This window comes from Grampus griseus (genome assembly GCF_964374135.1).
Source record: "Grampus griseus genome assembly, chromosome: 10".
Classification (NCBI taxonomy): Eukaryota; Metazoa; Chordata; class Mammalia; order Artiodactyla; family Delphinidae; genus Grampus; species Grampus griseus.
In genome coordinates, this window is record NC_139004.1 from 52,811,766 (window position 1) to 53,047,571 (window position 235,806).

General features: G+C 41.9%; 3 protein-coding genes and 1 pseudogene across 6 annotated transcripts; 1 reads left to right on the top strand and 3 right to left on the bottom strand.

The window, feature by feature from the left end:
• Positions 1 to 7,060: 7,060 nt before the first annotated feature.
• Positions 7,061 to 44,432, bottom strand: SUSD5 (sushi domain containing 5; the record flags this gene model as incomplete). The annotated part of the gene is made up of 5 exons (XM_082664678.1): positions 7,061 to 8,355; positions 19,901 to 20,089; positions 30,111 to 30,229; positions 35,553 to 35,730; positions 44,342 to 44,432. 5 exons carry the CDS (start codon positions 44,430 to 44,432, stop codon positions 7,061 to 7,063), a joined length of 1,872 nt encoding a protein of 623 aa, XP_082520804.1.
• A 44,634-nt stretch (positions 44,433 to 89,066) lies between these two features.
• Positions 89,067 to 150,234, top strand: FBXL2 (F-box and leucine rich repeat protein 2; the record flags this gene model as incomplete). Of its 2 annotated transcripts, XM_082664723.1 has the most annotated exons (11): positions 89,067 to 89,104; positions 137,287 to 137,355; positions 137,456 to 137,551; positions 137,774 to 137,900; positions 138,034 to 138,108; positions 139,412 to 139,542; positions 142,785 to 142,845; positions 143,548 to 143,592; positions 144,070 to 144,126; positions 149,269 to 149,481; positions 150,127 to 150,234. In XM_082664723.1, 11 exons carry the CDS (start codon positions 89,067 to 89,069, stop codon positions 150,232 to 150,234), a joined length of 1,020 nt encoding a protein of 339 aa, XP_082520849.1. The 2 variants fall into 2 exon arrangements, with proteins under 2 accessions (XP_082520849.1, XP_082520850.1); XM_082664724.1 differs by lacking the exon at positions 89,067 to 89,104 and having other exon boundaries at positions 137,331 to 137,355; positions 137,437 to 137,551.
• Positions 100,264 to 100,645, bottom strand: LOC309828333 (large ribosomal subunit protein eL31-like; annotated as a pseudogene). The gene has a single exon. The product of its transcript is annotated as a large ribosomal subunit protein eL31-like (transcript).
• An 870-nt stretch (positions 150,235 to 151,104) lies between the features above and the next one.
• UBP1 (upstream binding protein 1) lies at positions 151,105 to 229,686 on the bottom strand. 2 transcript variants are annotated; one of them, XM_082663387.1, is made up of 16 exons: positions 229,460 to 229,686; positions 213,130 to 213,281; positions 178,802 to 178,878; positions 174,530 to 174,635; positions 173,244 to 173,350; positions 170,742 to 170,894; positions 170,529 to 170,639; positions 169,979 to 170,086; positions 164,718 to 164,821; positions 162,371 to 162,425; positions 162,030 to 162,123; positions 158,967 to 159,057; positions 158,101 to 158,210; positions 156,914 to 157,056; positions 156,157 to 156,208; positions 151,105 to 154,142 (listed from the first exon to the last, which is right to left on the bottom strand). In XM_082663387.1, the coding sequence occupies exons 1-16, from the start codon at positions 229,570 to 229,572 to the stop codon at positions 154,105 to 154,107; spliced, it is 1,614 nt and encodes a 537-aa protein (XP_082519513.1). In that variant the 5' UTR covers positions 229,573 to 229,686; the 3' UTR covers positions 151,105 to 154,104. The 2 variants fall into 2 exon arrangements, with proteins under 2 accessions (XP_082519513.1, XP_082519514.1); XM_082663388.1 differs by lacking the exon at positions 169,979 to 170,086.
• Positions 229,687 to 235,806: the final 6,120 nt, after the last annotated feature.

The following is a 235,806-nucleotide window of genomic DNA, read 5'->3' on the forward strand; positions in this document are numbered from 1 at the left end:
AGTGCTCGACAGTGGGGATGCGCTTGTGTGGTCCGGGGACAGTAAGGAGGCCCAGGGGAGGCGTGGGCCAGGGGCAGAATGGAAGGAGGTGAGGATAAGTGTGTGGGTGGGAGGGTGGATGGCTCAGCCTTGCCGGCCAGTGTAAGGCCACTGGCTTCTGCCCTGAGTGGGGTGGGAGCTGTGGAGCAGAGTGGAGCCTGGGCTGACTTGCGTTTTACAGGGAGCACGCCAGCTGCCATCCTGTGAGAAACCTGGAAGCGAGCAAGGGTAGAAGCAGGAATACCAATTAGGGGATGGCTGCAAAAATCCAGGCAAGGGGGATGCGGGCTTGTCCCCGGGCGGTAGCAGGAGAGACATGGTGAGGAGTGGTCAGATTGTGGATTTTTTTGAAAGTGGGGCCAATAGGATTTGCTAACAGATTGGCCGTAGAGCGTAAGAGGAAAAAAGAGAGAGGCTCGAGGTGACCTCGAGGTTTTGGGCCGGAAGCACGGAAAGGATGGAGTTGCCATTTCCTGAGATGGGGAAGATGGCTGGGTGGGTAAGTAAGGCATTCGGTGCCAAGCAGCTGTCTGAGGCTGGGATGCCAGGTTCAGGCTGCAAATAGAATTGGAGCGTTTTCTCAGGTGAGGTCATTAGCAGAGCCTAAGTCAGGGATCCAGTGGGGAGTGGGTCCCAGGGCGGGACTGCAAGGCAGGCGGGGCCCGTGCGTGGGTGCCCTGCCCCAGGACCCCATCAGTGGAGGCTCTGGACCCGCACACACCTGAGCCTCCTTGAAGCTCCAGGCTGCGGCTCTTCCCGGCTGTACGAGGACATGCAAGGAGGCCTGACCCTGTCCACCTCTCTGTGCCCACAGAGCTTCCCTCTGGTCCTCCTCCTTGGAGCCCAGGAGAGCTTTCTGTGGGTGAGGATGTTCCCCACGGGGTTGCCTGGTGGTGGGCAGAGGTTCTCCTTCACTGCCTGAGGTTGGCCTCTTTTCACTGGGGACTGAGAGCGCCTCCACCCCCATCCTAGCAGTGTCCCCTGGGAAATAAACCCTGGGGACAGTAGGATCAACACTGTCAGCACTTTGCTTTGCTTGAAGGCTGTGGAACCAAATTACTAAGTTTTTACTTCGAAAGAAGCCAAACCAATTAAATGAAAAAAAAAAAAAAAGTGGGGCGATTCTTCCAAACCCACCATGAAAAATCCCCAGCTCGCAGGCTGCATTCAGCGACCTCAGCCCAGTACCTCCCTGAGCGGGTTTTCTTGGAAGAACCTAGAAGAATCCTGGATTGAGACGTTGTGGGTCTTTTGAAAAACAAAACAAAACACATTTGTAAGCTTTGTGGGAGCTTCCAGACCGAGACTAGGATGCCTTGCTTGTCCTCTGACCCACCTGCACGCAGCCCCACGGGTACTGTTAGGTTTCCACCCAGGGAGGCTGCCCACCATGGGGCAGGGGGTTCTCTCCAGCCCCAGTGCCTCTCGGGCAGCCCAGGCAGGGGCCTACACTGGGGAGGGTCTAAAGGCACCCCCTGCGCCTCTGTTAACGTTCACACTTTACCTTAGCAGGGAAGGGCTGGGGGCAGGTTTGTGTGTACATAAAGGTTTAAAAGCCACTAATGGACCAAAATGTTGCACATACCACGCTATTCAATGTACTAATATTTTTCTGAGTTTGAGGCTTTCTAATTACTGCCACTAACCTGTTTTACTCACCTCTGGGATCCAGAACCACTGTGTCCGTTGCCCACAAATGCCGCCTTCGGAAACGTTGCTTTTAGGAGTTCTTACTAAGGGAATGTTAAGAGCACAAAAATTTTATTGAACCAAACTCAGTGGCAAACAGAAAATGATTTGTTAGATTGTCAGTGGGCAAGAGTTTATTATGACTGCTGGTGGAATCAACAGTGGCCCGTTTCTGCCAACATCGATGGAAATAACGTTTTTAAGTTTTAAATGTGAGATGTAAACCTAAACTACTTCAGTTTTTTTAAAAAAAATTCAATACTTAAACTGTGGGGAGAAGGTGGATCGGAGCCAGAGAAAACATTCTCATTTAATAGTGTTTGCACATGGAACGGCAGCACAGTTTGTAGCGAGGCTCTGAGAAAAACCCACAACTAATCCTTCATCGCAGCTGTCCGAACTCTTGACCATCTGCCATCTCCCAAACAGCAACTTCTTTTTTCTGGTGACTCCAGGCTTGAATGACCTAGTGTGGAGAGTTTAAACTATATACAAGGAGCGGGGCGGGAAGGGAAGGGACCTTAAGTCAGCCCCAGCCAAAGGTTTTGTGCATAGGACTTCCTGTGCCTGCAGCCCGTCCCCGGGGCATCTCCCTGAGAGGGAATTCACCAGGATGGCCCAGCCTCGCCTTCACTGACCCACTCCTACCCCAGAAACAAGTCAGGAGCAGCCGTGGAATGTGCGGTAGCAGGATGTTCTCTCTCGGAGGTGGGCACAGTGAGCATATCCTAGGCCTAAACTGCGCCCCACCTCAAATCTGGCCTTGGTGGCTTGTTGAATGAGTGAGTCGACTGGCCATCCTCTTGGAGCTGATAGCGTAAGATTAATGGTGCCTCCTTTTGCAAGAAAAAGAGTGGGAAGAAATGAAGCAATTTCTTAACTGTACCCACAGAAACAAGATGGGCCCACTTTAGGGTCGTGGTCAGCAGGCCACACTACAAAGGTTGTTGCCGATATCTTTTCCACCTCCTCTCCTTGGGTCAGGGCAGTGGGTACAATTTCACTCTGTGGGAAATTAGAATCACATTAAATGTTTTACTTTGCTGCTGCTTTTTTTTTTTTTGACCGCACAGCATGTGGGATCTTAGTTCCCTGACCAGGGATCCAACCCGTGCCCCCTGCAGTGGAAGCGTGGGGTCTTAACCACTGGACCAGCAGGGAAGTCCCTTACTTTGCTTGTTCTTTTTTTTTGCAGTACGCGGGCTTCTCACTGTTGTGGCCTCTCCCGTGCTCCGGACTCGCAGGCTTAGCAGCCATGGCTCACGGGCCCAGCCGCTCCGCGGCATGTGGGATCTTCCCGGATCGGGGCATGAACCCGTGTCCCCTGCATCGGCAGGCGGACTCTCAACCACTGCGCCACCAGGGAAGCCCCTTTGCTTGTTCTTTACTGCTTTCTTTCTCAGTCTGGTGGTGGGGCTGTCTTAACCGGACCCAGACATTCTAGGACGCGTGTTGTCATGAGCTGTTTTCTCAGGTCTGTGAGGTTTCTGATGTGCATCTAGTGAAGCAGAGCCCTCACCCCAAGGACTGTTGGCTGTCACGCAGAGGGGGAGTCCTCGCCAGCCATGGGTGGGCCCAGAGCCTTCAGGAGATGCAGGCTCATTCCTCTCCCCAGGAAGACTCTCTTTCAGAGAACTGGGATCTCACTAGGAAAACACTGGGAATCCAGGGCTTGCTTTGGATCTGATGAGCTGGTCCCTGGCTGCCAAGGTCTGAGAAGTGATAAAGTATTTACTGTTTAATGAGGACCAAAAGCCTCCAGGCATGACAGCCAATAGCTACTGTGCTCCAGGCCTATCGCCCAAGGACCAGCAAGGAGAAAGAAAAGTGTAGAAGGAGGCAGGTGGAAAGAGTGAGGAACCAGCCAGGGCAAAACTAGACCTATGGGCCAGAGAGTTCACACACATCGGCTATTGGAAGAGGTGGTGGAGGACACGGATTCTGTTGATGTCAGCCCGGGAATTCTGGAGGATACAGTGGAAAAGTTTGGACGGAGCAGGAGTGGCGGTGTAGGCAGTAAGAGTTTGCCCATCAATGGACGTCTTAAGTCCTGATCCCTTGAAGCAAAGCCTTGTGCGAGTGATGGGGTGCTCTCAGGAGAAGGGAAGCAGGAAGGAGCTGGAAAGGGTGTGGTCTCGTTGGAGACCAGCCTCAGCATGATCCCATGGGAGCTCTCCCACCTTGAGGCAAGGAGGCCGGCCTTCTGTGTGCTCGTGTCCATAACTCACTGGCTACGTGCAGGCTGCCGCATGGGTGGAGGGGTGTGAGGGGCTAATTCCTGGGTGAGGGAACTCCCATTAGTCTGAGGACAGTTCTCTGGGTGAGAAGGGTACACGTATGCATTTATGAGCATTTTAGCAGCCAACAGGGCAGGAGGAGGAGGGTTCATCTGCCCAGTGAAGGGGATCTGGGTGGGCACCAACAGTGTCCACTACATTGGGTGGCTTGGGAGGGGTCATACCCGGTGTTCGCAGAGGTGAAGAGGGACGTGAGGCAGATGGGAGTGGTGCTGAGGGTCTCTGAGCTGGGTTACTCCACTCACACCTCCAGATCTGTTGCCCACCTTGCCCTGTGCCCCTGGGCAGACATTGCCTGGGCTCCCTCACCCTCGACTGCCGCTGACCGCAGCTGGGACTTGGCAAGGGACTGCAGGCTGAGAGAAGAGGTCCAGGTCTTTAAAAAGCCTGCCTCTCCGGGCCACGGCTGGACAGGGGCTGTATTCTTCTTGAGGCCAGAGCCCTTGTCCCTCGGGGGCTTTTCTGTTGCTGAAGCTCTCATCTGGGCCTCTAACAGCCCTCCACCACACCTTGATGGTTCTCTTAACCCTCCCCAGGCTTTCCTGACCACCTACCCCTAACTCTCTCTATTGATTCCTTTGACTGTCCCATCAGTTAGGAGAAGGGAGGCCATTGGTTCTGGTCTCTTAGGCCAGTGCTTCTCAAACTTGACCGCACACACCCATCACCTGAGCATCTTGTTAAACACAGAGTCTGAGTCAGCAGGTCTGGGGAGGGGCTTGAGATGCTGCATTTCTAACAAGCTCCTAAGTGGTGTCTGTGCTGCTGGCCTGGGAACCACACTTTGAGTAGCAAGGCCCTGGGCTTTTTGTTGTAGTGAGAGGCATGGTCTCTGGTTGGGGTGAGGAAGATGGAAGGAGGAGGGAGGGGGCAGGAGCTCTGCAGACTCCCCAGAATCCTGCTGTGGGAGGTCACATGGCTGAGAGTTAGGCTTAGAAAGGGTGGTCTTAGATCCAACAAGTATTAAGACATTACTTTCAAGACTACTAGGGAATCCTTTATAAAAAACCACTGTGATGTAACGCAGATATAAAATACACTAAGTAACTGTTTGGGGAAATAATTATTTATTTAAAAAATGTCGGAAGCTTTGTGTTAATGGATCCCCACCCCCAAATTTTTGTGAGCAGTAAACATTTACCAGTCTCAAAACACACATGATGACATACAATTTAGGTTTACAGTGTTTTTTATTTTTGTTTTTGTGTGTGTGTGTTTTTTGCGGTACACGGGCCTCTCACTGTTGTGGCCTCTCCCATTGCGGAGCACAGGCTCCGGACGCGCAGGCTCAGCGGCCATGGCTCACGGGCCCAGCCGCTCCGCAGCATGTGGGATCTTCCTGGACCGGGGCACGAACCCGTGTCCCCTGCATCGGCAGGCGGACTCTCAACCACTGCACCACCAGGGAAGCCTGGTTTACAGTGTTTTTAAGCATTCCGTTTCTACGTGCATTATTAGATCCTATAACATTAATTTAGATGACACCAAATCAATAAAAACTTAAAAACTGATGTGTTGGGTTTATTTTTCAGTTCTATCAAATAATACATTTGCATGTATTATTTATTTGTGATAAATTTATTAATACATTTGTATTAATATTACCTATTTTTGAGTTGGAAGTGATGTTTTGGCAGCCTCAAATGCTATCCAGGGGCACAGCGATGCCTGACCTCCGTGCAAGACAGACCTCAGGTGTTCCTCATCGGTGCCTCCAGAGCCTCAGCTGGCCTCAAAGCTCAAAATTTATGTGCTTGTAAGCCTGTGGTTCAGTCTTGAGCGTGCATCAGAATCACCTGGAGGGCTGGTTAAAGCACATATAGCTGGGCCCCACCCCCAGGGTCTCCACTTCATCTGGGGTGGAACCAGAGAATTTGCACCTCTAGCAAGTTCCCAGGTGATGTCGATGCCACTGGTCTGAGGCGCATGCTCTGTCATCATAAGCGAGATGTGCTGAGTCATCATAAGATGATCGAGATGCCGTGAACTGGGTGCACAGCAGCCATGCGGAGTCCATCCTGCACTCAGGCTGTTTCTAGAGGGCTCAAAATCGCCACAACAGGGTAAGGTACAGATTGTCACAGGTCATTTCATATTCCTTTTCAATTCCTCTGCTTCTCTATCAGGTAGGTACCCATGCTTGATATCCTAGCCCTTGGCCCTCTTGAAACATTTTTTTCCTCCTAGCTCATTCTCTCTTCCTGGAGTTCAGAGGAATGGTTAATCCTGAGAAAGGAAACCGAGGACTGAGTTTTGTTAGTCCTGGCAAAAACTCTAAGACATTCCTAGGCACAGACTGGTCAAGGACAACCAGGCCACTGCTTCTGAGAGGAAATGGTGCTTACCGGTACAAAACAAATCTTGTTTTTTAAAAAAACGATGGGCTGTCCCACAGGATGGAGGGAACAGGGTGGATGTGTGTCCCACCACTCCTCCCCTCCCCACCCAACGAAACATCTGTCATAAATTCTTTCCAATTTCAACAAACAATTTTTAAAAAATCTCAACGCTTCTAGACTATGTCCTGGTTCTTGGCTCATATGCCCTCAGCAACGTCACAGCATTAAAAGGAAATAACCCATTATTCTTCCATATCCCACTCCCAGCAATTAAATATCTATATCCGAAATAACACCGCTCTCAAATGCTTTGTACATCACATCTATTTCGAAAATTTCATGTTGCAATCTCAGTCATTTTCTTTCTTAAAAAAAAAAGAAAAGACAACTGTATGATGAAGAGGTGAGTTTTGACCTCTCACTGGAATTAGGAAGCACAGGTCTGGGATTAGTGCAACAGGTTCCAGGGCAGATGGTCAAGGGGATGCTGAGGTGTGTGAAGATGCCACCAAAGCCTCCCTGCCCTGCCAGGTGCCTCCAGAGATGCTTCTCAGCCTAGAAAACAAAGACCTGAGAAAAAGAAGATGAGCCCTACTCCACTTGTTTCGTGCGCTAGTGAATTGTCAGGGTTTCTCAATGTGATATGTCACAGTTTATCTTCCTCCCAAGGGGCTTCGGGCGAGCCCCCCAAGGTGGCTAGACCTTCTCCATCTCAATCTGCTGGTGGTAGTGACCAACCTGCCGCTGGCCAACATTCAGCTTGTACACGGAGCTCTTGTGCCGGCACCTGCGGTAACCCCACACGGCCCCCATGCCTGCCAGGAACAGCAGCAGGCACAGGACCGTGACAATGGTGGCAATGATGGGGCCTCTGCTGAGGCTGCGACACTTATCCCCTACGCAGGACTCCAAGGTTGGAAGAAGCTCCTCGCTTGCACCTGGGCCGGGGACTTCCTGTCCCAGGAAGTCCTCAGACAGCAGGTATGGAAAGGTATCCTGGACCTCAGGGGCAGTGATTTCCACTGGAGTCCGGGTGGCCGCCGTGACAGTTGAGGGAATGAGGTTCGACGTCTTGTGGATGGCGGTTGTCACCGTCTCCAGGATAGAGCTGGTGAGCTCATAGGGTAGGGTGGACATGGGAGGCTTCTCTGTGGCATATCTCCAAGGAACAGTTGACTGGTCCCTGGTCAAGTCACCATCCCCCTTGCTGGGACTCTCAGTTTCAGACACACTCATGGGTCTGAGAGCCAAAGCTTCTACATCTAGAGTTTGAGTTGGAAGAACTGAACGGTTGGTTGTGTCCTCATTGAGTGTGAGGGTGGTACTCCTGGGCTTCTTAACTTCCACAAGAGCAGGCTGATTGGGTGTAACTAGGACGGTTTCTTCCAGCCCTACTGATCGATTGCCCTCGTCCTTCTCTTCCTCCTCTTCTGCCTCTGTCTTCCTCCAAGCCCCATCGGTCACAGGGTAGCCATCTAACCAGGACTCATCGCTGCTGCTCACCATTGGGTCACCTGCCTTGCTGTCATTCCTGCCCACAAATGGCCCCAAGGGACCATCAGTGCTGCTGTAGATGACCCTAGTTTCTGGCTCACCTGGGACCGATGTGGTGCCACTGTGGTTGTCTCCAGCAGGAAACTGCTTTTTGGTGTCCTCGTCCATCTCCTTTTCCAACTCAGGCTTGTGGAAGGTCTCATCAGGAAACCAGAACATGTACTTCTGGTTTTGTCGGGATCCTGGCAGGTCTGTGGGGACACCGCTCCCAGTGCTGGGCAAACCTGTGGTTGGCGCAAAAGCTGTATCCTGGGCTGTGTCTTCTTTCCCCACAGAAATAGAGACCAGATGGTCCTGCTCTGGAGCCTCCTCAGAGGCTTCTCCCTGACCCCTGTCCTCTTCTGCCTCTGTCCGGGAATCCTCCATGAGCTCTCTGAATGACACAGATCTGTCATCAGGAAAATTATCTTCATAGTCAATATGTACCTCACCCTCATCTGGAAGGAAAGAGGGAAAAGCCTCATTAAGTCCGAGGTCACAGAGCCAGCGTGGAACACAGAAAGGGAAACCAAAAGCATGAGGACTAGAACAAATGAAATAAAACTGTTATTCTCAGATGCTATGACTGTATCACAGATAAACCCAAAGAACCTATATACAAAGTGTTAAACAAATTAACAGGCAAGTTTATCAAGGAAACTGGGTCTACAGTCAACATAAAACATCAACTTTATCTCTATATACCAGTAATAAACAGAAAACAAAAAATTTAAAAGATACCATTTGCCATAGCATAAAAAAACCCCAGACTCCTAGGAATAAATCTAACAAAAGATGGGTAAGATTTCTACATAGAATGGTACAAAGTATTTCTGAGCAAAATTAAAGAAGACTTAAGTAGTGAAGGCTATCCTATGTTAGTACAATGGAAGTGTAATTGTTAAGCTGTCAATACTGCCCAAATTGATCTATGTAGATTTAATACAATCCTAATAAATATCTCAGACATTGACAAGCTGATGCTAAAATTTATGGAAATGAAGAGGGCCAAGAATAGACAAGGAAAAAGAAAAGCTGGAGCATGCAAACTACAAGATTTCAAGATTAACTATAAAACTGGAGTACTTTTTAAGACTGTGTGTGGTATTGGCGCAAAGACAGACAATGGAATTACATTAACTTTAAGAACTTCTGTTCATCAAAAGCCACCATGAAGAGAGTTAAAATGCAAGCCACAGAGTTGAAGATAATTGCAACACATATAGCCTTCAAAGGGTTCCAGAATTTATAAAGAACTCCTACAAATCAATAATAAATAGGCAGGAACTTCCCTGGTGGCATAGTGGTTAAGAATCTACTTGCCAATTCAGGGGACACGGGTTCGATCCCTGGTCTGGAAAGATCCCACATGCCGTGGAGCAACTAAACCCGTGAGCCACAAATACTGAGTCCGCATGCCACAACTACTGAAGTCTGTGTACCTAGAGACCATGCTCCACAACAAGAGAAGCCACCTCAAGGAGAAGCCACCTCAATGAGAAGACCGCGCACTGCAACGAGGAGTAGCCCCTGCTCTCCACAACTAGAGAAAGCCCGCGCGCAGCAACGGAGACCCAACGCAGCCAAAAATAAATCAATAAGTTTAAAATAAATAAATAAATAAATAGGCAGACAAACCATAGAAAAGTTGGCAAGATACTTGAATCAGAACATCACAAAAAGGATATCTAAATAGTCATTTAACACATGTAAAGAGGCTCAACCTCATTAGTAACAGAGAAATGCTAATTACAGCCATAATGAAATGCCATTTACATAGCACCAGAATGGCTAAAATTAAACAGACCGAAAATTCCTAGTGTAAACAAGGATGCAAAGCACAGCAATTCCACTCCTAAGTATGTACCCAACAGTAACGTGTGGACACGGTCACCAAAAGACATGCACGAGCATGTTTATAATAACCAGAAACTAGATACACTTCAAATGGCCATTAATTGCAGAAATGACACATACACTGTTGTACATTCATACAATGAAAATCTGGACATCAATAAAAATGAACCAACCCCTGCTTCCCATGACATGGAATCTCACAGCCATAAAATTGTGCAAAAGAAGCCGAGCACAAAAGAGCACATTCTTTTGGGGGTACTGGCAGCATTCTACTTCTTGACCTGCGTGGTGGCCAAATTTCTTTATTTTTTGATAATTTATTAATCTGTTCCCTTATGATTTATATGTATGTTTTTTCAAACTTTCTAAAAATTGAATGAAAGATCTTTAAATTCTATAGTGGTTTACAATTTTCAACAGTTTCACACACGATTCCATATAATCTCATAATAACCCTTTTATTTTTATCTTCTACCCCTATGTTGCCCCTCCCCCTTCCCTCTCCCCACTGGTAACCACTAGTTTATTCTTGATACCTGTGAGTCGGCTTCTTTTTTGTTTTATTCACTAGTTTGTTTTATTTTTTAGATTCCACATATAAGTGATATCCTTGAATGTATGTTTTAATTAAATAAAAAAGTATCTTTTGAAACTCTGATTTGCTCTTTGTAAGACTTCTGAGTTGTGAGATGTGCTGTGAAGTATCCTGAATCCAGCTGAGTGAGAAGGAAGACGGGCCCCACAGGCAGGAGCCCCGAATGTAAGGACAACTTGGTGAGGTAGGAACCATGCTGGTTAGGAAGGTCTCAAGTAGCTGTGTCCTCAGAAGAGAGCAGCCCGCTGAGCTTGCCCCTCTCAATGGTCTTTGAAAGTTACATCCTACTACAAGACACAATTATTTTATTTTAAATTTATTTTTAATTTTTTTGGCTACAATGGGTCTTCGTTGCTGCGCGTGGGCTTTCTCAAGTTGCGGTGAGCAGGGGCTACTCTTCGTTGCGGTGTGTGAGCTTCTCATTGCGGTGGCTTCTCGTTGCAGAGCACGGGCTCTAGAGAGCACGGGCTTCAGTAGTTGCGGCAAAGCTCAGGCTCAGTAGTTGTGGCGCACAGGCTTTGTTGCTCTGCGGCATTTGGGATCTTCCCGGACCAGGTCTCAAACCTGTGTCCCCTGCATTGGCAGGCAGATTCTTAACCACTGTGCCACCAGGGAAGTCCAAGACACAATTTTTTTTTTTTTTTTTTTTTTGTGGTACGCGGGCCTCTCACTGTTGTGGCCTCTCCCGTTGTGGAGCACAGGCTCTGGACGCGCAGGCTCAGCGGCCATGGCTCACAGGCCCAGCCGCTCCGCGGCATGTGGGATCTTCCCGGACCGGGGCACGAACCCGTGTCCCCTGCATCGGCAGGCGGACTCTCAACCACTGCGCCACCAGGGAAGCCCCAAGACACAATTATTAAATAGAAAGGTTTCTTAGGCTCTTGTGATATAATAACATACATATTTGGTCTTTGGTTCCTGGCACAGAGCTCCTAAAACCCTTGGAATTTCCTGCGTGATGGGGGTGACAGGAATATTTTTTGTTATGCATAACAAGTTTCTTTGACCATACCTGAGTTATGTTAATGAGGTGACTCTGTGGGCCCCTAGAGAGCTTCAGGTTGGGGGCTGGTTGTCAGAGGAACCAACCACGTGATTAGAGGGTTGGACCTTTCAGCCCCACCCCCACCTAGGGAGAGGGGCTGGAGATTGAGCTGATCGCCAAGGCCAATGATGTAACCAACCATACCTACATAATGAAACCTCTATAAAAACCCTTAAACTACAGGGCTTCAAGAACTTCCAGGTTGGTGAATGTGTCCAACGTGCTGGGGAGGAATACACCCCAGGTTCAAGGGACAGAAGCTCCCGTCCTTGGGATCTTTCCAGACCTTGTCCTATGTACCTCTTCATCTGGTTATTCAACCTGTATCCTTGTAATATCCTTTATAATAAACTGGTAACTATAAGTAAAGTCCTTTCCTGAGTTCTGTGAGCTGTTCTAGTAAATTGTCAAACCTGAGGAGGGGGTCGTAAAAACCCCCAATTTATAGCCAGTTGGTCACAAGTCCAGGTGATCTGGATTTGTGATTGGCATGTAAAGCAGAGGCAGTCTTGTGGGACTGAGCCCGTAATCCATGGGTTCTGCACTAACTCCAGGTAGGTAATGTTAGAATGGAATTGAACTGTAGGACGCCCAGCTGGTGTCCAGAGATTTGCAAAATTGGTTGTTGGTGTGAGGGATCCCCCTCCACTGCCCCCCACCTCACCACATTTGGAGTCAGACGTATTCTGCAGGTGGAAACAAAGCTCAGGAGTTTCCCCCTACTTCACTCTGCACCTTAAAAAGGGCAAAATGCAAAGATCTCCAGCACCAAGGTCTGGATGGAATGCTGAGGTGTGGTGTGTTCCTGGGCTCTGAAACTGGATTAGTGGGCATTTGGTTTATTTCTAATAAGTCTCCTTATCTTGCTTATTTAATGACTTGTAGAGTTATAAACACATTTAAAAATCCTTTCTGATCTGCTCCTAAAAGTTAAGCCCATTCATTTTACTTTTCATTACTATATTTGTGATCTTTGATGTTACTACTATGACTCGATGAAGGCTACTTTGTAGATACTAAAACCCCCAGCAGGTGGAAGAAGTTAACTATATGGTGACCAGGCTGTAGCCATGACATAAGCTGCCACAATTCTGAGAACTGGCCTCAAAGAAATGGGAACAAACCGACCCTGGAACTGAAGATTAACTGAACCTAAAACAATCAAGATGATGGTGATCAGACCACCGCCTGACCAATTTCAAGATGACGGTCAGAGCTGACTGTGCTGTTCCTGCATGTAGTCCCCACCCTCTGCCTATAAAAGCTCTTGCCCACTGATTGTCAGTGGGGGGAGTCGGTCTTTGGACAGGAGACTGGCCTCCCCTCTCGGTTGCTGGCCTTTGAAATAAAGCAAACTTTCCTTTCCGTCAACCTTGCCTCTTTATTGGCTTTTGAGCGGCGAGCAGCTGGACCCACTTTAGGTTAAGTATTTGGCGCCCAACCTGAGGCTGGGCTCTCGCGATATCTGGCTCCCGGGGTTTTCCCGACCAGAGCCGCCGCCATGAAGACTCGCCGGGATGGCTGCGAGGAGCTAGTTGCTCGTGACTCGCTGGCCCTGAGAGGGGGTTTGGGGGGACGTTCATAGCAGCTGTCGAAACTATTTTGTTTCGGGGATTCTCCCTGTGTCTTCCCAGCTTGGCACTGGCTGCCAGCGTACGCTTTCCCTTGGTGGAATGGAAAGATGCCTCTGGAAGAGCTGACGAGCTCCGAGACCGAGGTAAGTTCACTGGTGTGCACCCGGCAAGCTTCTCTTTTGAGCACCAAGTGCTATTTGGGCATTTTGCCAATTGGTTCTGACGTGTGTCTGAGGTTGAGGACCGTCTGTGTTGGGAAGTGTTTGTTTGGAACTCCATATTGGTCATCCTCTCAGGGTATTTGTGATAGTTCTGTCTTCTGGTGTGTGGACAAGTCCTCTCTGCCTTTGTGTCCCCAGCACTCAGCGTGGTGCTTGGCACATAGTAGACACTCTGGAAATATTTGTTGAATGAATAACCGCGTGAATGAAGAGGTAAACAAGTGAGTGATGGAAGCCCGTGTTGATCAAGCTTGTTTCAGTCTGGAAGTCCGTCAGCCAGGGCATTATTTGGTGCATGACAGTAGCAAAGAATGGTAAACAACCTCTTAGTCCTAGTACTGAGCATAATCAATGTGGGCTAAATTCCTTCTCCCATGTAACCCAGCCCATGAGCTTCAGAAGTCAAAAGGCACCTGGAATATGGGCAGGACGTGAGCCATTTTCTCCTCCCCCCTACCTTCTTGTGCAGGAGATACTGGCCTAGCGTATAATGTTAGAGCTGGGGATTTGGGATAGGTCAGCCCACTCTTGCCTGGTGGGCCTGCCTTGACCAGGACCCTTATGGCCAGTCTGAGCTGTGTGTGTGTGTGTGCGTGTGCGTGTGCGTGTGCGTGTGCGTGTCTGCCTGCCTGCCTGTCCGTCTGGAGGTTCTGCCTTCAGAGCTCCCTGAGCCTAGAGCATCCCTGGATGGCAGCCCAGGGCCCAGAGCCAAGCTCTTCCTGTCTGCCCAGGTTCTCAGGTCAAGGTCTGGCTCAGAAACAGGCTCTCACTGTGTCACAGTTTCGCCAAAACCTCAAATGAAGACACAGACACCAACTGTTTACAAAGAGTCTACTCATGACAAAATATCCCAAGCCTGTTTTTCCCTTCTTGAGTCACAGTAAAGTTTGTTGCTCACTGAATGTCAACCCCAAATTACACTCTGCCTCAAGGTGGGGAACATCAGCCCTTTGCCTGCTGAGGTGTAATTTCTCTCCCCTCCCTCTGCCCCCCTGAGTCTGCGCTCTCCTTAACCAACCCTCCAGCCCTCCCCTCTCCCACGCTCTCCTGAAAGCTGGGCTGGCACAACACTGGGCCTCCTGATTTAGACCAACAGATCCAGGAAATGTAAACTCCATGGGCTCTCTTGGCAAAAACCAAGTCATTCCCTGTGTGTTTAGATTTAATTGTTACTTTAGGAAAACCAAAGACTACACATCAATAGAAATCAGGAGTAAAAAGAAAAGAGTCGCCCAGGTCGTGCCTTTATCAGGGGCAGAAGTATACAGGCCGGGGCCCAGAACCCTGGGCTCTCCCAGGGCTGCCATTTTTCATGTTGTTGCATTTATGGAAGCCCACGCATGCCTTCTTTTTCCCTCTGGTCTTGGCTACACAGCCTTTAAAAATAGTAATTTTGAAAAAGACAACCAGACAAGCCAGAAATAACCACTGGTTCAATGAACCTCTGAACAAATATGGCAATATTGACAAAGAGATTCTAAATTCAGTCCAGTCTCTGGCTTTTACTCTATGAAGGAAGTCTAGAAGATGGAGAAAAACAGAAATGGAAGTTAATTTAAGAAAACAAAAGATGGGCTTTAGAAATGAGGGAAAATAGCAAAGGAACTTAGTGAGGGAACAGCTAGTTTACAAAGCAAGCCCTGATGCTTTTTAGAGGCCCCTGGAGAAGCACACAGCCATCATAAAGATGTTGGAATGAGACGTGCCTGGTTTTAATCTTGGCTCTGCTTTTTTTTTTTTTTTTAATAATTCTTTTTTTATTTTTGGCTGCCTTGAGTCTTTGTTGCTGTGCGCGGGCTTTCTCTAGTTGAAGTGAGCGGGGGGTACTCTTTGCTGTGGTGCGCAGACTTCTCATTGCGGTGGCTTCTCTTGTTGTGGAGCACAGGCTCTAGGTGCGCGGGCTTTAGTAGATGTGGCATGCGGGCTCAGTAGTTGTGGCTTGCGGGCTCTAGAGCGCAGGCTCAGTAGTTGTGGCGCACAGGCTTAGTTGCTCTGCGGCATGTGGGATCTTCCTGGACCAGGGCTCGAACCCGTGTCCCCTGCATTGGCAGGCAGATTCTTAACCGCTGCGCCACCAGGGAAGTCCCTTGGCTCTGCTTCTTTCTGGCTGCCTGACGCAGGAAGTTACTGAACCTCTCTGTCCCTCAGTTTTCCCATCTATCAATTGGAGCTGGCCATTTCTACTTTCAGACTTATGAAGATGAAATGAAATAAAGTGTATAAAACTCCTCTTACAGAAAGGAACATGAGGAGACTTGGGGAAGATGAAAATGTTCTGTATTTTGGTTCTGGTGGTGGTTTCATGGGTGTACAGATCTGTGACAACTCAGAGACTTTTATATTTTAAATGGTTACTGTTTATTGTATGCAAATTAAACCTCAGGAAAGTTGTTTAAAAAAACAAAACAAGAACAAAAAACAACTCCCAAAACAGAGATGACATGGAACAGGTTTGGCATGGTTTACGACAGCTCTTTTCTCAGTGCCCAAATGGGGAATGGGTCTTGTTTCCATAGCTGCAACAGACCAGGGAAGGGAAAAGGAGTAGCTGTCCATGTGTTGTTGGACTCAGAGGTGGCAGGGCTGGTAGAGTGAGTTCAAGCTTGGTGTCACTCACTTTCCTGATACTACAGAAAGCACAAACAGAACCATGGAGCTTGGAGTGGAAAATCTTAAAGGCTTTTCAGAGCCTGTCTTAGCAGATACCCTTTGTCAGGGCAAGTTGTCTTTTTTTTGGCCACGCCATGTGGCATGTGGGATGTTAGTTCCCTGACCAGGGATTGAACCTGTGCCCCCTGCAGTCGAAGCTCAGAATCTTAACCACTGGACTGCCAGGGAAGTCCCCAGGGCAAGTTTTAAAGGAGGATCAAGGGGCAAATCAGAGAGCAAGGGTCTATGAGTCTCTCCCTTCCTGGGGTAATTGCAGACCAGGGTAGAGGCCATAGGACCACTGGGTGCTGAGTCAGGAGAGGGCAGAGCTGTTGAAGGCAGTGAGCCCCCAGGACAGCAAGTAGGGGAATGGTCAGTGTGCCCAGGGAAGCACGTGTGGCACCATGATCACGTGGCCAGGGGTGGCCACTCGGAGTGCTGGGAGGTCAGAGACTATCTAGGGTACAAGTGGCCAGAGATGGATATGGCCTTGAAGATATGGGACTTGGTATAATAAGAAGCCCAAAGAAAACCAAATATAGCATGGAAATCTGTGCACGTGTGTAAGGAGCAAAGCACCAGGACTTTTCTATAATTAGGGCAACAACTAACCATAATTGGATACCAAGAACATTAGAGAGGTATGACAAACATTTCGTGCTACCCAACTGGGAATGGAAACCAACTGTGGATTCAGGTAGGAGAATGGAAAATAAAATGGCCAGACCCAGACCTGGACTCTAGGAACCAAAGCTAGAGAAATACCAACACGCAGAGGGGAGAAAATGGCAGTTTAAGAAGTCCCCACCCATTCAGGTTGATGGTCAAGGCTAAAGTCCCTGTGCTAAGTGAGAGATTTCACCAGCACCACTTGAGGCTGGACCATAAGGTCAAGGTGAACATACAACCTGGGTGGGCAGTGTGTGCCTGAGGCACCCTCCTGCACTGGCCACTCACTGACCACCCAGGTGGGCGTGCCCCTGTGCATTCATGCCCGCTTACCATTCAAAGTTTAAATTTCATCATGCTCATTCAGGCAGTCCCCACTTTACTAATTTTTCTTTAAACCACTGCTGTCCTGAACTGATGCTTTAATAAGCAACTAAGTTCTCCACTGTAGTGGATGCTGTTGGTGCTCATGTCCCCTTTCCCAGACCAGTGCACCCATCCGCCAGCAGCTGTGAGCGACGGCAGCTGAGGGTTCACAGCTGCCACTCCTCTGGAGGACTGCCCTTGGAGGAATGGGAGCCTCAGTTAGGGCAGTTGCAACCCGCCTTGCCCTCTGTGCACAGCAGCCTGCAGCCAACGACAGACTAATATGGAGGAACTCAGGCCGGTCCCCTTGCTTCCAAGTGGGACCAACCCTGTGGTGCAATTCATGCTCCCCAGCTCCCCAAGGGATCAGGCAAAGCAATGATCCAGCTGAGGCCACATCCTTAACTCCTCCCTCTCACCTTCCCTGCCTCCCTTATTCCCTTTCTCCCCCAACAAGCCATGCACATCTGAACAGGCTCCGCTTTTAGAGAATCTAACCCAAGTCATCTAGCCAGTCTTCAAGATGCCCAAACAGTGACAAATTCGAGTGAAACAGTCTTCCTAGTAGCCCTGAGCTCCTAAGCTCCAGCTCATTCCTGTGCTCGCTGCAGTTCCGCCCAGGTGCATCCCACTCCCCAGCTACACACTGAAAACATGAGGCTACCAGAACCTTCGTAGGCTGTGAAACCAGTGCACACTTTTTAGCTTCCATTGACTGGACCTGTGCAGCCTTTGAGCACTTTTCCCACCTGGGAACACACACTTCCTTTAAAATTTCACCTGGGACACCTCGTTTTCCAGCTTTCCCTTTTACCTCATCATCTACTGCTTCTCTGTCTCTCCTAAGGTATTCAGTTTACTAGTTTCCTTTAGGGTTGGGACAGTTTTGCTCAACGTTGATTACACAGTACCTGGGACCCTGCCAGATGAAGGGAGGGGGACAGAGTGAATGAATGAATGGCCAATAGGCCGTAGAAGGAATGTTGTTGTCCAAACCAAGATGGGTCCAACTCCAAAACCCTTGTTCGGCCCACCCTCTCAAGATGACTTTTCTCCAACTGAAGCAGTTCCTTAATCAAAACAAGTTGGTGTTCACTGGAAAAATACATGTAAGGTGGAATCAAACACCTGGTGACAATATTCTTGTAACACACACACACACATTTATAATAACACAGATACTTTAAACGTTAAATCTATAGAGTAATGAAAACTATAACGGTCTGTATATTCAGCTAAGTGTAGAAACCAGAATTCCTGCCCAGCAGCTGAAAGCTCCAATGACTCTGCTTTGCGGTGAGAAAGTAAACACCATTTCAGACACACAAAACCTTCATTTAGTTCTCATTCTACTGGGGCCAGTAAACAACCCCTTTGAGTGGTGGACGTGCCTCGTGGGATGGTGAAGCCTCGGTGCCTCGCCAGAAACACAGCCAGCCCACTGACACCTCAGGGTGAGCCTGGGTCTGCTTTGAGGCGACACATGCAACAAGCAGGAAGTCAGGTCTTATGCCTCTTTTCTCAGACAGGTGAATCCATCGGAACTGGCAGCAGCTCCTGCCTGCCACAAAGCGGCAGCAACAGAGGAAAGTTCTAGAAAATGGCTCAAATTGTGTTTCAGGGACTTGTCCCACTCTGTAACTTTGTTATTAGTATGTGACAAGCAAGTAGGAAGTTTTTAGAAGCTTTTGTAACAATTTGACAGGGGAATTTTATGTCTATTTAAGGAAAATTTTTATTTATATCTAGAATATCTTTCCTTTAGTTTTATGCTAACTCATTTTTATTGCATTTTTACTAACGTGTCAGGCTATCAATAACAAGAAAACACATTTTTAATTGTGCACAGAGAGTTTGAGACAACAAAATCTCACTATTCATCAAAAAACACTCCAAGAGGAAAAAATAAGCCACAGAATGAGAGAGAAAATTTCAACACATTAAGAAAGTTTTCGTAAAAAAGAAATCCAACATTAACGTAAATAAATCAATTAGAGAAATGGGCAAAAATCTTGGACAGACACTTACTGAGTAAATGCTAATAGCATCTGATTAGATAAGTGCTTGGGTAGAGACATGGGTTTTACAGGTCACCATGGAGTAGTCACCAGATTGGTGAAAAGATAAAAAGTCTCACAATCCTGAAGGTTGGTGAGGATGCTGGAACAGAGCTCTTATACACAGCTGGTGGGAGAGTAAACTGGTCAAAACACTTTAGAAAACTCTCCACGTAAGCTGGACACACACCTACCCCATGGGCAGCAACTCCACTGCCAGGAACCAAAAGAAATGTGTTCACATGTGAAACGAATGATGTGGAGGAGAACGATCACTGCAGCGTAAATTTTCGACAGTCACAACACGAGAACAAGCCAAATGACCACCAGCAGAAATAATGGGTGGTGTATTCACACTATAGATAGTAAACTGCAATGAACCCAAAAAACCACAGCTCAGGCAACAACATGGATGAAGCTCACAGACAAGACAGCACCCTAGTCTCATCATGGTTCTCCCATAGGATCTGCCGGACATTCTGGGGACCAACCGTCCTATAAATTCAGTAACGTTGTGGTGCTGGAGTCATCCCCCTCTATAGCGGCAACCTCCACTTGGGACCCAGAGGTCATGGGGGATCAGGAAGGTGGGCTCTGAAGGAGTCTTGGGGAGAAAGGAACCCTGTGAGGTCAGGGAACAATTCAGGGTCTGGCATGAGGTCCATGGTGTAGGAGTCATAGGAGAGAGTGATTTCTGCCATTGGGAGAATTCCCAAGGGGGCTGGGCAGGGGTGGGATGCAGAAGCCTCGCCCCCAGGCATACGATGATGATGGAATGGGGACATCTGGGGGAATCAAATCAAGTTTCGGGAGCTAAATGCCCAACAGGAGTCTTTTTAACCTCAGCTATAATTTTATTTAGACTCACGGGGCAGCCCAAGGAGTAGAGCAAGACAGCAGGGCAGCAGCAGAAAATTCCCATCAGGAGGAGCGGTCCATACAGCTGTCCTGGAGTTATTTTCCTGCTTACCTTTCCCACAGGCCTGGACCAGGCCATACCACTCCCCGCAGCTGTTGCACAGCAAGGTGAAGGCTGTTTCGCGCCGGCCCGTCACGTGGCCGGGGGCACAAAGGTACAGCAGCTCATCCCCCATCTCCAAGCCCGTGTGGCCCTGCAGGATGGTGTGTGGGAAGGAAGGTGGGTCTCCACACGGCTTCTCTGAGGACAAGGAATCACAATAAGTTTTCCCAAACTCTACAGAACTTTTTCAGCCTAGGAGGAAAAAACAAACTTAAAAAACAACCCCTTGAGACTTCCCTGGTGGTCCAGTGGTTAAGATACACCTTCCAATGCAGGGGACGTGGGTTCGATCCCTGGTCGGGGAACTAACATCACACATGTTTTGGGGCAACTAAGCCCATGCGCTCTAGAGCCCACGCACTGCAAAGATCCTGCATGCTGCAACTAAGACCGGCTGTAGCCAAGTAAATAAATACTGAAAAAAAAGAAGCCAGTAGAGGAAGTATAATGGAATAATATAAAATATTGGGTTAATCCAAAAGGAACGGAACAATAGAAGAGGAAAAACAAAAAGCAACCCCCTCTCCCCCATGGGTGTTGCCTGCACCTTAAACTGAGATCTCCTTCACCCTGGCATCCCCAGAACCTGGCAGAATGCCTGGCGCAGATGAAGCACTCAAAAAATACTTGTTGAATGAATAAAAGTGCTACAAAGTGCTACAACTTTGTGTTTTTATTTATTTATTTTTTAAAGATTTATTTATTTATTTAGCTGCATTGGCCTTCGTTGCAGCGCTCGGGTTTCTCTCTAGTTGTGGCATGTGGGCTCCAGAGCGTGTGGGCTCAGTAGTTGCGGCACACAGGCTCTCTAGCTGTGGCCCACAGGCTTAGTTGCCCTGCGGCATGTGGGATCTTAGTTCCCCGACCAGGGATCGAACCCACGTCCCCTGCATTGGAAGATGGATTCTTAACCACTGGACCACCAGGGAAGTCCCACAACTTTGTATTTAAATGGCCAGGCAATATTATCCTCTAATGTCTCCTTGAAAGGCGGACCCAGAGACACTGCCCAGCAGCAAGTGGTACTCTTTGTGAAATGCTGAAAAATTACAGACTGTAGAGTAGAGGATGCCTCTCCCCTCCCCCAACCTCGACCCTGATGGTAACACTGTTACCGGTTTGGTATTTACAAATAAATACTGATGGAGATGCACATAGGTATACTACATATGTAGCTGTGTGTGTGTGTGTGTGTGTGTTATTTTTTATTGGAGTAGAGTTGCTTTACAATGATGTGTTAGTTTCTTGCTGTACAGAAAGGTGAATCGGTCATACATATACATATATCCACTCTTTTTTAGATTTCTTTCCCATTTAGGTCACCACAGAGCATTCAGTAGAGTTCCCTGTGCTTACAGTAGGTTCTCATTAGTTATCTATTTTATACATAGTAGTGTATATATGTCAATCCCAATCTCCCAACTTATCCCACCCTCTTCTTCCCCACTTGGTAACCGTAAGTTTGTTCTCTACATCTGTGACTCTGTTTTTGCTTTGCAAATAAGTTCATCTCTACCATTTCTCTAGATTCCACATATAAGCGATAATATATGATATTGTGTGTGTGTGTTAACGTAAAGAGGATTATATCATATTTATTACCGAGTGCCTGCTTTTTAAAAAACTCATAAACTAAGTTTTGGAGCAGGTTCAGGTTCACAGAAGAATTGAGTGGAAGGTACAGAGATTTCCTATGTTCCCGTGTCTACCCAGGCACAGCCTTCTCACTATCCTGTACCACAGTGGTACATTTGTTACAATCCATGAGCCTACATTGACATGTCATTATCTCTCAAAGGCCACAGTTTACATTTGGGTTCACTCTTCATGTTCTACAGTCTATGGGTTTTGATTGTATAAACCCAATCTATGGGTTTTGAATATATAATTACATACATCCACCATTGTAGTATCATACAAAATAGTTTCACTGCCCTAAAAATCCTTTGTGCTACACTTATTCATTCCTTCTAACTCCTGGCAACCATTAATCCTTTTACTGTCCCATAGTTTTGCTTTTTATAGAATGTCATATAGCTGGAATCATACAGTACATAGCCTTCTCAGACTGGCTTCTTTCACTTAGTAATAAGCATTTGTTTCCTCCATGTGTTTTCAAGGCTTGATAGCTTATTTCTTTTTAGCACTGAATAATATTCTATTGTCTGGAAGTGCTACAGTTTATTTATCCATTCACCTACTGAAAGACATCATGGTTGCTTCCAAGTTTTGGCAATTAGGAAAATAAGCTGCTAATAAACATTCATGTACAGGTTTTTGTGTGAACTTAAGTTTTCAGCTAATTTGGGTAAATATCAAGAACTGTGATTGCTGGATCGCATGGTAAAAGTATGTTTAGTTTGGTAAGAAACTGCCAGACTGTGTTCCAAAGTGGCTGTACCATTTTGCACTCCCACCAGCAATGAATGAGAGTTCCTGCTGTTCCACATCCTTGTCAGCATTTGGTGTCATCAGTGTTCTGGATTTTGGCCATTCTACTAGATGTGTAGTGGTAAATCATTGTTTTTTGGTTTTTTGTTTTAAATTAATTAATTAATTTGGCTGTGCTGTGTCTTCGTTGCTGCACGTGGGTTTTCTCTAGTTGCGGCGAGCAGAAGTTACTCTTCGTTGCGGTGCACGGGCTTTTCACTACGGTGGTTTCTCTTGTTGTGGAGCACGGGCTCTAGGTGTGCGGGCTTCAGTAGTTGTGGCTTGCGGGCTCTAGAGCATAGGATCAGTAGCTGTGGCGCACGGGCTTAGTTGTTCTGCAGCATGTGGGATCTTCCTGGACCAGGGCTCGAACCCGTGTCCCTGGCATTGGCAGGCAGATTCTTAACCACTGCACCACCAGGGAAGTCCCTCATTGTTGTTTTAATTTGCGTTTCCCTGATGACATATGATGTGGAGCATTTTTTCGTATGCTTACTTGCCATCTGTGTATCTTCTTTGGTGAGGTGTCTGTTCAGGTCTTTTGCCTATTTTTAAATTGAGCTGTTCATTTTCTTAATGTTGAATTTCAAGAGTTCTTTGTATATTTTGAATAATAGTCCTTTAGTAGATATGTCTTTTGCAGATATTTTCACCAGTCCGGGGCTTGCCTTTTCATTCTCTTGACACTGTCTTTTGCAGAGCAGATGTTTTCAATCTTAAGTAAGTCCAGCTTAACAATTACTTCTTTCATGTATTGTGCCTTTGGTGTTGTATCAAGAAAGTCATCACCATAAACAAGGTCATCTAGGTTTTCACCTCTATTATCTTCTAGGATTTTTGTAGTTTTGCATTTTACATTTAGGTCTGTGATCCGTTTTGAGTTAAATTTTGTGAGGGGTGTAAGGGCTGTGTCTAGATTCTTTTCTTTTGCATGTGGATGTTCAGTTGTCCCAGCACCTATATTAAAAAAACTATTTTTGCTCCATTGTATTGCTTTTGCTCCCTTGTCAAAGATCAGTTAACTATATTTATGTGGGTCTATTTCTGGGCTCTTTACTCGATTCCATTGATATTTGTCTGTTCTTTCACCAATACCACACTGTATTGATTTCTGCATCTTTATGTCTTTTAAAATTTAATTTTAAAAAGATTTTATTTTATATTGGAGCATAGTTAATTAACAATGTTGTGTTAGTTTCAGGTGTACAGCAAAGTGACTCAGTTATACATGTATATGTATCTATTCCTTTTCAGATTTTTTTCCCATTTAGGTTATTACAGATTATCGAGCAGAGTTCCTCCCTGTGCTACACAGTAGGTCCTTGTTGGTTATCTAATTTAAATACGTGTACGTGTCGATCCCAAACTCCCAATCTATCCCTCCCTCTAGGTAAGTCTTGAAGTTGAGTCATGTCAGTCCTCCAACTTTGTTCTTCTTGAATTATGAGTTAGCTATTCTGGGTCTTTGTCTCTCCATATAAACTATAGAATTAGTTCATATCCACAAAATAACTTGCTGGAATTATGACTGAGATTGCATTGAATCTATAGATCAAGTTGGGAATAACTGCAGTGGGATTATCTGGGCTGCCCAGCAGCCACTCGAGCCCCCAGGGATGTTCCAAACCCAACTCATTCTCTGAAGCACTAGGACAAGGGCTCACCCAGAGCTAGTCTCCCCAGAACCACTGGTATCTCAGATTTGTAGCCCATGCTCCAGCTATTTTCTCTGCAGTGTCCTCTTCTCCTTTCCCTAACCATTATCCCCACAGAACAAAATCCTTCAAATTCCACCTCAGCTGCCACTGCCTCAGGAAGTCTCCCTAATTACCTTCCTCCTCTGTGCCATGGAAACTCACTCATCTCTTACTTGTCCTTATACACCGTCAACTCTTTGAGGGTGGAGAGGAGTCCTCTCTCTCTCTCTCTCTCTCTCTCTCTCTCTCTCTATCTCTATCTATCTATCTATCTATCTATCTATCTATCTATCTATCTATCTATCTATCTATCTGAAGCACCCACAAGTCTGAGCCCTGCTTTGCATTACCCTGGACAAATAAATGAAAAATTGGCCAGTGCCAGGTCAATGTTAATGAGTGCAGACTCTTCCACACTCCCTCGGGAGACCCTGAACTGGATAAGTTCTATCAGCTGCTCAAAGCATTGCAGTTCATTGGTTCCAGTCTCCCATCGTTGCTGGAATTTCCCCAAAGCTGATCTTGAGGCACAGCGCCTCCTCAAGCAGATCTGGGAGGTGGCTACTCTCAAAAATTCCTGCTCACCTGAGAGGTGAGCATTCAGTTCTCTTTTAAGTTTTGGCCACACTGCAGCTTGGGGGATCTTAGTTCCCTGACCAGGGATCGAACCCATGCCCCCTGCAGTGGAAGTGTGTAGTCTTAACCACTGGACCACCAGGGAAGACCCTCAGCTCTCTTCTTGAAGACATAAAGGAAGGGAATCATTCCATTTCTATTTTTAAGGGAGATACAGGTAGGAGTAATGTATGCAGGGGAGGTGAAATACAGTGCTAAGAAGGTGAGGTGGGCTGGCGGGGAGAGCAGCCAGGCCAGCCTTGGCTTAGAGGGGGAGAAACAGAAGCACACCCTTAGTGAGCCTTGGGTGCTACAGGGAGAAGGTGAGAGGAGACCTGAAGCCTCCAGACCCCACGCTGTTGACTCCACAGACAAGATGCCAAGAGAAGCAGAGCCAGAGAACCCAAGTGGAGGCAGCTCATTTCATCAGCATCCAGTTGGTTAAAAAGAATTTCACTTATTAAAGTGAGGTCACCACAGGGCTGGAAATTCACTGTCAGTGAAACAAAAATACTGAAAGGAAACAGAGAAACGTCTACATTCACGATGAACTTTATTTCAAAAGAGAAACACAGGAGGCAGCTTCCTGAACATTCCACAGACTGTTTTCCTTCTGGGCTCTTTATGAGGCACATGTCTGCCATTTTTGGAGTTAGCACCCTTCATGCTTCCTGTCTTGCCAAAGAGAAGCAGCAGCCCAGGGCTAGGTGCAATGAAGCATCATCAGGAAAAAGGCAACCTTTAGAGGTGATACTGCACCTGGGTGTCTGCTGAACCAGACCTCACGTGCACTCCCCAGGAGCCTCTTCTTGGCTTCTTAACCTTCCTTTGGCACACAGATTTCCCTTGGTGAAGTATAGTTGCTTTACAGTGTTATGTTAGTTTCTGGTGTACAGCAAAGTGATTCATGTATACACACACACACACACACACACACACACACACACACACACACACACACATATACAGTAGGACCTTGTTGTTTATCTACTTTATATGTAGTAGGTTTTTAAAAAATATTTATTTATTTATTTGGTTGTGTTGGGCCTTAGTTGCGGCATGCAGGATCTTTCATTGTGGCGCGTAGGCTTCTCTCTAGTCGTGGCGTGCGGGCTCCAGAGCACGTGGGCTCAGTAGGTGCAGCGTGCGGGCTTAGTTGCCCCACGGCATGTGGGGGTCTTAGTTCCCTGACCAGGGATCGAACCCAAGTCCCCTGTATTGGAAGGTGGATTCTTAACCATTGGACCACCAGGGAAATCCCTATATGTAGTAGTTTTTATCTGCTATTTTATATATGGTAGTTTGTATATGCTAATAATCTCTAATTTATTCCTCGCCCACCCCCCTTCCCGTTTGGTAACCATAAGTTTGTTTCCTAAGTCTGTGAGTCTGTTTTTATTTTTGTAAATTAGTTCATTTATATCATATCTTAGATTCCACATATGAGTGATATCATATGGTATTTGTCTTTCTCTGTCTGACTTACTTCACTTACTGTGATAATCCCTTGTTGACTGTCTACAAGGCTCCCCTGAGGAAAAGTGAAGAGCCATTTGGGAGCCATTTACATGCTCTTTCTAAAGAAGGAAAGGCAGAGGAACAGGGACAGGGCTCTCTCTCTGAGGGATCATGGGGAATCCATCCTGCTTTTCTGGAAAGTCCGAGAGAGAGCAGCCCTCTGACCCTAATCCCACCTCAGCATGCATTCCTGAGCCCCTTCATCACCCATCTGAAGCCTCCTCACAAGGGAGGGCCTCCTCCTCAGGCCCTGTTGGACCAAGACTCCAGTTTTCCCCACGCAAGCCTCTCCGTGTTGACCTGGAGGGGAGGGGAGGGGGGCAAGCTAGGCTCAGGCAAATTGCCCTGGATGCGGGGCTCTTGAGCGCTTTGACTCAAAGACACCCACACAGGGCTCACTTGCTAAAATGGCATCAGTCCTTACATAGGCATCGTGGATTTGCTTCATGTTTTTGTTTTTATTTTTGCTGTTTTGTTTTGTGCTTTCCTGTTGTTGTTATTGTTGTTTTGGGAGGAGTATGTAGATCATTTGGGGGGAAATTTTCATTTTCATATAATTTCAAAGTTACAGGAAAATTTAAAAAACAAGAAACTCCCATAAACCCTTTATCCAGATTTACTAATGTGTTTTCATTTTGCCCCATTTGCTTTATCATTTTCTCTCTCTAGATAGATATAGATATGTATATATATATATAGAGAGAGAGAGAGAGAGAAAATATGTATCATACATAAACACATACATGTATATGTTTACATATATGAATATGTACATATGTGTATCTATATCTGTAATTCTTTTTTTTTTTTTTTAATTTTGTCTGCTCTGGGTCTTTGCTTCATTGCAACACACAGGCTCTTCATTGCGGCACACGGGCTTCTCTAGCTGTGGCGTGTGGGCTTAGTTGTCCCACGGCATGTGGGATCTTAGTTCCCCAACCAGGGATCAAACCCATGTCCCCTGCATTAGAAGGTGGATTCTTAACCACTGGACCACCAGGGAAGTCCCTGTAATTCCTTTCTGAACCAGTTGAGAATGAGTTGTAGATATGATGTCACTTTGTCCCTAAGAACCTTGGTATATATTTCCAAGAACAAGGATATTGTCTTACATAACTGCAGTAGTTACCAAAATCAGGGAATTTAAGCATTGATACAATACTGTTATCTAATTTAAATCCATATCCAGATTTCATCAATTATAGCTGTTTTCTCCTGGTCCAAAATACAATCTAGGATCACAAATTACATTTAGTTGTCAAGTCTTTTTAGTCTATTTTAATCCAAAACAGTTGCCTTGCCTTTCTTTGTCTTTTTTTTTTTTTTGCTGCACCACGAGGCTTACAGGATCTTAGTTCCTCAACCAGGGATCGAACCTGCGCCCCCTGCAGTGGAATTGCGGAGTCCTAACCATTGGACAGCCAGGGAATTCCCTCTTTCTCTTTCTTATCCTTGACATTTTTCTTTTCTTTTTTTAATTTAATTTATTTTTGACTGCATTGGGTCTTCGTTGCTGCATGCAGGCTTTCTCTAGTTGCGGTGAGTGGGGGCTCTTCTTCCTTATGGTATGCAGGCTTCTCATTGTAGTGGCTTCTCTTGTTGCGGAGCATGGACTCTAGGCGCACGGGCTTCAGTAGTTGTGGCTTGCGGGCTCTAGAGCGCAGGCTCAGTAGTTGTGGCGTGCGGGCTTAGTTGCTCCACGGCATGTGGGATCTTCCCGGACCAGGGCTCAAAACTTTGTCCCCTGCACTGGCAAGTGGATTCTTAACCACTGCACCACCAGGGAAGCCCTCCTTGACATTTTTAAGAGTATAGGCCAGTCATTTTGTACGATGTTTCTCAACTTGAGTTTGGCTAAAGCTTCCTCATGATTAGATTCAGGTTGCACATCTTTGGCAGGAATACTACTGAACTGAAGTTGTGCTCCTCTGAGTGCAGTATATCAGGAGGCACCTCTTATTGGTTTGGCAATAACTCAGTTTTGGAGTCACTGTCATGGTTTTAAACTTGGTGCCCTATAGGATGTGAACAGATGTTTCCAACCTCTGGCTTCATGCACTACAGTTGTGGGCAAAGGGGCACACACTTGCATACAAAACAACCTGTTTGAAGCTTGTGAGGTGGAAAGCCCAGGATCTCCTGTTGTATGATGAGGAACACATGGCTTAGTGCCTGCCCCCCACCCATCACCCCAGTCAACATCCAGCCAACACCCGGAAGCAAGGCCCCTACCCAGCAGCTGACTGCGGACTCGTGAATGAGCCCAGCTGAGGCCAGAAGAATAACACAAATTTTTGCCCTCTCCCCAAAATAGTGAACTAAACAAACAGTTGTTTTAAGCCACTACATTTGGGGGTGGTATGTTACACAGCAAAAGCTAGCTGCTACCTCTTGTTCATGGGAGGAAAGAGATCAGACTCAGAAGCTCCACGTATCCATTTGAGATCACTAAAGAAAGAAGGTCATGCTGGTTTTCCTCTGGCTCTGTCCTGTCTCCCTCAGGGATCTGAACCTTTGCCTACGTTTGAGATTCAAAGGATTGTTTTCATTTACTTATGTGGTTTTTTTTAAAAAACAAACCATGGATGTTGTTCTCCCCCGGGGCTTTCCATGACCACATCTTTCAGTTGCTTGACTGCAATCAGCAAATGTACAACCCTTCCTGGAGGGAGATGCCATGGCAGCAGAGAAGCCTACCGCCAATAAACATCTAACAAGCACCAGCCAGGGCTGTGGGGTTCACTGTGGCTCTTTGATTTGTCAACTCCTCTGACCCCTTCCCTGGAGATTGGGATTTGGTGCCTCTGGGATGTAGCCTGAGGGTTTGCATTTCTAATAAGTTCATCTGGTATTTCTTATCATCAGAGAGCTTTGGGAAACTCTGCATTAGAGAACTAATTCTCAAACTGGGCTACATGTTATAGTCACTGAGCAGCTTAAAAAAAACCCAATGTCCAGAACATTTATATCCAAATCTTTAGGGCTGGCACCCAGGTATCAGTAGTTCTTAAAACTTCCCAGATGAGACCGGTGTGCAGCCTGGCAGTACCTGTGCTGATTTCTATGACTGATGAGTAAGCAGCTTGCTTTCTCCCCATTTTCACGGACATTCCTTTTCAGCAGCATATATTTCTGATAATGAAGGTGTACTTTTTCCAGTGCACATGAAACGCTGCCCTGGAGACTCCTTTATGGTTTTCTCCTCACTACTCAGCTGATTTCCCAGAAGGAAGTTGTATTTTTCTTTCTAGGAGCAGTTTCCTAAATCCTACAAATTTCCTTTCGGGAAAAAAGGATTTTTTTTTCTTTTTAGAAAAATTTCCACCATGAAGACAGACCAAAGGGTAAGTGGTATCAGCAGCTGCAGCACATGCTGTCAGGGGTCTGTCCATATTTCCTAGATCCCTTTACCATTCCCATGCACAGGGGCTCTGGGTGAGCATCTGTGCATCTTTGTTGGAGGGTGACTCAGCTATCATAACTCTTTGTCTGAGCACACTGAAAACCAGAAGAGTCTGGGAATTTATATCTCCCTGAAGCAAGCCCTTACACAATGACTGACAAGTGCAGTGGTATCAATACCCCTGTTCTCTCACCCCTGATCAGGAAACCATGGTGACCTGTGGTCACTGTCTCCAGAGATTCCCTGCAGGATTGAGCCAAAGTTACCCCCCCACCTCACAGCCACTGTGGACTTTGCTTAGTGCTGCACCATTGCCTTCCCCCTTCCTTTCCCTGTCCACTTCCCCACTGCCATGTTGGCTTTTCTTTGGAAGTCTTCCTGATTCCTGATGTTCAGTGTATCCTCATCTTAAGGTCAGTTTCTAGAGAACACAACCTAAGAGGTCAACCCCCACGAGCACACCCTCTGAAACCTTTACAAAGGCTCTGGCACTGACCTTCATCCTTAATACACAGGGCATTGTATGTGCCACCAGGAACTGGGTTGCTTTCAATTCGCACATCGATAGCTCTCATGATTTGCTGTTCACCACTCCCCTTGCTACACATGGTTGTCCTAAAACAGACAAAGAAGACACTGGGTTAGGAGAACTAACCAAAACTGGGAAAGAATTCTTTTCTGCTGTCAGCTCTGAATCAGCAGAGATTTTCCTGATTGAGTTTTGGCTGAAGGTATCAATATGATGAAGTATCAATACTCTCCCCAGAAGTCTAAAAGCAGGAAGTTATAGGTGGTGCTTGAGCTGAGGTTACATATATCAATTCAAGATTCAGGGGCAATACATTGTTGATCTCTTTTAGTATACACTTGGTTTTTATTTCATAAAATTCTCTTTATTAGTTGTCTTCTTTTGAGGGGGTTTGTTTTGCTGTTATTTTCGGATTTCTTAAGATGGATCATCGGTTCATGAACCTTCAGCCTCTTTGCTTTTCTAACACAAGCATTTAACGCTTTACATTTTCCTCCAGGTATAGCACTAGTGGCATCCCATGAGTTTGAGTATGTTATATTTTAATATCATTCATTTCTACATGTATGTAAATTTCCATTATAATTTATTTTTGCCCCATGATTTATTTAAGGATATCTTTTGTAAACAGCAAATAGTAGAACTTTAAAAAATCCACCTGATGGTCCTTGTTTTCTAATTAGAGCATCACATCTGCTTAATTTAATAACAGATCTCTTTGAATTTAAATCTGCCATATTTCTATTAGTTCTGCCCATTCTTCTTCCTTTCTTCCTCTCTTTTCTTTCCCGTATTTTGATTGTTTGAATTCCTTTTTGGCAATCTCTTTTTCTTCTGTATTGGTTTGGAAGTTATATGTTCTTTTACTATTCTTTTAGTGGTTACCACAGAGGTTATAACACTCTTCCTTGACTTATTAAAATTTAATGTTACTTTTTTTGTGTGTGTGGTACGCGGGCCTCTCACTGTTGTGGCCTCTCCCGTTGCGGAGCACAGGCTCCGGACGCGCAGGCTCAGCGGCCATGGCTCACGGGCCCAGCTGCTCCGCGGCATGTGGGATCTTCCCAGACCGGGGCACGAACCTGTGTCCCCTGCATCGGCAGGCGGACTCTCAACCACTGCGCCACCAGGGAAGCCCTAATGTTACTTTTACTCTCTTTCCCAACAACACAATTTAAAATACTATGTATTAACATACTTAAAACACTTCCTGACTGATATACCATTTTTTAGTGTTTAGTATTACTGTTACTGCTATATATAATTATAGATCTTCCTCAACTTACAGCGGTGTTATATCTCCAAAAACTCATTGTAAGTTGAAAATATGGTAAGTCAAAAATGCATATAACACACAAAACCTACTGAACATCAGAGCTTAGCCTAGCCTACCTTAAATGTGCTCAAAACACTTACTTTAGCCTACAGCTGGGTAAAATCATCTAACACAAAGTCTATTTTACAATTAAGCATTGAATATCTCATGTAATTTATTGAATGCTGTACTGAAAGTGAAAAAGCAGAATGGTTGTCTTGGTACAGAATGGTTATAAGTGTATCAGTTGTTTACTCTCATGATCACAAGGCTGACTGGGGGCTGCAGCTTACTTCACTGCCCAGCATCATGAGAGAGTATCAGACAGTATATCACTAACCTGGGAAGAGATCAAAATTCACAATTTGAAGAACAGTTTCTGTCGAATGCATAATGTTTTTGCACCATCATAAAGTTAAAAAGAATTGTAAGTTGAACCACCGTAAGTCAGGGACCATCTGTACATAATTCCAATTCACCCCCATATTTACTTTTTCCACTCATCCCTTTTGGCATCTCCAGCCATCCACCTGCAATTATTTTCCTCCTGCCTGAAGAACACCCTTCAGTGTTGGGTTTTTTTTAGTGCAGATCATGTATGATGAATTCTCTCACCTTTTGTCTGTCTGAAAATTCTTTATTTTACCTTTATTCTTGGAAGATATTTTCTCTGGATATAGAATTCTAGGTTGGCAGTAATTACCTTTCAGCACTTTGAGGGCCTCATTCAGTCGTCTTGGGGCTTTCATTGTCAGTTTATTGTTGCTCCTTTGAAGGTACTCTTTCTTATTATTACTTTTAATAGTTTTTCTTCATATTTGATTTTTACCAGTTTTACCATGTCGTTCCAAGTTGTGAAATTATTTTATGTATCCTACTCGGGCTTTGTAGGGCTTCTTGAATCTGTGAGTGGATGTTTTTCCACAGTTGTAGCTAAGTCTCATATTGCTTTTGCTTCGTCTTCTTTCTTGTCTCCTTTTGGAATTCCAGTTACATGCATCTTCTTTGCCTTGTACTCTTTCTTCTATATTTTCATCCTTTTTTCTTCTGTTCTTTATTCTGGACATCTTCCTCTGAAATACCTTCCATTTCATTAATTTTGTCTTTGACTCTTAAAATCAGCTGTTGGGGGGCTTCCCTGGTGGCACAGTGGTTGAGAGTCTGCCTGCCGATGCAGGGGACGCAGGTTCGTGCCCCGGTCCGGGAAGATCCCACATGCCGCGGAGCGGCTGGGCCCTTGAGCCGTGGCCGCTGAGCCTGCGCGTTCGGAAGAGGCCACAACAGTGAGAGGCCCGCATACCGCAAAAAAAAAAAAAAATCAGCTGTTAGATCCATCCATTAAGTTCTTAATTTCAGCTACTGTATTTTTCATTTCTAGAGTTTTCATTTGGTTATTTTTATACTTTTCAGTCTTCTGCCAAAATTCTCCTTTTTGTCTTTTGTATCTTTGAACATTTTAAAGAGTTCTTTTAAAGTTTGCATCTACCAGTGTTAACATCTAGAGTTTCTATTGGCTATTTTTATCTTGTTGCCTTGTCTCCTCACGTGACTGGTTATTTTGTTTTGCTTGACAAATCCTATATTTGCTAAAATAGTTTGTGGAAATAAATTGTCTAGGATAATATTATTTTCCTCCAGAGAAGATTTTTAAAATCAGTTCTGCTACCTATCTGGAACACTGGAACTCTAGTATCATCTCAATCCAAACTCATGGCTTCAGAGGATTCGACGCTATGCTGCAGCTCCTTTGAGGGCCTGTGTACTTGTTCCAGTTTACTATGACTCCTAGGGTACAGCCCTTCAATGTTCCAACCCTAAGCAAAAGGATTCCCTTGGTCCCCACATACATAAAACCTGAATTCAAATCTCTGTTCTCCTAGTCCTATGAGGCTATATAAGTCGCTTCTCAGCTTTTCAGACACGCTTTATGAAATCTGTAAAAGCTCCCAGAAGACAAATAGCCCCAAATTCTAGATTCACCATTCTAGATCTCCATCTTCTAGATATATGTATATACTGAATATAAATTCATGGAGATACAGATCAGATCTATGTAGCTACTATGCCATCAATTGCAAGATGCGCCATGCATTTAATAGTTAGTTTTTGGTGGGGAGGGGAGATGGCTGTGCAGGAAAGATGCACAGTGAAATGTCCATACTAATGGTCAGATACTTCTTGGTTCCAGAAACATTAACATGGAAAACTATTTTAATATGTCATGTAGTAAATATATCAAGTAAGTGTGTTTACTTTAAAGAAATAGCATCTAAGGGAATTAGAGACTCCACGCTCTTACTACTGAGGGCTGGGGTTCCACCCCTGGTCAGGGAACTGAGATCCCATAAGCTGTGCGGTGTGGCCAACAACAACAACAAAAAATAGCATCTAAGCAAGTTAGAGATCCACTAACATGTCTTAACACCTTACAGGAAACCCAGAGAGGACAAACCTTTCCAATGACTCAGTTTCAATTTGTAATGCCTGAGAGACCTAAGCCTGGCTCCAAGCTGGCTCTTTAGAATCTTCAGAATACCCTGGTTATCTGATATAATGATAGTGACAGAGTTATGAAAAATATCCACACTTGACTACGTTATGGAAACATGCATACGTGGGACATACTTTGTCTATTTAGGAACTTGGATGTGAAATATAAAGCAGAGAGGCTACAATTCCAGATTCACTGAAAAGCTTTGGAAGTAACCTCATTTGTTCTCTTTATTCAATTGCTGCTTTACATGTGGCACCTTTGGAGATGTGAATCAACATGGTTGCATGTGTTTCCTATGGCCATCTCCCAGCCAGACACCTTCAGGGTCATTATCAAGCAAAGTAGTTTTCAGGGCCCATTTGTTCTTTCACATTCCTGTGGCATGAAGGAAAACGTGGAATGGCTCCTGCCTTCTCTGTTTATGACTGATCGAGTAGTTAACAGCACTAATGGGATGTTTTCTCCTAGCTGGCCACAGAATTACTTCTCCACAAGGATTCCATGGGTCAGGAATTCAGATAGGGCACAACGGGAAAGGCTTGTCTCTGCTCTGTAATGTCTAAGGCTGAGCTGGAAAGACTCACAGGCTGCCTAAGTCAATAGCTGGGGGCTAGAATCACCTGGAGGCATCTGCACTCACATTTCTGCTAGTTAATGCTGGCTATTGGCTGGGACATCAGTTGGGGCTATTGGTGAGAGTACATACATAAGGCATTTCCATGTGGCCTGGGCTTCCTAGGACTTCATAGATAGCATCTCAAAAGTAAGTGTCCCCGGAAATCTGACCATGGGTTTTTCCGACCTACCCTCAGAAGTCACACAGTATCACTCCTGCTGTATTCTACTGGTCGAGGCAGGACTATGCTGTCCCTGATTCACAGGGAGAGGACATAAACCCCACTTCTCAATGGGAGCAATGTGAAAGAATTTGTGGCCATATTTTGTTTTATTTTTTAAAATTTATCATTTTTTAAAATGGATCTGTTGACTCTCAACTTTTATTTCTTTGGCTGCGCCACAGGGCATGTAGGATCTTAGTTTCCTGACCAGGGATCGAACCCGTGCCCCCTGCAGTGGAAGCGCGGAGTCTTAACCACTGGACCGCCAGGGAAGTCCCTCGTGGTTATATTTTAAAACCTCAATACCGTCTTCCTCTTCCTATGGATGCAGATGAATATCCACAGAGAAAAAGAGATAAAGAATATATATCAAGTAGTTAAGAGTCATTACCTCTGAGGTGGGGAAGAAGAGAGAAACTCACTTTGCACTTTATATATATCTGTATTATTTGAAATTTTTACAAGCATTTTTTCTTTTGTAACTTAAAAGGAAATTCAGAATAACAAAGAGGAAAAAACTGTGACAGAACCCCAGAAAAATGTTTTTATTAACATTTTTGTTTTTATATTTTGTTTTTATTAACATTTTTGTTTTTATATTTTGTTTAACATTTTGTTTTTATATTTAACTCAAAATAAGAATATACTGGAAGCCACAGCCCATTGCACTCTGTCTATCCTGGCACCTATTGAGCCCCGTATCAGCCCTGATGGCAAGGTGGGGTGAGTTGGCAGGAGAGCCCCCAGCTGGCCTGACTTACCCCAGGCTGCCGTCCGCCAGCCAGCCTGTGGTGCACACGGAGAAGGCACAGTCCCGCACCATCTTCCGCAGCTCGTCCGCAGACACCAGGTGAGCGCCTCTGCTCTTGCAGGAAAGCCGAGCGGCCTCTAGTTCCAGGCCCTGAGAGCCATTCTGAGACTCCAGCACAAAGAGCTTCCCTGTGTGAGGACAAGCATGGACACAGGCTGACTCTAGGATCCACGGGAATTTAGTCTCAGCAAACTCACCCTCTGGCAGATGCCCATCAGAACTGTAGTTTCCCACTTGCCTAAAGATCCAAGTGCAGCAACCACCTCGCTGCATTCGTCCCCGGACTGTAATGACAGTTACACTGGTGTTTGAATCTATTTTTACCTGTTAACTTAAAAAAAAATTTAACTGCCTGTTCTGGCATGTTTATCTGGATAAGCCCTTCAAATCTTCCTTTTAAAAAGATGTTTAGCAGCATTATTTACAATTGCCAAGACATGGAAACATCCTCAGTGTCCATCAACAGATGAATGGATAAAGAAGATACGGTATACATATATAGTCTCAAGATAAGAGTGAACAAGGATAGAAAATATCCCCTTCCCTCATTCTCAAGAACTGTTGGATGAGCTGTCTTGGTGTTAGGAGGCCAAGTGCTAATCCTGATTTGGAATTGTAGTTCTAACAAAAATTTATGTCTAAGACACTTCAAGCCATGGATTTAGCTTAAAGTGGCCTGAGACTGACATTTATCCAGACACCTGATAGGAAAAATTGTAACTAACTCCTCTCTGGAGGAAAAAAACCCCTCCATTTTATGCTTCAGGAAATCCCATACAAATACTTATTCAAAGGCTATGACCACCGAAGTAAAAAACAGTGAAGTGTACAAGGAAACAAGGCACCATGAGTGAGAAGCAACAGATACCACATGTAGCAGAAACTGACCTAAAAATAAGTCCAATACTGGTATTAACAGGCACAGATTATAGAACAGTCATGATTACTATATTTAAAGAAATGAAAGACAAGTTTGAAAATATCTGCGAAGAATAGGAAATGATAAAAAGTGCTTAGCTGATCTGAAAAAGCACAAAATAGGACTTCTAGAAATTAAAAATACAATGATAAATTTAAAATGCAATAAATGTTTTTGGCTGAATATCAGACACATTTAAACAAAGAACTTAACCTTGAAAAAGAAAGCAGAAGGGGACTTCCCTGGTGGTACAGTGGTTAAGGCTCCATGCTCTCTATGCAGGGGGCCCAGGTTCGATCACTGGTCAGGGAACTAGATCCCACATGCATATGCCGCAGCTAAGAGTTCACATGCCACGACTAAGGAGCCCGTGTGCTGCAACTAAGGAGCTGGCAAGCCGCAACTTGTGAGCTGCAACTAAGGAGCCCACCTGCTGCAACTAAGGAGCCCACTTGCCTCAACTAAGACCCAGTGCAACCAAATAAGTAAATATTAAAAAAAAAAAGAAATCAGAAGACATCATCCAAAATGTAGTAAAGAAACAAGAAAAGATGGAAAATATTAAGATAATAAAGAGACATGAAGGAAAGAATAAGGATTTTTTAAAAATTAATTAATTTTTGGCCACGTTGGGTCTTTGTTGCTGCGTGTGGGCTTTCTCTAGTTGTGGCAAGCAGGGGCTACTCTTTGTTGCAGTGCATGGGCTTCTCATTGCAGTAGCTTCCCGTGTTGTGGAGACGGGCTCTAGGCGCACGGGTTTCAGTAGTTGTGGCACGTGGGCTCAGCAGTTGAGGCTTGTGGGCTGTAGAGCACAGGCTCAGTAGTGTGACGCATGGGCTTAGTTGCTCTGCAGCATGTGGGATCTTCCCAGACCAGGGCTCAAACCCATGTCCCCTGCATTGGCAGGTGGATTCTTAACCACTGCACCACAGGGAGTCCCAAGAATAAGGATTAACATATACTTTAATCAGAATTCCCAGAGAGGAGAGAAAAAAATGAGGTGGAAGTGATATCTGAAGACAAAATGCCTGTGAATTTTATAGAACTGATAAATATTCCAATATATAGATTGAATAAGTTCAACAACAAATCCCAATATGAAAAATATCTATAAATACATATATACCAGTGATGCTGCAAAATGGAAAAGACAAAGAAAATATTGTCAAAGCAGATAGAGAGAAGGGAGAGAATACTTTCAAAGTAGCAGCAGTTTGACTGCTGTCTTCTAAAACAATAGCAATGGAAGCAAGAATACAATTACTAGCAAAAAATAGCTGCAAATTTAGAATTCTGTACTCGCTGAAAATATATTTCAAAGAACAAAGATGAAACAAATGTATTTTTTCAGATAAGCCAAAATCAAGGTGGTTTGCCACCACCAGATCCTCCTTGTAGGAAATAGTAAAAGAAGTATTTCAGGCAGAAAGAAAATTATTTGAGAGGCAAGATGGAATGGAAAGGGGGAAAAAATCAATACACAGTTAAATAAAAGTGAACATTGATTGTATAAAATGGCACCCAACAGCAGCAGAATACACATTCTTCTCAAGTGCGTGTGGAACACTTCTCAGGGTAGACCATATGCTAGGCAATAAAATAAGCCATAATAAATTTAAAAGGATTATAATTGTACAAAGTATTTTCTCTAATTACTATGGGGTAGAATTAGAAATTAATAACATAAATTGGGAAATTCATAAATAAATAGAAATGAAACCAAGCACTTCTAAATAACTGATGAGACAAGGAGAAATCACAAAATTAGAAAATATTTTGAGATGAATGAAGGCAAAACATGCTAAACCTTATGGGATGCAGTTAATACACTGCATAGAGGGGAATTTATAACTATAAATGCCCACATTAAAATAAGAAAAATTATCTCAAATAAAAATCCTATCACACCAGTCAGAATGGCCATCATCAAAAAATCTACAAACAATAAATGCTGGAGAGGGTGTGGAGAAAAGGGAACCCTCATACACTGTTGGTGGGAATGTAAATTGATACAGCCACTATGGAGAACAGTATGGAGGTTCCTTAAAAAACTAAAAATAGAACTACCATATGACCCAGCAATCCCACTACTGGGTATATACTCTGAGAAAACCATAATTCAAAAAGAGTCATGTACCACAATGTTCACTGCAGCTCTATTTACAATAGCCAGGACATGGAGGCAACCTAAGTGTCTATCAACAATGAATCGATAAAGAAGATGTGGCACATATATACAATGGAATATTACTCAGCCATAAAAAGAAACGAAATTGAGTTATTTGTAGTGAGGTGGGTGGACCTAGAGTCTGTCATACAGAGTGAAGTAAGTCAGAAAGAGAAAAACAAATACCGTATGCTAACACATATATATGGAATCTAAAAAAAGAAAAAAGGTCATGAAGAACCTAGGGGTAAGACGGGAATAAAGATGCAGACCTACTAGAGAACGGACTTGAGGACACGGGGAGGGGGAAGGGTAAGCTGGGACAAAGTGAGAGAGTGGTAGTGTATATATGGACATATATACGCTACCAAATGTAAAATAGATAGCTAGTGGGAAGCAGTCGCATAGCACAGGGAGATCAGCTCGGTGCTTTGTGACCAGCTAGAAGGGTGGGATAGGGAGGTTGGGAGGGAGGGAGATGCAAGAGGGAAGAGATATGGGGATATATGTATATGTATAACTGATTCACTTTGTTATAAAGGAGAAACTAACACACCATTGTAAAGCAATTATACTCCAATAAAAATGTAAAAAAAAAAAATCCTAACCTGTTGGAAAACACGGAAAAGAAGAGCAAACTAAACCCAAAGCAAGCAGAAGAAGGAAATAATAAGAATTAAAGCAAAAATTAATGAAATAGAGAAGGAAAAACAATAAAGAAAATCAGTAAAACCAAAAGTTGGTTTTTGGGAAGGTCAACAGAATTGACAAACGTTTAGCTAAAATGACCAAGAAAACAAAAGAAGACTTGAATTACTAAAACAGGAATAAGAGGGCAGTTATTACTCCAACCTGGAAATACAAAGATTATAAAGGACTGCTATAAGCAACTGTATGCCAGACTTCCCTGGCAGTCCAGTGGTTGGGACTCCGTGCTTCCGGTGCAGGGGACGCAGGTTCCATCCCTGGTTGGGGAGCTAGGATCCCACATGCCGCATGGCATGGCCAAAAATCCTCCCCAAAACCCCCAAATAACTGTATGCCAAAAATTAGGTAACTCGTATGAAATGGAAAAATTCCTAAAAAGACACAAACTACTGAAATTGACTCAAGAAGAAATAGAAAATCTGAATAGACCTTTAACAAGTAAAGAGATTGAATTAGTAACTTAAAATTACCCACAAAGAAATGCACATGTTCAGATGGCTTCACTGATGAATTCTACCAAATAGCTAAAAAGAACTTGATAACAATTCTCTATAAACTCATCTAAAAAATAGAACAGGAGGGAACAACACCTCCCAGCTTTTTCTATGAGGCCACCATTGCCCTAATGCCAAAACCAGACAAAAGACACCACAAGAAAAGAAAACTACAGGCCATTATCTCTTATAAATATAGACACAAAAGCCCTCAACAAAAATACTAGCAAACTAAATCCAGCAGCATAAAAAAAAAATTATATACCATGACCAAGTGGGATCTATCCCAGGAATACAAGGTTGGTTTATATCCCAAAATCAATTAATATAATACAACTTATCAATAGAATAAAGGACAAAAACTACATGATCATCTCAATAGATGCAGAAAGGCACTTGACAAAATTCAGTACCCTCTCATGATTAAAAAAACATTCAACAAACTAAGAAGGGAGGGGAATATCTTCAACCTGATAAAGAGCATCTACAAAAATCCCACAGCTAACATCACACTTGGTGGTGAAAGACTGAATACCTTCCCCTACGATCAAGGATGTCTGCTCTTGCCACTTCTGTTCAACATTGTACTGGCAGTTCTCTCCAAGGCAAGTAGGCAAGAAGATGAAATAAAAGCCATCCAGATTGGAAAGAAGTAAAACTATATTTGCAAATGACGTGATCTTGCATATAGAAAATCCTAAGAAATCCACTAGAAAAACTGCTAGAACAGTTCAGCAAGGTTGCAGTAAAACATTTTAACTTAAGTGACAAAAATCTGTACAGAAATTAAGTAGGTCATCTCTTCTCATTGTAAAACTTTTCCCTAGGATTCCATTTACACACATGGTTTCAAAGGCCATCTTGACATGGATGACTCACATTTTTCTCTTCAGTCCAGACCCTTTCCATTCACCCCATCCTCCTCTCCACCCCCACCCTCTCTCACCTGCACAAGTGAAATAGCACCCTACGTGGTCTCTCCATATCCAATCCTGCCCTGGTGCCATCCATTCTTCCTACTCTCAGCGTGAGCTTCTCAAAATGCAAACCTGATCAGTCTCTCTTTTTTTGATTAAAACAAAACTTGGCCCCATATCAGTTTCCCCAGCATCATCTCAAACTACTTCTACCTTGGACTCTGGGCTCCAGTCACTCTGTTTCTTAACACATGTCCCACTTTCTCTGCCACTCATAGTTTCTCTGTACATGTTATTCTCTATCCAGATCCTCTGTCTTCCCCCCTTTGCCTAGTTTATTCTTATCTTTCAGATCCTCCTATGCCAAGTCAAAAATCTCCTAATGTATGCCCTCATAATACCTCCATCCTTTAATCTTATCACTTATCAAAATCGCAAGTTCACATTTTCATTCATATAATTATTTGCTTAATGACTCTCTCCCCCATTGGATTTTAAGCTCCCTGATAGCAAGGACCTGTTTCTCCTCACCGCTCTATCCTCAACAGCAAGGACAGTACCTAGTATATGGTAGACACTCAAATTATCTGTTGAATTAATGAATCTTTTCCTGCAGTCTTTACTCAAACAGTTAATTTGCATTCAGTTAATGTGAAGATTTTTCTGTTTCAAAAGCGTTTTAAAATTACAATAGCAGGTCTCTTTTATGTACAAGATACACATCTGATTAGTCCAATGTAAAACTAAATGTTTTTCATTTGAGTTTGACTTATTTTTGAATAAGTCTATGGAATTTTTAATAACTCCAAATTCTCTCTCTTCAAATGTCTTAACATATTAGTTTAGCTGCACATTTCTTCTTCCTCCTTCCATCACTGTAGCACATAAATACGTAAATGTGAAAAGTGGTAGTTAAGCATATATTTAGTAAAGAAAAGAATCCTTTCATAAATAGGTTCTAATTTTTCAATGGCTCTATTATAAAAGTTGGAGCTCAGCAAATGGAGTTTCTTGAAAGCAAATTTACCTATAGTTCTCCATTGCGGAAGAAGGGAGAAGGAGAGGAGAAGGGAGAAACGGAGGCACTTCTGGCAAGTGTTAACAAGAAAATATGCCTGGTGCTGTCGTTCCTTTCTCCTTATCCAATGATATTTCTGTCTTAAATTTTCTATGACCCACATCAAGCCAGATAGGCACAAAATATTGATCCATACCCATCTGACATTCCACTTCAGCAGTTATAGTGGGGTGAAACTCTAAAGCCTCATGGGTTGCAGAGATATTGCTTTAAAAGGAATTAAAATTGGTACAATAGTATACATTGTTCAAAGGTTAATACTAGCTCCAATTTATTCTACTTGCATTCTTTAAAATCAGCTTAATTTTCATGACTCAATGTCAGGCCAAAAAGTACTACAGTAAAGAATTAACAGGGACTTCCCTGGTGGTGCAGTGGTTAAGAATCTGCCTGCCAATGTAGGGGACACGGGTTCGAGCCCTGGTCCGGGAAGATCCCGCATGCTGCGGAGCAGCTAAGCCCGTGAGCCACAACTACTGAGCCCGCACTCTAGAGCCTGCGAGCCACAACTACTGAGCCTGAGTGCCACTACTACTGAAGCCCATGCGCCTAGAGCCCAGTGCTCCGCGACAAAGAGAAGCCACCGCAATGAGAAGCCTGTGCACCTCAACGACGAAGTAGCCCCCGCTAGCCTCAACTGGAGGAAGCCCTCGCACATCAACGAAGACCCAGTGCAGCCAAAAAATAAATAAATAAGTGAATTAAAACAAAAAGAATTAACAGTGGATTGGCTGCTACTAGGTATGGGATTTCTTTTTGGGTGATGAAAATTTTCAGAAATGAGAGAGTGGTGATGGTTGATGACTGTACTAAAAACACTTGGATCGTGCATTTTAAAATGGTAAATTTTACATGAATTTTATCTCAATTAAAAATTAACAGTGATCACTAGGAGCCTTTAAAGTTAACAGTGTTTTCCCCTCTAACACTCTCTCTGACCATATGGAGAAATAAGACACTCATCCTTAATTAGGAGCAAAGAGTTCTACAAGCTGGCACTTAGAACAAAGAGAACCCAAAATTCTAAGCTACTATCTGGAGGTTTTTCCCTTGCTTTCTCCTTTCCCTAACCATCATGGTTCTTTTTGTCAAATCTTCTCTCTGCACCCAATATTGTTTGCTAAATAGCGATGGCATTTTAAAATATACAAAGCATCCTAAATCAGCTGAGGGTTTTTCTCCTTCATCAATCTAATTTGTCCCAAGCTTGGATTTACTAGTAACCCCTCATGGATGTGAGAACATGCTAGCTTCTTTTCTTTTACATCCTTCTGCACCAAGTCAACGGGGTTTTGTTCCAAAATCAAAACACAGCTGAATTAGCTTTTTGAAACTGAACTGATCTAAGGCTGTGATCCTGCTAAGTTTAGGGAAGTATTGAAAGCTGAATTCAGGTTGAAAAAACAAACGAAAGATGGGTCAGTTCTCAGAACCCACAAAAATCTGGTCCTTACCTATTTCCTCTAGCTTTTTAAAAATGTTTTTTATTTTTATTATATTTTAAATGTATTTATTTCATTTATTTATATTTGGCTGTGTTGGGTCTTCGTTGCTGTGCGTGGGCTTTCTCTGGTTGCTGCGAGTGGGGACTACTGGGCTACTCTTCGTTGTGGTGCGCGGGCTTCTCATTGCGGTGGATTCTCTTTGTCACAGAGCACTGGGCTCTAGGCATGTGGGCTTCAGTAGTTGTGGCACGTGGGCTCAGTAGTTGTGGCCTGCGGGCTCTAAAACGCAGGCTCAGTAGCTGTGGCACACAGGCTTTGTTGCTCCGCAACATGTGGGATCTCCCTGGACCGGGGCTTGAACCCCTGTCCCCTGCATTGGCAGGCGGATTCTTAACCACTGCGCCACCAGAGAAGCCCTGTCTAGCTTCTTGTCAAAGGAGAGCCTCACCTTGAACTTTCCGCTCCAGCCACTCTGTCATTTATCCCATTTCCCCTGTGACTCACAGGACCTTTGCACGTGCTATTTCCTCTCCCCAAGACCCTCTCCTCTCTCTTTTGCCTAGCTGATTTCCACTCATCTTTCAGATCTTCCCGGACCAAGCCAAAACGCCAAGGGAATCTTGTAATCACTGGCCTTGCCATTCGGAGCACATTTAATAGACGTGGGAAATTATGTCTCGGCAGAGGAGGTTCCAGGGCACCCTAGACGTGATTTCATTTTAAAGACCTTTCAAGGAGATCTTGGAAAGCTAGAGGTGGGCCTGCAGGACCAAAGCACAGGCTTTCTCTTGTGCATTAAGGAGTGGTTCAGGGGCCCTGTGGGGGCGTTTGGGCGCGCGGGGACTCGGTGAGCTGCAAGAGGGAGGCGGGATCGCAGGACAGCTGCGCTCCTTGTTTCCTCCAAGGCTGGTAGTGTTCCGGGCTCGTCCGAGGGGGCAGCCCCGGCGAGCTTCACTTTCCCCACGCGCCACCCCGGGCCCGCCGCCTCGCGGGCACTCCCCAGACACTCACCCTCCGCCCGCACGGAGAGCCCTGGCAGGCCGAGCAGGAGCAGCGCCGCCGCCCAGAGCCGGGTGCGGGAGCCGGGTCCCTTGGCAGACATGGTCCGGACGTCCATGGGCCGCTGGCTGGAGCGCGGGCTCTGGCTGTGCCGCAATCGGGGGTGCCCGCACCACTGCGCCGCGCACGCCACTCAGCTCCGCGTGCTGTGCTCTGTTCGCGCGTCGCAGGCTTCGCGCCCGGAGCGCAGACAGGGAGGAGCGCGGGGAGCCAGGGAGGCTGGGGATGCCAGATCCGCAACGCTGGGGCCCCGAGCTCCCAGGGGGTCCAGTACTCGGCGCCGGGGAGGCGGCTGTAGCCGGGCTCCGCCTTCGTGCTGGGCACCTGGGGGCCTCGGTGCCAAAAGAGGCTGAGCCGAACGAACGGCGAGCTCCCTGGGTGCCTCCGGGGCAGAGCGGAAGGGCGCGTGGAGGCGGGGAGAGCGGAGAGCCCGCTGCAGGGAACCCCCGCCTGCCTGGGGACCCTCTGCGAAAGGGTGACGCAGTCTGAGAGGCCAACCCACCCCACACCCTCTCGCCCCGGGAGGACCGTGAAAAACTGATGCCTAACTCTGTACTCTGCCTCTTGACTTTGCAGCTGGCGTCCTCCTGTAGAGGAAGAACATTTTTACGAAAAAGAAAGCTCTAACTTGCCAGCCTCACTCTGAGGAGTGAAACGCACGGAATAGCGAGACTCCCCTTCCCTAAAAGGCCTGACAATCATTCACATGTGAGTGTAAATTAATTTACTTAACTATTCATCTTGCAACAGCTAGCTGGTAACCTGAGGAGTGAGAATTCACATGTCTGGGCTGGAGGGGACCTTTGAAAGCCTGGTTATTGCTGAGAATGGAGGGGAGGGGGCAGAAGGCACCTGCAGGAACTATGCATTGATTCCTTCAGGAGCTGTGCCTACTATCGCTTTCAGAATAGTCAATTGGATATTACTACCGAATTCTAATGAAATTTTAAAGTTTGTCTTTATTCAGACCCGTCCTGCCCTGTCCTGATTTGGGGAGATGGCACGCTCTAAAGGTTTATTTGGTACAATTGCTTTAGAGAACTGTTTGTCTGTTTCATATAAAGTTAAAATACACCTCCTTGAAGACACAGAATTCCGCTCCTGGGTGTATATCCAAAAGAAATGAAAACATATGTGCACAAAAAGATTTATACCCAAATTTCATAGCAGCTTTATTCACAATAATTAAAAACTGGAAGCAACCCAAATGTCATCAACCAACGAACAGAAAAACAAACGCTGTCATGTTTATGCAATAGAATACTCTTCATCAATAAGAGGAAGGAAATACTGATGCACTCAATAACGTGGATGAATCTCAAAAATATGATGAGTGAAAGAAGCTTTAGTAAAAGAGTTCATACTGTATGATTTCCTTTCTCTCTCTCTCTCTCTCTCTTTTTTTGCCACACCTCGTGGCATGCAGAACTTCCCTGACCAGGGATGGAACCCGCTCCCCCTGCAGTGGAAGTGCCAGGGAAGTCCCTGTATGATTCCATTTTTATATGAAGTTCACAAAGGGGCAGAACTAATCTGTGGTGGAAACAATACTGTGGTTGCCTTTGAGGAGGTGGGAACACACTTCTGATATAATGAGAACATTCTGTATCTTGATGAGGATGGCCATCACCCGAGTGTATACACTTCTCAGACCTCACTAAACTGTACACTTAAAATCTGTGCATTTTGTTGAATGCTATTTATACCTTAATAACAAATATTTCAAGAGTAATGAGTTCAGTTCTTGCCCTGAAGAGTAAATAAGTTTAACAGAAAAGAGTTTAATGAAAGGACCACAGACAGAAACACGGGCAGGGTTGAGAGAACCAATAAGGGATGGTAAAGCCCTTGGGGCTGTCAACAGCAGGAAGGGTTACCACTGTGAGGCCTGAAGGTATGAGGGGAGTTGGAGGTGTTATCAAAATCCAGCCGGAGCATGGTCATGAAAGGGGCTGCCTGAAAGGAGAGGTTAACCACAGGTAGAGGAACACAGTTGCTGCCAGTGGTATGGTAGGGAGGGAGTGAGGAAGAAATACCCCAGTCTCTCTCTCCTTCTGCCCTTTAGATTCCTCCTGATGCCTCCTGGTGGCTGAACCATTTGACAGCTGGACGGCAAAGGAGCACAGGTGCCACAGTCCTCAGAGGTCATTCTCCCAGGGCGCAGAGTCAGGCAGGGGAGGGTAGAGAGTGGATCTGGAGAGGCAGTTGGAAAACAACCAGCACAGTCCATTTATTTTCTTCTTTCATTTGGATGAACATAATGTGGAACAAAAGAGGGGAAGCACAAAGTTCTGTCAGTTTCTGTATGATCTGGGAATATGTCAATTCAAAGTCTCACTTGGAGCTAAAACAGTAATATTAACCACTATCACTGGTTATTTTCACTTAAGTGCTGTTTCACATAAAGAGAAACGGCGAAAAGTAAACCCTTATCATAAAATATAGAAACCACAATCCTTGCTCCCGTAACTGGCCAAGAGGTATTTTTTGATAATCATTGCAATATTTCCCTTCCACCCTCAGAGCACCTTGGCCGACATGACTTTTTTTAACGGGTGCGAGGGATCCAAACGTTCATTCCTTCTGAGGACCTATCTTTATTAGTTTGCCATGGTTTCTCATTGACTGTTGCTATTGGACAGATTCCTGGGATCTAGACATAGTCATCCATACGTGCATTTTGTAGAAGCAACCCACTTTCCCCTTGGTAATCAGGATCAGTCACCAGCCAGTAGAGTGACCTTCTCTTCTGTTGGAGAGCAATATTAGCTTCCAATTTACTGGCAAATGCCTGTGTGTTTACTGGTGGAAGTGTGTCTCCCTTGCCCACCCAAACCTTCCAATTCACCAATCTAAAGGTTGTAGGGATGGCATGCAAAACTTTGGTAGGTGGGTTATTATATGTAATAGGAGGAAGGTCATTCCCACTTCCACTCGTTGGTTCTTAGACGGTGTATTCTGTCTATAAGAGAAATGACACCATATATTGGCTGCTGGCTTAAGGCATATACTGTATCCTGGACGAGTGCCCTAACCTCTCAGGGTATTGGCTCAGCTAGTACCCTGTGACCTCACCTTTCTATCAAGCCATCTGCTTCTGGGTGATGGGGCATAGAGTAAAACTCATGGGCATGATGCCATTGCCATACTGCCTTTGCTGCAAAATCAGTTTCTTGGTTATAGATGATGTAATGTGCGATTCCATGGCAATAGATGAGGCATTCTATGAGTCCACGATATCATGCTGGTAGAAGCAAGGCAGGCAAAGAAGGCAAAATCATATCTAAAGTAAGGATCTATTCCAATGAGGACAAATAATTGTGACCCCTGTGAAAAAAAAGGGATCCCATATAAACAACTTCCCCCCACATAACAGGAAGGGCCAGCTAGGGAATGATGTCTTGTGGGGACTCATGGTGGCCTCTGCTGTTGGCACATTGGATGCTCAGCAGTGGTGGTAACCAGATCAACTCTGAGGAAGAAGAGAAGTTTGTGTTATTGCATTCCTGCATGGCCTCCATCTCTGCCACCATGACCCCTACGTACATGGTTCCATTACACAAGTGCAGATGTGGCTGGAGACAGAGGTACCTGACAGCCAGAGAATGGGTCCAGTCCTCCAAGGTGCCACCTGATTATTAGGGGTAACTTCTTCATTGAATTCCTCTTGTGGGGGGGTGGCGTAGGCTACATACACATTGCCAGGCTGCTCATTCCAAGATGTCCAGACTGACTTTTTTTTTGGCTGCGGGGTGGCATGTGGGATCTTAGTTCCCCGACCAGGGATTGAACCTGCGCCCCCTGCAGTGGAAGCGTGGAGTCTTAACCACTGGACCTCCAGGGAAGTCCCCCCATACTGACATCTTATTCTCAGTTTTTCAGTGTTGAAATAGCTGTCTCTGACCAGCTATTTTAGGCATTATCCATAAATTAGTACAGATCCATGAATAAGGCCATTTCTCCTTTCATGTAAACCAAAGTTCCACACATTGGGAAGATTTTCTTTTGCTCCTGGTTTTTTCATTGTGGTAAAATATACATAACATAAAACCTACCACTTTAACCATGTGTAAGTGTATGGTTCTGTGGCATTAAGTACATTCACATTGTTGTGCAACCTTCACTCCTGTCCGTCTCCAGAACTTTTTCATCATCCCCAACGGAAACTTTGCCCCCATTAAACACTAACTCCCATTCCTCCGTTCCCTCCCTCCAGCTCCTGGTAACTTCTGTTCAACCTTCTGTCTCTATGAATTTGACTATTCTAGATACCTCATATAAGTGGAATCATACAGTGTTCCTCCTTTTATGTCACGACAGTTTTTTAGTTCTATACCAGAGTGGAGATGGCTAGTGCCACGCCATGGACACTCAAGTACAGAGCAGGCCCAAGTTTTTCCCTCCTGTGTTAAGTAAAACTCCCCATGAGTCCATAGATGTGGGTTGAGGTACAGGTAGCAAAGCAGTAGAAGCAAGTGCCTTGGAATCTGAGCCACCTGCTCATGTAATTTACTTGTTCCTTTCAGGTCTGCTCTTGTATACTCCATTTCCATTTGACAGTGGAATTCCGCTCTGTAGTTCAAAATGCCCCATTCAGGTAAGGTCTCATACTCACATGGTCAAGCAGTCAGTCTCTGCCAGGGCCCAATTGCGAGGTAGGAACTGCTTATCAAATGGAGAATAGATGATTATACTCTAAAACTCTAGGGGTCTATGTCACCATTCTACTATGTGGTTTGCCCATGCTTCATAAGGCATCCCTACCTACATTTAAAGTATTGTGTCTTTTATGGCATGAGGCCAAAGTGGCAACACAGTTTGCTCTGCAGCCTGGATACTGCAGAGTTCCCTATTGCTATGGACTGCTTTCAAAACTGTAAGCCTTATGAGTTTCCACATAGTAAATGGTCCCTAAACCATTGTATCTTCTTTTTGCAAAATTTATTTTACTGAAGTATAGTTGATTTACAATGTTGTGTTAGTTTCTGGTGTATAGCAAAGGGATTCAGTTATACGTATATATATATATATATATATATATATATATATATTCTTTTTAATATTCTTTTCCATTATGGTTTATCACAGGATATTGAATATAGTTCCTGGTGCTATGCAGTAGGACCTTGTTGTTTATCCATTCTATATATAATAGTTCCCATCAGCTAATCCCAGCCTCCCACTCCATCCCTCCCCCAACCCCCCACCCCAGCAGCCACAAGTCTTTTCTCTATGTCTGTGAATCTGTTTCATAGATAAGTTCGTTAGTGTCATATTTTAGATTCCACCTGTAAGTGATATCATATGATATTTGTCTTTCTCTTTCTGACTTATTCACTTAGTATGATAATCTCTAGGCCATCCATGTTGCTGCAAATGGCATTATTTCATTCTTTTTTATGGCTGAGTAGTATTCCATTGTGTATATATACCACATGTTCCTTTTTTTTTTGGGCCACGCTGCACAGCATGTGAAACTTTCCCCATCAGGGGTCAAGCTCTTGCCCCCTGTAGTGAAAGCACAGAGTCTTAACCGCTGGGCCACCAGGGAAGTCCGTACCATATCTTCTTTATCCATTCATCTGTCAATGGACATTTAGGTTGTTTCCATGTCTTAACTATTGTGTATAGTGCTGCTATGAACATAGGGATGCATGTATCTTTTTTGAATTATAGTTTTCTCTGAGTGTATGCCCAGGAGTGGGATTGCTGGATCATATGGCAACTCTATTTTTAGTTTTATGTGGAACCTCCATACTGTTCTCCATAGTGGCTGTACCAACTTACGTTCCCACCAGCAGTGTAGGAGGGTTCCTTTTTCTCCACACCCTCTCTAGCATTTGTCATTTGTAGACTTTTTTAATGATGGCCATTCTGACTGATGCGAGGTGGTACCTCATTTCTCTAATGATTAGTGATGTTGAGCATCTTTTCATATGCCTGTTGGCCATCTGTATATCTTCTTTGGAGAAATATCTATTTAAATCTTCTGCCCATTTTTCGATTGGGTTTTTTGTTGATGAGCTGTTTGTTTATTTTGGAAATTAAGTCCTTGTTGCATCATTTGCAAATATTTTCTCCCAGGTGGTAGGTTGTCTTTTTGTTTTGTTTATGGTTTCCTTTGCTGTACAACTGTTGTATCTTCTTATCCATGGTGGTAGTACGTGGCTATCAGTTTCTCTCTAGATAAAGTCCTGACATAAAACAGTGAAAATGTGCTACTATTCTTGCTGGCTGAAGGAATTAAAAATGAACCATTTACTGGGTTAATAACATAACAGGTGCCAAAGCCTGTATTTATGTATTCTAGTAATGACAATATACCTGGAAGAGCAGTTGCAACTGGCATCACCACCTGATTAATTTGAAGATAAGCTACTAATATTTTCCAATAATTCCATAATATTTTCCAGCTTTTGCTCTGGCAAACAGGAAAGAAACATTGAATGACCAAAAATCCTGTTTTATACTTCCTGTTTACACCTGTTGTCCCAGGGTCCCATCCATTTTCATACCTGACCCAGATTTTTCATTTTCTAAAGAAGTGGTTTTAACACTAGAATTAACATAAGCCAGAATGGTGGTCCTCAATTTTGCACTCCTAGCTTCTGCATGTTTTCATTTAGTAGTGGGTGAGATGCATGTGCAATTCTCGCTTGAAAACATGATTAAACATGAACGATAAGCAGTGACCCATCTCATTTTCCCTGATCGTTTTCTGATGCCACGTAACCAACTTCTCCCTTTGAAGGACAGTATGCAGAATGATCAGTGACATAAATCAAGTGTGCTCAGACACAAGGAGCTAGGGACAGCTCACTCCTTATGGTCTCTGGTCTTGGTGGGAAAAGTATTCAAAGCCTTGCCAACCACTCAATTTACTAGGCAGTTTTTCAGTGGCCTGTAAGATCCATGAGGCCAACAGTCAGCAGGTCAGGGAGAAAAGTGAGCACTTAGTAGGTAGTTTGAGTGCTTTTGCTACATTATATGTCTGGGTATGAGAAAGAAACTATAAGTAACCTCTCGAACACCTTGTGACTATACAGTGTAGGTCACTGTGTTGTGATTATATTTATGGGTTCTTTCCTTTTCCTGGAGAATAAGTTTCCAGAGGGCAGGGGCAGTGTCTCACCATCTCTTTATCCCAGCGTCTACCACAGCCCCTATCCCAGTGCCTGGCACATAATAAGTCCTCAATGAATGTCTGATAAATGAATGAGTGCATACTTTCCATGGTATTGTGGGCACTCTGTTTCCCTCAGCCCACGTACTTGAATGCTTACTCATCTTTCTTGACTCAATACTAGCATCATCTCCCTCTGAGAAGTCTTTTTTGTGACTAGTCCAGTCTCTCCACTGACGATTCTCTCCTTTGTGCTCCCCATGTACCCTGAAGAGTTGCCTCAGTAATCATGGCTCTTTAATGGAACAGTTGTTCTACAGATCTGTCTCTCCCACTTGTCTGAATGTCCTTGAGGACAAAGACCTTGTATTTTCTGTGTTTTTATCTCTGGTGCCTTGAGAAGTGCCTGGTTCATGGTAGGTTCCCAACCTCTGTTTGATGAGTTCAGCATACACCAGACCTGTGGGGTTAGCTCATCCAAGGACCCCAAGTAGAGAGCATGTCAAGGGCCATGGAGATGGTCTCAGTAAAATAAGGAACTTGCCAAGGGATTGCATGGTTCTCTTCTTAACATCTTTTCAGGGCAACCATGTCCATTTATGTTCTATCTTTGGTAGCTGGTACAGTGCCTAGCATATAGGGGGCATTTAATTAAGCTTCGATGAGCAGAAGGATGAATAAGTGAGCCTCAAAAGCAATATATGCCAGCCAATGTAGGTTTAACACTGATGGATCCAAAGCACTCTCACAAATCATCTGCCTCCAGTCCGAAGCCACATAACTGAAAAATCACTGCATAGTGTAGCATTTACACGCAGGCTGCCTTCAGGGCTACGGAGGTTGTGGGCTGGGTCCTGAGTAAACACAGCCTACACTGAAAAGCCACTGTGGGCTCTGGGAGTTCTTTCAAGTTCCTCTGGGTTCTGAACTTGATTTGCAGCTGGAGCCAAGTCTCTACCAAGTACCCCCCTCTTTTCGGCAATTGAATTATTAACTAAAAGAAAACCATCCAGTGTAGCAGTTAGCAGTGGGCTGCCAGTGGTAGAGAAATTTTATTTTGTTTACTCAGAGTGTTTGCACCTAATCTATTGAAGAGTAGGAATGAGCCCTCAGAAAGCAATTCAGAAGACCTGGTTCTGAAGGAAGACAGGCTTTGGACTTGGTTGGGAGGCAGTTCAGGGCAGCCAAGGAGTGGCGCTGCAGTGCTACCCCTCAGGACAAGACTGATTTCCAGGTGGGTGTTATCCACAGCTTCCTTCTGTGCTGGCTTTTCAGGGACCCTGGGAGGGCCCCAGGGCTCCAGTCTCTCAGATATCTCCTGCAATCCCTGATTTGAATTCTGCATCATTCACTGAAGTCTTTGGTCCTTGTTGAGATGCAAATGCACAGAGAGGGACAACTCTGGAAAGGAGTCTGAGTTTAAGTCTGACTTTTGCAACTAATAACCCTATGAATACATCACTTTACATCTCTGGGCCTCGGTTTCTTTACCTATAAAATACAGATGAAAGTGCTACCTAACATACTGGGTTTTTGAGATTGGAATTACTTTGTTTTCTTTTTGTTTTTGTTTTTTTGTTGGCCACACCTTGCAGCTTTTGGGATAAGTGTACTGCAGTCTTCTATCATGTCTAACCTTAAGATCCTCACTTCTTTAAACCTCACAGAGTAACCACTGAACTCTGTCCTTTGCTTTGGGAAAGCAGGGCAAACTGACCATCTCTGCTGAATTCCCTGTGGAACTCTCAGCCCTTAAACATGATGACTGCTATTCCAGGGACTGTTCATCCTAGATCTTGCTCAGGTAGCCCATGTATTAATAGTAGGCAGTCCTGTTGTGCCCATTGGTATACTTGTACTTGTCAGGCAATGTACCCAAGACTTCATTTCCAGAAGAATGGTCATCATGTACATGAGACATGGTGAGAAGGCACAAAAACCCAACGCAATGATGTGACATGTTAAATATCCCTCATCTTAGCCCATATGTTGATTTTGCTTTTTACTGAAGTATAACAAAGACACAGACGTTTAAAAATTTACTTTGAGGAGTAGTGTGATAGAAGGGCCCGAGATGCTTGGCTTCTTCTCTTAGTCTGTCATCAGCCTATTGGACTAATCATTCCTTTGCCCTCCATTTCTCATTCAGTAAAGCCCAGCAATGAAGAGATGGCTTCTAAGGAGACTTCCATTATTCTCTTTGGCTCCAGTGGCCCCTTTCCTCGTGCATGGCTGTTTTCTGTGTTTAGAATGCCTTCTGTTGACCAAGCTGGAGTCTCTACCTCACACTCCAAATTTGCCAGAGCATGGGACCAAATGTGGGCCCTGCTGGAAAGAGGGTTGGATGGGGTTGTCTTGGTCCTGCCACACGAGGCTCTCTGGAAAGGGCAAGAGACACCAGCAGGAAGAGGAAAGAGGTTTATGTAAGCTGCCCAAGGGCTGTGAAAAGAGCTACATAGGGTCCCCAAATAGAAATGCATCCACAAGGGACACGGGAGCTCAAACAGGTGGAGGGGAGAAGACTTAATGCCAAGCAAATTTGTGCATTTTGATTGCTAAGTGTCTAGTGCCAATTTCTGAAACAAAACTGTGTTTGCAAATTTAAGTGGTAGTGGGACCATTACCTTGAAGTGGGAAGAAAATCCATGGACCCACTAGGAGTTTGGGGAAAGGGATGATTATCCCCATGAAATAATGTTCAAAGGAACAGTGGAAGGTAAAAACAAACTTGTGCTTTGATCGCAATCCATGTATCACCTTTGTTCAACATGCCGACTCATATGCTTTAAATATATATTTTTTATTCATCTGGAGCCTCAGTTTACTGTCTGAAGATATATATCAAGCTGTGTGCAAATATTTTCCCTTTTTAATATTATGTACTGGAAGCTAAAACCACTCACTGCAGAGTTAGCAAATCAACAGCAATTAGGTTAAGTCATCTACAAATAACAGTAGGAATGTACACAGGACAACTTTCCAGGCACTTAACTAGAATTGACTTGGACCCAGATAGGTAGTGGGGAAAAGGGGAGAGTTATATTTAGTCTTTCTCCTCCATTCCCTACAGTGGGTATCCGGGTGGTGAACAGAAAAACAAGTGGGTTCTGCCACTTGGTAGTACTGTGAACGTGGGCAAATTGCTTAGCTCTCATTCATTCAACAGACAAGTGATGGGGAAACAAGAAGTTGAGAAGCAGTCTCAAGGAAAATTCAAGTTGGAGGAGGTTGACAGCTGAAATCTAGGGATGATGCTGGGTTGTGATCAAGAGAGGGCAGCCAGAGCACATGGGAGATACTATATAGCCATATAGCCACTAAGGGACCCACCAGACATTGAATTAATGCCAGAAGGGCATCCCTGCTCTGGGAAGACTTGCAGTATCTGCATCTTGTGTTGCTAGGCATGCCATCTGCTGTCTTAGTGCCTGTTTACTTTTTATGTCATCCATAAAAAAGGTGGTCAAGCTTGCTTTAATTTATTTTTAAAAAGTAGGAATAGGCTTGGGAGAATAATTAGAATCCCACTGTTTTTTGTCAGCATATTTTCCTGTCTACTGACTTTTAAGAGGGCCCTGCCAAATAGTCTGTGTAAGAGTAAATGAACAAATAAAAGGATTGCTCTGTAGCTATTTGGACTTGGTTTTTAAGGAACTTTATCTTCCTTCAGATGAAAAAATAAATTCTTAACTTCAGCTTCTCCAGATTCAACAAAAATGCACAATGTGTGCCTGCAGAAGCAAAAAGGGGAAAAAGATGGAAAGAATGACTCAGTATTCAGGGGAAAAGGTTCTGTTATGTGAATAGAGGGCATTGTATGGATTGATTAGGTGGTGATATTGACCAAATTATTAGGGAAAAAAATGGAGTAGTAGTAGGATCTTTTGAAATACTGCAGAGGAAAAGCTACGTATCAACACAGTATGTTAAAACTAATCCCTAAATGCCAAAGAAGTTGTCTAGCAAAATGATACGCGCTTATCCAGAGGTCTTCTGTTCTTACTCCAAGATGTCCTTTTCATCAATATAACTCTGATAATTCTTGAAATTTAAGATTACACGAGTCAAAACAAGTTCATTCACTTATGAAAAATCAAAACATTATATAAAAGCCAAAGTATCCTTTGACTGCCAACTCTGTGAAAGACAAACCCTCACCCTAACCAGAGATATCCACTGTTATGAGTTCAGTGGATACTATTCAGAAAAGAATGAGGCAGATCTATATGTTCTATTAATATAGAAGTCTCAACGTACTGTTGAGAAAACAAAGTTACTGAGTGTACGTTGTACTGTTCTTGTAAAAAATAAAATACACTCGAGACAATACTATATTGTATCTATATATCTACAACATATCTATGTAGTTCTCTCTATTTATGTCTATACTATCTATATCTATATCTAAATCTAAATCTAAATCTCTACATCTAGTGAGTAGAAAAGGTTTAAAGGAATTTTCTCTTCTAGTCATGGTGAAATAGATTAGTTTCTTCTTGAGGATAAGGGACATTTAAAAACCTGTGCAAAATTTGATAACATGTACTTAAAGGCATTAAGCACCCAATAAGATAGTGAATAATTGTTAGACTCTGATCTGTGGAAGGGCAGGTGCTCAGAGATATCATAGAGATTAAGACCTTTTTCCCCCTGGGGAATTATTTACTCATTTTAGAGGGGACTGCTGAGAGGATGAGAAACTGAATTGTTGTTTTCATAGCCTTGTCAGGCTAAGGAAACTGGAAAATGACACACTGCAACCATGAAGGGGTGTTTCTTTGCTTTGTGTTGGGACCTCAATGCTTCACATTAGTGATAAGGTTATACAAAAAAAAAGGCTGGTTCTTGCAGAAATTGCCACTCAGCTTTGAATAATCTCAGTCATGAATTTGGTTTAAAGTGAACTCTTGTTACTTGGGCATGCATGTGCCTACCAGAAATAAATATATGTTCTCTGGAGGAAGAATACTTCATTCTGGGGAACAAATTAGTCTACAAACAATTTTGCAAGTAGATAGCTGATCTACAATTAAAACAGGCACATGAGAGACAAAAAGGAAAAAAAAAAACAAAACCAGCAGAAACAACAGATGATGAGAAGAGACCCCCCAGAGAAACCAGATATTGGAGCTATCAGATTCAGACTTTAAAAAACCTATTCATTGTATTCAGGGAGATAAAAGACAAGTCTGAGAAATATGGCAGAGTACTAGAAACTATAAAAATGTAAAGTCTCCAACTAAAAATTATAATTGAAAAAAAAATAATGAATATTTTCAACAGAAGAGTAAACATTGCTGAACAAAGATTTAGTGAACTGGAAGATATGTTGGAAGAAAATATCTAGAATGAAGCATAAAGAGACAAAAGGAAGAAAATATAAGATAAAAAAGAAAATAATAGATACAGAGAATTCTGTGTGAAGATCAATCATATGATACCTTAAGTGAGAGAAGGAAAAGAGAGGAAGAATGGGGCAGAAAAATATTTTAAGAGATTATGGGGAACTTGCCTGGTGATGCAGTGGTTAAGACTCCGAGCTCCCAATACAGGGGGCCCAGGTTCGATCCCTGGCCAGGGAACTAGATCCCACATGCATGCCACAACTAAGAGTGTGCGTGCCACAACTAAGGAGCACTCATGCTGCAACTAAGAAGCCTGTGAGCTGCAACTAAGGAGCTTGCCTGCTGCAACTAAGACCCGGCACAACCAAATAAAAAAAAAAAAAAAGAGAGATTATGGCTGAGAGTTTTTCTCAGTTGATAAGATATCAAGGGGAGTTCCCTGGCAGTCCAGTGGTTAAGACTCTGCACTTCCACTGCAGAGGACATGGGTTCAAACCCTGGTCAGGGAACTAAGGTCCCACATGCTGTGTGGCATGGCCAAGAAATAAAAAAAAAAAAAAGATATCAAGCCACAGATCCTAGAGGACAAACAAAGCCATGCAGGATAAACACAAAGAAAGCTATAACCTAACCCTAACTCCTAATGTGATGGTGTTAGTGGGATTAGTGCCCTTATAAAAGGGACCTCAGAGAGCTTTCTCACCCTCTACCCACCATGTGAGGATACAGTGAGAAGACAAAAGTCTGCAGCCTGGAAGACAGCCCTCACTAGAACATGACTGTGCTGGCACCCTGATCTCAGATTTCTAGCCTCCACAACTAGAATAAGTAGAAATAAATTGTGAGAAATAAATTTTTGTTGTTTATAAGCCAGTCAGTCTATAGTACTTCGTTGTAGCGCACCCAAACTGATGAAGAAGACAGAGGGGAGGAGGAACTATCAGCTAAAATTAGACTTTGAGGACTACTTTCTTTTCTGTCTTCTTCTTCTTCTTATTTTGCCTGCACTGAGTGTTGCCAGGGAAGTCCAAAGACTTTGAGGACTTCTGATGCTGACCAAGATGGAGTATGCCTCCTACAGTCTACCTGTGTTTTATTGCAGTAAAATACTGTGGACAGGGACTTCCCCAGTGGTCCAGTGGTAAAGAATCTGGCTTCCAATGCAGGGGATGCGGGTTCGATCCCTGGTCAGGGAACCCACATGCTGCGGGGCAACTAAGCCCATGCACCTCAACACCAGAGCCCGGGTGTGGCAAAAACTACAGAGCCCATGTGCTCTGGAACCCACACGCCGCAACTACAGAGCCCACACGCTCTGGAGCCCATGCGCCACAACGAGAGAGAGAAAACCCCCATGCCATAGCTAGAGAGAAGCCCTCGCACTGTAGCAAAGATCCTGTGTGCTGCAACTAAGACCCAACGCAGCCAAATAAATAAATAAATAAGAACTAAAAAAAAATACTGTGGACAGAATAGAAAAAGCAAGTATCAGAGAACTCTGGGAAAGCACTGGACAAAATTCAATACACATTTAGTAAAACAAGACAAAACAAAAACCCCCAAAACCTCCCAGCAAATTAGGAATAGAAGGAAAGTTCATTAACTAAATAAAGCTATAAAATCTCTACAGCTAACATCATGCTTAATGGTGAGATATTGAATACTTTTGCCTATAACTCAGAAATCCCAGTCCTGATTATCTGTCCAAGTGAGTTGAAAACTAATGTTCACACAAAAATCTGTATGTGAATGCTTTTAGCAGCTTTATTCGGAATTGTCAAAGACTGGAAACAACCCAGATGTCCTCCAACAGGTGAATGGATAAACAAAACTGGGGTATGTCCACACAATGGAATACTACTCAGCAGTAAAAGGAATGGATTATTGATTCACATAATGACATGGATGAATCTTAAATGCACTCTGTTAAGTGAAAAATCCAAAAGGCTATATACTGTATGATTCCATTTATATGACATTCTTAAAACGGCAAGACTATAGGGATGGAAAATAGATCAGTAGTTGCTAGGGGGTGGATGTGGGAGAAGAGGTTGACTATAAAGGGGTATAACGAGGGAATTTGGGGGATGATGGAACTGTTTTATATGGTTCTGTGGTAGATATGCAATTTTATGTATTTGCCAAAAGCCATAGAACTAGAAATCAAAGAGGAGAAAATTTTACTGTGGGCAATTATTTTAAGTCAACCACCAACATGGAATTCAGAGTATGACAAATGAATCTAATTCTGTATAACATAATTATTATATTCGACATAACCACACTGAATTGGGTGGGTAAAAAAAGTTGCTTACCTGCGTAACTTTGGAAAACAGTGTTTTGAATGAATACTGAAATACTCAAAGACAAAAAGAACTGTAGGAAAAACTATACTCTAGTTGGTAAATTTGTTTCTTACAGGGATGTGTATTCATAATCCTGAAACTATTTTACATGTATACTAGAGTTAAAAAAATAAGTACATGTCTTGTAGATAATGATAACCAAGTTTCTCACTGCTGGAGAAAGTATTTACTGTATGCCAAGGAAGAATGTCTGTGGTGCTAGACTGAAATCCAAAGCATCAGTATAAACTCACGGTTTCTTTTTATACATATACAGAGAGGTAACACAGAGTACATGGGTTAGCACACACACAGACATACCTCATTTTCACTTCGCTTTATTGTGAAGGTGTTCACAAATACTGCATTTTTTACCAATTGAAGTTCTGTGGCGACCCTGCATTGAGCTAGTTACTCACTTCATGTTTCTGTGTTACATTTTGGTAATTCTCGAAATATCTCAAACCCTCCAACAAAAAGATTATGACTCACTGAAGGCTCAACTTATGGTTAGCATTTGTTAATGACAAAGTACTTTTAAACTAAGGCATGTACATTGTTTCTTTAGACATACTGCTGTTGCACACTTAGACTACAGTATAGCATAAAAATAACTTTTATATGCATTGGGAAACCAAAAAATTCATGTGACTCTATTTCAATATTCACTTCATTTGTTACACTTGATTAACCAATGTATTATTATTAACTAAAGTCCATAGCTTACATTAGGGTTCACTCTTTGTGTTGTATAGTTCTATGGGTTTGACAAATGTATGTCATGTATCCACCATTACAGTATCATACAGAATAGTTACTGTTTTAATAATTCCCTGTGCTCCCCCCTGTCTCTCCCTTCACCTCTTGAGTCCCTGGCAACCACTGATCTTTTTACTGTCTCTACGTTTTGCAAAATGTTGTATACCTGGAGTAATATAGCATGTAACTTTTTCAGATTGGCTTCTTTTACTTAGAATAGACATTTAAGGCTTCTCCATGTCTTTTCATGATTTTTAACTCATTTATTTTTATGCTAACAATATTCCATTGAATGGATGTACCACAGCTTATCTGTTGACCTACTGAAGTACATCTTGTTTGCTTCCAAATTTTGGCAATTATGAATAAAGCTGCTATAAACTTTGTATGCAGGTTTTTCTGTGGACATAAGTTCTTGACTCATTTGAGTAAATACCAAGGAGCACAAAATGCTGGGTCATATGGTAAGAGTGTGTTTAGTTTTATAAAAAACTACTAACCTGTCTTCCAAAGTGGCTTTACTATTTTTGCATTCCCACCAGCAAAAAAATAACAGTTCCTCTTGCTTTACAAATTCACCAGTGTTTGGTACTGTCAGTGTTTCGGATTTTAGCCATTCTAATAGGTATGTAATGTTATTTCATTGTTATTTTTAAAAATTAATTAATTAATTATATTTATTTTTGGCTGTGTTAGGTCTTCATTGCTGCATATGGGCTTTCTCTAGTTGTGACGAGTGGGGGCTGCTCTTCCTTGCGATGCACGGGCTTCTCATTGCGATGGCTTCTCTTGTTGCAGAGCTCTAGGCGCGCAGGCTTCAGTGGTTGCGGCACACGGGCTCAGTATTTGTGGCTCGTGGGCTCTAGAGTGCAGGCTCAGTAGTTGTGGCACACAGGCTTAGCTGCTCCGTGGCATGTGGGATCTTCCCAGACCAGGGATCAAAGCCGTGTCCCCTGCATTGGCAGGTGGACTCTTCACCACTGTGCCACCAGGGAAGTCCCTATTTCATTGTTATTTTAATTTGCAATTCCTGTATGATATATGATGTTGAGCAGCTCTTCTTTCATTTTTTAAAAAATAACTTGAGCATTTTATTATCTAATTCTGGAGATGTTTGCCATACTTTAACTTGGTCTATAGAAGCAAATGAGGCACAGAAAACTTGAGTAGCTTATTTTTAAAATTTCATCATGATAGAAGGGTAGTAGCCCCTATATCCAAGTATGTATTCATAATTCCATTTCTAGATTTCTGAAATACCAAAAGCTCTGAAAACCAAATGTTGTTTTTCTTTACTTTTGTTTTTTAAATGTTTAGCGTGAAAACTAAGTTGGCAGCAAAACTTGACCCAAACAGACAGGGTAATTTTACTCCTCATTTATCACACTTACTGTGACCATTCATATATTTCACTGCAGAAATATTAATTTGTTTAATTACAGGGGGCTGCCGCAGACCCCACTCAGAATGTATATATACATACAGTATACTTTCAACAAACAAAAAAATAAACATAGACACACTTTCTGAATTCCAAAAAGTATTAGTTTATAGTTAACAAACTTCACATATGAAAATTCATATCTAAAAAAATATAAATTAAGAGGTGATTTAAGGAACCTCCATACAGTTCTCCATAGTGTCTGTACCAGTTTACATTCCCACCAAAAGTGTAGGGGGGTGTCCTTTTCTCCACACCCTCTCAAGCATTTATTGTTTGTATGTAGATTTTTTGATGATGGCCATTCTGACCAGTGTGAGGTGATACCTCATCGTAGTTTTGATTTGCATTTCTCTAATAGTTAGTGATGTTGAGCTTCTTTTCATGGGCTTTTTAACCATCTGTATGTCTTTGGAGAAATGTGTATTTAGATTCTCACCCATTTTTTGATTGGGTTGTTTGTTTTGATATTGAGCTGAATGAGTTGATGTATATTTTGGAGATTAATCCCTTGTCGGTTGCTCTGTTTGCAAATATTTTCTCCCATTCTAAGAGTTGTCTTTTCGTTTTGTTTATGGTCTCCTTTGCTATGCAAAAGCTTTTAAGTTTAATTAGGTCCCATTGTTTATTTTTGTTTTAATTTTCATTACTCTAGGAAGTGGATCAAAAAAGATCTTGCTGAGATTTACATCAGAGAGTGTTCAGCCTATGTTTTCCTCTAAGAGTTTTATAGTATCTGACCTTACATTTAGGTCTTTAATCCATTTTGAGTTTATTTTTATGTATGGTATTAGGGAGCATTCTAATTTCATTCTTTTACATGTAGCTGTCCAGTTTTCCCAGAACCACTTATTGAAGAGACTGTCTTTTCTCCATTGTATATTCTTGCCTCCTTTGTTATAGATTAGGTGACCATAGGTGCGTGGGTTTATCTCTGGGCTTTCTATCTTGTTCCATTGATCTATATTTCTGTTTTTGTGCCAGTACCATACTGTCTTGATTACTGTAGCTTTGTAGTGTAGTCTTAAGTCCAGGAGCCTGATTTCTCCAGCTCCGTTTTTCTTTCTCAAGATTGCTTTGGCTATGCAGGGTCTTTTGTGTTTCCATACAAATTGTGAAGTTTTTTGTTCTAATTCTGTGAAAAATGCCATTGGTAATTTGATAGGGATTGCATTGAATCTGTATATTGCTTTGGGTAGTATAGTCATTTTCACAATATCGATTCTTCCAATCTAAGAACATCTTATATCTCTCTATCTGTTTGTGTTATCTTTTATTTCTTTCATTGGAATCTTATAGTTTTCTGAGTACAGGTCTTTTGCCTCCTTAGGTAGGTATATTCCTAGGTATTTTATTCTTTTTGATGAGATGGTAAATGGGATTGTTTCCTTGATTTCTCTTTCTGATTTTTCATTGTTAGTGTATAGGAATGCAAGAGATTTCTGTGTATTAATTTTGTATCTTGCAACTTTACCAAATTCATTGATGAGCTCTAGTAGTCGTCTTGTAGGGTTAGCATATGATCCAGCAATCCCACTCCTGGGCATATATCTAGAGAAAGCCATAATTCGAAAAGATATAATTATTTTATATAATACAAAAAGGCATATACACACCCCAATGTTCATTGCAGCACTGTTTACAATAGCCAGGACGTGGAAGCAACCTAAATGTCCATCAACAGAGGAATGGATAAAGGAGATGTGGTACAGATATACAAGGGACTATTACTCAGCTATAGAAAAGAATGAAATAATGCCATTTGCAGCAACCTGGATGGACCTAGAGATTGTCATACTGAGAGAAGTAAGTCAGACAGAGAAAGACAAATATCATATGATATCACTTATATGTGGAATTAAAAAAAAAGGTACAGATGACCTTATCTACAAAACAGAAATAAAGATGTAGAAAATAAACTTATGGTTACCAGGGGGTAAAGGGAGGAGGAGGGATAAATTGGAAGATTGAGATTGACATATACACACTACTGTATATAAAATAGATAACTAATAAGGACCTACTGTATAGCACAGGGACTCTACTAAATACTCTGTAATGGGCTATATAGGAAAAGAATCTTAAAAAAGGGTGGATATATGTATATGTATAACAGATTCACTTTGCTGTACACCTGAAACTAACACAACATTGTAAATCAACTATACTCCAATAAAAATTAAAAAAAAAGAGGTGATTACTTACTGTTCAACATGTAAGCATTTATCTAATCCCTCTGTTTTCAGGAATCCCTACCTGTTTTATCTTACCTCCTACTCCTCCCCATCCTGTTTTACCTTCTCCAGGTAATAAATCTCCAGGCTTCTCTAAGGGGTGGGCAGCTACCTGACTGTGTGGAGTTTGTTCTTTTCTTTTTTATTGAAGTATAACTTACTTACCATATTATGTTCTCAGGTGTACAACATAGTGATTCGATATTTTTTGTATATTACAAAGCAATCACCATGATAAGTCTAGTTACTCTTACCATACAAAGTTATTACAATGTTACTATATTCCCCAAGCTGTACATTATATTCCTGTGATTTATTTATTTTACAACTTGAAGTTTGTACCTCTTTTTTTTTTTTTTTTGAAGTTTGTACCTCTTAATGTCCCTCACCTATTTCACTCATCCCCCCACACCACTCCCCTCTGGCAGTCACTAGTTTGTTCTCTGTATCTATGACTCTGCTTCTGTTTGGTTATGGTAATCTGTTTTATTAGATTCCTCATATAAGTGATATCATACAGTATTTGTCTTTTTCTGTCTGACTTATTGTTTCACTTAGCATAATACTCTGCAGGTCTATCCATGTTGTCCCAAATGGCAAGATTTCATTCTTTTTTTTTTAATAGCTGAGTAATATTCTATTCTCTCTATATACTACATGTTCTTTATCCGTTCATCTGTTGATGGACACTTAGATTGCTTCCATATCTTGGCTATTGTAAATAATGTTTCAGTGAACATAAGAGTGCATATATCTTTTCAAATTAGTGTTTTTGTTTCCTTCAGAAGAATACCCAGAAGTAGGATTGCTGGATCATATAGTAGTTCTATTTTTAATTTTTTGAGGAACCTCCATACTGTTTTCCACAGTGTCTGTACCAATTTACATTCCCATTAACAGTGCACAAGGGTTCCCTTTTCTCCACATCCTTGCCAGCACTTGTTATTTGTTGTCTTTTTGATAATAGCCATTCTGACAGGTGTGAGGTGATATCTCATTGTGGTTTTGCTTTATATTTTCCTGATGAGTAGTGATGTTGAGCATCTTTTCCTGTGCATGTTGGCTGTCTGTATATGTTATTTGGAAAAATGTCTATTCAGGTGCTCTGCCCGTTTTTTTTGTTTTGTTTTGTTTTGTCTTAATTCGGTTGTTTGTTTTGTTGATGTTGAGTCGTATAAGTTCTTTGCATATTTTGGATATTAACCCCTTATCAGATATATGTTTTGGAAACTCTTCTGCCATTCAATAGGTGGTCTTTTCATTTTGTTGATAGTCTCCTTTGCTGTGTGCTTTTCAGTTTAATGTAGTTCCATTTGTTTATTTTTGCCTTTGTTTCCTTTGCCTAGGGAGACATATCCAAAAAACCATTACTAAGACCAATGACTAAGAGCTTACAGCCCATGTTTTCCTCTAGGAGTTTTATGGTTTCAGGTCTTATATTTAAGTTCTTTTTAAATTTTTTTTAAAATTAATTATCTTTGCCACACTGCGTGGCTTGTGTGATTTTAGTTTCCCAACCAGGGACTGAACCCGGGCCCTTGGCAATGAGAGCATGGAGTCCTAACCACTGGACTGCTAGGGAATTCCCTTAAGTCTTTAATCCATTTTGAGTTTTTTTTTTTTTGTATGATGTGAGAGAGTAGTCCAGTTTGATTCTTTTGTATGTATCTGTCCAGTTTCCCCACCACCATTTATTGAAGAAGTTCTCATTTTCTCATTGTATATTCTTGACTCCTTTGTTGTAGGGCAAGTTATTAATTTCCCGTATAAGTGTGGGTTCATTTCTGGGCTCTCTGTTGTGTTCCATTGATCTATGTGTCTGTATTTGTTCTGGTACCATACTGTTTTGATCACTGTAGCTTTGTAGTGTAGTTTGAAATCAGGGAGCGTGATTCCTACAGCTTTGTTCTTCTTTCTCAAGATTGTTTTGGCTATTTGGAGTCCAGGGGGCCCCGGCTCTGTTGCCAGCCTGCTGGTGGGTGGGTTAGCCCCTGGAGATAATAGGGTCCCCAACCTTACTTGTTACATAAGTAAGCAAGTTTTGTGACCCATTCTGTGTCACTGAAATGTGCTGCCAGTGGTGACTGTTTTTCTAAAAGAAATCTCTGGAGCGGCTCTCATAACTCAAAAACTCTGGCCAGTGGTCTACATTTAGAAAGCCATCTCACTTCTGTGTTTAAGAGAAGATGTGTGTGCTCTGCGTCCATCTCCTCACAGAGCTGTACAAACAGATGTGAGTTAAGGGCATGTACTTTAATGTACACGCAGTCAAACCTCTCTGCTAATGATAATCTGTATTTGCAGCCGCTCCCCAGCGCTAGCATCACTGCCTCAGCTCCACCTCAGATCATCAGGCATTAGATTCTCATAAGGAGCGTGCAACCTAGATCCCTTGAATGCACATTTCACAGTAGGGTTTGCATCCCTCACATGCGCAGTTAACCGCAGGGTTCGTGCTCCTATGAGAATCTAATGCTGCCGATGATCTGACAGGAGGTGGAGCTCAGGTGGTAATGCAAGCAATGGGGAGCAGCTGTAAATACAAATGAAGGTTTGCTTGCTCACCCGCCGCTCACCTCCTGCTGCATGGCCCCATTCCTAACAGGCCATGGACTGTTACGGTTCTGTGGCCCAGGGGTTAGGGACCCCTGGGCTGGAGGGAGGACTCCAGAATGGTGCTTGCATCAGTGTCGTTGTGGTAGGACAAGCTCCCCCAAATGGCTACTAGCAGCATCTGTGTCCCCAGGAGGTGTCTCAATTGCTTTCTGCCTCTTTGGGAGGTTCTCCAAAGTCAGCAAATGGATCTGAACCAGGCTCCTTTGAAATTCCTGCCTCTCAGCTGAGTCTTGGAGTATGTGAGATTTTGTGTGTGCCCTTTAAGAGCAGAGTCTTTGTTTCCTACAGCCCTCTGGCTCTCCTACGCAAGCTCCACTGGCCTTCAAAGCCAGATGTTCTGGGAACTCGTTTTCCTGGTGCAGGACCCCAGGCTGGTGAGCTCAATCTGAGGCTCGGATCCCTAACTCCTTGGGGAGAACCTCTGTAATTATGATTATCCTCTCATTTGTGGGTTACCTACCTGAGGGTATGGGTCTTGGCTATATTGCATCTTTGCCCCTCCTATCCATCTCATTATGGTTCTTTTTTCATACCTTTAGTTGTGAAAAATCTTTTCTGCTGGTCTTTAGTTCTCATAGATAGTTGCTCTGTAAATAGTTGTGATTTTGGTTTGCCCATGGGAGGAGGTGAGCTCAGGGTCTTCCTACTTTGCCATCTTGGCCACCCTTGATTATCTTTTCATATGCTATTTGCCATCTGTATATCTTCTTTGGTGACGTGCCTGTTCAGATCTTTTGATCATTTTTAAGTTGGGTTGTTTGTTTTCTTATTGTTGAGTTTTAAAAGTGCTTTGTATATTCTGGATACAAGTTCTTTATCAGATATGTGTTTTGCAGATACATTCTCCCAATCTGTGGCTTATTTTTTAATTGTCTTAATTAAACTGCCTTCATTTTTACTACTTTTTTCTTCAACATATGACACGGCTGTGGAGAAATTGGTATCCTTACACACTGTTGGTGGGAATATAAAATGGTGCAGCCACTTTGGAAAGCACTCTGGCAGTACCTCAAATGCTGAAACAGAGTTACCTTATGACCCAGAAATTTTACTTTTAGATATATACCCTAGATATACACCCAAGAGAAACAGGAACACGTGTCTGTATGAAAATGTATTCAGGACTTCCCTGGAGGTCCAGTGGTTAAGACTCTGTGCTCCCAATGAAGGGGGCATGGGTTTGATCCCTGGTCAGGGAAGATCCTGTATGCCACATGGCACGGTCAAAAAAAAAGTGTTCATAAATATTCATAGCAGCATTATTCATGACAGCCAAAAAGATGGAAATGACCATCAGTGAACAAATGGATAAGCAAAACTGTGGTATATCCTTTCAAGGAATATTATTTGACCATAAAAAGTAATGAAGTACTGGTACGTGCTACAACTTGGATGAATCTTAAAAATGTGCTAAGTAAAAGAAGCCAGTTTCAAAATCCTAATTATTGTATGAATACATTCATATAAACTTTTAGAAAGGGAAATCTATATATTATACAATGGAGTGTTATTCAGTGTTTAAAAAGAAGAAAGTCCTGCTGTTTGTGACATAGATGAACCTTGAGGATACTATGCTAATTGAAAGAAACTGGACACAAAGACAAATACTGCATGATCTCACTTATATGTACATTCTAAAATAGTCAAATGCACAGAGGCAGAGAGTGGAATGGTGGTTACCAGGGGTTGGGGGTAGAGGGAAATGAGGAGATGCTGGTCAAGGGGTACAAAATTTCAGTTATGCAAGATGAATAGGTTTTGGATATCTAATGTATAACAATGTGAATATAGTTAACAATACTGTTTTGTGTACTTGACATTTGCTAAGAAGGTAGATCTTAAGAGTTATCACTGAAAGAAAGAAAGAGAAAGAAAAATAGTGGTAACTATGTGAGGTAATGGGTATGTTAACTGAATTGTGGTCATTATTTCACAATGTATACATATATCAAATCATCACGTTGTACACCTTAAATATGTACAATTTTAAATTGTCAATTATACCTCAGTAAAGCTGGGGAAAAAAGAATAAATGGATTCAAGGTGAAAAGTTCCAAAGAGGGAAATATCATATTGATACAAAGACAAATTATCAAGATTAATTATAGTTGAGAGTATGTATGAGCAACAACATAGCTTTAAAAAAAACACAGCTTGGGCTTCCATGGTGGTGCAGTGGTTAATGAAACTTAATGAAACTTAAAAGCTTTTGCGCAGCAAAGGAAACCATAAAGAAGACCAAAAGACAACCCTCAGAATGGGAGAAAATATTTGCAAATGAAGCAACTGACAAAGGATTAATCTCCAAAATTTATAAGCAGCTCATGCAGCTTAATAACAAAAAAACAAACAACCCAATCCAAAAATGGGCAGAAGACCTAAATAGACATTTCTCCAAAGAAGATATACAGAGTGCCAACAAACACATGAAAGAATGCTCAACATCACTAATCATTAGAGAAATGCAAATCAAAACTACAATGAGATACCATCTCACACCAGTCAGAATGGCCATCATCAAAAAATCTAGAAACAATAAATGCTGGAGAGGGTGTGGAGAAAAGGGAACCCTCTTACACTGTTGGTGGGAATGTAAATTGATACAGCCACTGTGGAGAACAGTATGGAGGTTCCTTAAAAAGCTACAAATAGAACTACCATATGACCCAGCAATCCCACTACTGGGCATATACCCTGAGAAAACCAAAATTCAAAAAGAGTCATGTACCAAAATGTTCATTGCAGCTCTATTTACAATAGCCCAGAGATGGAAACAACCTAAGTGTCCATCAACAGATGAATGGATAAAGAAGATGTGGCACATATATACAATGGAATATTACTCAGCCATAAAAAGAGACGAAATTGAGCTATTTGTAATGAGGTGGATAGACCTAGAGTCTGTCATACAGAGTGAAGTAAGTCAGAAAGAGAGAGACAAATACCGTATGCTAACACATATATATGGAATTTAAGAAAAAAAAAACATGTCATGAAAAACCTAGGGGTGAAACAGGAATAAAGACACAGACTTACTAGAGAATGGACTTGAGGCTATGGGGAGGGGGAAGGGTAAACGGTGACAAAGCGATAAAGAGGCATGGACATATATACACTACCAAACGTAAGGTAGATAGCTAGTGGGAAGCAGCCGCATAGCACAGGGAGATCAGCTCGGTGCTTTGTGACCGCCTGGAGGGGTGGGATAGGGAGGGTGGGAGGGAGGGAGACGCAAGCGGAAGAGATATGGGAATATATGTATATATATAACTGATTCATTTTGTTGTGAAGCTGAAACTAACATACCATTGTAAAGCAATTATACTCCAATAAAGATGTTAAAAAAAAAAGAATCCGCCTGCCAATGCAGGGGACATGGGTTCGAGCCCTGGTCTGGGAAGATCCCACATGCTGCGGAGCAACTAAGCCTGTGTGCCACAACTACTGAGCCTGCACTCTAGAGCCCACAAGCCACAACTACTGAGCCCGCGTGCCACAAAAACTGAAGTCCGTGTGCCTAGAGCTGGTGCTCTGCAACAAGAGAAGCCACCACAATGAGAAGCCCGCACACTGCAATGAAGAGTAGCCCCCACTCGCCACAACTAGAGAAAGACTGCATGCAGCAACAAAGGCCCAACTCAGCCTAAAATAAATAAATAAATTAAAAAATGTATAAAAACAAAACAAAAAACCACACAGCTTTATTGAAATATAAGTCACATACTATGCATTTCACACAAACTGTACAACGCAGTGGTTTTTAGTATATTCATAGATGTGTGCAACCATCACCACAGTCAACTTTAAATTTATTAATTTATTTAATTTTTGGCTGCAGTGGGTCTTCGCTGCTGCACGTGGGCTTTCTCTAGTTGCAGTGAGCAGGGGCTACTCTTTGTTGTGGGGCGCAGGCTTCTCATTGTGGTGGCTTGTCTTGTTGCAGAGCACAGGCTCTAGGCGCGTGGGCTTCAGTAGTTGTGGCACACGGGCTTCAGTAGTTGTGATTCGCGGGCTCTAGAGCGCAGGCTCACTAGTTGTGGCGCACGGGCTTAGTTGCTCCGCGGCATGTGGGATCTTCCCGGACCAGGGCTCGAACCCGTGTCACCTGCATTGGCAGGCGGATTCTTAACCACTGCGCCACCAGGGAAGCCCCCCCAGTCAACTTTAGAACACTTTCATCACCTCAAAAAGAAACCTCGTACCCTTTAGTTATTATCTCTTCCTCCACCACTCCTAACCCAGCTGTGAACAACCAGTAATCTACTTTCTATCACTACAAATTCTCTTCCTCTTCACAGGGCTTTCTGGTGTTGATTGTTGAGGGCTACAGTTGTCCATTTGTTTAGGGAGAGTAAGAAACTTGGATCAAAAATCTTATTGGGGCTATATTTAAGTGTGGGATGTCTATTAGACATTCAAGGGGAGATGACAGATCCGCTGTTGAGTATGTCTCTTCATAGATTTAATGGGCTGGATTTGAGGATATCTAAAGTTCCTGTCAACCATGTTAAAAACATCCAACAAGTTGTTGAATGATTAAATAATTTAGAGTATATACATACAATGCTATGACATGAATTGGCATGCAAGGATACTTTTTTTTTTTTTTTTTGCGGTACGCGGGCCTCTCACTGTTGTGGCCTCTCCCGTTGCGGAGCACAGGCTCCGGACGTGCAGGCTCAGCGGCCATGGCTCATGGGCCCAGCCGCTCCGCGGCATGTGGGATCTTCCCGGACCGGGGCATGAACCCGTGTCCCCTGCATCGGCAGGCGGACTCTCAACCACTGCGCCACCAGGGAAGCCCAAGGATAATTTTTAAATTGAAAAAAGTAGATAATAAAAGTGCGTATTGTTTGCTTCCATTTCCAAGAATACAACGTATTATAATAATATACATTTTGTTGCGGGCTTGGAAGCAGATAGACTTAAAATATAAGCAGTGGTTATATCAAGTGCTGAGATTTGGTGTGGTTTTATTCTTTTTAATTCGTTATTGTTTAAAATGTCTCCAGGACTTCCCCGGTGGCACACAGGTTAAGAATCTGCCTGCTAGTGCAGGGGACACAGGTTCGAGCCCTGGTCCGGGAAGATCCCACATGCCGCAGAGCAACTAAGCCCGTGCGCCACAGCTACTGAGCCTGTGCTCTAGAGCCCGTGAGCCACAACTACTGAACCCGTGAGCCACAACTACTGAGCCCACGTGCCACAACTACTGAAGCTTGTGCGCCTAGAGCCCGTGCTCTGTAACGAGAGAAGCCACCGCAGTGAGAAGCCTGTGCACCACAACAAAGAGTAGCCCCGGCTCACCGCAACTAGAGAAAGCCCCAGTGCAGCACGAAGACCCAACGCAGCCAAAAATAAATAAATAAATAAATTTAAATAGATAAATAAAATGTCTCAAATAATCATGTGTTACCTGTGTAATCAAGGTAACTTAAATAAAGTTTCTTAAATAAGGTAAGTCCATAAAGGCCTTTCCCATCAGGTCCGGGTCATCTGTCAGGTGAAGGATGTCAAGGTGATCAGGGTGATGAGGGACAGATGCAAAGGCGGAAAGCCAAAGAGGCCCCGCCCAAGAGCCGAATCGTGGGGGGCGGGGGGCGGTCCAAAGGGCACCGCCCCTGCGCGTCATGTGCTGTCCGGCAGCCAATGGCCGCCTCTGAGCCCACCTAGGGGACGGGGCGGGGCGCCCAGTTGGCGTCACCAGGACAACGGGCGTTGCCGGCGCCGTGTGACTCTGGGCTGTGGGCGCGCCTTTGGCTCTTCGGCCATGGTGAGTTTGGGGCCCTCGCAGCCCGGCCGCCTGGCCCTTCCCCGCCCGGGCTGCGTCGCAGGGCGGCCGCCTTCTGGGCTGGGGCGGGCGGCGCCGGGGTCGCAGAGAGGCCGGGCTGCGGCCTGCGGGGCTCCCGGGCAGGGCAGGACTGGGCGGACCCGCGGGAGGGGGACCCCTTGGAGAGCCGGAGCGCCCGCCCGCTGCCCAGGGCCGCGTTCTCACCTTTGAGTGCCTGGCTGGGACCCCCAACCGGCCGGTCGCCGGACAGCGTGACGCTGTTTGGCCCCGGCGAGCCTAGGAAGCCACTCAGAGAGGGTGTGGTTAGAAAAAAATAAAAAAGGATATGTATGAGTATCATATGCCATATATATTCATACCAACGCTATATTGTAGTCTACGTGCTTCCTGTCTTGTTTCTATGCAGTTATGTTAGTAATATACAAATAGGTATTTCTTTGAAATTCATTCTGACAGGGGTTTTAGCATGTGGAAATTTAAATGTGTAATTTGGGAGATTCCTCCCTCCTTTTTAAAAATGGGGACATTAAGCTGGAGTTTTTTCGTGCATGCAGCACCCTTACTCAGGGATTCAATTCATAATTAGTGCGTGGTAAACGTCTTAAATCATTACCTTTATTCAATAAACTTGAGAGTGAATGGACATTCCCACCTGGTCCCCATTAAGCACGTTTTTTAAAAACCTAACCTGAAGACTCAGCTCAGATATTGGCTTGAATAGGCAGGATTCAGGGAATTGCCAACCAGATGTGTGAATTCTCCAGAAGCCTCCAAAGGGTGTGAAAGAAGAGAGGGGCTGGATTCTCTGCTTGGGGACACACCTTTGGTATAGAATATTTGAGAGGGAGTGGGGGTGGGGAATAAGAAAATGCCTAGTTCGAGAAACAGTTTCTGTAACTGTTCGTAATTCCGTGTAGATTTGCTCCTTATCTGCAGGGGTTAGTGGAAGAGCTAATAAGCTGAGGATGCAGGGTGCTCCCCAAGTGGCAGTCAGCCTTCTGGAGAGAGAAACTGCCCATTGGAATCCTGGCTAGCTCTGTGTTTTCTTAATAATTAAGGTAGTAAGGGAATGTGGATGATCTGTGTCTCATTGACTCTGGAAAAACAACCGCCAGGTGTGTGGCCTGTTGATAGCAGGAAAAAAAATCACCCACAAATTAACAGCAGTGCCTTCTTTATTTTGTGTATGTTTCTTTCAAATTCTGAATTGCTTTAAGTGAAAATTAATGGAGCCAGCAAGAGTTTCAGGAAATGAATTTTACAAAAATCTGTTTTAAATGTTGCAGTGCCTTGCTTTTACATGTTATCTGTGTGAAAAGCCCTTATGATTATAGGAAGGAGAAAAAGAATATTCAGGAGTTACATATTCACAGCTTTCTCTCTGAAGTCTCATATTCCTCCTGTTGTCCATTTTCCTTTTCTTCTCCTTTGTCTACCCCTTGCATCCTGACCCACAGTCCACCTTGATTCACTATTGTAAATTTTAGAGTTTTATTTACTCTAAAATAAAAGCATTTTATTGTACTTATGTACTAGTGGTTGCTTTGCTAAACTTAGAAATGCTTTGCTTTTTGTATATCTTTAAGCATTAAGAATTTAATTCATGGAAGGGATTTAATTGGGTGTAAGATGATGTCTGGGCTCCAGGGGAAAAGGGGAATGGCTGGTATAGCAGTGGGGATGAGGAGGCTGCTTCTGTAGTCCCCCAAACTGTATTTGAGATCATAACATAACCCTTCATTAAATGCTTGAATCTAAACATACAGCTTTAGCATTTGATATTTATGACTTTGCACATGAATTTTGGAACTCTGCTTAGCTATTTCTCAATGAAAGTTTCTTCAATTAAGCCACTTGTTTCTATTGCCTTTAAATAATAATGAGAGCTGACATTTATTGTGTGCATTTTATGTGAGACATTTTTATAAGCACCTTACGTGTCTTAATTAACCATCACAACCACCTTATGAGGAGAATACCTTTCCCCATTTGAGAGGTGAGGAAATTGAGGCACAGAGAGGTAAAGTAACTTGCCCCAGTCACCCAGCCAGATTTCAAAACCAGGCGTCTTGTCTCAGAACCTGCTTATGGGACTTCCCTGGTGGCGCAGTGGTTAAGAATCTACCTGCTAGTGAAGGGGACACGGGTTCGAACCCTGGTCCGGGAAGATCCCACAAGCAACTAAGCCCGTGTGCCACAGCTACTGAGCCTGCATTACCACAACTACTGAAGCCCGTGTTCCTAGAGCCCGTGCTCCACAACGAAGAGTAGCCACCGCTCGACACAACTAGAGAAAGACTGTGTGCAGCAACAAAGACTCAATGCAGCCATAAATAAGTAAATTAATTAATTAAAAAAAAAAGAACCTGCTTATGGTTTTGGATTATAATGTATAGTGTATCGTTATATGTTCCTCAATGTATATGCTATTTATATGTTATGAAATTAGTTTTCTCTCTTACTTGGATTTTAATGTTTTGAGCACTTATGTATACAAACACTTACTTGTATTTTGTTGTTCTTGGCACTGGACTGGACGCTGTAGAACAGAGTAGGCACTCCTAACCTTCTCTCCTCTCCTCTTTCACACAGATGAGATGAAGAGGCATCAGTGAAGACAGATTATTGGATTAGGGTTCATACTCATGGCTGTAATAGCATTTAAAGTTTCTCCTGTCATTTCAGTTTGTGCTCAGGAATTGGCACCTGCTTTTGTGAATCACAAAGACCAGCTTTTTTTTTTTTTTAAATTTTATTGACATGTAGTTGATTTGCAATGTGGTGCCAATCTCTGCTGTACAGCAGAGTGACTCAGTTATACACATACAAACATTCTTTTTTTTAAATATTCTTTTCTATTATGATTTATCCCAGGAGATTGGATATAGTTCCCTGTGCTATACAGTAGGACCTTGTTGTTTATCCATTCTATATATAATAGTTTGCATCTGCTAACCCCAAACTCCCACTCCATCCCTCCCCTAACCCCCTCCCCGCTGGCAGCCACAAGTCTGTTCTCTATGTCTGTGAGTCTGTTTCTGTTTTATAGATAGGTTCACTTGTGTCATGTTGTAGATTCCACATATAAATGATATCATATGGTATTTGTCTTTCTCTTTCTGACTTCATTTAGCATGATAATCTTTGGTTGTATCCATGTTGCTGCAAATGGCATTATTTCATTCTTTTTTTTTTTTTTTTTTTTTGCGGTACGCGGGCCTCTCACTGTCGCGGCCTCTCCCGTTGCGGAGCACAGGCTCCGGATGCGCAGGCTCAGCGGCCATGGCTCATGGGCCCAGCCGCTCTGCGACATGTGGGATCTTCCCAGACCGGGGCATGAACCCGTGTCCCCTGCATTGGCAGGTGGACTCTCAACCACTGCACCACCAGGGAAGCCCTATTTCATTGTTGTTTATGCTGAGTAAGTAGTATTCCATTGTGTATATGTACCACATCTTCTTTATCCATTCATCCGTCAGTGGACATTTAGGTTGTTTCCATGTCTTGGCTATTGTGAGTAGTGCTGCTATGAACATAGGGGTGCATGTATCTTTTTGAATTATAGTTTTCTCTGGGTATATGCCCAGGAGTGGGATTGCTGGATCATATGGTAATTCGATTTTTAGTTTTCTGAGGAACCTCCATACTATTTTCCACAATGGCTGCACCAACTTACATTCCCACCGACAGTGTAGGAGGGTTCCCTTTTCTCCACACCCTCTCTAGCACGTGTTATTTGTAGACTTTTTAATGATGGCCATTCTGAGCGGTGTCAGGTGGTACCTCACTGTAGTTTTGATTTGCATTTCTCTAATGATTAGTGATGTTGAGCATCTTTCCATGTGCCTACTGGCCATCTGTATGTCTTCTTTGGAGGAATGTCTATTAAGGCAGTGGTCCCCAACCTTTTTGGCACCAGGGACCGGTTTCATGGAAGACAGTTTTTCCACTGGGGTGGGGGGTGCAGTGGGATATGATGGTTCAGGCGGTAATGCGAGTGATGGTTAGCGGCATATGAAGCTTCGCTCACTTGCCCGCTGCTCACCACCTGCTGTGTGGCCCCGTTCCTAACAGGCCACGGACCTGTAGTTGTCCGCGGCCCGGGGGTTGGGGACCCCTGTATTAAGGTTTTCTGCCCATTTGTCTTTTTTTAAAAAAGATTTTTTTGATGTGGACCATTTTTTAAAGTCTTTATTGAATTTGCTACAATATTGCTTCTGTTTTATGTTTTGTTTTTTTGCCCACGAGGCATGTGGGAATTGTAGCCCCCTGACCAGGGATCAAACCCGTACTCCCTGCATTAGAAGGTGAAGTCTCAACCACTGGACTGCCAGGGAAGTCCCCTTCTGCCCATTTTTCGATTGCGTTGTTTGTTTTTTTGTTGTTGAGTTGTATGAGCCGTTTGTATATTTTGGAGATTAAGCCCTTGTTGGTCTCATCATTTGCGAATATTTTCTCCCATTCCGTAGGTTGTCTTTTCTTTTCTTTCTTTCTTTTTTTTTTCTTATGGTTTCCTTTGCTGTGTAAAAGCTTGTAAGTTTATTAGGTCCCATTTGTTTATTTTTGTTTTTATTTCTATTGCCTCTGGAGACTGACCTAAGAAAGCATTGGTATGATTTATAAGACCAGCTTTTAATGTAAAGCCATTTAGAATTGGGTGATGAAACTATTTTTAAAAGTAAAATTTTATTTTCTGAGATTTTTCCTAATAAAAAATTTCACATTTATTTTAGTTGTATATGCTAAAACTTTATAAAAAGACATCAAATAACTATTTAAACTTTAATTCGTATGGATTAAAATATATGTTGGGATACCTCTTGTCATCAGGTTTTTGTTATTGCTTACCACTTTAGCTTGTAAGGCAGATTTATTTTTTGGAAATAATAAAATAACGTATCATACAGTTTTCCCATTTTAATTCATTTTATTTGGATTTTCTCCCTATTTTGGCCTTTCCTTTCTGTATTTGCCTGTGGTTAGGACTTCTCAGAGGAGTTGAGAAGCACAATAAAATATATTTTATTTTACAGGCAGTTTTGGTCTCTTTGCCATCACATGGTATAGTTAAGAGGGATTATATAATGAGATCTGTGTTAATAGATATTACAAGACGTTTCTCTATGTATTAATTTTTCTACTCTTGTCAAAATTTGGTCTCGCTTTTGGCTGCACTGGGGTGGGGACACATAATTTTTAGTAATTATAACAATAACTCGTTTTCATGGAACCGTTCCACTGTGCCCAGTTTTAGGCTGATCACTTCACGTTTATCTCATTTAACCCTTCTAACATCGCTATGAGATTAACATCATTGTACCCACTTAACAGGCCTAGTTGATTAGGCAGTTTGCCCAAGGTCACATAGTTGGTGAGTGGCAGAGCCAGGATTTGAACTCAACTAGTCTGTCTCCAAAGTCTGATGTCTTAACCATTGCACCATGGCTTCTTCCCAAACTAAAGATTGTACCCAGTGCCTGGCATGAACATACTACCCCAAGAATAAGAGTCTTGGTGTCTTGTCAGCTGAGCCAGCAAGCTCTTTTTCTTTTATGACAGACTCTCTATTATGATGTTGTGTAATGACATCCTGAAGAATTTACTTGGGGTTTTTTTTTTTTTTTTAATAACAGTACAGCCCACCAAAGCTCAGATATGGGCAGCCATAGGTTGGGCTACACTTTTACTTCTGCCTTCCCTGCCTCATTTTGTGTCTCACCTCTACCCTGTGTAGTGTCTACCTCAGCCACTGCCACTTCCAGCACTGGGGTGGTTGGAGCAGAGGGGTCTGGGGAAGCAGAACAGGGCAGTCATTGGGAAAGCTTTTGTGGGGTCACACTCATGGTTCAAACCCAGCTTTTCCAGTTCTCAGTGCTGCCCGTGTAATTGTGTCTTTCTATTAAATTTTCTGTCTCATGGTTTTCTAGCCAGCAAATGTTTGTCCCACTATATGCCAGTCACTGTTTTAGGTAGTGGGTATCCAGTAGTGAATGAAACAGGGAAGCCTCTGCCCTCATGGAGTTTATGTTCTAGCAGTGGGAAGACAGATAATAAACATACAGATAAGGTGGTGAAGAGTGCTTTGGAGAAAAAGAAAGCTGAGTAAGAGAAAGGAAGTTTTGCAGGATGGGTGAGTGGATGAGAAGTGGGAGGACTTGCTTTTTATGTAGGTGGAAGGGAAGGCCTCTCTGATAAGGTGACATCTGAGCAGAGGATATGTCATGGGAATGCCTAGAGAAAGACCATTTCAGGAAAGGACACAAGTGTAAGGGTCCTGGGGCACTGCCTGGTGTGTTGGAGAAACAGCAAGGAAAACAGTGAGGCTGGAGTGGAGTAAGACGTGGCAAGAGGGAAGACCAAGGTAGTCAGTGAAACCAGATCACCTAGGACTTATAAGCCATTTAAAGGAGTTTGCCTTTTCCTTTGAGGGAAGGGGAAATGATTGGTAAAGTTTAAGAAGAATGACAGAATATGACTTATATTTTATAAAAGGACCATTCTGTCTGCTATGTGGAAAATACATGTGGGGTAGGAGGAAGGGGAGAAAGGACAAGAACAGAGGAGACCAGAGAGGACATTATTATGGTGCAGTCATCCATAGGATTGGCTGTGGAATAGAAAAGAAAAGGAAGTCAAGGATGGTTCAGTGATTTGAGCCTGAGCAATAGGAACAGGTTGTCATTTGCTGAGATGAAGACTATGGGAGGAGTAAATTTAGAGTAGGAATGAAGAAAGGAGTTGGTTTTGGACTTGATAAATTTGTGACCCTTATTAGACATCTAAAATTGAAAGGCACCTAAAGCCACACAATTACGTTTTCAGAAACAGTGGGATATTTTAAAAACACAAACTTAATTGAATCTTGAAATAATTAGATTTGGAAGAGACTTTTGAGTTTCTCTAGTACAGTCCTTTCATTTTACAAATTAGAAATACTGAGAGGTTAAATGCCTTCCCCAGAGTCAAATAGCCCTTACTACCTGTTGTGCAGTACAAAGAACCCTAGACTTGGAGTCAGGAGATACAAGTTTATACTGTAGTTTTTCTGGGGTTTTTTTTTTTTTTTTGGTTGTTGCTTGTTTGTTTTTAATGCTAAACCTTGGGCAAGTCATTTATCTGCTCCAAGTCTGTTTTTCTTCTATCAGAATGGATAATAAAGACTTCCACTTTCTGTTAGGACTTGGAAAGTTGCAAAAATTAGACATTGCTGTTTCTACCCTAACAGTGGGAAAAGATAGAGAAGCTAGTAGATCACAGTTCTTTAAAAACCCTCTAGAGAGCTGAGGACACAAAGAAATCTAAATGAATTAAAATCCAGGATGTAATGTGCCCTTCCCAGAAAAAAGGAGACACATAGGTAACTTTCATCCGTGGTGGGGACAGCAGGAGGAAGAAGACTCTGCTATAGACAGCTTGGAGAAATCAGCCAAACTTTTACTGCATGGGGGCTGGAGTGACATTTGGAACCCTGAGGAACCCCAGCTGCAGAGCTAGGCTGCACCTACCTCTCTTTCCCATGGGCCTTCACTGAGTACATGGATGTAGACCTGTGCTGGAGGCTGGGGCCAAGGGAAGAGAGCTGAGAACATCCTTGTGGTGGGCGGAGCCTTCTGAAGGCTTGGGGCAGGGCAGGAGAGTAGCAGAAACCTCTCTGAGGCGCTAGGGGCTTTCGCCAAATGTAAGGCAGGGCCACAATGGATGGGGCCCAGGGGAGAGCTAAGAAATGTCCCTCTATGGCTATCCAGGTTTTCAATCAGGACAAGGCAAAAGGCTTTCAGACGGTGGAGTTAGAGTAACAGGGCAGAGAGAGAGCTCCTTAAGGAATGGACAGTAGAGCGTGCCTCTGCAGAGCAAAGTACTCCCCAGCTGGTAGCCAGAATGTAAAACAGAGAGTGCTCACTAGCAGCCTGGTTGTACAGCTCAAAGAGATCTAGTGCTCAGATCCCAACTTCTCTTGAAGGTGAGCTTCTGATGTCACCCTAAAAAAATTTTAAACCATTCTTGAACTGAATCTGACTAATGCTACAACAAATCTGAAACCCAGGTCAACTAGAGATTAAAAGGATTCAATACCCACCCCCGCGCCCCCACCCCCCAGCAACCTAATTGAAGGAGGAACTGCCCTTTATGGAGGTAAATTGCTTTAAAAAAATTCAGGTGTAATTGACATATAACATACTAGTTTAAGCTGTACAACAGAATGATTTGATATTTGTATATATTGTACAGTGATCACCACAATAAGTCTAGTTAACATCTGTCACCATACATAGTTAGAGAATTTTTTTTCTTGTGAGGAGAATTTTTAAGATTTACTCTTCTAGCACTTTCAAATATGCCATACAGTATTAATCACTATAGTTACCATGCTGTATATTACATCCCTATGACTTATTCATGTTATAACTGGAAGTTTGTACCTTTTGACCCCCTTCATCCATTTTGCCCACCCTCCCATTCCCCACCTCTGGAACCATAAATCTGTATATATATGAGCTCATTTTTTTTTATGATTACACATATAAGATCATTTGTCTTTCAAAGTGTTTGTCTTTCATTGTGTGACTTATTTCACTTAGCATAATGCCCTCAAAGTCCATCCATGTTGTTGCAAGTGTGAAAATTTTCCTTCTTTTTTATGGTTGAATAATATTCCATTGTATATATCTACCATATTTTCTTTATCCATTCATTTATCGATAGACATTTCAGTTGTTTCCATATCTTGGCTATTGTACATAATGCTTCAGTGAACATAGGAGTGCCTATATCTTTTGAAACAATGTTTTTGTTTTCTTCAGAAAAATACCCTGAAGTGGAATTCCTGGATCGTATGGTAGTTCTATTTTTTAATTTGTTGAGGAACCTCCATACTGTTTTCCACAGTGGCTGCATCAATTTACATTCCTACCAACAGTGCATAAGGGTTCCCTTTTTTCCACATTCTCACTAATACTTGTTATTTGTTGTCTTTTTGGTAATAGCCATTCTGACAGGTGTGAGGTGGTATCTCATTGTGGTTTTGATTTGTATTTCCCTGATGATTAGTGATGTTGAGCACCTATTCATGTACTTGTTGGCCATCTGTATGTCTTTGGAAAGATATCTACTTAGATCCTTTCTCAATCTTTTAATTGGATTTCTTGTTGGATATTAACTTCTTATCAAATATATGATTTGTAAAATCAGTAGGTTATATTTTCATTTTGTTGATGGTTTGCTTTGCTGAGCAGAAGCTTTTTAGTTTGATGTAGTCCAACTTGTTTATTTTTGCTTTTGTTGCCTTTTCTTTTGGTGTCAAGTCCAAAAAATCATCTCCATAACTTATGTCAAGGAGCTTACAGCCTGTTATTTTCTAGGAGTGTTATGTTTTCAGATCTTACATTGAAAGCCTGTCAACCATTCTAAGTTAATTTTTGTGTATGGTATAAGACAGGGATCCAGTTTCATTCTCTTGCATGTGGCTGTCCAGTTTTCCCAGCACCATTTATTGAAGAGACTGTCTTTTCTCCATTGTATATTCTTTCTTCCTTTGTCATAAGTTAATTAACTATAAGTGTGTGGGTTTACTTCTGGGCTGTCTATTCTGTTCCATTGATCTGTGTATCTGTTTTTCTACTAGTACCATACTTTTTGATTACTCTAGCTTTGTAGTATACTCTGAAGTCAGAGAGCATGATTCCTCCAGCTCTGTTCTTCTTTCCCAAGATGGTTTTATTTATTCGAGGTCTTTTGTGTTTCCATACAAATTTTGAGATTATTTGTTCTAGTTCTATGAAAAGTGCCCTGGGTATATTTTGATAGGGATTGCATTGAATCTATAGATTGCCTTGGGTAGTATGGTCACTTTAACAATATTAATTTTTCCAATACAAGAATACAAGGTATATCTTTTCATCTGTTTGTGTCATCTTCAGTTTCTTCACCTTATAGTTTTATAGTCTTAATGTCTTACAGTTTTCTGAATACAGGTCTTTTACCTCCTTAGGTAGGTTTATTTGTAATTATTTTATTCTTTTTAATGAGATGGTAAATGAGATTGTTTCCTTATCTTTTTATTTTTCTTATAAGATTTAATTTTATTTATTTTTGGCTGTGTTGGGTCTTCATTGCTGCACGTGCACTTTCTCTAGTTGTGGCGAGTGGGGGCTACTCCTTGTTGCAGTGCGTGGGTTTCTTGTTGCAGTGGCTTCTCTTGTTGCGGAGCACAGGCTCTAGGTATGCGGATTTCAGTAGTTACAGCATGCAGGCTCAGTAGTTGTGGTGCATGGGCTTAGTTGCTCTGTGGCATGTGGGATCTTCCTGGACCAGGGATTGAACCCATGTCCCGTGCACTGACGGGTGGATTCCTATCCACTGCGCCACCAGGGAAGTCCCTGTTTCCGTATCTTACAGTTTGTTGTCAATGCATAGAAATGCAACAGATTTCTGTATATCAGTTTTGTATCCTGCAACTTTACCAGATTCATTAATAAGCTGTAGTAGTTTCTGGTGGCATCTTTAGGATTTTCTACACTTAGTATCATGCAAACAGTGACAGTTTTACTTCTTCCTTTCCAAATTTGGATTTATTTCTTTTTCTTGTCTGATTGCTGTGGCTAGGACTTCCAGTACTCTGTTGAATAAAAGTGGTGAGAGTGGGCATGTAATTAACCCACCTAAATGCTTTCAGCTTCTCACCATTGAGTATGATGTTAGCTGTGGGTTTGTCATATATGGCCTTTAGTATGTTGATGTATGTTTCCTCTAGGCCCACTTTCTAGAGAGTTTTTATCATAAATCAGTGTCGAATATTGTCAAAAGCTTTTTCTGCATCTGTTGAAATAATCATATGGTTTTTATTCTTCAGTCTGTTAACGTGGTGTATCACATTGATTTTGAAGATATTGAAAAATTCTTGCATCCCTGGGATAAATCCCACTTGATTATGGCATATGATTCTTTTAATGTATTGTGGGGATCAGTTTGCTAATATTGTGTTGAGGATTTTTGCATCTCGTTCATCAGTGATATTGGCCTGTGATTTTCTTTTTTTGTGATATCCTTGGTTTTGGTATCAGGGTGATGCTGGCCTCACAGAATGAATTTGGAAGTGTTCCTTCCTCTGCAGTTTCTTTTTTTGGGGAGGGAGAATAGTTTGAGAAGGATAGGTGTTAACTCTTATGTAAATGTTTAGTAGAATTCACCTGTGAAGCCATCTGGTCCTGGTCTTGTCTTTGTTGGGAGTTTTTAAATTACTGATTCAATTCCATTACTGGTAATTGGTCTGTTCATATTTTCTATTTCTTCCTGGTTCAATCTTGGGAGATTGTACATTTCTAAGAATTTGTCCATTTCTTCTAAGCTGTCCATTTTATTGGCATATAGTTGTTTGATCACTGTTGTCTATGATCCTTTGTATTTCTGTGGTGTCACTTGTAACTTCTTTTTCATCTCTGATTTCATTGGGTTTTCTTGATAAATTTGGCTAAAGGTTTATCGATTTTGTTTATCTTTGCAAAGAACCAACTTTTAGTTTCATTGATCTTTTCTATTTTTTTAGTCTCTATTTCATTTATTTCTGCTCTGATCTTTATGATTTCTTTCCTTCTACTAACTTTGGGTTTTGTTTGTTCTTTCTCTAGTTCCTTTAGATGTAAGTTTAGGTTGTTTGAGATTTTTCTTGTTTCCTGAGGTAAACTTGTATCGCTGTAAACTCCTCTTAGAACTGTTTTTGCTGCATCCCATTGGTTTTGGATCATCGTGTTTTCATTTTCATTTGTCTCTAGGTATTTTTGATTTCCTCTTTGATTTCTCTAATGATCCATTGGTGGTTTAGTAGCATATTGTTTAGCCTCCATGTGTTTGTGTTTTTTGCATTTTTTTCCTTGTAGTTGATTTCTAGTCTCATAGCGTTGTGGTTGGAAAAGATACTTGATATTATTTCAGTTTTCTTAAATTTACTGAGGCTTGTTTTGAAGCCTAACATGTGATCTATCCTGGAGAATGTTCCATGTGCACTTGAAAAGAATGTGTATTCTGCTGCTTCTGGATGGAATGCTTTTTATGTATCAGTTAAGTCCATCTCGTCTAATGTGTCACTTCAGGCCAGTGTTTCCTTATTGATTTTCTATCTAGATGATCTGTTCATTGATGTAAGTGAGGTGTTAAATTCCTCTACTATTATGTTACTGTTGATTTCTCCTTTTATGTCCGTTAATATTTGCCTTATATATTGAGGTGCTCCTGTGTTGGGTGCATATATATTTACAATTGTTCTGTCTTCTTCTTGGATTGATCCCTTGATCTTTGTAACAGTCTTTATTTTAAAGTATGTTTTATCTGATAAAAGTATTGCTATTCTGGCTTTTTTTTGATTTCCATTTGCATGGAATACCTTTTCCATCCCCTCACTTTCAGTCTTTTGTGTCTTTAGATCTGAAGTGAGTCTCTTGTAGGCAGCGTATATATGGGTCTTGTTTTTGTATCCATTGAGCCACGCTGTGTCTTTTGATTGGAACATATAGTCTGTTTACAGTTAAGGTAATTATTGATATGTATGTTCTTGTTGCCGTTTTGTTGGTTGTTTGGGGTTTGTTTTGTCTTTTTCTTCTTCTTTTGTTCTTCTCTTGTGATTTGACTATTTTTAGTGTTATATTTGAATTCCTTTTTTTGTGTGTATATCTATTTTTGATTTTTGTTTTGTGGTTACCATGAGATTTTTATATAGCAATCTATATATATGTGATTAAGTCGCTGATCTCTTACTTTCAAATACGTTTTAATAACCCTGTCTTTGTACTCTTCTCCCCTCACGATTACTGTTTTTATATTATATCTTTTGTCTAATTGTTTCATGTATCCCTTAACTGCTTAAGTGATTTTGATAGTTATTTTACTACCTTCGTCTTTTAACCTTCCTACTCACTTTATGCGTGGATGATTCCCTACCTTTACTGTGTGTTGGCCTTTACTGATGAGCTTTTTCATTTCATAATTTTCATGTTTCTCATTGTGGCCTTTTCTTTTTTCACCAGGAGAAGTTCCTTTAATATTTATTGTAAAGCTGATTTGATGATGCTGAACTCTTTTAGCTTTTGCTTGTTTGTAAAGTTTTTGATCTTTCTATCAAATCTGAACGAGAGGCTTGCTGGGTAGAGTATTTCTTGGTTGTAGGTTGCAAGTTCTTCCCTTTCATCATTTAAAATATATCATGCCACTCCCTTCTGGCCTGCAGGGTTTCTGCTGAAAAATCAGCTGATAGGCTTATGGGAGTTCCCTTGGATGTTATTTGTTGCTTTTCCCTTGCTGCTTTTAAGATTCTCTCTTTAATTTTTTTGTCATTTTAATTACAGTGTGTCTTGGTGTGTTACTCTTTGGGTTAATCTTGTATGGACCTCTCTGCCCTTCCTGGACTTGGATGACCGTTTCCTTTTCCAGGTTAGGGAAGTTTTCACCTGTTAATTCTTCAAATATGTTCTCAGCTCCTATTTATCTCTCTTCTCCTTCTGGGACCCCTATAATGTGAATATTTGTGCACTTGATATTGTCCCAAAGGGCTCTTAAACTGTCCTCATTTCTGTTTGTTCTTTTTCCTTTTTTCTGTTTAGTGGCAGTGATTTCTACTACTCCATCTCTCAGCTTGCTGATCCATTTTTCTGTATCATTTAGTCTACTGTAGATTCCTTCTAGTATATTTTTTATTTCAGTTATTGTGTTCTTCATCTTTCTCTTGTTTTTTATGTTTTCTCTTTGTTAAAAACTTTTAACTTCTTACTCTGTGCATCCATTCTTGTCCTGAGTTCTTTGATCATCTTTATGATCATTACCCTGGACTCTTTCTTGGGTAGATTGCGTGTCTCCACTTCACTAAGTTCTTATTCTAGGGTTTTATCTTGTTCCTTCATTTAGAACATGTTCTTCTGTCACCTCATTTTGCCTAAGTTGCTGGGGTTTTTTTTTTTTTTTTTTGCGGTACACAGACCTCTCACTGTTGTGGCCTCTCCCGTTGAGGAGCACAGGCTCTGGACACGCAGGCTCAGCGGCCATGGTTCACGGGCCCAGCTGCTTTGTGGCATGTGGGATCTTCCCGGACCGGGGCACGAACCCATGTCCCCTGCATCGGCAGGCGGACTCTCAACCACTGTGCCATCAGGGAAGCCCCGCTGTTTGTATTTTTATGTATCTGGTGGGTTAATTATGTTTCCTGACCTTGGAGAAGTATTCTTCTGTAGGAGATGTGCTATGCACCCTAGCAGTGCAGTCCCCTATCATGGCCAAACTGTATGTTCTAGCAGTGCCCCCTATGAGGGCTGCATGTTTCCTTCTGTTGTGGCAGGCTGACTATGTGGACAGTCTGGTAGCCTTGGTTGGCCCCTACTCCGGTTGGTTGCCAGGCCATGCTTTGGCCGTGTTTTGGGAGGCTGTTGGCTACTGGTTGGTGGAGCCTAGTCACGAGGCAGCTGACTGCTGTACCCCAGGGGGCCCTGGGGCTAGTCCTGGCTCACTGGTGGGTGGAATCAGGGTCCAGAAAACTTTGGGGCTGTTGCCCACCTACTGATGGGTGAAGCCAGGTCTTGGGATTAATGCCGGACTACTAGCAGTCACAGTTGGGTCCTGGAGTCTGGCTGTAGTGCCCAGGGATCACAGAGCTGGTGTCAGATAACTGGTGTGTGGGGGTGGGGGGTGGGGGCGTTTCCTGACACAGTTGAGTATGGGGTCCAGGGTGTTGGGAAGCTTGTTTTGGCCTGCTAGTGGGAAGGATTGGGGCCCAGCTGGTCCCAGGGTAGGGTCTGGCCTGCTGTGGGCAGGCTGGGTCTGCAGGCTGTGGGATTGTGCCTTTCTTACGTATGGTGCCTGCCCCCTGGTGGGTGAGACTCATCCAATGGCTAGAGCAGCCTTCTGGGAGGGCAGGGCTGGTGCCTGCACATTGGTGGGTGGAGCTGGGTCCTAGCCCTCTGGTGGGCAGGGCCATGTTCAGAGGCAGGTGTGGGCTCAGGAAGTTTTAGGCAGCCTGTCTGCTGATAGGTGGGGTTGTGTCCCCATCCAATTAGTTGCTTTGCCTGAGGCATCCCAGCACTGGTGCCTACAGGCCGTTGGATGGGCCAGGTCTTGGTGCTAATGAGCTAGAGGGAGGGTTCCACAGTGGTGCCTGGCAGCACCATTGTCCACGCAGTAGAAGGAGCTCCCAAGATTGGCTGCTGCCAGTGTCTGTGTCCCTAGGGTGAGCCACAGCTCCCCCCCACCTTCCTCCAAGGATACTCTCCTAGACCAGTAGGTAGGTCTGGCCCAGGCTCCTATCAAATTACTGCTTTTGCCCTGGGTTCTAGAACATGTCAGATTTTGTGTGCGCCTTTTAAGAGCCAGGTCTCTGTTTCCCCCAGTCCTTTGAGCCTCCCAAAGTTAAGCCCTACTGACCTTCAAAGCCAAATGCTCTGGGGGCTTGTCTTCTTGGTGCTTGACTCCTGGGCTGCAGAGCCCGATGTGGGGCTTAGAACTCTCACTCCTGTGGGAGAACCTCTGCAATATAATGATTCTCCAGTTTGTGGGTTGCCCACCCCGTGGTATGGGACATGATTATATTGAGAGTCTGCCTCTCCTACCCATCTTGTTGTGGTTCCTCCTTTAATTGTAGAAGATCTTTTTCTGGTAGATTCTGGTCTTTTTCATTGATGGTTGTTCTGCAAATAGTTGTGATTTTGGTATGCTCGTGAGAGGAGGTGAGCTCAGTGTCTTTCTACTCTGCTATCTTGGCCAGTCTCTCCCTTTCTCTGTCAATTTTTTCTTTTCAGAGAAACATCTCTTAGTTTCATTGATCCTTGTAAATTAATTATTTTTTTATGCACAGTATTTGGTGTGAAATAACAAATTATGAGACATGGAGAGAAACAAAGAAATGTGACCCATGGTCAGGAGAAGAGCTAAGAGAAACAGTCAGTGATGGTCCAGATGTTGAACAGTTGGAATGGATGAACAGTTAGAAAATTTTAGCAGGAAGATGGAAGACTATAAAAAGACTGAACTGGGAATGCTAGAAGTGAAAGTATGACTCAGACATTAAATATTCATTTGATGGGCCTAATAGCAGACTGGACATAGCTGGCAAACCCCAAGCAGAATAAGTACAAAGCTGAGGAACATTTCTAACTTAACGCTATTAAATCTTCCAATTCATGAACATGGGATGTGTTTCAATTTATTCAAGCCTTCTTTAATTTCTCACAACAGTGTTTAGTGTAAGTTTTCAATATATAATGTCAGGCACTTCTTTAGTTAAATGTATTCCTAAGTTGTTTTTTGTTTCAGTTTTTTTTGGCTGTGTTGGGTCTTTGTTGCTGCACGCAGGCTTTCACTAGTTGTGGTGTGCAATCTTCTCATTGCAGTGGCTTCTCTTGTTGTGAGGCACAGGCTCTAGGTGCGCGAGCTTTGGTAGTTGTGGCACACGGGCTCAGTAGTTTCTGCATGCGGGCCCTAGAGCACACAGGCTTCAGTAGTTGTAATGCATGGGCTCAGTAGTTGCGGTGTGCGGGCTCTAGGGTGCGCGGGCTTCAGTAATTGTGGCGCGTGGGGCCAGTAGTTGCGGCTCTTGGGCTCTAGAGCACAGGTTCAGTAGATGTGGCTAACGGGCTTAGTTGCTCCACAGCATGTGGGATCTCTCAAGACCAGGGATCGAACTCATTGTCCCCTGTATTGGCAGGTGGATTCTTAAGCACTGCGCCACCAGGGAAGCCCCTTTTTTTTTTTGATTGAGGAACATTTTAATAATATCCCCTTTTTTTTTTCTGTAGGTTTTCTCAAATAATGATGAAGGCCTTATTAACAAAAAGTTACCCAAAGAACTTCTTTTGAGGTAAGTGTAGATAAACTTTAAAGATTTCAGATATGATTCAGTCATCAAGTTCCAAGACAATCTTCTTTCTCACTATGAGTCCATAGCTTAGAAAAACAGACAGAATTAGCCTAACTGACTTTTTGTTTTTGTTTTATAGAATGCTGTTCAGCTTGTTGTTAAATTTTACTTGGTCTAATCCAGAATGTACTAAGTATGTACGTAGCATTGGTCTGGATTCTTTTTGTAATGTGGTAAATATTGTAATAATCCTCAGTAGGTGCCACTGTTTGGGTATTAGTAGGTTATCTCAATGTAGTCAGTAACACGAGGAGAGATTATTAAGGTTGTGAGCTCCTGAAGTCATAGACATTTAGATGTTTTTCTGATCAATAATTACACTATATGTTCTTACTGAGCACTTAAAATGCTATCAGCCCAAATATTGATGTTTTTATTCACTTTATGAGAATTATGTGCTAATTGACACTACCATAGAACAGGCTTTTTGTGCTTTATTTTTTAGCATTACTGAATATACAGTTAATGGTATTTTGCTTGTCGTTTTGGGAAGTAAAGCTATCAGCCAACATTTGTTGAACCTGAGGCACTGCAGTTTCCTTTAGTACTCTGCAAGCATCAAGCAAATCTTATTTAATTTTGGATGTTATATTTTAATTGTTAACAAACAATTAATACACGTACACATGGTAATCTTTGAGTGGCATTTCCCAAACTCTTCATATCACTGATATTTCACAAAACAAAACAAAAAAGCAGGTTTTGTGATCAAGTAAGTATGGGAAAAACTGGGTTAACAAAACCAGTTTCTTTACCACGTAACCTCTCAGAGCCCTAATAGGCTAATATGCATGGTGATGCTCCCAGATGAATAGTTGTGGCATTTCAGATTTACTGACCATGGAACGCTTTTAATATTCCTTGGAAAATGCTGATATATAGTAAGAGATTGAGCAGCTTACTCTGTTCCCTGGCTGTGCTAAATCTCATTTTAACATTTAGGGAATGAGTATGGATGTGTGTTTTGTTTACATGTTGGAGTCCATCATAGAGTTACTCTATAAATGCCATGGATTGCTCACCTTTTTCCACCTTGTATGTTAGACTTTTGTTCTTGAGTCAGGAATGGGGTGAAGGCTTAGGGTCTTTGTGGTGGTGATCACATTTTAGGGGCTTCAGGGTGGCATTTCATTAGTCATCAGGTGTTGTTTGACACTGTTGCCGTGAGCTCATTCTACTCAGTTAATAAAGAAGAAAATTAATTCATGGCAGGATCACATGAAAAATACAGCAGTTATGTTTTATTTCAACAAAATAAATATTTGTTTAGTTAAGAGAGAATATTCTTTGGCATTTTAGACCACTTTAAAGTTAAGAAAGTGGTAACAAGGAAGGAATGATATGTTTATCACATAAACCCAGAGGGTCTTAATCAAGCACCGTAAGTTGTTAGAACCAGCGTGGTTAGGGTGGGCTGGCTGTTACTATGCAGCGGTCGGCGATGCCATCCACACCAGACCACAGAGTGAGTGATGTTTCCCAGAATTGTGCAATGTTTCATTCTTAGTCTGAACATTTTTCTAGCACAGACATCAAACTGTAATGTGAATATGTCATTTTTACCCTGGGGGCTCATAACCAGCTTCACACCGACCCACGTTAGTCATTTAACACTGGAGTGTGATTAAACTCCACCCTTCTCCTGAGTACTGCTGCTGTTTTGACTGAAGGGTGCTAACTTAATACTCTTTCCCTTTTGGTAGGGTTAGCTTTTATACTGTACTCAGCCATGGTACTGTTTCTACCTACTGACCAAGAAGGGCCGGTGGGGGGCGGGGCGGGTGTTGGAATTACATCACTTTCCGTGCTAGTGTGATTTCTGAACTGCCGTTTTAGAAGTATTAGATCTTTTAAACATCCATGATGGACCCAGCTTTCAAAAATCCTGGAGTTATAGTTTTTGAATTATGCTAAGGCTCATACATAGATCATTTTTAAAAAAGAATTGTCATTTGGGAGCAAATGTTCATAGATTTGCATTCCCACTTCTGTTCTAATTTTGGAGTCTGTAAAGGGAATTTAAATTTTAAAGTACTGCCACAACAGGTCTTCTCTGACTCTTCATTCTCAAAACTAACTCTAGCCAGATATTAATTTTTGTTGGTCTTTATATCATTTCTGCCATTTTACTCTCAGACTTTCTATTCTCAATAGTAGCAGCTCTCCCCTTTCCCGGCTACCCTTTTTAAGCAAAATTTTGAAGAAGGGTTTGAGCCAGGTTACCAAAGCAGACATCTTCATCGTTCATTAATTCCACAACAAAGTGAGTGAGTGCTACAAATTCCCCACCTCATGGAGCTTAAGTGTTGATTGGTTTTGCTAAGATAAATGATGTCTTCATACTTTCGGTCTATCTTAGGCTTACATTTTTACTTCATATAGTAGACTTCTTTGTGACAGAGCAGACTGTTGTTCCTGTTCTCGTTGAATTCCTATTTACTTTCAGTCTTACTTCATCAATAGGTGTGAATTCCTTGAGTGTACGATAATCTTATTTGCTTGCAGCCAAGGTCACTTTCTCTTCTGCCATTTTTTACTGCATCTGTTACCACCCTCTTAAATTCTCTGCTAGCTTCCATTACTGGTCATATCAAGTGAAGCTTCAGCTTACCCTCTGGAACCGTTAACAAACCTGGAACTGCGTGATTTTTTTATTTTTATTTTTTAATGTTTGTTTGTTTATTTATTTATTTATTTTGGCTGATCCTGGTTGTAGTTGTGGCACTCGGGATCTTTGTTGCGGCATGCGGGATCTTTTAGTTGCAGCATGCTGACTTCTTAGTTGTGGTATGCATGTGGGATCTAGTTCCCCAAACAGGGATCGAACCCAGGCCCCCTGCATTGGGAGCGTGGAGTCTTATCCACTGGACCACCAGGGAAGTACCTGGAACTATGCACTTTTCATCTCTCTATATCACTTTGAATCCACTCAGAAAAAATCTGAGTTTTTTTATCTGATCATCTTATTGCTAGTTTTAAGACTACCCGATATTATTAATTCACAGGTCCCTTCTGCTACCCATTTTTAGTTTGTTACTTAACAAGCTTTTACATTTGCTTTTTCTATCCAGCTTTTACTTATAAATTAAAGATATTCGAGTTCTCCCTCTCTACCTTTCACTCTCCCACAGTTCAACAAATAGCTTGTAATTTTACTGTTCCTAGGGAGTCAGTTATATAATGCTTATAACAATGGGAATATATAGTTTGTTGTAATGTCTATATCTGTTAGTGAGTTGGGTTCTCCTTGCATGTATTTATCCTCGTTGTTATTGTCTGTATTTTGGAGCTAAACTTGCTTGAGATTTCAGCTCTCCCCATTTACTAGTTGTGTGACCTTAAAGTGACTTCACTCTCTGGGCCATAATTTCCCATATCTGTAATAGTAATAGTTCTTACCTTAGGGGGTTGTTGGCTGGCTCTGAGTACCTGGCGTTTAATAAATGTTAAATAAATGTTAAATAAATGTTATCTCTTATTATTATTTTTAAAAAATATTTATTATTTATTTGACTGCGTCAGGTCTTAGTTGCAGCATGCGGAATCTTTCGTTGCGGCACGCGGGCTTCTCTCTAGTGGCGGCACGTGGGCTCTCTAGTTGTGGCACAGGCTCTAGAGTGCACAGGCTCAGTAGTTGCACTGTGTGGGCTCATTAGTTGCAGCACATGGGCTTAGTTGCCCTGCAGCATGGAGGAGCTTAGTTCCCCAACCAGGGATCGAACATGCGTCCCCTGCATTGGAAGGTGGATTCTTAACCACTGGACCACCAGGGAAGTCCCTCTTATTATTATTAATTAATATCAATTTTGGATCTCTGAATACTTAATAAATACTGTTGACAGTGCAGTTGGTTTTAATACAAACAACTGAAAAAAGCAAGCTGTCCTGATACGGATCTTAACATATGCTACTGATAACAGTCTCAGTAAAATACCTGATTATTAAGTAAGTTAATGTAGCCCGGTGCTTCATTTCATCAACCTACACTAATTCAGTCTCAGTGGAAATTGCATACTACCATCTGACATTAAACTGACTACTACTGGAGCTTGAGCAGAATAGTGGTGGTATTATGACAACTGTTAATTATTTTGTATTATAAAAAAGGCAGTCTCTTGGAAGGAAACATTCCTCTTTTGAGAAAAGTCTTATATGAGCAAATATTGGCTCACAACTCAGATTATAAATTTTAATATTAATTTGTTTGACCTTAAGTTTTTACTTCTGTTATGGTTGCTCTCAGGCGCTAGTGATGAAATGAAAATGCATGTAAACTTCATAGGAATAGGGAGTGCTACATGCAGTAAATATTTTAAAACGTTCTGAGAAGACATGGCTTTTGTTAGTAATAAATAATAAACCTCTTATTAGACATATTTTTAAAAACTAAATCACCGTTATCTGTATAATTGTATTTCCTTTTAAAATGCATGTGGGGACTTCCCCAGCGGTCCAGTGGTTAAGACTCCGAGCTTCCAATGCAAGGGGTGCGGTTTCGATCCCTGGTTGGGGAACTAAGATCCCACATGCCGTGTGGCATGTCCAAAAAATAAAAAATAAAACAAAAATGTGGATCCATGACAAAATTAAATCCTGATCATGTTTGTTAGCTTGATGAAGGAAGGTTTGATGGCCTCAAACAGGAGAGGTGAGGCTAATCATTTCGGGCAAATGGAATCAACTACAAAATTACCTATAATTTGGCGGTTTTACTAGTTTGCTAGGGAAAATTATAAAATGAAGAAAAATTACAAGCTATTTGTTGAACTGTGTGAGAGTGAAGGATAGAGAGGGAGAACTCGAATATCTTTTATAAGTGAAAGCAGGATAGAAAAGGCAAATGTAAAACTTGTTAAGTACAAACTAGAAATGGGTAACAGAAGGGATCTGTGAATTAATAATATTGAGTAGTCTTAAAACTAGCAATAAGATGATCAGATGAAAAAAAAACTCATAGATTTTTTCTGAGTGGGTGTTCTTGCCTGCTGGTTGGTTGCAGCACTCCATGGACTTTTTCAAGGACTGGTACCTACACCTCCTGCTGCCTGTGATGCCTTATATATATTCCAAGGCAGCCTAACAGGTAAGATGATCTTTTGGGGGTACATATTACAAATTCATGTTTAAACATCTATGCAGACTTTTCTTTTTTGTTAAAGAGGTTTTTTTGGTTCGTTCATTTTTATTGTTGTTATTTATTTATTTATTTTTACCGTGCATGAGGACCAAATTAATGTGTGTTGAAATCAGATGCAGAAGCTTAAAGGCCCTTCCTCTGTATACTATTATATACTGTTTTAGGGTTGACATCTAAGTCCGAATCATGGCAGAGGCAAATCTTCCTTAGTCTCGGTTGGGGTTATGCTTATACATTAGACCTCTGATGATGCCTTTAGATTTTTAAATGTACATTGAGGTGGCATGAAACACCAGTAGAGCTCCACAGATAGGAAGGATGGATCTAGTACATTCTACTCCAGAGCTTTATCCCTGGAAAGTTATGTTAGAGACCTGTTAGTTTAAAAGCTGTGAATTCAGTAGTTAAAACAGAAAAGATTGGGAAGTTTGATTCTTTGAATAGTAAAATATGGCAAAATATACCATACCAAAGATAAATAGCATAGTAGTAGGTGAAATAATTCGAATACACATTATAAGCAAAGGCTATCTTCTTCAACATACACGCGCGCACACACACACACACACATACATCAGTTCTTAAAAATTATTAAGAATGAGGTGGATTAGCTCTTAGAAAAAGTTTGAAGACGGTCTGAACAAAGGAAGAAATACAAATGGCCAATAAATGTATGAAATTCCACTCGCTCCGAGTGGAATTGCTGGGGGTCATAGACTGTACAGGTTTTTAACTTCATATAGTAATGTTGTTTTTCCAAAGTGGTCTTATCAATTTGCCTTCATACAAACAATGGCTAAGAGACTCGGTTGAGTTGTTCCTTTCAAAAATTTAGTGTTTTTACATGTCTTAAGTATAGAATAGCATCTCATTGTGCTCTTTTTTTTTGCGGTACGCGGGCCTCTCACTGTTGTGGCCATTCCCGTTGCGGAGCACAGGCTCCGGACGCACAGGCTCAGCGGCCATGGCTCACGGGCCCAGCCGCTTCGCGGCATGTGGGATCTTCCCGGACCGGAGCACGAACCCATGTCCCCTGCATTGGCAGGCGGACTCTCAACCACTGCGCCACCAGGGAAGACCCCCTTTCTTGTTTTTAATACTACTGTATCATCTACATCTTTTCATCCAGTTTTTTCAAATAGTGTCTTCATTTAATAATCTTTTTAAGAGGATAATTTGGTGTTTTAATGATTAAAACAAGTATTTTATTCACTGCGATTATTATTGCAACTTTCTATCAATTTCTTTTTTATCTTACTAATTTTGCTTCTCTCCTCCTTAAAACCTTTCCTGTTGCCTTTAGTGTAAATTCCATGTAAATTGTTATGACTTAAATTATTCTCCCAGAACTGTCCACTTATTATCTCTTACTCTATCTCATCTCTCGCTCTTTTCCAACTTCCTTGTAAACTCTGGCAACTCTGAGTTATTTCCAGTCCCTGAAAATGTCATTCCCTAATTTGTTCTCTCCCATGTTCATTCTCCTTCTTGAAAGTGCCAATTTTTTAAAAAATTTATTTTTTATTGAAGTGTAGTTGAATTACAATGTGTTAATTACTGCTGTACAGCAAAGTGATTCAGTTATACATATGTGTACATTCTTTTTCATATTCTTTTCCATTATGGTTTATCACAGGGTATTGAATATAGTTCCCAGTGCTATACAGTAGGACCCTGTTGTTTATCTATCCTATATATAATAATTTGCATCTGCTAATCCCAAACTCCCACTCCATCCCTCCCCTCCCCTCCCCTCCCCTTGGCAACCACAAGTCTGTTCTCTCTGTCCCTGATTCTGTTTCTGTGTCATAGATAGGTTCATTTGTGTCATATTTTAGACTCCACATATGTGACATCATATGGCATTTGTCTTTCTCCTTCTGACTTACTTCCCTTAGTATGATAATCTCTAGTTGCATCCATGTCGTTGCAAATGGCATTATTTCATTCTTTTTTATGGCTGAGTAATATTCCATTGTATATATGTACCACATCTTCTTTATCCATTCATTTGTTGATGAGCATTTAGGTTGTTTCCATGTCTTGGCAATTGTGAATAGTGCTGCTATGAACATAGGGGTGCATGTATCTTTTTGAATTGTAGTTTTGTCTGAATATATGCCCAGGAGTGGGATTGCTGGATCATATGGTAATTCTGTATTTAGTTTTCTGAGGAACCTCCATACTGTTCTCCATAGTAGCTGCACCAACTTGCATTCCCACCAACAGTGTAGGAGGGTTCCCTTTTCTCCACACCCTCTCCAGCATTTGTTATTTATAGAGAAAGTGCTAATCTTTTGCTCACCCCTTCTTTCACCTAGTTCAACCTAAGACTTTCCCTATGTTTAGGGCCATGTTCTCTCCCTCTTGAGTGTGTATATAGGTTCTCTAAACATGTTATAATTTCTTGTGTTTGTCCTGGATTTTATGTTGCATAACACAGTAAATCTAATCTTTTTTTAAAAAAATTGAGATTATATGTATATATATATATAATTGACGTAGGTGTATGATATAATGATTTGATATTTGTACATACTGCACAGTGATCACCACAATAAGTCTAGTTAACATCTGTCACTGTACATAGTTACAGAGGTTTTTTTCTTGTGAGGAGAACTTTTAAGATTTACTCCCTTAGCTTTGAAGTATGCAGTACAGTGTTATTACCTATAATCACCATGCTGCATGTTACATCCCCATGACTTATTCATGTTATAACTGGAGGTTTGTACCTTCTGACCCCCTTCACCCATTTTGCCCACCCTCCCACCACCTCTGGCACAGATCTGTTCTCTGTATCTATTAGCTCAGTTTTGTTTTGTTTTTTTATCTAGATTCCACATATAAGTGAGATCATATGGTATTTGTCTCTCTCTCTGTGACTTATTTCACTTAGCATAATACCCTTGAGGTCCATCTGTGTTGTCACAAATGGCAAGAGTTCATTCTTTTTTATGGCTGAATAATTTTCATATATGTGTCTGTATCTCACATTTTTTAATTCATTCATCCATTGATAGACACTTAGGTTGCTTCCATATCTTGGCTGTTGTAAATAATGCTACAGTGAACATGATAGTGTGTATCTTTTGGGTTATGTTTTCATTTTCTTCAGATAAATACCCACAAGTGGAATTGCTGGATCATATGGTAGTTCTGTTTTTAAATTTTTGAGGAACTGCCGTACTGTTCTCCATAGTGGCTGCACCAATTTATATTCCCACTGATAGTACCCAAGCGTTCCTTTTTCTCCACATCCTCGCCAATACTTATTTCTTGTCTTTTTGATAGTAGCAATTCCAGTAGGTGAGAGGTGATATCTCACTGTGGTTTTGATTTTCATTTCCCTGATGATTAGTGTTGTTGAGCATATTTCATGTACCTCTTGGCCATTTGTGTGCCTTCTTTGGAAAAATGTCTATTTAGATCCTCTGCCCATTTTTTATTTGAATTTTTTTTTGCTATTGGGTGGTATGAGTTCTTTATAGATTTTGGGTATTAACTCATCAGATATATGGTTTGCAAATATTTTCTCCCAGTCAGTAGGTTGCCTTTTCATTTTGTTGATGGTTTCCTTTGCTGTGCAGAAGCTTTTTAGTTTGATGTAGTCCCACTTGTTTATTTTTGCTTTTGTTGCCTTTGCTTTTAGTGTCAAATCCAAAATATCATCTTCAAAACTTAGGTCAAGAAGCTTACCCTCTATGTTTTCTTCTAGGACTTTTATGGTTTCAGGTCTTACATTCAAGTCTTTTCATCCATTTTAAGTTAATTTTTGTGGTTGTGAGACAGGAGTCCAGTTTCATTCTTTCACATATGGCTGTCCAGTTTTCCCAGCACCATTTATTAAAGAGACTGTTCTTTCCCCATTGTATGTCTTGGCTCCTTTGTCATAAATTAATTGACCATATATGTGTGGGTTTGTTCCTGGGCTCTTTATTATGTTTCATGGATCTATGTATCTGTTTTTATGCCCAGAACATTGTGTACATTAGTATATATTTGTGTATGGTAGTATGTGTATTGGGCATGTTTATTTGTATATGGGAATGTATCTGAATGTGTACTTATGTGTGTGTATGCATATGTATGCCTGTGTGTGTGAGAACATTCAAGGCAGAGGAAACAGCTTGCAAAAAATCATGCTGTATTTGGGAAATCTTGCACAGTTTAGTTTCCTTCTACTCTTGGCCCATATATATATTTATTTGTGCTTAGTTGGAAGTGCTTGGAACGTAGCATTTTCCTCTGAGCTTTTTCCTACCTAACATTTAATGATTACTCTTCCCTATTACCACATACTTTTCATAATTACCACTTCAATGGCTGCTTAATAGTCCATGGAGTTTATGTCATGATTTACTTAACCTTTCGGTTGCTTTTTAAAAATTTTAGATAATGCTGAAATAAAATTTTAGAAAATGCTGAAATTAAAATTTTTTGTTTTGTTGAATTATTTCTTTATGATAACTTCCTGAAGAGGAATTACTGGATCAAAGGAGGAGAACATTTTTACAGCTCTTGATAAAGCCAGTGTTTCCAAAGGTGGTAACAGTTTTTAAAAAATATGTATTTGTATTTGACATATAACATTGTATGAATCTAAGGTGTACAACATGTTGATTTGGTACATTTATATATTGTAATATGATTGCCATTGTAGTGTTAGCTACCTATGAACACCACATAATTATCATTTATTTTTTGTGATGGGAATAATTAAGATCTAGTCTCCTAGCATGTTTGGTCTTAATACTACAGTATTGTTGTCTGTAATCACTATACTGTTTATTAGATCTCTAGGACTTACGTATCTAGTAGTTGCAAGTTCGTATCCTTAAACAACATCTGTACTATTCCCCCTCCCCCCAGACCCTGGTAACCACCATTTTACTCTATTTTTATGAGTTTGACTTTTAGGTCCACATATAAGTGATATCGTACAGTATTTGTCTTTCTCTGACTTATCTTACTTGGCATAATGTCCTCAGAATCCATCCATGTTGTCACAGAGGGCAGAATTTTCTTCTTTCTCGTGGCTGAGTAATATTTTATTGTAAGTATTACTACATCTTTATCTGTTAATTGGTTGACAGGCACTTACGTTGTTTCCATATCTTGGCTCTTGTAAATGATGCTGCAGTAAACATGGGAGGCCATATATCTCTTCAATATCCTTTTTTTATTTCATATGCCCAGAAGTGGAATTGCTGAATCATATGGTAATTCTATTTAAAATTTTTTCAGGAACATTCATATTGTTTTCTGTAGTAGGTGAACTAATTTACATTCCCACCAACAGTGTACAAGCGTTCCCTTTTCTCTACATCCTCTTGTCTTCTTGATGACATTGGTTTTATTATTTTCTATTATTTTCTTTTTTTCTTTTTTAACGATTTCCACTCCTAGCTTTTTATTTTTTGTTTATTTGGGGTTTTTTTGTGGTACGCGGGCCTCTCACTGTTGTGGCCTCTCCCGCTGCAGAGCACAGGCTCCGGACGCGCAGGCCCGGCGGCCATGGCCCATGGGCCCAGCCGCTCCGCGGCACGCGGGATCCTCCCGGACCGGGGCACGAACCCGTGCCCCCCCGCATCAGCAGGCGGACTCCCAACCACTGCGCCACCAGGGAAGCCCCACTCCTAGCTTTTTAAATCCCATTCTTTGTCTTTCTTTGGGTTAACTGTGTTTTCTTTAGCTTGCCTAAGTTGGACATTTAGCTAGTTATTTTTCAGCTCCCTCATCTAATAATAGATAAGTTCTTTGAGTGATAGTCTCAAAGCTCTACTTCTGTTGAATTTCACAAGTTTTGAAGTTTAGTGTTTCTTTTTACTGTTCAGTTTCAAGTATTTATCAATTTCCATTATTGCTTCTTTGAAACATTTTTTTCTTAAAAATGTTTTTATTATGAAGTATAATATATAGTTGGAGAACCACACAAAACATAAATATTAGACAAATACCCTAGCCATCACTTAGGTCAGTAAATAAAACTTTGCCAGTCACCAAAGAAGCACCTCCATTTCTCATCCAAATGATAACTGCTTCCCTCTCCAGAAATAACACTTTCTTGACTTTTATAGCTTTCACTGTATTTTCATTTCTTTATAGATCTATCATCCATATGTGCATCCTTAGTCATTACAGTTTAGTCTCACCCATTTTTTTTTTTGGCGGTTCTATAACTTTATTTGACAATCAACAGTTCTCATCCATATCAACTGTCTGTAGATTTTTGAAAATGGTGACAAGTACATAGGTAACCGACATGTAGAGCTTGTTTGGTGAATCTTCATCTTCATTACATTTTTCTGGACAACTGCACACAGATACGGTATGGGACAGTCCTTATTCCTTTGGCCCAGACAGCTTTGTTGAGCCTGGTGTCAGTGTGTACATCTGGAGTTCCCATCTCCTTCATGATGAATTTTTGGATTTCTTTGAGTGCCTGAGGGGCACGCTTCTTGAAACTCACTCCATGGATGTGCTTATGAATGTTGATAGTGTATTCTGTGGTCACCACCTCGTTGATGGCAGACTGGCCCTCCTTCTTCTTGCCACCCTTCTTTGCGGGAGTCATCCTGCTGGGCTCCAGTTGGAAAAAACAGCTAGTCTTGCTCATTTAATAAATCTTTAAGTCTCTAAATTAAACAGGTCTCCTGTCCATCTCTTTCTGTTCTACATGTTTTATCTGTTGAAGAACTTGGGTTATTTGATATGTATTGTGGAAGTTCCCACAGTCTGGGTTTTGCTAATTGCAGCCTCATGGTGCAATTTCAGCATGTTTCCTTTATCTGTATTTCTTGGAAATTGACAGCTGGATCCAGAGGTTTGATCAGACTCAGGTTCTATCCCTTTAGTAAGACTATGTGGTGGTGTGTTCTTTTATTAGGAGTTACACAATGTTTGGTTTCCTTTTTTTGTGCTGGCATCTATGTATGCTTATTGCCTAGATCATTAACTTATTGGGGCTGCAAAATGATGATATTCTTTTTCTTCATTTATTAGTTGGACTGCTTTAAAAAATTTTTTTTATTGGAGTATAGTTGATTTACAGTGTTGTTAGTTTCAGGTGTATAGCATAGTGAATCAGTTATATATCCACTCTTTTTTTTTAGATTCTTTCCCATATAGGCCATTACAGAGTATTGAGTTCCCTGTGGTATACAGCAGGTTCTTATTAGTTATCTATTTTATATATAGTAGTGTGTATATTGTCAATCCCAATCTCCCAAATTATCCCTACGCCTCTTATCCCCTGGTAACCATGTTTGTTTTCTACATCCATGACTGTACTTCTGTTTTGTAAATAAGTTCATTTGTACCCCTTTTCTTTAGATTCCATGTATAAATGATATCATATGATATGGAATGCTTTTATAAAGAATTACTTCACTTCTGTTTGATTACACAGTGATACAGTTTATGTAGAAGAAAGGCAGGATAAATGCTTGACGTTCTTTTCCTTTATTTACCAGTTTCGAAATAATGAGATATGTGAAGGTATGACGTGAGAAACAAAACGTTTTCATAGTTTCAACTAATCTCCCACAAGATATATATTAATTGCAGAGGGAAAAAATGTAATTTTATAATGGGGCACACCGGCAGAAATCATCTTAACCAAGTGATCAAAGTTGGCATCATCACTAATAGGACAAATGTACACCATATGCCCCTGATGTAATGCACAAGAAGAGCACAATGTCATTTCTGTGGCATTCCTGACAAAAATTATAACTTGAGTCTAATCGTGAGGAAATATTAGACACATGGCAGAACATTCTACAGAGTAACTGGCTATATGCTTCAAAAGTAGCAAAGTCATGAAAGATAAAGACTGAAAAAATGTTTTAGATTAGAAGAGACTAAAGAGACGTGGCAAATAAATGCAATATGTGATCCTGGGCCGGAAAAAAAAGTTTTTCTTTTGTTTTAAGGACCATTAATGGGACAATTGACAGATTTTGAATAAGATCTATAGATTATAGTATTGTGTCGGTGTTAGTTTTCCTTGTTTTGTTAATTGTACTGTGTTTCTGAAAAGAACGTCCTTGTTTTTAGGAAGTATGTGAGTATTTTAAGGGTAAATGAACATCGTGTCTACAACATACTCTCCAACATTTCAGACACAATTACATATATGTAATTACTACATCAGACCCAGATGATTTAATTGGTGAATGCTACCAAACATAAGAAAGAAATGATACTAATTCTCTACGTTGTCATCCAGAAAATAGAAGCAGAATAATTCCTAACTTATTCTGTGAAGCTAACATTACCCTAATACCAAAACCAGAAAAAGACATTATAGAAAGGAAAAGTACAGAACAATATCTCTCGTGAACACAGATGCAGAAGTCTTCAAAAAAAAGTTAGCAAATCAGATTGAACAATGTATAAAAAGAATTATATACTATAACCAAGTGGGATTTATTTCATGCATGCAAGGATGCCTCAACATTCAAAAATCAACATAATCAATCACATCAATGATCTGATAAAGAACAAAATCATATGGTCATATTAGTAGATGCAGAAAAAGTATTTGGCAAATTTTAACACTCATTCATGATTAAAAGTCTCATCAAACCCAAAATAGAGGGGAACTTCCTCAACTTGATCAAGAATATCTACAAAAAAACCCCTATGGCTAACAGTGTACTTAACAGTGAGAAACTGGTTGCTTTATCCCCAAGCTCAGGAACCAGAAAATGATGTCCCCTCTTACTACTCCTGTTCATCACAGTACTGCTGAAGTCCTACCTAATACAATTAGGTAAGAAAAGAAAAGAAAAAGTATACATTGGGAAGGTATACATTGGTTTTGTTTGTAGATTACATGATTGTGTATGTAGAAAATCCAAAAGAATTGACAAAATATTCCTGTAATTAATAAGCAGTTATATAATGTTGCACGATACAAGGTTAATATGCAGAAGGTAATTGCTTTCCTATTGCCATTTCTGGTATTGTTCACCAGCAGTGAACAACTGGAAGTTAAAATAAAAAACAATACCACTTACATTAGCCTCAAAAAATGAATACTTAGGTATAAATCTAGCAAAAGATTTATATGATGAAAACTCCAGCTCCAGTGAAAGAAATCAAAGAAGGTCTAAATAAATAAAGAGATGTTACACATTCATGGATAAGAAGACTCAATATTGTTAAAATGTTAATTCTTCCCAAGTTGATCTATGGAGTCAACACAATGCTGATAAAAAATACCACCGAGTTATTTTGTGGATATTGACAAATCTATTTTAAAGTTTGTGTAGAAAGACAAAAGACTCTGAAAGGCCAATGCATTACTGAAGAAGAACAGAGTTGGAGGACTGACACTACTGACCTATGAAGACTTAGTTTAGAGTTTTAGAGATCAAGACAGGGACTTCCTTGGTGGCAGTGGTTAAGAATCCGCCTGCCACTGCAGGGTATATGGGTTCGATCCCTGGTCCGGGAAGATCCCACATGCTGTGGAGCAATTAAGCCCTTGCACTGCAACTACTGAGCCTGTGTTCTGGAGCCCACAAGCCACAACTATTGAGCCTACGTATCACAACTACTGAAGCCCACGCGCCTAGAGCCTGTGCTCTGCAATAAGAGAAACCACCGCAATGAGCCCCTGCTCGCTGCAACTAGAGAAAGCCTGCATGCAGCAATGAATACCCAGTGCAGCCAAATAAATAAATCGTAAAAAAAAAAGAAAAGCAAGACAGTGTGGTGTTGGCAAAAGAATAGACAACTCAATGGAACATAGAGAATAGAATAGAGAGCTCAGAAATAGAGCCACACAAAGTCAGCTGATCTTTGACAAAGGAGAAAAAGCAATTTAATGGAGAAAATATATATTTTCAACACATGGCATTGGAACAATTGGACATTTATATGCAAAAACAGAATGTAAACATAGACGTTACACCTTTCGCAAAAATTGACTCAAAATAGATCGTAGGCCTAAATGTAAAACCCCAAACTATCAAACTTTCATAAGAAAGCATAGGAGAAAATGTAGGTGACCTTGGGTTTAACAGTGAGTTTTTAGATACAACCTCAAAAGCATGATCCATGAAAGACAAAATTGGTAAGTTGGACTTTATTAAAATTAAAAACTTCTTCTCTGAGAAGAGAATGAAAAGCCAAGCCACAGATTGGGAGAAAATATTTGCAAAGACATGTATGATAAAGGACGGATGTCCACAATATACAAAGAACACTTAAAATCCAACAAGAAAACAGACCAATTTAAAAAATGGGCAAAAGATCTGAATAGACACCTCACCAAAGAACATATACAGATGGCAATGAGCATATGAAAAGATGCTTGCTATCATGTCATTAGGGAATTGAAAACTAAAATAACAATGAGATATCACTCTATGTGTATTAGAATGGCTAAAATTTAAAAATTGAACAATATCAAATGTTGGCAAGATTCAGAGCACAGGAACTCTCATTGCTGGTGATTCAAAACGGTGTAGACACTTTGGAAGACAATTTTGCAGCTTCTAAACTTACATGATCTAGCACTCAACACTCCTAGGTATTTATCCAACTGAGTAGAAAACATATTCACCTGCATACAAATGTTTATAGCAAGATTATTCATAATCACTCAAAACTGGAAGCAACCAAGGTGTCCTTATATAAATGAATGGATAAACAGTGATACATCCATATAGTGGAATATCATTCAGCAATAGAAAGTAATGAGCTATCATGCCACTAAAAGACATGGAGGAACCTTAAAGACATGTGCATAGTGAAGGAAGCTAATATGAACAGCTACATACTTATGATTCCAATTATATGACATTCTGGAAAAGGAAAAACTATGGAGACATTAAAAAGATCAGTCGGGACTTCCGTGGTTGGCGCAGTGGTTAAGAATCGCCTGCCAATGCAGGGGACACGGGTTTGATCCCTGGTTCAGGAGGATCCCACATGCCGCAGAGCAACTAAGCCCGTGAGCCCCAACTACTGAGCCTGTGCTCTAGAGCCCACAAGCCACAACTACTGAAGCCCGCGTGCCTAGAGCCCGTGCTCTACAACAAGAGAAGCCACCGCAGTGAGAAGTCTGCATACTGCAACAGAGTAGCCCCTGCTCACCGCAACTAGAGAAAGCCCGTGTGCAGCAACAAAGACCCAACACAGCCAAAAATAAATAAATAAATTTATAAAAAAAACAAAACAAAAAAACAGTCGTTGCCAGAGGTTCATGAGGAGGATAAAAGGGATTAACAGGTGAAGCACAGGTGATTTTTAGGGTGGTAAACTATTCTATATGATACTATAATGGTGGATATATTGTCAGATCCATAGAATAGTACAATACAAAGAGTGAACCTTATCATAAACTGTGGATTTTAGTTAATAACAGTGTGTCAGTCTTAATTTATTAATTGTAACAAATGTGCCACACTAATGCAGGATGTTAATAATAGGGGAAACTGTGTGTGTGTGTTATGTGTTTCTCAAAATGGCAGTAATATATGGGAACTCTATGTACTATCTGCTCTTATATTTAATATGTTTTTAAAAGGGGAAATAAGCAAATGTTAAAGAGATGTTGTTAAAACCATGCATGTGCAAAGCTGAGGTATTTTATAGTGTGTAACAAAGTAACTTTAGAAAATTTAAAAGGCAGGAGGAAAGCCCTATAGTAAACATTGTAATCAATGATTAGAGTGACAGCTTTTTCTGAGATGGGAAAGAGAAAAAGATGTCTTTCATTACAATTATTGGTACTAGAGAAGATCACAGCCACTTCAGTAAGGCAAGAAAAAGAATAAAAAGTATAATTATTGGAAAGGAAGGAAGAAAATTGTCATTATTCTCAAATGTATTGATTTTGTTTGTAGAAAATCACTGGAATATATAAATGAATTTGGAAATGTTGCTGTATGCAAGCCATAGTATATGAAAGTTAAGTATATATACTAGCAACAATTAGTAAATGACATTTTAAAAATTCCATTTTAATAGTAACATCATCAAATAACCAGCGGGGAAAAATCTAAAAATGAACAAAACATCTATGTGGAAAACTACAAAAATTACTGTGAGAAATTAAAGAAGTCCTAAATAAATAATGGAGTATATCATGTTTCTGGGTTGGAAGACTTAATATTGTCAAGATCCCAATTCTCCCCAAAGTTTCTATAAATTCAACATAATTCCAATAAAATTTTATAAAGTTTTCTTGTGTAAATTGATATGCTGATCCTAAAACATAAGTGGAAATTAAAAAAAAAAAAGAGTAGCCAAGAATAACCAAGGTAATTTTGATGAATAAAAACAAAGTTGGGGACTTCCCTGGTGGTCCAACGCAGGAGGCCCAGGTTTGATCCCTGGCCAAGGAACTAGATCCCATACGCATGCTGCAACTAAGAAGTCCACATGCCACAACTAAGAAGTCTGCATGCCGCAACTAAACACGCTGCAGTCAAGATCCCACGAGTGGCAACTAAGACCCAGGGCAGCCTAAATAAGTAAGTAAGTAAATAAATAAATAAATATTTTTAACAAAAGAAAAACAAAGTTGAGCTTAACGTTACCAGACATCAAGAGCTTGAAGCTTCATGATAAAAACAGGGTCTCATTGGCACAGAGGCAGACAGACCAGTGAAGCAGAATACAAAGTCCAGCAGTACGGGCTTCCCTGGTGGCGGAGTGGTTGAGAGTCCGCCTGCCGATGCAGGGGACATGGGTTCGTGCCCTGGTCCAGGAAGATCCCACATGCCGCGGAGTGGCTGGGCCCGTGAGCCATGGCCACTGAGCCTGCGCGTCCGGAGCCTGTGCTCCGCAATGGGAGAGGCCACAGCAGTGAGAGGCCCGCGTAACACCAAAAAAAAAAAAAAAAAAAAAATCCATTCCTATATACTCCTGTGTGTATTTATTTATAACCAAGTTGCGATTTTAGTGCTTTTCTAATGAAGGGTGAAGTTAACACATTTGAGGTAGGAAGCAATTTCCAGGAAAAAAATAAAAAGTTTTGGAAGGGCCAGAACCTGATTTCTGACTACTCTTATTCCTTTAGCTATCTCTGTTTCTATTACCAATGTTCCAGGCTCTGTCATTCAGGGTGTTTATTTTATTCATTGGAACATGATTTGGGAATTTGGCTTAATTTGGCAGTTTGGAGTCTTATCACGCCTATTTTAAAATGTATTTATTTATTTATTTATTTGGTTGTGCTGTGTCTTAGTTGTGGCAGGTGGGCTCCTTAGTTGTGGTATGTGAACTCTTAGTTGCGGCATGCATGTGGGATCTAGTTCCCTGACCAGGGATCAGACCTGGGCCCCCTGCATTGGGAGCGCAGAGTCTTAACCACTGGACCACCAGGGAAGTCCCTTATCATGCCTGTTTAACTTGTGCACATTCAAGTATCTGTGTATGTGTGTTGGGGGGATAATGTAAATAATGAAGGCAATCTACTTTTTCATTCAGTAATCATAATGTTGGGTAGTAAGCATGAGATGAGAAATGCAAACTTGTGTTCCAGCTATTGATTCTCACTTGTGTCCGAATGTGTGAGCATCTTGTTTGAGTTAGTGTGATTTTAGTGTTTAAAGAGACATGTTTTGGGAATTCCCTGGAGGTCCAGTGGTTAAGACTCCATGCTTTCACTGCTGAGGGCTTGGGTTCGATCCCTGATCAGGGAACTAAGATCCCACAAGCCACACAGCTTGGCCATAAAGAAAGAAAGAAAGAAAGAAAGAGAAAGAAAGAGAGGAAGAAGGAAAGAAACATATTTTCCATACAGCATGCTCACTCAACACAGACTGCTTCATCTGCTGTGCAGTTGAAGAAATAGATTCTAGTCTAATCCTGAGGGAACAACAGCTGTGTTAAACTTTCTAGGGCACTTTGTGTAGGGTCATGGGCTTGGGCTCTCAAGCCAGACTACCTGGGTTCAAATTCTGGCTCCGCTCTTCCTATCTGTGTGGCCTTGGCAGGTCCCAGTGTTCCTATCTGTAAAATGGAGATCGTAATAGCACCTCATGGCATTGTTGTGACAATTAAAGAGTGACAGCTAGCACATGTAAGTGCATAATCAGTGTTAACTATGATTATCAGTATTGTTATTATTACTGAGAGTTGATAGAGTATGTTGGTCTCCAAGATGGTACATTCTTGAGGGATTTTCAAGGGAAACTTAGTTAACTCCTTTCTACCTTCAGCTTGTACTTTAGAACCCAATGCCAGTGTGTGATATGATTCTGCTGTACCATACTCATTTCTCTATCTGGTCCTTGTCTTTTCGTGAGCTGACGATCAGTTGTGGCTCATTGTGGAATGGTTGTATGGCACAGAACACAGACATTTGTGGTGGTGGGGCAAGATGTATTACCACAGAAGCAATGTAGATGTGCAGACACCCTGAAATATGTTTAATATATGTAAGTACACATTTCCAGCCATCGGCATTTTCCTATGTACAAAGTTCCATTGAGTCTTTTAAGATCAGTGCAGCCGTTATGCTTCTGTCCTTTGCTTTTCTCTAGAAAATGATTGGAGCCTATATTGTAGAACAGTATCTACGCTGTCACTGGCCCCGTGGTGCTGCCTGTGGGTGCTTTATTGTAGGGTGCAGTGCTCTGGTGTTTTATGGATCTACTATCTTCTCCAAGCCCATGGATTTTCCATGCACTGCTGATTGTTACCTTTGGAGAATTTTGGAGAACTTTTTAGGTGGCTGTTTGCCATTTCACCTTCCACACACACAGGCACAGACCCTCATATTTACCTTCCGGTACTCTGGGGATTGAGACCCTATTGTTTGTCCCTGACCTCGTCCCCATCTACTCTTTGTCTCTCAGGAAAGCTGCTCTTTGTTTTCAGCTGTGACTGCGGAGCGCTGAGGCACACACAGCTATTTGCCACTGTGCTATCATCAGCAGCTCATCTCCACTGCCAGAATGTCAGAACCTCCCTCTGACCCTGCCATGCTGACAGCTACTGCTTCCACTGGGGGACTGCTGGTGTCAACTAAGCTTTTGTTTGCTTCTCTCTGCTTTTCTTTTTCCCCATCTTTCCCATCTTCTGTAACTTCTTGGCTTTTGCTCAGGAAATGAGCTCCATCTTTCTACCCTGTGAGCAGATAGATAAAAAGTGAGTGGGTTTTATTGTTGAGCTTTTCTTGGCCGTGTTATTTGAGGCTCAGGCACCTGAGCCTGTTTCATGCGTCTACCACCAAAAGTGGGGTTTGCATAGGAATTAGAATGATTTAGCCCTCACTAGGCTCAATGCCTGGGAGATGAGAGATTGGTCTTTTTTTGTCTTTTTTTTAAAGTTGTCTCCTACAGCTCACTGATTGATGTTATGTTCATCTATTCATTTATTTATTTGGTTGCACGGGGTCTTAGTTGCGGCCAGCAGGCTCCTTAGTTGTGGCAGTTGGGCTCCTTAGTTGCGGCTCACCAGCTCCTTAGTTGTAGCATGTGAACTCTTAGTTGTGGCATGCATGTGGGATCTAGTTCCCTGACCAGGGATTGAACCCAGGCCCCCTGCATTGGGAGCTCAGAGTCTTAAGCACTGTGCCAGCAGGGAAGTCCCGAGAGATTGGTCTTTGAATAGAACAGGTTATGATCTACTGTTCCATGTCCATGACTTAGAACAAGGGAAATAAAAGTTTAATGAATTCTGGGTTAAGGGGACTTGTGTAGTGTGTCTAAAACAGCTTTGGAATGTGCAAACATTTAATATGTCATAGTAGTGATGAACAATTATAGTGCACTTGTGTATTACGAATTGAGGAATCTTGAAAAAGTTATGAATATCCAAATGGCTCATTAGATTTTATCTTTCAAGTTATAAATATTCTAAAATGTTAACACCATCTTATTTTTGTGCTTTTTTTCCCCTTTCTTCCTAGAATATTTTCCTTCTTGGATATAGTAACTTTGTGCCGATGTGCACAGATTTCCAAGGTAGAGTATTAACCAAATTTGTAATCAAGAAATACAAGTTTTATTAGAATGAGGATAAGTTCAAGTTAAAAATTAAAATGTCATCTTTTATATGTAACATAACACAATGTTACCATAATTCCACATTTGATTATCAGCTTAATGTCTATCATGAATAAACATTTGGAAATAATAAAGGTTGAATCAAGACTTTCCTTAACAGTCGCAATAAATATATCTTTTTCACCCTAATCTCTCCCAACCTCCCAGGCTTGGAATATCTTAGCCCTGGATGGAAGCAACTGGCAAAGAATAGACCTTTTTAACTTTCAGACAGATGTAGAGGTAAGTTAACCTTGTTTTAGACAAAAGACTTTTTTAAAAGATAAGTAAACTGCTCACTCTTTCCTGCCTTTTTATTTTGCTGCATTTAGATTTAATATGAAGGTGCCAAGGTGGAATAGAGAGGAAAAAAACCTGGAAGATATTTGCATACTTCAAGACCAAAATTCTGTTTGCATTTTACTTTTATCAGTAACAGACGTTTACTTTTCCCCCTTGATCATGTTTATAATCTAAGTTTTACCACTCAGCTTTTCAAAGCCTCACACCTGTATCATTAACACCTGGTTCAATGCTTATCTTAGGAGACTCTTGACAAATATTTATTGATCTGAAAACTCCATTGAGAATTCTAATTCAGCATCAGGAATGGAGAAATGGCAGAAGCAGGGACTCGGGAATGAGGCTGGAATTATGAGATATAACTACAGCTCAGCCACTTAAGACATTTACTCTCTTAGTGCCTCAGTTATATTATTTATAAAATGAAGAAGTGAAATAATCCTTAGAGCCTTTATAATTCCAGGATTCTGGTGTATTTATCTGGAAATATGTAAATATCCTCATTTAAGAGTGGTAAACCAGGTCAAATGAGAAAAGTTTATTTTAAAACAACTTTAATATTAAATACCAATTTATAACCAAAAAGAAACAGGGAAGTAATAAAGAGCATTGTACATAGTAATTGTTGGGAGTGCTGTTTTAAGGGTCTGGGGATGTTGAAGTTCATTATCTACCCAATGTTAGTAAAACCTTATTGATTTCTAGTTTAGCCAACTCAGTTACAATTGTATTTTTTTTTTTTTTTTTTTTTGCGGTACGCGGGTCTCTCACTGCTGTGGCCTCTCCCATTGCGGAGCACAGGCTCCGGACGCGCAGGCTCAGCGGCCATGGCTCACGGGCCCAGCCGCTCTGCGGCATGTGGGATCTTCCCGGACTGGGGCACGAACCCGTGTCCCCTGCATCGGCAGGCAGACTCTCAACCACTGCGCCACCAGGGAAGCCCTGGAATTGTATTTTAATTCAGTTACTCACATAGCATGTTTATCACTTGTTTTTATTGAAGTAAATTCTTTGTATCTTTTTTAATGGATAAGGAAATGAATGTGTTTAACAGTGAGATGGGCCCAAACAATTTCCTGTGACTCACTTAAGCTGGTGTTACCTACAAGAACTGATGGCCAGTGGTGGAGGCCCATCACCTCCTTCTCTAGGTTACTTGCTGCTTGCCAGGCTCTGGTCCCATCTCAAACCAGTGGAGCAGAATCCCCTACAGGAGGTGGGGCTGAGCACAGTATTTCCCACTGCTCAGGTTGCTGTGCTCTGAGCTTGGAAGCTGTCAGGGGCCTCAGGGCTTCTCATGCTCCCTGGAAAGATAAGCTGTAGCTCCTGGCTTGGACTCTGGTCCCTGAATCAGGAATTCTTTAATGCTCTTTCCAGATTTCACGATTGCAACAGTGCCCTACCCAAACATGCTGACATGTAATTCCCCTTCAAACTGATAATCTGTAGTTCGTGGTTCATTGTGTTACTTAGTGATGTTGAGGAGAACATTAAACTCCAAAAATTGTGGTCATTTCTTCTGGCCAAAGAGTCATTGTTTTAAAAAAAATTTGTAAAAAAATTTTTTTCTGTGGTTTTTTAATTGTCTCCTCAGTTTTCTTTGATGATTTTTCCAAACTACAACTTTCTGGAATGCACATAAAAAACTTTTAAATTCAGATATTAAAAAATACTATTTCAGGACTTTCCTGGTGGTCCAGTGGTTAAGACTCCATGCGGGTTTGATCCCTGGTCAGGGAGCTAAGATCCTGCAAGCCGTGCAGTGCAGTGCGGTCAAAAAAAAAAAATTCTATTTTAAGTAAATGTCATTACCTTGTGCATTATTTGATTTCACAATTTTAGCTGACTGCTGACTACAGCTATATAAACACATTGCAGAAGTACTTGAGTACTTCTACCAACGACAGACCAGTTTATGGTTTACCAGTTACGTAGAGAACTACATGTGAAAAATATAGTCTAATACTATTTAGTTACCCCTTTGGGCTACCACTTTGAGTCCAGGTTGATTCTGAACCAAGTGTGGGGCCTCCCATAGACACTAACAGGACCCTCTGGATGCTTATACTGGGAAGCATCCCATGGATAAACTCATGGTCTCAAATTCATTTCTTCGGGACGAAAGTGGTGATTTATGGATCTGTTGAGAGAATAGAAAAGGTGCCAAGGATCAGGACTAAGAGTATTTACTGTGTGCCGGGCACTCTTCTGAGCACTTTTTGTATATTAATTAATTTAATCTTCTCAAAAACACCATGTTGAAGAAACTGAGGCACAAAAAGTTTGAGTAACTTACCTGAGGTCCCTCACCTAGTAAGAAGAGAGAGTAGGTACCTTGAACAGTGGGTTTCATGACTTGAATTTCAAAGAAAAGGCAGAATAGCACATGCAGGTGACTAATGTGCATTGGGCCTCTCCTTGAGCATCACTCTCTCCTAAGTAAACATCAGGTTTCCCTGATGTTTAGGCATTTTCCATGCCTTTAAAAGTTGAACATTTTGTTGTTAGTCTTCATGGTCATTAAAGATTCTGTGAGGCCAAAAATGAGAAATAACCAAGTAGTATGTTATCTAAAACTCATAAGTCCAAGGGTCTCTCCATTAGGCCTTATTTTTCTGTAAAGCCCTTCTTTCTAAAATGCATACCTACAACATACTATCTAATAGATGTTACACAGTGTCATTTGCATTTGAAAAGGATTTACTCATTTTTTTCTCTTAGTTGGAAACAGTGGAACAGAAAATTCTGAATGTAATTTTTTTATTCCAGTACAAAAACTTTTACTCCAAAAAAGGAAGAATAGGAAGTTTGTATAAACGTGACTAACATGGAATGGAGAAGATAGATGGTGTGCTCTATTTGTAGACATTGGTGTGGAGTTGTTTTTGCTGTTTTATTTAGTACTTAAATATTTATCTTGGATTTCCAAGTCATAATGTTTTTCCTCCCACTGACAGAAATTTATTTTACAGGTGTCTGGAGTGTTGGTTCAAAAACTAATATTTATTTTTTATTTTGGTACGCGGGCCTCTCACTGTTGTGGGCTCTCCCGTTGTGGAGCACAGGCTCCGGACACGCAGGCTCAGCAGCCATGGCTCACGGGCCCAGCCGCTCCGCGGCATGTGGGATCTTCCCGGACCGGGGCACGAACCCGTGTCCCCTGCATCGGCAGGCGGACTCTCAACCACTGCGCCACCAGGGAAGCCCCAAAAACTAATTATTAACTTAGATAAGACTCAAGAAAGCATAGATAAAGTCACCAGCAATATCAGAGTTTGGATTTTCAACTGAATTAAGTTATTAGCCAGATATAATATGTGTGAGCCCTGCTTCTGTGATACTGTGGTTTGATGTGTCCTAGTGAATTCTTAGTGCTTAGAGTTCAGTGTCAAGATTGCTGTTTTATAAAGTGAGGATAATAAGTATTAAAAATGAAACAAAATGGCCTTTTCAATGTTTTCTCCCTTGTGGAGGTGGTAATTGTGCAGAACATACAGCTTTTAGAGTCAGTGAAACCTGTTATAAACCCCAATTCTACTACTCACTAAAGTGTAACCTTGGCAATTTAACCATTTAATTTCTTTATTTGAAAAATGAAGATAATGGATCCAATCTGTATTAGTCAGGATTCTCCAGAAAAACAGAACCAATAAGATACGTGTGTACTATTTACAATAGCCAGGACATGGAAGCAACCTAAGTGTCCATCGACAGATGAATGGATAAAGATGTGGCACATACATACAATGGAATATTACTCAGCCATAAAAAGAAACGAAACTGAGTTATTTGTAGTGATGTGGATGGACCTAAAGACTGTCATACAAAGTGAAGTAAGTCAGAAAGAGAAAAACAAATACCGTATTCACACACATATGTATGGAATCTAAAAAAAAAAAAGGTTCTGAAGAACCTAGGGGCAGGACAAGAATAAAGACACAGATGTAGAGAATGGACTTGAGGACACAGGGAGGGGGAAGGGTAACCTGGGACAAAGTGAGAGAGTGGCATTGACATATATACACTACCAAATGTAAAATAGATAGCTAGTGGGAAGCAGCCGAACAGCACAGGGAGATCAGCTCAGTGCTTTGTGTCCACCTAGAGGGGTGGGATAGGGAGGGTAGGAGGGAGACGCAAGAGGGAGGGGATATGGGGATATATATATATATATACGTATAGCTGATTCACTTTGTTATGCAGCAGAAACTAATACAACATTGTAAAGCAATTATACTCCAATAAAGATGTTAAAAAAAGTGTATATTAATATAGACATAGAGATTTATTATAAGGAATTGGGTCATGTGATTATGGAGGCTGAGAAGTCCCAAGATCTGCAGTCAGCAAGCTGGAGGCCCCGGAGAGCTGATATGTAGCTCCAGTCTGAGTCAGAAGGCCTGTGAACCAGCAGAGCCAGTGGTGTAAATTTCAGTCTGAAAGTTGGCAGGTTCAAGATCCAAGAGGAGTTGATGTTTCAGTCCAAGTCCACGGCCAGAAAAGACCAATGTCAGCAGTCAGGCAGGAGTTCTCTCTTAATCAGCCTTTTTTGTTCTATTCATGTCTTCAGTTGATTGGATGAGGCCCACCCACACTAGGGAGGGCAATCTGCTTTACTCAGTTTACTGATTCAAGTGCTAATCTCATCCAGAAACCCTTACAGACACAGCCACAATAATGTTTGGCCAAATGTCTGGGCACCCTGTGTCGCAGTCAAGCTGACACATAAAATTAATCATAAGTTCACCCTTTGTCAACTTGGCACCCATAGGCATGTCCTTTAACCATACTTAATTTCCAAATAAAGATGATAACAAAGATCATAATTCCACCTAATATGATACAGCTATCCAGCGTACAACCCGAAAGACACTCAGGCTTTCCTCAGAAGAGGAGGTAAAGTCCTAGAGTCAATTTCACTCTTCTTGATATTCTATGCCTTAAATACTTTGATGTAGAATTGACAGTACTTAAATACTTACGATATAAAGTCAGTACATGTTGTGTCACATGATAAGGGGATAAGAGAGGGAAAAAATACATATTTGTACCACACACACATGCATTCATAATAAAATAGGGAGAAAATACTTATGACAATTATAGTCCTAATTTCTGTAACTGGTCATGTGGTCAGAGTTGGTATTTATAACTACCTTCTGCTTCCCATTCTGTATTCTCTTTGTCTTCAGCAAGCACCTCAGCTGGTCGTGGTTCCTTACCTGGTAGAGTGACCCAAACCGTCATTCCTGAAGCCATGAGTAGTCTCCTTGGATTGGCTTTTAGTTTTCCATTGACTTTAATCAGAGGGCATATTAATACTAAGAGATATCCTAAGGGATTTCCTGTATTCCATACATAGACTCTTCCTTACTTCAGTGTGGAGCAGTAGTCCATGTGGTTGTTGTGAATATTAAATGAGCCATAGCAGGTACAAGAAAGTGTTAAAATCATGCCTGAAAAAGTAGAAGTGCTTAATCAGTGTTCATTTTCTTTTTTCCTCCCCTAATGTATCTGCCAGTACCAGCCAAAGTTCCCATTTTTAAAGCAAATGTGTTTAAATAGGGGATTGCTAAGAAGAATGAGGAGTAGGTTTTATGATACATCTTCAAATTTTTAGAGTGGTAATGTTTAGCTTAAATAGAATTTCTTTTTTTGAGCAACATTGTTTTATATCTCTGTGTTCCCAGCACAGCAGTGTTCCCAAAAAGCTTGACCTCAGAAAGCCTTGTAATTGATGGAGTAGCCATGAGCCCTGGCTAGGGAAGGCCTAACTCCAGAGTCAAGGCTTTCAAAAAATAGTGTGTGATTTAAAAAAAATACTTAATGTTTTCATTGAAAACATTTTTTCGGTGCTTGTAGCCCCTTTATACACTAGGAGCAGAAGTGGGATGTTGGAGGAATGTTCCAAAATACCTTCTATTACACCTGGAAATACATATTCAGTTCCTAAATTTCAGGTTATTTTGCTGTTAGATAAGCAGCATGAAACAAGATTTTTTCCAACTTTCTCCACTGAAGGGTCGAGTGGTGGAAAACATCTCAAAGCGATGCGGTGGATTCCTGAGGAAGCTCAGCTTGCGAGGTTGCATTGGCGTTGGAGATTCCTCCTTGAAGTAAGTCAGTCCACCGTGACTCACTCTGTCGTGGCAGCTTGTAGCTGACATTTTCATCAGCAAAAATAAACCAAGCATATTATTTGCTTTTCTTCTGTTAAAATCTTTCTATGGTAATTTGCATAGAGTAGTGAGAATATCATGATTTTGGAGCCAACAGGCCTGACCTAGAAAGCGAGCTCCAGTGTTGTCAGGGATGTGACCTTGGGACAAACACTTTGTTGTCAGTTCTGTCTTTTGCAAAGAGAAGGCAGTTATAGCTCTTTCATGAGAATGTCCTGGGTATCACATGAAATAACACATATGTAGTACCTGGCACATAATCATATTATGATATTAGTTCACCTCTCTTCCTTTCTTCACTTTCCCATCTTCCTAGGTTCCTTCTCATAATTGTGGCTACCTTCTTGTATAAATTATACTAATTAACAAAATAATTCTTTCAAAAAATTCCTTAGCATAGCCTGGGATTTTGCTTAACCATCATGGGTTGTGATTATCACATTCATTTAATAATAGTTTGTAATAGTTGGATATACCCTATGCAACCAAATGCTTGCCCACCTCTTACTGGATAGCCATTATTGGAAATGTTATCACTCCACTGTTAAGGACATGTGCTTTGAGCTTTTCTGGAGACAGGACATAATTAATACCTTTATGTCTTTATCCTTGTGGGCTCTTGTATTGGTTGAGGTTGGCTAAATTAGGACACGCACTGCCCCTAGAATCTTGGAGCGGACTACCTCTTGGAGACTTAAGCATATGACAGTATAATCAGTTCCACACCTCCAGTAAGAATGTGCAGTGTACAGTAATTTCAGACAGTAGAATTTGTAATTGAAACATCTGCACCATTGCTAAGAAAATCAATTCATAATATCAATATCTTTTAAGGATCAAAACATTCCCTCTGTTATGCAACACAGGGTTTGCTTTTTTTAATCAATTCAGGTCATCAGAATTTTCTGATACTTCAAAAGCTTTGTAAACCAGTGGAATAGATTGATTCTGCTTTAACAGGAAGCTTAAATGTACCGAATAGGTCCTAAGACGACTTGTAATAGAGAACATAAATCTAATAGTGGTTCCATTAAAGAAACTAAAATAAGTGTGAAGATATGGATTGTCAGTGAGGAATATCAAAGAAACACATTCTCATCTTGGCACTTGGAATAGAGCCAAGATGAGGAAAAAACTATCCTATAAAGTGAAACTATATCAAAACTATGCTGTAAAGCTAAGACTGTTATTGGTTTACCATAAATTTTAGAGCAGAAATCTATGTTAATATCTATATAAATTTTTAATACGTGAGGCCAGATTACTGTGAGAAATAATGATAAGCATAATCACAGAATCATGATTCAGAGAGCCCCGGCAAGCAGGGGCTACTCTTCGTTGCAGTGCACGGGCTTCTCATTGTAGTGGCTTCTCGTTGTGGAGCACGGGCTCTAGGAGCGCGCGCTTCAGTAGTTGTGGCTCGCAGGCTCAGTAGTTGTGGTGCATAGGCTTAGTTGCTCTGCGGCATGTGGGATCCGTGTCCCCTGCATTGGCAAGCAGATTCTTAACCACTGCGCCACCAGGGAAGCCCTCAGTGCCTTTTAAAAAAAATTTTTATTGGCGTATATTTAGTTTAAATATAGTGTTAGTTTCAGGTGTACAGCAGAGTGATTGAGTTATACATATATTCATTCTTTTTCAGATTCTTTACCCATACAGGTTATTACAGAATAATGAGTAGAGTTCCCTGTGCTATATAGTAGGTCCTTGTTGGTTATCTATTTTATATACAGTAGTGTGTGTACGTTAATCCCAAGCTTCTAATTTATCCCTCCTCTCCACATTTCCCCTTTGGTAACCATAACTTTGTTTTTGAAATCTGTGAGTCTGTTTCTGTTTTGTAAATAAGTTCATGTACCATTTTTTTTTGTTAGATTCCACATATGAGTGATACCATGTGATACTTGTCTTTGTCTGTCTTACTTCACTTAGTATGATAATCTCTAGCTCCATCCATGTTGCTGCAAATGGCTTATTTCATTCATTTTTATGGCTGAGTAATATTTCATTGTATATATGTACTACATCTTCTTTATCCATTCCTCTGTCGATGGACATTTAGGTTGCTTCCGTGTCTTGGCTATTGTAAATAGTGCTGCCATGAACATTGGGGTCCATGTATCTTTTCTAATTATGGTTTTCTCCAGATATATGCCCAGGAGTGGGATTACTGGGTCATATGGTAGCTCTATATTTAGTTTTTTAAGGAACCTCTATACTGTTCTTCATAGTGGTTGTACCAATTTACATTCCCACCAACAGTGTAGGAGGGTTCCCTTTTCTCCATACCCTCTCCAGCATTCCTTATTTGTAGACTTTTTTATTATGGCCATTCTGACCACTGTGAGGTGATACCTCGTTGAGGTTTTGATTTGCATTTCTCTGATAATTAGTGATGTGAGCATCTTTCCATGTGGTTTTTGGCCATGTATATGTTTTCTTTGGAGAAATGTCTATTTAAGTCTTATGCGAATTTTTTGATTGTAATGTTTGTTTGTTTTTTGTTTTGTTTTGGGTTTTTTTTGTGGTACGCAGGCCTCTCACTGTTGTGGCCTCTCCCGTTGTGGAGCAACAGGCTTCGGACGCGCAGGCTCAGCGGCCATGGCTCATGGGCACAGCCGCTCCGTGGCATGTGGGATCTTCCCGGATCAGGGCACAAACCCATGTCCCCTGCATCAGCAGGCGGACTCTCAACCACTGCGCCACCAGGGAAGCCCTGTTTTTTTTTTTAATATTGAATTGTATGAGCTGTTTGTATATTTTGGAAATTAATCCCTTGTTGGTCACATCGTTTGCGAATTTTCACCCATTCCATAGGTGGTTTTTTCGTTTTGTTCATGGTTTCCTTTGCTATGCAAAAGCTTATAAGTTTGATTAGGCCCCATTTGTTTATTTTTGCTTTTACTTCTTTTTTTTTTTTTTTGCGGTACGCAAGCCTCTCACTGTTGTGGCCTCTCCCGTTGCGGAGCACAGGCTCTAGACGCGTAGGGTCAGCAGCCATGGCTCACAGGCCTAACCGCTCTGCGGCATGTGGGATCTTCCTGGACTGGGGCACGAACCTGTGTCCCCTGCATCAGCAGGCGGACTCTCAACCACTGCGCCACCAGGGAAGCCCTGCTTTTACTTCTTTTGCTTTGGGAAAATTATCTGAGAAAGTATTGCTACAGTTTATGTCAGAGAATGTTTTGCCTATGCTCTTTTCTAGGAATTTTATGGTGTCATGTCTTATATTTAAGTCTTTAAGCCATTTTGAGTTTATGCATGGTGTGAGGGAGTGTTCTAACTTCACTGATTTACATGCAGCTGTCCAGCTTCCCAACACCACTTGCTGAAGAGAGTGTCTTTTCCCCGTTGTATATTCTTGCTTCCTTGGTCGTAGATTAATTGACTGTGGGTATATGGGTTTACTTCTGGGCTCTCTATTCTGTTCCAGTGATCTCTATGTCTGTTTTTGTGCCAGTACCACACTGTTTTGATTGCTGTATCTCTGTACTATAGCCTGAAGTCTGGAAGGGTTATGCTTCTGCTTCCAGCATTGTTCTTTTTCCTCAGGATTGCTTTGGCAATTCTGGGTCTGTTGTGGTTCCATATAATTTTTAGGATTATTCTAGTTCTGTGAAAAATGTCATGGGTATTTTGATAGGGATTGCATTAAATCTGTAGATTGCTTTGGGTAGTATGGCCATTTTAACAGTATTAATTCTTCCAATCCAAGAGCATGGGATATCTTTCCATTTCTTTGAATTATCTTCAGTTTCCTTTATTAATGTTTTATAGTTTTCAGCATATAGGTTTTTCACCTTCTTGGCCAAGTTTATTCCTAGGTTGTTTTTTTTTGATGCAATTTTAAATGGAATTTTTTTAGTTTACTTTCTCTTTTTGGTATTTCATTGTTAGTGTAAAGAAATGCAGCAGATTTCTGTATATTTATCTTGTATCCTGCTACCTTGCTGAATTCATTTATTAGTTCTAATAGTTTTTATGTGGCGACTTTAAGCTTCTCTACATAGAGCATCATGTCATCTGCAAATAGTGACGGTTTTACCTCTTCCACTCCAATTTGGATACCTTTTGTTTCTTGTCTCATTGCTGTGGCTAGGACTTCCAATACTATGTTGAGTAGAAGTGAGAGTGGGCATCCTTGTCTTGTTCCTGAATTTAGCAAGAAGTCTTTCAGCTTTTCACCATTGAGTATTATGTTGGCTGTGGGTTTGTCATAAATGGTCTTTATTTTGTTGAGATATGTTCCCCGTATACCCACTTTGGTAAGAGTGTTTTATCATGAACGATGCTGAATTTTGCCAAATGCTTTTTCTGCATCTTTTGAGATGATCATGTGGCTTTTGTCTTTTGTTGATGTGGTGTATCACGTTAATTGATTTGCATATTTTGAACCATCCTTGTAACTCTGGAATGAATCCAACTTGATCATGGTATATAATCCTTTTTATGTGTTGTTGGATTTGGTTCGCTAATATCTTGTTGAGGATTTTTGCATCTATATTCATCAAAGATACTGGCCTGTAATTTTCTTGCATAGTGTCTTTGTCTGGTTTTAGTATCAGGGTGATGGTGACTGCATAGAATGACTTTGGGAGTGTTCTCGTCTGTCTTTTGGAAGAGTTTGAGAAGGATCAGCATAAGTTCTTCTTTGTATGATTGGTAGAGTTCCCCAGTGAAGCCATCCAGTCATGGCCTTTAGTTTACAGGGAGGGTTTTTTGTTGTTGTTGTTTTAAATTACAGATTCTATTTCATTTCTGTTGGTCTGTTCAAATTATCTGTCTCTTGACTCAGTTTTGACAGGCTGCATATTTTAAGAAACTTGTCCATTTCTTCTAGGTTGTTGAATTTGTTGGCATCTAACTGTTCATAGTATTCTCTTATGATTTTTTCTGTTTATGTGGTATCAGTTCTTATTTCTCCTCTTTCATTTCTTATTTTGTTTATTTGGGTCCACTCTTTTTCTTCTTGGTGACTGGCTAGAGTTTTATTGATTTTTAAAAAATCTTCTCAAAAAACCAGCTCTTGGTTTTATTGATCTTTTCTATTTCTTTAGAAAAAAATTTTTTTCCCTTGTGATGAGAACTCTTTTTAAAAAAATTTATATTTATTTTGGCTGTGCTGGGTCTTAGTTGTGGCATGCGGGGCCTTAGTTGTGGCATGCGCACTCCTAGCTGCGGCATGCGGACTCTTAGTTGCGGCATGCATGTGGGATCTAGTTCCCCATCCAGGGATCAAACCCAGGCCCCCTGCATTGGGAGTGTGGAGTCTTAACCACTGGACCACCAGGGAAGTCCCTGATCTTTTCTATTTCTTAAAAAATCTGTATTGTATTTATTTCCTCTCTGATCTTTGTTATTTCCTTCCTTCTCCTGACTTTGGGTTTTTGTCTGTTCTTTTTAAAATTCTTTTAGGTGGTAGTCTAGTTTGCTTATATGAGATTTTTTTGTTTCTTGAGGAAGGCCTATATCACTATGAACTTCCCTCTTAGAACTGCTTTTGCTGTGTCACATAGATTTTGTAGGTCGTGCTTTCATTTTCTTTTGTCTCAAGGTATTTTCTGATTTCTTTATCTTATTGTTGACCCACTTTTTTTAGTAGCATGTCATTTAATCTCCATATATTTGTTCATTTATTTTTTCTTTCAGTGGTTGAATTCTAGTTTCTGGTTGTGGTCAGAAAAGATGCTTGAAATAATTTCTGTCTTCTTAAATTTGTTGAGGCTTTTATTGGTGACCTAGTATGTAATCTATCCTAGAGAATATTCCATGCACACTTGAAAAGAATGTGTATTCCTTTGGGTGCGTGTGTGTGTAGTATCCTGTAGATAGCAATTAAGTTCTACTGTTCTGTTGTGTTATTTAGGACCTCTGTTTCCTTACTGATTTTCTGTCTGGATGGTCTGTCCATTGATGTCAGGGGTGTTAAAGTCTCCTACTATTATTGTATTATTGTCCATTTCTCCCCTTATGTCAGTTAGTATTTTATGTATCTAGGTGCTCCTGTGTTGGGTACATTTATGTTAAAGAGTGTAATATCTTCTTGTATTGAACCCTTTATCATTATATAATGTCCTTCTTTGTCTTTCTTTATGGCCTTTGTTTTAAAGTCTATTTTGTTTGAAATGAGTATGCTACCCCCACTTTCTTGTCATTTCCATTTGTATGAAATATCTTTTTCCATCCCCTCACTTTCACTCTGTGTGTGTCTTTTGCCCTGAAGTGAGTCTCTTGTAGGCAGCGTCTTGTAGGTTCTTACATTTTATCCAGTCTGCCACTGTATGTCTTTTGATTGGAGCATTTAGCCCATTGACATTTAAAGTAATTATTAATAGGTATGTATTTATTGCCATTTTAATTCCTGTTTTCCAGTTTTTGTAGTTCTTCTTTGTTCATTTCTTTTGTGGTTTTATGTTCTTCTTTTGTAGCATGCTTGAGTTCCTTTCTTTTTGTTTTTTGTCGAATCTCCTGTATATTTTTGATTTGTGTTTACCCTGGAGTTCAAGTATGCTGACCCATAACTATATCTACTTGCTTTAAACTAATAGTCATACAAGTTCAAACACATTCTAAAAGATTTACTTTTTAATTTTAATTTAATTTTTTTGGCTGCGCTGTGCAGCATGCAGGATCTTAGTTCCTGGACTAGGGATCAAACCTGTGCGCCCTGGCTTGGAAGTGTGGAGTCCGAACAACTGGACCGCCAGGGAATTCCCAAGATTTACATTTTTATACTCCCCTCCCCCACATTTTGTGATTTCGATGTCCTATTTTACATCTTAATGCTTATTCTTTTACTATTTATTGTATTTATAATTGCGTCTACAAAATTTTTTGATTGTTTTTTAATCTATGTACTAATCTATTTAAGTGATCTTCAATCTTTTTGTATATTTGCCTTTCCTATTGTGATTTTCTCTTTTGTTTAGCTTTCTTGCTTCTCTATTTAGAGAAGATCCTTTATAATATTTCTTTTAGAGTAGGCTTAGTATTGTGAATTCTTTCAGTTTTTGCTTGTCTGGGAAATTCTTTATCTCTCCTTCTATTCTAAATGATAAGCTTGGTCAGTAGAGTATCCTAGGTTGCAGGTTTTTCCCTTTCAGGATTTTGCATATATCATGCCATTCTCTTCTGGCCTGCAATGTTTCTGCTAGAAATCAACTGATAGCCTTATGGGGGTTCCTTTGTAAATGACTCTTTTGTTTTTCTCTTGCTATCTTTAGAATCCTCTGTTTAACTTTTGCCATTTTAATTGTATGTATTGGTGTGGGTCTGTTTGGGTCCATCTTGTTTGGGACCCTCTGTGCTTTCTGGATATCTGTTTCCTTCTTTAGGTTTGGGAAGTTTTCAGCCATAGTTTCTTTCTTTTTTTTAATTGAAGTATAGTTGATTTACAATGTGCCAATCTCTGCTGTACAGCAAGGTAACTCAGTTATACATACATATATATGTATGTGTATATATATATATTTTAATATTCTTTTCTTTTTTTAAAATATTCTTTTCTGTTATGGTTTATCCCAGGAGATTGGATATAGTTCCCTGTGCTATACAGTAGGACCTTGTTGTTTATCCATTCTAAGTGTAATAGTTTGCATCTACCAACCCCACATTTCCAGTCCATCCCTCTCCCTCTCCCCATCCCCCTTGGCAACCACAAGTCTGATCTCTATGTCTGTGAGTCTGTTTCTGTTTTATAGATAGGTTCATTTGTGCCACATTTTAGATTCCACATATAAGTGATATCATATGGTATTTGTTTTTCTGACTTACTTCACTTAGTATGATAATCTCTATTACATCTATGTTGCTGCAGATGGCATTATTTCATTCTTTTTTATGGCTGAGTAGTAGTCCATTGTCTATATGTACCATGTCTTCTTTAGCCATTCATCTGTTGATGGACATTTAGGTTGTTTCCATGTCTTGGCTATTGTGAATAATGCTGCTATGAATATAGGGGTGCATGTGCCTTTTTGAATTACAGTTTCCTGTGGGTATGCCCAGGAGTAGGATTGCTGGATCATATAGTAATTTGATTTTTAGTTTTCTGAGGAACCTCTATACTGTTTTCCATAGTGGCTGCCCCAACTTACATTCCCACCGACAGTGTAAGAGGGTTCCCTTTCTCCACACCCTCTCCACCATTTGTTATTTGTAGACTTTTTAATGATGGCCATTCTGACTGGTGTGAGGTGGTACCTCATTGTAGTTTTGATTTTCATTTCTCTAATAATTTGTGATGTTGAGCATCTTTTCATGTGCCTGCTAGCCATCTGTATGTCTTCTTTGGAGAAATGTCTGTTAAGGTCTACTGCCTATTTTTTGATTAGGTTGTTTGTTTTTTTTTGTTGTTAAGTGTATGAACTGTTGTATATTTTGGAGATTAAGCCCTTGATGATTGCATCATTTGCAAATATTTTCTCCCATTCTGTAGGTTGTCTTTTTTTTTTTTTTTGCTGTGCTAAAGCTTGTAAGTTTGATTCAGTCCCATTTGTTTATTTTTGTTTTTATTTCTATCGCCTTGCAAGACTGACCTAAGAAAACATTTATGTCAGAGAATGTTTTGCTTATGCTCTTGGTGAGCCTGGCCAGAAGTTTTATGGTGTCATGTCTTATGTTTAAATCTTTAAGGCATTTTGAGTTTATTTTTGTGCATAACGTGAGGGTGTGTTCTAACTTCATTGATTTACGTTCACCTGTCTAACTTTCCCAGCACCACTTGCTGAAGAGACTTGCTTTTTCACATTTTATATTCTTGCCTCCTTTGTCAAAGATTAATTGGCCATAGGTGTGTGGATTTATTTCTGGTCTCTCTGTTCTGTTCCATTGATCCATATGTCTGTTTTTATACCAGTACCATGCTGTTTTGATTACCGTAGCTTTGTAGTATAGTCTGAAGTCTGGAAGAGGTATGCCTCCTGCTTTTTTTTTTCTTTCCCCCTCAGGATCGCTTTGGCAATTCTGGGTCTTTTATGGTTCCATATAAATTTTTGGATTATTTGTCTAGTTCTGTGAAAAATGTCATTGGTAATTTGATAGGGATTGCATTAAATCTGTAAATTGCTTTGGGTAGTATGGCCATTTTAATAATATTTATTCTTCCAGTCCAAGAACATAGGATATCTTCCATTTCTTTGAATCCTCTTTAATTTCCTTTATTATGTTTTATAGTTCTCAGTGTATAAGTTTTATATAGTTCTCAGTGTATAAGTCTTTCACCTCCTTGGTCAAATTTATTCCTAGGTATTTTTTTTTTTTGGTGTGATTTTAAAAGGTTTTTTTTTTTTTTTTTACATTCCCTTTCTGATATTTCATTGTTAGTGTAAAGAAATGCAACCGATTTCTGAGTGCTAATGTTGTATCCTGCTACTTTGCTGAATTCATTTATTAGATCTAGTAGTTTTTGTGTGGAGTCTTTAGGGTTTTCTATATATAGTATCATGTCATCTGTATATAGTGACAATTTTATCTCTTCCCTTCGAATTTGGATACTTTTTGTTTCATCTTCTTGTCTGATTGCTGTGGCTAGGACTTCCATTACTATGCTGAATAGAAGTGGTGAGAGTGGGCATCCTGGTTCCAGATTTTAGCAGGAAGACTATCAGCTTTTCACTGTTGAGTATTATATTGGCTGTGGGTTTGTCGTAAATAGCTTTTATTATGTTGAGATATGTTCCTGGTATACCCACTTTGGTAAGAGTTTCGTTTTTTAAAAAATTTATTTATTTATTTATTTATTTTTGGCTGTGTTGGGTCTTTGTTGCTGTGCGCGGGCTTTCTCTAGTTGTGGCAAGCGGGGAGTATTCTTTGTTGCAGTGCGTGGGCTTCTCATTGTGGTGACTTCTCTCGTTGTGGAGCACGGGCTCAAGGCACGCAGGCTTCAGTAGTTGTGGCACGCGGGCTCAATGGTTGTGGCTCACAGGGTCTAGAGCACAGGCTCAGTAGTTGTGGCGCATGGGCTTAGTTGCTCTGCGGCATGTGGGATCTTGGCGGACCAGGAATCGAACCCGTGTCCCCTTCACTGGCAGGTGGATTCTCAACGACTGCACCACCAGGGAAGCCCCTGGTAAGAGTTTTTATCATGAATGGATGTTGAATTTTGTCAAATGCTTTTTCCTCATCTATTGAGATGATCATGTGGTTTTTGATTTTTTTTGTTGTTGTTAATGTGTATTACATTGATTGATTTGCATATGTTGAACCATCCTTGTGAACTTGGGATGAATCCCACTTGGTTGTGGTGTATGATTTTTTGTGTGTGTTGTTGAATTTGGTTTGCTAATATTTTGTTGAGGATTTTTTTCTTTTTTTGGTGATACTTTGTCTGGTTTTGGTATCAGGGTGATGGTGGCTTCATCACAAGTCTTTGGGAGTGTTCCCTCCTCTTAAGTCTTTTTGAAGAGTTTGAGAAGAATCGGTATAAATTCTTCTTTGTATGTTTGGTAGAATTTGCCTGTGAAGCCATCTGGTCCTGGACTTTCCTTTGTAGTGAGGTGTTTTTTTTTTTATTACAGATTCTATTTCAGTCCTAGTGATTGGTCTGTTCAAATTATCTGTTTCTTCTTGATTAAATTTTTATGGGCTGTATGTTTCTAGAAAGTTGTCCATTTCTTCTAGGTTGTCAAATTTGTTGGCATATAATTGTTCATAGTATTCTCTTATGAGTTTTTTGTACTTCTGAAGTATCAGTCGAGCTTTCTTCTTTTTCATTTGTTATTTTGTTTATTTGGGTTCTCTCTCTTTTCTTCTTGGTGAGCCTGGCCAGAGGTTTGTTAATTTTGTTTACCCATTCAAAGAACCAGCTCTTGGTTTTATTGATTTTTTAATCTATATTTTATTTATTTCCTCCCTGATCTTTATTATTTCCTTCTTTCTGCTGACTTTATGTTTTGTTTGTTCTTCTTTTTCTAATTCTTTTAGGTGGTAGGTTAGGTTGTTTATTTTAGATTTTTCTTGTTTTTTGAGGAAGGCCTGTATCTCTATGAATTTCCCTCTAATAACTGCTTTTCCTGCATCCCACAGATTTTGTGTGGTTGTGTTTTTATTGTCATTTGTCTCAAGGTATTTTAATTTCCTTTTTGATTTCCTCGTTGATCCATTGGTTTTTTAGTAGCATGTTGTTTAGTCTCCATGTAATCATTTTTTTCTCATTTCTTTTCCTGTGGTTGATTTCTTTTCTTTCTTTTTTTTTGTTGTTTTGAGGTTAATTTGTGCCTTTATTTGCCAGTATAATTTAACTACAGTGGCCTGCAAACTGTTCTGATCTAAAAAATACATTTTACATCACAGTCCAACAAACACACATACATATATAATATGTATACTTAAAAGTGAAAGAAATGTTTTGCCAAAAAGGTCTACCCTGAGTGTTAATTTTTTTTTTGAGACTTTTTTTAACGCAGTTTTGGTTTACAACAAAATTGACAGGAAGGTACAGAAATTCCCCATATACCCAGTCCCCTCACATGCGTAGCCATTATCAACAGAGGGGTACTTTTTTAAAAAAAACAAAAAAAAACAGGGATGAACTGCATTGACACATCATACCCACCAAAGTCCACAGTTCACCTTAGGGTTCACTTTAATGAAGTGAATAATGTTGCACATTCTATTTTGGACAAAAAGTATAATGACATATATCCATCATTATGTCATTCAAAGTATTTTCACTGCTCATAAAAACTTATACGCTTTGTGTATTCATCTCCCAAACTCCTGGCGACTGTTGATCTTTTTATTGTCTCCATAGTTTTGCCTTTTCCGGAATGGCATATAGTTCAAATCTATTGTGCTTTTTTCTTTCTCCTTGAAAAGAGAGGTTCAAAGCCTTTATGTTTATAAGACCACTCGTGACCTGCCCATACATGAACCACGGCTCTAGGTGGCAAACTCCCCCACTAAATACTGTAGCTTTTCTTCCAGTTTTGAGCCCTGTCCCACTGGTCCTGCCCAGCAGCCACATGGAGGTGCAGGGGAACACATGTTTGGTATTTGTTCATAGGAAGGCCACAAGTTTTGTGCCCCTTGTCACAATGAAACCTGTGGTCGAGTTCTAGTTTCATGCCATTGTGGTCAGAGAAGAGTCTTGAAATAATTTTTTTCTTTTTTTTTTAAGGGTGAGAGGCTTGTCTTTTTTTAAAAAAAAAAATATATACATTTATTTATTTATTTGGTTGTGTCGGGTCTTGGTTGTGGCAGGCGGACTCCTTAGTTGTGGCTCACCAGCTCCTTAGCTGAGGCACATGGGCTCCTTAGTTGTAGCATACAAACTCTTAGTTGCGCCACGCATGTGGGATCTAGTTCCTGGACCAGGGATCGAACCCAGGCCCCCTGCATTGGGAGCGTGGAGTCTTAACCACTGCGCCACCAGAGAAGTCCCTTGAAATAATTTCTATACTCTTAAATCTGTTGAGGTTAGTTTTGTGCCTTAGTATGTGGTCAGTCCATATGCACTTGAAAAGAATGTGTTCTGTTTTTTGTTTGTTTGTTTTTGGATGTAATGTCCTGAAAATATCAATTAAGTCTATCTGTTCTGTTGTATCATTTAGGACTTCTGTTGCCTTATTGATTTTCTGTCTAGAAGATCTGTCCATTGATGTGAGTGGGGTGTTAAAGTCTCCTACTGTTATTGAATTCCTGTCAGTTTCTCCTTTTATGTCTGTTAGTATTTGTTTTATGTATTTGTATGCTCCTATATTAGGTGCATATATGTTGACAAGTGTAAAATCCTCTTCTTGTGTTGGTCCTTTTATCAGCATGGAGTGTCCTTCCTTATCTTTCTTTATAGCCTTTGCTTTAAAGTCTATTTTGTCTGATATGAATATTGTAACTCCCTCTTGCTTGTTATTTCCGTTTGCATGAAATATCTTTTTCCATCCCCTCACTTTTTTTTTGTGGTACGCGGGCCTCTCACTGTTGTGGCCTCTCCCGTTGCGGAGCACAGGCTCCGGACATGCAGGCCCAGCGGCCATGGCTCACGGGCCTAGCCACTCCGCGGCATGTAGGATCTTCCCGGACCAGGGCACGAACCCGTGTCCCCTGCATCGGCAGGCGAACTCTCAACCACTGCACCACCAGGGAAGCCTATGCTGTCTGCTGTTTTGATTGGGTAATTTCCATTATTCTATCTTCCAGATCACTTATTCTTTCCTCTGCATTATTTATTCTGCCATTCAGTGCCTTTAGCTCAGTTTTCATCTTGGCAAATGAGTTTTCTCATTTTTCTTGGCTCCTCCTCATAGTTTCTAGTTCCTTTTTACAGTAATGTGCATTTCTGTCAGTAGCCTTTCTTGATTCCTTCAGTATTTTCATTTGTTCCTTTTTGAACTCAGTGTCTGTTAGACTGAAGAGGTCTGTTTCATTGTTTGTTCCTTCAGGGGAATTCTCTGGGTCTTTTAACTGGGAATCGTTCCTCTCCTTCATTTTGCTTATATTTCTCTTACTTTGTGAGTTTAGGAGAAACAATTATCTACTGTAGTCACGGCGGGCTGTTTATATGCAGGAGCCTCCCTGCATAGCTTGTGTAGGTTCAATATTTTTTTGCTGTGAGGGCTGTTTTTGGTTTGGATGCTTGCTGTCTCTTTCCTCCACGTGTGCTGGTTGTTATCCCCTTGATAGGGGGTGTGCAGGTGCATGTTCCATTCATGCTTCCAGGAAGGCAGGGACAGTGCTTGGCTCTTGGTCGCGGGACCCTTGGTGGCAGCGGTGGCGGGCTGCATTCGCTCCTAGGGAGGGGAGGGCAGTGGTTGGCACTGGGTTGCGGTACCCTCAGCGGTGGTCGTGGTTGTTCCCAGGGAGTTGGGGGCAGGAGTTGGTGCCTGGTCACGGGACCCTCTGTGGCAGTGGCGGTCTGCGCCTGCCTCTGGGGTCTGAGATGGCAGTGCGGTGGCTCACACCAGCCCCTGGAGCTCGTGTAGGTGGTGCCCTGCTGCCTGAGGGAGCTCATGGAGAAAGAACCTCCTATGGTGGCCTGCCCTTTGAGTGCTCCCCAACAGTTGTGCCCTGCCTCTCTGGTGGGCCCAGGCCTCGTCCCATACTCCGTTGGTTGTGTCTCACCACACCCTAGCCCCCTCAGGGTGTCTCCATGCAGCCAGCCCCAGTCCTCTCCTCCAGATTTGACCTCCGAAGCCTGAGCCTCTGCACCCAGCCTCTCCGGCCCCAGCAGATGAGCGTCTCAGGCCAGGGAGTGCTGGGCAGCACTGACCTTCTGCGCAGGTCTCTCTCCACTTTGCCCTCTGCAAACCAATTGCTGCGTTCTTCTCCAAGGTTCTGAAGCTCCCCCTCTGTCCCAGCTGATCTCAGTGAAGGGACTTCCCAGTGTGTGGAAACCTTTCCTCTTTCACAGCTCCCTCCCAGGGGTGCAGGTCGCGTCTCGATTTTTTCTCTCTTTTTTTTTTTCTTTTGCCTTACCCAGGTACATGGGGAGTTTCTTGCCTTTTTGGAAGTCTGAGGTCTTCTGCCAGCGTTCAGTAGATGTTCTGTGAGAACTGTTCCACATGTAGATGTATTTGTGGGAGAAGGTGAGCTCCATGTCCTACTCCTCCAACATCTTGATCCAATCTCCCATAATTTCTTTAAATACATTTTCTATCCCCCTCTCTTCCTTTTCTCCTTCCAGAACCCCTATTATGTGTAGGTTGGCATGCTTTATATTATCCCATAGATCTTGTATGTTGCTTTCAGTTTTTTTCATTTGTCTTTCTGTCTGCTCTTCTATTGGGTGATTTCCGTTATTCTGTTTTCCAGATCACTTATTTATTCTTCTGTGTCTTTTAGTCTGCTCTCCATTGTTTCTAGATTGGTTTTTCTCAACAATTGAATTGTCTACTTTTGAGTGGTTCATCTTTATAGTTTCTAGTTCCTTGTTACAGTGACCTTGCTATATATTTCTATTGCTAATCCTTCTTGATTCCTTTATCTTTTTTGTTATCTCCTTTTTGAATTTGGGGTCTAATAGACATTATTTGTTCTTTCAGGAGATTTCTGTCACTGTTTAATTGGTAGTAGTTCCTCTGCTTTTTCATTTTACTTAACTTTCTTTGTCTCTGTGAATTTAGGAGAAACATCTACTGTGGTTTTGAAGGGCTGTTTTTATGTGGGAGCATCAGTGTGTAGACAGTTTGTGTCCAGTGTCTTTGGTGTGAGGGCTGGTTTTGGTATGGATGCCAGCCACATCTTTCCTCAGAGTGTGCTGGGTGGTATACCCTTGATAGGGTACAAACACAGATAGGGGCTGTGTTTGGTGGTGTAGTGTATTGAACTTGTGCTGGATGTGAGGCGGGGCTTTCTGTTTGCTGCATCGTTGTCACTACCCTGTCGAGGGCAGGGTCTGCTCCCTGGATGTTGGAGTAGGAGCTCTGAGGGTCAGGTTTGATCAGGCTCCATTGTCCTTGAGGGCATGTCCTGCGCCAAAGGAGCTTATTGCTGAAGCAGGTGAGCCTGTGTGGTCACAGCAAACCTGTGTACAACCTGTGTACCACCTGTGTAGGCATCGGCAGTCCCACTCTGAAGCAGCCCAAGGTTGCATCCCTTTCTCTGTTGTGTTTATCCCAGATCTAGCGCAAGGCCATGGTGTGGAGTAGGCTGGGGCTCGGGGCCAGGGCATTGTGGCTGCAGGAATTGAGGTGGCTGTGCTGCCACCTGAGATCTGGGCTGCCTCTGTGGTAGTCTTCTCACAGCACCTGTCTGCCCCAGGTCTAGGGCTAAGCTAGAGGTGGAGCCCTTGGGTGGAGTCAGAGTGCTCTTGCTGGAAAATGAAATGCTGCATGCATACTGCTGCCCAGGGCCTGTCTGCCTGGGATGCAGCACTTAGCTGTTGCACATTCTTGGAGTGCTCCCCAGTGTGCACACATACAGTGTCTGCCACAGCTAGACTCGCTGCCCTATGTGAATGTTGACAGTGGTATCTGCCGCTCTGCCTGGATCACACCCTAGGTGTGTGTCTGCATAGCTAGACTGAATCTTTGCCCAGATCTCACACCAGGCTGTGGCGTGGAGTGAGCAGGGCCGAGGTGTTCTCCCCTTCAGGTTGGGAAGTGCAGCAAGGCAGCAGCCGCCAGTGCAAGGCTCTCTCCGCCCTGATTGTTAGCAAGCCAGAACGTGCACACTCCTCACAAGTAGAGACTAGGCTACTCCAGCCCTTCTGTGCCTCAGTGGATTCCCAGCAGGCAAGGGGGCTTGTCTTCTTTTGCAAGACCCCAGGCCTGGGATGCCCAGATTGTGAGTCGACTTGCTCCCTCCCCAGGGCAAGGGTCCACCGGTGTGGACTTTCTCTTCCTTTCAGATCCTTCCCAGGGGTACAGATCCCGACCTGATGCCCTCCCCCCACCCTGTGCCCCCTGCCATTTTTTTGGTCCTACCCAGTTACATGGAGATTTTTCTTGCAGCTTTGGTTGTTTAGGAGTTGTGCCAGTTTCTAGTTCGTTTTCTGTGAGAATTTTTCCTCATGTAGACGTATTTTTGATGTGTTCATGGGGGAGATGAGCTCCACATCCTCCTACTCTGCTATCTTGATCCCCTTCTTCCTACATTGGTTGATGTTTGAATGTTAAACCAACCTTCCACCCTTCAGATAAGTCCCTCTTGAGTTGTCATGTACTGTATTTTTAACATGTTGTTGGATCCTGTTTGCTAAAGTTTTGTTAAAATTTTTTACCTCTGTGTTTGTGAGGGATATTGTTCTGTGGTTTACTTGTGATATTTTTGTCTGGTTTAGGTATCAAGGTACTACTGGCCTTTATAGAATGAGTTGAAATGTGTTTTCTCCTCTTCACTTTTTTTGGAAAAGTTTATGTAGAATTTGTATTGTTTTTCTTAAATGTTTGGTAGAATTCACCATTGAGGCCAGCTGGGCCTGCATGTTTCTTTTGTGAAAGGGTTTTAACTGCAAATTCTATTTTTCTAATATATATAGAACTGTCCAGGTTTTCTATTCCTTCTTGAGTAAGCTTTGGTGTAGTTTTTACCTTTCAAAGATTTTGTCCATTTCACCTAAGTTCTAGAACTTTTGGCATAAAGTTGTGAGTAATACCCTCTTACTATCATTTTAATATCTGTAACATCTGTAGTGAAAGTTCCTCTCTTTATTCTTGATTTGGGTAATTTTGTTTGTTTGGTTTTTTTACTGTATGAAAATAGTTGCCACGTCTAATAAAAATCACAATGATTGTATAGTGCCTATTGCAATATATATATTCTTTGAATTTTTTACTGACATCGATACCAATTTTTAAAGAGTAAAGATGAGTAAATTTCTCTGATATTGGTAATTTTTGTCTTTTTTTCCTGGTCAGTCTACCTAGGGGTTTATTAATTTTATTGATATTCTCAAAGAACCAGCTTTGGATGTCGTTGATTTTTTTCATTGTTTTTATGTTTTCTACTTCATTGATTTCTTCTCTGGTCTCTATTATTTACTTTATTTTGGGTTTCATGTGGTCTTCTTTTTTCTAGTTTCTTAATGTGGAAGCTCCTTCTTGTAACATATATATATATATATTTAAATTAATTATTTTTGGCTGCATTGGGTCTTCATTGCTGCGCACAGGCTTTTCTCTAGTTGCAGCGAGTGGGGGCTACTCTTCATTGCAGTGCGTGGGCTTCTCACTGCGGTGGCTTCTCTGGTGGAGCACGGGCTCTAGGTGCACACACTTCAGTAGTTGTGGCTTGCAGGCTCCAGAGCACAGGCTCAGTAGTTTTGCGTGGGCTTAGTTGCTCCACAGCATGTGGGATCTTCCTGGACCAGGGCTCAAACCCATGTCCCCTGCATTGGCAGGCAGACTCTCAACCACTGCGCCACCAGGGAAGCCCATAGGTTGAGTATTTTTTATGATTACATTTTATATCTTTTTTTTTTTTGCCTAGTAGCTATAACTCATTATTTTGTAATCTTAGTGGTTATTTTTGAGTTTATAGTGTAGATTTTAAAGTGATTTTAGTCAATCCTAAAATTATATTACATCATACTTCCATTTTCCTTTGCTCAGCCTTCATGCTGTTATTGCCATACACTTTAAAATTCCAAATATGGTATGAAATCCACACTAGATTGTTAGTATTTTTGTTTTAACAGTCAATTATTTTTATTTTTTTATTTTTTTTGCGGTACGCGGGCCTCTCACTGTTGTGGCCTCTCCCGTTGCGGAGCACAGGCTCCGGACGCGCAGGCTCAGCGGCCATGGCTCACGGGCCCAGCCGCTCTGCGGCATGTGGGATCTTCCCGGACTGGGGCATGAACCCGCGTCCCCTGCATCGGCAGGCGGACTCTCAACCACTGCGCCACCAGGGAAGCCCAACAGTCAATTATTTTTAAAGAGATTTAAATAATTAAAAAATTGGCTCTCTATACTCAAGTGGTTACTATTTCCAGTATCCTTCATTTCTTTGTGTATACACAAATTTTCATCCTATGTCATTTTTTTTTTCTGCTTGGAGAATGTTCTTTAAGATTTCTTGCACTGCATATCTGATGAATTTTTTCAGCACTTATGCCTGAAAAAATCTTTATTTTCCCTTCAGTTTTGAAAAATATTTTTGCTGAATATAGAATTCTGTGTTGACAGTTTTTTGTTTTCAGTATTTTAAAGATGCTACTCCTCTGTTTTCTTTTTTGTTATCAGTGAGAAATCTTCTGTCACCCTTATTTTATTCCTCTGTATTAGGCATATCTTTTTTCTCTGGGTGCTTTTAATGTTTTTTCTGTCACTGGTTTTGACCAATTTGGTTAAGCTATGCCTTGGTGGATTTTCCTTCATGTTTCTTGTGCTTGGAATTTTTTGAGTTTCTTGGACTTGTAGGTTTATAATTGTCATAAAACTTTTGACCTTTATTTCTTCAGATTTTTTCCCCCCGCCCCACTCTCCCATTCTTTAGGGACTCCACTTGCACGTTCATTAGGTTGTTTGAAGCTGTCCCACAGTTCTTTCATGCTCTGTTCTTTTTTTCTTGTTTTCTTTCCATATTTCATTTTGGATACTTTCTCCTGCTGTGTCTTTAAGTTCACTAATCTTTTCTTCCTCAATGTCTCATCTGCTGTTAATCCCACCCAGTAAATTTTCATCTCAGCCATTGTGGTTTTCATATTTAAAAGTTTAATTTGTATCTTTGTATATCTTTCATGTCTCTATATAACGTGTTTAATAAACATAACATGTTTAATAAACATGAGATGTTTAATGTAACATCTTCACTCCAGCTTCATAGAACTGTATTCTACAGAACATAGTTATGATAACTTTTAATGCCTTTGTCTGCTATTTCTAGTTTCTGGGTCAGCTTTGATAGATTGAATTTCCTCCTCATTATGGATATATTTTTCCCTCTTCTTTGAATGGGTGGTAATTTTTTGTTCAGTGCCAGACATTGTGAATGTTACTTTGGGTGCAGAATATTTTTGTATTCCTATAAATATACTTGAGTTTTGTTCTGAGATGCAGTTGAGTTACTTGGACATAGTTCCTTTGAGATTTTTTTTTTTTTTTTAATTTGTTGGGTTGGACCAAAGCAGTGGTTAGTCTAGGGATAATTGTACTCCACTCCTGAAGCAAGACGCTTCTCAGTACTCTACCCAGTGCCCCACAAATTATGACATTTTTCACTGTTGTCTGGTGGGAATGGGTACTTACTATTCATGGCCCTGGGTGAGCTCTGGCTGCTGTCCCCTCTAATGCTGCTTGTTGAGTCTTTCCCTGGCTTTGGGTAACTTCCTCACATGCACACTCTGACTAGTACTCTACTGAATTCCTGAGGGGAACGCTCTGCAGATCTCTGACATTTTCTCCATTCTTGTACTCTTCTCTGATACCTCTGATTGCCTTGCTCAGACTTTTGGCTGTATATCCTCAGCTCAGGGAGTCCACCAGGCTCCAGCTGAGTTCCCTTTCCCTGTAGCGTAGCAGAGCGGAAGTAACAGGTAAGAGTGACATCTGGTTTGAGGCCAGGTTTTGGAGACGTAGGGGTATGCATGGAAGCATCAGGATTCAATCCTATAAGATACTGCAGAAGCCATATTTCAGGAAAATGCAGATGACCTGAGCCAGTCCTTGCTGAATATGTTAAGGAATAAGTGGTGAGTAAGGGATGTTTAATTTTCTGCTTCTGGCCTTGCTGCCAGCCCACAAATCATTGAGGACATCACCCTTCATGGCTCAGTGTCCTCAATTACTGACCCTATCGGTGGCCGGAGATGGCTTCTCCAGAAGGGCCCTGGGGTAACCAAGTGACAGCATGGCACAAGACTCAAGCCCCCTTGCTGCCAGCTGATTTTTCTACAGAGGAGAAGGAACAGGGAGCCAGATCTCTACTCTCAGATGACCGCCAAAATCTGAGTGAAGAAGAGTTTCAACTGATATGTAGTCAGTCTAGGGCTTTGCTTTCCAAAGTGGTGTCCCCAGAGTAGCAGCACTAGTATCGCTCGGGAACGTCTTAGAAATGCAGACCACCAAGCAATTTGCCTGGATCTACCATCAGATTCTGCACTATGAGAAGAACCTCAGTTGTCTCATGTGCTCATCAGAGTTTGAAGAACACTGGTAGCTGTAGTCAACAATTATATATTATACACTTAAAAACTTGTTAAGAGGGTAGATCTCACGTTAAGTATCCTTTCCACAATAAAATAAAATTTTGAAGAGCATTGTTCTAAATGTAAATGGTTATACATGCCCTCTAGTGGCTGCCTAGCAACTTGCAGGGAGTTTTAAAATGTTTTCTCATTTTAGGACCTTTGCACAGAACTGCAGAAACATTGAACATTTAAACCTCAATGGGTGCACAAAAATCACTGACAGGTAAGTAGTGGAAATTACTTTGGTGACTGGTTGGCCGTGGAGAGAGTGAGGGGAGAGAAAGGTGGTTGAAAATACCTTTAGTGCATCTGATTTTTTTCAGCACGTGTTACAGCCTTAGCAGATTCTGTTCCAAGCTGAAACATCTGGATCTGACTTCCTGTGTGTCCATTACAAACAGCTCCTTAAAGGGGATCAGGTAAGAGAACCTGTTGTTAGTGGTCATGAGCAATACCCAAAGCTCTGAGCATTTTGGTGTGTCTGAAACCTTTCTCATGGTCCCATTGGAACAGGAAGTGGGCGACTCGGGTTACAGAGGTCTCTCTCCCCTGAACTGCTTGTGGGCTACTAAGCTCAGAGTTGGTCCTAAAGTCTCCGTGGGATGGACTGCACATGTGTGGTTTTGTTTCCTGTTCTCCAGTGAGGGCTGTCGGCACCTGGAGTACCTGAACCTGTCATGGTGTGATCAGATCACGAAGGATGGCATCGAGGCCCTGGTGCGGGGTTGTCGCGGCCTGAGAGCCCTGCTGCTGAGGGGCTGCACGCAGGTACCGGGAGTCCTCACGGCCTGGCTTGTCTAACGTGTATCTAATGTTAGGTGTGTGCACGTGATTATGGAACCTGTGCCCTACTGTCCCCTCACCTGGTTCCATCTCTTTTTTGTTTTCTCCATTCACTCAGCTAGAAGACGAAGCTCTGAAGCACATTCAGAATTACTGCCATGAGCTTGTGAGCCTCAACCTACAGTCCTGCTCAGTAAGTAACATGCCTTTTACGTGAGCTCCCTCCTGTTCCTGTTCCCTCCGTCAGGAACCTGCTGGGGCCCTGCTGGGAAGCAGCCCAGGCAGGTGGGAGGATTGCCACACCCTTATTTCACATCCTGTGTCCTTATGTGAGCTCCCAGTTGCCCACAGGATGGAAGAACAGCAATCTAAACAAAAAGGCCAATACAAAGCCATGGGCATTTCCCCTAAAAACAGCATAGATCAGGGTCTTGGTTTATTTTAAGACATCAGGAATGCTGTGAACTAGTCACTAACCTAAACAGTTCCTGGTAAGGTCTCAGTGTCTTGTCTTTACTTATAAACTGGGGGTGATGACACCTCTCATGGTGTCTCAGTGGATAAAATGAAATAACAGATATGAAAGTGCTTTGAAATATAAAGGGCATATTCAAGAGCAAGGTGTGATTTTCATCAGTGCATTATTAGCCTGTGAAGGATGATTTTTCTTCACTGCCATTGTAAATATTGGTAATTGAAGAGGGTGCTTGCTATGGCCACCTGGGTTTCTCAAGGAGAATGTCAATTTTGAGAAAAGAGAAATCCCTTGTATTTGGCACTTAGTAAATGAATCATAAACCTAAGTTCCCTAATGGTGGGAGGTAAAGCAGAAACTATCTTCTGGGCAAATATTGACCTTATGGGGCTGCACTGTTCAAAAATAGGACCTTGAATTGCATGTAGGGCAGCACTGGCAGGTGGCTTGAAGTATGATATAAATGTATGTTTATTTCTGCATAAATTAGCATATTCAAATAAAGATTAATTTGAATCTTCATGGCTAAATTCATAGAATTCTAAGCCATTTATTAATAATTTAGTGATTTACTTAATTTTGCTATTTTCTAAAACATTTCAGGCAATATAAAAATACATGTATGATTTATATAGTAGATATCTAAAGCATTAATATGTAGAAATTCAACCAAAAATTAATGTCACTTAAGCAAGTCTCATGAGCTGTTCATTAAATCTGATATTTAACACAAGTTTATGAATATTTCCTGAAAAAAAAATCGAACGATTCTGGGTAGAAAAATGGAATTTAAAAATTTTACTCTCCATTAGTAATGCTTGAATATTTTAAAGCTGTTCAGAAATAACATAAATATCTGTCTTCCCTGTACTTCACCTTATTTTGATTAAATTATCAGGATAAAATGCTAGTAACTGGCAACCTAAACTAGTTGACTAACAGGAGACTCCATTTGTCTGCGGCTCCCATTTCACTGTTGCCCGTGCCTTCTGATTTTCCTTTCTGCTTTGGTTCTCCCCAGCGTGTTACGGATGAAGGCGTGGTGCAGATTTGCAGGGGCTGCCACCGGCTGCAGGCCCTCTGCCTGTCTGGCTGCGGCAACCTCACGGATGCCTCCCTCACAGCCCTAGCCTTGAACTGCCCAAGACTTCAGTGAGTGCACCACGCTTTCAGCTTTGCAACTCAGAGCTTGGGGCTGACTGGGAGGGCTTCCTGCAGGAGGAGAAAGGCCTGGCAGTGGGTTGAGGAGGAGGCAGTGGTTGTGTTGTTGGCTTTTGTCAGATGTATTGGGGTGTGGGACACTGTAATCTAGTTCATTTAAGGATGTGTGGAGAGTCCCACACTGTCCACCACCAGGGAATCTGAGCCTTCATTTCCTGATGGACTTCACTCATGTGCCCACCTGATTTGCCTCGCCCTGGTATTACTTTTTTTTTTTAACATCTTTATTGGAGTATAATTGCTTTACAATGGTGTATTTGTTTCTGCTTTATAACAAAGTGAGTCAGCTATACATATACATAAATCCCCGTATCTCCTCCCTCTTGCGTCTCCCTCCCACCCTCCCTATCCCACCTCTAGGTGGTCACAAAGCACTGAGCTAATCTCCCTGTGCTATGCGGCTGCTTCCCACTAGCTATCTCTATTACATTTGGTAGTGTATATATGTCCACTCTCTCACTTCGTCCCAGCTTACCCTTCCCCCTCCCTGTGTCCTCAAGTCCTTTCTCTACGTCTGTGTCTTTATTCCTGTCCTGCCCCTAGGTTCTTCAGAACCATTTTCTTTTTTTTAGATTCCATATATATGTGTTAGCATACGATATTTGTTTTTCTTTCTGACTTACTTCACTCTGTATGACAGTCTCTAAGTCTGTCCACCTCACTACAAATAACTCAGTTTTGTTTCTTTTTATGGCTGAGTGATATTCCATTGTATATATGTGCCACATCTTCTTTATCCATTCATCTGTTGATGGACACTTAGGTTGCTTCCATGTCTTGGCTATTGTAAATAGAGCTGCAGTGAACATGGTGGTACATGACTCTTTTTGAATTATGGTTTTCTCAGGGTATATGCCCAGTAGTGGGATTGCTGGGTTGTATGGTAGTTCTATTTTTAGTTTTTTTTTTTTTTTTTAATTTTTGGCTGCATTGGGTCTTTGTTGCTGCATGCGGGCTTCCTCTAGTTGCGGCGAGCAGGGGCTACTCTTCGTTGCAGTGCGCGGGCTTCTCATTGCAGTGGCTTCTCTTGTTGCGGAGCACAGGCTCTAGGTGCACGGGCTTCAGTAGTTGTGGCTCGCGGGCTCTAGAGCACAGGCTCAGTAGTTGTGGTGCACAGGCTTAGTTGCTCCATGGCATGTGGGATCTCCCCGGACCAGGGCTCGAACCCGTCCCCTGCATTGGCAGGCAGATTCTTAACCACTGTGCCACCAGGGAATCCCCCATTTGTTTTTGTTTTTATTTCCATTTCTCTAGGAGGTGGGTCAAAAAGGATCTTGCTGTGATTTATGTCATAGAGTGTTCTGCCTATGTTTTCCTCTAAGAGCTTTATAGTGTCTGGCCTTACATTTAGGTCTCTAATCCATTTTGAGTTTATTTTTGTGTATGGTGTTAGGGAGTGTTCTAATTTCATTCTTTTACATGTAGCTGTCCAGTTTTCCCAGCACCACTTATTGAAGAGGCTATCTTTTCTCCATTGTATATTCTTGCCTCCTTTATATAAAAATAAGGTGACCATATGTGTGTGGGTTTATCTCTGGGCTTTCTATCCTGTTCCATTGATCTATATTTCTGTTATTGTGCCAGTACCATACTATCTTGATTACTATAGCTTTGTAGTATAGTCTGAAGTCAGGGAGCCTGATTCCTCCAGCTCCATTTTTCGTTCTCAAGATTGTTTTGGCTATTCGTTGCCCTGATATTACTTTGACATGTGAGCAGACAGATAGCCTCATGTCCAAATGGCACCAGGTTCTCCTCTAAACCAGCTGCTAAATGCACAGAAGGAGGAAAAATCACAGCCACCTTATTTATCATTTTTCCCTAGCAAGAAGAAAAGTTTTAACAAATAATGATTTATTTTCTGATTCTTCATGTAATATTGTGAATATTAAAACTTTAATAATGGCACCAAAATACTAATCATGCTTAACATCAGTTGAACTCATATATGTTCCAGGCTCTTTGTTAGCACTTTCACAAGCATTGTCTCACTTAGTCCTCACTGCATTGCTAGGAGGTGTAGGTACTGTATTCTCACTTGTTTTGCAGAGGAGAAACTGAGACTCAGTGAAAAGCACATGGGGCTTCCCTGGTGGTGCAGTGGTTGAGAGTCCGCCTGCCGATGCAGGGGACACGGGTTCGTGCCCCGGTCCGGGAAGATCCCACATGCCACGGAGCGGCTGGGCCCGTGAGCCATGGCTGCTGAGCCTGCGGGTCCGGAGCCTGTGCTCCGCAACGGGGGAGGCCACAACAGTGAGAGGCACGCGTACTGCAAAAAAAAAAAAAGCAAAGCACATAATTTATCTTGGGTCACAGGATAAGTAAGAAGTAAAACTAGAATTTGAACTTGTAGAGTTTGATTTTAGAACCAGCAACCTTAACCCCTACAAAAGAGGCAGAAAAAAGATACTTGTTTTGTTATTCTTTACTTATCGGTGAAACTGATCCATTTTTCATACACCAGTTAGATATCTTTTTTTTTTTCCTTTGGCTGCACCATATGGCATGCAGGATCTTAGTTCCCTGGCTGAGGATCGAACCCACGACCCCTGCAGTGGAAGCGTGGAGTCCTAACCACTGGACTGCCAAAGAAGTACCCCCCGCCCCCCCCCTTTTTTTTTTTGGTTATATACCTTCTGAGGATTGTCTTATTTTGCCTTTTCCCCATTTTTCTTACTGTTGAATTAGGGAAGATTCTAGAGAATTTTGATGTTTCTGCATGGTAGGAATATAGGTGGTCAAAACTGGTCAGAAAGGAGGTCAAAATTATTGCTATAAGGGAGTAATTTAACTTAAAAATATTATTTAAGCATCCATCCCTGTTAAGCATGGATGTTTTCACTGGCTGTGAATTTTTAAAATTTCCTTTAGGGTGACTGGGAATTTCAATAAATGCAGTATATCAAGATGATTTTGTTGAGTGAAAGTACATTTTAATTGTTTAGAAGTCAACACATATTAGAATAATATCTAAAAACAGCAACCATGTGCTGGTATTGTGGGAAGATTCCTGGATTTACTGACCAAGTTTGGGATGGGACTTTGGGCAGGTCACATTCCTCCTGAGCCTCCTTTTTGTGTCACAGAGTGGAATAAACTCCAGAGCATTGTAAAGAACGCTTTTCTGTTGTTAACCAGTCGCCACTTTGTCTTCTGTGCACTCCTTATCCCAGGATCTTGGAGGCTGCCCGATGTTCCCATTTGACTGATGCAGGCTTTACACTTTTAGCTCGGGTAAGACAGAGGTTTTACAAAGTCAAACCAAACTCTAATTCACCTCCCTCAGTCAAAGTGAATTGGAGTGGTCTTGGAGTGTGCAAAAAACTACCTTCAGAAATGACAGGCACCAAGTAGAATAGAGTCCTTGTGGGGGGTGTTCTGAATTTTCCCCAGCAGGCTGGAAAGCTAGGCAGGTCCTGTACCAGGCGTGGACCTCACTCTCACTTGGTCAGGTGGGACCCCAATGAGAAGAGCCTCCTCCCTGCCGGGAGATGCCCTTCCTCACACAGACCCCGACTCAGCCTCTCAGTAGCATCCCTCAGCTGGGCTGGGCTCTGCCTCTGCCCTCTCTCTCCACACTGCCCTGCCAGTGCCAACCACTGTGGGGCCCCTGTGGCCTGCTGCCCAGAACCCATGACCTCCTGGGGATGCTGATACACTCTTCCTCCTACCCCAGCCCTCCACCATCCCCACCGTGGCTGAGTGCCCACCCCCACGACCTCCCAGAGCCCATTCCATGGCTAAAATCTCTGTGCTGATACCTGTGAGCCACTGGGAAGGTGCAGACAACTGCCTTTCCAGGATGAGAGAAGGAAATGCAGCCCTAATGCCCATTTCCAAAGTGAATATGATTCAAAGGGCACCTGCTCAAATGTGCTGGCTCACTGGGTCACCTTCGGAATGGGGTGTCTTATGGACTCTTATGGACTTTTTCAGAATTGTCATGACCTGGAGAAGATGGATCTCGAAGAATGCATCTTGGTGAGTGGACTCCTGACAGCTCTGCAGGGTGCCCCTCAGCCACTGACAGGCGTAACCAGAGATGCCAACTGGCCATTGTCTGGACCCTCCTTGCCCCAGCGTAGGTGTAAGGGCTTGGGAACCTGTGAGGGCCACGGGAGGGGGATGCATAAACTTTGGGCTGTTCTCAGTCATCAGAGTTACAGCCAAGTTCAGGATAGCACCATCTTTTGCCAAACATTAAAAAAACAAAAGGACTCATTTTCACAAAACTTAAGGGAGAAATAAGCTTGCATGTCCAGTGATGAGGTGACTCTACAGAGAAGAATCTCGGGGGACCCTCTTTGTCCCTTTGTCCCTCGGGCTCCCAGCCCAAGTGTGCTTGAGATGAGTTTTTAATTCTCTTTTGCACCTTTTGATTCTTGTATTCAGGAGAAGCAGGATTAGGTATTAAGTTCTGGTGTAGAAGCCACACTGACACCACGTGTTTCTCTCCAGATAACCGACAGCACACTCATCCAGCTCTCCATTCACTGTCCTAAACTGCAAGCCCTGGTGAGTCTGAGCTTTTTGTGACGTTACTTACCTCTTAGGGATGAAAGAACCCCCGTACTACAGCAAGAGCCTTCCTTTCCATAGGGTGTCATCATTCTTGGTTTCAAAGGTCTGTGCGTTGGGCTCACTTGGGAGGCAGGGTATCTAAATGTCACTGCTTTCATTTTAGGGTGTGAACCTAATATAGGGACCAGCGTCCTTACTCAAATTCATGTTCATCATGTCGGGTATAGTGAAAGTTAGCACGGTTAAAATGAGGCCATCCTTATATTACATTTCATATCTGCTCAAATATCTATGGGGGGGGAATTAGAATATACTGAAAGATCTAGAATGAGCAATGAAGAGTGTCATTGACACTCTTAGCCATGCAGACGTCGCATGCACGTTTCCCATCCGGCTGCTGGATGTGAAGCAGGGGTGGAGTCCCCATTTGGCTGCCTGCTCCCACCAGATACACTGACTCACTGAATCCCAACACAGCCCTGTGATGTGGGCACCATGGACATCCCTATTTTATCAGTGAGGAAGCTGAGGCTCAGCGCGGTTAAGAAGCTTGCCCAGATTTACACAACTGCCCAAAGGACCCAGATCTCGTGGCTTCCGTGGGGTCTGGTCTTTCCACTGCCCTGAGATACACGACAGATTTTTAAGCCAGCTCTCTCTATCCCCTTTGAACTTGCTCTGTCAGCAAGGGCTAGGATTTTATAACATCATTAGAGCTCCATTTGGCCTTGAGTTACTCTCCCCACCAGTTTTCCTTATTTCCACATTCCTTCTGGATGCTTCTCCCTCAGGCACAAGTGTGCTGGGCTTTGGACAGCTCTGGGACTTTGAGTTTGGTGTCAGACTTCAGAGATAGTCAGAAACCTACCTGTTTCCAGATTCTCTGCTGAAACTGTTTCCCTCTACACACCTGCAGATAATTTTGTCTTTCTAATGTCTTTACTCCCAAATTAGTTCTGATCTGGTTTTATAATTGATAGAACCAGTTGTCTGATGGGCTTTCTCCACCCCTTGTCCCCGTGTCCCTGAGATGGCCTGCTTCTCAGAGGTGTGGGGAAGGTTAGGAGCCCCGTGCTTTGTTTCCTGTTTTAACCTCCCTCCTCCCTGTTGCCCAAGGGCTCTCTCCCCGACTCGGAGATACCCTGGACTTGGACTCCCACCCCTTGGGCAGTGTCGTCTCTTGTGTGCACGGGACAAGGCCTTCCACCAGCTCCCTAACTCCTGCTTCCTCAGGAGTGCAGGCCCACCTCAGCGACGGGTCAGGAAATGTCTTCCAAATAGTGTTCTCCCCAGCGGGGATTCTGGTGACTGAAATCTTCTCCATCTTCCCCGATATTCATACAAGCTACTTCCAGAAAGGGGACTTAGAGTAAAAGATAAACTATAATAAAACCCAGAAGTCCAAGATAAGAGCCTCAAATGAAAATAAAAAAGAAAAATACCTGGAGGATTATTAGCAGAAAAGCAGGGAAACAGTTGCAGTTGAAATCTAAACTTAGCTTTGGAGATGCCTGGTAGCCCACACAGAAAAGGGAAATGCTGTGGATTAAATCTGATTATATTCATCAAATTCACTCTACAAACACCTCTTGAGGACCATTACACGCCGGGCACTGTTCTAGGCACTGGAGAGTGAAAAGATCATTCATCAGAAGAGACAGACTTTATCGTCACTCAGAAATTGCACAGCAGTGTGTGTCTGGATCCTTGTTAACGGATACTCCAGGGGCTCTCCCTGCTACGGACATGGTAGCAGCGCCTCTGTCAGCCCCCAGGTAGAGCCAAGGGTGAGTGGAAGCTCAGGGTTGTTGGATGTGCGTTTCTGCTGCTGCAGGTCTCACAGCACAGATGCAGAGTCTTGGTGCGGGGCAGCCCGGGTGCGCCTGGGACACGCGGTTAGGAGCAGCCGGTCCCCACCTCCCTGGGGGAGGGCCAGACAGTGCTCTCCATGCTGGAGCCAGGGGTCCACCCCAGGGAGTCCTCCCCCAGCCTGGGGAGCTCAGAGGAGCCAGTGCTATTGGGGCAAAGCTCCATAGATTCAGAATTTTGAAATCTGGTTTTTAGCTTTTACTAAAGATCTGCAAGCAGGAAGAAATGAGGGAAGTGACCACTAGCCCCGAGCCAGGTAACTATCACACCTCATTTGCTAAACTTCAGTTCCCTGGTTCTTCTTTACATGTGAAGGAGGCAAGTGTGCACATACCCCACCCCTTCCAGGAACTGCTCTGTGATCCTCAAGGGAGGAAGGGCCTTGTACTTTCACAAAAACCAAATCTAGAAGGCCATTTTGAAAGGGAAACTCATCATGTTTCTTTGAAAATAAGTCAAATATACAGTTGCAAACAAGGGGAACTCCAGATTCAAAAGAACACAGAGGAGTTCATGAAGTTTGTTCAAAGGAGGTTAAGGATCCTCTTCGTTACTTCAGTTTTTAGTTTGTAGGATGTCATCAGCAGGTTCTATTGATAATTGAGGGGCTGGTTTCCTCTTCAGTACCAGAGCCAGTTTTTTTGACTTTTAAAATATTAATGCAGCTCATTGGTCCTAGAAGCTATCTAAGAATTTTAGCTATTAAAGAATAAAGAATTGCAGCCAATAAAGACTATATTATTTTCTTGATGCCACAGAGTTTTATCTTTCACCCTGATTTATCACAGCCTTTACCAGTGAGATTTGTACCTTCATGTTTTCTTGTTACTAATTAGTGCCCTTTTCAGCTTAACAAAGTCCCTTTAACATTTCTTGTAAGGCAGGTTTAGTGATGATGAACTAGTTTAGCTTTAGCTTGTCCGGAAAACTCTCTCCTTCCGTTCTTTTTTTGTGGCCACGCTGTGTGGCTTGCAGTATCTTAGCTCCCCAACCAGGGACTGAACCTGGGCCCCAGCAGTGAAAGCGCTGAGTCCTAACCACTGGACCGCCAGGGAATTCCTATCTCTCCTTCAGTTCTGAATAACTTTGTTGGGTTTAGTATTCTTGGTTGGAATTTTTTTTCATTTCTGTCAGCACTCTGAATATATTGTGCCCCTCCATTCTGGCCTGCAAAGTTTCTACTGAAACGCCTGCTGATAGTCTTACGGGGAGTTCCCTTGTACATAACAAGTTGTTTTTCTCTTGCTGCTCTTAAGATTCTTTAATTTTTGACATTTTAATTGTAATGTGTTTTGGCGTGGGTCTCATCTTATTTGGAATTCTCTGGGCTTCCTGAATCTGGATGTGTTTCCTCCCCCAGCCTAGAGAAGTTTTCAGCCATTATTTTCTCCATTAGCTTTTCTGCCTCTTTCTCTCTCTTCTCCTTCTGTTACCCTCATAATGAGAACATTAGTCCACTTGATATTGTCCCATAAGTCTGTTAGGGTATCTTCTTTACTTTTTTTCATTCTTTTTCTCTGCTGCTCTGATTGGGTGATTTTCACTGCCATGTCTTCAAGTCACTGATCCTTTTATCTGCTTCATCTAGTCTGTTCTTGAAACCTTCTACTTTATTTTTCAGTTCAGTTGTATTCTTCAGCTCCGTGACCTCTGTTTGGTTCTTTTCCCAGATAAGGGCGTAAACTCCTGTCTGGGGGGATACTGACCAGGGAGAGTGCAGAGATGGCATGTACCTGCACCTACCTTTGCTGAGAGCACATCTGTAGGCCTCTAGATGTGTACCAGACCTGAAGCCCGCCCTGTAAGCTCCAGGACAAGCAAATAGGCCTCTTTCCCAGAAAGGCTGGGGGTGTGTTTCAGCCTGCTGTCTGTAAAGTGCCCTGGGGGTGGTAGCCTGCCAAGAACTCTTTCATGTTAAAGTCCCATGGGACCCAGGAATACAAGCCTTCTTTGGCCATCAGGGCCAGGTGAGCAAGGAGCATCCCATGGGCACCTTATACAAAGACTGGGGCACCAGAAATAGAAACCAGGTCACCAGGCAGATGTAAAAGCTCCCTCTGGGAGATCCTGGTGCTCTGGAGCACGGCAGAGGGGAGAGCAAGGACAGCATCAGCCTCCAGGGTCTCTAGGAAGGATTACAGTCAGCCCTTGGATGTGTGTTTAATTAGAAACTTGTGCCCCTGGCTGCAGCTGTGAGGACAAGCTCCTAGTCCTCCTTCCGAGAAAGACGGCTCCTGGGTGTTTTCTCTTGCTGATCCCGGGACGTGGGAGCCACGTAACAATCTCTCCATTGGTTACAGTCCCGTGGGACCCCGCAGGCCAGGAGATGGACGTGTCCCCTGGCAACAGCTGCAAAAACGGGGGCACCAGACACACGTGAAACTCTCCCCCTGAGAGAAACATAGAGACAGAGAATGAGGATGGCACCCTGGTGCAAGGCAGAGGCAGGGCCGGGAGAGGATGCGAAATAGTGCTCACCGGGAAGGAAGAAGCCCAGAATTTAAAAAAGAAAATGTCATCCAGTGGCTGGAGCTCGGCAGAGGGAATGTGCAAAGATGGCCCCCGCCCATCCCTAGGCCCTGGGGGCACCCCAGCAGGCCCCCCAATGTGTCACCTAGCAGGCGAGCCTCCCACACCCGGGCTGGGCTCCCCTCCATCATCTGGGCCCTGGGGGTGGGGAGGGCCCGGGTGTGAAAGTCCTTTGAATTCCTCCTCACATTGCTGTGGTCTCTGGGTCTCTCGGAGGTCAGCGGGTTGGTTTTTCCAGCTAGACGTTCAGGTGCCTAATGTGGGGTTAAACCGTTCTAAACCGTTCGCTCCTCAGTGAGAAGCTCCAGGTTATGAGTTCCCTCCTGCCCGGGGGTCTCCGCGCTTGGGGCCGGGGTTCATGACAGACTGGCCCAGCCTCTCCTTCCGCTTCCAAGTGGGCCTTCTCTCATCTGCCCAACGTGGAGAGTCGTTCAGCCAGTTTTTATGTTTTTTTCTGGAGGAAGCTGTTCCCTGTGTAGCTGTAGATTCGCTGTTTGCGGGAAGAGGTGAGTTCAGGATCCTCACGGCGCAGACCGCCCTCTGCAGTGTCGGTTCCCATCTTTACCTGGCGGGAAGGTGAGAGAAGCCGCTGCCCATGGGCCCACAGCTTTGTGCTCCATCCTCCCGCTGCTCAGTGGTTCCCAGGGACGCTGCCTGGGCCGGCTTCCCTGCTCTTCCTGGGCCGTGAGCCTTGGAATGAGAGGGTCCAGCAAACATCTGTGCTTCCCCTCATTCCAGAGCCTGTCCCACTGTGAGCTCATCACGGATGATGGGATCCTGCACCTGAGCAACAGCCCTTGCGGCCACGAGAGGCTGCGGGTGCTGGAACTGGACAACTGCCTCCTCATCACTGACGTGGCCCTGGAGCACCTGGAGAACTGTCGTGGCCTGGAGCGCCTCGAGCTGTACGACTGCCAGCAGGTCACCCGCGCGGGCATCAAGCGGATGCGGGTAAGTGTCGGGCAGCAGCCACACCTGGCAGTTTCTCAGCAAACGACAAATACACCAAGAATCAACATCCATTTTCTACATTCTGTCCTGGGCCAATAGTTACGCAAACTATCCTCTTAGACTTCTTCTAAATTTCCTCATTAGACCCCACCCTGGAAAGAGTCGACTTCTAGAATGGGTCTGGGTGGAGGTTCCATGTGGTCTGTTGATTAGCAAACTTACTAGAAGGAAAGGGACTTAAGGCCGTTATCAGTAGGCTTGATCTTTGCTAATTTCTACGTATAAAGTGTCTTAATAACTGTGGCGTTCTTTCCGCATGTAGTTCACCTCCGTCGTTCTTGAATACGCTTTAAGTTTAGGCAACTTTGCACTTAGACCCCTAAGCAGCCCCAGGTGCTTCAGCTGTTACATCTCTACTTGGTTTGCACACAGGGACAACGACCACCCCTTTGTCTTTAAAAGGTGCTGTTTGGGGAGACGTGCATGTCGACAGGAGCAGCGTTAGCGCACACCAGAAATTCTATTGGGACTATCTGCCTAATGGTAGAGTGAACTAGATTCTATAGGAGAACTGTGGGCTTTTCTAGGATTATGCCTGCAATCCCCAAACTATCTTATGACTACACTTTTCCTTTCTACTTTCAGGCCCAGCTCCCTCATGTCAAAGTCCATGCCTACTTTGCTCCTGTCACCCCGCCGACAGCAGTGGGAGGAAGTGGACAGAGGCTATGCAGGTGCTGTGTCATCCTCTGACAGCAGCTGCCTAGCCCAGGGCTTCACGAGGTGTCCCTTCCTCCCGAGGACCCGAGTCTTTCTGACGTAGTCCACCATCATCCAAATCTGTTGATTCTCCATTGGGAAAGGCATTTACAGGTAAAAGACTTCTGCAGGGACTGCAGTAACTCTCGTGATAGTTTTTACCTTTATTCTGCTGTGATGCAATCAATTCGAAGCCTTGTGTCAATTACCACAGGGCAAGAGTGGTCATAGTGCAGCCAGGACCACGCAGGAGCCCTGGATCTCTAGAGGTGGGTGCCTCCCTCGGTACAGGACTCCTGCCCTTGGCTTTGTCAGCATTCCTCGAACAGACCATTAGTGTTAGCACAAATTGAGCAGAAAAATAAGCTGTTGATTTTCTACCTGATACTTCAGCCAGTGGCCTACTTTTATTCACAACGATTCCATTTTGATTAGCAGGACTTTTCCACTTTGAAGATTAAATAGCAACTTTATCAAAGTGACTATACTGCAAATTCATAATGCCTGACAGTTTTCTATGTAGCGACTTACGTGGAAGGCAAGTTAATAGGTTTCCATGAGACACCAAAGAATGAGGACTCTAAACAGGGTGAAGCAAGGTCTTCACCTTTCTGTTTCTGTCAACTTGTCATATATCCTTTTGGGGACCAAAAACTAAACAAAAGCAACTCAGTTTGTGTTGCCTGATTGGAAATCATAAGCTCTGGCGTAGGCTGTGGCACATAATGTGTTGTTGTTATAGAAAAGCTGATCATGTCATGTCTCACAAACTTTGGGGGACCTTAAAGAAACAGAATTAAGGCTCAAGTTATCTATAATATAATCAATTAAAAATAATGGATGCATGTAGAATGGGTGTGATTTTTTTCCAAGTTTATTTTAAAATCTTAGAAATCAAGTTACACCAGGACTATTCAAAAATTTTACACACTTAAAACTAAAATCAGTAAAGTGTTGGCACCTTTGAGACTTATATAAAAATGAATAAACCACTGCAATGCTTAAGCCAGAGGGTTTTATTGCTATTATCTCATGGCAGACAAATCTGAGCAAATCCATCTTCCAAATTCAGGCGTTCCTAATGTTACCTGAAATCTGATAAGATGATCTGGTTTCTGCTCTGTGCTGTCCACATTTGTGACCTTTACTGCATCTCTGTGTTAATGGTAGCCAACCCTTCTTAGTAACCACGCCCCAAACTGAAGAGCCCAGAGCTCACGAGAAGCTGAGGGAAACAGCAAAAACGAGAAATTTCCCCATGACGAGCAATACTTCTAATTGGGTTACGGTTCTATTAGGTGGAGAGTTTTAGAAGCATTTAGGATACAAGGCCTCAGCTGCATTCTGGGGAGAGAAGGCAAATAGATGGATATACAACTCTATAAATCAATCAACAGGATTATCAGAATAAGCATTAAAGTCCTGATGATTCTGCTGCCTTATTGTGTGTATACCATAGCAGTTATCTAAATATACATTTACACCACTGTGTGGGGGAAAAAATGGCTGTTGCAGGAAGCTATGAATATAGTTTCTATTTTAAAAATTTAAATGACCATGGGCCTTCTATACATTATCTCTTTTGAGCCCGGACACAACCTCTCACAGCTGCTGGACTCTGGCTGAATGACGTTGGACCACATCTACAAAACAGGAGAACCTCTGTTAAGAAAAATCAGGTTTGCTTCCCCTTTAAGTGTGGCACAGTCACTGGATAAGCTGTCCTCAGTTTGCATCAGCTTTGAGGAAACAAACTGAAAACACACACTCCCATCAGCTCTTATAACAACATTGGGACTGGTGTGTACTCAGAACATACACAGTGAACTCCTTGATTCTATGACATGAGGTGACACACTGGCAGGAACTTGGATTTTAAATGAGACACACATTTGCAAAACAATCGGAAAACATTTATTATACTGAAATGTGTACATCCTACTATTAAAAAAACAAAGTAGCAAATTTGCTGGTGCCATAATTTAACCTGTTTCACTGGGACAGACTAATGTGCTGCTTGGTGTCATTTCAAGTTTGATGAGCTTTAATTATTTTTACCCCACTTGTAAAACCTGATGAGGAATTCAAAATAGCACACAGCATTAAAAATGACATTTATTGTTCCATAAATCTTGAGACTCAAAAAGGAATGCTAAATAGACAAGCAAAACTCTAAACAATTAATTAAGAGAGAAGCTCACTTCTTTCCCAAGTGACTGGTACAGAAAACATGTGGTCATACAAAAGCAAAGGGAAAATGACGGAAAGGAAAGCTCTCCTGCTTTAGGGTCTATACAAGTTGTTATGGATATTTTCAAACCAAAGATGGAATATTTAGAGACATTACTTTTTCATATCAAATAACCCCCTTTATGAATAAAACATAAAATGCCAAAGCTTTCACCCACTGAAGTAGTTTTGTCTTCTGGGAGAGATTTTAAACTCAAAATTACCCATTCTTATTTCTGCCTGAACAAAGATAAGGATCAAATAATACACTCAAAACCAAGACACTGGGTAAATGGACAGAGATGGTATAATTAAAATGGAATCGAAGTTTGAAAAGAAAATTGTGTCTAGTACACCACAGGCCTCAAATGCTTGCTGATGAATTTTGGGAAGGCTTCGGGTGAAGGGAAGAGATAATAATGATTGATTGATTGATTGATAGTAGAAAAAATTGCAAAAACAGTGATTCCCTTTGGAAAGTATACTGGCCAACAAGCACTGGTTTTGTGAAAGAGGCACTCTTTTTATAGAAAAAGAAGCTATTATGTGGTGGTGTATAAAAAAGTCCCTAAATAATCACCAGAATGTTACCCGTGATTGTACTAAAGCTCCATATTAGAGAAATGTGAGGAATTTTGATGGTACAATATAGTGTTTGTGATGTCTAGTGTTCCACAAATAAATTTCAACTCTTGATAATGAAGACCCCTTAACACCAAGTCAGAAACTATCACACTGTTTTCTCCTGCTTAGGTGTATTTCCAATGTTGGGGACAGGTCTTTAAAAAAGTTCAACAACAGTATGGTGCAGGGTGGAGTGGGTGGTCAGAGACAGAGAGAGGGAGGAAAAGGAGAAAGAAAACCACATGAGTTTAAAAGGCATTGGGGCTTCAAAAATGAAAACCAAAATGCTAAAAACGGAAGCAGAAGCAAAAAGTTTTTCAATAAATCTGTGACAAAGCAAAAACACAAAAGTCTTTGTACCTATTAGGATTTACACTGATCCTCTCACCAAGGTACTCTTGATAATGCAGTTTGCTTCACGCCCCTCTTCCTGGCTTGGGGCTTCTCCGATCTGGCATGATCACGGCAGATGCGCACCCTTAGACATGATTTTTTCCAAGAAGGCGCCAAGCCTCTCCCCTGACCAGTGATCGGCCCGTATCAGCGCCGGCCTCCCTCTCTCCACACGTGGATTTGGCACTGGCCCCGCAGCAGCCAGTGCCCCCCCCACCCCGACCCAGGTCAGCATAAGGTCCCGGCAGCAGAAGCCGAACTGGCCCAGAAAGGTAAATGCCCACAGTACGTCTTTACATTCATTTCCAAACCGCATACAGTGTAAAAAGACAGCGAAGGCTGCTTCTAGGGACTGTGTCTACTGGCCTCTCTGGCAGAGAAGCAGGCGGCCTACCTGCACCGGGGCCCGACGTGCTCACTGTCCCGGGCCGAGGCCGAGGCAGTGAAGCGAAGGAGACGTGCCTCTCATCCAGCTTGTGAGAAGGGTCATCCTGTGTTTTCAATATGAAACATTTCATACGGTAAAATCCAATCCCAAGACTTCTTGGATTCAGTCTTCACACACTTTTAAGCGTAACTTTAACTGGTGCTGAATAGAGTTCAGACTACGTCAAGACGTCACTTCAAAATTATGTGGACGCCACCGCCGTTTTCAGCTGTGGAAAAAAGAAAGGGACGTTAGGCTCAATTTTTTACCAGGCTGGAGAATCAAGACTACGTTGAACACTCCTAGAACTCTACAACCCCCCGCCCCAGTTCAGAGGGTACCTTTAAATATTCTAGAGGAAAACAAGCTAACTTGCTCCAGTCCCTCTTGCCTACGGCAGCATCACATGCACATTCCCTTGGCCCGCCCCACCCCCGACCTGAGGGCAAGGCACAGGGCACAGACTATCCAATGAACTGGGTGCTTACATCCACCTTTTCTGGAAATAATTTTTGAACTCCTCAAAAGTAGATCTGAAACATTTTAAAAAAACACATCACTACTTTTGCGCGATGGCCTAGTGTTTCTCGGGAGATGGCGAGAAGCAGCAGTACAGGCGGTCATCAAGGAACAAATGAATTTTTCCATAAGGACCAATGTCTGAAAACAGTACACTGAGCAAGCCGGGGACGTCCTGTGATGCCTGACACCAGAAACCCCACCGCCTTCACAGGACGCAGCCACACGTTCACTGTACGAGCTGCCTCTTTTATAGACAGTGTGAGTTTTGCAGAGTAAAAACTGCATTGTTTTGAGAACGAAAAATTGAGCCAGAAGGGTGCTAAACTAAACATGTCTGATGAGAAAAGATAAAGTGGGCCAGTTCACAGACTGAACAGCCCTGCACCGCAGGTTAACTTGGTGGCTTAGGAGACACGTCTGGCACAGGGTGAAGTCCTAACTTCAGCCCCTGCCTTCTAGGTGGGCTGCTCTCTTCCCAGGAAAGGGTGACACGTGACATCATGCTCTTTGAGGTGCAGCTTTAGATCTTAACTCATCAGACTTTCAAACGTCTCTTCTCATAGTAACTTTACATTTAAAAAACCCCTCCTTTATCCAGCCCTGTAACTGGAACTCTACTGAACCCCGTCTGGGCCCGCTCTTCACATTCTCTCCCTCCATAACCTCAAGAATTTCTACTGCTTTGAGTCACGGCGGACACACTGAAGGCTTCCAGGTTTACACCTCAAGCCCAGGCCTCTCTTGCCAGCCCCAGCCGGCTATGATTTCCACGTCCTAAAACAGAAGCCTTGGCCGCTTCCCCCAAGCCCGCCTACCTCTCCACCGGGACCACCGACCACCGCCTGCCCAGCTGCTCCTGTGAGAGTCACAACCACTCCTCCCTCCAATGTGGAGCCCAGCAGGGCCCTGTCTATCAGCGTCCAAGATCCCGTCACCTCTCATCTAGATGACATCTCCTGCCTCCAGTTTTCCCACCTTCTTATCTGTCTCCACAGAGTTGCGAGTGGAAGAAAAGAAAAACCTGTTCACGTTACTCGTCTGTTTAAACAACATCGCTGACTTTGCAATGCATTTCAAATAAAATCTAAACTCCCACCACCCCCAGGCATTGCCTACCAGACCCGCCTCCAACTCCGCTTGTCCTCGCCCTGCACAGCAGCCACGGGCCCTCTCAGGCCTCCAGAGCAGCCACGCTCCTTCCTCTGCACCCGGCCCCGCGCCAGCTGGGGTGCTGCTCCTCGTGTGTTCAGTTCCCCCTCAGGCTCCAGGTCTCAGCGTTCGTGACAGCTCCTCAGAGAAGCCTCCACAGCTGCGTGGCCCCCTCATCCACAAGCAACCCCACTTCCCCATTCATTCATGGCACTTAAATTACCTATTTGTAATCTGTGTGTATTTATGGACCAATTCTGGTTTCCTTTCCCCACTACAGGAGGGGAAGACCTTTCTAGCACCAACGGCATGTGTCTGACATGAGGTGCTCAGTAAAATGTTCGCTAAATGGACTGGGGTTTTTCTCCAGGCATCCAGAAGGACTGATTCCTCTTCCTTACTTGCTCGTTAATTTCCACAATATTTCAGTCACTAGAAATATTTCCTTGATTCCTTTTTCAAACTTCTTAAAATTAGTAAAGCCAGCATTTCCAAAAGTAAATATGCAAGATGACTGCTGATTTCAGGCACACACTATCTTTCATGATTCTCGCATTTCAAGACACACGTACCTTTTACTGTGGAGAATAAAAAACAACTCTCATCTTGAAAGTTCTGAACCATCTAGAAGGATAAAGCAGATGTATAATTAAGATCCAAGTGTCTTTTCTTAACTGAGTAAAAGTAGTAAAAGAAAAATGTCATAATCTATATATAGCTGTACAAGTACAGGACTCAACGGCCAAAATGGTAATTCAAATAGGCAGTGTGAGGTAGCAAGGGCTTACACCTGCTGTACTGGCCAGCTCGGTGCTGACCGTGCTTGCCCATGGGGGCCCGGCGATCTGGTCAGTCACCCTCCAGCCCACGGGCAGGCATTCGCTGCTGGGTTCTGTGATAGTGACTAACAAAAAGTTGCTGCCAAAGTGCTCTTACTTGCTTGTCACTGAACACGGGGCGGCAGTGAACTGCCCTTCTAACCTCACAGCTTTTTAAAATCAGCCATCAAATAGTACACAAAAGGAAAACACATTCAAATGCCTTGCTAAAAAGGGCCAAAGGCTCGCTAACCCAGAGCCCCCCAGTGACCAGTGTCGGAGTTCAAAGAGGGCGGGATCGGAGCTCCGGTTCTCCTTTACCTGTATTCCTTCTACCACCCAGGACACCTAGAACTCTTGGTTATAAATTCTTCCCAATCTTGATTCCCAACTCTGAAAATGATTCTCATGAGTACTTGCCAAAGGAGTCACAGACTATTTTTCTATAGCACTTCAGTAATACATATAAAAGTAAATATCAGTGTGAAAGGGAAAAGGGCATGCCAGTTACCTGATCGCTAACAAGAATGTGAATACCGGTGGGACCCTGTCTGTAAACCTGGTTAATTTGGTGGAAAGGAATATTAAACACCAACGCAAGTTTTCGAGCAACTTCTGAAGCAACCATTTCTTCTAAGTAGATTGCATGATAAACTGAAATAAAAAATAAGAACAGCATTTTAGCAGTAATCTTTGATCTATTTTCCACCTCATCTATTGGAAGATCACTCCTTTCAAAGTACTAAAGAAATATAAAAATTATAAAGATAAGAATACTTCTCCCCTTACTACCCATATGAATATAATAATACATTATCTATGCTCACACATAATTTAATTAACATTAACCTCTGTACAAAAGTATCTGAGGTTTTATCTTAAAAGCAAGCAGGAAGTGACTGCAGATGGGCACAGATGATCATTCTGGAGTAATGGGACTAAAACTGGATTGTGGCGATGGCTGCAAAACTGTAAACTGATTAAAGTATCGCTGAATTGTGCGCTTGCAGTGGGAGGACTTTGTGGTATGTAAGTTACACCGAAAGAAAGCCATTTTCAAAAATGCTATGTATTTCTAGCCATATATAAAAAGAACTCTAAAAAGGTCATAGTTTTTGATTCAGTAAACCTACTACTGGGAATTTATCCTAAAGAATAAAAGCTACCTCTCCCCTCTTCCTTTCCCCTAAAGAATTAAAAACAGTGTAGAAGACGGCACACGAGAAGCTAAGGATGTGGACCACGAGGCCTCCTGCTTCTCCACAGAAAGCCCAGCTGTTTTTGGAACACGTGACGATGCAGCAGCCCTTGTCTGCAAAGCGTCAGGCACATCTGCAGTGAGCCTGAGTCTCGCAGGTCCTGCTCTACTACTGACTCAAGCCAAACACGGATCAGGAATATCAGTGCTTTTACTTTGCTTCCCCAAACAAGGGTTTTTTCATGTGTGTGAGTACAGAAACCTTTGCTTAGAATTTGGAACTACAATTAAGGTAAGACTACAGAGAGGCTCTAAAGCAGGGGTGCCATACTCTGCCCTACACTTGTTCTTTTAAAATTATATTTTATCATAACAACAGCCGAGAAGGGCCACTGCCTCTCACTGCTGCCAGGACAACCCAGTGGTCCCCACCAACTCAGAAGGACAGTGGCAGGAAGCCGAGTGTCCTGGCCCCCCCATCCCTGCCCGCCCATACCCACCGTAGGGTGTGGCGGCGCTGCTGTCGCCCCCGCCACCCGCTGCCTGCTGCTGCCCCTGCGGCGCCGGCTGCTCGCGGCAGACGTAGAGGGTCAGGCGGGGCCGCACCGACCTGCAACCAGAAGACAGCGCTTGTGAGCCGGCAGGAGGGCTGCACGCGCAAGCGACAGCTACAAGAATCTAGGGTCTATTTCCTTAGGAGAACTTTACAACGTTACTTCATTATACGAAATAATTTACTAGGAAGAATATAAAAACACACACCTCACACCAACTATCACAGGTTATCACAGGTGGTCTAATCTGATGATCCAGACTCTAAACCATTGAGATGGTCGGTCAGATGCTGGTAAATTTAAGTTTCAAGATTATGTCAGCAATGTAACATCAGTAAAATTCAGTTTAATGGAATTCTCACACCACAAGTCTAGAAATACCAACGATAGTAAATGGATCTTAAAAGCCAGCACAGTTTACAGTTCTATCATTTTAATTCACAATTAGAAGTTTACATTTTTAATAACTGTTTAGTAGTGTCACATGACCTTGAAAACCATAGATTCTGTATAGCTCACCTAAATGAGAAGTTTGTTTTCTTGGCAACAAACCCAGTCGTCTTCCAGACCACAGTCCTGCCCATGTGCATTTCTAGTCTTACAGTCTACCTCTGCCCTCAGTGCCTGCATCATATCTGGGCCTGCCTGAAGGTGTACACAAAACAGTCTCCTCGTGAGCACGGCGGGCCAGCGGCCACAGCGCAAGGGCACACGCCGACGTGGCGTGGACACATCCTGCCCGCAGTCCCCACGCGAACAAGGGCACATTCTTATTTCAAGCAGAACAGTTCCTTTTAAACACGGTATTTTACCTTGACTTCAGTGAATTATAGAGCCGAATTCCATCGGCTGCACCACAAATTTGTACTAGATCTTCCTTTGTCAGTTTTAACAAGTCGGCACCTGGAGAAGAGCAAAAAGAATCTTCTCAAGGAAATGGGAGAAGAACCAGCAGTACAGGCTACTCTGCAGCATCTGTCTTCACAGTTTAACGTCCTTCGAAGCCATCGCCAGGTCTCCTGTGTATACACATACACATGAACAACACACACACACATACCTGTCCCTCACAGCCAAAGAGAATGCTGGCTCTCCATGTTCTCTATCAAGAAGGAACTCAGAAGCCCAGAGGCTGGAAAATCAGAGCAATGAGCCAAGAGCAAAGGGCCGACAGGAATGTCTCTTCCCAATACAGGATTTCAGTGCCTGCCTTATTCTGGCTGGGTGGAGCTCGTGAAGATGAGCATGATTCTGACCCCAGACAGTTCACCTTGAGATGACCCAGACCAATCTTTAATTTACAAAAGGAAGAAATGGAAGTCAGAGTTTGGGGGACCTGCCCAAAGGCACACAAGTTGGCAGCAGAGCTAGGACTAGGTCTCTTTTTTATTTAGTTATTTATTATTTTTGCGATACACGGGCCTCTCACTGTTGTGGCCTCTCCCGTTGCGGAGCACAGGCTCCGGACGCGCAGGCTCAGCGGCCGTGGCTCACCAGCCATGGCTCACCAGCCCAGCCGCTCCGCGGCATGTGGGAATCTTCCCGGACCGGGGCACGAACCCATGTCCCCTGCATCGGCAGGCGGACTCCCAATCACTGCACCACCAGGGAAGCCCCAGGACTAGGTCTCTTTATACTGTAACATGCTACATACAGTGCAACATTCTATAACAAACAACTCCATCACAGCAGCCAGTTTTAATACAAAAGCATGACAGAGAATTGCATATTATACTTAAGGTTTCCCCCATAAGTATTTGGTGTGTAAGTGACATGGTATCTAGCATTTGCTTTAAAGTAGGACAGAAAGGGAAGGTGGGGGGAGTGGGAGAGAATGACACTGATCTAGGCTGGACGTCTCTGGAGCTGGGTGTGGTGACACAGGAGCTCATCAGACTCTTTCTTCTATGTTTTACGTTTGAGTGTGTCTACAATCTTTTGTTTTACCTTTTATTGACGCTCAGATGTAGTTTATTGGGAGAATGAAGATGCCCTCTGGGATTAAAGCATGACCTCCATATGATAAATATCCACTTACATATGTAACGAGATTAATGGAGTTATCTACTTTTGAGGGCTTGAATGTTAAGAGCCTAATCATCTTCTAGTTTGTAAAAGGACAAAGACCAGAGAAGCACATCTCCCATGAGGCACGAGCACTGTTGGAGCTGTTTATGGAGTCAGGTAAGCAGAGACAGACGCTGTCATCTCTACCAGGGGGCTTTCCATACACACCTCTGCCAACAGGGCTCCCAGGAGGGACCAGAGACGTGTGTGCCCATCCTTCACCCACACACAGAGCTGGACAGACACTGCACAGCCCTCTCCAAAACATGACTGCCTAACACGCTAAGAGAAAGAAGCCTCCCTCTCCTCCCCTTTCTACTGTTGGGAAGCTCACAGGGGAAGGAAAAGGCAGGAGGCCAAGCCACCGCGATCACCACTCAGAACTACAACACGCATTGTCTGACAGAACAGGAACCTGGGCCCTCGTGGCAGAGCCTTCCGACTGTGCAGTGCTCTCCCTGTCTCCCCTGTGAGCATCCAAGATGCGCCCCACATCCCGCAACACGCTGAAATTTTTAAATGAGTTTTTCACAGATAAAAGGCTTACTTAATCATAAAAATGTGCATCCCAGCTAGCCAACGACTTTCACCCAGCACTTTAATTTTAAAGAGACAAAGCGCTACCTGGGGAATGACTAACCATGACACAAGCACAGAAATAAAGGGCTGATGTAATAGAAAACCACGTTCTTTGTGAAACCAGGCTTTCCTCTAGGCCAGCTGTGTGCACACATGTTCTCTCCTCTTAAAAGGCTCGAGCTGCATTTGGATGGTCCCCCAACACCATGGGCTAAGGAGAGCCAGCTGCTACTTCACCGTGGCCCAGGAGGAGTTTGGCCAGGACATGTTACTAAGTGTTCTGTCGGGAAAGGGTCCCAGGGCCAAATATGTTTAGAAAATGCTGCCCCTGCCCCAGCTGGCGTTATCTATTACTGTCCCTCCAAACAGGCTTCTTATAGCACCAGCTGAAGCAGCACCGCCCGGTCCTTTCTGAAATTACATCTAAATACTCCCGTAGCTTACTAGGCAAGAAAAAAACTTAAGTCTATAAAAACCATATATGAGTACATTCATACCCTCTAATGCTACATAGCAATAAAGAGGAACAAACTATTGATACAACATCTTGGATGGAAGTAAGGGCCTTGTGCTGAGAGAAAAAAAGGTAACATACTGTATGATTCCATTTATGTAACATTTTCGAAATGACAAAATCATGGAGACAGAAAATACATTAATGGTTGCTAGGTATTAGGGATCGTGGGGGAGGGGTAATTAGGGAGATCCCTGTGGTGATGGCAAGATTCTGCATCCTAACTTCGGTGGTGGTGGGCATACAATCTATACATGTGATAAAATGACACAGAACTATATACACACATAGCACCAATGTCAATTTCCTGGTTTTGATACTGTATACTATGTAAGTATGTGAGAAACTGAGTGAAGGGTACACTGGAACATATCTGTGTTATTTTTGCAACTTACTGCAAAGCAAAAATTATTTCAAATAAAAAGTTAATAAAATCAAAAAAATTGCATATATCTATATACACGTATACAAAAATGAGGGCATGTAAACCTGGTGAAACAGCATCGAGTTCCTGTTCTGATCCTGCACCATAGGTCTGCAAGACACTACCACTGGGGACACTGGGCAGCTCCCTGTACAGGTACACAGGAGCTCCCTGTACAGGTTTGGGCAACTTCTTACGAATCTACATACAGTTACTTCCCCAAAATTTAATTACAGCTAATAAAAGTACAAAAACAAACGTGTGCGTGTGCACACACGAACACAAACATACCTAAAAAATTGGAGAACAGTCTTGTGTAGGAAGAGAATCTGTTTTTGAGCAGCCATTGTTGTGTTTCCTGGATCGTGGCTGAAGGCTGAAGTTGCTATTAACAAAGAAAATGAACACAAACAGAAGAAACTATTAAGGCTTACAAAAAATAATCCAAGTCACTGGCATGTTATAAAGAACATTTAAACAAAACACAGAAATCCTCCAGGTTTAAAGTTTAAAACACCCACGAAGAGCACAGGTGTGATTATTCAGTGACCCAAACAATGACTCAAACCCCTGTCAGAGGCTTCAAAATGCAGGACCCTGAAAGCATGATAGCTCAGGGTAAAGATACTTACTTCACTAGAGGCCTGTGAAACTCCATCTCCTTGATGATTTGGGGAAGAAGAATTGCTGGGGAGAAGGAAGGGGGGAAGGAAGAAAAGAATGATTATTATGATATATATTTTTTAATCAAGACATTAAAGGCTATTAAACTAGGTGAATTTAAAATAATACTGTGGGACAGAGCAATGTAACTATGCAAAAAGAGTGCACAACTGGTCAAGGAGTCAATATGTTGATAAGATTAAGACACAGAAGGGAATTCCCTGGCGTTCCAGTGGTTAGGACTTGGCGCTTTCACTGACATGGCCCAGGTTCAACCCCTGGTTGTGGAACTGAGATCCCTCACAAGCTGCGCAGTGCGACCAAAAAAAAAAAAAAACAAAAAAAAAAGTTAAGACACAGAGGACGGTTTAATTTGTGCCTTCTCCTCCTACATCTGTTCTAGTAAAAAAAGTCATGTTTCATGACACAAAAGGGCTCCAATGATTTCCAGGGGTGCCAGGAAAATGACAGATACTCATTCATTTTAGTTAGGAAAAAAGTTTGAGAATCAAATAAGATAAACAGTTGAAAATAACTGCAAAAAAATCTGATTATGAGCTATAAGAAATGATATAGTAAACCTAAGCCAAAATAAAAATAATATCCCTTTAATGATTATATTTATCCATGATTAAACAGGGTGAAATTCAAGAGAACAAAAGAAACAAACTTGTGCCACTAACCCTGTGTTTCCAGGGGAGAATGAGGACAGCTGCTCAGGGAGTGCATCCACCTTTCTGGTCCCTTCTTAGCACCTGTACCCCAGTTACTTAGGTTTACCATGTTGATTGTTTACTGTCCTCTGCCCACTAGAACTTGAGCTCCTTCAGACAGGGCTTTCTCTCACTCACATCACAGTACCCGGAACAGTGCTGGGCACCGTGGGCTCTCGGGAAATATCTAGTGAGCCTGTGTGTACACGAATTCACAGCTCCTCTCTGAAACTGTTGTCATTTTCTAGGATTATTCAGTCCCCTGCATGGTGACATGCTGGTCCCAGAGTCCAGGAGTGTCCCCCTACCCTGAAGCACAATAACCTACATGGAAACAAGCTGCCTCTTGGTCTATCCATCGCCTCTGGGAAAAGGCATGTTCTCCTTTGTTTTCTCACCAGACCCTGCTACAGACTGAATGTTTGTGTCCCCTCAAAAACCACCGGTGGAAACCTTACCCCCAACGTGCTGGACAGTATTAGGAGGTGGAGCCTTTGGGAAGTAATGAGCATTAGAAGAAGCTGTGAGAACGGAGCCCCAAGAATGGGATCAGTGACTTCGTTAAGAGTCGTAAGAGTCTGCCTCCTCCCCTCTGCTCTCCGCTGGGTGAGCACACAGGCTGGTAGCCTGCACCCGGAGAGAGTCCTCACCAGAACCCGTTCCGGCCAGCATCCAGCCCCTGGACACGCAGCCCCCAGGCTGGGAGAAATGAATTTCTATTGTTTATAAGCCACTCAGTCCCTGGTGTTTGTTATAGCAGCCCGAGCTGGCGTGACCAGAGTACAAAAATGAGAACCCTTTCCTTTTTTTCTTTCTTTTCCCCGCACCCCGTGGCTTGCGGGATCTTAGTTCCCCGACCAGGGACTGAACTGGGCCACAGCAGTGAAGGCACTGAGTCCTAACCACTGGACCACCAGGGAATTCCCTCCTTTATGGTCTTAACTTTCATAATTTTACTTCCCAGCAAGAAATGTCATAACAGCGGGGACCTTCTGATCTGACTACTCAGCAGGAGCTCCTGAGCAAAGCCCCAGGAAGGACAATCTCCCCGGGGCATTGCTGACCAGCAGCTAATAGTCAAGGCCAGAAACTAGGATGAACAGAGCCCACCATTCCCATTTCTAAAACCAGAGCAAGTCTTTAAAATGGAAAGTCCTTCCTTTAAGTTTTAAAGACTTAATTAAAAAAAAAAAATTAGTGTCTTTGGGAGGGAGAAGAAATAGGGTAGAAAATGATCTTTGTTCGACATGGTGAGCATTGAAGTGTACTTTACCATAAACTCAATTGTAACATATTCAAGTCACAGTTTCACCTTAATAACTCACTGTCCTTTTCTCTATCCATGAAGCCCATTAATGCTGATTTTATCTCACAAAGAATATACCTTGAAAATGCAACCTTTTCTATAATTTCCACAGTTGTGAGTGTGTGAGGCACAAGGGGGCTAGGAGCAAAAAGGCGGGAAGGTGAAGAAAAGACAGTTTTGCCCTGCAGCAGGCTATTTCTAATTACCACATACCCCAGATACACACACAAAGAGGCTGCGTAACTTGACAGGAAGGGACATAAAGGAGCACGGGCACTCGTCACGCACGCCGGCTACCTGTCCGGGACGCTGCAAGCGCTCTGCTGCGGGGCCGTGAAGGTGGGCGCCGTGGAAGGGCTGCTATTCACATAGGCGGTGGGGGTGTCGGGCCATGGAGAGCACTGCGGACAGAAACAGAAATAAATTAATGGTTCGCTTCTAAAGTACATGGGAGTAATAGCCTTGTAATTCACTCTCTAGTCTGGCCAAATGCAAGATCGTGAAACACAAGACACCTAACATTCATCAAGCAACCTCACAGAAACGCATCAAACTGACTGGTGTGTGGCAGGGAAAATGTTACCTGCTGTGCGTGTCTAGACACTGATTACTCTCAGAGAGGACCTGAGGTGACGACAGCAGCAAACATTTCTAAAGGTGTTTTAAATGTGTGCTTAAGTAAAATGTGCTTTCAAGAACTTTCACCTCCCTCTTCATCCATTCCCCAGTAGGTACCTATCGAGGTTTAAAGAACAGCAGAGGCAAGAAAGGATTCAGAAGCAACGTTTGACATCGCGTGGTGACAAGGACAGTAGATCTGTCCCACCTAGTGCTCTTTCCACCCTCTTCCCCAAGGAGCAGCCTCACCAGTACCCATGTACTTCCCTGATCTCTCTAAGGTTCATGATCATCCCCAAGTAAGATGAGACAGGCCCCACATCAAAATACATCAACTGTGGATGGTACTGCCTGTAGCCATCTACCTACCTACCTACGTTTATTGTTTATACTTTCTAGAAGGAGCAGGGTGGACTTAAATATTTTTCAGCCCTTGGCACAATTCTGACCAAAAATAGAGCCAAGATACAAAGACACACTAACTATTCCAATTAGGAATACTGAAAAAGCTAAAGTCAAAACATGCTGAATAGGCCAGGGTGGCCTCAAGTGCTGAGGAAGGAGGGAATTCATCTCACTCCACGGTATTCTTTCTAAGGCTGAGAACACCCTGGGTTTCAAAGGTCCCCTTTCATAAGCACTCTCCTCCCATTTCACACACAGACGGCATCCTGTCTCACCATGGCTGTGGGGTGTAAGGCTCTGCCAAAAGCCAAGTTAAAGACCATTCAGAGAAATCAGGGTAGACACTAAGAAAGTACACGACTCTAAAATTCTTCTCTACGTCAGGGGGTTTTCAATTCTTTGCTTTCAAAATAATTCAGGAGGACATCTTGTCAGCTGACAGACACTGAAATAATTTATTAGATCATACAAAGAGAGATCATTGGAATTTCTGGCAGGTATCTCAGAAGGAGTTCCAAGACCTGAATGACACTGCTGAAAGAAAAATAAATTTATCTAAACAAAGTTTCTCTTACCTATAAAAAATCTAGAATTTAAGTATGTTCTACCCTGTCTCATCATTCAAAATGCATTTCCAATAACATTTCTATTTTTATAGTTAAAAATTATTCATCAAAATTTGTATGATTTGTTGTTTTGATAAACTGGTAAAAATAATAAGTTTTAAATTCCTCAACTGACTTAAGTCTTACATGGTCACAGGAAATTTTAAAAATTAAATTTCAAGTTATATTGTTTGTTGTAAAAAAGTAATTAAGGTGACCATTAAAAGATTTCCAGGCATGAAAGTATGTCCTATTTGGACAATATTATTTAAGGGGAGTGAAGGAGAAAACATGAGAAGAAGAAGGAAGAGCAGAGTAAAATTTCAGACTTAACTAAAGTGATGGCTTCACCTTAAGTTGTAAATACAGATATTCAAGTATGTCAGAAAATTGTTTCCTTTGCAGCTATTTAAAAAAAATTTTTATTGCAGTACAGTTGCTTTACAATGTTTTGTTAGTTTCTACTGTACAGCAAAGTGAATCAGCTATATGTATACATATATCCCCCCCTTTTTTGAAATCCTTTGGAACTATTTAAATTTATGATGAAAACTTTCAGATGTCAACCTAAAAATGTGCAAGGAGTATATTCTTTTTCAAAATTCTTTTGAGTGAAGTTAAGACCACTACTGTGAAGGACTCTGAGCTCAGAAACCAAGTCTCCCCAATGGTTACAGGAGCTTCAAACAGCGTGTCTGACACCCATCAACAGCATGGGTACAGGGCTTCCTTGGTGGCGCAGTGGTTAAGAACCCGCCTGCCAATGCAGGGGACATGGGTTCGAGCCCTGGCCCGGAAAGATCCCACATGCCGTGGAGCAACTAAGCCCGTGTGCCACAACTACTGAGCCTGTGCTCTAGAGCCCACAAGCCACGGCTGCTGAGCCCACGAGCCACAACTACTGAGGCCCACGCACCACAACAAGAGAAGCCACCGCAATGAGAAGCCCACACCACAACGAAGAGTAGCCCCCACTCGCCGCAACCAGAGAAAGCCCACGCGCAGCAACAAAGACCTGATGCAACCAAAAATAAATTAAAAAAAAAAAAAGCATGGGTACAAAGAAAATAAAACAAATCCCATCATCTCAACATTCTTTACAACTACCCATTAGGTATCCCCTCAGAAATGGGGAAAATGACTGCAGACTTAATGTTTCAACTATTATCAACTTTCAAAAAAGAAATCTAATTTGGCTGGAATGCATTGCTAAACCCTCTCTGCATGTTGTACCAATTTCACTATAAATGACATTTTACACAATGCCCATTCTTTTTAAACTAGGGTCTTTTGTTTTTCTTTCCAGTTTACAAAGTAGTACCTCCCCAGCTTATACAGTTTGAGGAACCCAAGATGCTGTGGGCCGCCTGGCAGGTCTCCTAACTTGTGGGTGTCACATGCTCATGGTCACCTCTACTACTTGGAAGATCTTCCTGCTACACCATTCTCCCCAGATACAAAATATTACAACACGGCATAACACGCACATCAAAACCGTATAGACCTTTCAATATCATCAAGTCTCCCCAGATCTGCTTTGGTAATTATTGCCAGCTGTTTGAGGAAATAAAGCCATCAAAAGCTCCAAGTGAGCATGGCAGGTGATACAGCAAAGACACCAAATTTACTGAAACTCCATAAACATACCTATTTCACTTTTACACATCTAGATTCTTCTAGCAGTAGAAAAGCAGGGCTGTTTGACATCTAAAACTTGCCCAATAAGTAGGAGACTCAATTCACAGAACACAGGAAAACTAGCATTCAATGAAAACTGGTCCTGTTAGGAGGCCTCTACTTTTAGAAATGATGGATTCCAAGTTCTTCAATGGCCAGGCCGGATGAAACACCAAGGCTCTCCCACCTGCTTTTTTCGTAAGTTTCTCTTACAGTCTTGACCCAGGGGAGTACAGGCATACCAAGGAATATTTTCAGTGTTTCTTCTACCTTGTCATTCTTCCCTATCTTTAAAAGTAAGCAATGGTACTGATTCATCAAGGCTCCAGCGATATCTGGCCTGGCCTTGTAGAGTCACAGCTTTGGTACACTATGAACAAAGTCCCTCCCCAGGCAGATTAGAAAATGAGGACTCACTGCAGACTGTAGACACTGGCAAGCCAGATTTGAGCCGATGAAATACAGCTCAGATGCAAAGACCAACAGAGACACTAAGGGTTTGGTTGTGCTGTGGCTCTCGGGAACCTACAGTGCTGCCTCTATTCAGTGCAGGACCATCTCACACAGCGCCATGTAGCTTTGACAGGTAAGTCTGGATACCCTTTTCAATTGAAAGCCAGTTGTAACTATCAGAGAACTGTAAGAAATGCTGGCCTTCTTTTGTAGGTGCTTGAAGAAATATATAAAATGCTGCGGATTTTCTTTTTTAAGGGATTCATCTGTACCTTGCTTTTAATGAACAGGTTTCCAAGAAGACCTCTAACCACCCCTAGAAGTATCTTAACCAAACCAAATGCAGCCCTGGGGAAGCAAGCAATGCACACTTGGAAGATGTGAAATCCCAGGCCAGTGAACTGCTGACGTTTTGCATACTTTAGACTTGCATCTTCGGATGAGCTCTAGGCTATAACAGATTTCTTTAATTTACAAATTATCAGAACCATTCCTTTTAATTAGTTTACAACAAAAGGGGAAAAGTGATTTGAATTACCAGTGTCTCCCAAAAAAAGTTTACTAAGAACCATTTGTGTCTTCAGCTGGGAAATTAGGAGAATAAAAAGATAAAACTGGAGGGGCGGGCGTTCTGGGGAAGGAGCATACAGTTGTTCCATACAACTTCTGATTTGAATCAAAAAAGCCCACTTAAAGAAAGTGCAACATGGTGTGCTCCCCTGCCCCTCAGAGAGGACATTTTCAGTTTTATTGCATATATTATTTAAATGCATATAGAAGCATTTAAAATATTTTCACTCAATGCTTTAATTTGGAAATAATGTTCCTGTGATAATGCCTGTGGCTTTCATAGTCTACAGATAATTACAGATACATGTGTAAGAGTGAAAACTCCATTTCTGGCACCTTGATAGTATAAACACTGCAATGATGAAACAGTAACCATTAATATGTATGATAAGTTATTTTTAAAAATTATTTAATGTTCTCTGTTTACATTTACTGCTGGTATATAGCTGATCTAAGTTTATATAACAAGATAACCCTTTGTCAACTGTTTGATGAAGAACTGTGTTATAAAATAAAGATCTGCTCTACTTAATAAGCTGGCAAAGTTCATATTCAACCAAACCCCCCCTGGACTACAGTGGGGAACCAGGGCTGAGTGTAGCAAGGTGTCCTATGCTGGCCTGAAGCATAAGGTCACAATGCAGGTGCCAAGAGGAAACACTAATGCAGTCAAGGATTGTTTTTCTACCAGTGCTGCCAGTCAGGCTTTTAAACGCAGACACATTCTTACGCTCCATGCAGGGAAATGGGACACAAAGTACTGCGTATGTTAACGTCAAGCTTGCTGCCATAATTTCTCCAAATATCTGTGACACTTTCTTATCAGTTACACACACGAAAAAGCAAAAACCTTTTTTAATTACACAAAAATAACTATTTTACTAAAGAAAGTATTTTCAATTAATTTCAGTGCTCGTAAAGCAAGTGTATGTGCAAAGGAGAGAGAGGGAGGGAGGAAAGGAAGGAGACAGGGAGGGAACACATTTTTGAGTGTCATTTGTTTTCTCTCCAAAACCACCCAATATGGTCAACTTTGTTTGAAAGTGTTAGATTTAGGAAATTTTCCTCAGTGAGGAACAAACAGAAAGCAGGAAGTCTAAACAAAAGCAAATTAAATCAAGACAAGGACATCAAAAACAAATTTGGCTTTACTTTTCAGTGGAAGTTGGTCCTATATCTAACACTGCACAAGGTTTCTTGCACAATGAAAAGAGAAGCAGAAGCCCTTACACTGCCTCGCTTTGCCAGAGAATCACCGTAGTCTGCTGGCAAAGTCCGCTTGCTGGACTTTTTCTGCTCATGTTCAACTGCATCTTCAATTATAGGCTCAAGCCTCATCTGGACAAACACCAAAGATTGGGATCAATGTCTTTTCATTATACAAAGAAAGATCTAATACCCTGTTTATGCCTCTGCCGTCCAATTAAACAAACGTATGACTAGCAGGATTCAAAGGTAAGGAAGATGCAAAACCCCAGCAGTGACAAACATCGGACATTCTGGGCCCCAACATAATTTCTATCAACTCCAAGGATTTTAAGGTCTGTTTCTGAGACCTGACTGGGATTTCAGCATCTTCGTCCACGATCCCACCCAGGAAACGAATCTATTAAAATCCCCAAATTTAAAGAGAATATCTTCCCCACAAATTTCACCAAGAACATTATGTCAATCTACCACCCAATCTTCCCAGACCCTTTGCAGCCAAACTCATCCTCAGAGGTGGTGCCAGAGTGCACAGCCCGGCTTCTCCTCAGAACCGGAATGGTGCCCGCATTACCTCTGTGAGGACCGTGGTGTCATAGGACGGCTGGTACTTCTCCTTCTCATGAGCGGTTCTCTTCTCCATCTTCTCTCGATCAGTTTTTTGTTTCCTATCTGCACCTTTCGGCTTAAAAACAAAGTAGACTTTTTCATCTATCAGGCTTCAGACAAACACCTTTACCAGCAACACTGGGCCTCACTTCCTCAAAGCCTAGTTTCCATCTCTTACCTTAAAAACTTTGATTTGGCAGCTAGCTGAGTGTAGATGATCTGTGTATTCTCCATTTTCATTCTGCTTAAAGGTGTCAACCTGGATCCTAAAAGGCACTCCCTTTTCACCTCCGTGCTTCCGGGGAGTAAATTCTGTGCTGATGCAGTGTACCTAGAAAATGAGTCAGGCTGAAATGGATTCAAAGTCTTGTCCACTGATTACCCTTCTACTTTGCTCCCTTTCAGATGTTGGGCCACAGGTATGAATTCAAGATCCTTTAAAAGGAACTCCCACCTATTACTCAGGTGTCTGTTGTGAATTTCTAACTGTTTTAAACATGTATGACTTTCCTTTCACAAATCCAGCTGAGCCCTCCTGAACTTTGTGGGAATGGGCTCTGCCCCATTCCAGTGCCCTCCTCGAAGGCAGGACTTGCTCCAATGATGAGCGCATCAGTACAGTAGCTTCCTGTGTCTGTCCCCTACTCCCACCCCAGACTGGACCCACGGTCCTCAGCCTTGCGTGGGGCTCAATCCACAGCAACCATCACCTCGTTACTCAGAGCCCCTGCTGTTTGCCCTCTACTGCCATCACCCCAACTCCAGCCAGCTAGTCACCTCACTGCTGTTCCTACGGTCATCAACTCGTGATCCTTCGCCTGGGGAGCTTCCACAGTCCACCAAGCCCACTCCTCACTCCACCTGCATCCATCTGAACTCTCCTGTCAACGCTTCACAGTTCACAGAGGATCCTGAGGGCAGTATTCATTTTCCCACCACTTCTGCCCACTCTTGCAACAACACCATGGTGACAGCTCCAGGGCATGGCACAGTGTCATTAACAAGACCTTGGTAATTTCTGACTGCTACACACCCCCTCTTCTAAGGACTCAAGGTTAAAACTGATTTCTGCACCAAGACTGTACACAGCCTGAGAGGTAAGGCCAGCTCTTCCATTGCTCTCATTCACCACATACCCAGTCACCCTGTCAGATGAACAATATGAGAAAATATTCAACTAATAGGAACCATGGCCCTACTGATTATTAGCTGATGGGTGATACTACTTGGAAGACCACGAAAATGCAAAATACTAAATTCTCTATAGTTCACACAAATCATAGCCTACTTCGGCCAGTCAGCAATTAACTGATTTTCCTTCTCTATATAAAGATTACCTACTCAGTAGTTTTCATTTCACCATTTACAAATTTGAACATACTATTAGAATTACTGTTGATTTTATTTTACATATAATAATACCATATCTGTTTTTCAAAAACTAATCTCTTAGGACAGCAGTCCCCAACTTTTTTGGCCCCAGGGACTGGTTTCATGGAAGACAATTTTTCCATAGACTGGGGGTGGGGTGGGGATGGTTTTGGGATGATTCGAGCGCATTACATTTACTGTGCACTTTATTTCTATTGTTATTACATTGTAATATATAATGAAATAATTATACAACTCAGCATAATGCAAAATGAGTGGGAGCCCTGAGCTTGTTTTCACTTGCCACTCACTGAGAGGGTTTTGATATGAGTCTGCAAGCAATTGATTTATTATGGTCTCTGTGCAGTCAAACCTCTCTGCTAATGATAATCTGTATTTGCAGCCGCTCCCCAGCGCTAGCATCACAGCCTCAGCTCCACCTCAGGTCATCAGGCATTAGATTCTCATAAGGAGCATGTAACCTAGATCCCTTGCACGCGCAGTTCACAGTACGGTTCACATCCCTTGCATGCACAGTTCACAGTAGGGTTCATGATCCTTTGAGAATCTAATGCCGCCACTGATCTACAGGAGGCGGAGCTCAGGTGGTAATGTGGGTGACAGGGAGTGGCTGTAAATACAGATGAAACTTCGCTCGCTAGCCTGCCGCTCACCTCCTGCTGTGCAGCCCGGTTCCTAACAGGCCATGGACACTAACAGTCCGTGGCCCAGGGGTTGGGGACCCCTGTCTTAGGAGACACAAACTGAGTATTCATGGGTGAAATGAAATGCCTGGGTGCTGCTTTACAGTATTCCACCAATAACCAAAAAGGGGAAACTACTAATAACTGTCGAAGCCAGGAGATGGGCACAAGAGGATTCATTATTATCCTCTCACTTTTGTGGGGGATTGAAAATGTCAGTATTAAAATATTTTTAAATAAAGCTAGACAGAATCTTAAAACTACACTTTTTTCAATCATATCCTTTAAAACAGCAGGTTTTGTTCAAGAGAAATGCATCTTAAGAAGAATGGAAGTTTTGATTATTGTTACTACCAGTGGTAAAAGTGATATTTAAATAATGCTTTACATATTAAGATTGTCTTTATAGGTTAGTCCATAAATGATGAATTTAGTAGATTAACTCTAACTTAACAGAGTGTGTTGTGTGTGTGTGTATAAAAAACATTACAAGATAGTTTACAAATAAGTACTTAAAGAAAATGATATCACGTATCAAGAATTCAAGCTCACCCACAGCCTCCTGAATGACGCTAGTATAACTCTAATAATGTAAGAATCCAAACCTGAATGAAAGCAGATGTGCGTTTTGCAGGATCCCACAGAAATTCAACTGCATTTAACTGGCTTGGATTTGTCTTTGTGTCAATTATTCCCACAGACATTGGAATATCTGTATTTTAAAAAGAAGTGACACAGAAACAAAACTATGAATGATTAAAAGGTTACAATCTACTATGATTCTGTTCTAATGAAATTATTATACCTCCCTGCTGAACTTTTCCCTTCAATGTTCTCCATGGTCAATCATTTCAACATAAAAACCCACCTAATGTGTATCATACTTTCTCCCACCATGATTTCTATTTCATTTTATTAAGAATATGATGGATGATGCCAATCAAAAATGAAATAAATGGTTTAAAACTCATAAAATTCCTGGCTCAGTTTCGTTAAGCACCAAAAACAACTTCATTTTTAACTATAAAACTACTCAAATAGTATGGAGGTTCCTTAAGAAACTAAAAATAGAACTACCATACGAGCCAGCAATCCCACTACTGGGCATATATCCTGAGAAAACCATAATTCAAAAAGAGACGTGTGCCACAATGTTCACTGCAGCTCTATTTACAATAGCCAGGACATGGAAGCAACCTAAGTGTCTATCAACAGATGAATGGATAAAGAAGATGTGGTACATATATACAATGGAATATTACTCAGCCATGAAAAGAAACGAAATTGAGTCATTTGTAGTGAGAGGGATGGACCTAGAGTCTGTCATACAGAGTGAAGTTAAGTCAGAAAGAGAAAAACGAATACTGTAGGCTAACACATATATATGGAATCTAAAAAAAAAATGGTTCTGATGAACCCAGGGGCAGGACAGGAATAAAGACACAGACGTAGAGAAAGGACTTGAGGACACAGGGAGGGGGAAGGGTAAGCTGGGACAAAGTGAGAGAGTGGCATGGACATACATACACTACGTGTAAATGTAAAATAGATAGCTAGTGGGCAGCAGCTGCATGGCACAGGGAGATCAGCTCGGTGCTTTGTGCCCACCTAGAGGGGTGGAATAAGCAGGGTGGGAGGGAGATGCAAGAGGGAATGCATATGGGGATATATGTATGCATACAGCTGATTCACTGTTACACAACAGAAACTAACACAACACTGTAAAGCAATTATACTCCAATAAAGATGTTAAAATACATACATACATAAAACAACTCAAGTCACACAGGTGACTAAAACTCTCTACGCAATCACCCATGGTGTGGTGCTAGCATATTAACAGGTATAGCTAAACAACTGCCTCATCTCTCCGTGGTCTTCTGACTTGTACCTAAATCGAGGAGTCTGTCTCCTGGGCGATTCCACTTCCAACCTTCAAGTTGCTGATGCTCTGTATATTGGAGCCGTCTGTCATGGAACACAACTCTTATGATGCTCTATGGAATAAGTAGGGGAAATGAGCACTTCAAAATTGTTCCAGCTAAAAAGCACAAGTGTTTTCACTTCTTATGCATTAGCCTATAATAGAAAAGCATACAAAAACAAATTCTGGGGCTTCCCTGGTGGCGCAGTGGTTGAGAGTCCGCCTGCCGATGCAGGGGACACGGGTTCGTGTCCTGGTCCGGGAAGATCCCACATGCCGCGGAGTGGCTGGGCCCGTGAGCCATGGCCACTGAGCCTGCGCGTCTGGAGCCTGTGCTCCTCAACGGGAGAGGCCACAACAGTGAGAGGCCCGCGTACCACAAAAAAACAAAAATGAATTCTGCTTTAAACATTTTGTAAGTGTTTTACAAAACACTGTTTTGTTCTTGGATACCTGGGTATGGGTACAATTATTTGGTGCAAAGAATTATTACTATCATTTTTTTTAACTTTTTTTTTTTTGATGTGGACCATTGTTAAAATCTTAATTGAATTTGTTACAATATTGCTTCTGTTTTATGTTTTGGTTTTTTGGCCATGAGTCACGTGGGATCTTAGCTCCCCGACCAGGGACTGGACCCACAACCCCTGCATTCGAAGGTGAAATCTCAACCACCAGACCAGCAGGGAAGTCCCGGTACAAAGAATTATAACTCAAAAATAACAAGAGCAAATAAAATGGATTCTTAGGTTAAATTTTTTTTTTTTTGCGGTACGCAGGCCTCTCACTGTTGTGGCCTCTCCCATTGCGGAGCACAGGCTCCGGACGCGCAGGCTCAGCGGCCATGGCTCACAGGCCTAGCCGCTCTGCAGCATGTGGGATCTTCCCGGACCAGGGCACGAACCCGTGTACCCTGAATCGGCAGGCGGACTCTCAACCACTGCGCCACCAGGGAAGCCCTCTTAGGTTAAATTTTTATTAAAAAATTTGATACTGTAATTCAAAATTAAGGTCCATGTCCATAAAAAATTAGTAAGAATTATATTTCTATAAAGAAAACATCAGGGAATCCCCTGGTGCCCAAGTGATTAGGGTTTTGCGCTTCCACTGCAGGGGACCCTGGGGTTCGATCCCTGGTCGGGGAACTAAGATCCCCGAGTGCTGTGAGGCACAGCCCCGCCCCCCAGAAAACAAAAGTCAAGGGCAGGGGGGTAAATCTGCCCACCACCCCAAAAAGAGAACCTATATGCAAAATTCATCCTCAACTATTTAACCTGCAAGTGAGATTATCTGAGGTAAGCAAGGGAAAAACAAAACAAAACAGATAAAACACAGGTAAACTTCATCCAAACACTCAGGTTCATTCCTAGGGAAGGCTTTAACTCAACGCCACAAACTCTAGGCCATTCTCTGCTCTCCACCCATCCCACCCTCACCTCCCACAGGTTTGGGCTGCCAGCTGCTGTTCCATTCCAAGAACAGGATAACAGGTCATCAAAATGGATTCAGATACCAGATTTGCACTAATTAGTGTTTCTGACATGTTTATAAATAACTGTTTCTCAGACTATGATGCAGTAAGATAATCGTATTTCCAGTAGACGCTCTGCTGGTTTGAGCAGGAAATAACTTGTTAGCGATACATATCAATACTATCTTTAGTGCCCCTGCCTTCCGCACCCCCAAAATGCTGTCCAAAACATAGCTGATAAATATTTTGAAGGGAACCATTTAAAAGTAGAAATACTGTAATTTGAAATAGTTTAAAAAGAGGCCAAGTCAGTCATTAGGACCTCTGTGGACGTCTATGAAGGCACAGTTGCCACTCTGATCCACACCCAATTCCCCACCAGCACCCACTTCACACAAGTCCTGCTGGCAGCAAAGCCCTCACAGAGTGATGGTGCTTGAGCCAGTGGTGGCTCCTGGTTCACAGTCACCAGCAGGTTGATCTCTCAGAAGTGCAGCACAGAAAATGTCATGATTTTGATTCTTCCATATTTAGTAAGAACCAGATCAAATCCACGAATTCAGATGAAAATAGTATGAGAATACAGGTATTAGTTTTAAGTGCTTTACTAAACCCCATTCTAGGTCAGACTAAGACATAAGACAGTAAAATAAGGAATATGGAGGCCCACAGTTAAGAAATGGCAAGATATAAAAGAAAACCTCTTAAATAAAACTGGAAGGGGAAAAGCTGTTATCTGGAAGTTCTGACTAAAAGGAGACAATACACCTAGAGAATCAGCCACAGATAAAGGGGCCCTAACAATAAGACAGAAAGAGAACAATCAGAGAAAGCACGTCACTGAATATTTTAAGCAGGTCAAGAAGTTCCAAAGCACCTCTGATCAGCGGCATTTGATCCCGAAGACCGCCCCCCTCAATAGCAGAGTCAAAGATCATGGGGCCAGGAAATTAAACTCTAGATGGCTGCAGAGTATTTTAGGGATCCTCTAGATGAAGAAGCATGTGGTCTTTAAGAAAGTTATCCTGTAGTCTCTGGCAGTAGCAGACTGTAACTCTGAAACCCAGGCAAGCTCTCAGGATGTAACTGGATGTATTCTGCCACATCCACCAAAAATCAGACATGTGGCTTATCAAGTGGAAGATGAAACTAAGACTTCTTAAAAAGTAACCCTGTGACTTTCACAATGACAAGAGTTCACTCACATCTTCCCTTAAACAATATATTACTAGGCTGAATTTTAACCAGGTGTGGTACAGTTTGGCAAAGATTTGCCGGGGTGCCCAATACTTGTCTGACAATGAATGACGAGCTGGGAGCAAGACATGCTGAGAGAATCTTCAACACTGCTAGCCTTCTAGACTCTGAAAAATGAGAGCTGTTGCTCCTTGACCAAACCATAGCTGTTTGTCACTAGAGTCCAGCAGAGCATAACCAATTCAATAGGGCTTGCTCACTGGGAACAGTGCTGATGCCTTTTTAAAAGGGTGAATCTAATTAGTGTTCAATACAGGTGAGAAAGCCAATAGGAGGGAATAAAAAAAATAAGGCCATCTGACCCACCCTTTAGGGAAATGATCAAACCCATTGATGGAACACAGACATGACAGACTCCATGTTCAGATGGCACACGTGAGAATGGGTAAATAACTTCTCTCCTTCTGTTCTGAGAATGTTGGGAGCCTCAGGAGTCAGAAGAAACCTGGGAGCTTACTCCGGGTTGGCAAGACAATGATCCACTGGGGACTAGAACCTCTCACAGGATTGGGAGCTTCCTGCCCCCAGGAGTGGGAAGAGTACTCCAAAGACTCTCAGGCCTCCAGTGCTGAGCAGCTGCTTTCTGGACAAGCCTAATTTGTTAGCATTAGTACTGCTGTCCACTCCCCCCACAGGCTGCCTTCCCCATGCTCGCCAGTCTGAAAAGGGATGGGTCTTTCCAATGGAATGCCTCTCCACAATGAGGGCCCAGCAGCACTCGGGCCCCAACAGGCCTCTCTGTAGGAAGATGGAAGGACCGAGAGAACTCATCCTGCTTCTCCCTTGCTAACAGTTAGCCACAATGAAGTTTTCCCTTTTCCCAATTAAGCTTCTTCCGTAACCCTTGCCCTGTAATGCTCTGGAGTTTATGATACTGTGTGGTGCGTGACAGGTAGAGGCTAGAAGGACCCACCTTGCATGACACTGCAGGGGCCGGGGATGGGTCTGAAGGCACATCCATCCTAAAAGGAATGGGTTGGCTGCGCCTCCTAGGCCTGGAATAACGGACTCTTCATTCAGATACACCAGTAGCGTGAAGAGATCAAATTTTACTTAGAGAAATTTTAAGAGGTGAAATAAAAGTTTCAAAGTAACACTTATATTTTCCCCCCACACTATCTTTTACTTTGAAAGAGAAAGTTTCCACACTATCTTCTACTTTTAAAGAGAAACAAAGTTTCCACACTATCTTCTACTTTTAAAGAGAAACAAAGTTTTTGTTGTGGTAGGGGGTTTTTCTCCCTCCTTTAGCTGCAACTAACTTTTCTCTGGCGCTTTGTTTCCAGAGGGCCTTCACATTTACTTCACTCAGTAATTACTATAATTCCTATTTTACAGAGGAGTAAACAAAATATAGCTCAAAAGAGTTTTAATATAGCCATTACTTTCTTAAAGTGAAATTAAATAATTTTTAATAACTCCTGCAACAAAAAACAAAACTCTTGCAGTAAAACTGCTACTTTTTTGAGTCACTGCAGTATCTTTTAGGAATTTAAACAGATGGTCCTTACCTTTACCAGTTTTCCAGTGATCTCAGGCACATCTCCCATTTTCCGATTATCCAGCATGCGAATTTCGTAAGACTGACCTATTTTTAAAAATTGTGTATCAAAAACAATCCATATAAAGAACATCACTCTGTGTAACAAAAATTCAACTCAAACATACGACTGCCCAATATTAAATTCTAAAGAAGCAAACTCAGGTTAATCTTTCTCTTCCCTGCAAATCATATTTTCCTCCTTCCACTCTCAAAGAAGACTGAAGAGTTCCTCAGTCAGTTTACTTTCCTATTATCCTCTCACACTCATTATCTGAGACCAATTTTTCATAACAGCTTTATTGAGGTATAACTTACATGCCATAAAATTCATCCTTTTAAAGTGTACAATTAACTAGTTTTTAGTAAATGCAGAGCTGTGCAGCCCAAACTGCTATTAATTTTAGAGCACCTTCATCATCAAAAAGAAAACTCATACCCGTGAGCAGTCCCTTCTCATCCACCCACCCCCAGCCCCTCACAACCACTCATCAATCTACTTTCTTTCTCTTGGGATTTGGTTGCTTTAGACAGTAGATATAAATGGAATCACAAAACAGGTGGCCTTTTGTGACTGGCTTTTTCACTTATAATGTTGCCAAGGTTCATCCAGGTTGTAGCATGTGTCAGTCTTTCCTATTTATGGCCAAATTATTCAACTGAATGCATACAACACACTTTGTTTATTCATTCAACAGTTGACAGACATCTGGGTTATTTCCACTTTTTGGCTATTATGAATAATGATACTAGGAACATTTGTGGACAGGTTTTTGTGTAAACTAAGGTCAAATTATAATCCTGGAGCTTTCTCCCTTGTGTCCAATGAACCCAACTCACATCTTGTCACTGCTCAATTAGGGTCCATAAAAAAAACACGAATAGAAACTCACACACCAATCTATTTAATTAGGAAAATAAGCTGCTGCTGCCAAGAGTTAGTAATATGCTCCAAATCCACAAAAAAGATGTTTGGATTACCTGCCATTAAATAATAAAAATGACAGCATAATTTGATATGCAGAAAATTAGCAGTAATTAAAGAGTGCTTCTAGTAACATGAAGTTGAGGCTCTTTATAATAAAACTACCAATACCTTGCCCACACTCCACTGGGCTTACAAAAATATACAAAGAGTACAAGATCATAGGGTCAAAACATAAGTTACCAAAATAAGACTAAATCACTCCAAGGTTGGTGAAGGAAAACAACTGCTGTATACACCACTAAGGAACAGTCAAATTCATTCAACACACTGAGAGAGATTAAACTAAAAACACCCTTATGGTAAGAGAGATTTTTTAAAAAGTTAAATCTGCAGCATACTTAACAATGGATCTGAACCTGGAAAAAGAATAAACAATAACTTCTTTAAAAACGGAAATGAATATCCAGGAGTGGTCACGAGCCCCTACTGCCACCCTCCCAGACCCCAGGAGTGGTCACGAGCTGCTGCTGCCCCCACTGCGTGCTCCGAGGGTGTGCCTGAGCCGCTGCCAGACCAGACACCAGCCATGGCATCTACACACCCCGCCCCTCTCGGGGGTAATGACCAGCACACACTGAGTAAAGAGGCAACAGGCATCCATACTAAAAACAGCCTCGTATCAAATATATTAAACACGTACAAGCTACACAGGGACACCCCCACATAAACAGCCCTCTAAGACCAAAGTAGGTAACTTTCTCCTAAACTCACAGAGTAAGATAAACACAAGTAAAATGAATCAGCAGAGGAACCACTCCCAGTTAAAAGACCAACAGAATTACCCTGAAAGAACAAACAATGAAGCAGACCTCTTCAGTCTAAGACACCGATTTCAAAACAGAGGCAATGGAAATACTGAAGGAATTAAGAAAGGCTATTGACAGAAATGCAGATTACTGTAAAAAAAAAAAAAAAAAACAGCTAGAAACTATAAAGATGAACCAAGAAAAATTAGAAAACTCATTTGCAGATGTGAAAGCTGAGATAAAGACAATGAATAGCAGAAAGAATAATGCAGAAGAACAAGTCAACTGGAAGATAAAATAATGGAAACCACCCAATCAAGACAGAAAGCCAAATGAAAAAAAAAAAATGAAAGCAACATAAGAGACCTATGGGATAATATAAAGCATGCCAACCTATGCATACTAGGAATTCCAGAAGAGGAAGAAAGAGAAAAGAGGACTGAAAAAATATCTGAAGAAATTATGGCTGAAAAGTTTCCAAACCTAAAGAAGGAAACAGATATCCAGGTACAGGAAGCACAGAGGGTCCCAAACAAGATAAATCCAAAACAGACCTACACCAAGACATATTATAACAAAAACAGCAAAACTTAAAGAGAGAGGATTTTAAAGGCAGCAAGAGTTCATTACAAGGGAACCCCCATAAGACTATCAGCTGGTTTCTATACAGAAACGTTGCAGGCCAGAAGGGAGTGGCAAGATATTGGGTTGGCCAAAAAATTCATTCAGGTTTCCCCGTACCGTCTTATGGCAAAACCCATACGAACTTTCTGGCCAACCCAATATATTCAGTTCTGAGAGGGAAAAATGTGTAACCTAGGATACTCTATCCAGCAAGATTATCATTTAGAATAGAAGGAGAGATAAAGAATTTCTCGGACAAGCAAAAACTAAAAGAATACAGCAATACCAAACCCATCCTAAGGGAAATATTGAAAGGTCTTCCCTAAACAGAAATGAAGAATCTATAGGAAAGAGAAAATCACAACTGGAAAATAAATCATTTAAATGAGCTAGTACAGATTTAAAAAGATTAAAAAATTTCTGTGAAAGTGATGATAACCACAATGAACAGCAAAAGGATAAACATGAAGATGTAAAAGAGGACATCAAAATTGTAAAATGGGGGCTTCCCTTGTGGTGCAGTGGTTAAGAATCTGCCTGCCAATGCAGGGGGCACAGGTTCAAGCCCTGGTCTGGGAGAATCCCACATGCTGCGGAGCAGCTGGGCCTGTGCGCCACAGCTGCTGAGCCTACACTCTGGAGCCTGTGAGCCACAGCTGCTAAGCCCACGTGCCATAACTGCTGTGGCCTGTGCACCTGGAGCCCATGCTCCACAATGGGAGAGGCCACTGCAATGGGAAGCCCGTGCACCACGGCAGGGAGTGACCCCTGCTTGCGGCAACTGGAGAGGGACTGCCTGCAGCAGCAAAGATCCAACGCAGCCAAAAATAAATAATTAATTTAAAAAATTGTAAAATGCGGAGCAGGGAAGAAAATGTAGAATCTGTTCTCCCTAAAATGTGCTTGAGCCTATATGACTATCAAAGGCAAGTAGATATAGGAAAGGGTTAACATACTTGAAAAACAGGGTTATCACAAATCAAAAACATAGAACAGATTCACAAAAATAAGAGAACATAAGTATAATATCAATACAAAAGAAAATAATCAGAACACACACACATGCACACACACACACAAGAACAAAGAAAAAGGGACAGAGAAGAAATAAAAATCAATGGGAAAATAAGGTTTAAAATGGCAATAAACATTGGGTTGGCCAAAAAGTTCCTTTGGTTTTTAAGTAAAAATAAGATACGTTTTTCATTTTTACCCAGAACTTTATTGAACAATGTATTCACCATTTTCTTCCACTACCTTCTGCCATTTTTCAGGAAACTTCATAATTCCATCTTTGCAAAACTTTTTATCTTTTTGAGTAAAGAACTGTTCCAGATGCCTTTTATAGTCTTCCAGGGAATTGAAATTTTTTCCATGAAGAGAATTTTGTAAAGACCAAAATAAATGTAAATCTGAAGGTGCAATGTCTGGTGAATAGGGAAGACGAATCAGAACTTCCCAGCCAAGCTGTAACAGTTCTTGTCTGGTCATCAAAGAAACATGCTGTCTTGTGTTATCCTGATGGAAGATTATGTGTTTTCTGTTGACTAATTCTGGACTCTTTTTGTCAAGTGCTGCTTTCAGTTGGTCTAACTGGGAGCAGTACTTGTTAGAATTAATCGTTTGGTTTTCTGGAAGGAGCTCATAATAGAGGACTCCCTTCAATCCCACCATATACATAATAGCACCTATTTGGATGAAGACCCGCCTTTGGTGGGGTTGGTGGTGGTGGTTCATTTCGCTTACCCCACGATCCCTTCCATTCCACATTATTGTACAGCATCCATTTTTCATCGCCTGTCACATTTTGTTTTAAAAACAGAACAGGTGTGTTACGTTTAAGTAGAGAATTGCATACGGAAATCAGTCAAGAAGTTTTTTTTTTTGCTTAACTTACGTGGAACCCAAACATCAAAGCGATGAACATAACCAAACTGGTGCAAATGATTTTCAATGCTCGATTTGGATATTTTGCTTATGTCGACTATCTGCTGCGTGGTATAACACTGATTGTTCTCAATGAATACCTCAATTTGATCGCTATCAACCTCAATCTCTCTACCTGACCGTGGAGCAACGTCCAGCAAGAAATCTCCAGCACGAAACCTCGCAAACCACTTTTGATATGTTCAATAAGTCACAGCACCTTCTCCATACACTTCACAAATTTTTTTTGCGTTTCAGTTGCGTTTTTACCTTTCTTGAAATGATAAACCATAATATGCTGGAAACGTTGCTTTTTTCTTCCATCTTCAATATTAAAATAGCTACACAAAAATTCACCAATTTTGATGGTTTTTTTAATGCACACTGATATGACAGCTGTCACAATAGAGTCTAACAAAATTGTTTCAAATGAAGTTAAGGATAACTAAGCAATACTAAAGCCAGCTTACAGAAAAAAAGCAAATGAACTTTTGAGCCAACCCAATACATAGCTATCAATAATTACCTTAAATGTCAATGGACTAAATGTTTCAATCAAAAGACAAGAGTGGCATACTGGATTAAAAAATAAGAGGCTACAATGTGCTGCCTACAAGAGACCCACTTTAGGGCAAAGGACACACACAGATTTAAAGTAAGGGGATGGAAAAAGATACTTCATGCAAACGGAAATGATAAGAGAGTGGGGGTCACAATACCCATAGCAGAAAAAATAGACTTTAAAATAAAGGCCATAAGGAAAGATAAAGGACACTATATAATGATAAAAGAATCAATACAAGAAGAGGATTTTACATATATGCACTTAATAAAGAAACACCCAAATACATAAAACAAAGACTAACCAGACATAAAGGGAGAAACTGACAATACAACAATTTAACATCCCACTGACATCAATGAACATATCTTCTAGACAGAAAATCAATAAGGCAACAGAGATCCTAAATGACACAAGTTAAACTTAATTGATATTTTCAGGACATTACATCCGAAAAATCCAGAATACACATTCTTTTCAAGTGCACATGGAACATTCTCTAGGACTGACCACATACTAGGGCACAAAACAAGCCTCAACAAATTTAATAAGAGTACAGGAATTATCTTAAGCATCTTTTCTGACAACAATGGCAGGAAACTAGAAGTAAACCACAGAAAAAGATATGAGAAAAATAAAACACGATTACATGGAGACAAAACAACATGGTACTAAAAAAACAATAGGTCAATGATCAAATCAAAGAGGAAATTAGAAAATACCTTGAGACAAATGACAATGAAAACACAACCATACAAAATCTATGGGATGCAGCAAAAGCAGTTCTTAAAGGGAAGTTCACAGCAATACAGGCCTTCCTCAAAAAACAGAAAAATCTCAAACAACCTATCACTTAAAAGAATTAGAAAAAGAAGAACAAACAAAACCTAAAGTCGCAGAATGAAGGAAATAATAACTATCAGAGAGGAAATAAATTAAGAAAAAAATAAAAAACAATAGAAAAAAAATTCAATAAAACCAAGAGCCAGTTCTTTGAAAGGATAAACAAGACTGACAAACTGCTGGCCAAGCTCAACAAGAAGAAAAGAGAGAGAACCCAGATAAAGTAACAAATGAAAAAGAAGGCTTAACAACTGATACTGCAGAAATACAAAAAACCATAAGGGAATACTATGAATAATTACACGCCAAAAATTCGACAACCTAGAAGAAATGGAAAAGTTTCTAGAAACATATAGCCCACAAAAACTGAATCAAGAAAAAATAGATAATTTGAACAGACAGATCACTAGAAGTGAAATAGAATCTGTAATAAAAAAAAACTCCCTATGAACAAAAGTCCAGGACCAGATGGCTTCTACCAAACATATAAAGAAGAACTCATACCTATCCTTCTCAAACTCTTCCAAAAAAACTGAAAGGGGGGAACACTCCCAAGTGCATTCTATGAAGCCACCATCATCCTGATACCAAAACCAAAGATACCACGAAAAAAGAAAATTACAGGCCAGTATCTTTGATGAATATAGATGCAAAAATTCTCAACAAAACATTAGCAAACCGAATCCAACAACACATAAAAAGGATTATATACCATGATCAAGTTGGATTCATTCCAGAGTTACAAGGATGGTTCAACATATGCAAATCAATCAACGTGATACACCACATCAACAAAAGACAAAAGCCACATGATCATCTCAAAAGACACAGAAAAAGCATTTGACAAAATTCAACATCCATTCATGATAAAAAAAAAAACTCTTACCAAAGTGGATATAGAGGAAACATATCCCAACATAATAAAAGCCATTTATGACAAACCCACAGCCAATATAATACTCAATGGTGAAAAGCTGAAAGCCTTCCTGCTAAAATCTGGAACAAGACAAGGATGCTCATTCTCACCACTCCTATTCAACATAGTATTGGAAGTCCTAGCCACAGCAATCAGACAAGAAAACAAAACATAAGGTATCCAAATTGGAAGGGAAGAGGTAAAACTGTCACTATATGCAGATGACATGATACTATATATAGAAAACCCTAAGGACTCCACACAAAAACTACTAAATCTAATAAACGAATTCAGCAAAGTACCAGGATACAAGATTATCATTCAGAAATCAGTTGCATTTCTTTACACCAACAATGAAATGTCAGAAAGAGAACATTAAAAAAAAAATACCTTTTAAAATTGCAACCCCCAAAATAAAATACCTATGAATAAACCTGACCAAAGAGGTGAAAGACTTATACACTGAGAACTATAAAACATTAATAAAGGAAACTGAAGATGATTCAAAGAAATGGAAAGATATCTCATGCTCTTGGATTTGAAGAATATTGTTAAAATGGCCATATTACCCAAAGCAATCTACAGATTTAATGCAGTCCCCATCAAATTACCCATGACATTTTTCACAGAACTAGAACAAGTAATCCTAAATTGATATGGAACCATAAAACATCCAGAATTGCCAAAGCAATCCTGATGAAAAAGAGCAAACAGGAGGCATAACCGTCCCAGACTTCAGACACTACTACACAGCTACAGTAATCAAACAGTGTTGTATTGCCACAAAAGCAGACATACAGACAAACAGAACAGAACAGTGAGCCCAGAAATAAACCCACACACCTACGGTCAATTAACCTTCGACAAAGGAGGCAAGAATATAAAATGGAAAAAAGACAGGCTCTTCAGCAAGTGGTGTTGGGAAATTGGACAGCCATATGTAAATCAATGAAGTTAGAACACACCCTCTCACCGTACGCAAAAATAAACTCAAATGGCTTAAAGACTTAAAAGACATGACACTATAAAACTCCTAGAAGAGAACATAGGCAAAATATTCTCTGATGTAAATCATACCAATATTTCTTAGGTCAGTCTTCCAAGGCAACAGAGATAAAAATAAAAATAAATGAGACCGAATCAAACTTACAACGTTTTGCACAGCAAAGGAAACCATAAACAAAACGAAAAGACCACCTACAGAATGGGAGAAAATATCTGCCAACAATGCAACAGACAGGGTCTTAATTTCCAGAATGTACAAATAGCTCATAAAACTGAACACCAAATTTACAAACAACCCAATCGAAAAATCAGCAGACCTATAGAGATATTCCTCCAAAGAAGAAATACAGATGGCCAGTAGGAACATGAAAAGATGCTCAACATAGTTAATTATTAGAGACATGCAAATCAAAACTACAATAAGGTACCACCTCACAAAGGTCAGAATGGCCATCATTAGAAAGTCTACAAATAACAAATGCTGCAGAGGGTGTGGAGAAAAGGGAACCCTCCTACACTGTTGGTGGGAATGTAAGCTGGTACAGCCACTATGGTAAACAGTATGGACATTCATCAGAAAATTAAAATAGAATTACCATATGATCCAGCAATCCCACTCCAGGGCATATATCCAGACAAAACCATAATTCAAAAAGATAAAGGCACCCCTATATTCACAGCAACACTATTCATAATAGCCAAGACGTGGAAACAACCTAAATGTCCACTAACAGACAGATTGATAAAGAAGATGTGGTAAATAGATAAAATACAATACTACTCAGCCATAAAAAAGAACAAAATAATGCCACTTGCAGCAACACGGATGCAACTAGAGATTATCATACTAAGTGAAGTAAGTCAGAAAGAGAAAAACAAATACCATCTGATATCACTTACATGTGGAATCTAAAATATGACACAGGGGACTTCCCTGGTGGTCCAGTGGTTAAGACTTTGCCTTCCAATGCAGGGGCTGTGGGTTCAATCCCTGGGCAGGGAGCTAGGATCCCACATGCCTCGCGGCCAAAAAACCAAAACATAAAACAGAAGCAATATTGTAATAAATTTAATAAAGACTTTTTTTTTTTAAATAAGACCTCTGCTGGGTCTTTGTAGTGGCATGTGGGCTCTTTTAGTTGGAGCATGCAAACTCCTAGCTGTAGCATGTGGGATCTAGTTCCCTGACCAGTGATCGAACCCAGGCCCCTTGCATTGGGAGCATGGAGTCTTAGCCACTGGACCACCAGGGAAGCCCCAATAAAGACTTTAAAAAATGACACAAATGAACCTATCTATGAAACAGAAACAGAATCACGGACATAGAGAACAGACTAGTGGTTGCCAAGGGGGACGGGAGCGGGAGAGGGAGGGATTGGGAGTTTGGGATTAGCAGATATAAACTAGTATATATAGAATGGATAAACAACAAGGTCCTACTATATAGCACAGGGAACTACGTTCAATATCCTGTGATAAACCATGACGGAAAAGAATATGAAAAAGAATGTATATATATATATATATATATATATATATATGCGTGTGTCTGTGTATAACTGTATAACTGTATCACTTTACTGTATAGCAGTATTTAACACACTGTAAATCAACTATACTTCAATTTAAAAAGTTAAAAAATAAAAGATTTTTTAAAAGCAAATGAATAGATATCATTGATAAATACAGCATTACATATCTGAAATTACACTCAACCTCAAGAATTTAGGACACAAAAACTAACAAAATGTTTGTGATTATCAGATCAACAAAAAACTGTTTAATTAATTTAAAAAATCAAGTGGGTAAAGATGGGGGAGAAATAAGCACATAAAATGTGGGGAAATGTAAACTGATAAACTGTTTCTGAAAGATAGTCTGCTTGCACCTGTTAACAAGTTAAACACTGCATCTTTTGACTCAGGGATTCTGATTATCAAGAGGGGGAATATTTGCGCCTCACATTAGTCACAGAGGGCTAATCTCCCTAGTACCAAAGGAAAAGAACTCTTACAAAATTGCTAACAAATGCCCAACAACCCTAGCAGAAAATGAGCAAATGACATGAACATGTACTTCACACAAAAGGAAAGCCAACAGTTCTTAAACATACTAAAAGAGGGCTTCCCTGGTGGCGCAGTGGTTGGGAGTCCGCCTGCCGATGCAGGGGACACGGGTTCGTGCCCCGGTCCGGGAAGATCCCACATGCTGCGGAGTGGCTGGGCCCGTGAGCCATGGCCGCTGAGCCTGCGCATCCGGAGCCTGTGCTCCGCAACGGGAGAGGCCAAAACACTGAGAGGCCCACGTACTGCAAAAAAAAAAAAAAAAAAAAAAAAAAAAAAAAAAAAAAAAAAAAAACATACTAAAAGACATTCAAGGGCTTCCCTGGTGGCACAGTGGTTAAAGAATCCACCTGCCAAGGAAGGGACACGGGTTCGAGCCCTGGTTTGGGAAGATCCCACATGCCGTGGAGCAACTAACCCCATGCGCCACAACTACTGAGCCCCCACACCTAGAACCCAAGCTCCATAACAACTGCAACTCGCCACAACTAGAGAAGGCCTGCGCGCAGCAACGAAGACCCAACGCAGCCAAAAATAAATAAATAAATAAATTTATTTTTAAAAAAAAGAAAGAAAAAGACATTCGACGTCTGGGAATTCCCTGGTGATCCAGCAGTTAGGACGCCATGCTTCCACTGCCAGGATGCCGGGTTATATCCCTGGTCAGGGAGCTAATAAGATCCCGCAAGAAGCGACACACGGCCAAGAAAAAAAAAAAAGACATTCAGACATTTGAACTCCATCAGAGACATGCAAGTTAAAGCCATACTGAAATGGCTTTTCACCTATCAGATTAGCATGAATCTCTCAGTTTGAGATGTCGTGGCTAAAGGGAAACAGTCACTCTCATCTATGGACAGTAGAGGTGGAGATGGTTTAAGAAGCAGTTGTCACTCTGGAGAGATTCTGAAGGTAGAGCCTATGTATTTTCTGGTATATTAATTAAAGTGTGAGAGAAAGAGCAGCTGAGGGTTACTCCAGATTTCTGGCTAAGGAACTTCCTGACATGGGGAAGATCACAAGAAGCAGATCTCAGAGAGAAAATCAAGGAGTGCAATTGCATACATTTTACCAAGTTGATTTATAAATCTGAGAATAACCCAAAGAAAAGCAGTCTGTGAGATGGGAGGTGGACCAAATGCACAAGGAGGGAGGGAGAACTTCTCTCGCCAGGATTCCCTTGTGGTCCTCAAAAACTCAAAATTCTAAGGATTGAAAAAGATCAAAGGAAGAAATCTCAATGTGCCTTATCTTCTTTTGTATTATTTTATCTTCTTCTGTATTATCTTCTTTTGTATTATTTTTCCTCCTCAACCTTAGGATATTTCTGTGCTCAATATAAAGTTCAATCTGTTTCCACGAACAGATCTCAGGCTTGGCTGCTCCTGTATTAAAGCACTATAGATTTTTATTCTTCTGAAGTCAAAAGCAGGTTTTTAAAAAAGGCTCTGTAACACTTATTATGCTTCAAATGATTTCCCTGTTGGAAACTATATATGACCTAGCTTTCTTCCTTCTTCAGTTTTATCCCATGTCTCTCACTATTTAGAAATCCCTCTCTACCAAGTTTTACTCAATGGCAATATCCATTGATATACTACCAGACTTTTATTGGTTCAATTTCTCCTTCTATTTGATCCCCCTCCATAATTCTCCTAATAAAACAACTTCCTGAAATGTTAGTCTAGGTTCCAAATGAAATGTTAAAAAGGTCCCACTACCAACGAAGTATAAAGTTAACACAAACTGCAATACTCTAAAAGTTACTAGTCCTATTTTTAGCTTTATCTTCTGAATTTACCTGTCATGTTTGGATTTGTTTACTCCTTTCTTGGCTTAGAAAAGCAAAAGCACTGACAGAATTGAAAAATGTAAGTGCTATGAGTTCATGTCCCCACCTACCTTTGAATATAGAGTGTAAGATGGACTCTAGAGCAAAATGGAGCCCAAGGTGTGACAGAACCACCTTGGTTAAGTTCAAAGCATTTATTTCTAAGGTCCTAATACAGAACTTTAATCTATAACAAGAACCAAAGCTAACCTCAAGGAAATCTACCACAGTGTAAAACGAACTTACCAAAAAATATATTTTCTTTTTTGAAGCGTCAATCATTTAACAGTATTTTTAATCCAATAGACATGCTACTTTATTTCCTAGACCTAAAACTTGTTTGCAAGGTAGCTAATATTGGTTAATTAACAGGGTGCTCCAAGTAGAATTTGGCCTCCATATGAACAGGTATTTCTGATCTAATAGCAGCAATAAGCTGATCTGGAATAAAACAACGGTTTAAGATCAGAAGTCTCACTCATGGGACTTCTCTGGTGGCACAGAGGTTAAGAATTAGCCTGGCAATGCAAGGGACACGGGTTTGATCCCTGGTCCGGGAAGATCCCACATACCACCTAAGCCCATGAGCCACAACTACTGAGCCCATGTGCCCTAGAGCCTGTGTGCCGCAACTAATGAAGGCTGCATGCTCTAAGGCCTGTGTGCTGTAACTACTGAGCCCATGTGCTGCAACTACTGAAGCCTGTGCACCTACAGCCCGTGGTCCACAACAAGAAAAGCCATTGCAATGAGAAGCCCATGCACCTCAATAAAGAGTAGCCCCCGCTTGCCGCAACTAGAAAAAGCCTGTGCGCAGCAACGAAGACCCGACACAGCCAAAATGTAATAATAAATTAAATAAATAAAAATGAATAGCGGGTTTCCCTGGTGGCGCAGTGGTTGAGAGTCTGCCTGCTGATGCAGGGGACACGGGTTCGTGCTCCAGTCTGGGAAGATCCCACATGCCGCAGAGCAGCTGGGCCCGTGAGCCATGGCCGCTGAGCCTGCGCGTCCGGAGCCTGTGCTCCACAACGGGAGAGGCCACAACAGTGAGAGGCCCGCGTATCGCAAAAAAAAAAAAAAAAAAAAACAGAATAGTAAGATATTCCTATTAAAAAAAACCCCAGAAAACAAGAAGTCGTGTCACTCATATCATGGTGGGGAAGTATCATGGATTCAGCTGGGGCTACTGGACAAGGGGCAGCCTATTCCAGCCAGATCCCTGCCCAAAGGGATAGGCAACTGCTTACTCCCCTTTCTGTGGCTCCACATTGGAACTACAGTTTTTTTACTCCACAAAGTTAGAGGTTTAGGGACCTCCCTGGTGGTCCAGTGGTTAAGAATCTGCCTTCTAATGCTGGCAATGGGGTTCGATCCCTGGTCGGGGAACTAAGACCCCCACATGCTGTGGGGCAACTAAGTCCGTGCGCTCCAGAGTCTGCGCACCACAACTAGAGAGCCCACACGCCACAACGAAAGATCCCGCATGCCGCAACTAAGACCCGATGCAGCCAAATAAATAAATATTTAATAATTTTTAGAAAAGTTAGAGGTTTAAGTTTTCTCATTACCTAAGAGCTGAAAAGGACAGCTGCCCAGGCATAACCAGAAAAACACAAATACAGCTTTTAAACTCTGTACTTCTATCATTCAAAACAGTACAAAAACCGACACTCTAAAGCATCAGTACTTGTTCCAATTTCTACCTGAGATGAAGTTAAGACTACACAAGATTATTTTTCTTTATGTTGCACAATGGTATTACACAATGGCAAATATTCTTTAGCAACAGCTGCTCCGGAGGCAGAAGGTGAGCAATGAGCTTGAAGGGGAGGCTACTAGGAGTGACCAAGCTATGGCCTAAGAATAGCTACAGCCCCACCTATGTGTCAACGCTCCTCTGAGGAAATCTGTCTATAAGAAGTGGTGGTGAGGGGACGCTCACATATTTGCCTGAATATTCAAAGTAATAAAAAGTTGAAGCATGGTCTCCAGACCAGCAGCATCGGCATCACTTGGAAACTCGTCAGAAATACAAATTCTCCAGCCCCGCTCCAGACCCACTGACTCAGAAACTCTATCAATCATGTTTGACAAGTCTTCTAGGTGATCCCAATGCATGCTGTCGTTGGAGACCACTGCTCTGTGCAAAGCTACAAATATCCAGTCAGTCAATGCTGTTTCTAGCACAAAGCATTCGGGACCTTCTCCTGGGAATAACTTGTCTATGCCCAAATTAAGAACTAAGTCATTCTAAAGCTGTTTAAAGTAAATTACATTATGATTCCTTTATAAGCAACCAAAATTCATTAAACAGTCATTTATTATTTGACAGGATTGTAAATCCTGTAACAGTCTAGGATAGCTCTCACTCCAATACACACACATGCTCCACAAATCCACTTATCCTCATGTATGTTCATTACACATGTGTATACAGTCCATATATTTGAATATACATATATGTGCACATTTACACACACACACACACACACACACTCATGCGTGCAAGGGCTCAGGGTTCATTAGATGCCCATGTCAAGACCCAGCTTTGACTGGGCCTTCAGAGATAAGCTAGGAGGCAGTAAGTACTATAGTATGCAGAGTGTTTCTGTCTAAAATCTTAAGAGTAAATGACAGCCACACTATGAAAACAGCTCTGATACACAACAGTAGCTCATTATGCACCACTTTGGAGATCATCTACATAGTACACATTTGCCTTGGTTGATGGGTTAGTTTCCTATTGCTGCTGTAACAAATTTCCACAAACTCAGTGGCTTGAAACTATGCAAATTTATTATCACACAGTTCTAGAGTTCAGAAGTCCAGAACGGGTCTAGTGGGCTAAAATGAAGCTGTCAGCAGGCTGCATTCCTTCTGGAAGCTGTAGGGGAAAATCTACTTCCTTGACTTTATCTACTTCTTGAAGTAGCCTACATCCATTAGTTTGTGGCAGTCTTCCTTCATCTTCAAATCTCCCTCTGACTCCTGCCTCTCCTGCCTCCTTCTTTCACTTTTAAGTACCCTTGTGATTTCACTGGGCCACCTGGATAATCCAGGATAATCTCTTCATCTCAACAGCCTTAATTAAATCATACCTGCAAAGTGCCTTTTGGTATAAGGTTAAAATATTCACAGGATTTGGGGATTAGGATAGGAACATCTTCGAGGCACCATTATTCTACCTGCCACAGTTGCTAAGCAGTGCAAACATGTTATCTCTACAGTTCAAAACTCTGCTACAGGGGGACTTCCCTGGTGGTCAATATTGTTAAGAATCCACCTCCCAATGCAGGGGACGTGGGTTTGATCCCTGGTCAGGGAACTAAGATCCCACATGCCACAGGGCAACTAAGCCTGCCCGCTCTAGAGCCCACGCGCCACAACTAGAGAGCCTGCACGCTGCAACGAAAGATCTCGTATGCCACAAATAAGACCCGATGCAGCCAAATAAATAAATATTAAAACAAACAACAAACAAACTCTGCTACAGGCTTATTTAAAAGATTGTAGGGACTTCCCTGGTGGCACAGTGGTTAAGAATACGCCTGCCAATGAAGGGGACATGGGTTCGAGCCCCGTTCCGGGAAGATCCCACATACCTCGGAGCAACTAAGCCCATGCACCACAACTACTGAACCTGCGCTCTAGATCCCACAAGCCACAACTGCTGAAGCCCACGCTCCTAGAAGCCATGCTCTGCAACAGAAGCCCTGCACCACAACGAACAGTAGCCCTGCCCAGCTTGCCGCAACTAAAGAAAGCCCAGCTTGCCGCAACCAAAGAAAGCCCGCACACAGCAACGAAGACCCAATGCTGCCAAAATAAATTAAAAAAAAAAAAAGATTGTAATCATACTTGCCAACAAACCTGGCAAAAATCCTGAGTCATTACACAGGTATCTAGTCCCAGGGTTGCATTCTAACCATTTGTAAAAATTGCTCATCTATCTGCCATAGGAAACTAACACATCAGCCAAGGTCTAACCACTTGGTTTTCCAGTACAATCAGAAACCACTAAAGCTATCTAGTTATAAATAATAGTAACAGCAGCAAACGCTAGTGTTGTGCTTCCTATGTGCTGGCCACCTTATAAGTGCATTACACATATTAACTCAATTTAATTCTCAGCTACCTTAGGTGGGGGTTATTTTATTAAAGGAAATTGCCTGGACAAGCAAGTGGTGTAATGGGATCTAAACACAGGCAGCCTGGCCCCAGAGACAGCTAATGACAACCGCTCACTGCTGCCCTCTACCTCTCATCCCGCTACATGAAGAAAAACATTTAAATCACCAGTCACTGTAACGAGCTGACACATTTAAAAGGAACAAAAAGGTATGTGAATAATGTGTGTAAAGACGTCCCATATGCAGCAGAGGTGCATATATCCTGGGCAGTTCTATCTCATTCTTCTACCAGGCATTACTTTAGGGATGGAAGTTTTTTCTTAAATTTCATCCTTTAGTGACAAGATCATTATATTCACCACAACTATGCTTAAGCATATAATTCAGTCATCACAGAATAAGTTTATTGGAATAAATAAATTAATGATACAATATTTTTGTTATACAAAGGGTATCATTTAACAGGATTACAATCTTCTTAGGTGTCTAAAAAGGGTTCTAATTCAATGGCTACTTGGGGCCAGCGAGCAGAAGAGTTTTACTGTATACTCTTTCATACCTTCTGAACTTTGAACCATGTATATAAATCATTTAGTTACACTGTTAAATTTTAAATGGTGACCATTAACTGAAAAGTTAGAAAACACTGGAACTATTCTAGTAAAGAGACTCAGTGGTTAAGAAAATGAGGTTTGGAATTAGAAATCTCTGGGTTTAAGTCCCTATAAAAAGTATGGTCAATCTAAAAAGATAGCTGCAGGAAAAAATTACTCCCTCTAAAGCTTTAATATAAAGTGGGGATAACTGTGCTTTCACTGTCACTATTATTTCCAAGTAACAGAGAAAAAAGTGACTGCTTAATTTCTCTCTCACTTATTATAATGAGTGGGGAAGCTTAAAGGAATTAAAACTTGTGCTGATGAAGAACAACTTCAAGTGCCCTATCTAATCCCTTCTTTATAAAGCTTCTGTATCCTTTTTTGATAAACAAGGCAACACTGCCATGATGAGTCATTTTCCCTTGGTGGAGCTGAAGAGTTCATTTGAAGATAAGTAAATTAACTCATGAGTAAATCTGAATAAAAATCTAACTCCTAAGAACAGGAAGACTAAGGAGTAAATTATGTCAATATTTAACAGTCACACTGTTAAAGCTGATGCACAGATGATACTATACTAAAATGGGTCACTGAGACACATTTTACATACTTTGCAGAAACTTCCCAGGGCAATGTCACCCAGCTAAAAAATATCCATGGAATTTTACTGGAATTCCTAGATAAAAATCAATCATTTTTATTTTCCATATCTATGCCTGATTCTCTTTATATATTTCAGGAAAGTCTTCTGTAAAAAAAAATCAAAACTATACATGCACTACTTAGAATGTTTCCTTTTGAAAAGTGAGTCTGATCAACTTAAGATACTCTGCTAGGGGATCGGATGAAGATGGCAGAGTAGTAGGACGTGGAGCTCACCTTCTCCCACAAATACATCAAAAATACATCTACAACCTAGAGACTGTCCTACAGAGTGAAGTAAGTCAGAAGGAGAAAAACAAATACCGTATGCTAACACATATATATAGAATCTAAAAAAAAAAAAAAAGAAAATGGTCAGAAGAACCTAGGGGCAAGACGGGAATAAAGACGCAGACCTACTAGAGAACGGACTTGAGGATATGGGGAGGGGGAAGGGTAAGCTGGGACAAAGTGAGAGAGTGGCATGGACATATATACACTACCAAATATAAAACAGATAGCTAGTGGGAAGCAGCCACATAGCACAGGGAGATCAGCTCGGTGCTTTGTGACCACCTAGAGGGGTGGGATAGGGAGGGTGTGAGGGAGATGCAAGAGGGAAGAGATATGGGAACATATGTATATGTATAACTGATTCACTTTGTTATAAAGCAGAAACTGACACACCATTGTAAAGCAATTATACTCTAATAAAGATGTTAAAAAAAATACATCAACATGCAGAATGCTTCTCACAGAACATCTACTGGATGCTGGCAGAAGGACTCAGACTTCCAAAAGGGCAAGAAAATCTCCACATAACTGGGTAGGGCCAAAAAGAAAAGAAAAGAAAAGAAAAGAAACAGAAAGAGAGAGAAATGAATCGGGACAGGACCTATGCCCCTGGGAGGGAGCTGTGAAAGAAGAAAGGTTCCTGCATCCTGGGAAGTCCCCTACTGCCTGGGAGATCAGCTGGGACAGAGGGGGAGGTTCAGAGCCTTGGAGGGGAGCACAGCAACCGGGTCGTGCAGGGCAAAGTGGAGAGAGACCTGCACAGATGGTTGGTGCCACAGAGCAGCACTCCCCAGCCTGGGACACTCGTCCACTGGGTCAGGTGGGGGCTGGGTGCTGAGGCTCAGGCTTTGGAGGTCAGACCGGGAGGTGAGGACTGAGGTTGGCTGTGTGGAGACGGCCTGAGGGGGCTAGGGTGTGGTGAGCCACAACCGAGGGAGTCGAGGAAGAAGCCTGGGCCTGCCGGAGAGGCAAGGCACCATTGCGGGGGGCACACAAGGAGAGGGGTGAGCTGCCACAGAAGCTTCTTTCTCCGTGCCCACTCTCAGGCAGCAGCGCACCACCTACCCGAGCTCCGGGGGCAGGTGCAAGATGCCACTGCCATCTCGGAATCCAGAGGCGGACATGGATCGCTGCCGCCGCAGAGCGTCCTGCGACTGAGCACCCCTCGCTGTCCATGCCTACCCAGGAGCGTGCGCGACCTGCCACTGCTGCTGAGGGTCCCGCAACCGGGAGCCAACTGCTAGCCCCGCCTTCCTGGGAGTGTGTGCAGGCTGCACATCTGCACACCCCCTATCAAGGGGATAACGGCCAGCACACGTAGGGGAAAGAGATGACAAGCATCCAAACCAAAAACAGCCCTCGTGCCAAAAAAATATTAAGCCCACACAAGCTACACAGGGATGCTCCCACATATAAATAGTCCTCCAAGACTAGAGTAGATAATTGTTTCTCCTGAACTCAGAGTTAAGAGAAACACAAGTAAAATGAAGAAGCAGAGGAACCACTCCCAGTTAAAAGACCAAGAGAATTCCCCTGAAAGAACAAACAATGAAACAGACCTCTTCAGTCTAATAGACACCAAGTTCAAAAAGGAGGTGATGAAAATACTGAAGAAATTAAGAAAGGCTATTGACAAAAACGCACATTACTGTAAAAAGCAACTACAAACTATAAGGAGGAACCAAGAAAAATTAGAAAATTCATTTGCTGAGACAAAAGCTGAGCTAAAGGCAATGAATAGCAGAATGAATAACACAGGAGAAAGAAGAGGCGATCTGGAAGATAGAATAATGGAAATTACGCAAGCAAAACAGCAGTCAGCCAAATGAAAAAAAAGGAAAGCAATATAAGAGACCTATGGGATAATATAAAGCATGCCAACCTAGGCTTAATAGGGATTCCAGAAAGAGAAGAAAAAGAAAAGGGGGTTGAAAATGTATTTGAAGAAATTACGGCTGAAAACTTCCCAAACCTAAAGAAGGAAACAGATATCCAGATATAGGAAGCATGGAGGGTCCCAAACAAGATGAACCCCAACAGACCTACATCAAGACATATTATAATAAAAATGACAAAGTTAAAGATAAAAAGAGGACTCTAAAGGCAACAGGAGAAAAACTTAATTACAAGGGAACCCCCATAAAGCTATCAGCTGATTTCTCTACAGAAACACTGTAGGCCAGAGGGAGTGGCAAAATATATTCAAAGTCTTGCAAGGGAAAAATCTGCAACCTAGAATACTCTACCCAACAATATTATCATTTAGAATAGAAAGAGAAATCAGAATGTCTCAGATAAGCAAAAGCTAAAAGAATATAGCAATGCTAAACCTATCCTAAAAGAAATATTGAAAGGCCTTCTCTAAATAGAAAAGAGACCAGAAGATATAAGAAACAGGAAACCACAACTGGAAACTAAATTGCTTAAATCAGCCAGTATCAAAAAGAAAACCTATTTGTGCAAGTGATGATAAACTCACAGAACAGCAGGAGGATAAACATAAAGATGTAAAAAAGTACTGCATCAAAATCATAAAATGTGGGGCAGGAGAGTAAGAAAATACAGATTCCTTTTTTTTTTAATGGAATGCGTTTGAGCCTATATGACTAACAGCCTAAAGCAAGCAGATATAGGAAGGGGTTAACATACTTGAAAAACAGGGTAACCACAAATCAAAACCATACAAAAGATTCACAGAAACCAAAAAGAAGAGAACACAAACATAAAATAAAAGGAAATCATCAAACCACAAAAAGAAAAACAAAAAGAAAGGAACAAAGAAGAAACAAAAGAATCAACTGGAAAACCAGGTTTAAAATGGCAATAAATACATATGCCAAGGGACTGAATGCTCCAATCAAAAGATAGAGTGGGGGCTTCCCTGGTGGCGCAGTGGTTGAGAGTCCGCCTGCCGATGCAGGGGACGCGGGTTCGTGCCCCGGTCCGGGAAGATCCCACATGCCACTGAGCGGCTAGGCCCGTGAGCCATGGCCGCTGAGCCTGCGCGTCCGGAGCCTGTGCTCCGCAACGGGAAAGGCCACAACAGTGAGAGGCCCGCGTACCGCAAAAAAAAAAAAAAAAAAAAAAAAAAAGATAGAGTGGCACACTGGATAAAAAAACAAGAGCCTAGGGAATTCCCTGGTGGTCCAGTGGTTAGGACACTGTGCTCTCACTGCCAAGGGCTCTGCTCAGGTTCAGTCCCTGATGGGAGCTAAGATACCACAAGCTACATGTCACAGCCAAAAAAAACCAAAACAAAACAGGAGCCTACAATATGCTGCCTACAAGAGACCCACCTTAGGACAAAGGACACACACAGATTGAAAGTGAGGGGATGGAAAAACATATTTCATGCAAACAGAATTGACAAGAAAGGGAGTAGCAATACGCAGATCAGACAAAACAGACTTTTAAACAAAGGCTATAAAGAAAGATAAAGAAGGATACTATATAATGACAAGAGGATCAATACAAGAGGGTTTTACACTTGGCAACGTATATACACCTAATATAGGAACACCCAAAAACATAAATACTAATGGACATAAAGGGAGAAAGTGATGGGAATACAGTAATAGTAGGAGACTTTAACACCCCACTGACATCAATGGACAGACAATCCAGACAGAAAATCAGTAAAGAAACAGAGGTCCTAAATGACACAACAGAACAGATGGACTGAATTGACATTTTCAGGACTTTATATCCAAAAAAACCCAGAACACACAGTCTTTTCAAGGGCACATGGACCATTCTCTAGGACTGACCACATACTGGGGCACAAAACAAGCCTCAACAAATTTAAGAGTATAGAAATTACTTCAAGCATCTTTTCTGACCACAAAGGCATGAAACTAGAAATCAACAATAGGAAAAGAAATGAGAAAGAAAAGATTAAATGGAGACTAAACAACATGCTACTAAAAAAAAACAATGGGTCAATGAGGAAATTAAAAAGATACCTTGAGACAAACAACAATGAAAACACAACCATATAAAATCTATGGGATGCAGCAAAAGCAGTTCTAGAGGGAAGTTCACAGCAATACAGGCCTTCCTCAAGAAACAAGAAAAATCTCAAATAAACAACCTAACCTACTACCTAAAAGAATTAGAAAAAAAGAAGAACAAACAAAACCTGAAGTCAGCAGAAGGAAGCAAATAATCAAGATCAGTGAGGAAATAAATTAAACAGAGACTAAAAAATAGAAAAGAAAAAAAAAATCACTAAAACCAAAGATGGTTCCTTGAAAGGGTAAACAAAATTGACAAACCTTTGGCCAGGCTCAACAAGAAGAAAAGAGAACCCAAATAAACAAAATAACAAATGAAAAAGGAGAAATCTCAACTGATACCACAGAAATACAAAAAGAATAAGAGAATACTATGAACAATTATATGCCAAAAAATTTGACAACCTAGAAGAAATGGACAACCTTCTAGAAACATACAGCCCATGAAAACTGAATCAAGAAGAAACAGATAAGACTTCCGGGAAGATGGCGGAAGAGTAAGACGCGGAGATCACGTTCCTCCCCACAGATACACCAGAAATACATCTACGCGTGGAACAACTCCTACAGAGCATCTACTGAACGCTGGCAGAAGACCTCAGACCTCCCAAAAGGCAAGAAACCCCCCACGTACCTGAGTAGGGCAAAAGAAAAAACTAAACAGAGACAAAAGGATAGGGACGGGTCCTGCACCAGCGGGAGAGAGCTGTGAAGGAGGAAAAGTGTCCACACACTAGGAAGCCCCTTCGCGGGTGGAGACTTCGGGAGGCGGAGTGGGGGAGCTTGGGAGCCGCGGAGGAGAGCACAGCAACAGGGGTGCGGAGGGCAAAGCGGCCAGATTCCAGCGCAGAGGATCGGGCCGACCGGAACTTGCCAGCCGAGAGGCTTGTCTGCTCGCCCGCCGGGGCGGGCGGGACTGGGAGCTGAGGCTCCGGCTTTTGTCGGAGCGCCGGGAGAGGACTGAGGTTGGCGGCGTGAACACAGCCTGCGGGGCGTTAGTGCACCGCGGCTGGCCGGGAGAGAGTCCGGGGAGGGGTCTGGACCTGCCGAAGAGGCAAGAGACTTTTACGTCCCTCTTTGTTTCCTGGTGCATGAGGAGAGGGGATTAAGAACGCTGCTTGAGAGAGCTCCAGCCCCAGAGACGGGCGCGAGCCGCGGCTAAGAGTGCGGAGCCCAGAGATGGACATGGGACGCTAGGGCCGCTGCTGCCGCCGCCAGGAGGCCTGTGTGCGAACGCAGGTCACTACCCTTCCGGGGAGCCTGTGCAGCCCGCCACTGCCAGGGTCCCGGGATCCAGGGACGGCTCCCCCGGGAGAACGCACGGCACGCCTCAGGCTGGAACGTCACGCCGGCCTCTGCCGCTGCAGGCCCGCCCCGCACTCCGTGACCCTCCCTACCCCCCGGCCTGGGTGAGCCAGAGCCTCCGAATCAGCGGCTCCTTTAACCCTGTCCTGTCTGAGCAAAGAACAGACGCCCTCCGGCGACCTACACGCACAGGCGGGGCCAAATCCAAAGCTGAGCCCCTGGGAACTGTGAGAACAAAGAAGAGAAAGGGAAATCTCTCCCAGCAGCCTCAGAAGCAGCGGATTAAAGCTCCACAATCAACTTGATATACCCTGCATCTGTGGAATACCTGAATAGACAACGAATCATCCCAAATTAAGGAGCCCTGTGGATGAAAGGCTCTTGGTGCTGAAGCCAGGAGTCAGTGCTGTGCCTCTGAGGTGGGAGAGCCAACTTCAGGACACTGGTCCACAAGAGGCCTCCCAGCTGCACATAATATCAAACAGCAAAAATCTCTGAGAGATCTCCATCTCAAGGCCAGCACCCAGCTTCACTCAACGACCAGCAAGCTACAGTGCTGGACATCCTATGCCAAACAACTAGCAGGACAGGAACACAACCCCACCCATTAGCAGAGAGGCTGCCCAAAATCATAATAAGTCTACAGACACCCCAAAACACACCACCAGACGTGGACCTGCACACCAGAAAGACAAGATCCAGATTCATCCACCAGAACACAGGCACTAGTACCCTCCACCAGGAAGCCTACACAACCCACTGAACCAACCTTAGCCACTGGGGACAGACACAAAAAACAACAGGAACTACGAACCTTCAGCCTTCAAAAAAGGAGACCCCAAACACAGTAAGATAAGCAAAATGAAAAGACAGAAAAACACACAGCAGATGAAGGAGCAAGATAAAAACCCACCAGACCTAACAAATGAAGAGGAAATAGGCAGTCTACCTGAAAAAGAATTCAGAATAATGATAGTAAGGTTGATCCAAAATCTTGGAGATAGAATGGACAATAGAATGGACAAATTGCAAGAATCAGTTAACAAGGACCTAGAAGAACTAAAGATGAAACAAGCAACGATGAACAACACAATAAATGAAATTAAAAGTACTCTAGATGGGATCAATAGCAGAATAACTGAGGCAGAAGAACGGATAAGTGACCTGGAAGATAAAATAGTGGAAATAACTACTGCAGAGCAGAATAAAGAAAAAAGAATGAAAAGAACTGAGGACAGTCTCAGAGACCTCTGGGACAACATTAAACGCACCAACATTCGAATTATAGGGGTTCCAGAAGAAGAAGAGAAAAAGAAAGGGACTGAGAAAATATTTGAAGAGATTATAGTTGAAAACTTCCCTAATATGGGAAAGGAAATAGTTAATCAAGTCCAGGAAGCACAGAGAGTCCCATACAGGATAAATCCAAGGAGAAATACGCCAAGACACATATTAATCAAACTGTCAAAAATTAAATACAAAGAAAACATATTAAAAGCAGCAAGGGAAAAACAACAAATAACACACAAGGGAATCCCCATAAGGTTAACAGCTGATCTTTCAGCAGAAACTCTGCAAGCCAGAAGGGAGTGGCAGGACATATTGAAAGTGTTGAAGGAGAAAAACCTGCAACCAAGATTACTCTACCCAGCAAGTATCTCATTCAGATTTGATGGAGAAATTAAAACCTTTACAGACAAGCAAAAGCTGAGAGACTTCAGCACCACCAAACCAGCTCTACAACAACTGCTAAAGGAACTTCTCTAGGCAAGAAACACAAAAGAAGGAAAGGACCTACAATAACGAACCCAAAACAATTAAGAAAATGGGAATAGGAACACACATATCGATAATTACCTTAAATGTAAATGGACTAAATGCTCCCACCAAAAGACACAGATTGGCTGAATGGATACAAAAACAAGACCCATATATTTGCTGTCTACAAGAGACCCACTTCAGACCTAGAGACACATACAGACTGAAAGTAAGGGGATGGAAAAAGGTATTTCATGCAAATGGAAACCAAAAGAAAGCTGGAGTAGCAATTCTCATATCAGACAAAATAGACTTTAAAACAAAGACTATTAGAAGAGACAAAGAAGGACACTACATAATGATCAAGGGATCGATCCAAGAGGAAGATATAACAATTGTAAATATTTATGCACCCAACATAGGTGCACCTCAATACATAAGGCAAATACTGACAACCATAAAAGGGGAAATCGACACTAACACATTCATAGTAGGGGACTTTAACACCCCACTTTCACCAATGGACAGATCATCCAAAATGAAAATAAATAGGGAAACACAAGCTTTAAATGATACATTAAACGAGATGGAGTTAATTGATATTTATAGGACACTCCATCCAAAAACAACAGAATACACATTTTTCTCAAGTGCTCATGGAACATTCTCCAGGATAGATCATATCTTGGGTCACAAATCAAGCCTTGGTAAATTTAAGAAAATTGAAATTGTATCAAGTATCTTTTCTGACCACAACGCCATGAGACTCGATATCAATCACAGGAGAAGATCTGTAAAAAATACAAACACATGGAGGCTAAACAATACACTACTTAATAACGAAGTGATCACTGAAGAAATCAAAGGGGAAATCAAAAAATACCTAGAAACAAATGACAATGGAGACACGACGACTCAAAATCTACGGGATGCAGCAAAAGCAGTTCTAAGAGGGAAGTTTATAGCAATACAATCTTACCTTAAGAAACAGGAAACATCTCGAATAAACAACCTAACCTTGCACCTAAAGCAATTAGAGAAAGAAGAACAAAAAAACCCCAAAGTTAGCAGGAGGAAAGAAATCATAAAAATCAGATCAGAAATAAATGAAAAAGAAATGAAGGAAACGATAGCAAAGATCAATAAAACTAAAAGCTGGTTCTTTGAAAGGATAAACAAAATTGATAAACCATTAGCCAGACTCATCAAGAAAAAAAGGGAGAAGACTCAAATCAATAGAATTAGAAATGAAAAAGGAGAAGTAACGACTGACACTGCAGAAATACAAAAGATCATGAGAGATTACTACAAGCAACTCTATGCCAATAAAATGGACAACCTGGAAGAAATGGACAAATTCTTAGAAAGGCACAACCTGCCAAGACTGAATCAGGAAGAAATAGAAAATATGAACAGACCAATCACAAGCACTGAAATTGAAACTGTGATTAAAAATCTTCCAACAAGCAAAAGCCCAGGACCAGATGGCTTCACAGGCGAATTCTATCAAACATTTAGAGAAGAGCTATCACCTATCCTTCTCAGACTCTTCCAAAATATAGCAGAGGGAGGAACACTCCCCAACTCATTCTACGAGGCCACCATCACCCTGATACCAAAACCAGACAAGGATGTCACAAAGAAAGAAAACTACAGGCCAATATCACTGATGAACATAGATGCAAAGATCCTCAACAAAATACTAGCAAACAGAATCCAACAGCACATTAAACGGATCATACACCATGATCAAGTGGGGTTTATTCCAGGAATGCAAGGATTCTTCAATATACGCAAATCAATCAACGTGATACACCATATTAACAAATTGAAGGAGAAAAACCATATGATCATCTCAATAGATGCAGAGAAAGCTTTTGACAAAATTCAACACCCATTTATGATACAAACCCTGCAGAAAGTAGGCATAGAGGGAACTTTCCTCAACATAATAAAGGCCATATATGACAAACCCACAGCCAACATCGTCCTCAATGGTGAAAAACTGAAAGCATTTCCACTAAGATCAGGAACAAGACAAGGTTGCCCACTCTCACCACTCTTATTCAACATAGTTTTGGAAGTTTTAGCCACAGCAATCAGAGAAGAAAAGGAAATAAAAGGAATCCAAATCGGAAAAGAAGAAGTAAAGCTGTCACTGTTTGCAGATGACATGATACTATACATACAGAACCCTAAAGATGCTACCAGAAAACTACTAGAGCTAATCAATGAATTTGGTAAAGTAGCAGGATACAAAATTAATGCACAGAAATCTCTGGCATTCCTATACACTAAGGATGAAAAATCTGAAAGTGAAATCAAGAAAACACTCCTATTTACCATTGCAACAAAAAGAATAAAATACCTAGGAATAAACCTACCTAAGGAGACAAAAGACCTGTATGCAGAAAATTATAAGACACTGATGAAAGAAATTAAAAATGATACAAATAGATGGAGAGATATACCATGTTCTTGGATTGGAAGAATCAACATTGTGAAAATGACTCTACTACCCAAAGCAATCTACAGATTCAATGCAATCCCTATGAAACTACCACTGGCATTTTTCACAGAACTAGAACAAAAAATCTCACAATTTGTATGGAAACACAAAAGACCCCGAATAGCCAAAGCAATTTTGAGAACGAAAAATGGAGCTGGAGGAATCAGGCTTCCTGACTTCAGACTATACTACAAAGCTACAGTAATCAAGACAGTATGGTACTGGCACAAAAACAGAAATATAGAACAATGGAACAGGATAGAAAGCCCAGAGATAAACCCACGCACATATGGTCACCTTATCTTTGACAAAGGAGGCAGAAATGTACAGTGGAGAAAGGACAGCCTATTCAATAAGTGGTGCTGGGAAAACTGGACAGCTACATGTAAAAGTATGAGATTAGATCACTCCCTAACACCATACACAAAAATAAGCTCAAAATGGATTAAAGACCTAAATGTAAGGCCAGAAACTATCAAACTCTTAGAGGAAAACATAGGCAGAACACTCTATGACATAAATCACAGCAAGATCCTTTTTGACCCACCTCCTAGAGAAATGGAAATAAAAACAAAAGTAAACAAATGGGACCTAATGAAACTTAAAAGCTTTTGCGCAGCAAAGGAAACCATAAAGACGACCAAAAGACAACCCTCAGAATGGGAGAAAATATTTGCAAATGAAGCAACTGACAAAGGATTAATCTCCAAAATTTATAAGCAGCTCATGCAGCTTAATAACAAAAAAACAAACAACCCAATCCAAAAATGGGCAGAAGACCTAAATAGACATTTCTCCAAAGAAGATATACAGAGTGCCAACAAACACATGAAAGAATGCTCAACATCACTAATCATTAGAGAAATGCAAATCAAAACTACAATGAGATATCATCTCACACCAGTCAGAATGGCCATCATCAAAAAATCTAGAAACAATAAATGCTGGAGAGGGTGTGGAGAAAAGGGAACCCTCTTACACTGTTGGTGGGAATGTAAATTGATACAGCCACTGTGGAGAACAGTATGGAGGTTCCTTAAAAAGCTACAAATAGAACTACCATATGACCCAGCAATCCCACTACTGGGCATATACCCTGAGAAAACCATAATTCAAAAAGAGTCATGTACCAAAATGTTCATTGCAGCTCTATTTACAATAGCCCAGAGATGGAAACAACCTAAGTGTCCATCATCGGATGAATGGATAAAGAAGATGTGGCACATATATACAATGGAGTATTACTCAGCCATAAAAAGAGACGAAATTGAGCTATTTGTAATGAGGTGGATAGACCTAGAGTCTGTCATACAGAGTGAAGTAAGTCAGAAAGAGAGAGACAAATACCGTATGCTAACACATATATATGGAATTTAAGAAAAAAAAATGTCATGAAAAACCTAGGGGTGAAACAGGAATAAAGACACAGACTTACTAGAGAATGGACTTGAGGCTATGGGGAGGGGGAAGGGTAAACGGTGACAAAGCAATAAAGAGGCATGGACATGTATACACTACCAAACGTAAGGTAGATAGCTAGTGGGAAGCAGCCGCATAGCACAGGGAGATCAGCTCGGTGCTGTGTGACCGCCTGGAGGGGTGGGATAGGGAGGGTGGGAGGGAGGGTGACGCAAGCGGGAAGAGATATGGGAACATATGTATATATATAACTGATTCATTTTGTTGTGAAGCTGAAACTAACATACCATTGTAAAGCAATTATGCTCCAATAAAGATGTTTAAAAAAAAAAAAAAAAGAAGAAACAGATAATGTGAACACACTGATCACTAGAAGTGAAACAGAAACTGTAATAAAAAAACTTCCTACAAACAAAAGTCCAGGACCAGTTGGCTTCACAGGTGAATTCTACCAAACATACAAAAAAGAACTTATACTGATTCTTCTCAAACTCTTCCTAAGACTGAAGAGGAGGGAACACTCCCAAAGACATTTTATGAAGCCACCATCACTCTGATACCAAAACCAGACAAAGATACCACCAAAAAGAAAATTACAGGCCAATATCTCTGATGAATATAGATGCAAAAATTCTCAACAAAACATTAGCAAACCGAATCCAACAACACATAAAAAAGATCATACACCACGATGAAGTGGGATTCATCCCAAGTTCACAAGAATGGTCCAACTTATGCAAATGAAACAGTGTAATACAGCACATTAACAAAAGAAAAGTCAAAAACTACGTGATCATCTCAAAAGATGCCGAAAGAGCATTTGACAAAATTCAACATCCATTCATGATAAAAAACTCTTACCAAAGTGGGTATAAAATGAACATATCTCAACACAATAAAAGCCATTTATGACAAACCCACAGCCAATACAGTACTCAATGGTGAAAAGCTGTAAGACTTCCTGTGAAAATCTGCAACAAGACAAGGATACCCCGGGACTTGCCTGGCTGTCCAGTGGTTAAGACTCTGCGCTTCCAAAGCAGGGTGTGTGGGTTCGATCGCTGGTTGCGGAACAAAGATCTCACATACCACACAGCATGGCCAAAAACATTAAAAATTTTTAAAAATTAAAAAAAAACACTCAAGGATACTCACTCTCACCTCTTCTATTCAACATAGTATTGGAAGTCCTGGCCACAGGATTCAGACAAGAAAACAAAATAAAAGGTATCCAAATTGGAAGGGAAGAGGTAAAATTGTCACTATATGCAGATGACATGATACTATGCAGAGAACCCTAAGGACTCCACACAAAAACTACCAGACCTAACGAATCCAGCAAAGTAGCTGGATACAAGAGTAACATTCAGAAATCGGTTACATTTCTTTACACTAACAATGAAATACCAGAAAGGAATGTAAAAAAACAGTACCTTTTAAAATTGCACCAAAAAAAAAAAAAAACTAGGAATAAATTTGACCAAGGAGGTGAAAGACTTATGCACTGAGAACTATAAAACAGTAATAAAGGAAATTATATCCCATGGTCTTGGATTGGAAGAATTAATACTGTTAAAATGACCATACTACCCAAAGCAATCTACAGATTTAATGTAATCCCTATCAAATTACCCATGACATCTTTCACAGAACTAGAACAAATAATCCAAAAATCTGTATGGAACCATAAAAGACCCAGAATTGCCAAAGCAATCCTGAGGAAAAAAAAAAAAAAAGCAGGAGGCATAACTCTCCCAGACTTCAGAATACTACAAAGCTACAGTAATCAAAACAATGTGGAATTGGTACAAAAACAGACATACGGATCAATGGAACAGAATAGAGAGCCCAGAAATAAATCCACACACCTATGGCCAATTAACCTTTGACAAAGGAGGCAGGAATATAAAATGGGAAAAAGACAGTCTCTTCAGCAAGTGGTGCTGGGCAAGTTGGACAGCTGCATGTAAATCAATGAAGTTAGAAAACACCCATACATCATGCACAAAAATAAACTCAAAATGGTTTAAAGACTTAAACATATGACACCATAAAACTCCTAGGAGAGAGCATATTCAAAACATTCTCTGACATAAATTGTACCAATATTTTCTTAGGTCAGTCTCCCAAGGCAATAGAAATAAAAACAAAAATTAAAAAATGGGATCTAATCAAGCTTACAGGACTTTTCATAGCAAAGGAAACTATTAAAAAAAACAAAAAAAAAAACCATAATCTATGGAACAGGAGAAAATATTTGCAAATGATGTGATGCCACAAGGGCTGAATCTCCAAAATACACAAACAGCTCATACAATGCTACAACAAAAAAACAAACAACCCAAACGAAAAATGGGCATAAGACCCTTAATAGACATTTCTCCAAGGAAGACATACAGATGACCAGTAGGCACATGAAAATATGCTCAATGTCACTAATTATTAGAGAAATGCAAATCAAAACTTCCATCAGGTGTCACCTCACACAGGTCAGAATGGCCATCATTAAAAAGTCTACAAACAACAAATGCTGGAGAGAGTGTAAAGAAAAGGAAACCCTCCTACACTCTTGGTGGGAATGTAAGCTGGTGCAGCCACTATGGAAAACAGTATGGAGGTTCATCAGAAAACTAAAAATAGAATTACCATGTGATCCAGCAATCACACTCCTGGGCATATATCCAGACAAAACTATAATTCAAAAGATAAGGCACCCCTATGTTCATAGCAGCACTATTCATAATAGCCAAGACATGGAAACAACCTAAATGTCCACCAACAGATGAATGGATAAAGAAGACGTGGTAAATATATAAAATGGAATACTACTCAGCCATAAAAAAGAACAAAATAATGCCACTGGCAGCTACATGGATGCAACTAGAGATTATCATACTAAGTGAAGTACGTCAGAAAGAGAAAGACAAATGTATCACTTATATGTGGAATCTAAAATATGGCACAAATGAACTTATCTACAAAACAGAAACAGACTCACAGACACAGAGATCAGATTTGTGGTTGCCAAGGGGGGAGAGAGGAAGGGAGAGGGATGGATTTGGAGTCTGGGGTTGGTAGATGCAAACTATTACATTTAGAATGGATAAACAAGAAGGTCCTACTGTATAGCACAGAGAACTATATCCAATCTCTTGGGATAAATCATAATGGAAAAGAGTATGATAAAAGAATGTATATATGTGTATAACTGAGTCACTTTGCTGTACAGCAGAGACTGGCACAATATTGTAAATCAACTATACTTCAATTAAAAAAAAAAAAAAAGACACTTTGCTAAGTCCGGACCTTTGTTAACTTATCAGTTTAAAAGAGGTGGGGTGGGACTTCCCTGGTGGTGCAGTGGTTGAGAGTCCGCCTGCCGATGCAAGGGACACGGGTTCGTGCCCCGGTCCGGGAAGATCCCACATGCCACTGAGCGGCTGGGCCCGTGAGCCATGGCCGCTGAGCCTGCGCGTCCGGAGCCTGTGCTCCGCAACGCGAGAGGCCACAACAGTGAGAGGCCTGCGTACCACAAAAAAATAAAAATAAAAAAATAAAAGAGGTGGGGTGAAAGACACTCGAGCAACATCTCAATCAGGTTCAAACTTAGCCTGAATCTAGGAAAAGCTATGGATCCTCTCTTTAGAAAAATATACATTCATTAAAAATTTGAAAATGATTTAGGGGATTCACAAAAAATCTTGGGTTCAGAACCTTTTGTCAAAATATAATGTTAGGAGATAAATGCTAGGAGAGAAACCTGTGAAAGAACTGTCTGATATTCATGTAAGTTTAAAGTATTATAATTTCTTTTTAAAAAGTGTATAAAAGTAGAATGTCTTTATGGTTACTCAAATGTATTTTTAATGATTATTCAAATATATGTTTTCAAAAATGCAGCCTGTATATGTAGTTCACTTTTCCACTTTTTTTTCCTTAAAAGTCTGGGAGAAATTAAGAGGTAAATTAACACAATTCTACAACCAAGAACATACTCATCATAAATACTGCAGGGAGCATAGTCACATGCCAGAAAATCACTTGCACTTATTATACTGATCACCATGAACGTGGGTGTCAGCTGGCAGGGGGATACAAGGGAGCCTGCCAGGGTACTGGAAATACTGGACATAGGTAGTATTTTCAAGGGAATGATCTGTGTAAAAATTCATTGAGCTGTACACTTAATACTTGTGGGGAATTCCCTGGTGGTCCAGAGGTTAGGGATCCATGTTTCCACTGCAGGAGCCTCAGGTTAGATTCCTGGTTGGGGAACTAAAGAGTCCACATGCCAGGCGGTGTGGAAAAAAAAAAAAAAAAGACTTGTGCACACTACTGTAGATATTCAGTAACTATTTTTTAAAATTTAAGCTTGACCAAACTGACATTGAGCAAGTCTGTCAACTGCTCTAAGTTTCCGTTTTTAAAATCTGTAATGGATCAATAACACTTCTCCTCAGGTTATTGTGGGAAGTGAGACAACATACGTATAGTATTTAGTACACTGCTTCATACACAGTCAGCACTCTGTGAATGCAGGTCTAATACATTATCACTATAGATGGTGGACTGCAATTTTTATCAATGTGAGATGTCTTTATCCAGTTTAACAATAACAGTGATAAGTTATGGATATTCTCCCAGGCCAACAGACAGACATATCCAATGTTCTTTAAACAGAGGGGTGTATGTGCACATGCTCATTCATCCCATGGTATACATGTAACTTATTCAACTATTCCCTAAGTAAGAGAAATTCTGGTTATTTCCTTTTTTTGTCATTAGAAATAAAGCTACACTGAATATTGTAGCCTTACCTCTACAGTGCTTCTTCTCATACTTTTATAGCTAAAACAGATTACCATAGAGACTCTTAAGTTTCAGATTTGAAAGAACCTTAAGTCTCAAACTGAATGCCTACCCAAACAAATCCTAAAATAGTATTAACAACAAAATCAGTGTTGCCATAGGCTACAAATTAGAATTACCTGAAGTAAAACCTCATAAATTCTAAATTAATATGTTAAACGAAAAGTTAGAAGCTATTCTTCCACATTTTGAAATAATCACTAGTAAGTAGTCTAAAATCTATAGTTCCTTCCAAAAGTTTGAGAAATTAAAGAGTCTATTTAATGACAGAAAAATAATCAGAATATACTCTTAAGTGAACAGATGTTAATTCCCATTTTGTTGAAATAAAATATACAGACAAGGAAACACACCTAGGATGTTAACTGGTTCTCCTGAGGGGGATGTAACTGAAGTCCATTTTCAGCTTTATCCCTTGACATATTCCCCAATTTTTCTATGAAGTATGTACTATTTTTATAACAATAAAAACATTCAATTCTTTTTAAAAATAAGAGTCCAACATGCTTTCAGTATAGGTCTCCAACAAATGAATTCCTGCATAACTAAGTACTTTTGTTTACATTGGTAAGTCACATTGGCCAGTGCCCAAACGGCTGAGAGCACCTCAAAAAAAATCCTTTCCTCTTTCCAACTGTATATCCCACCCTCACATCTCCGTTTTCCATTCTGCCCACTCTCGCTTTCATATCACCGAAACATAGTATTCTCATTAAGTGTAGACAAGATTTGACGCATTTTACTTTAGCCACAGACTCCACCTTGCTGGACTCTATTATCAGCACAAACCTGCTTTGTTCCTGAGACCAAGTCCCTTGCTAGCTGGACTTCTGATTCATTCTCAAGTTCCACACTGAAACCATGTTCCTAAAAATAACTGACATCCTTTATTACCTGCTCCTCCTTTGGATTTTGTCTAAAGAAATCCTGTAATAAATCTTGTTCCACAGACCCTCTTTGTGCAAATAAGTTTCCACAAACTTATAATTTCTTTTTAAAAAGTGTATAAAAGTAGAATGTCTTTATGGTTACTCAAATGTATTTTTAATGATTATTCAAATATATGTTTTCAAAAATGCAGCCTGTATATTGCTTTGTTGGCTCACACTAAAATTCCTACAATTTTACAACTAAAGTTGTAAAAACTGAGAAAAAGAATCTAATTTTCAATTATTACCATTATTCTAGGCTGCAATGCCAAAACCCTATTTCAGATTTTTGTGAACTCTTAAAGTGTGATGCAGCCGTACCAACCTTGGTTCAAGTACGTGAGCGTTTCATCGTGCAGCTTCACAGCTGGTGACGTTGCTGCACACATCACATACTGGAAGGGCGGGTGTTTGGTTTCGTCATCCAATGGAAGGCTGGAATCTTCCTGCTTGAAAATTGGCAATGCCAAGACATCGCTGAAAAGCAAAAAAAAAATCAACACTGACCTTATTCTGGGTTTAAAACATTTAAAAACATAAAAATATTTAGTGGTAGTTTCTTTTAAAATTTAAGATCAGATATGATATGTAGAATAAAAGAACTATTAATGCTAATCTGGCTCCCCCAAAAGATAGTTTTAATAAACCATACCTCTAGTGTGAGTTGGGGGGGGGGGTGCCTACGATTAGGCAGAGCATTAAAATAAGAAATATTTAATAGTTAAGTCCAAACTACTGACAAAGAGATCAGGCTAATAATACATGTGGTACAAAAAAAAAAAAAAGTTATGTGAAAAAAATTAGTTAAAAACTTTAAACTCATTTCTATTAAAAAATAAATAAAAGCAAGAGTACATAGCCACCTGTTTTGAAAGGTAGGTCACACTGGCACCATGAAATCACAAAGAAGCATTTGATTAAATGGTATTTTACAAAAAGTTCCCTGCTGGTCCTAGCTAAACGCTGAGAGCATAAAGCTTCATACTTAGTCTACAACAATGGCTTCTTCTGAGAAGCAAACAGTAGCAGTAGAAACAGCTGCTATTTTTCCCTCCAAGAATAACTTGGGTCATTGATCGGGAGGGGGATGGGGAGGTCTTCTGGGGTACTGTCTATATTCTGTTAACTTTGGTGGTTAAACACACATGGATGTGTCTGGTTTGCCTTTAAAAAAAAAAAGGAGCTGAGGTATAATTTACATACCACAAAATTCACCCTTTTAAAGTGTATAATTCAGTGTTTTTTAAAATATATTCACAGAGTTGTACAGTCTTCACCACTATCTAATTCCAGAACATTTCCAGCACCTCAGAAAGAAATCTCATACCCTTAGCAGTCACTCCCTATCCCCCAATCCTGGCAACCACTGATTTGCTTTGTCTCTATGGATTTGCCTATTCTGGATATTTAACGCAAAAAGAATCATGTGGCCTTTTGTGACTTGCTTCTTTTAGTATGTTTTCAAGTCCATTCATGTTGCAGCATGTATCAGTACTTCATTCCTTTTTAAGGCTGAATGATATTCCATTGTATGAATATACCACATTCTGTTTATCCATCATTGGAGGTGGACCTTTGGCTTGTTTCCATTTTTTTGATTATGAACACTTGCATGTATTTTTGTGTAGACATGTTTAATTCCCTTGGATATATACCTAGAAGTAGAATTGTTGGGTCATATGGTAACTCTTTACCTTTTTGAGAAACTGCCAAACTGTTTTACAAAGTGACTGCGCCATTTTACATTCCCACCATTAACATATGAAGGGTGGGTATTTCTTTTTTTGAGATAATTCACTGAGCTGTACATTTATATCTCGATGGCTTTTCTACGTCCATTCCTCAATAAAAGGTAAAACAGCAAAATATCCAAATGAATAACTACTATAACAATAAGAACAGCAAAGGCTTGTCTGAATTGTTTATTTCTTCTTACAAGCTGTTAACTGACTCAGATATCTGGCTACCCCATTTTAATTAAATTCAATTTAAAAGCAAAATGTGGAAATAAATGAAATGAAAGGGAAGCCCTGCATTCCCTCCTCCCACATACATTTCTATTAAAGCACCAGACTGATTAGTCAGGGACTGAATTACCCACTAATTCTCCTTCTCCTTTATTTATACCTAGGAACTGTCAAAACACTCCTAAGTCAAAAGTATAAGTGAGGAACATATAGTCAGGAATGGTCCCCAGCCTTCCTCCAGGACAGGGATAAAAACCTTGGAGCAGATATAAAAACTTTTCAGGAAACTTACAAATGGTACTTTAAGATTCAGAGCAGCTCTCTTTATTAAAAACAACCATAGCAGTCAAAGTGGCTCCATGGTAGATGAAAATACATACATATTCTATGTCATGTATATGTAAGCGTTTCAAGTTCTCTTCGTGAGAGAATTCCCTGGCGGTCCTGTGGTTAGGACTCCATGCTCTCACTGCTGAGGGCCTGGGTTCAATCCCTGGTCGGGGAACTAAAAGCCCACAAGCGACATGGTGCAGCCAAAAAAAAAAAAAAATTTCTCTTGGTGAGAAAGAAATAAAAAATGAGATGAGAGCTATAACTCAGATGCATTTAGTTAATTATACTAAAAAGTGACATGGAGAATAATTTTAAGATCTTAACACTAACTGCTTGGGTTGATCATTACATACACGTCATCAAAATAAGACATCAGACTGCATAAGAATGGCTATTTGTAAGTAAACTGTTACACATAGTAAATAAAATTTTATTTGCTTCAGATTCTATAAGGCAACCACCATTTTATTCACTTGGTTATAGGCTACTATGCTCGTGGTAGGTGCTAAAAGACTCCTGAATAAACTTAACATATAAACACATAGAGATCATTTGTTAATGAAATCCCAATTAATTTTTTACTTAATTAGAAAGAAAATGCATTCCAACCAACACAGCAGCCAGAGAAAGCCTCTTCAAACAGAATTCAGATCATTTCATTCCTTTGAACTCTCCCCATCAGCTCACTTTCGAAACCAGGGTCCCTACAAGGTCCAACAAGGCCCTACTCAATCTGCTCTTCTTTCCTTTTCACCTACCCACCCTCCGTCTCTCTGCCTCAGCCAGTCTCCTTCCCCGCCTTTTCCAGGGCCTCTCTGCATTGGCCCCTCTTCTGCTTGATGTCCTACTGGCTCATTTCATTCAAATGTCACCTTTCCAGTGACAACTGTAATCTTCCCATCTGTACTCCCAGTTTCCCCTTTCCTGCTCTATCCACAAAGCATTTCATTTTCCAACAGTATACGGGACTTAAATTTGTAACCTCCATAAGTATATAACCACCCTCCAAATTGGTTTCTCTTTACTGACTAAATCCAGCATCTAGTACAAAGAAGGAGCTCAAATATCTGTTAAATTGATGAATGAATTGTAGCACTGGTAATCAATTATTACTAAAATGAAAAACTAGGTCTCCAGATAATTTGTCATAATTTCTACCAGGCTGAACCATAAGAAATTTCTGGTATTCACCTGATTTTGTCATCTCATATCCCAGCCAGGTAGGCCGCCCAGGGATCTGACAAGCAGATGAAAAGACTCAAGGCTTTGAATTATTCCAAGTAATTCTGAAATGCAAGTATCCAAAAATAACCAGGCACACAAAGACAAACACGACTTTAGGAGCAAGAACCAAGAGAAGACTCTGTCTGTTGGTATTCAGTTCTTTTCTGCCTTTGTTGCAGAGAGTTAGAGGCCTGAAAACTACATATACAAGACTTCTTGCCAGCTGGAATCTTCCTAGGTTGCTCCAAAGGGAAGAAGCACTGGTGGGAAATTAAAAGGGAGTGGGAAAGAGCAGAAGAGGCAAACATAGCTGCAGGAGAGCTCAGGGCATCAGCAGCCATGCCTCCCGCAGCCAACTCTCCTCCCTGAACCCTTCTAGCACCTTTGCAATCAAATACTTCACTAAATCCTTCTCTGCTTGAAACATCTCAGTGTTCTCTCTTTTCCTGATTGGACATAGACCAATACCCACTGAAGACTTCAAGATGCCAGAATTACTGTACCCGTATGATAAAATTAAGCTTACTCTGTTGAAAGAAATAAAAGATAAGCCTGAAAAGATCTGCAAGGAACAGGAAATTTCAAGGGACAGCAAACCTGTAAAGGAACAAATAGAATTTTGAGAACCGGAAGATAAAATTGCTAAAATTAAGAACCCACATTTAATAACAGCTCACACAAATGAAGATATATAAGGAATCTGGAATATAGGTAAAAGAAGTTATCCAGAAGGCAGCATGGAGAGCAAAATGATAGAAAATGCAGAAGAGATGTTAAGAAAGAAAAGACAAAGTGAGAAGTTTTTACATTGAAGTCTCAGAAAAGAATGGGGTAGAGGCAATATTTGAGATAAAGGCTAATAAGCGAATTCCAGAATTGATGAAATACACTAATTCACTGATTCAAGAACCCCAAATAACCAAAGAAACATAAATAATTTTAAAAACCACACCTAAATACACCAAGAAAAACTTATAAGCCAGTACAGTCATGTGGAAGTTCAATTTTCTCAGTAAAGTACCAAGTACGGAAATCAACTGAAAGTAGGCCCTAGGAGGAAGAGTTGTGGGTCTGAGATGGAACCACCCCATCCTTACGGAGAGCTGGAAAGGAACTGGACTGGAGAGGGACTGGACAAGGGCACTGAGGTGAGACCACTGAGCAGCAAAAGGATGCACTTGAGAGCTGAGGTCATGCACTTCCAGTGAGGCCCAATCAGTGCTTTCCTAGAGCCACATTCAGCTACCTAAGAGGTGAAGAATCAGATTTAATCAGGGTTATAGTTTTATTAAAATAAAAAATAGGAGAGGGGCTTCTCTGGTGGCGCAGTGGTTGAGAGTCCGCCTGCCGATGCAGGGGACACGGATTCGTGCCCCGGTCCGGGAAGATCCCACATGCCGCGGAGCGGCTGGGCCCGTGAGCCATGGCCGCTGAGCCTGCGCGTCTGGAGCCTGTGCTCCGCGACGGGAGAGGCCACAACAGTGAGAGGCCCGCGTACTGCAAAAAAAAAAAAATAGGAGAGGAGAATAAAGCAAGAGGGGGGCAAGGGAGACAAAGGTATATGCAAAAAGTAATTACAATGATTGACCAGGGAAACTTAAACTGGCTGGGGAAGAAAACAGGAGTTCAAGAGGGTAAGGAGCAGTGAACTGAGAGCAGCATCAGTGACTGTAGATCTTAATGGGTTCAGTGATGGCAGGAGGAGGGTAATGAGGTAGCGAGTGAAGGGCAGGGGGCAGCAGATGAACTCCGAATTTGAGATTACAGGTCGGCTGCATGACTGGTACTGCCAAGGTCTAACCTATGACCATACGATTGAGTAGCTGAGATCATGTCATTATAAGAAAGATAATCAAGGAACAGAAGTGTCACGTTACTGGAAGTCCCATTTAAATATCTTTTGAAATCACCAAGAATTAAGACAGTAGTAGTGGGGCTTCCTTGGTAGTGCAGTGGTTGGGAATCCACCTGCCAATACAGGGGACAGGGGTTCAAGCCCTGGTCCGGGAAGATCCCACATGCCACGGAGCAACTAAGCCAGTGTGCCACAACTACTGAGCCTGCACTCTAGAGCTCACGAGCCACAGCTACTGAGCCCATGAGCCACAACTACTGAAGCCCACGTGCCTAGGGCCTGTGCTCCGCAACAAGAGAAGCCACTGCAATGAGAGGCCTGCACACTGCAATGAAGAGTAGCCCTCTGCTCGCCGCAACTAGAGAAAACCCATGCACAGCAATAAAGACCCAGTGCAGCCAAAAATAAAATAATAAATTTTTTAAAAATCTGGAACTTCTCCTACTCCTGACAAACAAGAATCAAGTGCACAAAAGGACTGGTCCAGTGTGCCCTAAAAAATGAGATACAAGTCTAGGAGAGACTGATCAAAAAGAGAAGGCACTGATCAGTATGAGTAAAAAAGATATAACTAACAATATAAAAACTAATAAGATGAGAATATTAACAACTTTATGCCAACATATTTGAAAATATGGATAAGATGAACAGCTCCCTAGGAAAAAACACCAAAGCTTTCTTCAAGACATAAAAAGCAGGACTTCCCTGGTGGCTCAGCGGTTAAGAATCCACCTGCCAATGCAGGGGACACGGGTTCTATCTCTGGCCCTGGAAGATCCTACATGCCGTGAAGCAACTAAGCCCGCGTGCCCCAACTACTGACCCTGTGCTCTAGAGCCCACATGCCACAACTACTGAGCCCGCGTGCCGCAGCTACTGAAGCCCACGTGCCTAGAGCCCGTGCTCTGCAACAAGAGAAGCCACCACAATGAGAAGCCCGCGCACCACAATGAAGAGTATCTCCCGCTCACAGCAACTAGAGAAAGCCAGCGTGCAGCAACGCAGACCCAAAGCAGCCAAAAAAAACACACATAAAAAGCTTTAAAAAATAATCCTACAGAGACTGATATTGTGGTTAATATTCCTCCAGAGTAAACTTTCACAGGCGAGTTCTAGCGAACTTTCAATGGCAGCTCTTACACAAACCCTTCAACGGAACAGAAGCAGAGGAAATACTTCCGAAATCATTTTATGAAGACTTAGGTAATTTTGAAATCAAAACTAGGTACAAGCAAAACTAGAAAAGAAAATGAAAAGTTCATTTCAACTATAAATATAGATGCAAAACTCCTAAATTGAGTATTAACAAGTCAAATCCAAGAGATAATGACAAACCATGACAAAACATGATCTAGTTGGGTATCCCCAGGAACACAAGGACAGAATCCATAATCTGGAAACAGAACACCACATTTAGAACTTGATGGGCACTGGATTTATAACAGAATGGCAATATAAAGAGTTAAGAAGTAAACAGTCTTTTCAGTTATATTAGGTAAACTGCATATTCATACAAGGATAACTGCAATTAACTGGCCTCCTCTCATGCTACACCAAAAACAGAAGAAGAGAAAAAACAAAACTCTAGAGAGATTATAAACTTAGATGGAATATGTAAAGTAATAAATCTTCAGAGACGACTATAAGAATATCTTTATACCCTCAGAGCAGGGAAAGACTAACTATAAATGAAAAGGCTGGTCAATCTGACCATATCCAAATCAAGCACTTCTGTTCAAAAGCCAACATAAAGGGAATGGAAAGGCAAGCCAAGGAGTAGAAGAAAGTATCTGTGACATATATGCATAATCAAAGGCTAGTATCCAGAATATATAAAAAACTACAAGAAGATAAAGAAAACAAAAGAACTGAATGAAAACAAAGGTACTGCCTTCAAAACTTGGGAGAGAGGGACTTCCCTGGTGGCGCAGTGGTTAAGAATCCGCCTGCCAATGCTGGGGACACGGGTACAATCCCTGCTCCAGGAGGATCCCACATGCTGTAGAGCAACTAAGCCTGTGCGCCACAACTACTGAGCCCGCGCTTTAGAGCCTGCGTGCCACAACTACGGAAGCCTGTGTGCCTAGAGCCCATGCTACACAACAAGAGAAGCCACTGCAATGAGAAGCCCATGCACTGCAACGAAGAGTAGCCCCCACTCGTCACAACTAGAGAAAGCCCGTGCGCAGCAATGAAGACCCAATGCAGCCAAAAAAACAAAAAACCCCACAAAACCTTGGGAGACAGACTTACAGATAAATATGTAGCTGTAAATGCATCTATTAGAAAACACACACCAAAAACCAAGGACAAAGCACCTAACTAAAGAAGGTGGAAAATAACAAGCATAATCAAGACAAGAAGGAAGACAACAAAAATAAAAGAGAAAATGCAATAGAGGAGAAAAACAAAACTAAAATTTGATTTCTTACAAAACACTAGATATAGACAAACCTCTGCAATAGGTCACAGAAGAAGGAAAAGACACAAGCAATACATGGAGTGAAAGAAAGAGTAATCACAAACATCATGGAGATCAGTTAAAAAAAAAATCTGGAAAAAAATTCCCACAGCTGGGTAAGACAGATAGATTGTATATTTCCTATGCCCATTAAATAAATTACACAGGCAGTCAAACATCTACACATGCAAAAAAAAAAAAAAAACATTAAAATCACCAAATGCTGTATTCCAGGTGAGCTTTACAAAACCTTGAAGAAACAGTTAAGTCCCACCTCACACAAAAATGTTTAGCTCAGGGCTTCCCTGGTGGCGCAGTGGTTGAGAATCTGCCTGCCGATGCAGGGGACGTGGGTTCATGCCGGTCCGGTAGGATCCCACGTGCCGCGGAGCGGCTGGGCCCGTGAGCCATGGCCGCTGGGCCTGCGCGTCCCAAGCCTGTGCTCCACAACGGGAGAAGCCACAGCAGTGAGAGGACCGTGTACCGCAAAAAAAAAAAAAAAGTTTAGGTCATAAAGGGAACGCTCTCCTGCTCACTTGAAGCTGATACAGCCTTAATGTTTTTTTAAAAGGACAGGAGAACCAAAAAAAAGAAAAGAAAAGAAAATTGAGGACCAATCTCAGCTATAAACAGAGACAACCTATTTATGAAATTTTGGAAGCATTCTCTAATCAGTAAGAAGACTGAAGATTCAAGTTCTTAGTGCTTCTAAACAACACTGCAGTGAAGGCTAGACCACACACTAAGGCAAGAAAATGAAATGTGAAGATTACACAGGAAGTGGGACTTCCCTGATGGTCCAGTGGTTAAGAATACATCTTGCAACACAGGGGACGCTGGTTCGATCCCTGGCCGGGGAACTAAGATCCCACAGGCCACAGCGCAACTAAGCCTGTTCACTGCAATTACTAAGCCCACATGCCGCAACTACAGAGCCCACATACCACAGCTAGAGAGAAGCCCACTCACTGCAAAGAAGAGCCCGTGCACCACAACTAAGACCCGAAGCAGCCAAAAACTAAATGTTAAAAAAAAAAAAGATTACACAGGAAGAAATAAATCTATAATTATTTAAAGATATCAACTAGGAAGTCTGAGATCCTACAAATTATTAGAACTAATAAGTTCAGCAAGGTCCTGAAGAGAAGAAAAAGAGAATAAAAAAAGCTACAACAAGAAAAAAAAATAAATTTTATATCTATCTATCTATCTATATATATATATATGGCATTCCCAACTGATTTTTCTCCTATCCAGAAAGATTATTTTCTTCTACTTTGAGAAGACTTCTCAGTTATTCATTGGTGGGCAGCAAAGGGTGCAATGGAAAGAAGTGGAGGTCAGATCCCAACTCTGGAGCTTCAAATCCCAGCTCTGCCCTTTGTTGAGTGACACCAGGACTCTCTGAACTCTAGTTTGTTTTTAATTTAATAGAAAATATTTTAAGTATCCAAACTCTAGGCACACATTAGACCAGAGATTCTCAAAGTGTGGTCCATGGAATCCTGGGGACCCTGAGATTTTCAAGGGTTCAGGAGGTCATACCTATTCTCAGGATAACACTGAACCATTATTTGCCTTTCTCACTCAGTTGACATTTGCACAAAACCGATGGTGGTTAAAACTGCAGGTGCCTTGGCATGAATCAAGGCAGTGGCACCAAGCTACACTAGCAGTCATTGTATAAAAAGTATTAATTTTATTAAATATTGGTCCTTGGGTAGGTATAAGGTATTTCTGCTGCACATCTAAGTGCAATGGTTGTCTCAAGGAAAAGTTTTTTACGAAATTATGATCTGTGGGCTGATCTAGCAGCTTCTCTCACAGAATATCATTTTTACTTGAAATAAATATTGACAAACTATGATTATTCATACCTGAGTATCTGACAGAAATTTCCTCAAAAATGAATAAAACGAGCCTATCATTTCGAGTAAAACAACTGTGATAGCATTTGTTACCAATGATAAAATCTGCACCCTCCACCATGTACTTTCTCTGATGGGACAGTGGTGATACTAAGGAATATGATTTTTTGATACTGCATAGAGAAAAATGTCAACATTTAGAAGATCTGCATAACTCAAGAAATCATTATTTTGCAAATGACCAATGCATGCATATTTCAAAATTACTCAGGGTAAGAGACCCAATCAAAGTTCAAAACAGACAAATTGATTCTAATGTAACAGTACAAAAAGTACATTGATACAGTTTCAGAGTCCACATTGTAACTTTAAGAAACTACCACTTTTCAAGTGCTGGTATATTATCAGACGACTTTCCAAAATGATCTGAAAGGGCTATTAAAATAATCTCCCCTTTTCCAAACACATATCTACGTGAGGCTGGATTTTCTTCACATATGTCAACCAAAACAATATATTCCGATAGCAGATAAGAGAATCCATCTGCTTTTCTACACCAAATATTAAAGAAGTTTGCTTAGAGGAAAACATAGGCAGAACACTCAATGACAAATCACAGCAAGATCCTTTTTGACCCACCTCCTAGAGAAATAGAAATTAAAAAAAAAAATCGGACCTAATGAAACTTAAAAGCTTTTGCACAGCAAAGGAAACCATACACAAGACGAAACGACAACCCTCAGAATGGGAGAAAATATTTGCAAATGAAGCAACTGACAAAGGATGTATCTCCAAAACTTACAAGCAGTTTATGCAGCTCAATATTAAAAAAAACCCAAACAACCCAATCCAAAAATGGGCAGAAGACATAAACAGACATTTCTCCAAAGAAGATAATACAGACTGCCAACAAACACATGAAAGAATGTTCAACATCAATCATTAGAGAAATGCAAATCAAAACTACCATGAGGAATCACCTCACACCAGTCAGAATGGCCATCAACAAAAAATCTACAAACAATAAATGTTGGAGGGGGTGTGGAGAAAAGGGAACACTCTTGCACTGTTGGTGGGAATGTAAATTGATACAGCCACTATGGAGAACAGTATGGAGGTTCCTTACAAAAACTAAAAATGGAACTACCATACGACCCAGCAATCCCACTACTGGGCATATACCCTGAGAAAACCATAATTCAAAAAGAGTCATGTACCACAATGTTCATTGCAGCTCTATTTACAACAGCCAGGTCATGGAAGCAACCTAAGTGTCCATCAACAGATGAATGGATAAAGAAGATGTGGCATATGTATATACAATGGAATATTACCCAGCCATAAAAAGAAACAAAATTGAGTTATGTGTAGTGAGGTGGATGGACCCAGGGTCTGTCATACAGAGTGAAGTAAGTCAGAAAGAGAAAGACAAATACCGTATGCTAACACATATATATGGAATCTAAAAAAAATTGGTTATGAAGAACCTAGGGGCAGGATGGGAATAAAGATGCAGACCTACTAGAGAATGGACTTGAGGATATGGGGAGGGGGAAGGGTAAGCTGGGACATAGTGAGAGAGTGGCATGGACATATATACACTACCAAATATAAAACAGATAGCTAGTGGGAAGCAGCAGCATAACACAGGGTGATCAGCTCGGTGCTTTGTGACCACCTAGAGGGGTGGGATAGGGAGGATGGGAGACAGATGCAAGAGGGAAGAGATATGGGGATATATGTGTATGTATAGCTGATTCACTTTGTTATAAAGCAGAAACTAACACACCATTGTAAAGCAATTATACTCCAATAAAGATGTTAAAAAAAAAAAGAAATTTGTAAGTGTAAGACAATACTACTCTTCTCACAAAGTGTTTTGTTTCTGAAAAAAGTTTTTTAATAAAATATATTTGTGGTAATATATAATGGTTTGTAATTGTTATTTCAAATGAATTAATAAAATTTAAAAGTTCTTGCTTATGAAGAGACTACAAAGGACACAGCATACCATTCTATTCAGGTAGACTGAGACAAAGTAATCTATAAATGAATGACATCAACAGTGGTCCTACTCTACTCAAAATCGTTCTGCTGGGACTTCCCTGGAGGTCCAGTGGTTAAGACTCTGCACTTCCAATGCAGGGGGCGTGGGTTCAATCCTTGGTCAGGGAACTAGGATCCCACATGCTGCACAGCATAGCCATAAAATTAAAAAATAAAATAAAATAAAAATGAGCCTTTAAAAAAAATCATTCTGCTAAAATGACAGAGATCCTTTAAAAGCTAAATAGTATTCACAGGTATTCTATTGTTGCTTCCAAAAAAGTTTTATGTGTTTAAAAACAACGGTTCTGACTATTACATAGCAGAAGTGTCCGAGTCATAAAAGAGAAGGAAAGACTAAGGAATTGTTGTTGAAGGAGGTAAAGACTAAATGCAATATGGGATCCTAGATTGGAACCTGGACTAGAAAAAGGGCAATAGAGAAGAAAAACCTGTGAAATTCAAATGAATTTTGCACTTTAGGTAACAGTTCTGCACCAAGGCAGTTTTGAAGACTGTATTCCAGTTATGGAAGTAGAAGCTGGGTAAAGGGTATATGTCAACTATCTACACAATCTTTTTAACTTGTAAACATAAACTCCTAACTCAAACTCAGAAAGTTTAAAACAAAAAGACTCTACTACCAAGGTTCAACGCAGAAGAATTTCACAACCATGTATCAGATATGTCCCAAAGCAAGCAAAATAAATATTACAGAACTTCTTTTAAATTCAGTCACAGAAATTACAGCAAAATAAGATGAACCATCAGACAGTATTTCCACCAAAAGTAAATGTTCAAGTTGTCCTAGCAAACTAATAAGTGTCACTCTGATGAAACATCACATTTATGAGACCGTATCAATAAACTACCAAGTTTCAAATAGCCCTGATTGAAGGGCATAAACTGTACTGAATCTTACTTAGTGCGGGGAGAGAACACCTGATTTTAAAAATTGAACACAATAAAATCTATGGACAAACAATAGGAGGTACATAAATTAGCTGAGTTCTTAGTCTACATAAAAATTATTTTTTGAATATAAGGTTTCAATACTCAGCAAATGTTTTTCCAAGGCAATCAAAGTATATTATTAGAATCTAGCCTTTACAGCAGGGGTCAGCAAGCTACAGCCCAAAGGCCAAACCCAGCTGGCCTGTTTTTGTACAATCAGGACCTAAGAATGGTTTTTACATTTTTTTAAAAGGTTGTAAACAAACAAAACAGTGACAGAGACCCTCTGGCCTACAAAGCCTTAAATATTTGCTATCTGGCCTTTTATAGAAAAGATTTGCCAATCCCTGCTTTAAGGTAATAACAAATACAGATACTATACTCTGAAGTGAGTATCTTTTTTTATCAACAATTTATTAAAGTCTTTCAAGATTAAACGCAGAAAAAGTTTTTAAAATTTGAAATGAGAAATTTTATAGAAATTATTGCCGATTCTGGAAGCAGTCTCAGGTACCACCCTAATAAATTGTTCAAATTTCACTGATCCTGAAAATTTTCTATACTTCCAAGAAATGTCACCTACTCAAGGACATTCTGCTTTAGCATGAGACCCAAAGAAAATTATAAGCTATTAATAGCTACATAATAAACCATATCCTTTGTAATCTTTTACTAACTTAACACTGATCAAAGTTAAAATTTTCCCATTACCTCAAAGGGTCTATAAACTGACATTTTAATCTTTCAATCAACATAGGAAATCTGTCTTCACCCCAAACCAGTTTTGATTTAGCAAATTATTTGTAAACTATGAATGTACCTCTCACTTAAGAATATGTGAAGTATACCTTTTGTTTCAAAACAGATGTATACCATAGTGAAGTTTAAGAGGGCTCAGACCAATGCCCTTTGTAAAGTAATAATTTAATATTAAAAAAGTTTTTATGCATAAAGAATTCACATTACTTTTATTTTTCAAATTACTCGTGAAATCCTGAAAGTTAACTTATTATAGATTATACATTTCATGTGAACACTTAAGATGGAAATAAAATTACCAGGTGGCCCAAAAGACCCTCCTAGGAGAGTTTTAATGAGTTTTACTTTTTCAAGTCCTTTGGTTATCTGCTCCTTACTTCACAAAACATGAATGACCCAGATTTCAAGTTACAATGGGTTTCGGCCTTCATTTAGTGAGGGGAAACTCAGTCCTCACTTGGAATGGTGGTGCCACTGACAATCGCTTTAACAACTACAAACTTTGGTTTAAACACTTACAAGAAAAGGATTGGTCTATTAGCTTTCTAGGGTCTCTTCAAGCATTTATGACCTGCCTCATTTCAAACAGAATCTGCAGCAGCCTATGCCTCACATACAAATGGGGTACCAGAGTACACACAGAAGAACACAGACAATGAGAACGAGTGTAGAAAAAATAAGGGAAGCAAAGATTTTACCAGAAATTAGCCTCATCATATCCCAATACTATCAGCCTACATCATTCAATGCAAATATATATTTCTAAATTGTTAGACTACTGAGAGAAACCACATGTTTCTTTCATGCTATCTTCCTTCAAAGCTGAAGAAATCATTTCCTAAAGAAGTCTTTAGAAATACCTCTTGGTTTAAGCCATACAAAAAGCAAATACAGTAAGCGTACTTCAATTTGGGTTTTTTTTTTTTTTTTGGTCACACTGCGTGGCGGGTGGGATCTTAGTTCCCCTACCACTCTGGCGCAGAGTCTTAACCACTGGACCTCCAGGGAAGTCCCTCAAGCATACTTCACTTTGAAAGAAAAATGCAAAGCTGCCTCCAGAGCAAATTTTTATCAAGACGTCACTTTTCCAATAATTTCAAATTTAGCGCCTAAAGTTTATTTCTTGAATTTGAGAGAACAAATGAAACAGACAAGAATCATGAGCCTTACTTCCCTGGAGCTCGGGAATGTCCCGCTTCCCCGATGCCTGAGGAAAGGAGGCCATTGCCCTTGCAGAGAGGAGGCTGGGCACTTCCCAGCTCCAGGGCCGGGCGTGGGAAGCCTAAGAGCCATCAAAGGAGGACTGCAACAGCCTTCTTCAGACCTTCTTCAGATCAAAGCAATCTTGGAGTTTTCCTAAATTTGTATTTGAAATAATGGGCCTTGAATTTGCAAGAGGCAAGTACTCTCCTGGCTCCTCTTGAGGACCCAATTAAGTACAGAAAACTAAATAAGCTCCTTAAAAATGGTATTTGCCTTCAAAGATACTAGAAAATTCAGATTAAATGACACATACCATATAACCAATAACCAAAAACAATCAATGGAAAAAGTCCCCATGGAAAGTGTTGTAAAAAGACACAGAATTACAAAGATGTCAGAAAATACCTTTAAGGACAAGGTAATGAAAAGGTTTAATATCAAGATTTTCCTTCTAGACCATAAACAAAAGTTCACTAGTTGGCTGAATCACTGAAACACACAGAACTCGAGAAAAAAAAGTAAAAGCTCAAAATAACCCTCAGTAAGCAAAGCTCTCAGCAGCAAACCTTCACTTAACCATAATTGAGAAGAAACACTGAATCTGCCTCACCTGCCCTCTTCTGCCTTCACTGCAAGTCCAGGGTCTCAAGGAGCAGCATGGCCCTTGAGGCCCACACGTTTTCACTGTGAATCACTGCCTCTTGTACTGCCGACTGGGGTGACCTTATGACTTTCAGTAGCTCAATTTCCTCAACACTAAGACAGTTGTTCTAGAAAATAAGCCACCTCATCCAGAGCCCTCAAGTTGCACAGCTGCAGAGAGAGGAAGTGCCAAGTTCAGGCAGACCAGCACAGACCCAATCAGGGTCAGAGACCGGCGACCTGAAGCTTTCATCCATGTGCTTCCACACCCTAAGAAACATCTCCACTTTTCAGCTCAGAGTTTCTGTTTAAGATTTAAAAGCCAAATTATTTCAGGGAGCAGCCCCTACCATCCAAGGCCTGCTCTGACCCAGAAGTCGTTCTTCTTCAAGACTTTAATGCTCCCTGTCCTCCCCCAGAGCTGCAGTGAGAGGTATGAAAGCTACTGGGAAACTGGACAGCTCGTCAAAGACATCAGTCATTACTTTAAAGAGTCTCTTCGCAAAATCTCATTTAATTCGCATTTACGAAAAATTGCCAAACCACTGAATTTTACACTTTAATCGGGTGAACGTATACTAAGTAAACTATATTTCCATAAAACTGCTAAAAAAATAAAAATACAGAGCTGCCAAACTGATAGGAAAAACCCAGTGTTCTTCAGGATAAAGGCGAGAGACTAAGTTCAGATCTGTTTCAACCTATCAAAATTAAACAAAATGAATGGCTGCTTTAGTCTCAGACAGCTGAGACTAAACAAACTCTTGTTTGTGGTGCAATCAGTGCATCTTAAAGCCTTCTTCAAAAGGAAACAGCCTCAGAGGGTAGTCCCCCCAGTGAAAAACTTCACTTTGAGACAATTAAAAAACCCAAGTTAATGTGCTTTTCCCCCCTGTGGCTACTTTCACTTATGATAATTACTATTGGAATATCAAGTGATTAAAATTTGCAACCAATAAAGACTACAATGTAGAACAGAATAGGAACTAATGCCAAAATCCTGGAGAGTGTTCTCCCAACACGAGTCCTAGCATTTCGTACACTGTATTCCAGCTCTAAGTGACTTGTAAATCACTTGCAAGGCAAGGAAGTCCCTTCCCCCAACTCAAGCCATCCTAACAGCGGGGCGTATTTTACAGCAAAAATGCAGCCCTCAGGGGCGGTCCCCGGGCCAAAGCTTGCGGGGCCGCCCTCCGTCGCCGGCCCCCGCCGTGGGCAGAGGCCCGCAGGGCTCCATGGCGCGGTCAGAGGCCCAGGGTCGTGCAGGCCTTTCCCAAGGAGACAGAGGCTTCCGCCAGCCCGTCCGCCCGCCCGCCCGCCCGCCCGCGCCCGGGCACTGGTACCTCATGCTGTAGGCGCCGGCGCCCAGCTCCTGCCCGATGCCCGAGAGACTGGCGTCGAAGTCGTGCACCAGCCCGGACTCGATCACCTCGTCCATCTTGAGCACCCAGGCCATCTTCCGGCTTCGCCGCCGCCCGGCGCGCAGCGCGGCCTCCGCGAGCGGGGCGAAGAGGCCGGAGCTCCACGGGCGCGTCCTGGGGGAGGGCGCGGGTGAAGCCTCCGGCGGCGCGGCGAGTGGTCACCAGCGGCAGCCCGGGCGGCGGCCGGGATGAGAACAGCCAGGGCCCCGCGGGCAGGGCACGGCGAACCCGGCGAGCAGCTGCAGCGGGAGCGGCCGGGCCGCGGGCAGTGCCTCCCTCCCGCGGACGCCGGCCCCGCGCCTCATGCCGCCGCCGCCCACCCCCTGCGCCGCTAGCGCTGCCGCCGCCACCGCCCGCCCCGCCCCGAGGCCCCTGGCCGCATCCTCCCCGGGGCCGCGCGGGGGGCGGGAGCTCAGCCCGCCCGTCACCCGACCCCCGGCCTCGACCCCCGGCCCGCTGCCCGCCCGCCCCGGCTCTAGCGCCCCGCCGCCCCGGCCAACCCAGCCGACGCCGTCCCGCCGGCCCGGACGCTGGCTTCGCTACGGCTCCGGCTCCAGCTCGCTCGCTGCTTCCGCCTCCTCCAGCCCCGCCCCGGCCGCGGCCCCGCCCCCGCGCTCGCACCGGGCCAAGCCCCCCTCTCACGGCCCCGAGGTTCGCTGCACTCCCGACGCTTCACGTTGAAGCAACTGTAGGGCCGTGCAGCGCGGCCCCGCCCACGCGGCAGGTTCCCAGCCGCTGCGGCCTGGCGACCTCCTTACACACCAGCCTAGGAAGAGGCGGTGCCAAAGGGCCCCAGTTTCCGCCCATCCAGAAAGTCGCGCTGATTGACAGGCGATCTGAACAATAACGGCAAGCGCTTCGTCGAGGCTCCCGTGAGTCTCTGTGCCCCTGTGCTAAACAACCAGTCAAGATCTTCTTCCTTTTGGGCGGACTCGAGGACTGAAGTTGCTGCCAAAAGAAAGAGTTCATTGGACCGCACTGTAGGAAGCCGCCCTAAACGCCACTTCTGGAGGTGTTTTTATCCTGTGTGGTCTTTGTGGGTACTTTCTGGGTTTTGCCCACACTACAGATGGAGAGCGCGGTTGTGCTAGCCAATAGGCTCACACCCTGTCTGGAGGCTGAAAGGTCCATTGGGCAGAAAGTCTTGATTGACGTGAGTGCAAGCCAATCATCACTCCCGAGGAAGGGCTCCGGAAAGTTCCCTCAACTGCTAATTCCCGTGAGTGGTTTGGCGAGCTTGAACTAAAGGAGGGGTTGGGTCGCAGGAACAGATGGCAATTACGCTGTTGTTATTGTTCTTGCTTCTGGGGTTCACTGGGCTTAGGGGATTCCCATCCAGGGCCTCTCCTATGAGTGCAGCTAAAATCATGTCAAGGGCTCCCATACTCATGTCTGATGCTTGATACTGGCTGTGGACCGGGACCTCAGTTGGGCCTGCTGGAATGCCTACACGTGGCCTTTCCATGTGGTCTTGATTTCCTCACAGCGTGGCATACGGGTTCCAAAAGCTAGTGTCCCAAAAGACAGGAAGTAGCAGTTGCTGGTGTTTTAGGACAAAGATTCTTTGCTTGGTCAAACTTTAGTCAATCTGCTGACCTCCTGTCCCATCTGTAAAATTCAGGTTTAGCAAGAACCCCACTAGGTCATTCTAGGAACCCTCTAGTTCCGTAACTGATTAGGTTTCTTAGCCTCCATCATCACCTAGGTCAGAGGTCCCCAACCTGTGGGCCGCAGAGCGGTACCTCTTAGGAACGAGGCCGCACAGCAGGAGGTTAGCAGCAGGCAAGCAAGCAAAGCTTCATCTGCCGCTCCTCATCGCTTGTATTACCGCCTGAACTTCCCCCCCCCCCCACACACACCCACCCATCGCTTGCATTACTGCCTGAACCACCCCCGGGCCGTGGAAAAATTGTCTTCCACGAAACCGGTCCCTGGTGCCCTGGTCAGTTGTGGACCGCTGACCTAGGTAATATCTGATCACCCTGGACTACCTTCAACAAGAATCCTGTTAGATAGGTTTAACCAGAAACCCCCTTACCTTTGATGTTTCCTCTTAGTGAATTTCCATCTGCTAACCCCCACACTGCTCTTTGGCTCTAAATTCCCAATTACCATGCTGTATTTGAGGTTGAGCCCAGTCTCCCCCACTGCAAAATCCCATTGCAGCCATCCCTGTACCAGTCACCGTCCTGAATAAAATCTGCTTACCATCTTTAACAACTATCTTTTTTTTTTTTTTAAACACGTAAGGCCTGGGACCAGAAACTGATACAGAATCTTTATTCTGCACTGTATTCTATTAGTCAAGCAGCCACAGAATCAGATTGATGGGAGGAGAGTTAAATAATTTGGGGCCCATGTTTTAAAACTTCCAGAATCCACCCTCTGGCCACAACTGTTTTACATTCTTTTTACATGCAGCATACACTCATCCCCTCCCCAGACCCCTGTAAAGTTCTCATTCCAATACAGCATTAAGGTCCGGAATCTTGTGAGGTCCTGGAGCAAATGAGCTCTTGGATGCAGTTCCTTGGGTGTAACTCAAGTCGTTCCTCTCCATATGAAGGTCTGTGAATTAAAAAGACAGGAGATCTGCACTAACCACTACCACATACATCACATGCAATGAGAGAGGCATGGGAAACTGTGTCTCTATAGGCATTTCCCTTCAAAGAGGAGAGCAATGAAAGGCACATAGTAGTCACTAGTCCACAGAAGTTCTGAAATCTAACTGGGTAAATGTTGCCGGTTCCTTGATTAGGACTCTGTCAACTTCCTGAGAGTACTCAGTGGCTCTTTTCTCCATCCACTGGGCTCTTGGCTCCACCCTCTGAGTTATCCTTCCATCTCCATAAAAGGTACCCATGTTTACAGTTAAATCATTTTCTCAGCTGCTTCCTGTCTATAGTTGTGAAGGGGTCTAAAGACCTCTCTTCACGTTGTACTGTCACTGTCCCTTTCAGTCCAAGCTGATACAAATCATTTTTAAACTTTGTGTGTCATGTGAATCAATTTATAATCTAGTCCAATAAGCAAAAACTTCACCAACACACAAGAGGGGGGGTGCAGCTTAACTGTATTCTTCTGGTTCAGAGTTTCTCATAAAATCACAGTCATGATATCAGCTGGGGCTTCAGTTGTGAAGGCTTAATCCGGGCAGGAGGATCCACTTCCAAGCTCACTTGCATGACTGTTGGCCAGAAGCCTCAGTGCCTCAACATTTGGGACAACAAGCCTGCTTGAGTGTCCTCAGAACTTGGCACTGGGGACTTCCCTGGTGGCACAGAGGTTAAGAATCTGCCTGCCAATACAGGGGACACGGGTTCGAGCCTCGGTCCAGGAAGATCCCACGTGCCACAGAGCAACTAAGCCCGTGCGCCACAACTACTGAGCCTGTGCTCTAGAGCCTGCGAGCCACAGCTACTGAGCCTGCTCCCCTAGAGCCCGTGCTCTGCAATAAGAGAAGCTACCGCAATGAGAAGCCCGCGCACCGCAATGAAGAGTAGCCCCCGCTCACCGCAACTAAAGACCCAACACAGCCAAAAAAAACAAAACAAACCATGGCACTGGCACAGAGTAAGTAAACCATGAAAGAGGAAGGAAGCTGCAGTCCCTTTTATGACCTGGTCTCCAAAGTCACACACCATCCCTTTCACTTTATTTCTGTTCCATAGAAGTAAGTCATTCAAGCCAGCCTTCATTCAAAAAGATGAGTCCATCTTTTGAAGGGATGAATGTCAAGGAACTTGTGAACATATTTTTAACCAGAACAGCCACATTCATCATTATCACTTAATAGGTTTTTTGGTTGTTTTTTTTTTTTTTTTTGGCTGCACCACATGGCTTGTGGGATCTTAGTTCCCTGACCAGGGATTGAACCTGTGCCCTCTGCAGTGGAAGCATGGAGTCCTACCCACTGGACCGCTAGGGAATTTCCACTTAATAGGTTTTTGAAGGCACTAAAACAGCAGAATTAGATCAGAAAAAAAAATTTGAGGTATAGAAATGGAAAGAAGGAGGTTAAGATTATCACTGTTTGTAGACTATATGCTCATATACGTGGGAATCTCATGGGAAACAAGTAAAAATTTAATAACACAGTGGCATATGCCATGAATATTCATAAATCAATAGCTTTATATAAACAAACAAGTTTGAAAATATAATAGAAGGAAAGGATCAATTTACAGTATAATTTTAATCTTTTCTTTTTTTTCTTTTTTTTTTTGGCCATGCTGCATGGCATGTGGGATCTTAGTTCCCCAACCAGGAATCGAAGCCATGCACCTGCATTGGAAGTGCAGAGTCTTACCACTGGACTGCCAGGGAAGTCCCTACAATGTAATTTTAAAAGGTAAAATACCTAGGAACTAACCTAATAATTGTAAAGAACTATGTGAGCAAAATTTTTTAATTCTCAAAATAAACACAACTGTACATTGAAAACAAAAAATACTACATCCAGGGACTTCCCTAGTGGTGCAGTGGTTAAGAATCCACCTGCCAGTGCAGGGGACATGGGTTCGATCTCTGGTCCGGGAAGATCCCACATGCCGTGGAGCAACTAAACCTGTGCACCGCAACTACTGAGCCTGCGCTATAGAGCCTACGAGCCATGACTGCTAAGCCCATGGGCCACAACTACTGAAGACTTCATGCCCTAGAGCCTGTGTGCAGCAACTACTGAGCCCACACGCCGCAGCTACTGAAGCCCTCGCACCTAGAGCCCGTGCTCCGCAACAAGAGAAGCCACCGCAGTGAGAAGCCTGCACACCACAATGAAGAGTAGCCCCTGATCACTGCCACAACTAGAGAAAGCCTGTGCACAGCAACAAAGACCCAATGCAGCCAAAAAAAATTTACTACATTCAGTTTTATAATGGTAGTTCTCCTTAAGCTAACCAATACATTTAATATGATTCCAGTAAAAAATAGTAACAGAATTTTTTAACTGGACAAGCTGATTCTAAGATTAATATGGAAAAATAAATGAGCAAAAACAATCCAAAAAATTTGAAAAAGTCAAAAGATATTAGGACATTGTAAAACCTAAATATGTAAAAAGTGTGCATTGGTAAATGAATAGACAGATGAGCAAGGGAAGAGAATGAAAAATCAATATGAATATGGAAATTTATGCAGTAAAAAGTGGCATCTCAAATCGTGGAGGAAAATGGGATATTCAATAAGTGATTTGGGAATCAACATTAACTATCTGAAAGACATATCAGAATAAACTCCAAGTGACTTGAAGTTTTTTGTTTTTCCAAGAAGGTTTGAAAGGATAGAAGCAAAATCGTAAAACACTAAAGAAAATATGAGAACATAATTTTAGAGGAGGAACATAATTTCCTTCAGAGGTGAAAAGGCTTTTTTAATTATGACACAAAATCTAGAAATCTTAAGAGGCTGATAACATTTGAAAACATAAAAATTGTACTTTTCTTCTTAGTAAACACCACCATAAGCAAAATGAAAAGAGAACAGAAAAAAACTGTTTAGAACTTAGATCATGGACCAAAGTTTTATTTCCCTAATATATAAATTTCCTATAAATAGATTAAACAAAGTACAGTGAAAACGGCGTTTGTACACTGCAACTCCAAAAAATACACAAATTGGAGCACATCTTTGAGATATACCCACACAGAAAATTTCATTGAAAAGAGCAACTAAATTGAGGGGCTACCTCTTGCAGGACGACCTGAAACCTCACCACTAGAATGTTATGTTGCCAGTAATGGTAAAGATGAGCCGCATCTGAAGAACACTCTGTTCTTGCTGTTTTGCAAAACTGCGAGAGCAGCTCTTACAGCTCTCAACAGAAAAACTGCTATTGCCATGGTCAGTGATCCCATACCTACCGTTTCCTCTCAGATGTGACCCTGGAGATCAGCCAATGAACGACTGTTCTTCTTACAGAGCCTTCATCCAATCAGTACTTAGTAACAGCTAATGACCAGGAAGACAGCTGGTAAACAGGAAGGACGAGCTCCTGATGGAGAAAATCGGGTCTGAGAGATGTTCACATTTGAGCGCCAGATTAAAAAGTGCTACCTCCTTGGACTTCTGCACAGCAAGAAGTCCTTGAGAAAAATCAATGATAAATAGTATGATTTTCAAATGCTGGCAAGTTAGCAAAGACACTTTCTGTGTGATGGTCCTTGGGCTTTGCTTAACCATTTCAAAATATGCATCCTTTCAGATTCTTTGTTAAGAGGTTCATGGTGCTAGTGTCTGTTGTGTTCCCTCAAAATTCAAGGTGATGG

What these genes read in the sequence shown, in the direction of transcription:
- UBP1 (XM_082663387.1), bottom strand. Translation starts at nt 229,572, where the DNA reads ATGGCCTGGGTGCTCAAGATGGACGAGGTGATCGAGTCCGGGCTGGTG. An exon ending in ACACCACGGTCCTCACAGAG is followed by an intron (nt 170,087 to 170,528) that starts GTAATGCGGGCA and finishes GTGTTTGTCCAG; the next exon opens with ATGAGGCTTGAGCCTATAAT. An exon ending in TTTATTCTCCACAGTAAAAG is followed by an intron (nt 154,143 to 156,156) that starts GTACGTGTGTCT and finishes TTTTTTCCACAG; the next exon opens with CTGAAAACGGCGGTGGCGTC.